General features: G+C 34.7%; 12 protein-coding genes and 1 long non-coding RNA gene across 17 annotated transcripts; 9 read left to right on the top strand and 4 right to left on the bottom strand.

Annotated features, from left to right (window-relative positions):
• Window positions 1–6,877: 6,877 nt before the first annotated feature.
• On the top strand, window positions 6,878–32,199 carry LOC136987092 (uncharacterized). Its single transcript, XM_067284757.1, has 9 exons — window positions 6,878–7,063; window positions 28,862–28,963; window positions 29,035–29,132; window positions 29,764–29,921; window positions 30,647–30,801; window positions 30,983–31,061; window positions 31,131–31,281; window positions 31,357–31,507; window positions 31,579–32,199. The coding sequence occupies exons 1-9, from the start codon at window positions 6,979–6,981 to the stop codon at window positions 31,737–31,739; spliced, it is 1,140 nt and encodes a 379-aa protein (XP_067140858.1). The 5' UTR covers window positions 6,878–6,978; the 3' UTR covers window positions 31,740–32,199.
• A 5,131-nt stretch (window positions 32,200–37,330) lies between these two features.
• Window positions 37,331–37,846, top strand: LOC136987047 (E3 ubiquitin-protein ligase RNF125-like). Its single transcript, XM_067284684.1, has one exon. It carries the CDS (start codon window positions 37,331–37,333, stop codon window positions 37,844–37,846), a length of 516 nt encoding a protein of 171 aa, XP_067140785.1.
• A 27,148-nt stretch (window positions 37,847–64,994) lies between these two features.
• LOC136987010 (metal cation symporter ZIP14-like) lies at window positions 64,995–106,247 on the top strand. The gene is made up of 14 exons (XM_067284647.1): window positions 64,995–65,287; window positions 65,707–66,003; window positions 66,900–67,008; window positions 84,515–84,610; window positions 87,693–88,108; window positions 91,593–91,758; window positions 91,873–92,042; window positions 94,419–94,592; window positions 94,773–94,871; window positions 98,323–98,425; window positions 101,129–101,281; window positions 101,581–101,768; window positions 101,844–101,998; window positions 105,810–106,247. The coding sequence occupies exons 1-13, from the start codon at window positions 65,066–65,068 to the stop codon at window positions 101,970–101,972; spliced, it is 2,322 nt and encodes a 773-aa protein (XP_067140748.1). The 5' UTR covers window positions 64,995–65,065; the 3' UTR covers window positions 101,973–101,998; window positions 105,810–106,247.
• A 6,131-nt stretch (window positions 106,248–112,378) lies between these two features.
• On the top strand, window positions 112,379–116,579 carry LOC136987032 (sarcoplasmic calcium-binding protein 1-like). Of its 3 annotated transcripts, none has more exons than XM_067284670.1 (7): window positions 112,379–112,542; window positions 112,638–112,792; window positions 112,983–113,035; window positions 113,150–113,263; window positions 113,336–113,468; window positions 116,034–116,137; window positions 116,291–116,579. In XM_067284670.1, the coding sequence occupies exons 2-7, from the start codon at window positions 112,738–112,740 to the stop codon at window positions 116,456–116,458; spliced, it is 627 nt and encodes a 208-aa protein (XP_067140771.1). In that variant the 5' UTR covers window positions 112,379–112,542; window positions 112,638–112,737; the 3' UTR covers window positions 116,459–116,579. The 3 variants fall into 3 exon arrangements, with proteins under 3 accessions (XP_067140771.1, XP_067140769.1, XP_067140770.1); XM_067284668.1 differs by having other exon boundaries at window positions 112,609–112,792; XM_067284669.1 differs by having other exon boundaries at window positions 112,596–112,792.
• An 11,307-nt stretch (window positions 116,580–127,886) lies between these two features.
• On the top strand, window positions 127,887–132,801 carry LOC136987018 (RYamide neuropeptides-like). The gene is made up of 4 exons (XM_067284653.1): window positions 127,887–127,936; window positions 128,494–128,632; window positions 131,915–132,005; window positions 132,682–132,801. Exons 1-4 carry the CDS (start codon window positions 127,922–127,924, stop codon window positions 132,716–132,718), a joined length of 282 nt encoding a protein of 93 aa, XP_067140754.1. The 5' UTR covers window positions 127,887–127,921; the 3' UTR covers window positions 132,719–132,801.
• A 703-nt stretch (window positions 132,802–133,504) lies between these two features.
• Window positions 133,505–142,215, bottom strand: LOC136987017 (uncharacterized). Of its 2 annotated transcripts, none has more exons than XM_067284651.1 (8): window positions 142,030–142,215; window positions 140,980–141,129; window positions 140,788–140,910; window positions 140,569–140,705; window positions 140,280–140,388; window positions 139,210–139,434; window positions 139,027–139,121; window positions 133,505–134,633 (listed from the first exon to the last, which is right to left on the bottom strand). In XM_067284651.1, exons 2-8 carry the CDS (start codon window positions 141,116–141,118, stop codon window positions 134,496–134,498), a joined length of 966 nt encoding a protein of 321 aa, XP_067140752.1. In that variant the 5' UTR covers window positions 141,119–141,129; window positions 142,030–142,215; the 3' UTR covers window positions 133,505–134,495. The 2 variants fall into 2 exon arrangements, with proteins under 2 accessions (XP_067140752.1, XP_067140753.1); XM_067284652.1 differs by lacking the exon at window positions 142,030–142,215 and adding an exon at window positions 141,787–141,909.
• A 5,472-nt stretch (window positions 142,216–147,687) lies between these two features.
• LOC136987110 (signal peptide peptidase-like 2A) lies at window positions 147,688–183,215 on the top strand. Of its 2 annotated transcripts, XM_067284777.1 has the most exons (15): window positions 147,688–147,786; window positions 174,245–174,355; window positions 175,608–175,793; window positions 176,470–176,544; window positions 176,636–176,775; window positions 176,876–177,060; window positions 178,270–178,366; window positions 178,450–178,563; window positions 178,626–178,707; window positions 178,779–178,853; window positions 178,929–178,982; window positions 182,417–182,519; window positions 182,589–182,666; window positions 182,743–182,897; window positions 182,968–183,215. In XM_067284777.1, exons 1-15 carry the CDS (start codon window positions 147,724–147,726, stop codon window positions 183,064–183,066), a joined length of 1,617 nt encoding a protein of 538 aa, XP_067140878.1. In that variant the 5' UTR covers window positions 147,688–147,723; the 3' UTR covers window positions 183,067–183,215. The 2 variants fall into 2 exon arrangements, with proteins under 2 accessions (XP_067140878.1, XP_067140879.1); XM_067284778.1 differs by lacking the exon at window positions 182,743–182,897.
• On the bottom strand, window positions 165,903–166,885 carry LOC136987123 (uncharacterized). The gene is made up of 2 exons (XR_010882582.1): window positions 166,605–166,885; window positions 165,903–166,210 (listed from the first exon to the last, which is right to left on the bottom strand). It is a non-coding gene; the product is annotated as an uncharacterized lncRNA (long non-coding RNA).
• Window positions 183,216–183,258: 43 nt separating the features above from the next.
• Window positions 183,259–196,229, bottom strand: LOC136987111 (uncharacterized). Its single transcript, XM_067284779.1, has 7 exons — window positions 196,008–196,229; window positions 194,582–194,713; window positions 185,618–185,758; window positions 185,366–185,510; window positions 185,083–185,252; window positions 184,639–184,742; window positions 183,259–184,569 (listed from the first exon to the last, which is right to left on the bottom strand). Exons 1-7 carry the CDS (start codon window positions 196,099–196,101, stop codon window positions 184,423–184,425), a joined length of 933 nt encoding a protein of 310 aa, XP_067140880.1. The 5' UTR covers window positions 196,102–196,229; the 3' UTR covers window positions 183,259–184,422.
• A 7,422-nt stretch (window positions 196,230–203,651) lies between these two features.
• LOC136987046 (double-stranded RNA-specific editase Adar-like) lies at window positions 203,652–205,469 on the top strand. The gene has a single exon (XM_067284683.1). The coding sequence runs from the start codon at window positions 203,652–203,654 to the stop codon at window positions 205,467–205,469; it is 1,818 nt and encodes a 605-aa protein (XP_067140784.1).
• A 15,385-nt stretch (window positions 205,470–220,854) lies between these two features.
• On the top strand, window positions 220,855–225,449 carry LOC136987101 (fas apoptotic inhibitory molecule 1). The gene is made up of 5 exons (XM_067284767.1): window positions 220,855–221,192; window positions 223,861–224,014; window positions 224,106–224,328; window positions 224,410–224,459; window positions 224,777–225,449. The coding sequence occupies exons 2-5, from the start codon at window positions 223,901–223,903 to the stop codon at window positions 224,924–224,926; spliced, it is 537 nt and encodes a 178-aa protein (XP_067140868.1). The 5' UTR covers window positions 220,855–221,192; window positions 223,861–223,900; the 3' UTR covers window positions 224,927–225,449.
• Window positions 225,450–225,471: 22 nt separating this feature from the next.
• LOC136987094 (mitochondrial glutathione transporter SLC25A40-like) lies at window positions 225,472–239,195 on the bottom strand. Its single transcript, XM_067284758.1, has 10 exons — window positions 239,028–239,195; window positions 236,745–236,914; window positions 236,581–236,648; window positions 236,361–236,491; window positions 236,216–236,290; window positions 236,039–236,137; window positions 235,429–235,526; window positions 235,256–235,346; window positions 235,066–235,140; window positions 225,472–225,834 (listed from the first exon to the last, which is right to left on the bottom strand). The coding sequence occupies exons 1-10, from the start codon at window positions 239,131–239,133 to the stop codon at window positions 225,725–225,727; spliced, it is 1,023 nt and encodes a 340-aa protein (XP_067140859.1). The 5' UTR covers window positions 239,134–239,195; the 3' UTR covers window positions 225,472–225,724.
• Window positions 239,196–241,465: 2,270 nt separating this feature from the next.
• Window positions 241,466–243,376, top strand: LOC136987045 (uncharacterized). The gene has a single exon (XM_067284682.1). It carries the CDS (start codon window positions 241,466–241,468, stop codon window positions 243,374–243,376), a length of 1,911 nt encoding a protein of 636 aa, XP_067140783.1.
• Window positions 243,377–246,085: the final 2,709 nt, after the last annotated feature.

Below are 246,085 nucleotides of genomic sequence, written 5' to 3'. Positions count from 1 at the left end.
ATCGACGTGACACGATAAAGATTCTGTACGTTGTGACTTATCGCGTGTCATTAAGTGTACTTAATTTGTTTCTGAACTCCGGCGATAATGTGATGTATCGTAACAGGCAGATGCTCTACGCTTCTATCTATGACAGCAGCCTTCCAAGTTGGCAAAAATTTGATAAAATGAGCTTGTAAAGAGATTCGAAGACTTAGCATCTTTAAGAATTACGAAAAAATATACTTAATTTTGAAAATTTTGCATCTCTTCCGTAGGATATTCTTCAACTCGCGTACTTTAAGTACGCGAGTTGAAGAATATCCTACGGAAAAAAAAGGCCAATTGCACGGGACCCTCCAACAAGGGCCCCAAACCAGTCCTTTATAAGAAACTATTCTTATAAAGGAGAAAAATGTGTGAAACCAATCCTATACGCGGATCCTCCTAATTCAAATTAGCCAGGGACCGCGAAGCTATAATGCACCACTGGGCGAATAAAGTCATTAGTGTCGGATCTATCGAAGCAGGCAGGAAAATATATCACATTAAATTGGCAATAATATTTTGCAAATAAAATAGTTTAATATATAAAATATATACAAATACAGACACATAAGTGAATTACGATCTCAAAAAATATTTAGAGGTAGAAAATATATATATATATATATATATATAAATTCATTTTAAAGGAGTCTCATATTCGGATCGGTTGGTTTTCCTCTGAGTAGAGCTGTTTTACAAGATTCATATTACCTACCGTCACGTGATACTCGGTCATCCATCATATATATTTCGTCTTTAAGCTGTTTTAAAATTTAAATATGGTTATAACAGAAATCAGATTTCTCCAAATTCTTCAAAGGAAATCTCGTTCGACGATTGGTTTTTTTTTCTATTTATCTTATTCGATATTTCTAATACCTTCCATAATAGAATAGAATCCATTTTCATTTTTCACTCGACGGTTAAATTGATAAGAAGGAATCAAAAGAAGCCTCGGAAAAATCATTCAGGCTCGTCTACTTCTTAATTTCCTCCATATATTCCCCGTTGATTTATTCTAAAAAATGCAATAGATCCTTCCGAATCATTCAATGTTGTAGCATTTTTTTTTTTTTCTTCGTCTTCTTCGTTTTTAATTTTTAAACTTTCTTATAATACTAAAAAGGCATTTTCCTAACATTTGGAAGTTATCCAAGGCTATCCGGCGATTAATTGTGTCAGGTAAACGTATATTAACGAGGTGATTCATCTTTAACTTTCCGACATCGTCCTGTCAAAAAATAAAAACAAAAGTCGAATTTATCAATTCTAATGATCTAAACTCGTTTATTATACAGAAAAGTGTTTTGTGCCAATAAAACATTCATAATTTTGGCGTTAAACTAAGAATTAAATCTCGTTTTATTCGACTGATTGAAACGAAATTTCAAAATGGCGTCTTAAAGGGGTTACGATTGACGATGGCAGCGCCGTTAGTGACAGTTATTTTACTCTAAACGTTGCTAATTCGGTTCGAAATGTATTTATTATTTAAATATTTATCGAGATAATTGTTTAAGATGTTTTATTTCCGTAACATAAACTACGTAAATATTTGTAAAAGGATTTAAAGCTTCGTAAATCGCATGGCCAATTGTGTTTTTTTTTTTTTTTTTTTTTTTTTAAGTTGTTCTAAATGACACTAATCCGAATTTGGATCGTTTCCAATTATTCGAAAATCTCGTCTCATAAAGTTGAATTAAAAATTGGTGGTTTGATGATATTTTACAAATAAATTAATAAATTTTACGTTAATTAACAAATGTTTTAAAAAGTGTAAGTGGAGGTAATGGAGGATTTAAATTAATGCCGTACATTTTAATTAATGTAAAGGTTGTAAAACTAAATTAAATTTTAAAAAATCGAACATATATAACTGTAAATAATTATTTATAACGTAAAGTATGTTAAATAACGGAACAAATCCAATAAATTTTAATTTATTATACCAGTAGAACGAGTTCATTCCGGTTTCTAATAAACCTAAAAAGGAAACTTTTTTTACGTGGGATGCTTTATTATCCCACATCATTTCAAAATTATAACTCGCTGTCTGATAAAAATCCAAATTTATATTATAAAAATGCATTTAGTTTTGTGAAAGGAATAAAAATTTGAATTGTAAAAACCCGAACATCCACACCGGCCATTTTTTCTCCCCGAAGATTTCGTTGTAAAGTAAGATGCATCTGGTGTTTTAGTTAACAGGTTATGTACGTGAAGAATGGCCAAAAAACACGAAGAAATTCTGCAAAAAATTGAAACATTCCCGAAAATTGATAGTTACCTCTGCGAACGACAGCGTAAAGAATGACTTCGAATACATACAAATCTGGATTTTATACAGTATAGAAGTAAAACTATAAATTTTCGCAGTCACAAAATCGATTTTAAACAATCAACTTTGGTGTGGTTAAACTGATTGATGATCACAAATAAGAGCATGTCCGGGAATTAAGTTTCAAGATTGACATCCATTAAAAGCGTGGACCCGTTCGTCTTTCCAATAAACAAACAACACTTCCTCTTCCTCCATCTTAGTAAGCAGCAAATTATTGCGACCAGTTTACTACCGTAATGGCTCCATTCGAGCAAATTTCTCGCTAAAGATTTCAAACAAACTTGTAATGGATTTTGCCATTTGTACAAATTGCCGTTTGTCTCTTTTTTGGTCACAGCTGTTCGGATCCTGTAACCGATACTACCCTTACTTTTTTATTATTATTATTCTTCTTTTGTTTTTAAGCCGAAATAGCCGTTCCAGAATTTTTTCGATTTTTTAAACGCCTACTTTAGAATAATTATGTCTGGTTTTCAAGGTTTTTTACAAAGGTATCAAGGTCTTAAATTAAGAGTCTCTCTTCCTTCACTCTCAATAAAAGTGTCAAGGACGTGAATTGATATTTATTCCGTTCTCATAAGTCTACTAGTCATTCGGTTAACTTGTTACAGAATTTTTTCAGGATGCATTATATACATTATACCTCGAAAAAGTATTCCAGATATTCACCTTAAAAAATCTCATTTCGGGTAAATGAATACGGGGAGTGCACGCGCTTTATACACATCCATACACCTGTGTAGAAAAGTAAAGCTTAAAATCTCGTCCGGTTCCATCCCTTGTAAAATGCAATCTCCAGCAGAAAAAAAATAGAATAAAATCATAAAAAAATCCATTGTAACCGTGCCTTAAATTTAGTATTAAAAAAATTGTTTTTTTTTTATATTATTAAAAAAAACAGAAAGTAAATAGTTACAAAAATAAAAGTCTCTTTTGGGGAATTCAAAATAACAATCGCTTTAACTTTATAAATAAAATTTTCTCATTTTTTTTTATGGATTCGTATTGATAAGTTTGAATTTCTTTAGAGATTCGCAATCTTTCCGCTTGTAAATTAAGCAAATAGAGCTTCTCCCCCTCTCTCTCTCTCTCTTTCTTTCTTCTTTTTTGTATAAATTAACCGGTAGAACGGGAAGATTTTTTTACGTTCAAGCCGAGTAAGAATAATTGCATTTTTCTGGAAAATCCGAATATTGCAATGTCTCTATTTGGAACAGTAGTTCATCTTCTGTGACCGCAGAAGAGTAAGCAAAAAGGCAGACACCTTGCTCGACATTCCGACCGCCATATTCATTAAGTACAACTCTTGTGTTGAAGAGAATTAATAAAGCAAGGATTTATAATCCTTCCACCTGTAATAAAACTTCTTCATTTTAAGAGTGGAGCTCTGGCATTTTTCCTAGCTTCATTTCCAGCATTTGGAATGTCCGCTTTCACCTTAATCGTCGATATTTCAACTCACGACATCAATATTGTGTGCTCGGAACTTCTTTTTTTTTCTTTCTTTTACTTATTTTTCACATTCGGTGACAGCATCACCGGCTGTAAGATAGGGGAAAAGTAAAAACACCACTCGCCCAGATTAAGGGGAAAAAAAATCTTCGCTTTCACGGCACGAACTGCAGCCATTTTTCACCGATGGGGTAAAAAAAAAATTCCCCGAAGAATTCGTCAAAATTATAAATTTTGTTGGCAAAAATCACTTTATACGTATAATTGTAAGCTTATTACGTAATCATATTGCCAAGATAATCGAATGATCTTCGGACAGACAGGTTAATTCTGTCGTCTCTCCGGAGATCTGGAAGGCAAGAAACGTTCGCTGTATTGAAGACAGATTATCTGTATGGAATTACAGTTATGTGGATTTATCTAAAGAAATATTTTCTTCTTATAAAATATCAATTGAACGGGATTACTCGCTAACTCTTAAGAAAAAACAACAAACAAAAATAAGAAAAGACCCGGAGAAAATCCTCTTTAAGTATAAATTATTATCGGGGATGACAAGAATTGTTATAAAATATTTATAAAAATGGGTTTTTATAAGTTCACTTTGGAAAAGAATTGTGTGAATCATTTAAATATCTTTAAACAGATGTTTAATATTGTTTTGCAAGTGGGTCATACAAGCGATTCTCTATTGTTTGATATCAACCGGTATTTCTCGTTCCAATTTCTAGACATATGAATCGTTAAACTTCTTATCCTTACACTAACAATAGCCGTTCGTGTGTGGGTTTAGTTTTCTCCTTTTATATTATTGCCAGCACGTTTTCTTAATCTTCTCTCTCTCTCTCTCATTCACACCACTCGACTTTACCCAAGAATATTCAAATGAAACCGACTAACTGTGACGTTTCAATAAAGAAAAATAATATAGAAATATATGTTAATTGTCTCCTGGAATGTGCCAGGAATAATACAATTTATTTAAGAAAAAAATTAGTTTAAAAGTTTATAATGTGGGCACGGAGGATAACTAGTTTTATATGTCACTAATTTAGATATTCGATAATTTATAATTATATTTTTATTTGACTTCTAAGAATTGTACCGGTTAATGGGGGGTGGGGGTACATTTGGCGTGTTGAATATTCAATAATTGATCAAATTCTCCCACTCGTAACGAGTTAAAATGCTCGTAATTGCGGTCAAATCTATAAAAATAAGCATAGCCCAGGGTGGTCCATAAATCAGTTAACCAATACAGTGAAAATTTGTGGCAATTTACATAAAACACGGTTAACTAACTTTCGGGTCACCCCATATATTACTCACTGAAAACATTTTAATTTAAAAAAAAATTAAATTCGAGTCGTGTCGTCACGTATCGATAATACTAAGATTTTAATATTTTCGACACGTGCCCATTGTCTGCATTTGCTAAGGATTCAGTTTAGTGTTTGCGCCGTATTCGAAAGAATCGATTGGTTAAATCAGTCTCGACCATTGTATATACATTAAGAGAAGTGACAGGTTTATTTATTCGAATTATCAGGAAATTTTGAAACGTACAAACGTCTTTTGTGTCAAAATTCTTCTGTTTTGTACGGTGATCGAAACGGGACAATCGATAGCTTTGGAGAGAATTTACAAAAATTTCCCAACCTGTCATCACTGGCACGAATGTAGTACAGTGCCGCCCAGAAGTCAGTTAACCGAGCGCTACCACTAAAATTTCTCCTTCCGATGCTTTAAATATTTTCGACGTGTACCCGGAACACCCGAAAACACGGTTAACCGACTTTCGGGTGTTAAAAAGTCCTTTTTTTAAACCGATTTAAAACGATTCTAAACAATTCTTGTACACGGTAACACTTTAGTATAAATTACTGTCAAAATATGCATTTATTGAAATAAATTTAAACGTTGCCAGCTTGGTGTTTTTTTTTTCGTTTTGAAGGGAAGTATTTAAAAAAAAATTGTGTCGAAAAAGTGAAATTTCGATGGAGAAAAAAAAAATAAAATTAACTCGAGAATTATTGTTAAGTAAATTTAATCTGAGATAGATTAAGAGGGGAAGAAAATCATTAAGTATTTCAGTAGGGGGAGGGAAATCTTCTCTAGTGTTTAAAATACAGATTTTTACAATGGATTTCGACATTTTAAATATATTATAAAAGATATAACACAAAACGGATCGAATTTATAAGGAGAAAAATAAGAATAAATTCGAAATCATTTTATCTTTAGCCAATTGTTTACCGGAAAAAAAAAAAAAATACATAAACATTTAGGGATTTCTATAATCCTTTTCCCTTCGCTGTACATTTATATATATAATATATATATAGATGTATGTATATAAAGAATTTAAAATATTTAGTTCGATTTTGATCGTAGCAGATCTCGACTTTCACTTATTTTTATATCATTTTTTATTCTGTCGTAGATCAATAAGAGAAAGTTAGCTTTTAAAAATAACATTTACCAAGGGTTTATTAAATATAAACATGGACGAGGAGTGAGCATAACACATTTATAATATATATATATATTACTTAGAGATGATGGGATAATAGATATTTATGCGATGCTAAGACCAGATAGGTTGTACTTTACTTATTTTTATTTAAAAATGCTCTCGGAATTTCCTGATAATTCAAATTTAATGTATGGAAAGACGGAGATTTATGCAAAGTAAATTAGAATCTGGAAGCGGTTATCATTCCTTTCACTGGTTTTTTTTTTAAATATTTTCCCTTCCCCACACGTGTTTTGAAGTGGAAATTTCAATTTAGTTTATTGTTTATACGAGAATAGAAGGGAATTTTGATAAAGCTAACTACAATTAAATCGAATCTTACGTTTAAATTACAAGCGCCCACCCCCATTCGGTAACGCCTGTAAATTATATCGCAGAAATTAGTAAAATGGAGTTTTAAATGTTTGAAAAACTCATTTAGTGGTGGTGTGACGTCAAATCGAAAACAATCGGGAAAGGAGGAAGTAAATTTCGACCGGGTGTTAGAGCATGCGCCTTTCCTATCGGGTTGGAAGCAAGTTGAACCCGTCATTCGGGAAGCTGGAGTGGAAAGAGGCAGACGTCCATTGGAGAAATGGTGAAAGATCGTCATCTCGTCTAAATTATTCTCGTTCGACCCGACATGGAAACGTTATGTGGATCTAAACTGTACCCTTTATTAATATGTGGATTGTTGTTTATCGTACGATCGTCTCTGAGCGAACAGGGTGAGTAGGAATTTTCGTTTTTTTTTTCTCTCCCTCCCCTATTTAAATTCCCTCTTCCTATCTACAATTCCTCTTCTTATCTACCACCTTACTCTATCTCTCCGCATCTTCTAAGTAAAAAAAACTGTCAAATCGGTTAACGGGATGCTGCACGTGCCAGTGATAAAAGATGAATTATAAGCCGATGAATAGGTATTGAAATTATTTAAAGTTTCTATATCGAATATTATTATAAAGGCGGGGGTTAAAAAAGGAGACGTTAAGGGTAAAGTGCTGTTTCGATTTTACTGAGAAATTCCCGCTAACAAGTTGTCCTATAAATGTAGCAGATGGTGTAACAATTGCAGCTTTGCGGTTAGACGTGCCGAGAATTCGCGATTAAAAAGAGAAAAAGTGGATATACAAAACGAAAAAAAAAAGAATAGTAATGTATATATATGAAATAAATAAAAAATAAATCGTAAATTGGTGACCCTGGGGTATTTTACCGCTTAGATGTAAAGAAACCATTAAACTGATTGAGCGAATCGAACGTTCGTATATTTCATCTATACGTCAGATTATGTTTATGCATCAGTGAAACGTAAACAAATAAGCTTTCTAGTTCGCATATTTGCTCTTTTGGCTGGATTTTAACGTCCAGACACTCGACAAAACCAAGCAAATTAAAGCCGGATTTATTCGTTTCTCCTTTACAAAGTACTCGATAATATAAATAAAAACACATAAGACACTTATTTACACGGAGTAGAACGGTAAAAGTATAATTATACCTCATTTTTCTAAACATTTACGTCTATTTTACGGCTGTAAATAATCTTATACAGCGGTTTATAAATTCATTTTAAAACTGAGAAGTAATAATACGAAATTAGTTATTTAATTCTTCTTCTTCTACACGCTTATATATATATTTATAACGTATAAAAATGCAGTATGTTGATACACGTACATTGATATTATAAAGAAGTAGAATATAATTTTATTTTTCTCATTGGAGCGAAGTAAATAGGTCAACACTTCCCACAAACTTTCGAAAATATAGTTTGCCATTTCAGGTTTTCTTCCCACGTTTAACTTTTAGGGCACTGCATGGAAATCGTAGAGGATTATTGAGAGGGGGAAGAAACTCTGGGGTATCTCGGAATTTTTCGTGTAATTTTTTCTATCCAAAAAATAATAAAAAAAATATTGATAACGGCGTTTACTAATGTAAGATGGGCTATCTGATGTCGAGCAAGGTTAAGCTTACTTTCATAGTTTTCATGCTCTGATGGCTCTTTTTATAACCTTCTGATGTCCTTCCTCGTGTTTAAGTCTCGCAGATAAAAGAACGGAGGATTTTTTTCTTTATTTTTCTATCGTGTCGACTACGTTACGCCTCTTTCATAATTTTAAATGATCGAAAATTAAAGAGTTTTCATTAAAGAATCGACTAAATTTTAAAGATAACGCATTGGAAAGTTGCAGTTTCTAATTATTTACACCCAAGATTAAATGTTTTCATCGATTTTTTTTCTGTCTAAATAAATTAAATTATTTAAATATTCAATATATAGAATACTTTCCATTTGAATACTATCTGCATCTGTGTGGAAATTATGATAAAGGGGAAAAAAATCCTAGGATATTTTTCCTCTGGATAAATTTATATTTTTTGAATAAAAATTTGATTTCTGTTCGGCATATGGCTTTAAATTTCCCTGTGTATATATATATATTTTTCTATTGTGCCAGGGAATTTATTTATTAAAATATTTAATAGAATAAAAGTCGTATAATTTGCGTTAATAATTTTTATTTAAGAATTTTTTTTTATCAATCAAATCGAAAAATCTGAAACCGAAAAAAAAAATGAAAATTAAACTGTCGCCATTTTTTTTTCTTCTTGACGTATTCATAAGGAGTAAAAAAATACCTGTCAATTATTTAAATTTTTAATTAAAAGAAAATAAAGAATTAAAATATTTAGAATGCGATTAAGTAATAATTATGTATTTTTTTTTTTTAGTCTTGAATTTCTGTTGTAATACTAAAAGAGGCGATTTTCTTCTATTTTCTATCAGAAATTTAACGATTTTCGTCTTTCGTACGTCATTTTTCTTTATAGAAAAATAATAGAAGCGAAGTTATGTCTTTGTTGCTTGAACTGTACTCGAAGACAAATCTAAAATGGAATTTTCTCTGACAGATTTTTTTTGTTTAATATCCTCTCATCCGTCGAAACATTTCTCCGATTAAATAAATAAATAAATAAAAAATTATACAAATTAAATATATATATATATATATTTTCGCGTAAACTGATGGAGGAATCGTTGTTTCTTTCTTTCTTTCGTAAAATCTAGTAAGTTGGAGCGATCCGAGACGAGAAATCCGGCATGTAAATGGCGGAAAGTCGCGCAGAACTTTTTTAAATTCGACTTTCTTCCGTGGAGATACAATAAATAGAAGAGAAAAACTAAAGATTTTCCTTTGAATCCAGCCATTGACGGGTTTAAGACTGGAAAAAATAAAAAAAAAAGTGCAAGATAAGTTGGCTTTTTTAACCCGTTTTAAGCAAAGATAAATTCGGTTTTTAGACTAAAAACTTAAGTTAATTCAATTCGTTGGAATATCTTAATGAGGTCTTTTGTTACAGAGAGTTGTGCTTTTTTTTCTTTGTTTTTTACAACACTAAAAGGGGGAAGAAAGACATCGAAATGCGTTTGTCAGTTTATCGATTGATACGCGTTACTTACTTTGTTGCCAAAATTGAAACAGTTCATTGACAAAATGAAACCCGAAATCCCGAGGAGAACTTATCGAAATACTGATAAAATCTAAACAGAATGTCCTGACACATTCCAGATTTTTTATTTATTCTGTAACAATACACTAAAATACACGGCTCTGTTTACGCCGCTTTAAAACGTAACTACCATAATAACACGTAAAAACGCCTAAAAATTAGATATAGAGTAAAACCTGTGTAAACCGGAAAAGGCCGTTCGGGCAGGTTGCCGTTTTATTAAAGTTCCGTTTCGAGCAGGTTTTACCGGTGACGTTTTATACGGTATTGTATTGGAACGGAAGTTGTATTTATCGAATTACTTGAAGTGTTAATAACTGTTAGAGCGTAAACTATAAGAGCATCTCTACTCCATCTTCTAGAAAACTGCTCTTAATAAATATATTGTTAAAGTTGCTGTACGTTTATAAATGTTTCCTTCGACATTAATTATCCTTTGACCTAATATTTAAGGTATTTTTTTCTCCCTGTTTTTCCTTCACGGAACACGTTCAACCTATTTAATTTTCCCCTATTGATAAACAGTCGGGTGATGGAGTAATAAACAACGTTCGGATATTAATTAAATTGAACGTTTTAATAATGGCAATTTATTTTTACATTTTTATTAAATTAATTAATTAAGTTATAAGACATTTAAAATTCTTTTCTTTGCTAAGGCTTTTAATGTCGGTATTTTATTATTTAGGGAATATTCTGCTTGTTGACCGAACGTTAAGAAAGTATTGATGAGAAAAATTGCCAAACAAACACGATTAAAAGGAAATATATTTTTTCCCCCTTTCTCTAACACGAGTTACTTTCGATTAAATTGCCTTTTTGTTTGTATAATTTAAAGAAAATAATTTCGGATTCGTCGACAGAACGTACGCCGCTTCGTGACTTTTTACAAATCCCTTTTTTTTTAAACTGCTTCGTTTATAAATAAATCGGAGAAAATTGCACGATGCAATTAAGTGTCTTTAGATTTAAAAATAATTTTAAAATGAGAGGGAAAAAAGTGCTCTAGATGTGTTTTTTGCTCCGGCAAACGGGGGAAATTACGCGCTCAATATTCCTATCGTCCGCGTGTTTTTTTATGACGTAATATTTTAAGATAACGTCATAATGCGACATTATCGTATCAAGCGTGACGAAACGCGAACGTGAATCAAACTTAAGGAAGAACCTGTTATGCGCGAACTCCTCTAGTCGCACCTAACACGAAATATGTGTTCCATTTTACCGAGATCCAATTTTAACCCGAAGACGTCATCGCTGTATTCAATTTGCTTCTCGATCTTCCTCCCCCCCTTTCTACGCTTTGACTCGATTTCGGTGGGGGGAAGGGTTTGATTCTTACTCATCTTTAACGAATAATTAATTGTGTTCGTTTAATTAACCGATTTAATGCCCGTCGGCTGTTTCGTTTCCGCGAAAAGGTCACGTTCGGGAGCGTGACAGAGTAAAAGCGACCCCACCCACTCGATAACGGAACTCCGGTTACACGTCACGCGTGAAGAATTATGAAGAACGTGACGTGAAGATAAGTGATCGCTAATAGAAGATTGAAACAGTGTAATGGGATATAGTACGTGGCTGGATATGTAAGATATCATTATATATTTGTCCTGGGAGAGATGCCCGAAATGAAAAATTATTGCACTGATCCAGACTATAAAAAGTCGATTGAGACGGTAATAATCGTCTCGACTTCTTTTTATTTTCAAAAAAAAAGAAGAAGAAGAAGAAGAAATTACACGGGAGTATTGAAAAATTTTCATTAACCGCCTGATCGAGCAATAACGGCAATGAAAACAAGTGGGATGTATGCAGAATTTACTGGAGGAAAAATGCATTGCATGGCTTGCATAGTGTAATTTATTATGAAATTTATGCCGCATTCTAACGTATTTACGTATGTTTATACCGTACAGTAAGCATCACATATGTTATATTAATACGTATTTACATAACGGTTGGTCGTTTGTGCATTGCGCGGTAACAGACGTTCTGTTTACCGTTACGTAATTTAATGCCGCGTTACGCGTGTATTCCATAAAGTCGAACGGAATATTCTGAGAAATTTTCCGATGAGATCTTATCGGTTACGTGTCGGTTCTCGTGTTAAAAATTACAATACACGATTTTTTTTAATAAAAACTGAATGCATTAGTTATTGTCTATGAAAGGTGAACGTTGCGCGTGTTTTGTTCTCCGTATTTCGAGAAAGTGAACTGTGGATTCGGTAGCTCGTGATTTAAATTTAGAAACGTGTCCTACTCTCAATATTACAAAAGTATTGTTTAAAAAGAGACCTAATGCCTCGAAAACACCCGATATATTCAAATGTATTGTTAAAATACCTGTGAATATAAATACGAGTGTATAAATTTCATTTAATTGACATTTTGTTTATCGTATAACCAAACACATGACGAACACAGCAATTTATTTAGAACAACGCATTAAACACAAACCTGTATATGATAAATAGCTATAACGTTCTTCTGACAGAATGCATGTAATGCGAGACGAATTTTACGCTAATTATAATATAAAATAAGACTTTTTTATATGTATATCGGTTAGGAAGATTGCTCACTATATATATATATATATACACGAGTGACGAGAATTCTCGCGGGTAAATTTCGAGGTGGGATGGAGATTTTTGTAAGAAAATTTACAGTATATTTATACGTTGTTACTCTCTTCTAAAAGTGTTTTAACATTCGTTACATTTAGGTTTATCTCTGTGCATAGAGCTGGAGTTCATCATTACACATAAAGTTCATTACGCGGGCTTTAATAAAGGACCATTTATCACAACGTGCGCACTTACATCAACCCTATAACGTTTTATAAACGATGCGTGCAATCTTAGCAGGACTTTGAACTTTTGTAAGTCTTTGTTTCGCCCGCCAATCCACGTGTTGTAAGAAAGAATAAAACAAAAGAATATTTATTAAAAGTAAACCTAATCGGATTAATGTTTAGAAAATATTAAAACGGGGCTACCGGACGAATCACTCGGAGTTAATATTCGATATGAATAGGGGAGAATTATTGTCTATAATTAAAATTCCTGCGGTGTTTCTGAGCTTTCCGGATGTAACCTTTTAACATCCGGAACTTCATCAGGAATATTGATTTAAATGATAATAAAACAGCCGATTTAAATGCGTTGTTTAAAATCGTATGGTTAAAGAAACTGCTCGTAAAGCTTATATTATAGAAAATTTTGAACTTTTGCGTGTTTAACAATTCAACAGCACGACACTGCGGCTGGAGGATTTAAGCGCAGTCAACGGGATTATCACATTAGGTTGTGCGAAATCTTATTTGTTATCCTTTCTCTTTCTAATTTAATTAATTCTTCCATTTTCAATCCGGAATAAATTTTATATTTAGGCAGTATTTCGCCCGATCTCTTTAACCGAAGATCGCATCTTTTAAACTGGATATGTAAATCGACTAACGGCCAGTCTTGTGATTTGGTGACGTCACAGGCGGGGATACCTGAAGATTGAGTCAGCCAATGTGAACCGTTAAACCTAGATTGTCATAAAACTAGTTTTGCACGCTGGGTGGAACTGGAACATTAAAAGGCGGAGAAGGTCAAACGGTTTGATTGTCTCCCTTCTGTTTTTTCTAATAATTATAATTCCATTACGTCGAAGATTTTTGCTTAAAATTTAATTAGTGAATATATCGAGTTGTCAGAAATGATTTTTCCACTCCGAATCTAAAAAGATAAAATCGCTTTTATTATCCGATTATCGGTTTAATTTCGTAGAACTATTGAAAAAATATGCCATCGTCCAGCGATTTTTCATATCCCTAATCTTTATAGATTATCTAGAACACGAAAGGAGCTCTGTTCGACAGAAAGCATTGTTGTCGTCATACAAGAAAGGTCGGGTTGATTTAAAACGAAAGTCAATATCGGGTTAACCTTAAATGTTTTTCTAACATTAGTGTTTCTTTCCGTGTCTATTGTACCGAACAGCACAATATTCTGTTTCTGTGACAATGCTCTTGTTTACTGTTTTAGATACAGAAAGATTTCGAAACGAAACACGCCGGCATAAATTAAACACGGAGATGTTCTAGATTTAACTGTAATAAATTTATTAAAATATATTAATTTATTTTTATTGCCTGGCACGATTTTATTATTGTAAACGTTTGGTTAAACTGGATCATTCGAGCGGCTCCGATAGGACTGCCTCTTTTGGATGACCATTTATTCGATATTATCGATTTTGCCCACTTAAGTACTTATCGTAATGGAAGTTCGTATTTTAAATTCGTTCGAAGTTATGAAGCATAAACTGCCGTAGGATAATAACTCGACCCGAGTGATTCAGTATAGCGCCAGTAGACGTACCTTTTCAATGCCCGAAATATATACCAATCGAGTAACTTCTAAGCTAATTCCTTCGATTTAACACGCGTACAGATGAACGTGTTCACGTGTAAAGTTGCAATTCATTCCGCCAATTTATACCACTTTGCAAGTTTTTAATTCCTAGTAAAAGAAGGGGCGTTTTGAAAATTAAACTAGTTTACTCTTTAAGAAGGATGTTTACGTAAAAAAAAATATTATTATATTTATCTTCTGGTATATTGGACGCTTAGTTTTAAATTATTTAGTGTCTGCTGTAATAAATTAGATGACAAACGCAGTGTGTAATACCGTAGGCGATTTGGATGCTTCCGCTAGTTGCCTCGGAATCGGATTGATGGTCCAAAAATATGCAAATTTTAACCTGTTAAGATGGAAGCGTATTGCATTAAATACCCTGTGAATGATAGTACTTCGTAAATAATACTTTGCACCATCGAATAATTCGAGAAATTGAAGTACTAAAGTAAGGAATCTCTTGTACAAATTCCCCATCGCGTTAAGCGTGCGACTTCAATATCGAATTGAATAATGTGTTAAAAAATTCGATTTAATATCATAAATGAAAAATTTGCATGTTTTAATTATGAGATAAAGATTTTTTTCAAAAAAAACTTTAAGTTTTTATCGATAAATTTCGCTAAGATCAGTCCAATTCGATAAAGAAATTGGTGTTCGTGTTTATGTGCTCACAGCTCGGGAATCGCTTACTCCAGAGCTGCGAGTGGCTCTCGATCGGAAAGACGAGTACAGAAAACAAGTCTCTTGATTATTGTTACATGGAAAATTTTCTGTTTTTTATTGTTTTATTCAATTCTTATATCGATCATTTTTCCAAAAAATAAATATGGAGCCGAGTAACCGAATAACATTTGAATACTTCTCTGCAGTTAAGAAAAATCTTCAAATTTCCAGGATATTTAATAAGTTGGCCGTAAACTTCTACAGCCCGTTTGTTAAAACGTGGGCCAACGAAGAGTTATTAAAATACGACCTTTTCCTTATTATTTGAGAATATAATTACAGCTCCTAAAATTTTAATCTATTTATATATATATTTTTTTTTTATCGATCCCGCCCGACTCCCGTTATGTGCAGACAATCAAACGACTGCCACACAAAAGGTTCTTCGGCATCGATACCGGAACGTACCTAATAAGGATTTTACTCGGCCAAGAGCGATATTACGTCACACGAGAAAGGCCGCGTGAAAGAAATGGAAGCATTGTGGGTTTTTTGCTTTAAACACTTGTTCTCGTTTAATACGTCACAATAATCGGAGCCAGCGCCACGACGCGACGTTTTCAAGACTTAAAAATCTATCGAAGCTCCATCTAGTGACGATATATAGAATTATCTGTAATTTTTTTAGTTTTGTAATTTGCATAATACCGAGTTAAGCTTGTAGCTTCATTTAATGTTTGGTAGAATATTCCTTTTTCCTCTTCCGATAAACTAACCGAAGATTTACATATTCAGCCGGCAAGATTGCAAATATAAGAAAAATTCAATATTACTTTATAAGAGATAACTATTTAGCATTTAAAGAATAGATATTTTTGTTAGAAAATTCAATTTCCTACGCCAAACCAATGAATAAACACTATTCTATTAGGAAATCGGCGAATCAGAAAGGGGAGGCTGAACATATTAGAGTTTAATTTTATCATCAATCACTCGTTAATCTTAGTGAAATGACACAACTTCCGTGAATTAATGGGTTTTAAATTAGGATTTTCCCTTCCCGAAATCCTAATTACTGTATAATGATGATCTTTGTAAAGCCGTTTTATTGCCAATATTTTTATTCCGTACGCGTAATGATAAAAACACCATTTATCATTGTTTATATCGGGCTCGCTTTCCGCATTTTCTAATTGTTAATCACGTGACTGGCGTTTTTAAAAATATATTTTAACACTTTAATTAATTATTATTATCCGCAATTTTTATTATAACAATAATAATGTTCGATAAATTTTAAAGAAGCAAATTTTAAATATACGCATAACCCGTACCACGTGATAATTTACGAAATGTTTGCCGACGACCGAATTTATTCGGAAGATATAAAATATTTTTTATCCATTCTTAACTCACGATTTTGTTATTTTAATGTTTCTCGTGCGGAATATAACATTAATAACCCGTTTCTTTTCCAAAATATTTTAAGACTTAACTTTATATGTTAATTTAAAAAAAATTACATTTAGTTACGTAATGTATGACGTTATAGCTCGCCTGGAGCAGACGACTTTTTTTTTTTACGAAAATGTTAGAAATTAGCGTAAATATTTTATTACCGTTTAATTATTTTAATTTATATAAAAATATTCCCATCGAAGTGTATAATATTAACTTTATTTTTCTGATACGAACGAATTTCGAATGTAAATGACTTGTTCGCCGTCTGCCGAAACGTCGGAACGAACGCGGTCGCCATTTTTTCCGTTATTTGTTGTTTGATGCTAGCGGATCCCTATTAACGTTTCTTACGGTTAAAATATTTGGGCTGCAATTTGAAAAATACTGTAAACTTATAAATTCCCACTGTCGTCCGTCCGTCCGTCCTCAATCTCGAAAACGGAGCTAGATAGACGAAAACCGAGACCGTATATGATTATGAGCAGAAGGCCCGGGTTAACTATATACGAATTTCCGGTATAAATCGGAAGTGATGTTATTTCAATTCAAAAATCTTCTCCCGTGTTAGACGATTGTCACGGCTGTATTGCTAACAGGAAAGTCTGATGTAGAGGGGCAAGACTACTAATGGTGAGAATACATATTAAATTAAATAAATTAAAACATTTGCTGGTTGAAAATTGTTAAATTTTTACGCTGGAGCATTGAATTTTTGTTAATTACGCAGTGGTGACGTATCAGTTAACCAGGAAGGAAGAGAGAAAACAGGAGCCGGCTAGTTTTTCTTTGTTAGAAAATGCCTAAAATGAACGTAAATTGGACGTTATTAGCGTTATAATTATAATAATTATCTTAATTCGCTGCAAAACGTGTTATTTGAAGGGTTTTTTTTTCCCCCAACGATTTTCGAGTGTTAGACAAGTGGGCGTTTGTCTTGTGATCTAACTCGAGATCCATTTTTTTAAGTTTTTTTATATAAAAGAATCAATGGAAAAGTGGAGTTATTTAATTGGTTAATTGCATGCGTTTTTCTTTCCGTTCTCTGAATACGTCCGCGATTTAAACAGAAGCATAGGGAAAAAAATATTGTTTTTGGAAAATTCACTAAGTCGAATATCGATCGAGTCGGGTAGAGTTGTATTAAAATTGGTTAATTATGGCAGGGTTAGAGCGAAAGGAGCAGAACCATTCGGTATTTCGGGTTGTAAATTAAAAATCGCCTTTTAAATCGTACCGTTTTAATAGGCAGAAAGTCGAATTAAAACGGCAGACTCTTGGACATTTTCCAAAATTTATTAATCGATCAGAGGAGAAAATAGAATTGAAATTTTTAAGCAATATTTATAAGGGAATATCGTGGAATATTTTACTTATAGAAGATATAAACTGGAGTAAAACCGTCTTTTCTGCCGGTGCCTTAACAAATGGGTTGTAATTTGTAGTTTCGGTGCACGTGAACGAACCCGTTAACCAAGAATTACACGGCCGCCTCGACCCGCTTTCTCTTTTGTTCTCTGTCAAGTCATTCATTGCCTGCTTTATGGGGCATTGTGGTAATTGTATTAATCAGTTTCGTCTTTTGAAGTTTGTTTTGGACTCAGATGCAAATCTGCAATTTAAACAATAAGAGACTCAGACTCTCAGGCGCACTAAACTCGAATTTGACCCCCAGGCATTCCTATTAGTTTCGGTCTACGCCCGATTCCCTTCCGGGAAGAATAAGATTTTCTCTTTATTCCCAACAAATTAACGCGACGCATTACCCGCTTCCTCTGTATTCCACCAATTGTTTTTATTTTTAAAAATCTTCTCCATTTAAAAAAATAAAAATCGGACGTAGACCAAATTTAGTAGGACTATAAAATTTGCTAACGCTTTCCAGATTTGTTTTTTTCCCTTTAAATTTATTCCTTCGCTTTACAATTTTATGACTGGTTTCTATTATAAATCTTCGGTATTGCCTTGTCTATATTGGGAAATTCTGCGATTTTCTTAAGAATTCCTCCCCGTAGAACCGATAGAGCCTCCATTCTCTAATTAATCTTAATAAAAATGCGCTCCGTAATGAATTGCCGTAATAAGAATAATTACATTTTTGTAGGTAATTTAATGGCCTATTACTCGATAAATAACAATGCTGCGGGTATGAAATAATCGCCGTGTAAATCTTATAAGATTTTAACGATTCGTTTTAAAGTTTTATAATTAAGTCGGATTCATAAATTAGCTTTAAATGAATTAGGTAAGTCGAATGAACTAACGTGGGTTATTAAATAATAATAGAAAAGTTGCCTCTCCGTTGGTTGATTTATGTTACTCCTAAGGATATCCTTCCTCGGATAAATAAAATTGATCAAAGATTCGTAATATGACGGTTGTTACCGTGGTAACGTTTACGTCATCGATCAGATTGATAACGGATACGTCTTAATTGTTTATTAAGAAAAATATCACACTATAAAGTAGGGGGAATTAATTAGGGTGAAGATACGGCGCGTGCTATTCATCTAGCAGGAAATCAGATTCATATATATATATATTTCTTTCCTACTTTGTCTCCCTTTGTACTTTTTTTTATTGTCGGAGTCATTTAAGAAGTGAATAGTCTTTACAGGAAAATTGCCTGTCATACGAGATAATCATATATCAGGATGGACGGAATTCTGGTAAGGAACATAAGATATTGATGTTTCCACCACTCGTCGTTGCTTTTCTTCGACGTTTGTGTAGTCGGGCATTAAAAATATGTCGAAAGACTCTTCCAGTTTAAAAACAAACGCCTCTAATGATGTCTTCTTCCCTCAAGACGTTTCCACATCCCGGGTGTTTTTTTTCATTACGTCATTGGGGATCCCGGATAATGGATGTTTAAAATGGCCACTCCTGCCTGCGTGGCCGTTTAAAGTTTTTTTTCTTTTTACCCCGAAAAGTATCATTAATAAAAAAAAAAAAAAACACGCTTTTACCTGTAGGTGAGAGCTGACAGTGAATGATAATACCCAAACTGTTGACGTCAGAAAGTACACAATATGGAGATTTATTAATGCACACAACGATTTTTTTCTTAAATTATTTATTAACTTGGTAAAATAGCGCTTTACTTATTGATATTATTTTAAATTAGGATTTTAATTATTTACATATTCGATATAAGTGCTCTTAAATCGATATTTATTTTTAATTGAAGATAAAAAAAAAAATATGTCGCCAGATGGAAAGCTTATTAGGCTGCAATTTGAAAACATTGTAGGCCTATAAATTCCTTCCTAATCTTAACAACGGAGTTACATAGACGAAAACCATGACCAAATATGGAAAGGTTAGGGGTAAGTGGCCCAGGTTAACTACATACAAAGTTCCGGTACAAACCGGAAGTCACGTTATTTCAATTCAAAAATTTTCTCTCGAACGGAATTACCGGCATGATTCCGTTGTTAACAGGAAAAGTATGATGTACAGGGGCAAGACTACTAATTTGAGATGGAGAGCGTATATTTTAAATTAAATAAATTTAAAAAATATGATTAAAAATTGTGACGATTTTTACTCTTTTCAACATTAATTTAAGGAAGTTTTAAGGGGTAAATTTATTGCCCAAACGTTATTTAAAGGTGGGCGAGCGTGCAGTTTATCGAAAATGCATAGCAGGAGAGCTGGAAATGGTCGGAAAAAACGAAAATAAGATGCAGTTTGCTCTTCCTGTCGGGAAGTAACCGGCGCTATCCGATTCCCAAATAAAACTAGCGCTCCCAGTCACGTCAAAGCTTAGCTCCGGGTTGTCAATAATCACACCCATATAAAACCCGGAATATTTACGATGTTAGAAACGATTATAAACGGGCGGATTAACAAATTTGGGCAGACGCCTTCTCGGCTTAATTCGTAAAATATGCAAAGTGATATTAAAAGGCGAAAAGGGGAAGAAGAATTAAAGGAATTCGTCAAGACACCAGACGTATAAAAATGAATATTTTAAGCCGAGTTTAGAGAGTAAATCCAAATATAATTACGACGATATTCGCGGGGAAGTGTTCCATTGATTTTTCACTAACCAGTTTTACGATTGCGGGAATTATGCGTTACCGTGTTCCGTTTTACTCTCCGAGTAATATCTCACGGCGCCGTTTGCATTAATTATGAAAAATGGCGAAAGCGGCATTTAAGCACGTGCCGGTAGTAAGAGGTCTTCATTTGAACTCGTCCTTATTCGATAATCGTAATTGGGATTTATTATTATTGACAAAATTCCCGAAATTTCGCTTTAAATGAAGATTTTCCGATATAATTTATAAATTGCGAAATTCTGTTGTACGAAAATTGCACCCGTAAACTAAAACTTTATTTTAACCGGCAGTTATTTATTGTCACGCGATGACAATGCCGGCTGCAATTTTTAATCATATTTTTTAATTGATTTAATTTAAAAATATACGCTCTCCACCTCAAATTAGCCCCTGTACATCATACTTTTCCGTTAGCAATCTCCTCATCTAACCCCTTTTGTATTAAAATAACGTGACTTTATATATAGTTAATCGGGGTTTCCGTATCACGTCTCGTCTTTCGTCTATTTCACTCCGTTCTCGAGATTTAGGAAAGACAGACGGACGGACGACAGTGAGAGGATGTTGACGCTTACTGTATATATGTACAGGTACAGTACACGCGGTTACTGGAAGTATTAAATTACAATTAATTAAAATAATTGAAAGAAATAGATTTAATAGATTAATGAATTTATATAAAAGGAATTTCTATCTTTTGCTGCAAGTGAAATAATCTGCAATGTTTGTTTATTTCGTCGCTGTTTACATTCCATCTTTTTGTTAATTCGTTTTTAAAATTGCTGGAATTTTTATTTCCATATTTTTCTGCCGGATGAACGGCGAAAGAAAATTGGCATTTTTTTCTTTTTGCTTCCGTAAAATCGTATTTTTTTCCCCAGTTAAATCATTAATTACCGCATTTAATTAGATTACGTATATAAATAATTAATGGGCCGAATTTAAAATACATATATTTTCTTTCTAAAACAATTCGGTCTTCTTCGATTTCAATAATTAAACAAGCAATATTTACCTATTTCGGGAAGATAAACATTGGTTTTTTCGTGTAAATAATATGGATAAATCCCCCAAACAAACAGATTTTTCATTAATTATGTACAGTACGTCCATAGCGATTTGATGATGATTCAAATTTTCGGTTAATGTTACCTTAGGATCCAAGATGGCGACGAGGGACTGCGACGGGGAAAAAATTTTTTCCCTAGAGTCGAAACAATATATGGAAAATTTCTGGTCATATTAACTATTAGATGATAGGAAGCGCGTGAGAACACGACGTTTTATTTAAGCGCGTAGTGTTCGGCATTCGTTAGTATTTTTCGTTCCGCACGAACGGAATAACTGATCGATTATAATTCTATATCCACGCATGTAAGACGATTAATTTCGCCCGGACGAGCAGAACTTGTCTTCGATGTCAACTTTAGTTCCTTTAAAAGTAGGAAATTCCCCCAAGGTATACACTCCGCTTTACCTACTTTGCCATTCTCCGGGCAGTTAAAGGAGATAAGGAAAGATATTTCAGACAGAAAATATCTCAATAATAATAAAGAGATCAAAGAAAAACAAAAGGTGGTATCCGGTTACTGGAGAATTCTTATCGAAATAGGGAAATCTGAAATTCGCTTTACTCGACTGTCAAGTCAAACAAAATATCCAATACAAAAATCTAGCCGTTTGATGGATTTCTCCCAAACTATTTTATATACAATCCACTTGATAAAAATTGTTTTGACAGTGAAACAAATGACAAATTTGGAAAACAATTTCGAATTTTTACCGACTGCCATTGACGTCTGTCTCCGGTTGGACAAAGAAAACTTTCTCCTTTTCTCTTTTTAGTAAATAAATAAATAAAACTTTTCTTTTCCCATTTAATTTTCAACGCAATTCAAAATAAATCCCTCCTCTTCCAATCGCCATTTTTCCTGGCCACAAAAAAAAATTAAGATTTAAATTAGCAGCGGAAAGTTTTCTTTTAATTAAATCAAATATCCTGGCATGGCGGATGTAAATAATTTTCTATTATATATTCATAATTTCATTCAAATACCTTTTTTTTTTATTATTATATTTCCTATTGTTTTCTATGAATATTTTAAAGTAGATTTCCTAATGTCACTTTTCCTTTTTTTTCTCTCTCTTATTAGATCTTATAATATTTAAATTTTGTTTCCTTAATGAAAGCATTCAATCACAATTCTTCTTTAAGTAGCCCAAAAAGAAATATCCTTATGAATAACACCAGATGTTACCAAATTCTTGATGGAGATCATTACATTTTTTTCCATTGTTAGTAGAGAAAAAGAGCGTAATTTCTACTTGTTCGATCTGTACCGAGATAGAACTTCCGCCTTTTTTTTTCTCCACCTTTTCGCAGGAGGGTCTTTAAAAATTACTACCGCTTTTACGTTTATATTTAACGCTTCTATTCCTTTATACACAAGTGGTAATCTGTTGTTCCTTGTAATTGCTACTTATTTTTTCGTCGGTGTGTTTTTCTGAATTGAAGTAAATAGGTAAAAGTGTAGGGAAGATATAATAGAAATGTATCTTTATACTTTTAAAAACATATTTTAAAATTGTTAAATAATAAATTTTTAATCTCCCGAAAGTCTCATTAACTAATGCGTTTTGACAATATTCTGTAAATGACGTTTTAAAGAACAATACCATACTGTGTATACACTATATATAAACAAGAGAGCCGTGAATGTAATATATATATATATATATATATATATCAGAGGGAAAGTATGGTCATGGGTTAAAAAATGTCCCCCTCACGATCTTCTGTATATATGGATGGTGTGTATGTGTAAGGGGCGCGATTTTGTTCGCCCTCTTTCTAGCTTAATAACTCCCGTGTCTTTTGTCGAAAATTTCTGAAATTTTGCAGGGAGATTCGTATATTAGGGAAATTGATGCTGTTAAATTTTGATAGTTAAAGGTTAAAGGGGTGGGGAGATAAAGGGGGTGGCGTATCGTATCTCGAGTGGGGTCGGAGTTAACGATTTCAGCAGTTATTAGCATTTACAATTTCTTTTTTAAACTCTACCCTCGAAATTAAGCTTTATAAATTTTATAACGATTAAAAATATGAAAAGTTTTTTTTAATAATAAAATATCGTAACAGATGGCGCCGTACGCAGTCTTAGATGCGGCTGGGAAAGTTAAGCAACTCGTTGCCGGATTTTGGCTTCTTTTTTTTTTAAAGTTTAATATGCAAATATTTGTTATTCCGAATTACAGAAGCGAGGGTATTTATTAAATGCCGTACAGACCGCATGCAAATTTGATACGGGTATTGTTTGAAAAATAAAATACTTTCGAACGTTTCAATCGATAAATTTTAATGCCGAATTTCTATATCGATTTTTTTAAAACGTACAAAGCCGGATATAATTATCGATCTGACCGCAGTACTTTGTCAGACGAAAATTGATTATTTCGTCATTCTAATGGTACTTGCTGCCGATTTTGATAATGATCCTCGACTGTTTCGTTTTATTGCGGAAAGAAAAGTTATTTGTGTAAAGAGAATTTTCTTTGTTGCTAATTTTAAGTCCCCGGTCGAATGAAAAATAGGCACGGATACGTGGAAAAATTTATAAATGACATCGGGCGGATTACGGACGGAAGAATTAGAAGGAAAAAAAAAAAATCTCCAGACGTATGAATATTTTATTATTATTAACGTTAAAAATATAAATTGAACAGATCAATATCGGAAAGACAAACTGCTCGGCTTTAAAAAATAATAATATATTTGGGTAGCGTATTATTCGAAACCGAGTGGGCACGAATGCATTAAATTTTAACCGTGTTCGGTGGGGCTATTTCGGTATTCGTCATTTCTTTAAATTATCGTCGATTAACACGCGAATTAAGAATTTCCATCGTCTCCCACTCGTTTACAGTTAATTTTACAGAAAAACGGAAACATTCGTTTAATATTAATACGCCTTTTTTTTAATATAATCCGGATAAATTAGGCCGAGTTGTCGTCGAAATTCGGCATTTAACTGGAGGGTGGTGGATGGTTTTTGTTCCCGTTCCACCTAAACGCCTGGAAGAATGGCAAATATTTATTTAATTATCAAAGTTATTAAAATGCATCAGTCGGAATAGTAATGCCAAATAATAGGACGAACGGAGACGAGCGAGAGATTAAAGGATTAAATGGGAGTTTGGCGCGAGATGACGAGAATATCCAGCGTACGCAATTATGAATTGTGACCAACTTCCTCCCCCCTGCGCGTTTCGGGAGTCTCTCCTTGTCGTATTTCTGTCCGGGAAGGGACGGTTTTGGCAATTAAATTCATCCTAGATAAGGCGGGGCGGTGGAAATACGTGCGGGAACGTAGCATTCCCTTTTGGATTTATAGGAAATTCTCGGAATTCCGGTTATTGTGGGAAGAAGAAATATTTTTTAGCTACAAATCCTCTTTGCCAACGGAAGCGACCACTGGCAACATTTCAAAGCTTCAATCGGAAAATAAAGAGAGAGGATGAAGAGAGTAGAAGGTTTTCGGACAGTTGGGCAAAGCCCGACTGAAGGGAAGATCCCATAAGAGAGACAAAACATCCCCCCGTGACTAATAGTGCGACTTAGAAAACCGGCCGGCGCGGTGGCACAATCGTCCGTTCTGCCGTTACTTAACCGGAAGCGGCACCGCACGTGGCTCCTTTCCGCCTCCACCCGGCCATTTCCGGTCTCTACCGCCGGCGATAAGGTGTCCCTTTCGTAAATAAGAACAAATTCGATCTCCTGTTCGAATTAGACCGGAGCTTTTTCCTATCCGTTTCGACCCGAGTCTAATAACTCTCGTTTAAACGGGGTTATATTTATTTAACTGCCGCAACGAAATTTGATGCCGTAACGTCGGCCATAAAAAAATAAAAGCGGCAAGAAGTGTTTTATTTTATTTTGTTCTGCTATTTAGGCGCGCCCGGCACTTTGTTTAACGGAAGAAAAAGGGGAATTTTTCAAAGTCGTATTAATTTCATTTTTGGAAAAAATTTTTTTTCTCCTTTTCCCTCGGCACCTATACGTTGGGCAGATTGGCCCGTTCGGCAGTTATTGCCCGAAGTGGCATTTAATTCCATTTAGGAAATGGGCATTAATTTTCTTCGTCGGTGGACGGGAACGGAATTAAATAATGTTTAGACCCATTCCACCGTCGAAAAACGTTCCGCGCCCGCATGAGGAAATCCGCCGGGGTGGGCGCCAGCCAACCAGGGGGGGAAGGTAACCTAATAAAGAACCGGCACATAAGACCCGGCATTAAAACCGGTATCGAAAACGCATTAAATAATCAAATTAGCTAATAACTCGCAATTCCGAAGTACATTAAGCGCGTGTCTGGTGCATGCAGGAATGTCATTAGCCGTTCTTCTCTTTATTGCAATTCCCTTTATTGTCGACCGAGGTAGTACGTAGTCGGCAATAACGGCGCAGCAGGTAACCACTGGCAGGCACCGTAGCTTCTTCCTCCTCCATGTTTTTGCCGGGTTCTCCTATTAAGCCATAAATTCGACCGACTTCTATTCGCGGATGCCGCCGTTTAACCCAAGAACCAAACTTGGGAACTATAAATCACGTGGCGGGACGATGGCCGGCAATTGGCAATCTTCTACCGCGAGGTTATTAAAACCGGGCGCTAGCGAGAAACTCGGGTAATAATTCATCCGCAGTCTAATTGCTACTGTTTAACCGTTCCCGGATTGGCGCAGAAGATCAAACACTCGTGCCCACGAAGGGATTTTTTTTTGTGTGTTCCTCCGAGTGCCGTGGCTCGAAATCCTTAAAGTAAACGTTTATTAAATATAAGCGTGGACAGGTAAACAAAAGGATAAATCGAAATCCTACTGCTGTTTGCTAAACGGATGATTATCCGGATTCTGGATAATTAATTAGCGATGCCACCAGATCGCTGGTAGTTTTTCCACTGGCAAAAATGTCTTCCAGGTTCTTTTTTACCCGTTGGTTCTCCCGTAAATTAAGATTAAAAACTCTCCGGAGATCTTAAGATGTATTCCGGATGCCCAATCTTCCGGAGTAGGTTCTTACTTTCCCGGAGACATTTGCATTTCGGAAAAAGTTATCCGAAAAAACAAGACAATCGAAGATTGTTATGGACGAAAGGTTGCGTGTTAAATCACTGCCTGCAAGAATATCTGATCAATTTTTAATTCCCGTTCGAAATTATTCTGCCATTTGCAATTTTATTTATAGGAACGGAGGCGGAAAAATTTATAAGAATTTCATTAAATGATCGATCGGCTAGGAAACCGTCATTTTTTCTTCCGGATTTTCCTCAGCCCGGGGATTTTACATAATGAGGGTGGTATCGTCATTCGTCATCCGGGCTGGGTTATTCTTTCCGGTGACGTATAGAGCCGCGGAAACACTTCCATTAATGGAAAGAATTTAATATAAATTCAAACAGGACGTAGCCGAAGAATTCTTCCGGGTCGGGAGACGAAGAAAATATCAATCTATATCCAATTAAACCATTATAAAATACGATAGACCGAATCTGCTTTGCAGACAAATTTGTATTTTGGGAAGAGATAAAAATTTCCGAATAACCGTAAAGGGCAATAACGATAAGACCGGAAAGAATATTAAACGTTACAAGTTTTAAAAGGGTCGTTGCCAGTCGACAGAGCGAAAGTTCTTTATCAAAAAGAAGTGTTTACGTTGAGGATTGTTTGAATGAATTCGGAAGACATTCAAACCGTTTTACGATTTCTGTCCGTGTTTGGAGTTTGTCGGACCCGGGGCCGTAAAATTCGGTCGTTGTCGACGCGATAAAATGCGAATATCTACTCGCTATCTGTAAGGGGGCGGAAGGAATTTCCACGTCGCTTCCCGCGGAAGATAGAAGAAAAGGCCAGAAGTTGGGCTTAATACAGACATCCGGCTAATGGTTCCCCGGGGGACGACGTACGTTTTCTATTTTTATCGCCTCGATAACCGAAATTTTATGTCTTCGGGTAACGATCCGAGTAATTTTCGTCGTTTCCTACCTTTCCCGGTGACAAATTTGTTTATCTTACAGCCGCTTTAACGCTTCTTTCTTCGCGGCTCCGGATGGCTTCTTAATCCCTCGCCCGATTTACAACCTGCATCTTTGTCCGGGCGGTGCCAATTGCAGTAAATACCGTTGGGCTTTATTTCTTCCTTTCTTTTCCATTTATTCGCCAGAAATTTCCTCTCGGCGTGCTGGCTTCCCCATCGTCTTCGGACGTTGTGGTCGAAGTACCACCACTGGTACAGTTCCGGCCCGGAATAACGACAGATATGCATATTTTATAAAGTTCCTAATAAGAAATTCCGGTCGGAGCGGAGGGAGGAAATTACGTAAGAGGGAATGGCGAAAATAACGGGACGTAACGTCCGGCCAGCGGCGTACGATTTTGGAAATTCGGTCACGAAGCCAATAACGAAAACGGACCGGGCCATTAGGATAAACAAAGGAAGCGGGGGTGGTAACGGGGACGGATATAAGGCCGTAAAGAAAACGCGTAATTCGCGGGCTTGATGAGGAATTTCCAAAAACTTTCTTAATAACGGAGTTTGTATTCGGGAGAGAAATAAAATTGGAAAGATCTCCCGGCTCTCGTTTAACCGTACGCGGGCGGAATTCTATATCCGGAAGCTACTCACCCTTTATCGAATTTTGATCCGGGGGAAAAAAGAATAATCCACCCCGGTAACCAGAAAATCGCCGGGTGGCCCGCACGGCGCCATCCACGCGTAATCGGGCGGGCCGGGTCCGGGCGGTTTCCAATTTCAATTTTTGTTTACTCGGTCCGAAAGAGGCATCGATCGACCGAACAACACCGGCTAAATAAATAAAAAGGGAGGAAAATCGACCTATCGGTTTTGCCGCCAATTTACCACGCCCATCGGCCCGCGCGGTTAAGCCCACGGCCCGACCGCGGCGGTTAACTTCCGTCCTTCTTCTTTTCTCGATCTTCTCGCCCGTCAAACCGGAAATTAATTAATGACTGGCGCCATCTTCGCCGCGCCATCTACCAGACGGCGCGTATTTATTTCCGGCCAATTCTACCCCCCCCGTAGATAAGAGCACGGGTTTGACAAAATAGAAAATCTGTCGACAATTAGTATTTTAGGGCGGACGAGTCGGGAAAATCGGCCCGGATCCGACGTATTTACTCTCGTTCTTTTCCTTCTCCGACAGACAATGCGAAAGAAAACACTTAAATGATTAAATTCCTTTTTTTTTCGACCAAAGCGCTTTTAAATCATTAAGATTTCTCTTTTCTCTTTTCATTCGACTCCATTTTAAATCCACGCGCTCTCCTTAATAAATGCCGACGGCCATACGTAAATTATTAACGCCCTCTACTTTTTTTTTCTATATTTTTTGCAGTCGACTACGACGTCACGTGTTCCGGCCAACACATGAAGGTTACCATCAACTTGGAAGACAACGGCACTCGCGTCTATCTGGATAAAATGAAAGGTTACTCGGGTAGGTGGCTTAACTAATTTTGCTACGTAACGCGTAACCGTTACTCATTTTTTAAATTTCTCTGGTTGCAGCCTGTCAGCCGAAACTGAAGGGAAACGTGGCGGTGTTTAAACTCTCTCTGACCAACATATATAAATGCGGAACCATCAGGATGTACAATAAGTTAACGGTGAGTGACGTTTACCGTAATAAACGGCCACCTAACTCGCGCCTTTTTTTTGCTTTTTTTAAATAAAAATGTGAGGCGGGGGAACCGTATCCGGCCCACGGACGAGGGGGCGAAGCGTGGTTCCGCCTTCGCCTCGTCCGGTCTTTAATCGATAATCGAATTATCGTGGTAACCGAGGACGTTTACGCCGCCGGAAATCGTCCTTATTGTTCTTCCGGCTGAAAATTAAAAGCAGAAACTAGGAAATTTTTCCGTCGCCATTTTTATGCCCTTTCGTCCTTTTCCAGGCGGAGAGATCCCACCCTCCGGGTCCGATCACCGGTAAAAGGGGCGGGGCCGAAGCGGGAAAATCGGGGGGGGGGAGAGACGGAAACTTCCACCCGCAGAAAAGCCGGGGAAAAGTGGGCGACTTCCGCCTCTTTCGGAGGGGGCGGGAGAGGGGACGGTCAAAGCCACGGATAAGGGTATAATTCGGGAGCGACGGAGATCGATCCGATGGGGGGGATTCTACTCGGCCAGGCCGAGGTGGGAGTGGGACGGAGGCGAAAAACGAAGGCCGGTTTTCCTCGTCCCCGTCGGTCCGGGGTGGCCCAACGCCGGGCTGACGGGTCTTCTTCCTCTTTCCTTTCAGGGCTTCAAAATCTATTATCATCGGATTATTCTAGAGCGGAAGTCCGGACCCAGAGATGTGCTCCTGGTCAAGTGCGTGCTGCCGGCCGACGGATCCAGATACGTTCCCCACAAGAAGAGCAGGAGGGATGTTCTTCCCGGAGACTTCTACGAACCCGAGTGAGTACTCCCCGCCCAACCGACCCTCGACCGAGGGGAGACGGGAAAATTTCGTTCCTCTTCCGAACTATTTTCCCCGGCGGAAGCCCGACGGGTGGAAATCTTAACGGCTGTCGATCGTCCGTCGATCCTTCCGCCGCCTCCCTCTAACGGCGGAAACCGCAATTATTAAATTCTTCCCTTCAAGTGTTTATTATTATTATTATTATTATTATTATTATTTCCGAAGAACAGCGGAAGTAAACGGAGGGGGAATTCTGCGGTGGCGTTTTGGGAAACAACGGTTTCTTCCCCGATTAATTGTCATGTTTGACGATTTTGCCCCGTCTGTTCTCTCGTATCGAGTGTTTGGCCTACGGTATAAAAGTACGAAAACGCAAAACTGCCAACGAATATTTTAAATTGTTTTTCTCTTCGTCTAATCGTTGCCCGAGATTTTCTCAGCAGAAAAAGTATTAACTTTTATTAATACTACTACAATAATTTCTTGTACATCTTCCTCCCGTTTTCTTTACTTTGACATTTCGGGCAAACGGCGAAATTTTCAAAAATTCAGAAACCACACGCGCTCCGTTCGGACACCGCGTAAACGAAAACCGGGAGACTTTGGTTGCCGTCCTCCGGAAAAAATTCCCGGACCGGAAGTGGCCTTTTCTAATACCGTTTCCGTTTCCCGCGGAAACTCCAAAAACTTGAATAAAGCCCCGGTGGATCTTCCGTTTCAGATTCCTCAACATCACCGGATCCATAGTAAAATACGCGCCCGTGCCCTACCTGAATCTGGCCATCCGACAGAACGGAAGAGTGGTGGACGCCGGCGTCAACGTCCAGCCCGGAACCCCCCTGGAGATGGTCGTCTACCTGGACGAGAAGAGCGCCCGTAAGTGCCTTCCTCTTCCGCTCTTTGTTAATCCCCGGGCGCCGGCGGAGGAGGGAGAAGAGACCGGAGGCGCCGGGACGTCTCCGTCTTTTCTCTTCCCCTTCCCCTTCCACCCGAACTTTCTCCCTTTCCCTCTTCGTTTATTTATTGCGGTACTTATTCCGCCGTCTGCCTCCCACAGCTGTGTACGGTCTGCTGGCCAGCTACCTGAAGGTGACGGACAATACGCCCAAACACGAAGAGGTCATCGTCATGAACGGGTGAGTATCCGCTCCCGGGTCCTCCCCTCCCGTCCCCCCTTTCTTACCCTCCCGACCTTTGGCTTTCAGGTGTTCCATCGACCAGTACATCTTCGGTAACTTCGAGACACCCGACGACGGAAACACTCTGTCGGCCAAGTTCAGGGCCTTCAAGTTCCCCGAAACCAACTACGTTCTGTTCGTCGGTACCGTCAACATCTGTCTGCAGCGATGCAAAGGGGTGAGTCTTTCCCTCCCTTCCTCCATCCGGCGCTGCTTTCGCCTCCCCGTTTAACCCTCCCCTTTCTTTCCCAAGGTGCCCTGCGGTAACGGCAAATACGGCTTCGGCAGGAGAAAGAGGGACGTGCCGTCGGAACTGCCCAACGACACTAACCGGCTGTACGAAGTGGAGATGACCACCGTCCTGAAGGTGGAGTACTCGGCCGATCACTTCCGCCCCAAGAAAGGTGAGACGGCGCCCGGACCGCGGCGCCCCCCTCCCACCGGAAAATGACCTCCGACCTCTTTTTCGTTTCAGATTCTCTCTTCGGAAACTTCGGCCGACTTCCCGCTTCCGACGGATCTCCCTCCCCTTCCGACCACCGACTTCCGGCCGCCTCGGAGGCGGTCCCCGGCCCGGGGGCCGGGATCTCTCCCTGGATCCTGGTGGCGGTGCTGTGGGTCCTGTCCCTCGACTGAGGCGCCCGCCGGGCCCCTTCGTTCACGTGCCAACACCTCGACTAACTCGACCGCGGCCGGGTCCCCGTCCCGGGTGGCGGTATCTAGCGGTGACGGGCCGAACTAATCGATCCGCCGTACTCACCGGAGGCAGCTATTTTACTTAGTCTCTCTCTCTCTCGCTCTCTCTATCTCTCTCTTTCTCCGTCGACGGGTGGGCGTCGGCGCGCCTTTTTCTTCTCCCGTCCGTCGGTGTGGGGAGCGGGGACCTGGCCTTCCCCCCGTCGGCGGCGGGAACGTCCTCGGCACTTCGGAAAAAGTAACGAAAATCGGGTGGAAGACCGCCTCCCCGCGGACGACGGACCTCATTTGTATAACTGTAAAAAAGACGAGAGTTATTTTACTCCAAAAACACGAAATATATATATACAAAAACAGTCACACGTTTGACACGGTTTTAATAAAAAAAAAATACTCGCAATTCCTGGCAACTTGTGTTTTTTATCGGCCGCCGGAAATACGTCATCGCGGACGACGGGAAGTGGTCGGGGCGGAAACTTCGGACCCAACTCGGTCGTAAGAGAATTATGGGAAGGAGGCTTTTTACCGGGAACCTCTTCCCGTTTCCCGCGAGACGGTCTCTAACTACCTCCTTCCATTATTTACGGGGAGGAAGAGTCGACTATTTCGTCCGATTCCCGAGAGAGGGCGCTTCTCTTGGCCGGCGGCGGGCGTCCCGAAAGAAATTTTTCCGCATCCCGGCGGACGAAACTTTTCCTTCGTCTCCCCCGTCCGGTGGGAATTGCTCGGGACGGGAAGGGAGATGGAACACGCTTATCTGGGAGGAAAACACCGTTTCCTCCCCCCTGCGCTCGGTCGGACCAGGAATTAAAATTGGGCGCCTCCGGAAGAACGGCCAGTCGTCCCGACCATTTCCATAAATAATTCCCGCACCGTCTTTTTAAATACAAAGGTATTATTAATTAACGTTTTATTAATAAAGAAACTATTCTACGTATTTCGTAGTTCAAAAGAAACAACGTGGAAAGGGTAACCTCAAGTCCCGTAAGGGCGGTCGAGGGTCCCGGTTTCGCGGGTGAAAATTTCACCGTGGCAGACAGACTGCCGAAACCGTGAGGAAAGTAGAAGAACCGAGAGAAAAACCATCGTCTACCTCAGTGGTTCCCAGAATGGGCCCTACCACTCCCTGCGACGCAAAGAAGAAAGGAGGCGGCAGAGGGCCCTGGAGGAAGAGACTCGACCGAAATTTCACCACAGGGGAGTCAACCACCCCTTTCCCCTATTAAAACGGGTAAGAAGAAGCATTGCGTGAAATGGTTTTCAGATATCGAGAACAACGTATGGCAAGGACACAAAGTGATAAAAATGGGCCCATTATTATCAGAGAACGTGACTTTCAAATAATGGGTTTTAATACAGCTGTATAAAAGACTTTACGGGGCGAGTCATATTCTTAGACAGGCTTTCCTAAGAATATTTCCAAGCCTTTCTCACAGAAGGACCGAGGAAACGGTGGCTGGAAAAGTTTGGGAATGGTTGGTCCACCGGCCGACATCCGAAATTCGACACGAATTACCGATTAGAAACGAAAACTGGTAATGTGAATAGTAATGAAATTATAGTATTTACGTATTTATTTGATCAATATAAACACCAAATTATTATTATTATAAGGACCCGTTCGTATTGTAAATACTGTATAATGTATTCATCTGGATGGCATGTCCATTATTCGGTTGGACAAATGTACTGTACACTATTTCCTTTTAATAGTTAACGCTATTTTAAATGAATTTTGTTATTTACGCTTTAATACAGCTTCGTATCCGCGTTACTGTACACTGATGTCGTATATTATTAATTAGACCCTAAGTTTGATTTAGCACGGCAACTCGTATGTAACGGGCATCCAGGCGATTAAATTTTGGCTGTTGAAAGTAAAAAGGGGGTGTCACGTGTCGTATCTCCAGAGGGCTCGGAGTTACGAAGATGACGTTCGTTATTAGCATTTACAATTTTTATGAAACTCATTATTGCACTCAAAATTAAGTCTTTCGCCATTTTATAATAATTAAAAAATATAAAAAGTTTTTCATAACAAAATCTCGTAACAGATGGCGCCACACACAATTTTATTTATTACAATTAAAAATATATTGAAAGTTATTTTTTAGCAGCGGGGAAAGAGTCATTTATGTAACTCCGTTTATGGGAAATTGAATTCACGTGACTTCCGGTCTAGACCGGAAGTCACGTGAATTGCAGCAACGGGTTACTTAACTTCCCCCCGGTAACATTTAAAACTGCGTCTGGCGCCATCTGTTACGAGATTTTGTTATAAAAATACTTTTTATATTTTTAAATTATTATAAAATGGCAAAAGACTTAATTTTGAGGGTAAGGATGAGTTTCATAAAAAATTGTAAATACCCCTCTCGAAATACGACACACGACACTCCTCCATCTCTTCATCCCTTCAACTTTTAACCGTCAAATTTAATGTCATTAAACCCGGTAATACACAAACTTATCTTAAAGTTTCAGAAATGTTCGACAAAAAGCACGGAAATTATTAAGCTTCAAATTGAGTGAACAAAATCTACACACAAACACAAATACACCCATACACACAGGAAAAAAAAATAACCCGAAATTTTTTGCATTTCTCGACCTACCCCGTATGCGTTAACAATTAACATTCTCTTTGGAAGCCCCGAACGCAGCGACCCCGGTGTCGGTTCCGTCGCGGTACTTTGGTCGGCGATATTTTGCGCGTGTGGGCTAAATTTTGGTAACAAGTCGTAAATAAGGATTTTTACGTTTTTGGACTCGGGCACCTCCAAACTTCGAGAAATGCAAAAGTCGGGGGTTTTCTGTATGTGCGAATGTGAATGTGTGTGTGGGGTGGGATGGAACAATTCATCTCTTTTTTGCCATAATAAGCAGCAAACTGCCTTTTGGTTTATCCTGGTAAAAAGGAGTGGTATTTTTTCTTATTTACGATAAAACTCCCAAAGAGATTATAAGTAAAACTTGCCTCGATTAATTTATCAGATAAATGTCTTTACTAATTAACTAAGAACAATAATCGCCGTACACAATTGCGACTTTAACACAACTCTCGGATTTATTCTAAATGAAATCTATAGAAAACTGGCAAATATTTGACAAAGACATTTGCACGGTGCACCAATGAAACAGTGTTTAAATCTTATATTTATTCAACAATAAAAACCTTTATTGATAAATACTAAGGTGGCACCTTTAATTGCTTATATTTTGTACGCGTTTGTTTCATAAAATATATTTGAAATCGGGGAAGGTGACCGGCCAAATGTAGTGTTTGTAGCAATGTTACCGATAATAGTTGATAATTAATATCGATCATTAATTACCTACGCCAATTTAATCCAATAAATAAGGATAAATATTAAATGCCAGCTATTTTGGGCCGTGTTTACTCTTGTACACGAGTAGTGTTACAAAGATTACGCATCAAATTAATTTGATCGAACGGCGTTTCTGTGTTTATGTAAAATGTTAAAAATCGTCAAGAAAGGGTTTGATTATTATTTTTTGTTAGTCAAAATTTTACGTATAATAAACGGTCTGCGGCCGCCCGGGTGCGGTGCTGCAACCCAATAACGGTCCCGACTGTAACGGGAGTCATACAACATTCCAATGCCACCGATAGAAAGAAGGAACTGTCGCGGAAGAGGGTCGAAGATATTCGACCAAAAGTAGTTGTTGACCTCCTCCCGAGAGAGAGGATGGGCAACGACTACTAATTAATACCGGTCTACTATTAATATTTTAAAAGTTATTTGTGTTGGGTAGATTGTGATGATCTCCGCACGTGATCGAAGTTGCTAACCTTAACGTCCGAAAGACTTCATATAAGACTTGTTTAAATAAAATAATTTTGTAAAAATGCCAGAATAATTCCTTTTGTGTTATAATAAAGGGTTTAAATTTTGGCAACAGATTGCATAAAATAGGTGGAAAGTATTTTCTCGTAAATAACGCTTTTATAGAAAAATTATTGGGCTGCAACTTGAAAAAATTGTATAAATTCCGATTGTCCTCTCATGTCTGTTCTTCCTTAATCTCGAGAACGGAGTTTGATAGATGAAAGTGCTTACGTGGAAGGCTTATGGACAAGAGGACCAGATTAACTATATACAAACTTCCCGTTTAAACCGAAGATCACGTTACTTCGATTCAAAATTTTCCCCCGAACGAAGTTACATCGATAACCCGCACGACTCCATTGCAAATAGGAAAAGTATGACGTACAGGGGCAATCCACCACTAAAAGAATTAAGAACATTGTGAAAAAAAAAATTGCATTCCGGCATCGTGATGAGGGAGGTCGCAATAAATAATCGCTGGTTAGAATTGGTTTGGTTTATTTGGTTACGGCAACGCCACACGTGAGCGATCTGCTGAGAGAAATATAACCCGGGAAGAGTTTTATGTAAAGCTCTTCCTCAACCCTGTCACAATACAACTATTTGTATTGTGACCCTTCTTACTAAAGCTCGGAAGGCAGCCATGTTATAGCGATAAGGATTATTCGATTGGGACGGTATGTACAGTGGGCCGTGGGTTGGTTTAATATAAACGCTGGTGGATAGATGTCCTTTTTGAGGACAGAGTAAAAGAAATCGATAGAGTGCTACAGGAGGCAGAGGCCCTAGGATACAAAAAGAGCACAGTTCTAGGAATCGTTAACAAGTACGAAATGAACATCAGAAAAAGGGCCATGAGGAATGTTCCCACTACGCTCACGAAATTTAATTACAACGGTAATATGAATAGAGTTATGAAGGAGATTGCTAACAGAAAAGAATCAAGAATGGTTGTAAAAAGAGCCCCAAATTTGTACAAGCTCTTAAGAAATGATAAAAATAGTATTAAGGGAGAAGAGAAGACAGGGGTCTATAGAATTCCATATAAAAATATGCAACTGGGTATTGAAAAGGACTACATCGGTGTTACGACTAGGAGTTTGGGACTGCGGCTCAAGGAGCATATGTATAGTATCAGAAAGCAGTCTAATGCAACGATGTTGTCCCAAATGGCGCAGACCCAAGGCTCTGTAGTGAACTGGGATGGCGCATCTATTATCAAACCTATCTCTTCCCCAACATTGGCAATAACTGCAGAGAAGATTGAGATATATAGGAGCAGGCTGGAAGAAAAGTGTTTGAATGCAAGGGATGCTGAAAGCCTGCCATCGGCACGGAAGTTCATGGTTAAGAAGTTTGCAAGAAACTTGAACTAATGGATATAACAGCCGGGAAAGTAATAGAAAAATATAGTTTCGTGTTTTGTTTGTCTGTATCGCCAGGGAGAAAGGCGATTTGTAGGAAATTTTTAAAGCGTTATTAGACTAAATGGGATTTAATAGACCACTTCGACACGATAATGCATTTCTTGTATACGAAGGATGTAAATTTAACGAGTACAACATCTAAATTAAACTATAATATGAGTGGGTACGAAATAATTGAACGAATAAACAATAGAAACGATTTGTATTATAGAATAATAATATCCGGCCAACTGTTGAAATTACGCATCGAAAAATGGCAGAAGAATTAGATATTTCTCACGTCAGCTGTCCTATTTGTCTGGATGTTTACATCGACCCGGTCACCCTCACGTGCGGCCATCTGTATTGCAAAACGTGTATCGAGAATCTTAGAAAAATCCGAAGAGTTTGTCCGATGTGTCGAACTCGGATACGCAAAATTAAAAAGAGAGACCGTCGGGTAAAAGAAGTGAAGAAAATCATGACCACACATTACGCCATCTGCGATTTGTGTGAGGAAACAACTCTCTTATCCGGACTACGCGAACACAGGACAGCATGCGAACAAGCTGCCAAAAATCCCAACCAGAGTACACCTGCTGGTGCCAAAATCATAAGATGTGCAACGTGCCAAAAAAAGATTGCACCGAACGGACTGTTAATGCGCCTGGAAAACAAGAAGAAACGTGGACATTCGTTGATCTGTCCGAAGTGCGCTTTGAAAAAATGCTACTTAATGGAGATGGTCGCATCATTTAATATAGACGTAAACAAAATTTTCAATGAATAATTTTGAATAGAAATAACGCTTCGTTTCGGCGAATCTAAATGCAAAATTTCTGAATTTTCAAGCATTAAAATTTGATTTTATTATTTACGAATAATTTATTTATTTGCAACAAATGATATAAACACCAGACTTACGTTTCGAATCCTTTATAGATCTGTTCGTGATAACAACTTTTTATATTTTAACGATTTCGCGGAAACACAAAATAATTTGCCAATTCTCATGGAAACACAATGGCGGGCGGATTTATCGGTTTGTTCGATTGGCAAACGAAAAACGACACGTGATTTTAGAGGTTCCACAAACTTGATATTACTTTCCGAGCTGTTATGTATCGTATACGTGAAGTATTGAAATCGTGTGAAGTTTGACCCTTTGGATTTTTTGCAAATCTCCGTTTTTTGAGACCTCCCGAATCCAAAAAAAGTCGAGAAAACTGGAAGAAAATGCCATATAGGCCTATATGTGTACGTGTATATGTAGCCTATACGTCTGAGAGTGTGTGTGTGTGTCGGGGGGGTCTATTTTGTTTAGTATCCGAGAATGGAGTAAACAGTAAGAAACGAAATACGGCAAGGTAATTTGTATATAAGGGTATCGATGCTATTAAATTTTGGTGGTTAAAGGTCGAGAAGCGGGGTGCTAGATGTCCTGTTATTTCTCCGGAGGGGTCATCACTCAAAATAATACTTAGGCACTCCGGTGCAATTTCTGATAAGAACTTTGGCAACTTTAACAAGTACCCGAGCATTCACAATCCGGTTTCCGTTAGCCCAGCCACCAATCTGGCATTTACGGTACTGATTATTATACTGTAACATTTATATTTAGGAAAGAGACAGACTGAAAACTCGAAAGAAGTGCACGCTACTACTCATTTAACAAAATTAATACCCGTTAATTTATATATAGGATAGGACAATTATAATAGCAAATCATTAGGCATTTCGTAGCGGGTTCTCACCACTAGAGAGAGAGTTTACAAGTGATCGTGAGCTGATAAATACCTGAAGTTGTAGGTTTTTTGAGGAGATCGTACACTTGCAGGTTGGAGAAGGTGGACTCGTCCCGTAGGATGATGAAATTGGCACCTGGCAGGTAGGATCTGGTCTCGTCTAGTAGAATGATGATTTGGCCACTGGCGGCGATGACCAGATAGGCGGCAGAGTCGATTGAATCTTCTTGAGCATAGTTACAACTTTCGATGACGGCGAACTGCTCTGTCGTCATCGATCTTTCTTCTTTTATTTCGGGGTCTTCCCATTTAATTTCCATGCCCATTTTTGGTAAGGTTAAGTTTTATGTCCAATAGACGACTTTTTATGTGTTAGGTTTCCGATGAATTCATTCGGAAGATATGTCACGTTGCAAAGGAAGCACGTTGCTAATCCGTGTGAAATACAATCATTTTCTGCTATCGTTGTTGCTTCTTTTCTTTCTCTAACACTCATGAGAGAATTTTAGATATTTTATTTTAACTCCCTGTTTTTTTTTTCTTTTTCAAAATTTCTCTACCTAGCCTGGGCTCTCACACTAACAAGAAAAGTACGACGTACGGGGGCGAAACCACCACTAAAAGAGCTGAGAACATTGTGACGAAAATTTACAGGCCGGCATTGTGACCACGTCATAATAAATAATCGCTGGTTAGAATTAGTTTGGTTTATTTGGTTACGGCAACGCCACACGTGAGAGATCTGCTATGGGGAATGCAACCCGAGAAGACTTTTATATAAAGCTAGTCCCTATTTAGGTGTTACTAACGTGAAAAGAACCCAGAAAACTCCACGTGACCAGCTCGTTGGCCATGCTCCGAACCCACGACTAACTACCAGAGTTCGGTGGTTTTATCCATTCGGGTACGGAGATAGCTTATTAGAATTAAAAAAGTACGTTCGGAAGTGCATAAATCCGGGTTGTTAAATGTGGAAAATTAAATACTTATACTTACTACATACATTTTACAGGGTAACGCTTTTCGATTCCGCGAACAAACAAACAAACATCCTCATTTATATACAGTGGAACCTCGCTTAACGAGCATAATTCGTTCCAGAATCTTACTCGTAATGCGAAACACCCGTTAAGCAAGACACTTTTCGCCATATAAATTAATGTAAAATCCGATAATGCGTTCCATGCCGAAAAAAATACTCAAGTATTTTATGTATAACGTTTATTCAACGAAAATTATACAATATACATTGTTAAGGAGCGTGAATCATCATCATCTTTTCTTCCAGCGTGGAATGAACCAACCTGGAATGCGAATTCGATTTACAGAAAACAAAAGAAATCGAAATACAGTAATTTCTAATATTTAATCATAGCCTTTACATACCCCAAGAGTTTGGCATATCATTTAGCGTGTTTATTAAATAACCGGCTATGGTTGTTGATGTTTATACTTAAAATATGTGAACACAAGTGACACTAACTGTAAGATGCTAGCGGAACACAGAGTGATGTATTCGGTAATTGGCTTATAATTGCACCGCCGCCTCCCGCTGTAACCTGGCCCGACGACCATCTTGGAAATGGACCCTTTTTTATTCCTTACCCCGTAAGGACGTAAGGAATAAAAGAAATCCGACGGTAGGTGTCGCCATCTACCGACGGAGGGCGACGTCGGTGCGGGGAAAACTGGAACGACCAGCCGAAACGTAACCCGAGAATCGGAACCGGCGCGGACGACGGTTTCTCTTTCCGGTCCACGTGGTCGGCTTCGGGGACATCGGCCTAGATCCGCCGGCAATTTCTCTTATATTACGTCGGGTGGATCCGACCAAAAGACGAAAAACCGGAAGGAGTGTCCGGCTAGGGGAAAACTGCTGGATGTCGAAGGTTTGTTTCTTCGAAAACCGACTTTTCCCCACCTTCAAATAACTCCTTAAACCTTTATACAAATGATAAAACGAGAACCTTCTGTCGCCGGACTTCGCACCGAAACTAATTCCCGTCGTCTTGCACGGGTGGGGAAACCTTTCCCATTTTTTGCTCGTGACTTCCGGGAGGATCGCACCTCCCCTTTTAATGGCAATCATCGGAGGTTAAAGAAGTCGACGGAACCCGAAAGGGGGAAGAAGGACCATTGGCGTTCGACCGTTGCCACTGAGGGGCGGCAGGCCGATAAAAGGAAGACTTTTGTCACGGATAATCCGATCGGAAGCTTCGTCCTTGTAGAAAGCGAAGAAGGGGGCGAGGACGACGGCGATTTGGAAATCTTCCAGACGTTTCGTAAAATGCGGGGATTAACCCGAACGTGAAGTAAAAAATAGAAATTATCGCAAAGTCCCGACGTCACCGTCCACTGGTGGCGCCTTACGAATTTTTTCCTTTTGTCCAAGAGGGTGGAAAGAAACCGCATCCTCCGACATCTTTACTTTCTCTACTTTCACCGTTTTCTAATCCATTATATAGCGCCGTAGCCACAGGGCTTTCGGTGGCTAGGCCGCCTAAATTTTAATAGCCCCTCCCACTTAGCCCGGACAGGGTATATATAAGCCAGAACCGGGTCGTAACCAGGTTAAGGGGCCCAAAATGTTGATTAAACCGGAAGTTTTTGGTAACGAAAAGCCGACGTAAATCGTTTTCGGGTAAGCTCCCCACGGTATTCTTCCTACGCCTTGGTTTTGTATACCGAAAGTGATCCACCGGAAGAATTGCGAAGAAGTTTTTTTTCCCCGGACGTCCTTTTATTCTCGCGCATTAAGTGATAATAAAATGAATTAACACGGGCGTGTCTAACACAAGTTGTGGCCATTGTCCGGTTAGTGGCTTGGGAATCCTCCCTTTTCCCTCGAGTTACTATTATTAGCGCGTGGACTGTAGCTGATAGTGTAGTGTTTGCAGCCAGCACTACACTATCAGCTACAGTCCACACGCGCTAGTGGAAATACCAATCGTTCTCCCGTGTCGCGTTTAAGTATTAATTTTTTATTGCGCGTCCAACCCCGCTCCCTAGCTTTATCGGATAATGTAAACCTACGATTAACACGTTGAATTAATAATAATCACTTGCGCCGGGCGGAAAAATTAAAATGATAAAAGTCGAAAGTGTTCCTACTAACACCTATTTACAAGTGAAATATATTTGTTCAAAAAAAGCAAGAGGCCCGCTAAGGGGCAGAAGAGGCCCGCTCTATCCCGGGCCCCGTACCCAAGTTTAAACGGCCTTGGCCGCATAGCTAATAATGTTATTGGCCGTTTAGACGTGCATACACGTCCCGATATGTACGCACGTATGTATTATATATTGTATTTAATGTGGAAAGTTAAAAAGAGCACGCTTACAGAGTTAACCGAATTAGCAATTCTGGCAATAAAGATGGGAGAAACGACAGAGGGATATTAACGACAACGAACATCCCGTAAAGAACTAACTTTTAATTATTAAAAATATGGATTAACAGCGATGCGGACAGTAAAGAATGAGGAAAGTAGCGTAATACCAGGCTTATTGTATTCCCTCTTACTTTATGTTAAAGCCTAGTACGAATGGGTCGAATATTTCGTTGTCGTTCGAATAATATTAAACCGAAAAAGTTACCGAATTTATTCCATTAAAATATTGGCCCTGTAATAAACGGCCAGTTGCCAGCCGACGAGGGAGAGGGCAGTTTATTAGAATAAATACGGTACCGTCGAAGAGTAAACATTTCATAAAGATGGGCGAAAAGACTAATCCGTATAGATTAGATTCGTAAATGCAACCGGCACACACTATCGATCGATTTGCTTATTCGGGACGGTCGTGGCCAATCACTTTACGTGTATCTTCTTTACCGGTGACCGTAAAATCCGGTACAGAAACCAGTGACCACTCCAATTTTCCAGTCCGGCCTACAAATTATAAAAATAATGAGAAAAATGACAGAATGTTCTTCTCCAGTTTTCCGTGTTATACCAATTTATTAAAGTTATGGTACTGTACAGTACAGTACATATGATAAAAATCTCCATTTAAACAATATTTGAGTTTTAAAAAAACGCTATCACACTAGATCAATATTAAAACTGTAAATATTAAAAAATAACTTTTATATTATTAATTATTATAAAAGAAATCGAGAAACGTAATTGCATAGCTTTTCCGGCAAAAAAATGCATGTAGCGCCATCTGTTAGGATATTTTATTAATACAGTAAAACTTTTTAATATTATTAATTGTTATAAAGTATTAAAACGCTTAATTTTGAGGCTAGAGACGAGCTTTGTAGAGTTGTAAATTGTAATAACCGGTAAAATCGTCAAGTCCGACCCCACTGGAAATACGACACACGACCTTTATCTCGACTTTTAACCACCAAAATTTAATAGAATCGATCCCCCTAATACACAAACCTGCAAAATTTCAGAAATTTTGTTATTAAATTCCGATAGTTAAAGGTAGAAGAGTTGAGGAGAAAGAAGGGGTCGTGTGTCATATCGGACTTAACCGCTTTTCGTCCACATTACATTGCGTATGCTCTTTATTAGAGAAAGTCTGTTCATCGTTTTCGCCAAAGAAGTGTTGTTTATGCCTTCGAAATTTACAGGTAGCTTACAGCGTATATTATATTTATATTATTTGTACACTTATACTTTTCACTTTATATCATATTTTCCTGTTTAAATGGTGGTGTTAGACGGTTACTTCGCTATAGGTTGTGGACCTGAAACTGATTACTCCCGAATACATACACTATATTTCAATGTATGTTAGAACGAACGAACACAAAGAACCAATTACTTTCGTTCTAGCAAGCCCGCACTTATCCCTTTCGATCTGTTAATACGGTAAGAACATTCACCAGAAGGATTACTTTAAAAAATAAAAAAATAAAAAGGAATCTTCAATATCGGATAAACTATTCTTTCTTTAATTAAAGAAGAGATCGCGGTCTTTTTTTTTTCAAATTAACAAGAGACTTACGGGTATATAAAATAAAAAGACTAAGACCTTTAGCTTCTGGCCCTGTTCTTAATAATTAGCTTAGTACGTAAAGTAATTATGCTAATTGTTACATTTGATTTTAGAATAAAAGTCTTCACTCATCGATTCTAATAATTTTGTTGGTAATAATTATGGTAATTTATTGGAATAGGTTAGGTTAGGTTAGAACGTGCGTCCCCACTGTTTCCTTTCTTCTGTTTGCTGGAATCAGAGACGAGCAGCCATTTTGGAATCATAGGTAACATTAACCTAAAATTTTAATGGAAGACACGGATTTACTGACTTTGTACTTGTATAGAACACTTGGCCTTAATCAAATAACAAGCGTGAGCATTCTTTACGAACAGAACAGAAGAGAAATGCACACCTGAAGTAGATTCGGTCGTAGTTCCCTCACGAACAATCAATACGATTACTACGCAAAACCCAACAAATATTCTTTACGAATACAGAATAAATTAAACGTAATAGGATAGACTAAAGATTTCACTGTTCAGTCGAAAAATTTTATTAGAAGATCGGAGTATACGTGAAATGCACGCTTAGACTATACTTACAATCAGAAAACACAGTCTGATTACAATAAAACTCAAGCAATCGAAATAATATAAGTACACCGTTACTTTCAGACGCTCCAATATAGTCAATTTAGGCAACGCCACAGGTCGGCGATCTGCGAAAATGGGATGCTTCTCGAGACGATTTTCAGCCCATATTTAGTTGTTACAAACACGAAGAAAACCCGAAAAACTCCACGTGGCCAGTTAGAATAGACCAGTCAGACGTCACGGATCTTCTGTTGTTTGTCAATAACGTTTGGGTTGCCTTTTTTTCTCATCACCAAAGAGGCTTTATAGGTAATAAAGATTTTACGTGCTACCTTCTATACGAACCAAAAGTACTTTTATACAGGCCTACTCGTAATGGGTACTGTATATCATGTGATTTTTGCTTGGTCAAATAAGTTTATTTCATTCTTTTCAGTTTTCTGTAATCTTTCCGTACAAATAAATTATTGGCTAATTTGAATCGATAAATGTAATTTTCCAAAAAATAAAGGAGAAAGCGTAATAAGAAAGACGCACGAATTCGTAATTTCGTATTATTTCGGATATTTTGAAGGTAATTGTCCGTAATTTTGCATTTCGTCGGGTTTCGACTGCGAATAAACTACAAAAAGATTCATTTATCTGCATAACGAACGTTTCGCACGGAGTAAATTTTATATCCGTTCCACGAATAATAAAATTAGAATCGTTTGCAACGAGAAATTGTTCGAACTTTCTTTAAAAAAAAGCGCGAATTTATCGGTTTTGTTACCAGTTTGGCGGTGATCGATTCCGGATTTTGGAAAAGTCCGAAATGTTTTATTCATAGGGCGTCTGCATATATTTAAAGTAGAAATATAATCGTTTAACCGATAAGATCTTTTTATTTGAATATCAGATATAGAATTTTAGTTAATTACATCGGATTTATCCTTTAATTTTATAATATTGAATAATGGAAGATCCGGGTAGGAGATCCGTTGCAGCCGGCATTTTCCGTCGTTTCGAATCCGGTCGAAAATTCATTTCGCAGCAAAATTCCTTGTATTGCCGGCTTTGTCGCCACCCAATTCAAGTAACCTAAAACGACAACGATTTATTATAGTCGAGGAGCACCCACATCCAAATATGTCAAGCGGAATAATAAATAAAGTCTTTGCTTGCAACGGATTGTACCGAAGAATACTTAAACTAATGATATTAAAATTCAGAGAGCTTCGAAAGCGTGTAGAATATTAATCGGACCACTTACGGAATCTATCCAGGTGTTAATTTATAGCAAAATACGTGGAGTAACCCGGAAGAGTCATTTTGGTTCCGTGCCACTGCCTTCGGTAACTGCGGCATCGCGTGGTTAATAGAACCTCCGAAAAAAAAAGTCCAGGGGTGTCGAATCTGGAAAACCAGGCGGCGCGTTGTCGGGTCTACTGGACCCATCCACCCATCTGGGAAAAGTTTATCCAGGAAATCCCGGAAGTCTGTACGATAGTGGGATGGTGCGCCAATCCTTCTGTCGCCCTCGTTTAACTGTGAAATGAAGGAATTGTATGCAAATTCGCACGATACCCTGGTGAAAAGAAGGAGCCTGTACAGTTTATCATCGCTAGGAGCATAAAACACGTTCACTTTTGGGCCGTGACCACGAAGATCCAAATCCTATAGTTGTGGGTGTTAGCTTTACCGCCCAGACGAAACGTCGACTCGTCACTGAAGATAACGATGTCCTCTTCTTCGATCCCACGCAACATTTCTGCATTACGTCAAGACTTGATGCATTTTGCTACGAATTGCCTCGACCGATTCCGATTAAGTTCAATAGAATTATTGTTCTTAAGCAATCATATTTGTATCTTTTCGGCGTCGTCACCAATAAGAAGAGAAGGGTAAACGAGTTTAAGGATCCCCGATATATTCCTGACGTCATGAAATCTTTTTTCGGGGCAAGAACGGGATTTGTCACGTCACGATTTATGTTGGCCTTTATTCATATCAATGCTACGGAATGAAGAACCGAATACAAAAAAAGACATAGGGTTATTCTATTGTCAACATAGAAACTTCCGATTTATATAATTTTTTTTCACATTGTCTAAGAATTAAATCGGAACTAAGTATGTAATTTTCTAATAATACGATTAGGACTTGACTTTTAATTCTGTTACTTCTCGAAAAATTATCACGTGTGAGAATTAACTAATTTATTGTATCTTGTCAAAGAAAGATAATGGGACTGCCTGGTCATTTCCCTCTCTCCGCTCAAGCCACAATATTAGTGGAATTTGCTATAAAACTATTCATTTTAAATAGTGAATTTTCCGATTTTCTTCCTCCAAAGGAATTCCGAACTTTCACTCCAGGGAAGCGTATATTTTTCGAATAGCGACGTTGTCTCGATATATCGCCAGAGAAAACGATTCCGGAGATAAAACGAGAAAAAGAAACATGAAAAACGAGATTTTCTCATAATTTATAAGTAAAAGGAAACTATCGAAACACGAACGAACTTTTAGTGTTTTTAAATTAAATCAAATAGGCCCGAAGGCTTTGAAATTCCAGAACACCAGGAAAAGAAACAAAATTTGATCGAAATTATTTCCTTGGATTTATATTTTAAGAGCATTGAAACATTCGTACGAATATTTTGTCGTACTTTGAATGTTACAGGTAATACGGGCGAATAATATATATAAGTAATAAAAGAGGTTTCTAAATACACTAATGTTAAAGAACGAAACGAGTGACAAGTAAAAATCTCCGGGGATCATTCCGAAAATGAACGAGTACGAAAATACCGTTCGAAACAGTTCGTCACATTTCTGTATTCGTCAATTGTTGGGGGCAAATGAGCCTAAATTAGTCACAGACTGGAGGAAAAAAAAGAAAAGATTTTACTGTAAATACGTTACAGCTTTGTTACGCACGTTACACGATGTGTTCAATGTACAGTACAGTACATTCTACGTTCTGTACAATGGGTGTGAAGTGACTTTCTTTCCCTCTGTGTATTTCCACGAAAATCACGCCTCAATTACTTTACAAAGTTTATACAGTATTTCTTTTATCCACATTCCTTTTCGTTTTAACACTCCCGAACGTCTCCTAGTTGCAGGAAAACTCCACTTCTGCAAGAGAAGGGGAAAATGAACCGAAATCAACAGTAGAACTGAACAATTCCTCTCGCCACTCACGTCTATTAGTCCAACACACTCGAGCAATTACCTCATCGGCTACAATTCTCGAGTTACCAGGGTAACATTAATTTACTATCTCTTCTAATTTTGTATCTTCAATATCCTACTCCATATATGATTAATATTAGAATCCCCAATTACTAATAACCAAAGAGCTGGAGGAAGTAACTCGTCCACGTCTTGCATTTCTTCGATCTTATTATTTAAAATTATTATTTCATTAACGTATTGTCACTTTCAATATTTTTACCCTTTTCCAAGCCATCTTCTTCTCTCGCTATGTCATTTATTTAATACACTTGTTACATTCCCAATTTACGCGGGTTAATTCGCTTACTTGTTTGCTTGTTCTCGTTGCGGTGTAGTCGAGATTACGGCTATTAGATTTCACTGTCCAACTACGTGTACACCGTAAAGAAACTTTTAGCTAGATCGAGACTGGTCTGTATTCGTGTGTACGCTACATAAGAATTTGTTCTCGCCAGAATGGTGTAGGCCGACACTTATCTATTGTTCGTGTGCACTGGAGTGTATTTTTGATGTAGGAATTGTAGAGTTAACAATGGTTTCTTCGCATTCTCCTTTAGGAATGTTCCTTGTATCTTATTCATTTTGCTTTAGAATATTCAATTCTACCTTAACAGGCACGCGGCGCATCCACGCCGCTAGTATATAACATGATGATAATATATTCTGTATTAGATTCCTTTTATGTGTCGAGTACAGTACATTACATTGTATTAGCCTACAGTAAATTGTTTTCGTTACAGTTAAATAATTATCAGAATCTTCGTGAATCTGTGGAATCGTCCATAAATTTTCATACTTTTACGTTACTTAAGTTTATTAATTACGTACAAAACAGAGACAAAAAACAATAGGGTTCGCATGCAACTCTTTGGAAACAAAAATAATAGCAAAATAAAGCCACTAAATATGAAATGGATACGAAGAAACAGACAACTTGGTGTGATTGTCACAGTTCCTACACCGACGTAGGCAGAAATTAATTGAGTCGTCAGATGTGTAAAACCAAATACTTACATACAGTAGTTGGTTACAGCGTAACACTTTCGACTCTACTCACCCGCTTCCCATCGCGGTAATTAAGTGAATATAGTATTTGTGTTTGTTTTAAATTATATCGTTTTTTTGTATGAATTATATTTAATTTATTATTTTTTTAAAAATTATTACAATTGTTTATTCTATGCTAGAAATGCCTACAGGTGGCGCTACATCTAAAGACTGGTATTAATTGATATATAGAATAGAAATCATTGTTTTAGGAGGATATGTACAGCGCGGCGCTGGGAATTTTGAATGGTGTTCGATTAATTAATACGACGCGCCGTATTAATTAATCGAACACTATTCAAAATTCAAACTAAATTATATTTTATGATGTAAACTAAATATTTACCCACAAGAACAAAACTAAACACGAAAATTGATTAACACCTTTGGGAAAAAGAAACTAGCGTGTAAACAAACCTGTATCGGATATCTAATAGTCTCGCGCGACGAAAGAAGACCGTCCGTCTTAACGCTTGTGTTTTTAATGTAAAAATCATTTGCCGGTCTCCAAAATTTATTTCTAATTATCGTTTGAATACGGACAAAGTGGCATTGTTTACATTATAAAACACAATTTAAATCATCTTACTTCTCTCGGAAGGAGTTCTACAAATAAATATCTGATGTGTTGATATATTTGCTAGCTGTCGTTTTGAGGTAGAAGATCCTATTATTAAAAATTCGAAAAATCATTCGCGCAGAGATACGCACGTTTTTTAACCGAAGACAAGGCAGAGATACGCACGTTTTTTAACCGAAGACAAGGCAGAGATACGCACGTTTTTTAACCGAAGACAAGGCAGAGATACGCACGTTTTTTAACCGAAGACAAGGCAGAGATACGCACGTTTTTTAACCGAAGACAAGGCAGAGATACGCACGTTTTTTAACCGAAGACAAGGCAGAGATACGCACGTTTTTTAACCGAAGACAAGGCAGAGATACGCACGTTTTTTAACCGAAGACAAGGCAGAGATACGCACGTTTTTTAACCGAAGACAAGGCAGAGATACGCACGTTTTTTAACCGAAGACAAGGCAGAGATACGCACGTTTTTTAACCGAAGACAAGGCAGAGATACGCACGTTTTTTAACCGAAGACAAGGCAGAGATACGCACGTTTTTTAACCGAAGACAAGGCAGAGATACGCACGTTTTTTAACCGAAGACAAGGCAGAGATACGCACGTTTTTTAACCGAAGACAAGGCAGAGATACGCACGTTTTTAACCGAAAATAGACAAATACCCGTGTGATTTACAATTATCTTACTCAAAAATCGCATCTATTTGGTAAAAAGCCAACAAAATTCAGCGAAGCAGCAACGGGGTCTTCGGTGAAAGGTTTCACAAAATTTATTCATAAATCTCTCCGAATTTTTAACTTCAAATTTTTCGAAAACGTTTGAAAAACGCGTTTTGCCTAATAAACGTTCCCACCAAGGTGTGTCCATATAAACTATCATTGAAATCCCAGGACCGTGACGTAATCCCTTGTTACAAGTATTTTAATATATTAAAAATTGTTAGTAACATCTCTCCACAATTTGGCCAGGTGTAAATTTAACCAAAACGATTAAACTCGAATCTATGCTATTAAACTCGTGTCGTTGTCAAAAAACAATTGACTTATTATTATTATTATAGTAGCGAAGAAACACCATTACGTGAGTTTTAGAGATTGGGTATTTCGCTCCCGCCCTGCCAGTCCGTTTTTGACCCTTTGCGAATTAGTCCGTATATACTGCGAATTCCTATTTTCTTGATGGCCGTCAAAACATCTTAGAGTCGAGTTTGGATGACTCCGGCGTTTGGCAACCGGGCCCACTCGGCACCCGCTCGATGGTGCAATACTATAAATCCATATAAGTATTAATATATAATGCCAGCGCTAACACTCGCACCATTGGAAGTTCGTAATGTGTTAATGAAAAAGCTGTCTTAAAGCTTTACTAATATTTATAGTTTATTTTCCATTGAAATCTTCGTCGCCACCACTAATTACTTTTGTGTTATAAAACTGGAGACGTGGTTGAAAAATTACTAAGATTGGTTTCGCCAGACATCCGAGCACAACACGCTGTATAATTTAGGAGCTTTGTTCATTAATTTTAATTGAACCACAACGGCGTAATCACGGATGAGGAAGGTGAAGAAAACCATAGCGAATCACGTGAATCCGGATGAACGAGCATTTCTGAACCGCTCGAGGCTTGGCCAATCTCGAATGGGGGAATCGAGCATTGGAGTTGGCTAAAGCCAACGGTGAGACCCAATAAGCCACGAAATTCAATAACTGTTATAGAAAATAGTCGGGTGATTGGACAAGAATTATCGGAAAACGATTTCGTCCATGGGTTTGCTCTTAAAGAAAAGATCATATAAATAAGCGAGAAGTAACGAAGAAAAATTCATTCTTCTCTGGAAATAATCAGAAATATTCGGGAACGTAGCTCGACTGCTTCGTTAATTAATGAAGTCGAATTTATCAAATACGATGATCGTCTTACGCAACGTTCATTAAATATTCAACATGCGATTCTATTTAAAGTGAGGCCGCCACGTAAAAAATTCCTCTGTAGAAAATATGTTAATATTTTATGAAACGAGTTTCTCTTTGATAATCTAATTCTTCGAGTTTTACAACTTAAAAAACGCGACTCCCTTATTTCATTTATCACCCGACAACCATCGGCCATCGTTGCCCGCCGACAAAATAATCAATTATTTACTTGTCCATTAGTAGTCTTCGCTCAAAATACCTCGGTATTCGCTAATTAATTTAACATCTGAACCGTTTATAACTTTCAAATATTAAAAACAATTTTGAGGAAAATTTCGCTAATTTCTCTCCTTATTTTATCTGACACTTCCACGAATTTATTTCGTACATTATACCGCCAGGAATTGAAATTTGCTGGATACCAAGCGTGGTACCCAGTGCCAACTATTTACTCTTGTAAATGATATCGTAATTCTATCGAAGCAATAAAATCGAATTTTTGGAAGTGGAAAGTAGCCCGGGATTATCCCGAATAAACGTTCAAAGTTTCGTAGAAATCAATTCGGCCGTTCTCACCTCACATAGGCCCACTCGAGCAGACAGGCACCAATTTAATTATATAAATATATAAGTATTGGAGAAGAGGATGGATGGAAGATGATGTAACGGTGGTGTTTGCGTTAAAATGGTAAAAAGATAAAGGTTTTTGGTCCGTGGTCCAACCCAGACTTCATCGAATTAAGGGTAAAGAAGAAGAAGAAGATACGCTTATCGTCAAAAGTTAACCATGTGCCGAATTATTTCCGTATTAGATACAGATCTTTCCGTTTTCGCCTTGGCCCTTGGCCCAATTTTCCGTTTAATACTTATCGTCTTAAAACTACTTACGTTTACATCTCTCATTATTTAACTACTGTTTGAAAATGCAAGAAGTTATGGAGAATATTTTCTTACTTGAGTAATCGTCGTGTTAACTCCATCGTTTAATTATTATTTACGTAATTAACGAGACGTTTTCGCAAAGTAATGACTAAGTACAGAAAATGAGCTTAACCGCGCTGTCCGACCGCTTAAGTCTGGTCCCAACAATCCGAAAACCTAATCCCGGCAATTAATTATGGTTGAAGTCGCAGACGGCCACAAAAGTAATTGTTGGCTTTACGTCAAAACGACACAGGATTTGACGTACAAGGCCAAAGTCACAAATAATTTCCGGTTAGACGAATTTTTCTTTTTATTTCCGCCCGTGTTACTTTAACGAGAAAAATCATTATTTTCCAGAAAATTCCGGTTTTTCGAAAACAACGGATTAAATCGAAGTTCGCTCGAATCCACTACGGCAATTACCCGTAACGACGTAACGTAGAAGGAACGAAATTAGAAAGATGGTAGGAACCGGGTTCGAGCGAGTTTAATTGGATGTCGCTCGACAAAAACAAATCCATTAGATCACACTATTTTTCCTGTTTACAAACAAGAAAAAGAATTTCGAAAAGACAAACGGAATAGTAACGACCTCTCTCTCCTCTTTCCTAAGGGCGCTTTAATTCTTTTTCGTCACTTTAATAAATCCCCCGCCTGACGTATATTAATAAATAAATAAATGATTCCGGACAGAAAAAAAGTTAGCCAAGTGTGAAACTCGAGTCTTTCGGAAGAAAAAATATGGCAGAAAATTTTAAAATCCTTTAATAAACCTCCGACATTTCTCAGAAATTAAATAAAGTTTTTTTTTTTTTTTATTTTGATGGTCGTAATATAACACCCCGACGTTATTAAATCAACCGAAGCGTAGTTTAAACAAACAGAACGTGCAAATTTGAAAATTTAATAAATCCCCTCTTTAAAACTTCTTTAATTATACATTTTTAATACTTAATTAAAAATATAAATGCTATAAGACGGCCGTAACGATTTATGATTTTCATTTAGAGCATTGTTTCGTGAAGTGCGCCGTTCGTTCTAAATTAATTCGAGAGATTCCCGACACCGGTAAATAAAACAGTCGAAAATCAATAGATGGAAGGAAACAGTAAAATATGAAGAGGAAACAAACGAATAAAGGAAACTCGAACCGAGCTCTCCTTCTGAAAACGGGTCTTTCACCTTTCTACCAGGAGCGACATTGACCTCAGAACTGGGACAAAGTACGGCCATTTTCAAGTGTTCTGGTAAAGAGATGATTTCCGACGATTATTCCAACGGTTACGACCACCGTAGGTACGCTTTACGTCATAGTACGTAACCGAATTGGCGCGAAAGCGCCCGTTTCGCACCTGTAGACCATGTCCCTTGACCTATTTCCCGTTAGGCGTTTTCGTCGATTACGATGACAGGTGTGCCCGTGTGGTCATTACACCTCTACTCCATTCCTGATACCTACGTCCGATTTTGTTCCGTGTTATATAAATATCGAGTAATTTAATTACGTATGGCTGGAATTTTAAAGTTTATTAAAGGAGATTGGCATTGTACCGCCGCCGTTAGCCTAAATTTAACAGTGTTGCCCGTGCGGAGTAGTGTTTGCCGTTACGCCCGAGAGCGCGTAACGTCAAGCGTAACTATATCGACGGCTATTATAGTTGTGTTTTCTGATCTCGGATACGAAATGTAAAATATATTCCCTAGAAACTTTACCGTTACTATTTAATCCCGCATCCAGATTGGTACTTAATAGCCTATAATAATTGAATTAACTTTGGTATTTATATAAATATGGCGCGACAAAATCGTGTCTGTAGTTAAATCTAGTCGTTAATAACCTTCGTTAATTAAAACTATAATTAGATTTAAATCGTTACCTTTTAACATGGCAGGTTTTTCGTCGTCTCTTGTATTATATCGAATTAGAATGTAAAACAAATTTGAAACTACTTCGTCGTAATAAGACGAGGAGGAAGGTTGATTGTGTACGTGAATGTCATCGATCGATACCAATCGTGTGTTATCTTCGTCGATTTATATCCTAGGGAGTCTTCCACGTCGTTAATAATTATCACACCTTGTAGTGTATATAAACAGTTATTCTTATTTACCACCGAAACGACCGTTAAAATATTTTAAAACAACAACTTCCTCTTCTGCTCCCTTATAATTTAGATTGCGTCGTGGCCGGAAAACAATGACAAACAATTTACTTAAGTAAGAAACCTCAAAAACAATTTTAAAATTATCAAATGACAATAATGTCAAGATGATTTTAAATAATAAATTGTGAGGGGGCCATTTTAAATTTAATTTTAAATGGATTTAAAAAATTATTATTTGTTGTAATGCTATGGAAGAGGTCAAAGTTTTTTTTCTGACGAAGTTGAAGGATTCGAATTCGACTTTCGTTCGATGACGCCGAATTCGATTTTCGTTTGATGACGCCGAATTCGACTTTCGTTCGATGACGCCGAAAGATACGAATCCGAAGTCGATTGGACGGCGTCGTACGAAACGACACACGTCACACTAGAACCGTTCGAATTAAATGGCTTACCAGTGTAAATTATGTCATTTTATTAAATATCGGAGATGTCCCAAAAATTATTCGAAGCGTTATCTTTAAACAAGATAATTTCGCGTAAAGAAACGTAACAAAAAAGTGATGATTATCTAGTCTAGTGGCATTTCTGCTATCCCGTAATAATTTCCCAGGCGATCGACTCTGAAAACATCCATAATAAACCGATAAAAAGCGATAAATTTCCCTATATTACTGGTTCGAAGGGTTTATTACTATTATCGATAAGTACTGTGTTAATATCTTTTTATTGACACTCGAGTTTCGGACGAGCAACAATAAACAGATAACATTAATATAACGTAAAGTTTAGATCCTGTTCGATCGATTGAGTAAACAATGTAAAGTGTTAAACATAACAAACAATATTGTAAATTGTCTATGATTTACGATGTATTTTATGAAAAAAAAAGAAAAAAAAACAATTGTTGCGTAAAGATCAGCTTATTCTATTTATATTGTGTTGACCTCATCGAGGCGATTCAGGTTCCAGAATTACGTTGCAAATACTCGACATTTTATTGTATTTTTCTCGGAAACGTGAGAAAATATAAAGAAAAAAAACAATGACTATTCTTTATAATATTTTTGATTTTGTTACAAATGGCAAAAACAATTCTGCGAATTTTTCTCTACTTGGTCAATAGGAGAAATTTTTCAAATTTTTCGCTAAAATTACATTTTTATTCTCTTCTTTTTGCCGGTTAATTGGCCGTTTCGATTTTTCTGCCCACACCTTTGGTTTATTAAGCCACAGATATTGTATAAAAGCCGCGAGAATACTTTCCCGCGAACGGGTACTGTACGTATTTAACATCCGTATTGTACGAAGAGAATAATTAATAAAGGAGTCGTGACTTAAGTAGTGTGACATCATTACTACTTTAAATAAGACACGCGTACGTTTGACGTCAACCGATAGATTAATCCGTACACGTACCGGCTACTTCCTCGGTTTTTGCCACATTGTTTTTATCCCTTGGTTAAAATGAGTAAAATATTAGCGTTTTAGACGGGTCACGAACTGCGAAACCTCGATAAAGCGTAGTGCGAGATGGCCTTTGCGTAAGTTTACTCAGCTTTGGTGAAGCAAGAATCATCTTTGTCCTCCGTAAAGTGAGTCAGACTCGTATTAACTGACTAACAAGGACTTTTCCGACGAATTATTACATTTAGGAAATAAATGCAATTAAATGCTGGAAGGATGAATTCGACTGAATCATTTACGTTATTTATAACACTGGGATAAAAAAAAAAACAGATAAAACTTATTGCCCTACGTTGATAAATCGAAATGTATTATTGGCGAATCGATTTGATAATAATAAATTTACCTGGAGATAAGGCTAAATTTATGGTACTATTTATTTCCCGATGAGTATTATGACCGGTAATGGCAAATATTAAAGTTTTTATCCGAATCATTGTTTACATTTTCGAGAAAATTTACATATAATAAAGTAATTTACGATGAAAATTACAGTTTATGTTGTTTAATTGAAATTTTTGTAACCGTCCAACATAAAGTTCTGGTAAACAAAAAGAAATTTTAGTACCGACGGAGGGGGAAATGACTATTATCCTCAATATTGGATATTTTAAAACACTCGACCGCTGAATAAATAAAAGAAAATTATTTTAAAATATTACTGACGTATTAAGATATAAAATACTATTATGTATTTCAATAATAACAAATGATAAAAATAAATTAAATTTTCCAGGAGATGTTATAATTAATACGAAACATTTATTACGGTTATTAAGTCGCATCATCAAATTATTCGACAGAATGGTAAATATAATTGAGAAAAACCAGACACTAAAGTTTACTTGGCATAAACAAATTTTGAATAAATTTAATCAACTTAAAGCGACGAGTAAATAACTCCGCCATTTAAAACCGCTCTTTTAAAGTAAACGAAGCGGGGATATAAATTCCGACTTAATAAATTTATGTAGGTCTGGCGAAACAAATTACCAAAATTTAATGCATTAATCTGTTTGGAAACGTATAAAATTCGACTCTGTTCTTATTAAAATTGGTTTTTTTTGGTCGTGTACGCTCTACCAGACACCGGCTTACAACTGATCAAACACAAACGGGTTGTGTTTTATTGTTATCGAATTATCCTCGTATAATATAACACTCCGTACGTACGAAAACACTATCTTTTTTTCCTTAAAAAAACAATAGAGAATATAGAATTCCTTTACAAGAATCCAGTTGTTAATCATTTATGAAAAGGACACGGAAACAATACCGGTTCCACGTTTCGTAAAAAGCCATTCTATCGCTACAATAAACGTTATTTAGGTATCGGATTCGGGTTATTCTGGTTACGTTACATTCAGTTAGAGTATATAAATAACGGTAAAGGAGACGGTTCTCAAAATAGCATTTAATTATTTCATCATTCGACTGATATTAATAAAAAAAAAACAATAAGTTCTGGATGGAAACCGAGACAAAGATATAGTCGTTACCGTCGCTTTGTTTGTTGTTACGGCGTAGTAAAGCAGAGAGCTTTCGAAAGGACTTTAAAAAATATAATTGAAAACTAACAACGGGGACGTAGACGGGAAAAAACAGAAATAAACAATAAAACTTCCAATTAGGTTCGTTACAGAGACGAGAATAATAATAATAATTTTTGCTTTGTTTATTATTTTACTGCAGGGAATATTCTCGTTTCCGAATCTTATTGTTTCGTTCTTCCCGGATAAAGAATTAATCGATACCGGATTGAAGTAAAATTTGTGCCGTTTCCAATAGAAAACCAGCGAAGCGCAATTAACCCCGGTAAATATTTATTCAACAAATTATAAAATGGCGGAGAAAAACCTTCCGTTTCGAGACACGATAATTAAGATTTACGGCGAAAATTCAGCGGAGAAGCTAGACCCGGGGCACCCGTATATTGGGGCACTCTTCTTAATCTCCGAGAGGGCCCCAAACAACAGAAAACTGGTGAAATCTAGCCTATTTTGCAAATATAAAAGAAATTAACGAAAGATATTTGTCCATTGACCCGTCGTGTGTCGACCATAATCTTCGGGCCAAGTTAGCCACGGTTACAACCGGCGTCGAAGCTCCTTGCCATGCTTTTTTTATATAGTTCGTGCCCCTCCTTTTTCGTAATGGGCGGGCGACGTTGGCTAGATTTATATAATTGATTTATCTTTGTGTTATTTTATTAGAGGAGCGATCGTGTGGGACGTGTACAAACACACTTTATTAACAGATGTATTCGATATTCCGTTTGTCTTTTATGGAACACAACTTAATACTTTTTCGAGGTCGTTCCATAAAACGTCTTTATTCGGTACGGTTGAGATTTTCTTTTTTCTCTTCCTCGTAAATCGGTACTTTCGGGAAATCCTTTCGGGTGAGCGAAGAGACAGGAAACTAGCGATTCTCCTCTTCTTTTATTTTTCTTGCGGTTTGTGCGAAAGGAGTTCCGAGAACTTCTTTTAAAACCGTAAAAACGGTTATTTCTTCTAACGTTTTCTCGTGTTACTTTTAAGATCATTCGATAAGGAATGGAAGAAATTTAATATATTAAACTTTATTAAATAATATATCGATCCGGACAGAGAAAACGTCTGTCAAAAGAAAACGTTTCGAGAATATATAACCGCATTTCTTTTTACTGCCGCTCTAAATATCCCAAACCGAGAATAATATAAAGTACTGTATTACATTATATTCCACAAACGTATTTTTGTATGTATAGAAATTGTACGCGAAATGTATCCGGTGTTATTAACGTACATAAATTCTCGATATAAATAAAGTTTTATTACATATAAGCCGCATACGCGCAGAAAATGCTCCGATGGAAAATCTTTTAGACCTAATTGCCCTACCCGGATATGACGTAGTCGCATTACACGAATTTTTTTCTTCTGAAATTTTACGTATTGTTTTACTTAGAAGACGTTAATACAGATCAATAAACTTTGAGCTGGATTTTTTCTCAGATGACCAGTTTCGCCTAGAAAACCTGTATGTCCTGGCTAATATTGTCTCGGTAACCAGACCCTGCCTAGTGTCTGGGCAAACAGAGAGCGCTACGACAGAGAAAATACAATACCTCACTCCTTCCGCGTAACGTAATAAGTACGGGTGGCGAAATAAAATAATTTTAACAATTTCCAACGTCCGATTGTATATAGTTAATCGAGCGCGAAATTTCCAAAAGGTGGATCTCGAGTGTAGCAAAATATACTTTCATTATCTAAATTTAAGATCGTATATTTAGCAATTGTTTCGAGGAAGAGTTATCACAATTGAGAAATAGAAAATATAATAAACATCCGGCTTTATCTAAAGAATAATAGCAAGCTCAATTATTCGATAATTGAGATGGGTAAACTCTGGCATCCTTTACCTACGTACAGACTACAATGGAAATATTTCGCTTGTGTTTAGAAAATTTATGCACAATAATGGAAAAACAATACGTAATAAACCATTATTTAAATTAAGGAAGGAGAATTTGGCTTACTTAAACCATTCCGGGAATAATTCAACAACTTCCAGACGTTTCATCGAATAATCGATTTAAAGTTTTGTATTATTTTATAAAGATAAAAATGAAAAAAAAACACGCAAAGATTATATAAATATATATTTAGAATTTTTACAGTTTTTAGATAAATCGCATACATTTTCTACAGATAAAAGAAATTATATCAAATAGATAATGCAAATTTTTTGGTAACTTAATGGCGATTCTCGTTTATAAAAACGGAAAGGAAACTTAATACCCGAATAAAATCGAACAAATTAATCGGGCAATTGTTAAAAGGTAGAATCGTGCTTTATCGGTTTTACCGACTTTAATACCCCGCGCCAGAAATTTAATCCCCCGCGACTCGGTACGTTCCAATAATTGCCAGATAATAAGCTAAAGAATTTCTTTTGCACTTTGGATAGCCGAGGAGTTTGGCACGTTAAGCAATTCTCTGACGTCGACAGATTCCCCCCCCTTTCGTCCCATTGCGAAGAGACGAAATATGCAACCGGCATTTGATTAATGGTGCCACACCCCGACGATAAATCCTACCCGATTACTTTCTTTTGTTTCGAGTTTCTGCACAACAATGCAATCTTGTATGTAGATAGGAGGATTACAAACACGCGCGTGATTATAAATAATAATAATAATATATATAAAGTAAACCAGAAAGAGTTTTAATTAAAACGTAAACGAAAACTAGTTCAAATTGCTAAAATAATTAATGTTACGTAACGAGTTTAAAGTAGTTTCATAACGTAAGAATACTGCATAATATAGAAATGATAAATACAATAGAGCTTTAAATAATACTTTAAGAAAGGAGAAGGAAATATTTTTATCTACGAAACACTTAAATTAAGCGTAATAAAGGTAAATTAAGTATAGCAGATAGAGAGAATATTTAGAAATACAGTAAGACACTTAAGAAACGAAGGAGACGTCGTAACACGTGACTAGTTATATACGCGGAAACTTTGAATAACGAAACCTAAATAATAGATTCCCGCCGTGAAATAAAATGTCTGCGAGGAAAACCATTTTTAGTTTGGAAAAAAAAATCTTTGTTATTCGAAAACCGTTATCGAATGACACAATTTTCTTTCAATTACAGAAAGTGTATTAACATCGGTTAGTGTCTCGGCCGAATTATCATTGTTTACCCGCCGTTGGAAGCTGGGATATTGAAAAATCAACTATTTATCTTTGGCATTGTCGGGATAAAACTGTCGTTAAGTGTTTGTTTCGGCCACGGTTAATTTCGCAGCCAAGAACCCGATTAAACGAAGGTTTTTAGACGATAAAGATGTCAAAATGCTTCGATTTATCGGCGTTTGGAAACGGCATCGATTCCGGCCCGGCCGATATCCGGAAAAATCGATCTTTATAAACCCATGTCGGTGCTCATAAACTACTTATTATATGGTTCGAAAACTATGATCTTCCCCGGTTGACACCGCCAGCTGGCGACGGACCTTTAAAATCGACAATACCCGAGTCGATTTTTATAAGTTTCCCGAATATTCCCGACAGCTGTGGGGCGGTAATTGGGCTCTTTTTTTTGTCGATTCCGGATAAATAAAAACTTCGATACTTCAGTTAAGATTTATTAACCATTCCATCCGTAGAATTTCGAAATTTCTGTTCGGGAAAGGAATGAATTAATTCGGTTACCGGGCCAATAAATGGCCAGGCTGGCAATCACTCCTCGGTAATAAATTTCCCCGTCTATTGTACAGAAATTAAGTTTCCTCCCGACAATTCGAGTACGAAGTTTCTTCAAAACAATTTACGAAGAGAAAAAGGAAGTATTTCGATAAAATGCAGAAATGCCCACGAATTACGCAACGACTGGATGGTGTCGTGACAGACGGATGCGCGCGAGTTGATCGTATTCTTAGAAGTATCGTTCCTTTATCGCCGCCATATTTAACGAAGGTCGAACGTGGAATTTCGAGATTCAAGCTAGATTTTGCCCTTGCGGTTGCCCTTGCGTTGGGTGGAGCACGCCGAGAAGCTTCGGATTGCCACGAAAATTCACGGATTTTTCTTTTAAGGAAAAAATAATAAAATCTCTCGTTTTCGGACGAGCGGGAATTAACCGGAAGTGCGTAATTAACCTTGGTTTTTCGACGGCCGTTCCGGAATTTACGACGACGGGAGAAAAATAATTCTCCAATTATTTCGCAATTGTTATTCGAATGTATTAACGTCGCCCGGGGACGGCTTCCATTTTCGTTTGTCAAATTAAATGGCATTTAATGGCCGGTTAATTTAATCTACATTACACAAATCACGCTCGAATTGTCGACGTCGCGAAATTATATCTTCGTTAAAACTGCCGACGAATTAAATATTGTTAACCACGGAAATACGAGGAAGGTAGTGTGGATTATCGATTGGTTTAGGAGAGGATTCTTCCTTTTTTTTTTTAATTTAGAAAAAAACACCGCCGGATTGTCTTCACTCCAGCGCATCTGTAGATTAAATTTTTTTTTCTGTCTTGCAGTTTTATTGGAGTAATGAAGTGTCTTACACAACAGAGCTAATTATACAGTTCGATGGTATTAACCTTGACCGTGAAATAAGTCAACGATCAAGTTCACCTTTCGTGTTGATACAACCAGTTCCACCAGATCCATTTTGGTTTTATTACCAGTCTCCACGTCGTACCAAAATCTAGCGAAATATATTTTTTGTGCGGTGTAAATTGTATTATGTCACTAGCTTTACGTTTTGTTCCATCGTTTTCGTCTTGTGGTATTTACACTACTTCGTCTGTCGTGCCGCCAAGGAGGAAATAAGATAAATAGTGCGGTTTAAAGTACGACTGGCCATTTCTAAATTCGAATTTTTTTTCCTCTTTACCAAGGATTTTAGAGTTTTCTACCTCACAAAAAGAGGGAAAACTCGTCGTAATTTACATACCGGGAGAACATACTAAAATTTCGCTATAAATACGGAAAAAATATGGAGTTAATTAACATTCTTAATAGAACTTTGTAATCTTTCTTCTTTGCGAGTTTTTCACGCGTGAGACTTCGAAACTTAAACAAAAGATAATTTTCTGTAATGGCTTGGAAGTTTCACATTTTAAACACAAATACTGGATTCCTTGAAGTGAAAAAATGTTACAACCAAGACCTTGTATGAGAGTTTTAATGCGGGGCTAAAGTTCTTAAAGGGGAAAACGTGACACTTTTTATCGGGTTTTGTTTAGAAGTACACGGGAATTAGTACGTCTAACGAAACCCACTCCGTGCCTTTCACAAAAAAAAAGAGGTCTCCTTGTACAACAACCCGAGCCCATCCAAGCAAACTAAATTCTTAGAACGGTTCGTAATTATCATTCAGAGTTTAAAAAATACCGGAGTGTACCGGAGTTACCTTTATATTACACCGAAGGACGTTGGGTATGAATCTATTCGATTATAATTAGACTCTTTTCGTACCTAGTGCAAATAATTGTAGAATGATTAAGGACGGTTTGTGTTTGCTGCTAAATTATCGGAATTCTGTACCACAGGATGTGAGTCATTTTTAGCTACCTGTTACCGAAGGATGTAGGAGTGGAGGGAGGGCCAATTTATAAAGTCCGAGCTTTGTTCGAGAGTGGGGAAAAAAAAAGTCCCGGTTTCACGCTTTTCTAATATAAAATATAGCACAACGCGGGGGTTCTAACAGAATTGCAAAAAGTACGAAACTGTAACATGACATACAAATCCTACGTCTGATTAAGTAAACATTTTACTCAATACCCGTGTAATTTTATCTTAAAATTGCCTATAATTCGATGGAGTAAAAGACGAGGGAGCAACCCGATGGGTAGAAAAGTGCCAAAAGCACGGGGAAAAACGACAAAAATCCGATGTATTGCTGGAAAACATCTTTGGAAGAACCGGATTTTTCTACAGTTAATTGCGTAATAAGATTTAATGATCGAATAGATACATCTGCCATTAAAAATAATCCTAACCTACTTATCGAGGTTCCAGTTAATTAAATCTTCGGGACGAATAACTAATTTAAAAAAGGCATGCGGATCGGATCGAAGCGGTCCAAAAACAAGAACGAATCCACCGGAGAATGTTACAAACTATATTAATTATTATTACGCATTTTTTTTTTCTCGTCCCGAAAATTAGATGCCGGTGTAGCCTCGAGCTAAGGGTTGGACGCAACAATTATATTCTAGAGAAGTAAATTTTTCTTCTAAACGGAGACACGCCAAAGAGTTATATGTTTATAACGTAACCTAATTAGCTTTCTCAATATAAGGTGGGTTAAGTACAGTTAATTGAATATTTAACACGGCAGCAAGGTTTTTTCAGAAGGACTTCTAGTGTACAAACGACTACAATGGAGGAAAAAAAATCGTCTATATTAAGATCGCTCCAATTAACAAATATCTGGATTGCAAGATCCGAAGTGCATAGGTAATAGGGCAAGTCGAGTAGTCGGTGGTATGTAGAAACCACCGGTTATCTCGTAATTTCTAACCTGCACCGAATAAACAAGCTTATCGAATTATACAGCGATTATTTTATAGCCATGACAGATAAGGAAGAGGAGAATAAACTTACTTAATTTACGGTCTCCAATAATCTTCAATTTTGCATCTTCTTCCCGCAGAAACCAAAAAGTAAACGTAAGAAACCACTTCGGTACTTTCGTTACGTCACATTTCAGGTGCACAAGTGTTCGTGTTTAATCTAATTAATAAAAAAAGAATACACCGGGCGGCGTATTAATACAATACTCAATCGATACGTCATTCGAAACCTTTACTAATTTCGTCGAGATTAATTAAAGTGCGCCCAGGAAATAAGTTCAAATTACTTTCGTCAAACTGGACAAAAATATGCAAATTATTTGGTTAGAAATTATTTCCAGCTAACCGAAGCATTAACTTCCATTTTTATTTAAAAAAAAAATCATTATTATATTTTAATATAACCAGATGTTGGATGACAAGACGTGTCGTATTATCATAAATAGGGGAAAATTAACCTCAAAATTTCGTCGGTGTTATTAAAAAAACGACCAACGTGGAGTTATCGCTTTATGTCTAGAAAATATTTAGGACTGGAGGGAAAGTGAACTGCAAAATAAAAGGTCAGAAACCTCGAATGGACCGGGGGGGGTAATTTTTATATTTTAAATAATAAATCACATTCTTCCCGATGACGTTAATAATGCGTGAAAATCGAACAAAGGTACGTTTACGATTGGAGTGTTTTCTAACAATAACCGGTGACCTATGATGAAAATAGACACTACATAGGCGTTCCTGGACGAGCAGTTCATCTGTAAACCTCGGAGGCCAACCCTGGGCCCGGGGCTGTTTCCACATGAACTTCGATTCACCTACATTTTGCTACTTTAAGCAGCTCGACTAATCCTAGTAATAGGAGCGATCTTTTTATTTTTCATTTTTTCTTTTTTCTGTTATGGAAACAGGTTAAAACAAAACTAAAAATTTCGAGTTGAAGGAAGAGGACAATAAAATAGATTTAGAAGAGAATAAATAAAATATGTAATATTTTAAACAAAGACTGGAGACCCCTAACGTTTTAAATTCGACAAAGACAAAAGGAAAAATCCAAAGAGCGGCGGGAAAGAGCGAAAACTGCTGGTATTTTTTTTCGTATCCCCGATCTACAAAGGTGATAATTCGACTGGTATCTTACGATGTGGGTCAACGAAAGCTGTGTTGTTTTTTTTTTCGGCTGGCCGCTCTTACAACTTATCTGGTGCGGTGGTGTAAAAAATAACGGAGGTAGAGAAGCGCCCGACTCGATTGACAAAGCCAAATAGACAGATAGGTGACGTCAGAAGGCAGCAACGAATAGCAAATAAGCCGCCTAGAGATCTCAGGTGCAGACAACACGGGAGACCAGTTGTTTGATGTTTGGACTGGAACGCACGTGCTGGATATGTCGAGCTGGAGATGTTGGCTTCTCCTATTGTTGGCCGGTTGTTGTCGGGGTCGCACGCCCCAGGACGAACACAATCGACTATTAAGGTTCCTCCAACCCGGTTCGGAACAGGTGACCATCGACATTCCCGTTATCAGAAGCTTCGGGGTGATACTGGACGACGTCCTGGATCGAGTCCGATGCGTTCAACAGGGATTAACTAATTACGAGTGTACGAAGGTGAGTGGTCCTCGCGTTAAATTCGGTGGAAACGTTTTTATGTGTTTAGAACATCGGCCTTTGCTCTTCTTTCTGCCGATAAAGTCGTACGAGTATGGATTGCCACCGGTTTATCAGACTTATTGGAAAATCTTCAAAGTTTAGGTGTGACTATAAATACCGCGTCGTTCTACCTACAAATGTCTACAGGCGTTATCCGTACTAATTTTAGACTCGAGCCATAAAATATAAAACTGTAATAATGAAGTTTTCTTTACTCGAATAAGTAAGACGGAGGTAAAGAGAAGAGTTAAATTCCACTAAAAATAATTTTAATAGTGGCGCCATCTGTTAGCGTAAGCGGCAAGTAATTTGCGCGTAAAATAAATTTGTAAGAGTAAACAATTAACTCGTTCTGGTTTCTTATTTTTATCACTTAGTGCTTATCCGTCCGTAGAATGTTGAAGCTGTCTTCCTCGGATGAATCGTCATCCTCCACCCACGTCGATGACGTCACGCGCCTTAGTGTCATTCTCGTCTATCACGTGTCCACTCTGAAGAGCACCTGCAGGAAGCCGGAGACCCTGGCCTGCGATACTTACGACGGCTGCAGAGAAGAATTGTTCGAACGTTTCGCCGTCGGCAACGGCGAATTTTCCGAAAGTCTAATTTTGGAGTCTTTAGAAGAAATTCTGAGGAACGTCAAAGCGGTCTACGACCCGCTAAACAGGAGAAAGGTGCGTTGAACGACGTAAACAACACGGATCACGTGTCGGGCTGCTTAAAATAAGCTCGGACTATCGAGTGTTAAACCTTGAACTAGAATTGTTCTTCCGTTAAAGTAGTTCAAGGCGTTCTACAAATTAAAATACTTCGCTGTCGTTGAACGTTATGAATATTTCTCCCAAACCACTCCTATAAAAACGCCATCCTACTTAATTCTAATCATATTAATTAACACTCCAAGGGTCACGTGTACAGCCGTGATTCCTTTCTCACCTACACACGTGCACCGGTGGGTATGGTCTGCGGCTCAGATCGGGTCCCCACGGTCTCCTTGGCGGTTGTTATTGTACCTAAAAATATGCACTAAAGCCCTATGCTCGGCTATGGTTAGTGTATACAATTAATGGTGAAATTAAACCTTCAGCCCGAGGTACAAAATTAATAAACACTAAGGTATATATATAATTATATTGACATTATTTATTGAACTGGAATTAATTTATGAAGCTCTCATAAGATGTAATATGATTATAATGCAATTATTATATATTATTATACATTGCAGAATGATATATAATGATTGTTCTGCTTAAATTACCATTGGTTATTACTTGTGTTTATTACATACGGTATGTATACTTTAATATTCAAATTTCAAACGTTTCATCCAAATGCTTTTAAAAGCAAATTTGTTGGCATTGCAGCCATGCAATGCCAACAAATCCGCAGTGTAAAAAATATGTCATTTGTCTAGTCATTTGTGCTTAAGGCTTGTCTGTTGTTCTCCCTTCTTTCTTGATTCATCTTTTGTAAAATTTTTAAAATGTAGATAAGAGATTTTATATGTTGAAATATTTATTATTTCATTTTAAATCTTAAAATTAATAATAAACATTTAATAATTCAGTGTTTTAGTGCAGAAGACCTTCTGGTGGAGTTCAATAATACCAGATTTACTTCTGAAAATGAAAGTTTTGAAAATATTATGAGGCTGGCACTCGGTCACATTCTAAGAGGTAAGCAATTTCTTATAATCCTGAATACTTCCGTTAATATACCTCGTAAGTGATGTACGGCAGAAACGTCGAATATATTTTAAATAGGTAAAATAAATTTTAACCTAACACGTGGCTACACCTCTCGCAGATGTTTAAATAAATTTCACCTGGGATTGTGCATTTTGATGCAGACTGCTTCATTGAAAATCTTAATTTCATATTTTGGATTTAAAATATTTGAAATTTAAAATAAAATTAACTAAATAATAATCCATAAATTTATTTCATTTTTATTACAATATACATTATAATATATATTATATATTTTTCACTTCATTTACATTTAAATTCTTTTAAGTATTAAAAAATATATATATATATATATATCTTATAATCCATTATGTATAATGTAATAAACTTTATTAAATTTAAATATAATTTATATAAAATTATATTTAAAAGTGAAATATATTCTTATATTCTTTACAATTACATTTAAATAATTTACTGTCTTTTCTATTGTAATAAATTATTTGTATTCCATATTTTAAAGTATTCAATGAGTTTTTTTTTTTATTACAATATTTTTAAATTTTAAAATATTACAAAACTGAAGTAAATTTGTTTTCGAAGTTTTAAACATCAGTCGAAGTAAACAAAAAGTTGTTTCCGGCTTTAAACAATCGTTACGAGCGAGGACGTACGTTTGCAAATTAGGAATAGAAACTCGTCGACTCTTCTCGTTAAATGCTCTAAATTCCGCATTCGTTTACTTTCGAGCAGACCTCGCATTATACGTCGCGTCGTACTCGACTCGTCGACAAAATAGAACAAAAATTCGGCCCGCCGGTGGTTTTATTTAATTTAGTTTCTTACCAAGTTTAAATAATCAAATAAGATTATTTAACTGCTAATAAAATTGCAAAATGTCATAAAGTTTCGAAATATATATTTTGAATACGAGTAAAATTAACAAGGACTAGAACGCGATAGAGTGGTTTAGATTGGGTTGGCTCCAAGATGTGCAATTAAGTTATTTTCTTAGTAAACAGACTAAAGTCAAACATCTACTATGTTTGCTAGGAAAGTAGGAAGTTTAAATTGGGATATAAGTAAATGTGTATTTTTGGAGGGAAAAAATTTCAAAACTTTCTTGTAAATAAATTTGTTACCAGAAATTAAAAATATATATATATATTCATATGTATGGAATCTTAGACTTTGATGTTACAAATATACTTAATTTATATTCATATTATTAAATTCAACATAAAAATTTTTGATGTAAATATTTTAAAACAATTATTTTAAATCTAATTACTTATTTCTTTATTTTAATATGAAAAAAACTTGAGAAAGTATATTAAATAATATAAGTGTGCTAATTGATATTTTATTATTTGTAAACTTGTATAGAACCATTTTTTTTAATAATAAATCATTGTTGTAAAGGAAAATGTCTATATTATATTAGAAAACAATTTGAAGTTATATTTTTATATATTTGGGTCAAATCAATTTTATACACACACACACATATATATATATATATATTAATATTGTTAGAATCTAATATTTTTATTATAATAATCAGAAAAATCATTTTTGTTGTTGAAAGTGTAAGAAATGACCAATTTAAATTAATTTTAAAAACCGGCTGGTATAATTTTTCTGATGAGGAAGAAGAACATTAATTAGAAAATACAAGGTTTACAGAAAGGCATAATTTTTGTATATTTGTGATGTAATCTCCAGAGTTAAATTTTTTGGGGAAAACACCTTCGGTTGCTTTCAAACAGAAGGAACGTGTAGGTGGTGTGACACAAACGTCGACTTTAGCATTTTGGAAAGTGTCCACCCTACCGTAGAAACGAATCGAAGGATTCCGGCCAAATTATAATGGGGTATTTTTGTATTTGACGTAGTGTCGATTAATATTAATATTGCGATTTCCCGTCGTGCTCGAAAACGGAATCTCTGCGAAAGAAACGTTTCGAAAACGTCTAACGTCGCGTCTCCTTGAATTTTTAATATATTTATTATTATTTTAATAAGAGAAAATTATTTAAAATTAAAATTATATTAATCATTTCTAATTTGACCGCTTTAACTTGTTTTTGATTCGTATTTTCGAAATAATTTTGTTATTTGTAGTCGGTAAAAAATCTTAATAGAATTAACGTCAATTATGCGAATTCTCTTAAGTGAATAAGTGAACTTTCTTTAGTAGAAAGTGCATTTACAAAGTACTTACAGTAGAAACTTGTTATTATAGTAGAGTTGACTGCCCTGTTTGTGTGTCAGGTGTATAACAACTTTGTCCTGATTTTCTTTTTCATGTTGATATTTGAATTTGCTGAATGTATAGCAGTATTGGCAATAAGGAAGTAATGTAATGATCTACGGTGCGACAGCAGAAGCTGTAATACATCATAACATTGTTAAAAAATACAGAATTTATCTTTAAATATTATTAATTTTATTAAATATAAATATACATATATTAAATCCTAATAATTATTTTTATATGCTAGAGTTAAATTCTTACAGCTATAAATTAAAATTTAATCTGAGAAGTATTTATTGAAGATTTTAAATTGAAAACATAATATTAAAAATTCAATCTTATTCTTTAGCCATTTTCTATAGTAGATAAGTTACTGACCTCTTAAAGTATAACAATTACATTCACTATATTTAATTGCAAGATTTAATATCTATAATGGTAGATATAATTTACTACATTTACTAATTATAGTACATTAAAATTCACTGCACACAAGTACTTTATCACGACGATAATGATGTAGCACTATTCATATCCCGAACTTTCTTTTTATTTTATCAAAAATAGATCAACTAGCATTGTAAAAGCATGAAGGAAAGAAATTTATTTTATTATATAAATCATAAGTTATTCATCTCGCTTTCTTATTGACTTTATTCATTTTTTCTTTCAAATATTTTTGTTATTAGTGTTCTAATTTTTACTTTTAGCTAATTTCAACTTTAAAGAAGCTATCCTTTTCCACAAATAACTTCTGCTCTTGAAATTTCTTTTTTATAATACATTAACCCAAATTAAATAGATAATACATTATATCAGAAATGTCACAGTGCATCTACGGTAAAACTCCAATTATCCAAATTAATTGGGACTTCACGCTGTCCAGATATCTGGATAATTGGATTTTTGCTTAAAATAGTTTTTTTTTCTATCCACGTACCTTTTTCGTGTGTGTGTGTGTGTAATTATGTGCAAATAAAATATTAAATGTGGATATATACCTACAAATGAATATAATTTATTTTCTTTATATACAATACTGTACATACATACATGCCTATTTATTTTTACCCAAGTAAGAGACAATCGGCATCTAGATAATTGGACTTTTACTGTATTGTTATCTCCAAGCCATACAATTTCTGAATAATAATAGCATTCCAACTTAAATCTAAATAATATAAGTACAATGTTAAAAATCGGTGGAGTTTATTCAGATGCATAAGAGAGAAAAAATGTAATAAAGCAAAGACAAGGCTTTTTATTACATTTTACAATTTTCTGTAGCTTCTGTCAGTCATATACAGAATAAAATAAAAAACAGTTGGTCCATACTGTGCTTCAATTGGTACCACATGTTATCAATAGATGACAAGTTCAGACTTTTTGCAGGTCAGAGGAGCACATGGATGTGGTTGCCAGGCAGCTAGGCTTTCATAATTTTGGCCAAACATTGTTGCTTTATCATGCAAAAATATGTTAGTCTGTCATCCAAATAGTTACCATTGTGAAGGGTGCAGATATTTCTCTAGGATTTGGATGTAGTTGTGGGCTTTAATGGTGAAATTGCAAAAATGCAGGATGCCAACACGACTGGGGCACTCATGCAGTCCCAAACTATGCTTTTTGCTTTTGACTGTGGCTTTTGCACCTTACATGCATGACTTTCTTGGTAAAACATTGCCAAGAAAGTTATGGTTCTTCCAATATATGACTTTCTTGGAAATGTTTTACCACATTTAATGGTGAAAGTGGACTTGTCAGACTACGTCTTGACTTCCAATGATGTACGACCCAAATATGTATGATCTTGTACTAAATGCACTCTCTTTGTCGATGCACTTTGTCTCAGAGAAACTGTAGTTCAATTGACGCATGTATCTGTGCCTTGATATGTTGGAGACAGACTTTTGGAATTTTTCTCTTGTGTATTATCTCAGATTTTCAGTTAGTTTATACACTAGTTTGTCCAAATATGGCAATGAAGCATATAGCATTCACTTGGGCTAAATATCCATTGTTTGCCTGGGTACCTTTGTAAGACGACTGGTTTTGGTTAATTTGTATTTCATAAAGTATACCACAGACCATTGACTGTGTCGAGCGGATGGTAGACACAGTTCTGTTTCAATTTCCTGTTTTCATAGTGCCGAACAAAAATCACAGCATTTTAAGGCCCGTACCACCTCTTGGTAAAGAACCTAACTGCAAAGTTATTAAGAGATTCTGTCACAGTTTATAGGCACTATTTATTGTTACAGTTGTTTTTATTCAAATTTTTTACTACATGAACAACTTTCATTGGTTATTTGCTGTTGCTGGTACATTTTTATATTTGACCAATAATTTTTTGTGCTGTGCATTTTTGCTTTGCATACTCATTTTTCTATGTTTGTGTCATGTCATAAAGGTGTGGTTAAAATCTCTCTTTTTGACTTTTGTTTTCTCTCCATCTATGGATTTGAATGACTTTCACTGATTTTAATGTTGTATGAAGCATCTTATGATTTAAACATCAATATATAGCCTATATTTTGCAACTTCTACAGGCAGGTCATTATATCTACCATTAGTGTATTTATGAGATGTTTGTTTCCTGAATTTCCAATCTTTTTTCTTTATTTACATACCGATACCTTAGATTTTTATAAAAACCTAAAAGAAACAATTCATGATTTTAAAATATGAAGTAACAATAAAACTATAGTATAATAATTAATGGATACAAATAGAATCTAATTTTAGAATATACATACATATATATTAAATAAAAACCCAATTTCTGTTTTAAAACAGTGTGTCTAATTTTAATTTTTTGGCAAGAAATGTCTACGTATTTTTGTTTATTTTATATGTATTTATCACATAATAGATTCAATTAAACTTCTTACGTGGAAGAATTATTTTCTTCTTATTGTGGGTGTTTTAATTGTTGTTAATTTAAGGAACGAGATTAAAACAGTTGTATGTTTTCATCTTTTTATGTATTAGATCGGTTTTTTATCTATCTTTTAAGAACTTCAGTTATTGACAGCACTAACATACCCAGGCTATGTGTGTAAGAACGTATGTAGTAGGAAGATGTGTATGTATCTATTTATATACACATTGGATGTTAATAAGAATCATATAAATTAAAAAGAAGGGCCCACCAGTGGTCGAGTGGATAAAACCACCGAAAATTGGTGGTGAGTTCGCGCCCGCCCTACGTGGAGTCGTCCGGGTTTTCTTCACGTTAAATAGGGGCCAGTTCCCATAAAAAGACCTCCCGAGAGGCATTCATCCTCGGCAAATCGACCGCGTGTCGTTTTGTCTTATACGAATAAAACCAAGCCCGAGGGAGCTCATCTATCAGCACGGCCGTGTATGTAGGATGGGTGGCTGTTACGTCAATTGTTGAGAAGCTAAAATAAATAGAACGTAATATATGAACAAACACGGTATTTTTATTACTTATTAGCCCAGTTTTAAAGGGGCAAAAAGTCGTTCTCGCGGTTGCAGAACGACAGTTTGCCACTGTCACGCTGCAACCCCGCAAACTATGCGCGCGAATTAAGTGTTTGGCACGACTGTAAATAATCGATTATTCGAATGCATACTTACCAACCTTAGATTATAGACGAGGCTGACTTGGTAGCCACGATAGGTTGATTTTGAAATGCAAAGGCCGAGAAATAAAAGCACAATTTGTAGACAAAACTTGCGGAACTTCCAAACGTTTATTCAATCTTCATTTTCTTTATCACAATAATAGATTTATATGCTGATATTGGCTTTTACTACTAGACTGTTTATTAGTAGTGAAGAAAAGAACTACGAAAACTACACCAATTTGGCAGAATTAATTTCGCTTCAAATATTTTCGGTCTACTTCGTAAACCGAATCCCGAAGACGGTCTATGAAGTAGACTGTGTTTTTAAACATTAGATAACTCATCAAAAATGTTTTTAGGCCTGATATAAGTTATATCCTTCAATGAAACGTTATTTTGTTGTTTTTATTATCATAAAACAAACTTTTAAGTAACGAAACCGTAAAGTTGACTAGCCAATACACCTTTAAGTGCCATTATTTTTGACCCAATTAATGGGCCACCTTCAGATACGAACAGATATAAACAAACAAAAGTTCCAGTTTGTTTTATGTAATGTCTAATAACTAAGCATTCCTATTAATTTTATTCAATTTCATTAAATTACAGTTGTAAGTAATAATGGACATATCGTACATTAGCAATCTAATTTATATTTGCTTAGATGACGAAGTGTATTTGGACCCGTTGTCCCTCTTCAGTTGGCACGTCCGAAATGCATACTAGAATAGGTCTAAGCAAATATAAATTGATACATTAACAGCTTAACCATTAAAAATCTGATAGCTATTTTCAAATTCCAGGTATCAGGTAAATTTATTGAAATGTTTTTCTACATATTGGTATGAGGTTTATGTTATGAGGAGCCCGAAAGTAATAAGCAGTACTTCTCAAAATGTGACTCGCGATTTGGTACCAAATCACGGAAAAACAAACCACAAAGTTCACATTTAGAATGTAAAAATAACAAAAGCAAATTTATTTTTATTAAAAATTTATTATTACTTAAGTGAAATATATATTAGGTAACAGTGGTGAACTTAGCAAGTTCACCACTGTTACCTAATATATATTTCAAATGATACCTGTGATGGAAATTGTTACGCATAATGTAGCCTGTAAATTTTTGTAATCGAGTTTGGCACGAAGAAAAATTATTGAAAACTGCTGATTCCAATTACAGTACAACAGTTTGGATATATACAGTAGAGCATCGGTTATCCGACCCCCGATTAACCGACCGCGTTCTAGTCGGCAAATTCAAATGTCCGCTAGTGATGTGGCGCTACAATATTTGGTTACGTCTTGGCTACTTTAATATTATTTTTGTTAAATTTTTGCACGTTTTAGCTGGCAGCACTGACTCGACCACGAAAGGGAGGCTAGTATTTAAACCAGGCCTAATACACTATACTAATAATGTATTTTTTCATACTTTTCGGTTATCCGACTTTTCAGTTATCCGACCAACCCGTCCCCAATTAAGTCGGATAATCGATGCTCTACTGTACTGTTATTTTTTACAGATACAGATGATATTCATAATTATATAATAAAAACATTTGTTTTTTCAAATATAATTTCTACAATTATCTATTTAATACTCTGTCTGCTTTGCAATTCAGGGTATTAGACCAATAACGAACAATGTTATGATTACATTCGAAAATATATTTTGTAATAATCGTATATAAACAAGTTTGGAGACAAAACCATATTTTCGTTTATAATTTTACACCACTAAAGTTTAATATTGAGCAATATTCAACAGTTGAAAAAACGTTACCGATATATAAGATTTTAAGTATTGTGTCATTTCAAAACGTAATTCATAAAGTAATAACAAAACCTTGATTTATTTATTTTAGAAAACTGGAGTTGTGTTCGTTATTTAATTCTTATATATATTATTATATAAATATTACAAAAATCGTGTTATAAGGTTGTTTTTACAAGGATTATACAAAAAAAACTTTATAAAGAAAACAACGTAATTCAAGCCATGCAATATTAGTATCGATATATCAGATTCCTATTGAAAAGGATCCTGGTACGTCGAGAATTTGTCATATTTACTTAATTAACCTTGCTACTGTACCTCTCGGAGAGTTGATTCGTGGACTTTTCCATTCCAGGAGTAAAATGTTATGTATACATGTGTACAGTACATTCCCTTGTATATATGTATACAAGGGAATGTATATATGTATACATTCCCTTGTTATGTATACATAGAAGGGAAAGTATTGGAATCGTGTCAAATTTGACCCTCCGAAGTTTTTTTTTGCAAATTTCCACGTTTTAAGAACCCCTAAGTCCGAAAAAGAAAAAAGGCAAAAGAAGTCCGCGTGTGTGTGTTGACGTCTATTTCGCCTAATATCTCGGGATGGGGTAAAGATTAAGTAACGAAATTTGGCACGGTGACTTGTATACGAGGAGCATCGGTACTGTTAAATTTCGGTGGTTAAAGGTGGAGGAAGTGGGGAGATAAAGGGGGTCGTGTATATCTCCAATAGGGTCAGACTTAATGACGATTTTACTCGTTATTAACATTTATACTTTTTATTTTATTATAAAAATCACTCCTACCCTCAAAATTAAGTTTTTTTTTGCCATTTTATAGTAATTAAAATTATAAAAAGTTTTTTTATAACAAAATCTCGTAACAGATGGTGCCACACACAATTTTATTAAGTTATACTGTAATTAATATTATAAAAGTTATTTTCTAAATAAGATCTCATAATAGTCGGAAAGGTTATGAAACTCGTTGTTGGATTTTCCTACTCTTGGCAATACGATAAAGCTCTCTCCTATTCATTAGTCTATATAATCCAAAAGATAATCGGTTTAGGAGTGCGAACATTTAAAAATTTTTGCCAAATTCCGGGAGTGTAGGTCTATATACTTATTTTAATTAATTAGACAATGTTTAATATATTCGGAATTTTTTGTGTATCGTAATTTCGTATTTAAAAGGTGATTTGAAAGCAATGGCGGGTTATATGCCGATTTGGAATTGCAATCATAAACTCACCAGACCGCTTTTCCTTTGCCCAAAGTGACTGAGGACATTTTTAGATAAAGTTAAAATTCTTCTGTACGTTGCAGACATACGGTATTCATCTGCCATTGCTATTTCTCCCCAAACCACTAGAGTTTTCTCTCATTCGTTTTCATCCATACTTTAATTGGTATTATTAGAAACTCCTATTTGCGTTTTGTTTCTTGAAAGCTGATAAATACCTGGTAATTGTAACGTGACCCGATAATGGTCGTCCTAATAAGCTCACTTCGTTACTTCAAAGTGAATTTTGATAATTGAAACGATTACGTACAATACATTTAAATCGATCGTCCGCGTGCAATATTTCTGTTTTGTTTACACGTCATTACTTTCTGCCATTTTGCTAATGAAATCGAAAGTAAAAGGCGATGTCATTTCAGTTTTGGTTTGCTCGCTTCATTTTTTAAATTGTAATATGGAAATTCGCTCTATATTAATTAAAGTAACGTTGGTATACAGTTTAAATCGTTATTAAATAACTTCAGAGTTACAAGGAAATAGGTTTCCTAATTAGGTCTAAATGTTATATGCAATAATAATAAATGGAAATTGTACAAAATGAAAAATTATAGTCGTACTAGGTAAAAGCTAGATTTTTCTGTGTAGAAGCACTCCGTTTAACAACAATTTTGATTTGACATTTATGATAGAGTATTTTTGCTTTGTCAGAAAGGTGACTACGCCTGTAACGTGATCACGCTTTCTAAACTAACACAATCACCTATCAGGACTGTGATTTTTTTTTTTTTTTTAATCTGATTAAGGGTGGAATTCAGAAATATCACTCGGGAGCCACTCGCGCTCATTCAGATTTACTCACTCAAAACAGTATTCGGGAGCAAAAGAGCAGCATCAGTCAAATCAAAAGTGTGAAATGAGTGAAAGATAAATGGCATTTAAAAGAAGCCAGGATCCTAAAATCACATTCAAATAAAAAATTCTTTGTTTACTTCCATATTTTATAAGAACTGTATTTTTTTTATTATCGAATGCAAGAAAACTGACCGTGTCATCCTTCCTTAATCAATGAATTATATTCAGTGGCACAGCCTATCCGAAATGCTTGGGACCGGAAGTGTTTCGAATTTTGGATTTCCTGTCAGTCCGATTTGACTGTTTATTAACACACTAAAAATACAAAATGTGTGTATGTAGCTATATATATATATACTTCTCGTAAAAGTTATCGGCTAGAAAAATCATCATATTGGGGCACCCAATTATTTTTCTGGCCCAAAAAGAAAAGGACCCGGGAGTAAGAACAGTGAAACATTTCCAGTGTTTTATGAAATTTTCCATTTGGTGCAAAGTGCGGGCACTCGAAAAACTTTTGGATTTTGAAGGTTTGCAGAATTTTGCATAAGATTTTCAACTTGTGTATTGTTTATTATTATTAAATAAGAGTATAATAACCAGTCCAGATTTGTAAATAACGAGTGTGCAACTTTTTTAAATGTGTGTGGCAAAACCCTCAAATCTGATGCAAAATTTTCTCAGGGGCAAATCAAAATTTTTGGTGTTATTTAAGTATTGAGAGAACCTTTTAAAATAATCAAAATCCACATGTATATACACTTTAAAAACCCAATAACTTGTTTAAGAAACACAAAAAAATAACTATTAAACATTTATTTATTTTTTTTTTAAGGTAAGCACCCGGTTGCATGCTGTAAACAAAGTCGTCAGTGTGCCATGTTTGGCACGCGTGCCAAGGATTGCTTGTCCCTGATATATAAACTGTCAAATCGATAGTTTTCTATGTGTACTCATTGTATATACAATATATTGTACAATATAATGAAAAAATGTTTACTCTGTTTTGCTAGAGAACATCAGAACAGTTAAGAATGGCATGGGAGAAATATAAAAAGGTGCTACTAAAGAGAAATGCCAATGAATGTCTACAAGTGGTGGTGCTTATATGTGGAAAAACCTATGTTAGATAATTTACATACAAATCTGGATTTGTTATTATACTCAATGTTAAAGATAATACTGTATACAAAATATCAACAAATTTATGTAGTACCACTAAATTGAATTCATAGTGCCCCATGTTTTTTTTCTCTTAGAAATGCCGACAGTCAGTTTACTTGCATTCAATATATTTGTTTTAGACCACCAACTCCATTAAATACTGTTTTTCATCATCCATCCTGAACAATTTTCTCTGCTTAGATGTCATAATTCATACTTAACTTCCTATAACCTCACAAAAATAATAAATTAAGTACATTAGGATGATGCCATCAGGTAACTAAGCCAAGGTGATGACTGCAATTATGTTGCAGTTTAATGATGAACGTATGACTATTCCACTTATGTTAGTCACTCACTCTGACCTAACTTTGCATACCGAATATGAGAATAAATTACACTTATCCTCAACTGAGTAAGAAATGAGAAAAGTTTAAGGCAAGGGTGAGTGATTTTCCAGCGATATTTCTGAATTCTATTCTAAAATTTTCTATTCTAAAAACTTTTCACAGGTTATTATGCTTATCGCTGTTTAGGTGCTTATTTCACATTTTTAGTTTTCTGAAAAGGCAGTGAGAATCAGATTTACCATCTGAAAATAAAATCGTTTTCACATTCCGCTTTGACCTTTTGCTTTAGCTAGCAAAGATCTATATGAATTAAGCATAAAGTCCTCTACAGCAAATAAAGAGTTCAGCTCAGCTCTCGGCTGGAGACCAGAATTGCAGATTGGCTCGCAGATCAGCTTGACTCTGATCCATATTGAAACTTTTTGAGGCCGTCTCGTCCTGTCAGTTTTGAATTAACAGGACCATATTGTACATGTTTTACTAGAAATAATTGTTATTTATCATTTTAAAACTTTACTTTATTGGGCTGCAATTTGAAAAATTGTAGATCTATAAATTCTGTCTGTCCTTCCTTAATCTCAAGAATGGAATTAGATAGATGAAAATCGAGACCAAATATGGAAAGTATATGGGCAGGAGGCCCGATTAACTATATACGAACTTCCGGTTTATACTGGAAGTCACAGTATTTCAATTAAAAAATAATTTTCCCCCGAAAGGAATTAGATAGATGACCGGCATGGCTCTGTTGATAACAAGAAAAGTAAACATATATCCAGGGACAATAGAAATCTTTCCAGCATTACATGAGTGTATGTATGTGATACCTACTTGTTCTAGTGCTAAAATAACTGAAGGAAAACAAGTTAAGACAATTTAGCATAATATACAAATAATCACTGACTGTAAAGACAACATTGCAGAAATTGATATGAAAAGGGGACATTTATTTTGTTAGAGAACTTGTTCAAAACAACCACCTTTTGTGATAATACAAAGATGTAGATAGCCAGATGGGTTGAGCAGTCAAGGTGACAGCCTACCACTCTGGAGATCTGGAATTGAATCTTGACGAATCAAAAAAGCCCCAGGAATTTTTTGGGTGGTGTTCTGTCTGGATATGTTGGCCTCATCCCTCACCACCTGACTGGCCCATTGTGGACCTGACCAAATCCATAATAGGCTTGCTAAAAGATGCCCTCTTAGTACCTAAAGGCAGAAAGAGTTAAAAAAAAAATTACAAAGATGTATATGATCAAGAATGGAATTATGGATGGCATGTAGCATTCCTGGTGTCACCATTTCACAGGTCTCTTGTATGTGTATCTCCAGATCACCAACATCACAGAGCACTGCTTGGTATGCATCATATACTGTTGCTTTTAGGTGACTCTATGGGAACAAATCCAAAGGGCTCAAGTCTGGGAAACATGGTGATCATGGAATGGGGCTGTGTTTTCTCATCTGGTGGTTGCCAAACCACTTTGCATGCCACTGATGCACATCTGTCTGGGAGTGAGGTGATGTGCCATTACGATGTAATTGTGCCATTATGCCAATCTGCTGTAATTGTAGTTGTGACAATTATTGAACCATTCATCCATCATCATTTGTTTAGAATGTTCAGGAATTGTCACTATTCAGAGTGTCATAAATGAATATGGGGTCAAAAAGCTGCTTACTCCAAATTCCAGACCAGATGTTTAGAGTGAAATGCACTTTGTGTCATGTATCTTGTGCAACAATGACGTGCCATCCATGGAAGCTGTGGAAGTGCTGCTCCCCTTGTATTTTCTAAAATATAAATACACATTGTGTGATTATTTTCATATTTTAACGTACTTTGAATTAATTAAAATTAATATTTTATTATAACTGCATTATTTATTTTATTACAAATTTCTATACATGTGAAAAACAATGATAAAATTGAAGCCGACTTCTAGGGGCAATCAGTTAATTGCACATCAGACTGATGCGCAATTAACTGATTGCCCCTGGAAGTCGGCTTCTTACAGAAACACGGCTTCCCTATCATCAAATGTCACGGCACACCACTGTTGTGCAATGTGGTACACATTGTGACTGTTGTACTGTACACTTCATACCAAGTAAATAGTATCATGTTAGTCTGTAAGACGATAAATCCATATTGTCAATCTGTAAAATGTACTGAAGGAGTTGTGGTTCGTCATGCTTCAAGTTTAACATCATATGTTGCACCATTCAAATTACTGTGTAGCATCCTCTGCATGTTGTGCCAGTTGCAGATAACATCTGAATGGGTACATGTCATTACAATGTAATATCCGGTGTATTTGTGTTTGCTGCAGTCCACGACCTAACCTAACCAAACTTAAATAAAGCTAGAAATCTTTTTTGCCACTGGATAGATGTTTAAGTGAACATCCATATATGAAATGAAGAAATTTATAGAATAATACAATGGATTAAGCAACTTGTATTAAAATTAAATTGATAAATTCTTTCAGCCCAGAAATATGATACTATATCAACAAGTAATCCTTTACTTTATTCCGGCAACTTGATAATAAATATGACAAATGTCTTCCATATACAAATGTCCTGCCATTTCTAATGGACCTGAAAGCAGGGTGGTCAAGCTGATCGAAAACATTTGTTGTTGATATAGTAAATATTTCCAATTAGAGTTCTTAATTTAAATTGGAAATATAATACTAAGATACTTTATCTTCACCTCACTTTTATCTTATTTTCTCAGGTTCTTTATTATTTAAAATATCATTAAAGCACATGACGTTAATGGATTATTATATTTTGAAAACAGACTGGAAGAAACTTAAGAGAAAAAGTAAATAAATATTACCATAGTTACCATTCGTTATTATTAAATTCAATTTACAATGATCAGCCATTATATTCTTAGTTTTGAAAAGCCATTAAACTTATCCTTGTTTTATTATTATAAATTTAATTTAATTTTATATTTTTAAAGGTTTCTAGAAGAAATTGCAATTTGTTGTTTTTTCCATTTATTTTATATATAAAAAATAATAATTCTGAATTAATTCAATCTAAATAAATTACTACAAAAATAAATAGTAATTAAATCATATGCAGTTTTCTTTTAATCAGTCAAGCTTTGTTAAACAATTAACTAAATAAAGAACTACTTATCAATAATAATTGAGTATTTGATGATGATAATGAGTAAAAGTTCAAAGTACTTGCAACTTTTCTATTTATTTTTTTTTATATGACATTTTGTTGAATGAAATTAAATTTCCTTTTAAATTAATTGCATTATTTTCATAGTATATCAATTAGTATTGTTTTAACAGAGTTAAAAAAACAAAATAATCAAAGATTTAAGGAGATAAATATATACTTACATGCTTTTTTTAGGAAATGCTATAATATAAATTTAGTTGTATTTAAACTGATAGTAAAAGGAAAACAATTTATATTATTCTTGTGCTTATTTAAATGTTAATATTGTTGATGTCTGTGAATTCTTTTTATATATTTTCACCATAACAGAATTTGTCACATCGCCTGACTGTCTGGGAAATTGCAGAAAGGTTGAACATACTGGATATTATTCAACCATTTCTGAACATCTAAACATTTTTGGGAAAGTCAAGAGGCTTGACAAATGGATACTGCACAAACTCGGTGAGAGAGATAAGGAGCATCATTTGGAGGTCTGCGGTTCTTTAATTATTGGTCACAAAAATGGTATTCAAATGAACTTCTTGTCCATCCACCTTATTCTCCAGACTTTTTGCCAACAGACTATCAGTTTTTTTATACATTTGGACAGTTTTAATACAATATAATACAATTTAATACTGGTACCATTAAAAATACCAGTACTTTTTATTGTATTCCTTTCCTTTTTGGCTTCTCACTCTCGTGATTTCTATCAAATTGAATTAATGCATTTCTATTGCATTGGAAAAAGTGTATTGATGTTGGTGGAGACAATTTTGATTATGTAAGTTTTAAATTAAATTAATAAATGTTCAAAGTCAGAAGTAAAAATTGGCCATTTCATTTGCAACAACCTAATAATATGAATTTTTATATAATATGGTATTTTTATAAACACGTTTATCATATAAATTGCAAATTCTGAGTACAGATATCTATACTCATTTTCATTTTCTTCTTTAATTAAGGTGTGAGATTAAGATAGCATTGGGGATATTCAAGAAGGAAGAATATTGTAAAGTTTTCATTCACATATTTTTCATATAAAAGTTAAATAAATACGGGAACTAAACTTGGATAACATTGAAAGAATGAAATATGTAAATATTTGTTTTATTTACACAAAAATTGCCAAAAGATTTGCTTAATTATTAATTGGTCTATCATAAAGCCAGTAAATAATTAAATACAATAGCTCAATGGATAATTCTGTGGATTGTTTGGTGATACAAATGAATTGGATTGTTGTTTATGTTGTATATATTTACATGAAAATATTCATGATTGTAAGCAGAGTTACAGAAGGAACATAGTATAAAAACAAGTACTAGCAAAAACATAAAATAAGACCTAGACCATTTTAAGATCATTCCTAAACTCATAAACTTTGAGCTAATAAACCTTGATCCTGTGCTGATTACTGAAGACAATTTGGGATATTGCATACAAATCATAACACTTGAAAAAGTTTGAGAGAGAGAGAGAGAGAGAGAATTATTTTGTTCTTTAAAATTTAATTTTAGGAACTCAGATGAATGAAATAACTAAAAAAGCAATGTATGACCAAAAGAGGGTTAGAATTAATCATATAAATCTCGATTAGGATTGACAGATGAACTATCATAATGACGAATAGGTACTAAACTGGGATATCAGAAAAAATATTCTCTATGCAGTTCAACTTCCTCCAAATCCTACAGATTCAAATCTATATATTTTTGTATTTCATAGTTCCTGATTTAAATGATTGTCAGAGAAATTTATTTTTTAATGTGTATATATATTCTCCCTTACTCTTAAAAGGCATAAAAATTTAACAGATGGAATTTAAAGCCTAATTATTATAAACTTTAGTTGTAAATTGAATTTAATTCTTTATAGACATTAAATAAAATGTAAGTAGTTGAAAGAAAATTATTCTTAATAAAATAAATTATAAAAAATGAAAATACAAATGATCATGAAATTCAAAATTAAGGGAAAATAAGCTTTATTATGTGGAAACTTGTATAAATAAACTTCCACTGCATCACTGGCTATCAATGACACGATGCGTATCTACAGAAGGGTCTCTCTTCCAGGATCAACAATATTCATTTAATAAATTTTTTCACAAATTTTAAATTTAATCGATAAGATATATAAATAACAATAAAAATTTATGCAATATTATTGCTGTTACATGCATGTATTTTTCCAAGTAATAATATAAATTTAATAAATATTTAATGATTTATTGATTTAGCTGTTTAAATATTTATTAATAGTGAATCATAAATTATAATATACTTAACTATATAATATCAATTATCGTACATGTTTTTATTATGGTCGTATAAATTAATGCAAGTTATTAATTTATTTAACTGTAATTATTGATTTTAATAAATAATGATTAAAAATATATGTATGTAATGTACTGTAATTCAACTGCAAATGACTTTTGCATCCATGGCTCTCCATGATGCTCAGCCAATTTAAACTTTTACCATAGCATGGTATGAATGTAATTATGTTTACAGTCAATTCAATAAATGTTATTAATTAATCAAATGATACAGTTGGATTCTTATTGGCTACAATAAGGTATTCAATTAATAAGATATTAATGAATTTGTCTAGAGGTAGGTGGTTAAGCCACTATCTCGTCTTAAATTTAATAATCGGAAATAAATCATATATATCGTGCCAGGGTAAAAGCTTAAGTTAGCCGAGTGCCACGGAGGGTTACGGGTGCAAAGTTGTCTTTAGTCGACATGATAAGTGACCAGTATTGTAATGTAATTCTCTCGTACAAACTAATCATAGCATACTCCATTATAATTGCAATTATAATAGTATCATTATCAATTATAATGATAAGGCAATTATAATGGCATCATTATAATTGCCATTATAATAGGGCATTCTATTATTTTTACTGTATAAAATATATGAAACTATAGGATAAAAAATATATTTAAAATAAATGTATTTATGTATTTTTATCTGTAATAAATTACATTAATGATGTAAAATGTGTTAATATAAACTACTTAATGCATTATTTTTTCAGGTGATTGCATTGATGTTGGTGAAGCCGTGACAGATTTCATTGAGTATTTATTTACCGAATATGGCGATAAATGCGGTAAAGTTATTACAAGCGAAGGTATCGAAAATGTTTTTTCCTCTTAGATTTTTACTAGATTTTATACCTTATTTATAAATTTTGTTATTAAAATAATTATAAAACAAATTGCTAATGTTGCAGTTACCAAAAGATACTTAATTGGAAATGTTTCAACCTTTACTTAGGTCATCCTCTGTTGATGGAATAAATGGAATTGTTAGATAGCTTCTATTTCTGTCAGCTAAAGATGATAGAAGCAGCTGCCTGATAATTTTGTTCTATTTATTGGGACAGCTAAGAGCTTGGGATAGCTTGTTATCTTTGAAACTATAGTTATATTTTTCCTTTCTTGATCCTTTGTTTTTGTTTCTTTAAATTAATGCACTCTACGGAGAGGTTGATAGGCCTAGTTCATGTGAAAGTCAAATTATTCATTTGGATAATGTAGCCCACTGAGGACAATGAAGATATAATTAAGATTGAGAAAAGATACCATTCTCTTATCAGTATATAATTGGAAGAATAGAGAGCATTACTGCCAACTCTATTGAAAACCATTTTTTTTGTTTTTTTAGTATAGAAATTCATCATTTCTCGTAGTTGTTGGAGAGATCAGAGTACCCTGTACTGCAAAGCATTGCAGGATTTCCATAATAATTTCTTTATTAACATTAATCAATTACAAATACAGAAACTTTAACAACTATAAAATAGCATAAAAAACATTTTTACAGTAGGCTTATACCATTTTAAATCAGCTTTGAGCTTTACAAACAATTGAAGTGAGAAAATGAGAGTTAAAGTGATCATGTTGAGCTGTATAAGACAAGTCAGGTACAGTGCATGTCGCTAAGACATTTGATCTGAGAAAATACTGAAGTAATCAGTGGTCAAAGAGAAAGGAAGTGCAAGTTCCTTTCTCTTTGACCACCTCAAATGTCATAATTGACCTTGTAATTTACAAAATATGTAATTACAATATCATAGTTGTTCTCAGGTAGGTCTCTAAAGAAATGTAAGTGCATTGTCTTTCTACTGCAAACATATTTCATTTCATGAAGGAGTGTGCTATGTTCTAAGTATCTTTGCCACAAGAGCAGCTGGTATTTGCACTATGTCTGATCCTTTGCAGATAAACATTGTGGTTGGCTGGTTTGTCAGCATTTTGAGACAAGATATGGCCTGGCTTAAGCCACTTTAGATCATTAATGTGCTCTTTAATACTTGGGAGAATATTGTAAGTGAATCTGTCTATCAGAATTATCCAAATGGTTCTTCCAGTTCTCCTGTACTTCTCTAACAAGCTTTCTAACGTAGCTGGTAGGAAGTTTATTGTAATATATTTTATCTGTCAAAATAACCGAATTTCTTAATGTATTAGTCCTCTCATTACCTGTTGTGCCAAAGTGGACTCTGCTTCATGTTTGTATCTATTATAAAGTGGCAAAGCATTAATATTGGATAGTATATATAGGAGCAGGGCCGGATTATTGAATAGGCAAAGTAGGCAAATGTCTAGGGCCCGTAATCCGGAGGGGCCCGGCTTCAGTGCAGAAGACTGCTCTGTTTCGAATTCGAAATTCGATAGGACAGAAAAGGCTATATTTAACAATTCTTACTAGGCTCCGCTTGACTAGCCATTACTTAAAAAAATAAAAAATAAAAAAGGTCAACAGCCACCCGTGCGTCAGAAGTAATGTACGCCACGAGATCTCTCGCGCCATCTCTACAAATATTCCTACGGCCGCGTCTCGTGGTAGTGCTGATGTATGGATGGTTATGATTTATTTTCTAAATCTACACCTATACGTCGCGACATCGCATATTCGATATAGCGTTCAAGTTGCTCGAGTGCGAAGATATTACAATTCAACAGTGTTTTATAAAAGAGTTAAAAAGTTATGGATGACACCACGATATCCGCACCGGGTGTCACCCATACTAGCTACACTAATGTCACTTTATATAAGATTTGTTTAGATGCAACTTATTTAAATGGGGCCCCAATTTAAATTTTGTCTAGGGCCCGCTAGAGGCTTAATCCGGCACTGTATAGGAGTAAAGATAATATATTTTTCTGTTCTATCTATTCTTTCCAAATAAATAGTATTTTTGTCAATCTTTATTGGTTGGATTGGAAATATTCTTATCTCTCAAATTGTTTTTTAGAAGAAATATTTTTTCTAACTCTTACAATCTTCCTAATTCTTATATCTACTTAATTCTGTTCTTGTAGATCTGATAATATTAATCAAACTTTTGTCCAGCGGGTAAAGAATTCTTTCTGAATTCTAAAGCTATCTTACAGCTTAATTTCAGTTGTAACTGTTTTAGTTATTTTTTGTTCATTTGTTCATATATGTATAACAGAATCTAATACTTTTTTATTGTAAAGCTGAACTAAATTTTTAGAAGTACAATATTACAAATGCAGTTGAGAAGTGACATGGATTTATCAAATATTAATGCTATGCTATTGTATGCTATTTGTTCTAAAAAGCCTATTTCTACTATATGCTAAATGTTTTTTGAGACTAATAACTTCTCATTGTCAGATCAAAAGCAAACCTTCAAATTAGTTTAATCTACAGTAAAATAATGACGGTGTACTGATGTACTGTACACTATTATTATTTCACTATATTATACCAATATGAAGACAGTTAATTAAGCAACTCAGTTTGCTGGTGTTAAATTTATGAAAAAAAAAACATTCAAACTTTTTTATTAAATGTGTTATTTTTGTAAATTTAACACCAACAAACTGAGTTACTTGACTAATAACCTGTAGTAAAAACGGACTGCTTAAAATGAGTAATATACTTATACACACTTCTAATTGTAATGAACTTAATTCTGAAACTTAATTGCTAAAATTTATATTTGAAAAATCATACAGTTAAATAAAACAAATTCAGTAATAATATAAAATTTAAGTAAAGAAAAATTTCTGTGTAATAAGTATGGGATCATAAAGTTCTTATATTGTTTACATTGGTTGAGTCCTATTAATAAAAAATTTTTTCTTTAAAAACTCAGTTTTTAACTTATAAATTTATATTTTATGAAATTAATTTATTTTATTATAATATTATTTATATGCTCTTTTTAATCGTAACAGGCATAGAAAAAATGTTGAATGATTTACGTAATCCTCCAAGTTCACATAATCACGACGATCATATTCATAGCCATGGTGGACATCAAAATCATAATCACAGACATCATACTCATGAACATGACCATGACCACGACCACGACCATAATAATGATCACGATCACGATGATTGTCATGAGGATCACAATGAGGAAAGTCATTCACCAGTGTTTCCTTCGGAAAGACCACATGCAATTTATCATTATCCCTACGAAATGTCATCATATACGGATTCAATGACAACCGAAAGTTTTAATAAAAATACCTTTACTGGAATATCTGAGAGTGGTCCAAATAATAAAAGGCGAAAGAAAAGATTTGTAACAATAAAAAGAAGTCATGCATCAGATCATCATGAGCATAAAAGTTTAGCAGAAAAAGTAAGAACTTTTTTACATGTATATTAGGGTGGTCCATGCGTAAATAACAAAAAAAAATTTTCAAATGGAAGTCACACCACCCCCTTGTTTTGTTACACCTACCATTCCTATTATGTGTTCAAAATTTCAGCTCCCTATCTTATATACAATGGGGTGCTCATTGACTTTGAAATATCTGAATTTTATGAAAAAATTCTTAAAAAGAACTAGTCAGAATATTAAGTAAAAAATGTAAACTATGTATCAAAAGTAAGTTTTTTATTCAAATATAGTATTTAAACACGCACAAAATGTTATAAACAAAGCAATACTTAAAATAATAATAATTACAGTTCTTTTTTCTCAACTTAAAACTAAGTTCGTTAGCACTTTTTTGGATGTTTCAGTAGAAACAATCTTTCTGTTTTGTTCAACAACATGAAGTAAAAATTGTTTTTCTTCCTTATTCTTACTGAGTATTGAATTATAATCTTCAAATAGTTTTACACCCCTCTCCGCAGTGTTGTTAACCACAAGCAAATTTCTTATACAACTTTTGCCGTGAAGGTAATCAACATTGTCACCCCAAGTCTCAGGAGGTAATCGCAAGAAACACTCCTTGATGTCTAGAACTGAAAGCGTTTTCAGCATTCTTTGTGATGCAAAGGCTTCTAATGTGACTTCCGTGGATAGTTTAGCAGAGTCACCTCGTACTAAACGAGAACCGCCGTCAACATCCATTTTTTGAACAATCGCCATTTTCTCGCCATAAGACAGCTTGTCGGAAAACAAGGCAAAGGCAACTAGCTCATCAGACAAATACCACAAGTGACGCTCTAAGACATCCCTTGCTGCTGCACTGATTTTGGAATCAATGGCTTCATATGATTTTAATCTCTTCCAAAGTTGCAAGTCATTAATTGGTGGCCAGATGACCAAAGGCGCTTCGATCCAAATCTTGGTGTATATGAGTGTACTGAAACTAACAAATCGAACGATTTGTTTTTCTTCTCTTTTGGTTAGCTTAAATGTTTGTGAATTACTCCTAAAGAGAAAAATCTTCATAGCATACAGCAGTTTTGCCATCCATTGAGCATGATGTATTGATCCCGGGGCATGCCAATGAATCCTCGCAGGTGGTTTGTTCAAAACAGTCATTGCAAGCTCTGTTAGCTCGTTGTAATCATCGCAAACTTGTTTTTCTCCAGCTAAAGTAGTTGTAAGACTTGCAAGAGTGTTTTCAGCAAACTGTTCCGTGCTAGTACTGGAGTCAAGACAATCGTAGTGCTCTTTTGGAAATGTATCCCAAACATCTCTGAATCTCTTGAATAATGGAATCATAGGAGAGCTTGATGGCCCAAAGCACAGTGTAAATATTTTTGAAAGCATTATTTCAAACACGTGATGACGACAAGCAAGCCATAAAAGATCACGGCCTGTCTTTGCTTCTAGGAGAGTGCACGCTCCTTTTTTGGCACCGGTGTTAGAGGCAGTAGTGTCAAAACTCATAGCTCAGACTTTATTTGTGACATTCCACTGTTCCATTGTGTCAAAAACAGCTTCGGACGTTTTTTCCCCATACGTGCAGTAAGTTTGGGCATGCCTAACAGTTTTTCGCAACCATTATCGGAGACGAGAATCGGAAGGCGCTCTACTTTCATATTACCTGTTATATCAGGCAGTATTTTTCCATCCCAGTGTATTACAAGTGGATAAGTCGGGTCGAATGTTTCTTTTATATTCGGATTGAATTCTGTCCTTGCTTTTTTCATGCACGTCGAATTGTGCTTCAAGAGATTGGGAGTGAAATGGGATTACAACCAAGTGCGGCAGAACAACGGACTAATCAGTCGCACTGCTTCTCGGTCAGTTATTTTGTTACGATCAAGAGCGCTGGTAACATGTTGTGTAAATATACTACTAGTCAATGGCACATCACTGGCACTGGTAATGCTCTGTGTCTTTTTTGGTAAAGCAACCACAAAATCATCATCTTGCTTATCCTGTAAAGTGATACCGGCACTAGAAGTGCTACTGAAGCTGAAATCAAGCTCTAGTTCTTGACTTGACACTACCGAAGTTGAAGCATTACTTTTAGCATTCTTTTCTCTTAATTCTTCAGCTCTTTGTTTTCGTTTTAGAGAATGTTCTTTGGTCTTTTCCAGCTTCTTGTCAGTCGATGTCATAATCATCTTACGCTCACCTCTTTGATCAATGAGAAACTCTGTCTTCTGCAATTTTGATTGAGTTTGTGGCATTTGCATGGGCAATATCAAAAAGTTTGTCTAGCTCTTCTATAAACAAATGCTCTTTATTTTTCTGTGCTTCCGAATCTCTTGTTTTATTTTTCTTTAAAAGCAGCCATTTCTTATGAATTTTTATGTTTTTCAACACGGCGATTTGGTTGTCTGGTCGGAATACCAGTGCGATTTGGTTGTCTGGTCGGAATACCAGATTTGCTCCACACCTCTACGACTTCTTGAATGAATTGAGCACATGCACAGAATCTTTCACATTTTTTGATTCATTTAATATGTGGTGATAACGAAGTAGAACTCGCCAAAGAGTTGGAAGTTGGTTAATCCTTACCAACGGCTCAAGATCCCGACATCCAAGTAGAAAAATGTCATCTTTTTTTTGAGTTGATGAAATCATTTTAATGCACCGATTCATTCACAGTCTAGTAAATAAGTACCAAAGTTTTTTACGTTCGTCTATAAAACTGTTTAACAGTTGTATTTAAAAATAGATTCGGTTAATTTAACACACGAAACCGACCTGTAAGAAAAAAAATCAAGATCAAGCATTTTTCACAGAAATTTAAAAAACAGCACTCGATTGAGCACCCTCTTCTGCTAAAGCTAGCCAACTGAAATTATACAATGTTATTGCTATGGATATATGTTACAAATTTATGAGGTGGCCAAACTGAAAAACAAAAAGCAATTTTTATGGACCACCCTAATGTATATACTTTATATTTTTTTTTACGTAGAAATTTTTTTGAAGTAATTCATTAGATTACAAATCAAAAAGTAATTTATTTAAGGCCAATAATTATGTACGAAGTAAACAAAACTGTTTTTCGGAATTAAAGAATTTTAATGCCAAAAGACAATTTTGTTTATTTTGTATGTATTTAAGGTCGAATAAAACGTTTGAAGGTGAAAGTGGTATAAGTCACTTTTCATCTATAGAAATATTTAATACTCACATTTCTTTACAACAAATATGTAAATAATTCTGTCAGGAACTTAAACTCGGCAAAAATGTAGTTTTTTTTTTTTTTTTTTGAAAAACCCCCTTACACCACTCTCGCTTTCAATGGTTCATATATACCGTATTTTACGGACTATAAGACGCACTTTTTTCTTCGAAAAATTGCCTCCAAAATTCAGGTGCGTCTTATAGTCCCTAGCGTCTTATAGTCCGTAAAATACGGTATACAGTATATGTTATAGGTATGATTAATGAAAAAAATTATTATTTATTTTTAATTTTCTAGTGTTTTGATTCAGACATGCTCATTTTAAGATTTGGACACTTACCTTATACCAACGTTACGAGAAATGAATTCCTTCAAATGTGTCCCGCGCTCATTCAACAAATTGTAAGTGGCGTTTGTAATAAGAATTCGACAAAGATTGTTTCCCGTCCGTCGTTGACCGAGTGTAAGAAAATTTTGTCGATTAATACTTATTTTCGTTAATTCAAAAATTATTCTTTTTCTTATGATAAATTATTGAAAAAGAAATATTTATTAATCAGTAAAACAATTTTTCTAGTGTACGGATACAGTTCATTGGCTGTGTTTGTCATCAGTTTGTGTGCCCTTGGTGGAATTTTTATCCTTCCGATTATGGCCAAAAGTGTGTATCATTACATTATGATGGGTTTCATTGGTTTATCTTTTGGAACTATGGCTAGTGATTCTCTGTTGCATCTCATTCCGCAGGTAAATTATCATTTTATACACCATATTTGTCATTTTAATTATTTTATATTTTTAAGTATTTACAGAAATTATTTATTTCTATTTATAAATATGATATTAAACTGTTAAATATCAATAATATAAGGGTGTAAAATATAATTAGAAAAATAACCAATTTAGTAATAAATGATTAAAAATAAATGCAGGATATTTTTAACTTACATAATATTGTAATGACTACAGTTGTAGCTTGCATATCATGTATGGCTGGCATGGCTATAAATCGTAATGATGTGAGGACACCACTAAGGCACACCTCTTCAGGAAGAATTGGTTGTGTCGGTCGGGTTGACATCAGTTGTGTTTTTTAATGAGAATCAATAAACTTTGTTCATGTTCTTAGATTCTACATTCTTCAATGAGTAGATGTGAAACCATGTCTATAAGAAATAAACAAAAAGCAAGCTTTTCTTTTTATCTAAATTAATGTTTATTTTTTATGATTCAGTTATCTATACTGTATAGTATTATTCTACAACATAGCCTAATTGCATGAATGGGCAATTTAAGATTATAGAGGAGGAAAGAATCCCAGCAGGTCTTGGTATTAGCCTATAAACACCTGGATATGAAAGAGCCTTGTATCTGTGTATGTTTTTTAAGGATGAAAATAGATCTAGAATTTTTAGATGGATGTAGTTATCACAACTTGAAGTTCATAATCAATGTGAAAGAAAGGCTGAATGATGGAATCATGAATGAAAAATGATTTCTAAATGAGTGTCTTCTCCTCTCCACAAGACTACAATTGTCATCAATCCTTTTTTGGACTCCTCTTGAAAAATCTTTCTTAATAGACAGCTGCTTTAATTGGATCATTAAACTATCACCAAAAATGTGCATAGATCATCTAAGAGTTGGCCTCAGGGATGAATTTCTTATCTAATTCTCATCTCTACCTCTTGAATTCATTTATTTTAACTAAATTTACCAGAATCTGATAATTGGCTTTAGATAAATAATTAATAAGACAATTCAGAGTTCTCATCTTTACTCATGGACAGTGTGAGTGAGGGTGGGTGCCAGCCAACCCTAAAATTTTTCTTGCTCAACCATCCATCCACCCTGAAATAATTTATTCAAGTCTACCCATACTGACCATTATTGAAAAGTTTTTTGAATATCATTGTTTGCCAAGTAATTATGTAATTATGCTCACTAAACTTTTTCCTTCTTATATAGAAGTGACTTACTGAAAATCAATTGTTAAATTTTAAAAATTAATTTGTTTGATGATAAAATGTGCAGATAATAACCACCACACTAAAACAATGTTCTGCCCACCTCTGTCCTCCCAGAATGAAAATCCTAGCACCATTACCATTTATGCTTAATATTTTCATCTGACATGACATAAATTCAACGTTTTACTAAACAAAAGTTCCAATTTTTGTGCATATGTATAAACTATATAAATCTGTGTCATTTTAACCTGCTATATGTACTAATCTATGAGATCGAGATTTACTATTTAAAACTGTCAAGTCTTCGTTAAAAAAATTTAAAAAATAGTAAGTTTAAAATAAAACTGTGAACTTACTGTTTATAATTTGTTCATAAATAATGGTGCATTGTTTATATGACACTCAAGGGACCAGATGGAAAAGACATGTAATAAGATGCACTAAAAATGGCAGAACGAATAATCTTTACGACAAACTTATGGTTTGTAGCGAATATTTTAATTTGTTTTTTATATTTTTATTATTAGAAAAAGTAACATTCTTTGTTGAGGATCTCTCTCGCAGAATACTAGAAATATGTAAATTTACCCTGTTTTATGATCCGTTAGCCAATAATCAATCGCTAATTCTTTTCTCTCCGAGATAATACAGCCGACAGGGGCCAGTTTTATGCCGTTTAATTCTGGGAATGTAAACGGAAAGGTGCAGAAATGAAACAAAAAATGTATTTTAGAAATTCTGAATGTGTTTTCTAAGAACTATATTGTGCTATCTATTATCTTTATCAGAAAATAAATGATGTATACATGAAACTCTGTAAAGAATTTAGATGTTTAAATGTTTTCAATGTATAAACAGCGCTCCACTGTATAGGAATAGATACCTACAAAAACTCAATTTAATGTATTAAAAAATTGACACACACTATTACCAAAATGTTTTCACTTTCCATTGACATTTCTTTCATGGATGAATCCATGTTGACACATGATTTGCATCAGTATGGGAGTAGAGTCATTTCATATGTTAATGAATAACACTAAAATGCTTACACTACAGATAATAAACAATAAACAGGAAGGGCATGAACAATTTGTAATGTTTTAAAATATTTTTGAAAAAGCTTTTTTAATATTATTTTTACTTTATTCAGGCTTTGGGCTTACATTCTCACGATACGCAAACATCAGAAGAAACGGATGTCGGCGTCAGTTTGGAAAATATTCCATTTTATTTATGGAAACAATTAGGGGTTCTTGGAGCTATTTATTGCCTTTTTGTCTTTGAAACAATTATGGAAATCTTCTCAAGCAAGGATGATCATGAGGTGAATTATTTCTATACTTTAGGTAATCATTGTGTTTTCTTGTGAAAGAATGCATTACAAGCATGTTTTATTATTATGAATTACAAATAAAATTTATTTAAAGTAATAATAAATTAAAATTTATTATATTAAGTTACATATTTATAATTTAAATACGATTAATTTACTCGTTTTCTGCAGAAATCACATAATCATGGGCACAGTCACGTTCCTGATAAAATACCAGAAGAAATAAGGTTAAAATCAGTTAGCGTGAAAACAGAATCTACCACAAACTTGGTAAATCTTATTTCTTATTTTAAATTCATTAATATGAATTTAAGAAGCTTTCATTAATATTCAAAGTTTTACAATTAAATAATAATTAAAATATATATATATAGTACATATTCAAAATAAATAAATCACATTAAATGAATGAATAAAATATCTATAAAAATAATGTTATTTGTCTTAGAAGCATTAAGTTATTTTTCTCTGAAATAAATTTTTGCCACGGAGCACTTTTTAATATCTTGTTTGTTAGCTTTTCCTTAGATTTTAGGTAGTTATTTAATTTATTGTTTGGCCAAGAATAGAAGTCCAATCCCAAAAGCAATTAGGTTCGATTGCCCGAACAGATTTGTACAATAATATTGGGAAATAAAATCTATTACTTCTGGTCTTTGTCTATCTAGCCTTGTCTCTATTGGTTGGACTTAAGTGGCTCTTTCAAGAAAAAATGGTCACCCGATCGGTTGGGGAAATTAATGAGTGAAGGGGTATATAAAGGATGAGGATGATGAGGAGAGGGAGGGTGAATCCAGTTGAATCATTGAAATTTGGAGGAAAAATGGAGCTGTAAATTATCAGGTCCGGAGAATAATTTTCCGGGTGAAAAGGAAGAAAAATAATTATAAAAGTTTCCATGTACTTTTTGCCCAAATCAAGGACTAACTGAAATAAGAGATTTATAAGAAGTAGAACATGTGCAATGAGAAGACTAACTTGCAATTACAGCCATTTTATCAAAAAAAAAAAAAAAAGAGAAAAAACCCCAGGTATTAATTTCTGCCAACTGTTTCTTTCTCTAAATTCTTCTTTATTAGCTTTTTGAATTAATTTATTTATCATCTAACCCCTATTTTTCCAGGGCCAAACTAGTTGTAATATTAGTTAAGTTTAGGTTAAGTTTTTTTTGTTTGCAAGGGACGTTTCGGTCATTTTGTAATTTTTCCGTCCCAACTTCTGTATATACATAAATAATTGTCCAGTGGAGTTGTTGGAATAATTCTTATTTTTGAGGTATTAAAATTCAGCTTTTCTTTTTATCTATGCCGTGTGATTCTTTAGAGTTTTTTTCTTCTCGGTAACACTGTCGTCAAGCCATTTCTCAAGAATCTATTTACAGAATGGTTACAAAATTGTATACAGTTTATGGTGCTTTTGAGTGCATTATCAAGGCACTCCTTGTGTCCCAATCAGAATGCTGGTAACATACTATAAAAGGATGTCAAATACAAGGTTGTAATAGACGTGTGGCTCAGCATGGAGCCATAGTGTTTGTTTATCTTAATTGCCTGTATTCATGTGGAATGTAAGAGAAAATAGTTTTGAGTTAAAAGTACTGACAATTTTGACTTAATGAGATATGTGGAAAACCCTATATATTATTCCCAGGACACAGTTACTACAACTTCAACTTAGCAAGGTTTTACTGTATGCAATTGAAATTAAATATATTCTGTACTGTTAAATCTCTAAAGATGGAATTTTTCTAGCAATCATGATTTATTAGGATAAATCAAGATGGTTAGAAAAAGTAAAAATAGATTAAAATTTAGAACATATGCTAAATAGAAATACAATAATATCGATTAAAACAATATTACAAATGATATGTTCTACAAGAAATCTAAATAACTGGGTGGATCCAGGGGATGTGGAGAGGTGTGTACAGACTTCCTAAAATTCTAAGTAGAAAAAGTTTCCCATAGTAGAACTACAGTACAAAGGATATTGATATTAACATGAAGCGCAACTCCTAAATGAAATTCCTGGATCCACCCCCCTGCATATAAATGAACAATATACAAATGAAATAACACTAAAAACAGTGTTTTAATGGCACATTATTTTTTGAACTCTGGATAGATAGATAATTAAGAAAATATCCAACAGAACTAAATATAGACAAAAAGACAAAAACAGTTAATTTGAAGAACATTAAAAGTAATGTAGAATACTATAATTTACATAATATTTAATAATAAGAAAAATATTTAATACTAATTCTAAAAAGTTTAAGGATATAATCAATAGATTTTAGTAAATAAAAATTTTAATAAGTTAAGATTCAAGTGTGTATATATATATTAATATTTATTTATTTATCTACGGGGTGTTCGTAAAGTTAGTTTGCTTATTTAGAGCAGTCTAAGAGAAAACTTCTTATTGTATTTACAAGAAATTTTCAGTGTGTGTTGTTGAAAGCATGAGAAGCAAGTTTATAGAAGAAATATTTTAGCTCAAAAGTTGCCATCAGAGGAAAATTGACACTTTAATCAATGATGAAAGCAAACCTAACAAGATATCATGTTTCTAAAAGCAAACATTTCCAAGAAAGTGCACCGCTTGTTAGATTGTTCTTTCAGAACAACAGTTCTCCTAATGTTGTATTCAAGTGGTTGAGATCATTGAAGGGAATGCAGGAAAGTTTGATTTCTACAACTGGGTTGCAAAACATGATTTTAAATTTTGAAGAAACAACAGATTTGTTGAATGTTGAACCTAGAAAGGATTGAAGCACTGTTCGTGAGTAGCCGATAGCAGACGTAACAACATTATTGGTTGAGAACGGCAAATAAAACGTGCATAGAATCGGTAGTATTTGTCGTATTGTAAGATCATTAGTTAACCCATCCGCAACAGTTCACAAAATTGTAAAAAATTATGCACTTCTGCCCTTAAAAGATATTTTGTGTTCAATAACTTTTATCTTTCTGATCCAGATGCTAAACAAACATTTGCATTGCAGTTCTTAGCTAAGAGTAAGGTGGGGAGTGATTGGCCACGGAGCATTCTTTTGACAGATGAAGCTTTTTTCCGTCTGTAAGACATTCTAAACCCGAAGACAACTTTTTAACAATTAAACTTTTAGTTCATAAACTCTAACCAACAACAGACTTATCATATACTAGCTGCTGGCTAATACATTATAAGTCTTGTTGGTCTAAAGTTTAATTAAACTGAAAAACAGACAAAAGGTGTGAAGGTTCAAAAGGTTGAAAATTTTTAAGTTAATAAGTAATTGCCAGAATAAAAGTTTATGTGCAAGGAGTATTAAAGGATGTTGTCTATTGGGAAGACAAAAACACTGGTGAATCTTAAAAAACTGTATTGTGCTGTATCATTACCATTTCACAAAAGACTTCGTGATCAACAGTTGAGCTTTCTATCGTAAGGTTTCAAGTGATGATTTAGAAATGGAGGTGACGTATTGAATAATTGATACGTTTAGCCATTTTTATGTGTCTTATCACTTAGTATGGATATTTTTCCCACTAGCAACTTTTGAAATTAAATTTTCTTCCTTAAACTTGCTTTCCATGATTCAATACACAGAGCAAAAATTTGTTGTAAATTTGGTAAATAGGTTTGGCTATAGACTGCACTAAACAGGTGAGCTTACTTTATAGACATTCTATAATAAAATTTTATTAAATTTAAAAAGTGAATATCTTATATTTAGGCAAATGCACAAGCTCAGAATGTGTCACTCTCTATGGATGGTTTATCTTCTAAAGATATGACTGCTCAGGAACCCGTGTTCAAGTCCAAAGCTCTTTGTTGCGGTTAGTTTCTTTTTATACATAATACCACATTAATAAATATCATAAAGTCTATTATTAAGTGTTTAACTTCTAAAATTGAATACATATTTTTACAATAATAAAATTTGTTCATTTAAGAATGCATTTATATTGATTTAAAAAAAAACTGTTGACTAACAAATAATATATTAAATTCAAATTTTTAAATTTTCTAATTGGTATTGAATTTATTACACGTTAATGAAATATTATTTGTTGCAAATATTATCTTCTTAAAGTAATTTTTCAAGGGTAACGAGTGCATTTTTATTACTTTTCTGGCTCTGTTATGTAACAGAAGTGCATTTTTATTACCTGGAAAAGTAGTAAAATTGCACTTTTTACTTCCATTCTTACCAAGTCTGGTAATGGGTCGAAAAATGATCCCCGACAATTTTTACGTTTTTGGACTAGGGACCTCAAAATGTTGAGAAATACAAAAAATTTTAGGGTGTTTTCTATATATATATGGATGTTAGTGTGTAGGGGTGGGTCACAATTTTGTTCTCTCTGTTTGAAGCTTAATAACTCCCATGCTTTTTGTCAAAAATTTCTGAAATTTTGCAAGGAGGTTTGTTTATTATGCTATTAAATTTTGGCTAAAGGTCAAGAAGTGGGGAGCTAGAGGGGGGTCGTGTGTCAGCTGTAGAGTAATAAAGATTTTACTGGTTATTAGCATTTTCAATTTTTTATAAAACCCATCCCTACCCTGAAAATGTTAGATAACATTATCAAGAAAAATGTACAAACTGACAATAGAGAGAGAGAGAGAAATAAGAGAAGTCAAAAGAACAAATAAAATGGAGTTTTTATAGCCTGTTCAGAGTGAGAAAGCAAGTAAAATGCAATAAAAGGAACAGAAAAATAGAATAAGTTGAAGAAAGCTAATCTTTATCTTAATTAATCAAGATTAAATAAGATTAATTTAAATTAATCATTTGTCCATTAGGGAAAAGTGCAAACAACACATTGATTGAGTGATTATTATCTTGACAATAGTTTATCTTTGGAGTGATAACTACAAGGGCAAGTCAAAAAAAAGAGTGAGGATGAATTTATTACTCACAAAAAGGCAGTATTAGTCTTGTTCAAAGTTGATATGGTGTTTTTCAAAGTAGTTCCTGTTAAGTTGTATGTACTTGGTCCAATCTGTGTACTAGTCCTGGAAAATTGCTGGAACTTATCTTTTGGCATCATCTTCAGAACTACCTTTGACTTCTTCAGAACAGCCTTTAATGAGTGAAAAGACTGGCCTCGTAGCTCCAATTTCAGACAATGGAACAAAAACATCGCACGGAACAAGGTCCAGGCTGTATAGAGGGTGTGGCGTTCGATGATTTTTAGGCCAAATATTGGGCAACAAAATTAGTAATGTGAGGGTTTGTATTATTGTAGTTTAGACGCCAACCAGATGGACAAGTTGCTCGGGGTGTTTCTGCCTGATGTGTTTGACCAGGGTGTTAAAAATTGTCATGTGATACTGCCCAGTAACTGTTATTTGCATTGGAACTTCATATTGGTACCATTCCACAGTAGTCAAAGAAGGAAATTGCCATTACCTTTCTCACAGACTGAACAACTGCAACCTTTTTTGTCCATGGAAAATGTGTATCAAACCATTGAACATTAAATATGAACCATACCCTCTACACAGCCAGGACTTTGCTTTGTGTGACTTTTTGTTCCGTCGTCCGAATTTGGAGCTGCAGACCCAATGTTTCGGCCGATCACTGGCTATTCTGAAGAAGTCGGAGGTGGTTCTGATGACGATGTCAAAACATGGGTTCCAGAACATCTCGGACTGGCAGACACATTGGGTGAAGAACATACAACTCGATGGGAACTACTACAAAAAAAGCCATATCAACCTAGACCCTGCCTAATGTATTTTGTGAGTAATATATTCATTCTCACCGAAATCCATTTAATAAAAAAAGCATAGACAAATATATCACACTAACCTTATAATGCTTTGAAGTTATTCTCACTGTTATTTGACTTACCCTCATATATAAAATTGTATTTAAAACCAAAGAAATCAAATGAAACATTGAATGTGGCAAAGAACTTTTTAAGAAATACTTTGTTACGAGGACATAGCAAGGACGAAGTTCTTATTTTCTTTTGAAGAAATAATAATAATAATAATAAGTATTTAGTAGAATATTATTTTAAAAAATATCGAATAAATAAAATAATTAATTTTGTTGTTAAATTGTATATATAATAAATATTAATATCTACACTTAGTCAAATGATAGGATATTATTCATATTCCAAAAATAAAAGAGAATTAATTTTCTATAACAGTGATTCCCAACCAGGAGTAAGCGCTTGGTGGTTTAGGGGTATGCAAAAAATAATTAATAATGGCGGACGTACTATAAGGACGTTCAGATTCTGCGTCGAGGCCTTTGGTAACATCATGGCACTCGATGCTTAGTTTTACATAAAAATTTAATTATATTTTTATTATATATTTTTGTGTTTTTCCTTCAACACTTTTCAATTTAAAAAAACTTCTTACATGTAATTTTACAGCATTGCATAATTGACCAAGGTGCTACTGTTTGACAAACACACAAAATAAAACTTAGGAAAATGGGCTGCCAAGTCAAAAAAGGTTGAGAACCGCTGTTCTATAAAGTCATATATAACATTAGTAATGATAATTTCTTATCACAGGATTAACATCTTTAGCATTGGTTGTGACTCTTGGTGACGCAGTACATAATTTTGGAGATGGACTTGCAATTGGAGCAGCTTTTTCTACTGGATTGCAAGGAGGCCTTTCCACATCGTTAGCTATTCTTTGCCATGAACTTCCTCATGAATTTGGTAAGAAAATCATAAATTCATTCAAAATTTATTAATGAATATGTTTTCAAAAATTTAGTTACATTACTTTCTACTGTAAAAGTGATTATATATATATATAACAAATAGCTACTGTCAATTTTTCCTTTAATTAAATTTTAAATATTTATTTTTATTCGATAATATCGAAAGTAAAAATTCTTATTTCATGTTTATATATTCGTATACAAGTTTGCCGTAAACTTGGTATGATTATTATTGTGTTAATGTGCTGTCACATACAACATAGCTAACAGAGCTTTATAACTTTTTTTTTGCAGGTGATTTCGTAGTTTTAATATCAACGGGACTTAGTTTTTGGAAAGCTCTTTTAATAAATTTTATATCGGCATTATCGTGTTTTGTCGGACTTTACATCGGTATTCAATTAGGAGAAAACGAAGTAGCAAGAAACTGGATATTAACTGCAACAGCTGGAATATTTTTATACGTAGCTTTAGTCGATATGGTAAATTTATTCTGTTATTAAGTTTTTAGTAAATTTATTATTTCCGAAGTATAAATTTATTTGTTTATTTTATAGCTTCCCGAATTAAAACAGTCAAAGCATGGAAGTCCTGTCAAAATGTTTATTGTGAAAAATGTCGGTGTATTAGTTGGAATATTTCTTATGTTGTTAATAGCAATATATGAAGATCACTTCCACATATGAAAAAAGTAATCTGTGAATAAACTGAGGTAATTTATTTTTATGATCTAGAGTTTCTAAACAAATATCAAAACAGCTTTATCAAAATTGTTTGTGTTCTTCTCATAATTAATGTTTAATATTTAACTTTAGTAACTAACATACTTAATATGAATTTTTATATTTAAGTTAATTTGGAACTTTCAAAATTACTGAAATATATTAATTACACTAGAAAATTACATCTTTAACACAAATCATATTCAGGAATTACACGTGTGATGCTTGAAGATGGTTCACATTAAAGATATAACATGCAAAACACTTCACATGTATGAACATAAACAATGACCAGGCCCAATTTATCAATAGCCAAATATCAACTATATTTTTGGACTATGATTAAAGCAATGATAATGCTTTGTAATTTGGCCTATCTTTAGGTTAAATTATATATTAATATTATGGCATGTTTTGATCATCTTTTACATCTCAATAAGTTATTAAGTTAAAAAAATAATAATCATTTTTTATAAATCTCTGATGAGCGAGTTGAAAATATTACATTTGGCACTGAAGCCGAAACTGGTTTTTAATCTTTTGGCCAAGAGAATTATCTTTTTAATACAGGACATTCACAAGTAATAAAATTTAAAAATTTGGCAATTAAATTCCAGAACCAAGTCTGTCGTAAGCAAACATGAGTACGTTGGAAGTATTCAAAGTGTCTGTGACAATCAGTCTGATTGCACATTTACATAGAAAAATTAGTATATCATTTACATGCAGATTGCATTGAATATTTCGTATTATGTAAATCATTGCCATTACTTATAGCGATAATGTAAGGAGGAAATGTAAGATTTTGTTGATGAAAAATCTACTCCAGTAATAGTGGACTTTATGCTATTATTAATTAACGAATAAAGGATACACCTTATCCAACAGGTATTCTTTTATCAAAAATAATGTTTTAAATCTGATTTATAACCATTCTTAGATTTAATCATGAAGAAAATATAAGGTGTTAGTGCTTTGGAATTAAAATTTGAATATGATGAGGAGCAAATAAAAAATTTTATGAAATTTTTAAATTTTGCATATAATGTGAATAAAATATATAATTTAAATTTTAAACAATATTATAAAAATAATTCTAACAGATGGATTTATATGCATTTATAAATTGCAATACGTATACACATAAAAATGCCAGATATAAGCGTTATATATGCACATTAAAACGCCCGAAGTATACATTTTGCACGTTAAAAGTGCCAGTAATATACACTAAAATTTTTAGGTTGAAATGCATATTACTTCTGCTCGTGACCAATTCTTAGTAACATCTATTATGCCACACATGTTCAATAAGATTTTATAACTTGCTTTGCTATCTAGTCAGTTATTATTAAATTTATTTCTACATATACAATTGTTTACAAAATGTTTAAAGATGTTAGAATGATACTTCTCACACGAACTGTACTACCACTCTTAAACATTAAATGAGGCAAGAACATATTCCAAATATTGGCTGAAATAAGGCTAATCAATTTACAAGAAATTAAACAATGCATATTTTGACATCAATTAATACATTGGTTTTTATCTCTCATTGAGCAAACCTTGATTGTAACAATTAAGATAACTCTTCTCAAAAAATCAAAATCTTTTCATACGATGTTGGATGTAAAACAAGATATTTAAGAATAAAGTCTCGTTTATCTAATATCAGATCATACACAATTGTCATATTTTATAATAATGCTGAATAAAGCAATTAATAAATTAAATCTGAAATTGATATGGAATTTAATTACATTTTCATTAAAAAAGTTCTCTTGAAATACTAGGTTAGTCAGTTCTAAGATTAATAAAAAAATATATACCTTACAATTCTGTAGTAATCTAAGTCTAAATATTGTTTTAGCTAGTCCCTTTAGTACAGGGCTTCTTAAACTATGGGTCGCGACCCCATTTGGGGTCACAAGATTTTAATGCAAAATATTGAAAATAATTTTTGTAACTATAATAAATACAATTTTACTACTTTTTGTGCAATTTGTATGTGTATATGTGTATATGTATGTGTATGTATATTGTTACCTAATCAATAAATCATCACAAAATGTTTATATATCTTTATTTTATATTTTTGGGGGTCGCAAAAAAAATCACAATCATAAATGGGGTCTTGAATTAAAAAAAGTTTAAGAAGCCCTGCTTTAGTAGATACTAGTGTTGGACAGAATATTCGACATTACTCGGCATTTGGGTACGTTCGGCCGCAAAGTAAGTATTTGGTATTTGGCCAAATACTTAACGCACGTACTTCGTATTCGGACGAAATACTTCTTCAGTGCCAAACTATTGAGCTGAATAATGTCATTTTAATTTGAGGAGAGAAAGAAAAAAAGATAAAACACAAAATAGAATAGAAATAACATTTAAAATCTCAGATATTTTAAAGTATTGTTATTTATTCCTTTCCAAAACACGCATAACTTAAAATAATATTTGATCGAGATAATTTATTAATTAATAAACACAATTCGAGTGTGATAAATTGTAACGAAGAAATGGTAATGTTTCCACATTTACAGGAAATAAGTGATTTTATTGCTTGTCATAAATACTTCCAGCTTTGCCAAACTTACTGTATGTTCACTAAATATACACTTTGGGGCTGCCAAAAAAGACAGACCTCAATGGTGAGATTTAATTTCTCTATGTTTTTAAACACAATGTGTAGTGCAAATGAAAAGTAAGCAGACATGATTCTAAACAACTTTAAGATTTAATTGTTTTACTTTTCATTACATAATAATAATTTAAAAACTAAAAATCATATATAAACTTTATTATTAAATAGAAGACGCCGTCTTCCACCTTATTTTGAGTCTTAGAGTCTAGGCCTTCCGTTTCGAGCAGTTCGAAATAAATCGACCGTTATTTGGCCACGTATTCGGTAGTCGGAAAGACGAGAATATTTGGAGTTTGGCAACGGTAAATCCGAATAATTATTCACTATTCGATACTTGACCAAAAATATCTATTTAGTCCGTCCCTAGTAGGTACTGTCCGTTGTTTCCGGCATAACTGGTTACGCATCTACATAGTAAACAAAAGTTGTAGGTTCGAGTCCTACACTGGATCAATATTTTATTTCAGAATTTTCTAAATTATTTAATTAAGTTTCAAAAATTAATTAAACAAATTAATCTTATAAGTTGAAATCTAGTTAGATAAGATTTCAAACTGTACTTTTTTTTCCTGGAATGCCTGTTTATTGGAGAGTTGCAGCAATGGAATATTGTAATTAATTATTATTGTAAATATTTACAAAATAAATAAAAGCATGTATATATAGCATATCGGAAACTAGGCAGATTCTTCCTATATGCCACTCTGGGCACTCAAGTTATAGATTTATCTCATGCACTGTATTTATTCTTTCAATATTATTTATTTACTGATGATAAAAATAACATATAATTAATATACAATGCCTTTAAAAGCTAGAGATTATTTTAACGAACAAATATTTTCGTCTCGGTTAAATTTTCTTCGGGCACAAACGAAATCGAATTCGGTAGTCCCTCGTTATACTGTTTATCCGGATATATCACGTTACTTTTTGTGTTTCGTATATAAAAGCACTTTAGCCAATAACGGATAGATACGCGGGTTATACGGTACCGTCCCGTACACGGCTTACTCGGTCTGTGCATCCGTAGGTACACCGTATAACGAGCGGCTACCGTACTACTAAATAAAATTAAACGTTAACGTTTGAGAAGAGTTTTAATAATTTTTTCTCCGATAAAGTTAAATATTATTTTCATTTTTTATTTTTAGTGTCGAGAGAAGATACTGATTTTATAGCCTAAAGCTTAGTTCCTGCAGGCAGGTTTGAAAGAATACAACAGACAAGGCTGTGATAATCATCCACTTATAACATTAATCAAGATTTCCATTGGGTATGGGTTTATTATTTGTAAATAATTTCTATAGTCACAACTGAAATCATTTGTATTTTTTCATAAATCTGAAAAGGATATAATTTTATAATAATATATGATTGTTAACTAAAGAAAAGTGTTCTACAAGTATGTTTCTAGCCAATTGTTGAAAAATCTGTTATGTAATTGCTTGTTTTCTATATTATTGAATCTTTGTAAGTAGAAATTATCTAAAATGTTAACTTCTACAGATTATATTATCTGTACAAAATGTAAATATATTTTGTTAAAACAATCTAATAAATCCATTTTTAATAAAGATGTTAAATGATGACTTTTATATATTTAATTGAAGCTTAATATTTCTTTTAAGGTAATTATTAAATATCTATCACATACAGATTATTTCATATTTAAAGTAATAATTCTTTCCATGTATTCACGCAGATTGTTAAATGCATAAACATGGAAACTTAAATTACATCAGTATTTAACTACTAGTTACACTTACTTAGCAGTAGACTGGGATGCCTCGAAGGAGGTCATTAAAACCGTCACCACTAGTCCTCCGGAGAAGAAAATCTCTATGCAGTTTACAACATAAGGCTGGCCACACCAAGATAATTAGAATCCTGTAAAAAGTATGGAGAAGACAATCTGGTATATTACAGGGTGTGATGTTTTTAGGCATAACGACAGAACAATGTTTGGTATATTACAAAGTTGTAAAAATGCGACGTGGCAAAAGGGGTGTCCGGGAATTGACATTTAAGTTTGCTGTTACAAATGGTAAAAAGAATCCAGAAAAATAAAAATGGGTTTAGTACTAGCTGGAAAATTATAAATAATAATAAGAATTTTTCGGTTTATCTTTGAAGCCCCAAATGAAATATTCCTGGCTAAGGAACCGGGAGAGAAAATTTCAAAATTAATAATACGAATACATTACGTTCACGTCTTTATGAAAGGAATAATAAGGGAATGATTTGCTCCCGCTTCTGAATTTGTTACCAAAAACGGAACGATGACTAAATTATTAGGCTGCAATTTGACAAAAAAAATGGTAAACCCGTAAATTCCCACTGTGATTTATCCCTCTGTTTCCTTAATCTCGAGAACGGAGTTAGATAAATAAAAGCCGAGAACAGATATGGAAAGCTTAAGGGCAGGAGGCCCCGATTAACTGTATACGAACCTCCCCCGTAAACCAGAAGTGACGTTATTTCAATTCAAATATGTTCCCCGAAAGGCATTATTATTTGTTATTTTGTTATTAGTATTTATTATTTGTTTGCATGTAATCATTTACTGCTTAATTTATATCGTCGTTAAAAGGTTAAACAATTATGAAAAATTTCCTTAGATTGTAATTGAAGCGGTGCAAGAGAGATTATTAATTATAAAAATAAAATATATAATAAATTAAAATATTCTCGAGTATAATAAATTAACCAGTTTACTACACAACTAATTAAAAGTTTAAAATTTCGCCATTGTAATGAGTTCATTTTTTAATTAACCCGTTATTTTTAGACAAACAACAATAAACAATGGCAATGGCGCTTTTATCCATTATTAAATGAGAGAGATTAAAAATAGTCATTAAAAAATGCTTTAATAATAAGTTGATCGTTGACGAAACCGAGAAAGACTTAATGGAAATACCATAGATATGCGTACTTCTAATGAGATATATTTATCAAAGTAATTACTAAAAGAAAGGATAAATTATATAATGCAGATAATTTCGCCAAAAATCACAATTTATCATAATATGAAATACTTCACACGAGAATTCTTTCGTCTTAACAGATTGAATTTCCGTATTAACTAATGTAATGAATGTTTTTAAGAGTACTTTTCTATATTGTATATAAATACAGTAATTATATAAAAAGTTTTTTTTTAAATAGAATATCCTAACAGATGGCGCCACGGGCAGTTTTAAACGTTGCCGGGAAAGTTAAGCAACTCGTTGCTGGATTATTTTATTGGTAATCGAGTTAATTGCACCAAGCACTTTTTACGTATTATCGCGTGTTTATCCCCTCCTTACAATAAAGTGTGACGTAGTAGACGTTAGTCAATTTGCAGGCAGACAGACGTATTGTACAGTACGTATGCATCTCAACCTACATATTTTAATATTTATTACTGTACTGTTAACACGCATAATGTCTATTTCTGGCATCTCCATATTTTAAGAGAAAAACAATTAAATACAGTAAACAAATGATTTTTTTCTTTCGTCTGTCGATTCGTACAGGATGATATAAATTGTGTTTCTTCTGACGAATCTATTCACTTTCTCCAGTAACAAGAATGACAGGCGGTCTGTAATTAAAATGTTTTTAATTTTGTAAATTTGTAACGAAAAGGAAATTTCTACATACCGAAAGAGAGATAATGCGCAATGACCTAAAGCTGTTATCGACAATAGGGAACAATACACTAGACGATTAATCAAGCGGCCGAAAGACAGAGCGAGATAGGCTCCGACCGAAACAATTCACAGAAGCGATACTTTTACTACTTTTGTACCACCCGGATGTGCCGTCATTCACCATTCTGCCGCCCCATTGTGGATCATATCGAACTGGTGACGAGTATAATTGAATCGATTATGGCAAGAAAGAGAATAAGTGCCAATTTTGACGTAATACATGTTTTGGGCGCTATGTGGCGACACGCTTCTAACGTTCTGTCTAAAACAGTATAAAACTCGCAGGTACGGGGGTGACGTGCCTGTCCACGTCATAGCCGACGTAAAAAAAGTCAAGAAACGTTTAAAACACATATACGTGCAGCCAGCAGCCTACCAACTTCAGCTATCGGTTAAGCCACAAACCTAACACTCCGAACAACCGGGGACAAATCTTGTGGGTCAAAAACACCCGGGAAATTTTCGGAGATGATCTGTCCCGGATATGTCATCACCCGATCGACCCATTCTGGGCCTGGTCGAACCCATAATGAGATTTTTAAAAAGTCCCTGTTAGTACCCACGGCGAAAATACTGTTAAAAAACCAAACGAAACCTACCAGCTTTCGGATAGTTAATGTATTTTTCCCCCCCTCTCTCTCTTCGCTCTGCGGGCATTAATGGGGCCTTTCGATTATGCCCACCCCGTGTTCGGCCAGGTTCACAACGGAGGCGACCAGGTGGTCGGATCGGGGCCCGACGTATCCAAAATCCACGAAAAATTGCCGGGGTTTCTTTCGGGGGAATTGGGAAATTGAAAAATACCTCTTCGGGTAACCTCATAAAACTCATTTTGTAAAAACTCATAAAGGATTATTGTTTATAATACATAAAAATTAACTGACCGTTTGCATTTGTCACACCCTCAGAATAGAAGTAAAATGTCCTGATTGAAAAACCACAATATTTGATCTTGTAGTGTTTTTTGATAATAAAATTATTTTTATTGATCAATCTGTGTACAATCGAGCTATATTCGTCCAGTTACACTTAAAAATGATTGAAGATATTTTAAAGCTGCAACTCTTCATCCTTTGGATGTTGGTTTAGTTTAATGAGATACGGCAATGTAACCCCCGAAAAATCTACTGAGGAAAGATGCCTCCCGGGAAGAATTTCATAGGGAAACTGGCTCCTATTAAGTCTTACAAACGTGAAGAAAACACGGACAACTCCACGTAACCTGTAATTAATAACATAATAAGAGCGTTTATTCAATGTTTGTCATTTGATACAGAGCTATAATCAAAAATACACGACTACTTTACACCAGTGACGTATCTAGAGGATGAGGGAAAATAGCTTAAACCGGTCATCCCCAAACATCGTGTCTTACTCTGTGTGGGCGCTATTTTGTTCGCTCACCCCGAAGCTTAATAAATCCCGTGTCTTTTGTCGAAAAATTTCTGAAAGTTCGCAGGGAAGTTTGTGTGTTAGTGGAATTGATGCGATTAAATTTTAGTGGTTAATGATTGAGGGGGTGAGGAGATAAAGGGAAATCATATACTGTATTCGTTATACCGAATATAGTATACGAAACACCAATGAATTGTTCACAACACTACTTATATAGAATTTTTCAATCTATACCAAGGGTGGCACGCGTGTCCAAAATTGCACGTCGGGAGACAACAACTGGTTAAAATAGAATTTTTATGTTTTTGTCTTTTTGGGTATGTAAAAGACCATCAGACTTTAAATAGAATAAAGGGTTTTAATTGAAAGTAAATACAAAACTAAACATACTATATTAATCAAATGCTTTATTACTACCGTAATAAAGTATATGTTTGGAAAATATTTCTTATACGCTATCTCCGAAAGTATTATAATATAAATATTGACTGGCGCATGTTGCCATTACATACTTTCGAGAACACTATTTATCTTACATACTATTTGTCTTTGTATCGCGCTCGATAATTGGTCAAGCGCGATACAAAGACAAATAGTATGTAAATGACGTGCACGTCATCTTCGCGAATAAAATGGCAGAATTAAACAGTATTTAAGTAACGGGGATAAGTTTTTCGTATTTAATCTGTCAGCACAAAATTGTAGAGACAAGATTTTATGAAAGGGGTACAAGCGGTGACAATGGACTGTAATAAAAACGAACACTTTTGATGCTAGAAGCGCAGCAATTTATAACGTTTTTACACGAAAATATAACTTTTAAAAGCCAGAAGTCGAAATAACCGAAAGGAAAGCAACAAAAATGTTCCGTCTCCATACAAAAATCTTTAGCCATTCATTCAATTAGCGAAGAATTAAGTCATTTTTAGGTTTTGTAACCATTTAAGCTTATCTTTTTAAAGTATGTACTTTGAAATTTGATATATTTTAAAACAATAAGACTTCCCGTAATCAAATCGAGCAAAAAGATTTGACGTTTTTACTGGCTTGTTCCGAAGAATGAGTAACTCGATCGTTTCCTCCTTCTTTTCTATCTAAAATTACCACCGAATAATTAATTAATCCACCTAAGCCGTTCTCAATACCAAGCATCACATACTTTTAAAGGAAATAATTTTTATCTTAAAACTTATTTTCATTTACCGGTTGGTTTCCTCCAGTGAATGACTGGTACCTTCGTAAGTTTATTAGAATAGCGAAAAAAATAAAAAATATGCAATCTTGCACGAGATTATCAACTGCGATACAATAATGATCCAGATAAGTTAGTAGAAATCAACAAAGGAATGGTTGAGCTAACGGATTTAGTTCATAGGAATTTAAGGGAGAGATTCATTAGGAAACAACGGGAATAACTAGGAACGATCTTTCAACATTCGTCTTTTGGGACCAAATGTAGATCAAAGAGGTTGTAAGAAAAGGTCCGAACTTTGTCCCGGAAAATACTGATCTTGGGAAACTTCGATTCAAGAAATTGAAAGAGGGATCAACGGACTGGATTCATTAGAATACGTCAGATGGAAAGCGTTACCTTTCCTCGAAAATTGTCGAAATCCAAGACCCGGAATGCCAAGGTTATTTGCACTATTAAACAATTGTTTAACAATATAATTTACAACACCAGCGAGCATACTATCTCGTTTTATTATTAATAATTCGATATTTTACAAGGTAAAGAAATAAGGCCTATAGTAGAAAGATGCAGGGGACCAACTTTTGTCTTGGAAAAACGGTTGCGTAAATTTCTCACCTCTCAACTGGAGAATAGCGTATTGGTGGCACAGGATCCCGAGGTTGTGGTTAAAGAACATTAAGAACATTATTATTTACAAATTAGTTATTAATTTTAAAAATTTGCAAGTTAAATAACAAATATTAAATAAAATTGCTTACTAAAGTAAATACTTTATATAACTTAGTGACCTTATATAAGGGGTTCTTACCTTATATAAGTTCACTAAGTATTCGAGGTATTTGAAATATTCGAATTCGAGAAAAGTGATATTCGCCAGTCTCTAACGAAAATATAATAAATACTGAATTTCCTATTCATATTCATCTAAATAGAAAGAAATTGATCCGGTTTCCTCTGTTGTCAACCTTTTTTTTGTGTTTAATTCGAGTGAATTAAAGACAAAAAGCGAGAGAGTTACTAAGCTTTCAAAGAGGGTGAACAAACTGTGCCCCCACACACGTAACCCCCCGAATTTTTTGTAAAAATCTTGGGGGGGGGTCATTTTTTGACCGATTGCCATACTCTCCTCTGTTATATATAACAGAGGAGAGTATATAGCTCCTCTGTTATAACTCCTTCTGTTATAGCTCTGTTATATATAACAGAGCCATAACAGAACTTGGTCTTTAAAATGAATTGATTAAAAGGCAGTTTTTATGAGAAAACGTATTGTATTTAATATATTAAGACAGTAATTTTGCATTCATTAGTAGCAATTAAAAGGTAATTACTAATTAAAAATTGCCCAATACCAAACATTGAGTAATTTTTAACTAATGATGTAAAGTAAAATGTTGTAAAATATTTAGTACATTCTTTATAGAGGAAAAAAAACGAATAATTTTTTACTTGTGTGTAAAGAACGTATTAAATATTTTAGAAGATTTTTGAGAATATTTCGAAATCCATATCTGAAAGTGCGATTATTCGCGAATTTAAATATTTTATAATTAAGAGATAAGGAAATATCAGCGAGACCAATCTGAAAAATGTTAGGTAAATGTCGAAAGTTTGAAAAACACCGCATTAAAATAATTAATGCCTAACAGTTATTTAAATTAGGATTATTTTTTGACCTCGATATTTCCAAGCTTGTGACAGAACAAAGAGGATATCGAATGTCCTCGGACAATTCATGTGGAACGTAATGTATATAAAATTAGAAGATAATAAAGCGCTTTCGTCGCAATAATGGGCAAAGAAGAATACAGAAGAAGACTTTTAGTATTTTTCAGCGAAAAACTAGGTAAGTCACCAAATTCTTTTATTCTTTTTCGACGGAAATAAATTATAAACAACCGATTTAAACAATCATTTTTTTAAATTTTTCATACAGAAGTGAAAACGGTTAATTTGACAGAACGGTTTAATTATTAAAATATTACAATTATTTATTATTATTTAAAATAAATTAAAAAACACAAATGAATTTTTAGATGTTGATAAAAATGGATTTATTTCTTGGGCTGATTACGAGTTGCTAGCATTAGTAAGTAGCTTATATTTAACTTTTCGGACATTTTAAGTTATTGTTTATATATTAATTAAAATAAAAAAAAAAGGTATACCTAAATAGGTTTTAAAATGTTTTAACTTATTTTAGAGAACGACGTTTCAACAGAATTTCGGTAATTACGACGAAGAAATTCATAAAAAGTATTTACAACACAGTAGACAGATGTGGGAAAGTCTGTGTACGGATCTAGGGGTGGATAAAGTAGGCCTATACATTCAGTTTATTTTATTATACTAATATACTGTATTTTAACAGTAATAGTAATTTGTACAGGACGATAACGTGCACTTTTTTCACCTGATCGACTTTATGTACTCGTCTACCAACAAAACCAAGAAGTTTGAAGAGCTTCCAGACTTCTTACAGAACCTATGTGTTGAAGTGTTTCGCATGATCGATCGCAAAGGTAGGTCAATCATTAACGAATTTATTTATGGAAAAAGTCGGAGAGTAATTCGCTTTCACTTTTTATCTGCGTGATTATTAAAAAAAAATATATATATATATAATTAGATATCATTATAGAAAATTTCATTTTATAGCCCGGAGCGATAAAAACTTTATAACGCGACTTCTCGTCACAAAAGTAATTCGATTTTACCACCGTAATAATTACATTGGGTACAATAATACCAGCCGTGTACTGAATTAATAAGAATTTTTTATTATAAATATGCAAAATAACTATTTCAAATTATGATAAACGAGTAACGTGTTGAAATTTTCTAAGTGTTTTTTTTTTTTTATTAAATTGTTTTCGTATGTTAATTCTCCTCCTACGAAAGAAGTTTTACGATTTAAAAAGAGCGAAATCACTGATATCTGAAAATATTTTAATCAATACTAAAGCTTTTGTTTTAAACACAACATTTGTATTTGTTGAGAAAATGAAACTAACTTAGTCTTTTTATACTTATCGAGTCACGCTCGATCGTCGATTCGATATGTACATAATGAAGTACGAAGTTTTAGGAGGAATTTTCTTTCGGATTCGTTAATATTATTGTTTTTTTTTAGTCGAAGAGGTATCTATCAACAACTTCTAGATTAAGCTAGCTGCTCTCGAATGCGGTACGTGCACTTATCGATTCGGTTTGCCATTAAACTTACGTAGAATATTGATATTCAAATTTCTGAATCTGTTCGATTATCGAAGGTTTCACCCGCCGGGGTGGATTAAAATTATAATTTAGCTTAATTAAATTCGTTCTTCTTTGAGTCTTCTTTCATTATTATGCTACCCGACAAGACTGTTCTCGTTTAGTTTCTTAGTACAGTAGAGACTCGTTAATCGGAACCCCGGTAATCGGAATGGCCGGTAATCGGAACGATTTTCAGTCGGACTGTGTCGTGCCGAATCGAACGTTTTTGATACTAAATTTACTTCTAAAGTATAATTTTCGTGTTTTTATATTCTTCAATATATTTATTTTGTTTGTACAAAATGCAGTAATAATTTTTAACGATACGATAGCCTCGATTATTATTATAAAAATTTTCGTTAGGCTTAAAATCGACGAAAATTCAACACGAAGCGACACGCAACGGAGAAAAATTTGAACATCGGACAGGTTAATATATTTATTCGTACATAATCGGTAATCGGAACAAATCACTAAACTGAACAACCCCAGTCTCCAATTGATTCCGATTTTCGGTTCTCTACTGTATTGTTTATCTTATTTGTTCCATTTTTTTAGTATTGTATGCTGCCTATTTGTTAATAATTTTTCCGAATCACCCTGCAGATTTTTAATTACTTTTCCAATTCAATTAATTATTGGCGGCTCTAGACGTAATTATCATATTTCCTTAATATTAAAACGATTAATCGTATCTACTTATTTTCTACTTAATAATTGAAAGAAGTCCACCTGGTCGAAATTCTAATCGTTTTAACTTTAATAATACTAATCGTCGAAGGCTCTTAACATTATAGAATGATCATTAATATTTAAAATCCATTTTTATTTGTTCGATAATAACGTTTCGTTATCAATAAGGATCTACTCAATTTATGATGATTGATAATCTTCGTAATGATTTATTCTAGAATCAATTTATTCGATATTATTCCGGATAATTGAGAAAATAATTTAATAGAAAATTCGTGTTACATCACGGAATTTACTAATATAACTGTGACTAACCTTGTAACAGTGCAGGAAAGACCGTACGAATATCGTATTCACACGTTATAGAGAGTGAGTAACAATACGTTAACGCCTAAATACACTAGCATTTAGGATAAAGCGCCGAAATATGAATAAAAAAAATCAATTTTAAAGAGTCAAATTTAACACTGTCCGTAGTGTTAGCGTTATTTGAAACACCTGGCATAGAGTCTTACTACGAGCGACCGCAGTGTATAAATATTCGATACGATAATACTTCAAAGAGATTATTTAACAACACCAGCAATTAAATTGTTTATTCCAATGTTTATTACAATGTATACGCGTGCTTTTATTCAGAGTTGTTAGCAAACAATTGTGGTAAACAGTTTCTTTTATGGTTTTTATACCTAGCAATTTGCGTTTAATTAGAATAAAATAGGAAGATTTTTGTTCGGAATTCATTATTTTCTTAAGTAAGCGTGTTTAGAACATATACAGTAGAGCATCGATTATCCGACCCCGATTAACCGACCGCGTTCTAGTCGGCAAATTCAAATGTCCGCTAGTGATGTGGCGCTACAATATTTGGTTATGTCTTGGCTACTTTAATATTATTTTTGTTAAATTTTTGCATGTTTTAGCTGGCAGCACTGGCTCGACCATGAAAGGGAGGCTAGTATTTAAACCAGGCCTAATACACTATACTAATAATGTATTTTTTCATACTTTTCGGTTATCCGACCAACCCCAGTCCCCAATCGAGTCGGATAATCGATGCTCTACTATATTTACAATGTATTAAGAAATGTTTGTGTAATAACGTGTGCGCAATCCTTGATGATAAAATATTTTAGGTGACAATTTGTGGGATCGAGACGAATACAGGTTCGGTTCGGTTATATGGTGTTATATTACTAATTTGAAGGACATCGACAACGCCTTTAATTCTATGTTAAATGTAAGTATAATAAGAACAAATAGATTAAATTTAAGTGAAAATTAATAAGAAGAAGAAAAAATGTCGGCCATTATTTAAAAAATATTTTTCATATTTCGCGTAAATATCATTATACGTAATATTTAATTTGAATTTTTAAATTATATAATGCAGGCAGAGGATAAGATTCGAGGAGGTATTTCTTTGGATCGCTACAAGGAATTAGTTGTGGAATTTTTTACCTCGATGGACGGCGAAACTCCGAGTAGAAACATTTTTGGTCCCCTCGACCCTAAACGTGCCGACGACGTATTGGCCAAAGCCTCGCCGTTACGACTTTAAATAACTCCTACGACGTATTTTACGTATTAATAAATAATATACTCGCAGTTTGATAAATGTAATGCGTTAATAAATGATTTTATAATGGATGTAAACAAATAAATATATATTATAACACGGATTCTTCGTCGGTTGATATCAATTAATACTCTCGGTGGCCGCGTGGCGTGTCGTTAGTCATTCCGGTGACAGGTCCGGATTCGAGTGTCGCCCCGGGCCCGTTCCATATTTCATTATATGGGATATTCGGAAACGATTTCTGTCCAGAAATTATAGGCGTGCGATGAAAAATACTCGGCAAAACTTTAATTTTATAAGATTTATTTCGTACTAAATAAATTAAAGAAAAAAAAAGTGAAAAATAAAAAGAAAAATTTTAATTGCAATAAGTAATTTGTTGTTTAACAAAACAAGATGATAGAAATAAAATATAATTTTAATAAAAAATAGAAATTAATGACTCCATTAATTATAAAATCTGCCTTGCCACGATTTCATACTTTTTATATAATTATATAGCTGTAATTAATGTTTACTTTATATATCTTCTTGAATAAAAAGAAGAACCTCGGCTCGAAACTACGTTAGAAAGTAGAAATGACAGTTAAAAATTGGAAAGAGAGGTTTATCTCGTAAACGTGACTTTAACAATACAACTCGTATAATTCAAAATTATACCTCCAGATGGCAGAGTGAGATGGCCTTTGACTAAAATATTTATAGATGGACGGCGACGTACCTTTGCACGTCATGTTTTATGCATATTTACGAAATATTTGAGAGTGAATTTTAGAAAGACGTATTAAAACCCACGGTTATTATAATTAAACTGTATAAACTAGCTTAGTTCTATTTTTATCTCTGGCAATAATGTCTCTGTAATGAAATAACCTTGACCTAAATCTGAATAAACATTATTGCCGTGTGTTGTGCGCGAAAGCCATTCTCGAGGCCAAAATCGTTGCCGTAAATTTCTCTATATGAACCGGTGATTTATCCAACACGGCAGCGTATTCTCTTTTTCAAAACGGCCCAAAAACATTCCCGAATAGGAATCTGTTCGAGTACAGTTTTTTGCGTATAAGTTAAAAAGAAGATTCAATAAACTGGAACTTATTATATTAAATATAATCGCATTCGAATGGCAGCGTGAGTTCCATTATGAAATACTGTACCAAGTTCGAATCCTTTTTAAAGCCATGGCTTATACACGGATTAGAAGAATAATATTCATCTGTATTGTATTGTTGGAAGGTACCAATACGATTTGAGTTTTGCCCGTTATCGGTGGGACCGACCCGCAATGAAAGCGACTGGAATAGATGGGAGATGGCATCACTAACCACAAAAAAACTGTGCTATCTAATTATATTCGAATTCAAATTCTTCATCCCCACGTGGAATACCCCCTAAGCAGATGGTGTCTGTACTAATTAGGTGGGTGAGAGAATATAGAATCGATTGAATATCGATAGAAAAATCAAACACGGAAAGTCTGGTCCCACAAGCAATTAAGAAAAAGTAATAGATGGATGTCAACTTCTTGCTATTTGGTACTAACGACTCTTCATTCCTCTAACGAGACTAAGCTTATTTTCACAGATGATCCGACCGAAACCAGATTATTTCGACGGGTGATATCACGGACCAACGGAACGATTCCATTGCATAAAATTAACTTACCTGTGTTAATTGTAAAACAGAGCTTTGCTTATTTATCTATTTTTATTTTCTCAAGTAATATTTTCAAATAGCTCAATATTTTATTGAGCTATTTGAAAAAACTTGTGGACTCTTTAAATTCCCACTGTCGTTCGTCCGTCCGTTTGTCTTTCCTTAATATCGTGTTGAATGTATTATGGTGCTGCTCGACACTAAACTTATATTTCGCGGTACCCCTGAAGCATCATTGTTATAAACACCATTGATCTATAAGCCTCGAAAAGGATAAAGCAATAGACACTACCGCTGGTTTCGAGTAAGAACTGTTTTACTTTTCCTCGTAGAATCATTTCAATCGCAGGATTTAGGAATTTGTATGCATCGAGTTCAATGGCGCTTTATATGTAAGTCGACACGGTTAAAGTACAGTAAATACTTCACGTGTAGTATACGTTTAAGAAGTAGAAAATTGCTAATTAGGAAGGAATGCTATTTGTTAAATTATATCCCATTCGTATTTTAAAATGTAGAGTCGCTTTCTACTAAAAAAAAACCTAAAATATTCGAGTAACTTTTTCTGTTAAATGTGTTCTGTTTAATTGCGTTTTATGATGTTAATCCACATTACACGTTTCGTAGCCATTTCATTTTTCTGGAAAGTCTATAATTGCGTTTGTGTAATTGCAATCGCACGGAATGTTTGCTGTTGAATTTACGACTTTAAGAGTCGAGATAAATAAGAATACGAAATCAAAACATATAAAATTCGGTTTTAGTCACAACTGAAATTGCTAAAACGTCTAGACAACTCGCCTTACTTTCCAAAAATTCGGGAAATCCAAGTGTCGAGAAAGCTACAATTATTATAGTAATATTTTACTTTACCGGCTTTATTATATATAACAGAGGGGAAATATGACCACGACCGTCGGTCAAAAAATGACCCCCAAAATTTTTACATTTTTGGACTCGGATGTAAGGATATTAGCGTGTTTTGTTTACCCTGTTTGAAGCTTAATAACTCCTGTGCTTTGTATCCAAAATTTCCGAAATTTTTCAAGGAAGTTTGTCTATTAGGGGGACCGATGCTATAAAATTTTGGTGGTTAAAGGTCAAGTCGGTGGGGAGATAAAGGAGTTCGTGTGTCCTATCTCTCCAAGTTTTTTCAATAAAATATCACAGCAGATGGTGCCACCAAAATTTTAAATGTCGGAAAAGTTAAGCTTAAAATTTTTTACTTAGGAGTCCTTATGATAAGTACAAACTCTTCATACCAGAATTAAGTGATGAATCTTACAGTGCGATAAAAGCTCTCATAAACGAGCAATTATGTATTGTGACGTGGTCACAATGCCGGGCTGCTCTCGCCTCAAATTAGTAGTGTTTTGCTCCTGTACATCATACTTTTCCTTCTAGCAATAGAATCGTGCCGGTCATCTAACTCCTTTCGGGGATAACGTTTGAAGCGAATTCACGTGACTTTCGGTTTGCACCGGAAGTTCGTGTATAGTCAATCGGGGCCTCCCGTCCCCGAGCTTTCCATATTTGGTCACGACTTTCATTTATCTAACTCCGTTCTCGAGAAGGAAGGACAGATAGATGGACGGCATTGGGAATTTATAGGTCTACAATTTTCTTGCTTCTTTATCTCTACATTTATGTTTCAACTTTCACGATTGTTTCTATTATTTTCTCGGTTGTTATTTTTACTTTACCAAAACTTTTTAAGCATGAGAGAAGGAAAAAGAACGGAATATAATGAATCCGTTTGTTCTTTCTTTTGTATACTTTCCAGTTGTTGGCTTTGTCTCCATTCCGCACCCATCGACTTTCAGGAAAAACAACCGGGTTTTTTCACTCTTCGATAATTCATCATTTGTAACTAGTGGAATAGTTGCATTGTTTCGTTATCTCGTTCTGTCTGGTTTCCTTTAACCAATGGGAAGGGTCACAGAGTACTTCCGAAAAAAAGCAATCAAATATTCACTCGAGATCTCGAAATGAAGAAAAAAAAATGCGAATTGGATCGAGCCGGGATTCCTCCCGCAGATGTCAACTATTTGATCACATTGTTAATTTCGCAGCAACGCATTGTCGATCGATGCTAAGTGACAAAAGCAGTTTCGCGTGTCGAACCGCTTTATTAGCATTAACACTTCACTTATTCCAATGCTTTTTATCTCTCCCGTACATCAAAATAATTTGAAGTTTGCGAATTTGGTTAGAAAAGTAGAAGCTGTAATTGCAAATTATGGAATTCGTTTGTATATATTCGAATTAAAAAATGTAAATTATCCCTATACACGCGCACGCATGTATAGTGTATACAGTACATCGGTGCAGTAATTAGACAGTTTGCTTGAAGAAGCAGTTAAATTGTACGGATATGTCATTACACCTGTTTTCATGACTCTTATCTGTTTCGTCTGCTGCCTCATGCATCTCATGCTGTCTCATGCATCTGTTGGGGTGTCTATTAAAAAATTATTTACTTAGTTGTGGGCTGCAATTTAAATTTAAGGTGAAGAGCATATATTCTTGGTGAATTCACAGTAAACAGGTGTGTTTACTGTTTACTGTTTAACGTCATCGATTACGACCACATTGAAAAAACGATATTAAACGGGAAGAGGACTAAGTCGTAGACGTGGAAGACACCAGACAAACGGGATCGAGTGGTAAAAATCAAACGAATGACTGCATTCAAATTCCTCCTCGAATATATTTGGGGTACCTAAATACCAGTATATACGCTTATTTCATTTTATTTTTTGTCTAGATTAATTTAATGAATTTATCAAAGCGTAGGTAGACGTCAAAAAGCTTTGTGTAATCGATAATAGAGGTCTGTCACAGTAGTTCTCCTAAAGTACGTTTTGATAAGGACCTTGGTAGCTTGGAACAAATTACCATCCTGAATCAGTACACTGAGGTTGGGGGTCAGCCAGAGTCACGGGGCAACAAAGCAGTAATGCGTGTCCGCATGTCATCCAACATAGGGCACTCCAAAAGACAGTGACGAGCACCATCAGGTACACCGCACGTAGTACAGTTTTGCTCATTGGATAACCTGAACCTGCGTAGATACTGATAAAACTTGCCATGCCCCGTGTAAAATTGGGTGAGGCAGTGCTCAATGTCTCTCTTAACAGAAGTAGAGACCAAAGGGAAGAAATCCCTTGTTAGGCTGTTAGTTTGGGTATTCCAGCTGCGTTGCCACTTGTCTCTAGCATCATATTTAAATCCTTGTATAAACAACGGTTCAACCGAAAGGAACTTCTAGTACCTTGTAAAACCTTCTCGAGCCTGGATGCGTGGGACAAAGCCACAGCTGGCGGAGACGACTTCTGCCACAAATCTGTGGCAGAAATCTCACATATGTCATTCGACCGGAGTCTGCCCGCCGTTACGTGTACCATCGCGTATCTGCCTTAAACACCACCTGGGAACGGCACAGGCACGCTGGAAATTCTGAACACAGTAAGTCTGTGCCAGCCTTTTGACACAACTGCAGTCATTCGTTTACACCCTTTCATTTAAACAAAAGAAACACTAGAGAAACTTCCCACTTTTATAATGGAAAGATAGAGAGAACAGTTCTATTAATTTTTAATTGCGGGATATTCAAAATCTAGAAGAATCGCATGATATATTTTTGAATTTAGACAGACATTTATTTATGTCTCTTCCCGCATTCAAACTCAATGCAATTGTTACATTGTAAATTTATAAACTGGAATGTATTATAGCGTGCATACCGAGTATAATAGACCCGCTCGTTTTTAAACTTTATTTTTAAATAATTTTTGCGATTTATAATAAAAACTTAAACTCGAAAGAATAAAAAATAAATTCAGATATTCTCTCGTTTTAAATTACTATTTAAAACTAGGCGAAAGTGTATTTTATACTGTATATTTTAATACATAAAATATAAACGAATTTATACGTTTATAGCTTTAAAAATCACTAAAAATTCGTCTCACCAGGTAGAAGAATTTTCTACATTTTTCAAGAATAAATATATAAAACTTCTTATTATTTACTGTATTTTGTCTCTACATTTAACAACACCAATCTTTACACCATGTTACAGTTAATTGTCATTTCTATAATATTAATCATAGAATTATTCACTAATTAATAGCCATTAAATATAGAAAATATAAAGATTTTTCTGGTGTTAATGTATTTTTTTCAGTTACACGTACAGTACACACGAATCATAAACGTCACAGATGCACACACCGTGGCTTCAAAACTACTCAAATGAAGCAATAATTTTTCAATGTTTCTGCCTAATATAAGAAGACGAAGGAAGGACATAAAAAGTAGGCATAGGCAATAAAAATGGAGAATTTCGAGAATTTTTTCCTAGTGTTGATTAATCCAAAGAGTTGGAAATTAAGGAGTTTACAAGTCTCGTTATCTCCAGTCGACTAATTAAAGCAATAAAGCTTAATTTGCAGATTATCCTCGTTAAACAAGATCCCATCTGATTTATTTTCTGTAGCTTACTCCAATTGAAAATGGTCAGTCAGTGTGTTAGTCCGAATAAATATTTTTGTTTTGGGTAATAATAAATTATTATTAGTGAAGTTCTTTACATTTTTGTTGGCTCTGGAACCCATTCTTCGATTGTTGTAGCCGGAGAAATTGCGCTGTTGTTTGTCGTCGATATTTTCCAGACTTTCTGCTTTCTTTTTTATTCGATTAATAATTCGAACAAGCAGAAAAATAAATTAACTGGTTAAAAATTGAAAAAAAAGTTAATAATTTTTTAAAAAAGTATCACAAAATACACTAAAAAATTTATGAAAATTATAAAATTATAAAGTTGTTGTTTCCTTGTTTAGAAAAATTTAATTGTTTAATTGTAAGTCTTGCATGAAAACTAGCATTGTAAGATATTGTAAGGTGTGTTTTGCACTTATTTTAATTGTATAAAGTAAAATACTGTATGAATTTCAAGAATTCAAACCCTTAACTTTCTCTAAATATGCCGATAACGTACAAATGTATTCGCAGTAAGCGGGATTAGTAGGATGAAGCCACCCAACATCTGTCTAAAGTGAGGGCCGAAGACGTTTTGTCAAAGCTAGCCCCTGTTTAGGTATTAAACACGAGAATTAATAAATATATACGAAAAAGTTTAGTTGGAAATTCGGAGAAATCAATTAATAAAAAAATCTAGCGACGAGTTGCTTAACTTTTCCGGCAACATTTAAAAAACTGCGTGTTATCTGTTACGATATTTTATTTAAAAAAAAAATTTATATTTTTGATTATTATAAAATGGCAAAAAGCTTCATTCTGAGAGTATGGACGGGTGTTATTGTAAATGCTAATAGTCATTAAGTTTGACCGTACTGAAGACACTATACGCGATCCCCTTTATCTCTCCACCCCGTCGACCTTTAACCGCCAAAATTTAACACCTTCAATTCCCCTAATCAGCAAACCTCCTTGCAAAGTTTCAGAAATTTTCGACAAAAGAGAAAGGAGTTATTAAGCTTCAAACTTGGCGAAGAAACTAGTGTTCCATACAGAGAAAAACCCCGAGTTCTTTCGCATTTATTAACGTTTCAAAGTCCTCCGAGTCCAAAAATGTAAAAATCTTGGGGTCATTTTTGACCCATCGCCATACTTTCCAGTATTTCTCTCGACTGTTTATATGAGGCGAAGGAGCAAGAAGTCGTCATCATCGACGTACGACCAGAAACATTGTTAACAATTGAGCCTCCAGCAATAAAGAAAAATGCTAGCAAATTGATCCGGAGACTAATTAGCTTATTTAACATTTCGATAAATTGTAAATTTTATTATAAATTCTCGATTAACAAAATTACAAGTTTATAGCAAATTAAATTTATTGCAGTAAGCGTGTCCAGTTAAATTTTTAAACGAAGACACCTTCCACGTGACCTTACAATTGTTAATTAAAACATTTTAATTGGATTGTTAATGCCTAGAATCGGTATTTTAAGCACTCGACGCAAAAGAGTGTTTGTTAAAGACAAAATGAGATTAATGCCTGGTGCAATTGATCTTTGTCCTTAGGCGCAGGTTACGATGATCCGGTCGATCTTTATGCGATTTCGGGGGCTTAATTCTCATCCTACGTACAATTTCCAAAAGATTAATTCGGTTAATTAGTTTCTACTTTCTTTAAATCGAGTCCACTTCTCTAGGGAAATAATTAGTCGTTTCGTTTCATAACCCGGATGATAAATACGGGTCGAGAAGTCGAACAAATGATTCGATCATTAATGAAAAAATGGGTTTAGTTTTAATTTTTCTCGGAGAAAAATCAACATATTTACGTCTCTCGGGAGCCGGTAAGAAAGTGTGTCTGAATTTTATTAATCGATGTAACGACATTTGCACCTGTTATTGACGTTCAGACAAACCTCTGGGAATCGTTTTATAGTAGATAATACCAGAAAGACGTTCCAGAAACGAATGTTTACATATAAAATCGCTTTCTGTACTCGATTCTTTTGTAGAACAATCTGAAAAATAAGTAGTTAATTAAGGAATAACAAATAAAAACAATAGATCTTTGTTGCAAAAACAATTGATCCAAAAAATAATCGAGATTAAGCAGAAAATGTCAAGTTTCAATTAATAGAATGTAATAATTAGTTATACATTTCCTTTGTTCTTATTCTCGTGTATCGAGGATTTATTCTGTTTCCGGTACAATGAAATCCTAAGTCTTTCTGTCTTCCCCGTCTTCCACTTCTCTCTTCCATTTTTTCCTACAGTTTTACAGTATTTTAACTAATAAAGAAATGCTGGAAAAATATTATCCCTTCTTTCTGCGCGGTTTCTCCATCCGCCATTGTCCATAGAAGATTAGAATGGAATAAATCTCATAGAACGAGCAATTCCTTATTGTGACATCGTCATAATGCCGGACTGCAATGTTCTCAATTTTAGTGTCTTGCCCCTGTACATCATACTTTTCCTCTTTTTAATAGATTCGTTATATTTTATTAATTAATTGTCAAAAAACATTAAGAAATCATTAATTAAAATTTTATACGTTTATATTTGCTTGCTCAATTTAATTAACAGAGAATAAATCTTTCATGGAAAGAGATAACAAAGTACAAGTTTCAAATACTTATTTTTCTTAAAACTAAACACAATCGGGAAGAAAAATTATAAACAATGTTATTTATATCGATTATAAATACAATACTATAGATAAATACAATACATTATCGTCTTCGTCAGTGGCTTTTATTAGCCTTACGGTAGTGGTTACTTTCTCCATTTCGCCCCCTCTTACGCTACTTATTGGGCTGCAATTTCAAAATTGCAGACCTATAAATTCCCACTTAAGAGGGAAAGTATGATGTAGGGCAAGAAACTACTAAAATCGAGAGCATTTTGCATCGAGATCTTTAAGATTTTTAAGAGGAGAAAACATTTAGAAGTGGCCGGAAGATTACTTATCAGGGGTTAAAATTCATTATATAAATTGGTATACGGCCGGGTGTTTGGATGGAAGAATATTCTTATCTAAATTTCGGGCAATTTCGGAAGTTTGGTGAACTTTACGAGGTCGATCTTGTCGCCGTCTCAACGGGTTAACTGCCGCTTTAAGTAATAAATCAACTCGGTCGATAGTTACACTTTGGCTCGAGTTCGCTGACATCATACTGTAGCAGATACTACTTAATTGACTTTAGTTCTTCCTTGATTAGTGGCACTTTCCAAATAAATTTTACCTTAGTTCTATACAAGAAACAATCTAAATTATAGAAAAAAAAATGTACACGCGCGTGTGAAAAAGCTAAGCTTTAAACACTTCTCTAACCTATTTTATGAGTAGAAAAGGTGAAAAAATTCGAGTAACTCTTGAAAAAAGTGTCGTATTGTTAGATGATAAACTCCTTTTACTTTATTTCTAATAAAATAATAAAAAAAATTGAATTATTGGACTGCAATTTTCAAAAATTCTACACCTATAAATTCCCACCGACGTGTGTTTTTCCATTCTTAATCTCCAGAACGGAGTTAGACGTACGAAAGTCGAGACCGGATATGAAAATATTAGGGGCGAGAGGTCACGATTAACTGTATAAGAACTTCCGGTACTAACCGGAAGTCACGTGAATTCAATTCAAACATTTTTCCCCGAAAGGAGTTAGATAGATGATCGGCACGACTGTATTGTTAACAGGAAAAGTGTGATGTAAAGGGGCAAGACATTACTAAAATGGAGAGCATTGTGACGAAAAATTGCAGCCCGGCATTGTGCGATGTCACAATAAATAATTGCTCGTTTAAAGAGGCAAATTAATTAAAAAATTACTATTAGTTTTAACTAAGCTCTACTAGTTACGTAAAATAACTTATATTTGTATTAGCATTTTCTCGCTTTTAATGCTTTACAATTACATTAAAAACAACAAAAGCATTAAATATTATTGTTAAAATAAAACATTTTAACTTTTTTACAGGTAAAAATGATCTTTAAATTCGATACTACTTTCTTAAAAAGCAAGCGATTTGTGTGTAACTCCATTAAATGTAACTTTTAATGCTAAAATTTAAATGTGTTGCATATCTTATTGATTTTTACGTTATTTACACTACGTACATTCAATTAAAATCGTAAATAAAGAGCATTAATTAGTAAATACATAAAAAAAAAACCCATCGAAGGGACAACTTTTCGCCGAACCCTCGATAGGGATACGCGCTATAAAATTGTATTTTTGGGTAAAAAAATACAATAAATTTATTAAAATTTCAATTCGAGGAAGTAATTTCTGAAGTTTGTTAAAGATTAAGCCAAGAAAATACATAGTAACATCAGAAAGAGGTTCGAATGCACCGAATCTTTCATACATAACATGGTCGAAATGCAGCGAATTTAATGATTTATGATAGATTTTAAATAATAAATGGTTTTCTATATTCTCTGTTTGTTTCTAGAGAAAAAAAAAGGGCAATTCTTTTCATTTTAGAGAAGCGAATCATAAAATACTTTCGGTAAATAATTCGCATCATTCCAAGAAAATAAAAGATTTATGATATATTCCAGGTATAAAATATCCCAAAGATGTTGACTCTGCATCGTGTCTTCATTAATTTTACACGATTTAAAAAAAAGGCTTGTTTATGCTTCAGATTAAACCCTTTTTTTTCTATCGTTTAACGTCAGAACTTTATTTTATCACGAGAGATAAATTTATAAATATATTTAATCATTTTCTAACGAGTGGATGACTTATTTATCTAACTCCTCTTGGACTTCTCTTCCTCTATCTTTTTGGGTTGATGTGTATAAATATGGCTTATATTTATATAAAGTTTACGCTTTACGTGTTAAAATATTTATTAATTATATTTTAAAGGTGTTATTCCTGTTTTTAATGTAACAAACGTTGAAATTATTAGAAGAATTTAGTAAAAAAAATATGTGTTTCGCAGCTTAAATATAGAAGACGGGGTCTTATTTGTCTGAGATTAATTTCTTGGCATAATGGAAAGTGTAATAAAGTCGGAGGCAATAAAACCGGGCGCATTGTTAATCAAACAAGGCGGTTGGAAAATATTGTTCGAAAGTATTCGAGTCCAGCCAATTACTCGTGAAAAAGTAGGCGGGCAAAAAGTTCTTTCCTCGTCACGTGTCGATTCCGAAACCAATGGAAAAGCGAGACCAGCTGTTCCTATGGTTACAACTAGTTGATATCATAAATAATTAATGATTTACCTCTACGATTGTTCTATAAATTTTGGAAGTACACGCTGGGAGTTACAAAGTTGAAGACAGAAGATTTAATGCCCGCTTTAAGTGTAAGTCCATTTGCTTTTCTTTCCTGTACTTTTTCTCTTTATTAATCATTATTCTTACATGAATTGATTCGTGTAATCGACCTTTCCAAGCGCTTTAACTCTTCTCACAGTTCGAATATTTTTATGTCTTTTTTCCACCAAATAATTAATGTTAGAGGGTTTTTTTTAATGAGAATAAACTTAGAAGAAGTTTATTTGGTGTGGAAAATAAGAAGAAAGTCGTTGTGTATCTTATAAAATTCTAAAGAAGTGTCAAAATGTTCTGCTAGAAATTTAATTTGTATTTTTGTAAATGAAATGGAGAATATTTTAGTTTGTTTTACTTTTCTTTCCTCTAAGTGACAGTCGCTGTCGTCTCTCGACTGGAAGATCTAATAAACTTCATAAAACTATATTAAATATATGGCAAAGGTGTTAAATTCGATTCGTTTATCTTCCGGAGAAATTAGGTAAACGAATAAAACGATAGAAATTGCTTTTTTATGGGAGTAGCGGATAGTTTAAATCAGATTTTTTAAAGCTAGGAGCGTAGCTTATTGACTTACTTTGCTTTTCAGATGGAAGCTAATCAGAAAAGGAGTATAACTTGGCTTTTGTCGGCCACCCTGATCTGTAGCCTGCTGGTTCAATTGAGTGCCCAACAGTTCTATCCCAACGGGAGATACGGAAGAAGAAGCATGGTACCCCCTCTCGCTGGTGAGTTTTTCTAACCTACAACCTTTCTGGTGTCTTTTATACGCTCTTATTTAACGTTATTACAGCCAAATAAACCGAAAATAAGTTAAAGATTCACCAACTTCCCGTACAGACGAGTACGGTGTTTAAATTACGACCGTTTCATTTAAAGTTCTACGGTGTCTTTCTTTAGTCGACTACTAAACACTGGATTCTTCTATTATTGAATAATTAGAAAAAAAAAGAAAAATATTCTTGATATTTTATAAAAATTTATACATATATCCTCGAGGAACCACGTAACTCATTGGCTGTTTATTTAACGAGTCGAACGATCATTTATTTTCCTTTATATTTATAGACGACGAGCAAAAAAATAATTGTTGACCTATAATAACTATTTTTTCAATTAAATGGTCTGAAAAGTTATTAGCGAAGAGCCGAATTAGGCCGATTACAAACACTGCTAACGATTTGTTGTTTCTCTAATGATGGTAACAGACAATAGACGAATGAAGGTAACAAAGGGATTACACAAAGAAATACAATTCTGTAAAATTCTACTCTGACCTATAATTTATTAAATTTGTGAAAAATATTATCATTTTTAATTGTATTTTCTCTCGAAGTATTCTCTTCTGTATCGTAACATTCAAATTAAAACGGTCCCCCTTAGTAATTTTAACTACGGAGAAGTGTGTTCTAGATTGACAAAAACTGTAATAAAACTTTTCCGTACGCTTAAATTAGTATAAAAATTTGTATTTACACTTAAAATGTCTGCAGGAATAATCACAAATCGTAATTCTTGTGTTAAAACAAAGAAAAAATTAGAAAGGAGCCATTATGTTAATTGCATCTCCACTCTATTTTTTGCTTTCTTTCTTAACCTTTTTTAATTTTCTCTCAGAAATGTGATGATTTGTGTAGAGTAAACACAATACATTTTATTAGAAACGAGAAATAAATAAAATTAATAATAAATTAGAGAAAAATCGAAATGGCGCAGGTTTTCGTGATTGGTCGACATTGCCCGAAACAAAGGAAATTTCAATATTTTGAAATTAACTGGTAATTTGTAGGAGCGAAACTTGTTAATTTTTCCAGTCCTTATTATTAAAGAAGGGAGAAAAGGCAAATTATAGTTCATTGTTTCTCTAAATCACCGTTTCTCAAAGTATGGGTGGCGTTAAAATTTTAATTGATGGCCAAATGATACCGTCTTTCACAGAAATATCGTCTAAGACTAGGAACAATAGATGCATCTGTCAAGTACTGAAAACTTTTAACAACTTTTGACAGTCGCTCCGAAGGACCCGAAATCGAACAGGAGGTGGACAAACTCCTCACATATTGACGTTCTAAAGTGCTTTTGTGCATACGGTGTAATCTCGTTATAACGAACTTTTAGCTTTTTTCCCACCCAAACTTTCGATTCTACGTATCAACAACGAATTTTCGTTTTAACGTTCCTTTTCTGTCAGTCCCGCGATAATAGAATTTCTGCAATTTTCACTTCGCTATAACAATTTCCTTGCAAATTCTTTTCCTCTTCGCCACTGTCTTCCAATTTGTAAACAACTGAAGTAGAGGGGAGAGTGGAAAAATCCATTGAACGCTTATCGTGGTCTCTTAATTTTGTTATTTATCTTATTGTTTACATAAAAGGCGAGGATAATATGGGACAGAGGGTCATCCCTCTATCCCATATTATCCTCGCCTTCACTTTACAAAGTTAATATCGTTTTTAATGACTTGTCTGGTACTTTTAGTGTCTTCGGCTTGCGATATACAAGGAGGAAAACACCAGTTACCTCTGGAACCACAATCTATATTTCAGGCATGGGCAAATGCGGCTCTTTTTGAGTTACACGCGGCTCTTGCCGAAAGTGTTAATTTCTATTTTTTATTATTATTTTTACAATTTTATTTTTATAATTTTGTGAAAATATGTTTATTAAAAAAATTCAATATTTGTTTTATATTATATTTATATTATATAATAAAATCGCGCGCCTTACCATACTATCCGCTACGACAGTACAGAACTGCGGCTCCTCCCATGCATGTTGCAAAGCCTACATTTCGGCTCCCACTGAACTCTTGCTTGCCCACCCCTGCTATATTTATTTAACAATAGGTAGATAAATTAATAGTTTTCCAAATCTTGTGTTGAGTGGAGAACGAACTGTTTCCTCAATGTAAAAGTAAGAAAAACACTATTTTTGTAGAAAATTTTCTTTACATTAAAACACTACAGGGAATATACAATAGATTACAAAACAACCCGAACATTTCTCATAAAATTACGAAACAATACAATCATTAATAAATACTTTAAGTGTTGAATGGCTTTTGGGTCACTACAATATTCGAAAATATTACGAGAAAGTTCTATAGTTTTCTGCGTTAAAACGTAAATGGAAATACACGAAAATATAATGTTTTACAATAATCTGCAATGTTCATTTATTTATAATTACGGATATGACGACAACGATACTTTCGCCTCTTAATATTTGTTACACGACGAAAATTGACGGCGGCATCCGACGTCCATCGAAGATATAACGTGGTTTGTCAGGATAATTTGCATAACAAATTGTAATTACTCAATATAAATTAGGCTAAGATATGCTGTGACATTACAGAAATTATCATCCGAATTGGCAGGTAAATATCCAATTTTAAACTACCTTTCCTTGCTACGTAAAGTTTCTCAATACCACAGAAAACTCCTCGTTTCCTTCGTCCATAATACAATCCACTTTTATGATTAAATATACATACAGTATAACAGAGGGAAAGTAAGACCATCGTTAAAAAAAATGACCACCCCCCCAAGATTTTTCGAGTTATAACACCTCGAAACGTCGAACAATGCAAAGAAATTCAGGGATTTTTCTGTGTGTATGAATGTTAGTGTCTGTGTGTGTGTGTGTGGAGAGAGGCACGATTTTGTTCACCCCGTTTGAAGCTTAATAACTCCCGTACATTTTGTCGAATATTTCTGAAATTTTGCAGATAGGTGTGTTAATAACGGAGATAGGTGCTGTTAAATTTTGGTGGTTAAAGTCCGAAAGGGTGGGGAGATAATGGGGTTGGTGTGTATCTCCAGTAGGATCGGAGTTAATAACGATTTTTACCGGTTATTAGCATTTACAATTATCTTTATAAAACCATTTTTTTTTTTAATAGTTAAAAATATAAAAGTTTTTAAATAAAATATGATAACAGATGGCGCCACCGAAATTCTAAACGTTGCCGGGAAAGTTGAGCAACTTGTCTCCGATTTATTTTCAGATGCCATGCATGAAATATCGGTATCGTTTTTTGGAGATGGATCCGTCAGCTGCATCTACACTGGAGTTTCGAATTTCTACAGATGCAACAAGTAAGTGTCTGATGAAATGGCCAGAAATTCTTTTATCTGAAGAATTCGTTTCGAATTTTTAGATGTAAAATTAAATAAACTTCTTTTTAAAATTTTGCAGACGAAAACACATTTTATATTTTCGAAATTCTCGGCATTTCAGTTATATTAAGTAAATACAAACACGAAAAGGTAAACGTTAAAAAAAAAAGGGTCACTTCTCGTTCCATTTTTATTATTAAAAATTCGAAATCCGTAAACAAAATTATGTAAAATAAATAACCGGATGTCGTGGTATTAATGTAAAACAAGAAATTCCACGGATTTAATATGATTATTTTCTTTTAATTGGAATTTTATGAAATCTTTGGTGAACTTCCAGCGAGATGATGTAATTTTTTTCTTTTCCTTACGAGTATATCGAAAATATAAACTGTTTAAATTAAAAATTTTTAACGACTAATTGAAGACGATGGCATTCGGCTAATGAACGGGTTAATATGCAAATTAAGTCAGCGTTTAAAGTCGTAGTTAATTACTCCTTTTAATTTAAAAATATGGGGACGGGCGGAGTGTAAATAACTCGAATCGATATTCTAGAACTGGCATCCCACACACAAATTTCCTACTTTGACTGTTTTATTTATAAGAGCACGCCATTAAAAAGAATATGAAGACAAGTTGTTATTATTTTTAGGAAATCGAGCGGCGCATCCAACGAATCGATGGACTGAAAACGAAGAAGAAATAAACCCGGAGAAAATCATTTCCCAACGAATTACTTAAGTGTAACATTAAAAATTCAATAAAAACCTCATTTGAAATATAATTTTGTAGCCTCGCGACTAAATATTTTCGTACGCGGACGATTTGTTTGATTGTGTACAAATCACTCGTCAGTCGTTGCATCGCATTAATTGCCGCGCTGTTTTTCTCTGCCCATCTTCGGCTAATATCCGGAATTCAAGCCAGAGCTTTCTGACAAAAAAAAAATCTCTACAACCTGAGTAAATATTGATCCAATGAGAAATAATATACTTATATCTCTTCTGTGTTTGCCTAGATCAACAAGTTAATGATTTTCCTATGTTTCCAAACTTTCGAAAAGTTTATACTTGGACCAATGATTTCTTTCGCTCTCGTTTACGAAAGAAAACGGAAATTAAAGATTTCTTTTACGTTATTCTCACGTTAAATATTGCCGTATTACCATTGTTCCTATGCAAATTAGCCACCGCGCCCGTAATCTAGGGTGCCAAACGTTCTTATTACAGTAGAGAGTTAATAAAAGATCGGTCTGGGTCACTGTCGTAACACGAAATAACTTTGACATATATTTTTAAGAAGACGAAGAGTCTGCCGAGGAACCGAACCCACGTCTTTCCGGTTGGCTAACCAGCCTGGCTACTAGATTCGAGATACGAATTATCGATCGTCCGGTGAATGCATTCACTCGCAGCTTAGAATAATATATTACTTTTATTTTTGTTCGTAACATTTAATACGTCGAAGCACAGAACAACATTGCAGTAAGCTTTATTACATAAACGATACACGTTTTATCGAGTGTTTACAAACAAATTGGAAAAAATATCAATAATTCTTTTCTTTTCGTTGTGGAGGTCGAGATCCGTTTCCATAAACTCAGATTGCTGGATCTTCCGGATGTTTCGGTCTATAATTACGTGTTAAATGACTCGACTTTTTGCCACTAACGGCGTCGACGTCACACAGTCTATAACAGAGCATTCGACGATACCCCGCTCTTCAATCTATAACAGCTGACACGCGACAGTAGCAATCATTTCTGGTATCGGCAGTACAAAGGCAACCGGTACACTCATTTCCTGCCGTCATCACCATAAGGCAGCTTCCAGCCGAATATAAAATACTTATATTCAGTTTCGTCATAGATCAAGATCTCTTCATTTCTCGAATACAAAAATCAACTCTTCTAAGCCGAAGCCGACATCATTTATCTTATTTAGATTTTATTCCTAAATTTACAATTTTTCACCCGACTGTAATTTACTAGAAAACCTTCACCGGGGTGGGGTGTTTTTTTTACTAAAATGTTAGGTAAAAATAGCTCGGCCCGCTATTTCTCTGTGTGAGGAATACCCAAAACAATAAGTAAAATAGATTTTTCAATTTTAGGCTGAAAATATGCCATCCGATAGGCTCAAAATATTTTCTTTAATGAGGACATTTTTAAAATTTCACGTGTCTAACATTAATAAGTTGTATTAAATTCGACGGTTAACATTTCTAAATTTTTCCAATGATAGATTTAACGTTATTGATCGGATTTCCATCTGTTTCGGCTATCTATTCCCCTATTCCCATTTAAATTTGACATGTTTCGAAGCAGAAAATATCGAGACGTTAAGAAAGAGAAATTCCTATAAAAGTCTGGAGTCGGGTGCATAGCTTAAAAGAAGTGGAAGAAGAAAAAAATACGACACAAGGAGCTTTAAAAAGGCTTTTTGTTTTTTTTTTCTTTGTTCGTCATCATTGCTGTCCTTCGTCGTCGTCCATCGTTCCTCTTATCGTGCAACTGTCTTCCGATAAATCCATCGGCCCGCCGCTGGCGCCATCTGCCGGTGGACGAACGAAACCTAAACGGCCTTCTCTGTAATCTGTGATGGCCTGAAATTAAAAATGTTACATTAAAAAGCAACGGAATCTTTAATAAATAAGCTGGCAATCGATGGGTCTTTCGCTTTGTTTTTAAACAAATTAGTTCTAAAGATTTTATTTTTTAGTAAAAATAACATTAGTTTATCTATCGAATACTACTAGCCGTACGTTTTCTCCGATTTCCCGGGGAAAAATCCGTGGAGACTGATTATCGACGGTGCTCGGTTCCTTCCAAGAGCAAACTACTTTGGGTCACGTGTTTCTGGTGAGATAATCTTCTACTTAAATGTTATCGATTCGAGAAAACGACAGTCATCATAAAGGCTTATGTCGACTATTGTAGACATTTGTTACATCTACGGCAATTTTACGCGGCGTTTTTGGACGCGGTGCCACATAAACCATCGACGTGTTTGTATTTAACATCCACGCTAGTTCTAGATTTTCCGATTACGCATCCTTACCCAAATTTTCTGTCTTTGCCACCTCTCCACGTCATCTACTACACAATCCTTAAGGTAATTGCGCCTGTTTTTTTTAATACGTTTCCAGTTATATAATTTATTACGTCCCCGCAAAGAAATTCCACGGGAGCTATTATACACATTGAAATAATTTTTATTACTTAATTACTTCACATTATCTGGAGTACAGAATAGAAGAGCTACTCGTATACGCGGCACTCTCTTATTACCCGTCACCCGGGCAAGGAAATAAAATTACAAATATCGAATTTCTCAATAGATTCTGATACAACGTCGAAGCTTGCGATGCGTTGTTTAACCAACTTCAATAAATTGCTAGAGGAAAGAGAGGGGACGTTAAGATTAATTCTACTTTCAACGCAGAATGGCGATGTTTGTCTAATCTTAAACGGCATTAAAATATTTATATATCTTATACCTGGTATCTCGATCGATTTCTTTAAGAAACAGAGAGAGAGAAGGATGCGACTATAAGAAATATATTGACACAGTAAGATGTGTTTTCTTCTTCGCACGTTTCCCAAATCTATTTCTTGCAGAGGTATAGGGGAAAATGTAAGTTTGATGCATCGATTATACGCCCTTCTAAACGTATAATCGATCGAAAGTGCCGAAAAAATTGTTAGGAAATTATCTCGGACTTAACCGAACGAAAGTAATCTAAAAATTTTGGTAGAGAAAAAAAAAAATGAGTTGTCAAAAAATCGCAGCGACATTTATCACGATGATAGCGAGACCAACAAATAAGACCGGCTTTCTTTTTGCAGAAGACAATCGTTATTTTTGTCTCCGACAAGTTTAATGTCCAAAATTGCTCGGGTCATTAAATAGTAGGCTGGCAAATCCTTCTGACGGTAAAGATACTCGGCATCATCAAACATATATATCATTGAAAATCGCATTAAAGATATTACAACTCGAGTCGAAAGATAATTTAAATCGAACTACAAATATATTATTTAGTATACGGGGTCACGAGCGCGTTGTAAAATACATAAGAAATGAAAGAATTGTTCTTCTTTACTTAGTTTTATCTAACTTGCCCAAGACCCGGATCTATGGGCTAAGTTTTATATAAGTGCTTTTGTACGCAATCTCGCATTCCTATTTAACCATTAACTGATTGAATATCAAAATACTCGGTTCGTTTTATTCGACAAAGGGATAGAACATTCACACCAGCTACACTTGGATACCAATTTATTCTCCAGACACCGGTAGACACAACAAAGTAGCTTATACACACGCACGGGTTGTAAATGTATTCTAGACGTAGAAACAAACGAAAGATTAGTAACCAGACAACATATTATCGTAAAACAGCTAAATACTTCCATCGTCCCTAGCGATATTAATAATGTCATTGGGTCTGTCACGAAAGGGTTTGAACTCCTTACTATTTACAAGTACGGATTTTATCGATTATCGCACTAAATTCGCCATTACACTATCGTCAAGTCGGACGATTCCGGACAATATAATGCCCTTTAATTACGTACGAAGCAATAAAAATTGCATTTTCTTTCTATTTAGCATTTTACAGCTCGACAATAAACATTTTTTTAAGGCAAAAATGTTAAATTCTTAACGGAAACGAATACATTTTAATTAACGAATTTCGTCCGGATCGACGTTAAATCGCGTGTTAATTGCATGCGAATTCTAACCCGACAATCGATATTTTACACGCTTTAATGCGGTTGTTTTCCCGTTAGTAATGATCAAAATATCATTTTTTTTTAAATCTCCGGCAATCTTTAATAGCGCTATAAAATCTCATTCGGCACGAACGTATTAATTATTTATACAGTTATATATCGTTTCCATTAGAATTATTGAAAGGAAATGTTGTACCCGATAAATTATTTACGGTTTATATTTATATAAAGTATTATATAATTTTGTAAAAATTCCTTTTCGTTATAACAACGTAACTGTTTAGATTGCCCTTTTACAAACACGTGATCGTGAATATTGTATACGTAAAGTGTTACGTAAAATGACGTAAAGATGTATTTAATTTTATGTATTGCTTTCCGTCATACTTTTACACGTAAACCGGTTAGAATTCCCGAAAATGAAATTTCGGCATAATTCATAAAATTCCTTTTTTTATTCCGGGGTCGATAACGATCGTAGATAAAAGCACGTGCTCTGGAAATTCATAGAAATTGCGAAATTTCAGCTGGAACCTTCGACCCGGCATACAAAGAATGTGATCGATAATTCTTTGACACGATACGATTTAAATCGAATTAATATTTAATTTACACGTGATCGTATTTATTCGTGTTTATAAAAATTCATTTTTTCGTGTGTTTAACCGAATTCTAACGTAAATTATCCTATATAAATGTGGTATTGTATAACTGTACAATTGTACGTTGGATTACCAAATTTAAAAACCGTATTCGGAATTGTAACAAGTAATTCGGCGGTGTACCTTGAAGTTTTACGCTACGCGATACACGGGGTGATGCTCTTACTTCTGTACATTATTACTAAGGTTACCTCCTCCAGGGAAATACGTGTGTAGAAGTACTGTACAAGCTCGCGCGACCGTAAACGTGGATACCGTTGAGTCGTATTCAATAAATGTCGCTTTATATATAAATAAAGTTCAATTTCTATCGAAATATTCACAAAATTGACACCACGAATTGTAAACGAGAAGACTAAGAAAAATATGGAGTGACCAGACGAGGAGATTAATTAAGAATATGTGACATAGAAGAGTACTCAATAGAGAAAAACAAAGGGAAATTGGAAAGGCCTTTGTCCCGCTGTGAAGGCCTCTTCAATACAAATGAATCAATGAAAAAAAATACTCTTCTCAAGTAGTAATTCTGTTCATTCTTCTAAATAAAGCTGGAATATTATCTTCAATTAAGACATAATAAACTAATTAATATTAATTCAACTTAGTTTTATCCCTGTATTTCTGTACAGTGATTTACAAAGTTCTGAATTTTAAAAGCAAAAAGAAAGGATTGTGACCTTATTAAAATTGGGAAACTGTTTTGCTGCACGACTCTTCCTTTTAAGGTAGAGAAAAAGTGTATTTCGAACTTTAAAATAGAAATAATTCTGTTTATTTCGTGTATTTGTTGACCCGTTTTTTTACAGCTCTAGAGGAAGGAGCGGTGTCGTAACATTTTTGATAGGAAAAGTATGGAGGTAGTTGCCACTGTGGATCGTGTTAAAAATTTAAATGTGAAGAAATATAACTCCCACCGAGAAAAGTAAGTGATAATTTAGAGTTGCGCTCGACTGGTGTTTGTATATGTTTTCACATCTGTAAATAGCTGCAGATATGAAAAACAGGGAATAAAATTTTCTGCCAATGAAGTCTTCGGGGAGATGAAAAAATGTTTTTGAAATCGTCTCAAAATATGTTATTTACATTTTACCGATGGACAGTAAAAGAAAAATCGAGTAATATACCTTATATATCCTCTTATAGGTTCTTTGTACGACTTTCACCAGAACTGTTAACAAGGTTTCCTACGAGACCCATGTGAGAGAGACTAGAAGAATGGGAATTCGGATTAAATTGTGCAAAAAATCTAACAAGAACACTTGCGAATCAAAAATAACAGTTACAAAACAGGCATTTTTTTAGTTAGAGATAGATGAGAACCGGAAAAAAATGAAGATAATGACTAGATTAACTTTCAAAAATAACAGTAAAATAGAGGGATAGAAAATTAATCGCTTGACAGAAAAACCTTTAAAATACATTAAACATTTGGTTATTTATTCCAGCAATCTTAATTTGAATACCGGCCATCCGCGTACATTTGTTCAACTAATTAAACGACACTTCCTTACATTATATCGATGACACCACGTTTGTCTTACAAATACCTCTCCTTTCCAACAATTAATTGTTAACTGTTCCATTCTAAAAAACTTACCTCTTGTATTTCTTCTTCGGTATTCATGACGAAAGGACCATACTTGACGACGGGTTCGTTTAGGGGTTGACCCGCCGCTAAGAGTATGTGGCATTCTGAAAGTACAAAGCGGAAATTTGTCACGGTCTTGGTCAAATTTTTCTGGTGTTTGCATCGTGGCAACGAGCATTATTAAGATCTTACCTTCTTCGTCGTCGGCTTTCATTAAAAATGAATTACCTTCGGAACCCAGTAGACCCACTGTTCCCGTTTTAGCGGGTTTCAAATCGTGGCCCAAGAAACCCGAACCTCTCCAGACGTAGGCAAAAGCATTGTGAGAAGGGTTAATTTCGTGAGTGAATACCCCTCCGGGAGTTAAGTGGATGCTTAATAGTAATATGGGTGTTGTCGTCACACAACCTTTCGAACCTGTAAAATATATATATAATTTCAACCATGCTGGAATACTTTAAAAACTTTAGAAAAACATATTGTGGCAAATACAATACTGCACGCCATACCATTATAATTTTAAATTTTGACCGATTATTAATGTTATTCGAGCTAGTTTCATGATAGGCGAAGTCTCTAAGTAAAAAGAATTAATTATTATACCACTGCAAACAGTCGCGCCATAATTATACATTAAAACTGTCACGATAGATATAGGTTTATGGCAAAATAACAGTGAAACGGGAGATATATTATAATAAATTAAAGTGATATATTGGAATATTATAATAGATTGAAACACTGTTCAATTCTCCGAAATATTCTTTGTATATATCGATAGAACCGGAGTAAACAATGTTCATAGGGCCTACGTTAAAAAAAAAAAAAATCGTTGATGCTTCAAGGAATAACGCAGTTGACAACTTTATTAACCTATTCAAAACTTTCATTACGCCTGTATATGTTAATTGTAACAAGGTATTAAACGTTGATACAGTCACTTAACTAACACATTGATCTGTCGCAGTGTACACATGGGAACAGTTGCATTGGAAGAAGTGTATTATGGCAACATATTCCCGACACTTCGACGCACAACAATCAATAATTATATAGCGTTATCACTAATTAACATAGAGTTATCGTTCGATTCATGATCAATAAATAATCGGAGATGGAATGGCGCCATTAGCGAGTGGATTTGGCACACGATTCGGGCACGCAATGGCGTGATTTCCGGTCGTGTCGCCCGAGAAAAACGATCGACAGAATTTTAAACACGTGACATAATCCAGAAATTAGCATTTGTTCTTAATAAATACCTCGGCATTCTCCCGCTATGACCTTAACTGTCGCACCATTTTCTTCGTCGATTATCATAGGAACGGCTTCCGGTGGTATGTCTTGATAGCAAGGTTCCATCATCTTATCCTGTTTCGATATTTAAACCAGACTATTTTAACCTTCAATAAATATTTAAAATAGTTATATTTATAAAATAATTTCCAATGTATTATTAGATATCGTGCCGAACGTTATTTAAATTTAATATCGATAAATTATGTAGAATTTAAAATGGTATAAATTATTGAATAAATCGGTCGTACGAACTTTAGCTGGAAGGTTAATCCAGAGTTGGAACCCTTCCCAAACACCTCCGTCTCTCACTAACTCGTCGGTGGGCATCTCGCTGTGTACCACACCTCTTCCGGCTCTCATCCACTGTAGCCACCCATTACGAAGCTCCCCTGTCGGATACGGCCATGGCAGCGTTATTACACTAAAATATCGCAAGTTGTTGTTTAAAATAATAATAATAATAATGCAAACCTTTGTTACCCGCAGAATCTTCGTGCTTGACTCCACCTTCTATAACATAGGTAACAGTTTCGAAACCACGATGAGGGTGGTCGGGCGCTCCTACGGCTTCGCCCGGTTGATAAGTAACTGGACCTAAAGAAAATCGATTAAGATTTTCAATGGGATTAGTTAATTTCTAAAAAATTAACGTAAATATCTCACCGATGTGATCTAGAAGAAGAAAAGGATCGCATGTGTCTATGATGCCTCCAATAACTTTACGAATTAAAAATCCGCTTCCCTCCCTTTGTATCTTCAACGTGGCAACGCGAGAGACGGTTCGATGTACCACATGTGGCATATCGATCTGACCTATAACGATAGAGATTCTGAAATAAAAGCAAAACCCATGGACCATACCATTTTGATATGACACATTTTTCGATTCGATATGCAAATAACTTTCTGCGCAATCGGGGTGTTACTCTTACTATTTTAAGAATGCTTCTCGCATTTTCCCTATTCAAAACACTTATTAATCGCGTATGAAATCTTATTTATCAAACTTGACTAATTTATTCTTGTTTTGGGCATTTGTTGACGCTTAACTGAATAACAAGCACCTACAGCATCGGATTCTATCCTAATTAAAATTAATTCCAATCAATTCCACTCTGACGACAGAATTAACATAACAAAACTGACTTTAATTCCCACTTTAAATAAAGCCAAATGAAAGAAAACCCAAATATTCTTCTCTACAATAATCTACCGTTGATTTTCTACGGTATCCTATTAAATAACGTAGCTAAATCAACTCCATCTTTAATTTTCTAGGTCTTATTAAATATGTACTGCACCTATTTGAAAACATTTACACTATGTTTACATATCGCCGTACCCTCAATTATGTTTACACGACAAAGAACGTAGACGTAAGCCTAATTTTATTCCCAGTTCTACGTACAGATTTACACTAGACAAAAAAAAAATACTTATCTTGAAAAAGCGTAATAGTGATTAGCATACCTGCACAGTAAACTGTCAACACCGATAATCAACACGTGGGCTTTGGTAAAATGGAAAGATTATTATAAAAGAACATACGCGCCATCGACTATATGCGAACACACAAGAAATCAACACTTTAAGGCTACAGCGATACCGTATCTCATACGGACATTGATACCATCGATTATAATTAACAGCTTAACGTCAATTACGTAAACGACATTAATTAAAGAGTGAGAGATAATAACGCTTCAAAATTACCTTTAAAATTGAAGAATTTAATTGCTGATCTTCGATATCGGTGATAAAAGCCAAGACATGAGAAGCAACACCGATCGATACGTGGACGAGAGCAGTAAAGTGCTTCCCTCTCACGATTATTACCGTAAACGAACGGCTATAAAACTGAAATATTAACTTTACTTGTCACACTATAACAGTCTATCATCGGACGTCGTTATGGTAATTATACGGTACGAAAATTCCCTCAATTGATTTTTCCTATTTCATTTCTTTGTGTCATACGAAGAGCAAGTTTTTCTAGGTAGGTTTTTCTATCTAGGAAATTGCATGAGAGCATTATACCCTCAACTACGTGTTAAAGTTTATTATAGTTTTACAGATTTTCAGGAATTAAACGTATGGCAACAAACCCTATTCTGGCAAAAAAACATTGTACTTTTTAATACAATTATCGTAATCACGAAAAATAACAGATATTTATTGCATTTATCTAATTAGATGAAAGGTATTAAGACGTAAATCTACAAATTTTATACCTCATATTTATCATAGAGTGACTAAAAAGGAATTTCTGGAAGTGTTAACCGTTATAAAATAGATATTTTGTTATACGTTACACTTACTTTTAAAGGAAAATTCACGATTATTGTATTGTCATAGTAGGAAAGAATTGTGACAAATTATACGATAATAACATTCATTAATTAAAATTAAATGTAAAAATTGCAGACACTAAAAGCACGACAGTGACAAGAACAGATGAGAAAAACAGTATCCGAAAGATCAAGAAAATAGTAAGATTGATGAGATTTTAAATTAACTATGAAAAATCGAAATGTTTTTACGAACTTTTCAATTAATGAACTCCGTATCACATACAAATAAAAGAGATAAAAATCTATTTTAATTAAAATATCAAATACTAAATACATTAACGAACTGTGATATCGGAAACTGGATGCCTTGATTAAAATGCCAAATAAAATTACTCTTACAATGACCGATGAACATATTTTGACAGAAAAATGCTACAATAGTTTTAGCTAACAACAAAATACAGTTGGTAAAATATTTGAAAAACTGTATAAATATATAGAGATATAAATGAATGTTTAAAATATTTCTGTTAACCAATCGTCGTTTAGATAGGCATTAAGTCAACCAATCATCAATAAGTACATTTCAAATTAGCATAATCCGTCTCGGAGAGTCACTAATGGCCATAAATTAATTTTATCTCTCTATTAACGTCTAAAAATATAAAATTTATACGTTATTTAATTTCGTATTACGATATTTTGAGCGCACTTGAACAAATCGTGAAATTACGAATAATATAACTACGATACTAGATCTTGTAGAGTTATTTACTGCTCAACGTACGACACATAAACATTGATAAATTTAGATTTTATAGCAAACTCTGAATTTATAAAATAAGTTTGCCATTGATTTACAGCCGAGAAGTTCTATCCGCTGGGATTTTTTTTTTCTGAATCATAAAGTAGCTTCCCATAAATCAGCAATAATTGTAATATTGTTACAGATTTTAAAAAACATGGCGAGAATTTATATAATATTCTCGATGAAAAATCAATATATTTGCCAAATTGAAAGTTGTATTCGTAAAATGGGAACAATTTTTTTGAAATTATATCGAGATTTGTTTGTGGTTATGGCCTTCAAACAATAGAATTTATAGATTAAAAATCGGAAGTGATCATAGCGCTTCAATTTAAATTTGTTCATATGTAATGGCCTTATCCGGGACTCCCGAGAAAACGGAGAGCTGTCGGTGAAAAGGTCATTTTGGTCCCCTTGTTTATGCGAATAACAAATAATATAATGATAATGAAGTAGAAATATAATCTAGTATAAATGTTAGCTCTTGGCCAAAGTTATTTCATTATTTCGAAAAAATAATCAGAAAACAGACAATTTCTTAATTTATACCTCTCTGAGTGGCCCCGGGACGGTGCCCGGCAGCATCCCCTCTGGTAGGGCCTGGCCTTATCAACGTGTTGGCCGCGTGGAGTTTTCCGGAGTTTCTTCACGTGTCTAACACGTAAATAGGGGTCAATTTCGCATAGAAACTCCTCTCGAAACGCTCCCTTGGCAGTGTCAAGAAACACGAGCGTGAATGAATAAAGTAAACCATTTTTTTATTGGCTTCATTATCGAAAGCTCAGATTTGTTTCATTCGGTTATGGCATCTTTCGTATACATATTTTCGGCCTCGTAAAATTAGGACCGGATTTACTGAAATTAGGTCCTTAAGCGAAAGCACTAAAGAGGTTACCTCAAAAATGATTATCGACCAAACAAATATAAAGTCATAGCTTATTCTAGCTTATAAGTAAATCCGGCACTGTGTAAACTTGTTATATAAGTATTGACAATACTTATTTTTATTGTAACTGCGTACGTATTATCTCAGTTTGAAGTTATATTTTGATCAGTAACACATTGCGAATCAATATTGCAGCTGCTTCTTATTGTTATTGCAATTGAAGTATACTTCTATCATTTATAATTAATTATACGAATGCTGTTTGCGTGTCCGTATGTACGCAATCCACGCGTAACTTTATCTAGAACGAGCTACTTAAATCGTTATCATACATTTTTATTGAAAATTTCACTAAATTATCTCGAAAGAGATAAAAATTTGAAATTGTAGATAAAGATTCCGCTCGATATCAATAAAGTTTCCAGTTACGTTCAATTCTATACACAAATTAAATATAAATTCAAAAAACAGAGAGTAATAAAGGGCCGCTTTAAACGCTTGACGATCGATACAATTTATTTAAATTAATTTCTTTCCTGTAGAGATTTATGTAACTTGATACCATTTTGTTTTGGAATGTATTCTAGAAATATACAGCCTTTTCAAATCTTCGAATTTTCTATGGAACTCCTTTTATCTCGGAGCCAATGTATGTACAGTACGCCTTCACACTTGTAATTACCATTGGTGTAACATGAATCAAATCGGAAGAAGAACTAAACCAGCGAATGCTTCTCGTGTTTTAAACTTCATTTTATAATAAAAAAAGCAGTATTTTTTATTATAAATGCTCAAAAAATATAGCATTTATAATTATTTCTTTAGGAAAGGAACACTAATCCACACCAACCATCAATGCCACACACACGTTTTGTGAACTTTCCTCCTCTCTTCAGCGTGACGCTTTCTTGGATACATTATTTGTGTGTGTGTGTGTGTGTGTGTTTTAAACACAATTTATTAAAAATTATTTATTTAACTCGCTTCCTGCCAAACTCGTATTTACATTTATTATCTGCTCCATCCAGAGTGGTGCAGAGTTTTTAATTGATGCAGAAACGTCTCGTTTACGGCATTTCTTTCTACGACGTTATTATTATTTAAGTTATTTTAATACGTCGGCTCATCCCTAAATTATTTTTAAGCGAGCAATTAAACGTAATAAAGCGCTTATTATGGCAAAATTATATAATTTGATTTTAAAGCGCGTAGTTACGAAATGTTGTAAAAACTCGAAACTTTCTGTTTAACGAATTCGTTAAAAGTATATTGTTATTTATAAATGAAACCTGTTTTATTTTATTACGTAAAATATTTCGATTGATATTAAACTTTTTATAAGTTTAGTACAACGTGAATAGCGTATTATTTTATGTGGATTTTATAAAACATTTCACGTTTTATTCTAGACGAAATATATATTATTAAAAACAATTAAATATATTATTATATTTAATAATAATAAATAAATAACTGTTTATTAGATACATTTTAAAGCCATTAAAATATTTCCACAGTAAAAACTAATAAAATATATTTTCTGTTGTATTAAGTTTATATTTTGTACAAATGTTTTATAATTAATCTTGGTTTATGGTTTTCACACTGATTAAACATTAAACAATTGATTTCCTTTATCGTTTAATTCACATTTTTAATGTAGAAAGCTATTATGTTAAAATTATCACGTATATTAATTAATTATGTGTATTCTAATTAAAAAAATATACAAATATTATCTCGTGATACCAACCGAATAGTTTGAGCCGGAAACAGATTTGGGCAGGATCAGTAGAATCCATTAAAGATTTTTTCACGTAATAAACTTCGAATACACAGAAAGAATGCATTGAAATTAAATAGCATTCCAGAAGAGTTGATAGCAGGAAATTACGTTACTGCTAAAGACTTGTTACGTCCTGTATTTTTTTGGCAGAAAAAACTGAAGTCTTATGATGAATTACACTACATTCCTTCGTCATAGGCTTCCAGTGACGAAGTTTCTCTAAATAATCTGAAGCAACGTATTGCTGTCGTTTCGAATGATTGAAAGAAATTAATTTGAAATTAATTTTTGAAAATGACAGTTCAATCTACCGAGATTTTTCGTATCTTGCGGAGAAAGTAGCAACCGCAATTATTATTTTTAGAAAGATGATTCAGAATATTTATGTGATTCACAATACATTTAAATTAATGGCCGTCCGTGATACGTGGTGCGGAGCGATTTCATTTAGAATGCTCTTCCCAAACGAAAAAAATATATATATATTCTAAATGAAAACAAGAATAATAACCATAATTATAATAAGAACGGTAAACATCTTTGAAAATAAATGAAAAATGCCGAAGTATTTCTATAACTCAATAACAATGTCTTCGGTAACATACATTTTGTAGACGATCTGTGGTTGCTGGTTGTTTACATCCATTAATTGAAATTGACGAAGATTCTCGACGAAGAATAGATTTTCAATAGAACGTAATTTTAAAAGGTTCATTAAATTAAAATTTAAAGGAAAGAACGAGAGACTCACTTTTATCGGCAATGATTAATGAGTTAGGTTGTATATGTTACTTTTGTTGTTTGGCAACGCCCGCGTGACTCATTAGCTAATTTGGTAAGCAGAAAACTCGACATTTTTCTAACGGATGTAAATCTTTGTACACTCTACAACGCCAATGTCTGCCATCCACCTGTAAGGAACGTTGTGGCCCTGGGCTACGACGTTCCTTACAAGAGGTCCTTCTCCTTTGACAAATAATAAAGGGCAATATGTACGAACTGTCTTTGAGAATAGAAACAGGCCTGTGGTAATGCCAAGCTCTAAGCTATAGATTATTTAGTTTATACGTATTGTACCACGTAAATCCGGCTCCGCTGCCATTAGGTAAAGGTATTCTTCGAAACCTTTAAGTAAATTGATGAAAAATTGTGACAATATCATAAGGAAAACTTGTAAAATTCATAACTTATTAGGAAGTTTAAAAATACGGATTTTATTCGTGTTATTCTTGAATTTATTCAGTTTAAATTTGAAAAGTACTTCATGCCGTTGATACGTGTCGATCAATTACCAACAGTTTGCACAAATGTAAACCCGCCGACCCTGTCGAAAATGTCTATTACACTTACCAAAATTATCGTTTACAGTACGTTTATTCTAAATTATTATTTATTATGTTTTTAGAGAATTTTTAACATAACAGACATTTGAAATTTCAGATAAAGATTTATCGTATCACGTGACGATAACATAATTCTCAAATTATCACAATTAAAAATCGTATTAATTTATATTATTAATAAACAACTACTTTTATGTAAAATTAACACGATTAAAATAATAGATAATAAATAAATTTTTAAAGATTACGCTGGAGCAATGAAAATAGAATAGCACATTACGTCATCGAGTAAGATGGCGAAAGGAACAGGGAGGATTGTTTACGTTTACGTGTTTCTGACAATTTTTGTCAGTCAGGTGAGATTGTTTAAGCACGATTAAGATTTTAATACGTAATATATGCGTTAAGGACGTTTAAGTTTGTATTTTAAGGTCGAATTATGACAGGGTTTAAAGTAAATGTCAAACGGTGTGTCCTTGTTTATGTTTGAGATTTGATTTAGCCAATAGAAATAAGTTATTTTTATTCGAAATTTTATTAATCTATCATGGACGTTCTTTCGGAATTCGTTTAAATTATAACGTTAAAATCCGGTATCCTGAAAACTCCTTACAAATTATTTATAGGAAAAAATAACCGTGTTTAATTGCAGTAAATACATATTATTATTAGGTTTTACTGAATAATATTTAAGACCTCAATTTGGTGAGCCGGATTTCATGCATCTTTGATTTCATTTATGCACTACTTGCTTCCCTGTATTGAACCTACTTTGGTGTGTGTCTTGCCAATTTCTGAATTTATTATATTGTGATTGTACACCATATTCTGTATATATTTTAATTTTAATTTTAGTATAACTTTCTTTCTTCTTTGTTTCGTTGTTCTGTCCCTTCTACAATGTTCTTTCTTAACTCTTTTCTCCCGGGTGTCGGTGACTAATCCGCAGAACGGAAGAAAAGAAGAATCCTCGAGGGCCGAGTTAGGAGAGCGGCGGTCGTCTTTTTTGGCTTGGATGTTCGAGGGAAAGGACGCAAAAGGGTCCGACCGCTTTTCTGAGTGATTATGGCCTGCAAATGCCGAGGCACGTGGTCTCTGGATGCCAAGTGTCCTCTCTTCTTAAACCTGACCCGTTCCCGTTGGAGAAGTTTTGTCTGTGCACATTTCGCAGAGTAGTAGACGATGACCACGCCACACATTCTGGCGTGTCTCAAACGTGATCGATAGGGTTCCGGCCTAGTGAGTTTTGGGGGATTGAGGTAGCATATGCAATTTGTTATAGTCTTCCTCCTTTCGTTCCTGAATGAGCCTCGACCAATGACTGGGTGCATTATCGTGCTTAAATGTGGCATTGTTCTTCGGAAACGTAGCCTGGAGACGTGGGTGCGGATGATTGCCCGATGGGTCCCTCTATCGTTTTCCGTTTGATGGTTGCGAGATGATGACTAATGGCCTAGGCCTGGCCCGGAGAACTCTTCTGATCGTGATGCTGGCAGCTTGTTTAACCCTGACTATGAAACCGGGGGATGTGGCTTCGTGCTGTTTATGCCAGATTTGGACTTGTCTGTTAGCATGGTTTGGCTCGAAATGGGATTTGTTGCATCGGATGACCCTCTTTGATGTGTCCGACAATACCTTTCCCTCACTGGTGTGAGGCATTACATCTGATGACGCGTAGTCGACGAGCAGTTATTTATTGTGACATTGTCACGGTGCCGGGCCTCAATTATTAATTGCATTTTTAATTTATTTAATTTAAAATATATATACTCTACTTCAAATTATTAGTAGTCTCTTGCCCCTGTATGTTGTACTTTTCCTTTAACAATAGAGTCATCCCGGTTAGCTATTAACTGCTTTAGAGGGAAAAGTTTTAAATTGAAATAACGTGACTTTCGATTTGCGTCAGAAGTTTGTACATAGTTAATCGGGGCCTCCTGCCCCGAAGGTTTCCGTATCTGGTCTCGGATTTTATCTATCTAACTCTGTTCTTGAGGTTTAGGAAAGACAGAGGGACAAACGACAGTGGTAATTTATACGGGTTTACAATTTTTTCACATTGCAGCCCAATAATCTAGTCGTCATTTTGTTTTTGGTAACAAATTCAGAAGCAGGAGCAAAGCCATTTGCTTATTACTTCTTCCATGAAGATGTAAACGTAATTTATTTGTATTATTGCTGCTGCTATTTTTAAAATTCTCTCTCCTGGTTCCTTATATAGGCTACCGGGCTACAGGGACAAACCAAAAATTCTTACTATTATTTATCTCTTTTCCAGCCAGCACTAAAAGCCCATTTTATTTTTCTGGATTCTTTTTACCATTTGTAGCAGCAAACTTAAATGTCAATTCCCAGACATTCCTGTTTGCAATGTTGCATTTTTACAATTTTGTAGTATACCAAACATTGTTTGTCATTATGCCTAAAAACATCACACACTGATAAATATACCAAATTGTCTTCTCCATACTTTTTACAGGATTCTAATTATCTTGGTGTGGCCAGCCTTATGTTGTAAACTGCATAAGGATTTTCTTCTCCGGAGGACTAGTGGTGACGGTTTTAATGACCTCCTTCGAGGCATTCGAGTCTACTGCTAACCTCTTGATACCAGATTTACTGTGTGACATTTTTGTTCGAAAAATAATGGGACGTAATATTTAAAAACACTGAATATGAACAATGTTTCGAAATACGGGATGCTTATGCATCTCGGAGTACAAGAGTTTGCACTTGCGAAAGTAAATTTGTTGGGGGTCCATAAATTACATCTGCATTTTTCTTGAAATTTTTACTCCCCTCCTCCCATTGACCCAGTTTGTCTAAGTTTCCGCAATCCCCTCTCCTCTTCGGACATCAAACAAAACTCAACTCTCCTCAAATTTTATTACTTTATATAGTTTATGCATTTTATTATTCATAAAAATTGTAACTACATAAAAACTAGGTAACTATTATAGAGTACTAATTAACTATAAAGCCAATTTAATTTAAATACTAGTTTGTTTTTAGAGTAGTTGAAAGTAAATATGAAGTTACCAATTTATTAATTACACTACTAGTTAACTAGACAAAACGAGTTTTGTCTAGTTAATTTACTGCTGTACATGTTTTGATTTTAGATAAATCTAGTTTTAACTTTTAACATTAGTTAAAACTAATTTTAGCTACATAAATATGTTTGGCGGAAATAAATAGTTATGTATAGTGATTCAGGGGAAGATGCCTAACATTTTGCTTATGAAGGAAATTATAGCGATAATTTGGGTTTTGGAGGTCTCTAACGAAAATATCGTATTCTTGAGCATGTTTTTCAAATTAAACTTTGGAGTACTGTATATGAAAAATAATTGTATATTGTGTTTTCAATGACGACTTTTTTACTGTCTTGCATTTTAGGCATCTCAACCCAAGTATTCGGGTGAGATGCCAAATGATATTAGGGTAAGATAACAAATATAATTGCATAAAGTTAATTTTCGAATATCTTAACCAAATTTAATTTATTGCATATGTAGTACAAAGTACTTCATAGTAAGTATAACAGCACAGTATAAGTATTGTTAAGTTTCTGCTCGTTCTAACATGCTCTATAGCTAGCTGAAAGCTTTTCTCAGTCCAAAAACTTTTTTGAGAAGTCCTTATATAATTTCTGTGCATATCCTGCAATAAAACGAGAAAACAAAAATTTATTGAAAATAGGCATATTGGAATTCAATTAATGAAAAATAGGCATGTTACCCCAAGAAAAATGTGGCATCTTTTCCATTTGTTGGGGTAAGATGCCTAGTGGAGTCACGTGTTCTAGTATGTTCGATCGGGATCGGCGGTAGCTCACAATAGAAACTTTAAAACCTTAACTACATCACATATTAATTGTTTTACGCAATTCTTAATAAATTCTATTTTAACTTTTAGTTTTAAAATGATTCTAGAAACATTTTGCAACAAAAACTTCGTTTTTATCTTGCTTTTATTCTTCTCAGATATAGAAAATGAGGTAACGGTAGCCAACTACAGCTTTCCGCACTCAATATTGGCCCAACGATTCATCATACAAACACACAACAATATCTGACGTCACCGTTTGAAAATATCAAAAAGTAGGCATCTTACCCCGAATCACTCTATATGTTGCAGTCAAAACCATTTTTTAGTTAGGATGCGTTTTAACTAGTTGAAACTAGTTGATACTGGATGTCTTTGTTAAAACCCGTTTTGTCTAGTTAAAACTAGAATTTACTGCTAGTCAAAAATGAATTTGAGTTAAAACTAGTTTTAACTAGACAAAACGGGTTTTAACAAAGACATCCAGTATAAACTAGTTAAAACGCGTTCTAACTAAAAACAGGTTTTGACTGTAACATTAACAAAATAATTTTTATAGACTTTCTTTCATATTAAGAAATGATGTTTACAATAAATAAATTTAATTAACAGTGTGTAATTATTTGTTTTATAAATGGTAAGTAATGACGATATGCTCATTTAAGAAAGCTATCATTAATTCATTTTCATTCATAATAATTAGATTTTGAAACTACTAATATAAAGTTTTATTGAATAAGTTAGTAAATACATACTTAACTGTTTTGACAGAATAAGTAGCTAGAATTTCTTTTCAACAAGTATTTTTATTGTAAATACTGCTACTTGTTGAGATAAAGTACCTGGTAGTAAATGGGATCAGCTTTTGCTCATTCCTAGGTGAGCCAAATTCATAATTAGATTGACCAGTATAATAAGTGATGAAATGAGATGCCCACACACTAACTATTAATGATAGTGTTTGGTTCTGAATTGGACTCAAATCCAGATTCTATGGTAGGATGATGATATCTTGCTATACAGTCATCTGATTAATAGTGTGAATGTTTATCAACTTGCTGTGTAGAAATACAGCAACGCAAAAAGAATACTTCCTACTAGATAATTAAGCATCGACAAAGATAATTATTAATAACTGAACACAATGTTATAAGGATATAATTTTAGTAAATACAAAAACAAAGTTTTACATTTTTAATAATTTGAAGTTTTGTTTTCAATATGCAGATTCTATAAAGTATGATATAAACAGCATTTTTTAAATAAACATATTACTTTTGAGTGTGCTTACGAGATAACACCCTCAAGATAGTTAGTATTATGCTTCTTTATTTGAAGTAACAAGATCACCCAGGGGTTGTTAATTCTATTTGATTCTCCACTTTTTCTTGTCTTTAGGAGCTCTACATAACTTATAACACATTTGGAAACATTAAAATTCATTACAGCATATTTTTACTGTACTTATGTATTGGTTTCCATTTGTATGTCATCAGTTTTATTATTTTGTCAAATATTTAGTAAATTCAGTATATTTACTGGCCACATTACATTCACTTTTTCCAAAAAATACAGTAGGAGGTCTAGCCGGAAAGATTTGAACTTCCTTTGAACTCCCTTGTGGTGATGTATCTTAAGATTAAAGATAAGCTTGTATAAGTCTTCCTGAGAATAGGAAGACTTCCTCTTATGCAGACTGCTGCTCTAAAACTTCTGCTGACATTTAAACAGAGTACTCTGCTATCCAATCCTATCAATGTACTGTACATGGAGAAAATTGGGAACATGAGAGTGTTCTCTTAAGTGAACTGCTTCTTTATCTGATGTTATGCTAATTGGACTTGACTGTATATCTTTTTGATTGTCTGTGCATAGTTGGTGCATAACCATGCTTTTGATAGATTACATTTAGGCATCCTCACCATGGTTCCATCGTCCATTACCTTTATATTAAAGGAATAGATCTCTGACGAGTAAACTGAGGCACTCATTAGATTATTATTATAAATATATGAAGTTTTGCATTTCATAAAACAAAAATGATTGTTGTCAAATTGTAAAATGTGTTGAAACATAAATTAATGTAAACTTGTATCAAAATTATTTTTTTTCTTTTCCTCTCAGTACAAAAGTGAAAATATTTTAAAAAATGTTTTGTGTTTGCATAATGGACTATAACAATAATCTGTTGACTTTATTAAGAAAATTAAAGTTTTCAGCATATTATTTTCAAAAAGTATTATTTACATAGTATTTTTAGATATAGGGTTTAAGAGAGACAGAGAGAGACCAAAGAGATCTTGATAGTTAGTTTTTTAACTGATGTGTGGGCACAAAGATGACCTTTTTTCATACCTATTGTTGGTTTGGCCAAGTCTACAATAGGGGTAGCAAAGTAGTGTGGGATGGAGATCAACATATCCAAGAATTCTGTGAAAATTCCTTGAGAGTTACTCAACTGGATTTAATTCTAAGTTCTCCAGAGCAGTAGGCTGATGCCTTTACTACCTTAGTTATCTGGCTGTGAACAATTAGTTGTCAGGAAAGATGTGTATTTATGAATAGAAGAGGAACTAGTTAGTAGTTATATGGATTTTCTAATCTGTAGTAGGCTAGTATAACAAAACTCTAACCCACTTAAATGGGACAAAGGATGATGGTGATGAAGACACAACTTTTACATGTACATTTTTATAAATTTCACTGAATTTTCAATATCTATAAATGCTATTTTTGTTCTTAAAAAACATACAGAGTAATGCATTATCCATATGTTTATAGTAATAGATTTATTTTACAATATTTTATCATATCCAAATTTAGGATTTCCATATGATTTAATCTACTGATATACTGATATCTTCATCATCAGAAACAGCAATTATATATAGTTGAAAGATTGATTGGTTCTAATTTTCCAATGATGATGTCTAGGTGGAAATTGTTTTTTGATTTAACTTTTTAAATGATTATTAATGGAATAGCATTAATTAAACATATTAAAATCTTTGTTTGATACAGTGAAAATACGCTTGAACCTCACTAAACTGGCAAATTTGTGACTAGACAATAGCAGATTTTTCAAACCAGTGAAGCTTAGGGTAAACAAGTAATATAAAAAAAAAAAATTTTTAAAGTCAATTCCTACTTAAGTCAACAAAGAAAAGTTTTATTTTAGTTAATTTTTATTAAATAATTACAATTAATATAAATATGTATATACATATGACAGAATCACAATATTAAGTGGCAAAATAGAAAGAGAAATCGGAATTGAACCCAAAGCATAAAATTTCTTCAATTTTATTTTTTGAGAAAAATCCTTCATTCTAACCACTAAGCCACAACTGCTAACTCACTCTCGAAAATCATTTGGATAAAACGTCTACTTAAAGCAAAAATTTTCAAAAATTTATCAAAAAATTATCGATTTTCGCAAGAATTGAACTCGCATTCTTCACCTTCACTTGAAAAATACTGAAATTCTTGCATTTTACCGATTGAGCTACTGCCTGTTGATTTCAATTTTCATTACAAACTGCTAAAACTCTATTTAAAGTATTAATAATTAGGTTAATGTTACCCGTGGTATCGAAGACGGTGACGGGGAAATTTTTTCCTAGATACTAGATGGCGACGGGGAAATTTATTAATTTGCATAATGCGACAGATAGTACGGGTAAGCCTCCTAACGTTTAGACCACTCGGTATTCTACTTTGAGATTATTTATTGTTTATCTGCTTCCAGATTATCACTCGATAATCTGATTCGAGATTATCACTCGAGATTACCGGAAACGTGGCCATCTCGAACGTAGGGAAAAAAATTTCCCATTGTCGTCTAGTATCTAGGGAAAAAATTCCCCGTCGCCATCTTCGATACCACAGGTAATATTAACCAATAATTAAATTTAATTAATGAATTAATATTTGAAAAAACTATTAACATCAAGTGTCATCCACTACAAGTTTAAAAAACTTGAGTGGATAAATAAAAAGTATTTTATTAACGACTGAAAATTTGAACAAGATATATATATATATAGGGAGAGTGTGAACTAATAGTAGGAATTTAAAAATGGCAATATAGTAATAATATCAGTAGCTGTATAGTATCATCAACCACTATAAGCAAGCTGTGGCAGATATAAACAATATACGGCACTAGTGGAGTCACAGTTGATGTTGCCGATTTGCAGATAATTATTCAATTTATAGATAATTGAGTTGAGGTGGTATTAGATATTTTTCTAAACCCCAAGGAAAAGTTGATAATTTTGAATATATTGATATTCAGAACCAATAATTTCAGTTTTTTACATCAGCAACACTTCACAGTTGGCCAAGTGGCAGTCGTTCAAACTAATGACTGCCAGTTTCAAATCACTGTTGCAACCCTACATCCCAAACCATTAATTCTATTTTAATATCAAATTGTTTTAAGTATTCGTTCAAATGGAATTAACAAGAAATTAATTTTTGAAGTTAAAAAAAATTCACATTTATATGTTCTTATTCTGCTTTGAGAGAAGAGTGATATTTCCTGTTTCTCGAACCTTTAGGGCATAAAATAATTTTTTCTGATTTTTTTGTAATAATTAGGTCATGTTGGAAAAATTATTCTTAAGACCAAAAAAAAACTATATCTTGAAGGATAAAAATATTTTTGACTAACATCCGATGAACAAATTATTTTTTTGTGTGAGTTTTGATTTATTTTAGATAGTGAAAAAAGAGTCATGCTGCTATCTAACTAACTCCTTTTAGGGGAAAATATTTGAATTGAAATAATGTGACTTCCAATTTGTATCGAGAGTTTGTATATAGTTAATTGGGTCCTCCTGCTCCTAAGCTTTCTATATCTGGTCTCGACTTTCGTTTATCTAACTCCATTCTCGAGATTAAGGAAGGACGAACCGGCTGGTGGACGACGGTGGGATTTATAAGTCTACAATTTTTTCAAATTGTAGCCCAATAACATACATAGATTATTTGACAATATTGAATTATTTATATGATTTCACTTCACTTGATGTATTCTAGCAGTTTATATTGATATTATTTAATGTAGAATTATATAAGTATTGTTTTTTCTGAATGTTTAGACTTACAGTAGAGCGTTGTTTATCCAAATCAATTGGGGACTGGAGTTGTTCGGATAACCGATTATGTGCGAAAAATTATATTAACCTATCCCACGTTGAAATTTTTATCCATTGCGTTGAATTTTCGTCGATGTTAAGCCTAACGTAAATTTTTAAAATAATAATCGTGGCTATTGTATCATTAAAAATTATTTCTTTATTTTGTACAAACAAAATAAGTATATTGAAAAATATAAAAACAAAAAAATTATATTTTGGAAGTTAATCTAGTATCAAAAATGTTCGATTCGGCACGACACAGTCCGACTGGAACGCTTTTGGTTAACCGACATTTCGGTCGATCGGCTTTCGGATAAATGACGCTCTACTGAATTTTCATATATAGAAAAGTTCCAGCTGAAAATGAATTTATTAAAAAACTTTTGACTGTTTTCTCATAGTGAAATATTTAGTTTTATCCTTGTTAGATTTTTACTTTTATAACTCATTTTTATTATTGAATGATTAATCATTTGTTTTTTTCCCTAAAATAATAACCTTTCAATGACTATCATAATGCATGGATTTTTTTGGGATTAAATTGGTTTTCTATTTCCCCAATTTAAAATGAAATATTTAAGTAAAATGTTTAAGTAAATATTCACATATTGGTAAGAAAAAACATGTAATAATTTTTTAATAATTTTCTATTTTTAACTTGCAAATATTTTGGATATTCAAATGCTTGAATATAATAATATAGATGATTTATATAATGTAATGAGTGACTATTTTGTGATACAGCATGATTTTACATATTAATGGTGCCAGATTTTTTCTTGTAAGTTTGTTTTTCTCTGCTGCATTCTTTGGGTCAGTTGCAATCCAGAAGTAAATCTTGGATGAATTTTAGTTTTTATAATAAAATAAACAATATATAAGAGTTTTCTTGATTCAATTATTGCTTAAACTAAATCAACTTACAACAAATAAATCAAAATAAAATTGAAAGGTAATAATAAAAATAATAAAATGTAAATAACGTTTTAAAGGAATAATAGAGTTTGTGTTGGCAATAAAAATTCCGATTGTCATCTCTGTTGCTAATCTTCTGGATCTGCCCTTGGCTTCACTTGACTTTTTAACAACTGGACATCTGTTATTTTGAGAGTACAAGACCCTTGATGTATATTAATTACGCATTTCATTTTATTATGCTGCAACTGAGTTAATTCCCATTACTACTAAATACATTTATCTATTATTACTTACTACAAATATCTCATGGTATACAAAATAGAATTTTTTGATTTTCTGTTGATTGCATTTATGTTGTGCTGTGTAATTTTGTATATTAACTAAAGTTATATTTCATTATCAGATTTGTAATTTAATCAATATTAATGATTACATACTCTTATTTTTGAAAATATTAATTTATTTATTTATAAATATCAAACTTTATTGTGTGGAGTTTTCTATTACAAAATAGTGATTCTTTTTTCATGCTATGATATCAAATTTAACAAGAATATAGTTTTTAAGGTACTCTAAGACATCAAAATCTATTTAACTGATAGTATGTTTCTTTAATGTGAAGTTTTTTGGTCATGCTGTCTTGCTTCTGCCTGGTTCTAGATCTCACTTAACTCAGGATCATCTTCATATATTCATAATAAGGGATTAAGTAAAATTTAAAACACCAAAGGAATGGTAATTCATTTGCTGGATCATATCTTATACTAGAGGGTTTTGTCCCTGCTTGCTTTGCTTGCTCACCCCATATGTTTCACCTTTATTCCCAATGTAGACTATTCATAAAAATTTCACTGATAATTCAATGATTTCTGGTGTCACTGTTTGTTTTTTTGTGACAGAAGAAAGTGTCATGACAATTTTAAGCTATTTACTTTATATGTATATAGGGTAGATTATAATAGTTTTAAGTATATCCTTTTTCATATTATAGAATTGCTGGAATATGATAATTCATGATTTATTTTACAACTGAAAATTTTAAGTAAGTTTCACATTAATAAAATGTATCTCTCTGCTTGTTAAAAATTAATTGAAATAAAATATTATAATTCAGTCATGTCAGTAAAATTTATCATCTTGTATCTAACATTAGCATTCACTGTTTTGAGATATAAACAAAGACAATAGTAACACAATAAGACACCTTATTACTCCAGCAATGGCTTTAACTTCTGTATGTTGTAATTCTTGAATTAATACAATTACCTTTCTTAGATTTTTAAATTTCTATCTGCTCTAGAGTTTGTAAGTTTTTAACATCATGTACTGAATGGATCATTGAGAACAATTGAAAATGAGAAAGTTTGAAGCAGAGGCTTGTCTCTTTTTTTTCCTTAATCAAATGTTAGTAGATATGAGTAGGACATCAAAATTTATTGATAGTTAAAGAATTCATTCCGAGATTTTTACAAGGTTATCATCACTATTATATTGTATAATAGTGGTAATAATCTAAAAAAAAAAATATTTATGCAATGGTAAAACATACACTCATTCACAATTTAAATTAGTAAATCTGTCTGAGACTATTTTAGTTACATAATCACTGCCTGTGGTATACTGATCACATGCCCATACCTACAATCTGTTGGTCATATGGCTAGCAGTTTTATCCTAATCTTCAGTCAATGACGTTGGTTAAATCCAAATATATTAGTTACCCTGGTACACCAGGTAGATGTGGTAATAATAATTTAATAAATTCCAACCACATTAAACCTAACTTGTTTTACATATTCATGTTGTATTCCTCAGGAGTATGGTATATGTACAATACTCCCAAAAAAGAAAGAGATTACTACTTTGGAAAGGAAGAGCATGCTTCAAAATGTGATTATTATTTTATTTAGTAATACATAAAAATCAGTGCAACCTGGAGAAATTATCATAAAATACAGAGCCTAGAGATGAAGTGCAAAAATCTGGAGAGATTGATCAGAAAGAATAAATGGTGAGATAGAAATAAACCTATTTTAAGTATATGTGGAATTTATTAGATTAGATTTTTGTGGTATATCTACCTATGAGTTATTGCAATTTGGTCTGTCAATAGAAAAGTTTAGGTACAGTATCTGTGGTTTTGATAATTAATTAACACTTCCTTTGTTAATGAAAGGTTTAGATACCAGTTTTCTGGCTATGATTTGATATCAATTATTATGTATTGTTATTTTTTACACTATAAAACTTGTACTTAGTATTGCATGATATTCTAATCATGAAATTCATCTTCTCTTCTATTATATTTAAGTTATTTTGTTCAATTTTTATCTTGCTTCTTAAGATCATTGTTTTCAAAAATAGGATTAAATCACTTTATAATTAGGTAGTTTCTGTAATCTTAATTTTTAGTATGTACAGATCTCAAAATCAAAGTTATTTAAATATTAAATTAAAATAATATAAATTCTGTTAATCATTAACATATTGAATTTCCTTTTTTATTTGTAAAATCCTTATACAATTTATAAAATGACAATAGTAATGTAATTTTTTAAATAATCTTTTGAAAATTATTAAAAAGATGATAATTTTCAAAAGATTTTATCATTGATTTTGTTTCGATATAAATATTGAAGAGTTACAAATGAATGTTCTAAGAACAATACTATTGAAATTGTTATGCTATAAACTCGTTACTGAATATAGTTTTTTTTTTTTAAATTATAAAGATATAAGTATTATTTGAAACTGAAATTTAATTTAAAATGTTTGCATTTTGAACAGACTCTTGTTAATTGTAAGAAATTTGTAACAGAAATATTTTTAAAAGAAAATAATTTTGGCACTGTTTAGCTTTTAAAGTTGTTTTATTGTTAGAAAAGAAAATCACATACATTGTCCAAAATGAAGCAAAACATCTCCAAGAAAATCAAAGTAGCGTTTATATTTACACATTCAACAAATCTCGGCTATCTGCTATGATTTAGGAGCAGCTGGCATAATTTTATATAGATGAATAATAAAATTAATAATTAAATTTTATATATTTATTATTATTATACTCTAAAAGGATAAGCAATATAGAATTGTTTACGAATGGTTTTTCCGTTTTGTATAGTGATGTGGAGGTAAATTGATTAAAGCATTATGATATTCTATAAAATGAACAATCTGAACTAAGTTCAACAAACTCTATATTTTTTTAATGTATTAAGATTGTAAATACTTTGTGCTTACAATAAAAATTAAGCATTTGCAATTAGTTTGATTCCTGTAAATGAAGTATAAGTGATGAATATGAGTAGAATATTTCTTTTTGATAAACTGTGGCTACAAGTAAACATTTAATATTTTATAGTAGTGTCTATAAATGAAAAATTGTTGTTTATCCTCACTTAAGATATTTCTTAGCTGATATAAAATATTTTCATCATCTTATCAATTTACTGGGCTCGAGAATGACTTGTGTATGATAAAAAGTGAAAGTTCTTACTGAATTCATTTGTATTTCTGATGTTGTTCATTCAGCAATTATGAAAAATCTAAAAATAGTTAATATTATGCTTTAGAAATAATGAAGTTTTGATGTTCGATATCTATGTCTTCTATAGAATAAAGTGTATTTGCATTTTTAGAGAGAGAATTTTTACAAATAACAGCAAGACCCTCTAATTAAGGATTTTTAATTGTATGATATGATATTCACTTTATTTCTGATTAAATGCTAAAAAAAAGTTTTTCATAAGAACTGTATTGTGTGAAGTAGTTGGAGATTCATTTTTTTTTATGTTTGATAGAATTATTTATGAAGATAGTAAGTAATCTGCTGGTGTAGTCAGTTCTTGATGAAACTGCTGACTTTGTATAAAACTGCAGTTCTTAGTAGCCATAAAAAGATTCCTGTCACTAATAAAATTGCATAATTGTAACATGAATAGATCCATATAGACTTTATTTTGCTCCTTTTTTTTTTTTGTAGAAATATACGAAATTGATAGACATTGTTTATAAAATTGTATCTTTTTAACACAGTAAAATATTTCATGTAATTTCTATGTGGAAGAAAAACTGTATTTACAGTTAATACTAGTATAAAAATAATTTAAACTAAAAATTCAAAAAAATTTGTTTTACAAATGTTAATATTACATGATATTTTCCTCTGTGTTCTCATAGTTAAGTATCAATTATATGCAACTGATCAAATCTTCATTCTATAATTATCAACCTCCTGCAATCCCTCAACTCACTTCTATGATTTTGAATTGTGTGTGTCTAGAAAGAGTCTTCCTAACAAAAATGCAGTGTTTTTGCTGAGCTCAATAATATATTAACTGCCAACAAGATGCTTTTACAAAATATGTACTTTATTTATGGCTTCGGGTATTTTACTTCCAAGTTCTATCAGTTGTTACGGATAAAGATCAGTAATGCTTCTGGGTTCAAACTTTGTGCTTATTGTAAGGCAAATGTTGATCAGATATAATTTTTTTTTTTTAATTTACAGTTTCATGTAATCTCTGTAATCTCTGTTAGCTCTAAACTTAGTTGTTTATTTCTGATAAAATACTAGAATTTAAATTATCATCATTATTTTTATTGATAGTATATGATTCAGATCCATTTTAGCCATTTTGTATAGCTATTAACCAGAGAAAATGATGTTTTTATGAAGCTTTTTATAGCAAAAACATCTGCATGGATATTTTTAAAGCAATTTGAGAAATATATATTAAAATTCATTTTTCTTAAATATATATAAAAAATAAATATTAGTTTAAATCCTGTACTTTATAAACTTTCAATGATTAGATTTAATTTTTACATCATGGGAATGCTTAATTTTTTAATATAAAATTATATAACTAAATTAAAAAGAATTTCAAAATCACTAAAAATAAATCTGTTTCAGGAGTATAACCAAATTATTATTATTCATTTTTGAAATAAAATTTCTCTTTTTAAAGAATTATGTATATAATAATAATAATCCAGTATAGTTTTCTACTGTATTTTAAACAGTTAAAATTCACTTTTGTTAAATTTTAATTCACAAGTCAGTATTGTGTTTTATTTACAATACATGTTATATATATACTATGCAATAAAAAGTATGCTTTCAAGAACAAGTTACTTATTTGATCTAGCATTTTCAAGCATTCTTGTGTTCTTCAATTAGAAGTGTTCCTTATGGTAGAGTAGCACTACTTGAAACTTTTATGTGAAATAAATTTTTTGTTTTTGAAAAAGGGCCGTATTCTGGTCACCGTCTCTGGTCTCTCGTCTCTGACAAGCCTGTCACTGATTGGCTAATCCAAATGATTAGCCAATCAGCGACCGGCTTGTCAGAGACGAGAGACCAGAGATGGTGACCAGAATACGGCCCCAGTGTTCTCTGTGTGTTTTTATATGCATAATACATAGAATTGGAATAATGGATTTGCTTATTATACTAGTATCTTCACCATTGACGACAAGTTAATCTTTGCATTTTTGGGCTGCAATTTAAAAAAATTGATGATGTATAAATTCTCACTATTGTCCATCTGTCCATCCTTAATCTGGAGAACGGTGTCAGATAGATGAAAGTCAAGACCAGATATGGAAAGCTTAGGGACAGGAGCTCTCGATTAACTATATATGAATGTCTGGTCTAGAATGGAAGTCACCCGAATTCAGTTGAAAATTTTTTTCCTGAATGGAGTTACTTGGATGACTGGCATGACTCTATTGTTATCAGGAAAAGTATGATGTACAGGGGCAAGCAACTACTAATTTGATACGAATAACATAATTTTAAATTAAATAAATTAAGAATATGAGTAAAAATTGCAACCTGGCTTGTGACAATGTCACAAATTGGGTTTGATTTTATAGTTTTATACATGAGTAATATACTTCCTTTAGGATTACAGAGGTGATCATATTTGGAAGAGAAATGGAATTACAAACTGAGCATTAGATAAATATGAATGGTGTACAAAATTAAGAGTATTATATTTAGAATATTTAAGAATGCAATCCATGTTAATACATTGATCTACATTGTCAATGATTATAGATTTCTTCAGTTAATTTACTCCTTACTTGCCAGAAAAATATCCTCTCATTTCTTTAGTTTTAATGAAAATTGTGATAGCAGCGAGATATTTTTAATGCTTTTTTCTTCTTTTTTTTATATTCTCTTATTGTTGGAAATATGTTGACGAAATTTTAATCATTTACTTGAAAATAACTTATCCATTATTGAATTTGTTTATGACAGTTCTTGGGAAAATACAATAGGATAGACTATTTATAATTACATTTTATTTTAGAGCTTGGAAATTAAAATTCTCTTAGTGAAATGGAATATTTAAAATTTTAATAATGGGATTTTTATGGTAAATATTTTACAGTAATATTCACAAATGTAGTGGTTATTGAATGTACAGTTTATTTTATAATGGTCCTAGAATTTGTAGGATTGAAAATTATTTTTCTGAAATTTGTGAACAATTAGTTTCCTGTGTGTTTTACAGTATGTTCTTTCTAAATAAAATAAGTGGAAACCCCCCTTACTTTCATCAAGTGTTTAATTAAAACGAACATTTTTTGCTTTCTTTATAAGTCATCTTTGGTTACGTAGAACATCAACTATTGTAATATTTTAAATAAAAGAATTCTTAACTTCATTTAAATTTAAAATTAGAATTTATAAGATGACTTATAAAGAAAACTGAAAATGTACATTTTAATTAAACACCTGCTAGAGCATGTAAAGATTTTTTTAGTTGTTTTTATAGCATATCCTTTTTTCTGAATAAACTGTCAAAAGATAATTGCTTCAGATGAGTTATTATATTTTGTTATTTTTGAATTGACTCACTTTTGTTTTCTATTATTTAAATTATTTATTACTTTGTTATTTTAAAAATAACTTATGACTTTTCTTGGTACTTCTCTTTGTTAGTTTCTGTAATAATAATGTGAGAATATCACATTATTATCAATTATAATATGATAATGATATTCTTGCTTTATCACAATATATTTTCTTTGTTACTTTTCTCAGTCACTTAGTAAATGAGACATGCATTTAATAATTTAAATAATCAGTTTTGCTTAGGATGTGTTTTTTAAATATTTATTTAAAATATCTTTTAACAAATTATGAATTTTTTACAAAAAATAAATATATATTATTTTTAAGATTCATGATTTAGGTTGCTGTTCAAAAATGCTGTATTTGATAGTGTTGGATTTAAGCAATACCATAGTTTTTATATTAATTAAATTGCTTTTATCAAGAATATTTTTAAAATAATTTTTATCAGGTGATATCTTAAACGTTCTTATTCAAAGAAAGTGTAAGATATCATCTGATAAAATATTCCTACGGCTTCATTGTGGAATAGCTAACTTACAAACTTAATATCTAATATTAATAAATCTGTAGCTATCAGACAAATAATTTGTGTTAAATATAATTTTAAAATTAACTTACTGCAAATGCTTATACTTATTTTGTAAAAGCAAAAATACAAATCACCAACAAATTGCTAATAACTTATTTTAAAAGAAAGTTTCATTTTGTGGGTTCCAGGGTCCTTGTGCTGTGGAGATCTGGATTAAAATGTAATCCAGAAGCTCAATTTGTTGTGGATAGCATTGTCAATGTATCATTCTCATTCTTAATGTATGAACTGTAGTTGATTGCATTACATATTTGAATATCCAGAATAAATGAAAATTAGGCTCATCCATATAGCATATAATGGTGTATTATGTCACTCTCAATAATTATATTGTTTGTTTTTCACATATATTCATATAAATTATGAAGTTCAATTATTTAATTATTAGTCTGTATTTATGTGAATCTATTGATTCTGAATTATGTATATCATGAGTATATTAAGAACATAGATTAATGTTATGAATATAAGAATTTATAAAACAGAATTTAAATATAAAATTATTTCTTAATAGAACCTTCTTAATATTTCTGTAAGAGTTATTACATATAGTGATGAAAATTATTGAAAACTTATCAGTTTTTGAGATGGAAGTTCAAGTAAGAGAGAGTAATAACATCAGTTAAAATATGGATTAATGTACTGTACAGGAAATGAATGGGAGTAAACTAAAGGCAAGGCATGTGTATATATGTGTCTGGTGGTTTCAGAAAAATTGCAATGGCAGATATCTGCAACACATAAAGGATATTTTTCATGTTGTCCAAAGATGCTCTTGGTGACTTCAGACAAAAGAAAAGCTATTTGATGAGTTTGTAATTGCAAGTTAAAGTTGGCAGGTAAACTCATATCATCACACAATCTATATCTGCTTTCAAATTGACTTTCAAACACAGATAATCTGCATTATATCCATACAAAAAATTATAGTACTTTGGAGGAGAAACAGTTCTGAATATAAGTACACCCATACCTCGCTTTACGGCCTAGATACGTTCCACGAAACTTGGCCGCAAAGCGAAAAGCCGTATAAGGAATCAATTATTCTAATACAAATTCATACAAATTCAATGGGATCGGTTCCAAATTTGTTAAATATATAACATGGTTTATCATTCAAAATGCATTTTATCTTTTTATTTCATTTAAATCAAAAATACATACATAACAAGTACATACATTTGTACATAAAATAATAACAGACTCCAAAAACCAACAATAATCTATAAACAAAAATGAAACAACTTCATGTTACATAAAATATGTGTATGTTTACATACATATTTTTTTTAAAAATGGCTTTAATCTGAAGACGATGAAGAAATGGTAACCTGCAGATCACTGTCGTCATCATTTTTCGCTGGTAAGGATGGGCCTGGCTTACAAAAATTGTCCAACGTTGTTTGTCTTGCCTTCTTGTCTATTTCGTTCTTCAGTGATTTATAACAGCTAATGGCTGAATTAATTCCTCGAGAAACTTTAGCGCTACGTTCGACGTCAGGATCGTTTTCAAGGAGGATGTTTATTCCTTGTTCGAAACTGGAAAAAGCTTTCGACAAATTTTTTGATGTTAGCTGTTTGGATACAACAGGCTCTGTCTCTTCATCAAATGCCGGTTCTGCTTGCAACTGAATGAGTTCCTCATATGAAAGGGGTTCCCTATCAGCTTCAAGTAGATCAAGCACATCACGTTCGTTCAAACCTTCAAAGCCGAGATCATGTGCTAGATTAAAAATTTTTAATTTGTACTTACATACATATGTACAGTACTTACGTACCAAAAATGTCCCTAATTGTTTCCAATTTTTCCAGTTAATGTGTAACAATCAGTAATAAATATGTATATAAAACACTCACAGACAAGTCTAAACCAGCCGCTTTATGAGCACACACTGAATAAGGCTCGTAAACAAGAGGAAATAGCAAAGAGTGTGCATCGAGATTGCGCTTGCGCAAGATTGGCAACATGTAGATATATCGACATCGAAAAAAAGTTTTTTTGCCGTTATAGCGAAACATTTTAGGCCGTAAATCGAAAACGTGCCTTAATTGAAGAGGGCCGTTATAGCGAAATGCCGTATAAAGAGCGGCCGTATAGCGAGGTATGGGTGTAATAACATTTTCTTTGTGTTTTTGCATTTATAACTCATCGCAGACTGCATAACTTATCAATACAACACACTCAGAACACCTTGTAGATTTGCAGCCATATTTATTAAATACTAACGTTTTCGGTCGTATTTAACGACCTTCTTCGGGAAAAAACAGCAAAAAAACAGTTGCATTTATAAAAACAGAAAATTCCAGTGGTACCATTTTCTTCTATTTTAGAGAGGTTTTCCGGTATTTTTCTTCAAAATAAGTAAATTAAATCGTAATTATTCTTTTCTGTAATAAAGTAGTGATGATAAACAAATTTAAATTTTGTGCTGCATGCTAATAAATAAATATCTGTAATAAACCAAATTTTACATACAGAAGTTACAGTATGATTCTGACAATTGTTTCAAATGTATAAAGTTTGCCATTGATTTAGCACATTTATACTCTTTCTATAGATGTAAAGTGTACAAAGAAGCTGAGAGTTATTTTTGTTTTTTAATTTTCTGTCGTAACTATTCATTATTGGAATTAAGTGTCTTGATGTAGCATTGGGCTAGTTTCTTAAATATTTATAAATCAATTTTTACTAAAAAAAAATGTAAATTTTTCATCTTCTAATGCAGAAAAATTGCAAATATTAAAGTTGCTATTTTTCATAATAATTATTTGTTGTTTACAATTTCAAAATATTTTTAATATTAGATAATATAATATATATTTAACTGAATTTATGGTTTCCCAGTTTTAATAAATATTTATTTTAAAGAATATACAAGTCCATATGTCACTTTAGGATATAAGATTGTAAAATATCTACAAATATATATATATAATGAAATTAGTAATTTCATAAATGTTTAAATTTGATTTATGATTTTAATATGAAAGTATTTAATATTAGTAGTGTTATTTTAAAACTATAGCATATTTCAAATGTTCTGGTACTGATTAAATAATTTAAGTAGTTTCTTTTTTTTGTACTTTGAAAGAATGTATTTACTTATAATTTTAAAGAATATAATAATTAAATTTAATATATAATAAAAATTTAAAATATTAAAAATTAGACAATCTGTCTAATAAATTTCGGATCTCATAGTTATGTAAAAGCCTCATTGCCACTTTGGCAGATTGCAGATTTGAATCCCATCCAGGCACAGGTTTATGTTTGGTGTATTTAAGATGGATTAGTTTATTTGGAAGTAATGTAATATAACTACAGTAGAGCATCGATTATTCGACCCCGATTAACCGACCGCGTTCTAGTCGGCAAATTCAAATGTCCGCTAGTGATGTGGCGCTACAATATTTGATTATGTCTTGGCTACTTTAATATTATTTTTGTTAAATTTTGCATGTTTTAGCTGGCAGCACTGGCTCGACCATGAGAGGGAGGCCAGTATTTAAACCAGGCCTAATACACTATACTAATAATGTATTTTTTCATACTTTTCGATGTTATCCGACCAAGCCCAGTCCCAATTAAGTCGGATAATCGATGCTCATATACTGACTACAGTTAATAATGTATTTAAATAACTAGAAATTTTAAAAAAATAAATAAAATCTTGTATTTTTTAAATGGATAAATGTATTTTTTTACTTGATAGAAATTCCTTAATTTTAAAATGACATTTTTATAGAATAACCAATATGTTATGTTATATTTATTTTTTCGAGAATGATTCAAAAAGTTGTCATTTTTGATCTTTTGCAAAATATAGATGTTGGGAAAAAATATGTTAATTTTTTTATTTCTTGAAGGTAAACTATTTATTTTATTATGGAAATTTTAAACATTTTTAATTTAAAACAATTTAACAGTTCCTGATTTTTCATTTCTACTGTGATGTTTACAGAAATGTGTTTCAAACTTTAATGGCAAATTAATTCAGCATTTAACAATAGCATTTAAGACTGTGCAAATATATGCATATCCATCTCTGATATTAAAGTAACAAATCATTTTAGACATATTATTAATTTATGCTTTTAATGCAAGTGTTTTGCAAATTTAAAATAATTAAATAACTGATGAACATAAATAAATTGTATATATATATTTTATTTAATTATTTTTTTTGAAATTTTTAGTCACTTTTGAAAGTGTCTTATTTTCAAGTTAATTTTTTGCTAATGATATACATTTGATCATAGATTCTTATTATACAGAGTTATACTATTTTACATAAAAAAATAAAGAAAAACAATGCACGACGCACTGTAACGTTTATTTCATTCACATAGATTGAAATAGTGTTAAAGAATTGATATTCTGTTTCATGCTATTCTTTGACAGAGTTTTCCCATTTTGAATTAGAATTTACTTGCTGGTTTTGTTTCCATTTGTCAAGTCATCCAGTGTAATTATTTATATATATATAATTATATAATTGTCTGTTGCATTTAACACATGAATTTTATTATTATTGTATAAATTGAATTATAGTAAATATTTTATCTGATGTTAAGAGAGAGAAATTTTTTAAGAATTTTTCTAAAATGCTTAATTGAGGTATTCATCTTTATTGAAAATTCTGAGGATTGATTTAATGATATAATAATGGTTTATTTTAGTTGTATTTTTCTGAGGAAGTCATTACACGACTCGATAATATAATGAGATAGCAATAATATCTACCCCTATAATTTATGACTTGTGATAATTGGATTATGCTTGTATACTAACTCACTAGTACCTTTTCTAGTGGAGACGTCAGATTTGCTATAATTTATTGCGTCAATAACAGAAAAATATGGTAAAACTTTGTTATTCGATCTGATACTTTCTGAAATTTTTATCGACTGGCATCCTATGTACTGTACTGCATCACAGATATCTGCAGTTTAAAGTAGACACTTTACACTGCAGATATCTATGATATCGTTTAAATATGAAGCGTGACTCAGAAATTTTGCATTATGGATTCTGCTAGTAAAATCATTTTTGTTTAATATAAGTAATTATGTATATTGCATTACCTCTTCAAATTGATGCTTTAAATTTTCTCTCTATATTATTACATTGAGTTTTGTCAATAACAGATGTATATTGTATATGTACATTGATGTATATGTACATTGAGTGTTTGTCAATAACAGATAACAGAAGAGATCTGTTATAGCAAATTATGTACAAAATTGCATATCTCCAATTATGTTTTTACATTGTAGATATGTAAAACATAGATACTGTCTGTATGGAAAAGGGGAGATTGGTTTATCACATTATTTTAACTGGTTTTTAAGACCAGTGAAAATAATGTGATAAGTCAATTAATATATTATTTAAATGCATCCTATTAATATAATAGGATGTGTTTAAATAAAATATTTCAATTTTAATTAATAAATCGGAAGAGGGATCGTCGAAACTTAGGTCCATAATTATTGGAAAAAATTATAAATTTATATTATTTACACAAATTTTACTTTAATTATATTTTTTATTTGACTTTTTCAATTAAAACAAAATACTTCTAGCTTTTAACACCAAATGGCATTCAAAAATTATTTTGTATTGAAAGAAATCAGAATAAATGCAATCTTAGCCTACAAAGAAATTATCAAACTTCAAATTATTTCTGACTGCTTCACTCATGGGATAAAGTTGGAATGAAAGTTTGATTGTCACTAAATATACTACATTCAAATAAACAGTAAAAAAACAGCCAGAGCTTAAAACTTGATTTTGTATGTGTCAGTCTTAAATGCAACTTGTAAGGATTATTTTGAATCGAGAGTAATTTTCTATAAAAGCAAATATGAATATATTTTTTTTAAATTAAAATTTAATGGAAATTATTAAAAATGAAAATTTACTGAAATGTATTAAAAAAAATTAAATAAAAAATAATCTGTTTAGAAACATAATTGGATATACTTAAAATATTAACATTTTAACATACATTAAATGTTAGTATTTTATAAATAATTGTGCTAAATATATAAATGTTATATAACGACAATGATGCAGTTCTGTAGCTTTAGATAAATAAAATATATTATGTAGCCCAGTGTCATATATCATACCAGTTTGAGCATTTTTCAGATTTTGATAGAAACTATGATAGACAAATGAAATCTAATGGTTGTAGATATATCTTAGTGTTTCGGGCATAAATATTATCAATTTAAAATATCAGCATAGAAAGGTTCAAAATACAGGTTGAAATATGTGTGGAGATGTAAAGTAGTATGGTTTATAATCTTGCACTATAAATTGTACCATTAGGGAAGTTGATGTTCTAATCAATTAACATGGTACAGTTACATTAGTATAATACAAAATAAAGAAAGTAAGTTATTTAAGAAAGTGTTATTTTTAAACTTAATATTAGCCTGTTTTATTTTTATTTACAGAGGGAAAAAAATCTACATGATGAGATTGTTAAAGCAAGAATAATGTAAACTTAAATCAGTTTCCAGAGGCACTAGTGTTACAAAAACTATATAGACTAGCTTTAATGAAAATTAAATACCACAAAGTTGTTATTGGAGTAACACATTAAAAGTTTTTGATCATTATGCTGATTTGTATTCATTACAAAACATACTGGTACAATATAGATGAAATGTGTTGGTGCAAATTATGATATGGTACCATATTTTCTTTCAACATTCTTTTCTTTCTGTTAGAAGAGATGAATTTGAAAAGTTGTTACACTGAATTATTACTATATACTGTAAGTTAACTGTTATGCTTTGTACATGATACACAATTTCTTTCATATGTATGATAGTGCAGAGACTTGACTTATCACCCAGATTTTTTTCATAGAAGCATCAAGCAAACAATAGAAGGTTTGGCACAAAATCTATCTTTGTAAACTTGCATCACTGTTATTGGTTTATCACAACTTAATTCATATTCCTTTCAGCTGGATGCTCCACCATGCAAATAGTTTATTAGTTACGCGTGTGGTACAATTTACATGCCAGTACAATATAAAAGACTTTGTGAAACCGACGAGCGAGACAAAGACACAAAATCGAAAATAAATAAAATAAAATAAAATACTTTTATTAATTCGCTCGTTATGATACAGGATTCAGAGGATACCAACAACACTACTCCCACCAAATGATTAACACAATTAATTATCCAACAACTGTACAATATAGTTCCCGACAAAGAATGTGCACGTATAGTTTTTTCTTTGACGCGATGATCTAATTACTTAAAATTATATAAATTAAAACTATATTCTTATAACTACTTATAACTATTGAAAGAAGAAGGCTTATTAGGAAAGTTAGGGAACAATAGTAAGGTATAGAAAAGAGGGTACCCACAACTTGATGAGATACGCTATTTGTAATGATATCGTGGAATGAGATCTCTTGTTGGGTTGGTGACTAACTTCTTTTTTATCACTCTCCAAAATAATAATTTGAAAGGCTGATGCATCCTTGTTGCTCACAATCAATTCCTTTTTATTTCTCAGTTCCAAGGTCCTCATCTCTACCATACGATGCTAAACGTACTGGGGAGATTCAATTTTGCTCTCTCTCCTTTGAGTTCCCGCTCCGGAATGAACCACGTGTTCGCCCTCTTCCCCTCGGGGCTGCATTCCACTTTTTTGTTTTTGGGGTTAGTCATCCACATACCAAAGAAAGGTTAAAACGAGAACATTCCAGGAAGAATAGACACAGGACAGGATAGAGGGGAAGTAAAAAATATACACTATAAAAATAATATAATTATACACAATATACAATATACAATTTAAATATGGCATGTAGCCACAACTTTACCTTAAACACACAGACATGTATTAATGTATTTGTGTTACAGATATTGGAAGAGTTAGGCTATCTCAGGTAGTACAGTATCTGATTGCTGTTTTGATATATGTTTGTATCGTGGAGTGTCAGATTTTTGCTGGTCAGATGATCTGCTGGTATCCTTATGACTTTGAAGTTGAATGTGATTCAGAGTTAGGAGTAATAATAGGGTGATTCTTTCCTAAATTTTTTTTCTCAGTGAATAATTAGGGATGTTCCTTAGGGTATTGTGTATGAATTGATGCTAGTGGGTGTAGTGTGTGCACATAAATTTTAGCGTAGAATAGAACTCAATACATATAAGCTTTGTCATTGAATTATATAATTTAAACTAGTATTTTATATTCAAGTAAAAATTTTAAATGTTGGATTATCGGAAATCAACTGATCACCTTTCAGTTCAGATTAAGTAGATAAATATAGAAATGATTAGAATGGTAAGATTAACTTAAACACAGATTTTAAACTATAGAATTACAAAGATTTTTAAGTTCTGATGTTAAAAATATAAAATATTTAACAAGTAGTAATAAATAATGTGTGTTTGTATGATTATATATATATATATCTCAAATGATTTATTATAAATTAATATTGCAACCTGCAGTAATTCTAGGGAAAAAAATATTTGTTGTAATTAACCTACAAATTTTGGTAAGTAATTTGAATCCTACAAATTTTTAGTATTCTTCTGATTTGATATGATTTTTATTGAAATGCTAATGCTCTTGTTCTCTTTTGTTAAAATCAACACAATTTTAAGACTGTGTTCAAACTTGGTAACAAATCTCCCTATTCCGGCCGGAAATCACAATCTCGTCGATACGATTTTTTCCATTACGGCAAACCATTTTTATCCAAAACTTATAGCGATAACCTTGTAATTGCTTTTCCTTTAATAACATCTCTTTACTCTATCAATCTACTCTTAATTGCACAAACTGCATTTCCTATATAAGATGTCAAAAGTAAAATTTTAATTAATTAATTTTTAGTTTTGACATGTTAAAACGATATGTCATTAAAATGATGATAATTAATATTTTAAATGATAAAAATATATTAATATAAAGAAATGAGAGAATGTATTTGATGATTAGTAGTAACAAAATACTATATGTAGTATAAGCATACAGTAATTACTGTAATAAAAAATTAAGTAAATTGAATTAAAAGTTAATTAATTAATTAAAAATTGCTTCTTTTTTTTTTTTGATCAAAATGTGACTTTAAATCTAGATAAAAACAATTTAGAAGCTTACAGAAATTGAAATTAAATGACACACATTAAAACAGCTAAAAATGGAATTATGAGTATATTAATTGTATATTGGATTTTCAGATTTAATTATTTTTAATTATTAAATTGTCTGCTTACTAGTTTTATAAAGTAATAAATGTTAAGTTTATTTATTTTACTGCTTTACTTATTTTTTTATTTTCTAAATTCTTATTTTTGACCATTTCGTTTAACCAGATTGAATATAAACATAATATTGAATGATAAATTGTTATTGTGCATTTAATGGAAAATTTCTTTCCCGTTTACTTAACGATCTGCTTTAAATTTACAGGTAATTTGCGATTATGGTGTTCTCTCTGTTAAATCTGGCCACACGCAGATGGAATTCTGCATGATATATTATCCGGAATACTCCAGCTTACCAAAAACAATAGATGAAGATGTAAGTAAACGTTTCCGGTACCTCGTATTTTTATTTTTTATTCATTCCCAAAAGGGAAAAGGAAAGTCAAATGTTAAAAATTTTTGTACCGTTTGCTAGAACTGCCGGAGATTTTGTTCATAGTTTATCTTGTCGGTAATTTATCCTCGAAATGCTTACTTTGAGGAAATAACGTAATCTTTGTTGAAGCACAAAGTGATTAAATATAAAGGAAGAGGAAAGGCTTTTTTCTTAAATGTTACAGTGCGTTGATTAGATCTCTCCTTCCAAGACCGGCCAGAAGCGTTGTAAAATATTTATAAAACTGCTGCATAATTTAAATTCTCAAAGTTTAATCTGGTACTTTAATAAAATTTTTCTATTTATTTAGTTAAAATATGAGATCAGCAATTACTACAATTCTCAAATTCATAAATAATTTAAGTAAATTTTATTTGGTTGAAAAATGTCAAGTTATCAAAAATTCATCGTTTTTAAAAAGGAATAAACTTAATTCGGGTCACTAAACGGGCCGAAATGGTGCAAATAATAGGAAAGCCATTCAAAAATAACTCGACGTGGTTCGGTTACTTTAAATCTTCATTGTTTGGGAATTTAAAAAAAAAAAAAAAATGTTTTGTTTCTTAATTTCAGAGCACGAAATCTTAAAATAGTTTATTCCAGTTTAAAATCAGGTTTAAAAAATTGGAATTAAATTATTAATTGTTTTAATTTAATAATTTTTTAAATAAATAACTAGAATTTATTATTCGAAACTTGCTTAAAATATTTACTTAAACCAAAAGAATTTCGAGATATCGAACTGAATATACATTTTGTTAATATTTCCGAAGCAAAAAAAAATTTTAAAAATTGTCAATAAAATATTTTAAAATTCTTATTTAAATTTTATTCAGCAGATTAAATAATCAATTTTTCGTTTTTTTTTTTTTTTTTTTTAGATCTATTGATCTTGATTTTGTATTCGGTTTTTGAAATTTATATATTTCTAGGTTGTTCTCGCATTTAAGTCTAATTGTTTGGCATTTTAAGTGGATTTATAAATTATTACATTTTATAATGATAATTTAAAATCCAAAATTAGCTCATTAATTATATAACAACATTTTTATTTTAAGTATTAAATTTATCATATATTTGGATGAATGAACGAGCATTTATGTTAAGATATGTTAATATTTCCTTAAAGAATATATAAGTACGAATAAGAACATTAATATCCCTCGTTAAAAAATGAACTTTGCCTTGACAGAAGTACGAGTCTCTCTATTACGCTTCGACGTTAAACACCTGTGACAATTCGTCTTCCGAAGGAGACAAATTTGAAGATCGTGCAGTTTTGGTCCAGATACAGAACTGTAGTTTATTCAATCAGGCCGAAGTTATCAAAAATGGTGGCGGGCTCGCTCTGCTGACGTACGGTTCGACAGACATGTTGGTGAGAGATTTTTTTAAACTGTTTTTAGTCAAAGATATTTTAGTCAATATTTTTATATGCAAGATTATAAAAATGAAAGTAAATATTTTCTAAGAACTCGAGAAGTGGATAGCTACGGCCGATTTTCTAATTGAACAGTCATAGTAGTCACGTATTTCGTGATGAAAAGTAATAAGAATTTTATAATGCATTTGGAATTTAACAAAAGAAAGTGAAGTTAAAATATATTGAAGTTTAAATGGACTAATAAATAAATCTATTTAATTAAGGGTTGAATAAATTCTGTATTTTTTATTATTATTATGATATTTTTGGAAGTATCAGCAGCTCTCTATTAGAACTGTAATATTGGGATGTATATATTAAATTTAAAAAGAAGGTAATACTCTGCCGATTTAATCGAATGAAAAAAAAAATGTTTTCCAAACATATTTTTTTGAAGTTGTATGTTTTATTTGAACCAAAACTCTTGAAATCAGAATACGGTGATTTGTAATACTGTTTCTTTATATTCTTATGTATTAGAAATTTAAATGAAACTGATTTTAAGTTGCTGGTTAAAAAGTTTGTTTTATTTATTCATTATAATTATTTTGTAATTGTGAATATTAATAGTCTTTATAGTTTTAAATTGTGCTAAGAATCAAATATTTAAAAATGTTACAAATACTAATAGGTCAAAGAAGATCCTCCAAATAAACTTGATATTCCAGTTGTCTGGATAACAAATAGAACTTCTGAGAAATTACAGGTAAACACCTAGATAATTCCAAGAGAAAAAAATACATGTTTTTTTTTTTCTTAAATTAAAAGTGAATCTAATAATGAAAAATGATTTTCAGGATCTGTTGCCCGATGCAAAAGTGTTCTTATATTCGCCTCCGAGTTCAAATTTCGATTACAGTCTTTTGATTATATGGATTTTTGCCGTGTTTTCGGTGGTGGTCGGATCTTACTGGTCGGGAGTGGTTCGTCATTCGTTGTAAGTGCGCTTCGTAAGAAACTTGTTTTTCTGGTTTGATTAATTTTAAACGGATAATGATTAATTTTTATTTATTACAAATGATTCGTTTGCCACCCAGACACTTGAAAGAAATGAGCAAGTTTCCAAAAGCGGAAAATAATTCCGAAAGTATTCAGCAGTCCTCCCAGTCGTCCACCGAGGGAGAGGAGAGTTCTCTCAATGTTTCTCCGCTAATCATTGTAGTCTTTGTGATTTGCATGGGATTAATGCTCGTCCTTCTCTACTTCTGTTTTAATTATTTAGGTAAATAATTTATAATTATTTTAATATACTTTTTACGCATTAAAAACACTTAATTCCTTATCAGATTTTCAGATTATCTGAAACCAGACTTCTTTGGGATATGTTAGTTTCACAAGTTATATTAATTAACTCAAAATTTTCACAATGTTAAAATTAATTTCATTATCTTTCTAAATGCATTGAGAGAATTCATATCATTTGTTGCATATGATACTAGTCCTCTTGATATGTTTCAGTATTCAAATGAGACAAAACATGCTCCATTTTATTAAGTTTTTTTTGTTTTTGATAGAGAAGGATTAGAACAACATGCAAAGGACACTTACACATAACAGTAGTTAAAGACACTAAAATAATTCTTAATCATACAGTTAGAAGGAAACAGTTTATACTTCATTTAAAAACTCTTTTGAAAAGCGTATTTGTATTGCTTCAAATTGAAAAAAAATTTTTGTAGTTTTATTGTGTTTAAGGAAGCTTAAACAATGACTTTTTTAATATTTTGTAGAAGAGAGTAAATATTATTTCCTGAATATTGAAAAATTTATCAAAATGCTTATGCCATTAAATTTAATAGTTTCTCTCTCTATTTTGATAGTCAATTCATAAATTTGAATATCTTCGAAGATTTAAATAATAGTAACAATACCATATTTATTGAAGTAGTAATTTATTACTTTAGTAGAGTCATAAATTACCAAATTCAGTTAACAATTTATGAAATTTAAACAGTTAACATAAGCACTCTTTGCTGTTTTCATAATAAAATAATGAGAATAGAAATGAATGTAATATTGCCATAAAATTAAAAAAGAATTGTGTTACTGTTTTAATAAGCTTTGCAGGCATTGTTTTTATAAAATTAATAAACAAATTTTCATATAAAATAGATCAAATATTTTTACTAGTTACATTGGTTTTCCTTATGAAAATTATATGTTGTTTTTCCATACTAAATAACATAAATACTAATAAGTACTAAATAACAATGTATAATTATACTATTTAATATACTCTTATATTGTTAGCTATGTTAAAAGCATTACACAATTAGTTGCATACAGCATACAAGTTAAAAGCATTACACAATTAGTTGCAATTAATTATTCAATAGTTTTTTAAATGCATAATAACATTTTTATCCCGATAATTATATGATACGTACGAAAAGAATTTATAATTTTAATAAAAACTTTTAATGCATTTTAGTTTATATCATCATCGGATTATTTGTTCTGGCATCTGCCATCTCCGTTTATCAAAATTTAAATGCGCTGATGCAAAAGGTTCCCGTCGGAACTTGCCTGTGAGTGAATTTTCTGTTTTACGACACAAGAAAACTTTGGTTTTTATGTAAGTAGTGATTTGAAATACAATTGCATTTTATAGTTTCTTCCAATGTTCTGCACTTGGCACCAAGTGGAGCTGTCAGGTGCGACAGATGGTTCTGGCATGCGCGGCTCTAGCCCTCTCCCTGACCTGGCTGGTGTTGAGAAAAGAAAGGTTGGTAGAACTTGCCATTATTTACCATTAAATTTTTTAAAGCTCTAAATATTAATTTCTAGCTACTCTTGGATTCTTCAAGATCTATTGGGAATTTCATTTTGCATAAATTTGTTACAATCAATTAGACTTCCAAATCTGCAGGTAATTACTTAGGTTTCTAAACTTTTTACGAGGTTTTAAGAATTTGTAATACAGTAATTCATTCTTTATAGATATGCACAATTTTGTTAGTGTTGCTCTTCTTCTACGACATCTTTTTTGTCTTCGTTACTCCCCTGTTAACCGTGGTAAGTGGAGACCGCGGGCACAAAACTCCGCCGTCGTAATTTCGTTTTAATCGTTCCGTTTTCGTACTTTTGTAGAAAGGAGAGAGCGTCATGGTAGAAGTTGCAACGGGCGGTACTTCCGGTGAACAGGTAAGAATTTTTAAAGATATTTTTATGAAAGTTATAATAATTAAAACAAAAAAGTATTATTTTTGTAAATGGTATATTCACGATAACAGATTTAATGATATATTATAATTAGATTGATTGGTAAACGGAGAGAATATTGTAATCATTTCAACAACGAATACGAAATTATAGTTAGTTTCGCAGGTTCCCATTTGTAATTAATTCCGGAAGAATGCGCGGAAGATTTATTTATTTATTTTGACGAATAACACTAGGGATAATTGGAATATTTATCTAAATTTTTTCTCGTACTTTCCAAGTTTTATCTTCCTACAAATTATTAATCAAATCGATGCTAAAATTAAGCCAGATTAAATGCACGTCTTATCCAGAATCCGAAGATTAAAACAAATAAAATCATAATCGAGGCCTCGAAACAAATATAAAAAACATAAATAAATGAGTAACTAAAAAATATTTTTTGGCTCACTAGAAACGATGACAGAATTGAAGCTTTGATTTTGAGTAAAAGATTAAATGTTAGGATAATCAACTGACTATGAACTTACTTTGTCTTTAATGTTTTCTCTAGTAGAACCTCAACGAATTCGGTCCAGATTCACAAACTGGGATATAACAAGTGATAATTCTTTTTACATTTAATAATAAAATATCGTTGCTGCTATAAATCTGCACCCTTCTCAATACTCACTTGTTTATTATCCTATGCTGCATTAAAACTATAAAACTAAAACATAAAAGCAAGGTGTAGCAAAGGACACTTTATATATGGTGTTAAAAAACTTTTTCGTCAAAGTTTGACTTCTCCTTCCAGGAATATTCCGCTTCATAATTTAAAAATAAGAATTATTCGGGAATAAATGGAAGCGAACTGAATTCCAAATACGGAACGAATAGACAATTGGTTGCATAAATGCAGTATAGTAGTAAAACTATTCTGGCGCTTATTTTTCTAGGTAAAATTACCAGACCAAATCGTGAAAGTATAAACGTTCCGGCTCAGATTACTCGTTATTGTTACTAAACATTTCACAGTCTTTGAAGAGTGGCGGAAGGTAAATCCCATTATCGACTTAAATATCACTGATCGCACTCCGCAGTCTGTTATTTCACCGGGATAATACACCCGACATTAAATTTTCCACGTCGCTTTAAAAAAGGATCCGTCAGACGATTGGCATGGAGATAAAACAACTACAACAGTTAGCCTGCCGCTCTCGAGAATCTGATTCAAATTCGAGCGGCAGGGACCCCTTTCCCGGTTTTCCCTCCCCGATTAAAGGCCCCGTTAGCGCCCGCGGGGTAGTAGGAGAAGGAGAAAAAAATAAACTACTATTAAATTTAGATAAAAGAATATCGATCGCTTTTCCTGCAAATTGTATTTATTCCCACAAAAACTTATGTGGTCGGAGTATTTATTTGATAGTTTAGAAAAATATTTTCCCCATTGCCATTTAAATTTTAATGCCTTTGTATTCGGCATAAAATATTTTTGGAGAATAATTTTCCGCTAATCCAAAAAAAAAAAAAAATGCCTCCCGCTTATCGATCGGCGGCGTTAATATGCCAGCGTTGTATCCGGGAATAACGGAACATAACCTAAATATTAATATTTCTGGAATTACACCGGTCGTACGACGGAAAAACCGAGTCGGCGCGGTTATTAATTGTCGGTAATTCTTAACAGCCGAGGAAAAAAAAATCGAAATTAGTTGTTGTTATAATATACTTTAATAGAATTACATTAATTCTTTAATATGCGTAATTATGGCGTAGTAATAATAGGAGAGGGATGCGGCAAAACCGAGAGAATTGGAAAATATTTAGCATTTTTCTCCTTATAAAAATGCCTTAATGACCGTAAATACTTTTTTTTTTCTTCTTCCATTTCCATAATTTCGATTCGGAAGAGCGTAATTGTTTCCAACGTAAAACTAATTAATTTGGAAAGAGAATTTTTGCGAATAATCTGGGAAGACGGGGGCGAAAAATAAAGACACGACTAGGTAGAGTAAAATCGCGTTTATTTACGTGTTAATCGGTTACATCGATCACGACGTATTTACAATTTTTCTTGGTTATCCCCGGTAATTAAGTTACACGCTTTCCTTCTTCTTCCGTATTACCGGGACCGGTCGAATTCGGCTCCTGCAAACTCCACTTTTTTCCCCCCGACGGACGGGTGTCGTTCTTCGCACCTTAATCGGTCTGGACGTTCTCCTCTCTGCACCGGAGCTGGAAGTCGTCGTCGTAATTTTCCAAATTCCGACGGAACGTGGCATAAATTATGCATGGCCACCGATTCCGTTACCTCACCTAAACGAATTAACTAGCCTTTAAACCGAATTACCGTTATACAAATGTACTGTACCGAAATTTCTGCACCTCTGTGGGGAAGAACGGAAACACTGCAGCTTTTTTCTTGCGGATGGAAAATTTCCCGGAGTTGGAATATTCCCAGGTAAATTTGCGCATCTGGGAATATTCCAATTTTCGGATAGTTACGACTTTGTCTATCGTCGGATTAACGAGCGGAATTATTGGTAATATCTTCGAGTTACACCTACAGTTACGTCGGCGATGATCGATGTTCTGACCTTTAACTGCATTGGCGGCGGCGGGTTTACATTTAGGGGGCGATATTAAACCGGGGAAGAGAAGTTTCCCGTATAAAAAACGTAGGCCTAGGTGCGCCAGCGGGAAAGGAATTTTCGTAATTACCTCGATTAGGGGAGAAAATGAAATTTTTTCCTCTTTCGGAATTGATAATTAACTCGGTAATTTTCGGTTTTTCGGAATGTCCCGAAGTAATTTCGTCGTTAAAGTTGTTACCGCGGAATGTTTTCGGTAAGCTTAATTATTATTGTTATCTTCTGTCGTCGTTTAGTTAGATCGTGTCCGACGTTTACGAAATAGATTCGGCTCCGTAACCTACGTTACGCCGTTGTCGTTACCGAGGCGGAGGGGAGGGGAATGTCCGCCGACGATATAAAGGTTACGCCGGGAAAATAAGCCTTACGCTCCGAGAAAGTTATAGAACGTTGGGGGAGGAGAGGAATAAGATTAATCGCCTTCCGTAACTCTCCACTCTCGTTAATTTCGCGGAGTTTGGTGAAGCGCGAGACGTAGAACGTCTTTTAATAAACCGAAACGACGAATATATCCCGATTAGTTTAGTGGACCGGAACTAAATTAATTCTAGCGCCGTTTAAATATATTATTGGCGCGCGGTTACGAAACGTTACGCGTAGCCGTAAAGGAATCGCCGCCTTTACCGATCCGTTATTCCATCGACCCCAGTCGCGATTAATCGCTAGAGACAACTGAAAGAGAAACGAGCGGAATTTCTCCGGCGAAAGCGTCGGGGACAGACGACGACGGGTTATTTTTTCGCCGTCGAATCACGAATAACGAATGATTTGGTGTTTGGGCAGATCCCGATGGTGCTGAAGGTGCCGCACCTGACTTTCAACGGGCTGAGCGTCTGCCGTTACCTGAATTACTCGCTCCTGGGATTCGGAGACATCCTGGTTCCGGGTAAGTGCCTTTCTCTACGGTTCCCCTCGGCTTCCACGCTCCTCTAACTCTACACCGTTTCCTCTTCAGGTCTGCTGATCGCCTACTGCCACGGATTCGACCTCATCGCCGACACCGGAAGAGTTTACTTCGCGCTGTCCTCCGTGGGTGAGTTTTTCCTCCTCCTCCTCTTCTGTCGCCGCTCCTTCCTCCACCCACGCGTCTTTCTCTGTGTTTTTTTCAGCCTACGGCTCGGGCCTTCTGGTCACCTTCGTGGCCCTGTACCTGATGAACACGCCGCAACCGGCCCTTCTGTACCTGGTTCCGGCCACCTTGCTCCCCCTCCTGTTGGCGGGATGGTTCCGAGGAGACCTGCGCCGGCTGTGGTGGGGAATAAAGGTCGGTAGAATTTGTCGTCGTCCGGTCGACCCTCCGCTGCCCCGGACCAACTAACCTTAGCCTTTTCTAGAGAACCGGTCGGGAGCGGGCCAGCTCGCCGGAAGTGGAAACTCCCTCCTTGCCGGAAGTCACCGAGGAAGCGGCGGAGGACGCCGAACTGTTGAAGTGAGTCCCGCCGGGGGCGGGAAGAGAGAGACAGAAGGATATTTTTGTACTTAAAAGGCCCGTCCGCCGCCGTCTGTCCATAACGCGCTTCCGGTTCTTTGGCCGGCGGCGGGCGTGTCTGTCTGTAGCGTGGAATAAAGGAAACTTTTTGTATTTTTGTCACCCGGCTCCATTTTGGAAAACTACGAACGGGGGCGACGGGATACAAATTTTTATTTCTCGGGGTATTTTGAAATCGTACAAGTAAACGTGTGTGCAAAGACAGTATAAAAGGGAAGTCGGAAGTGCGGGAGACACGTTCCGATGATAAAGTACAGGATCCTTCGGTCGTTGGTCCCACGCGGAACGAAAACCGATCGAGAAATGGACCCGGGGCGTTCCGAAGCGGAAGAGGTTTGGTCCCAGCTGTCGACGGGCGACCGAAACCACCGAAAACCGGAAGTAGACGAAGAAGAGAAGGCGGTGGCGGGCACCTCAAATCCTGCATTTTAACACCGATGGGGTGGGGGTGTCGGTGCGGTTCGCTCGCCTTCCAACCCAACAAATAAATAAATAAAGAGTCCAGTCGAACCCGTTGCCATTTCCCGACGGTCGCTCTCTCTCTTTTTCGGTAATTGTTTGGGCTTGAAGTGATTTTTCTTCTGTTTAACTCTAGGCGCTACTGTTATATATAATTGTTTTTTCGTGTATAAAAAGGAGAAACTGGAAAGGACCGTCCGTCCACTCCCATGCTATATGAAGCGGAGAATTGCCGTAAGCCGGGATCCTAGCCGCGCACCCTGACCAAAACTCTACAATCGACCGGGGGCCGCGCCCCTTCTTTACATATTTATATTATTTACATTCCCTTGCCGGGGATATGTGGATGCCGACCGGGGAGAAAAATAAACTCGCGCGTCCTCCGTCTCCGAGCCCGGCGCCTCCGCGGCGCGCGCCGGGTCGAGTGCGTAGTGAGTGCGTGTGTTTGTGTTTGTGTGTTCGAGTGTTGTCGTGCTTTTGCGTGCGTTTCTGGTGCATAGTTGGTCGGTGACGACGTTCTACGCCTAGCTATCGACGAAAACGAATGCGAAATGGAAGATGCATAGCTCGGAGGACGCGTCCGGGAGATCCGTTTGCGGCGCGCCCGCGCGGAGCGGCGAGCGGGGCCGCGCGGCGCGGCGCGTCGCCGTCGGAGGCCCGAAAACGATTGACATAGATTTTAAAGTGATGGTTCTGTTCCAGACAAAAGAAGAATAGAAGAATCCTCGACCGAGCGCTACCGGCTAATCCGCGTCCGGAAACGACGCGGCCGACAGCCCGGAAACGACGCAACTAATCGTAAAATGGAATGGTCGAAGACGAAAGAGGGCGCCCGCCCGGGTCAGACGTTGACGGGGGAGGACGACAGTCCGGCCTCGTCTATCCGTCCACGTCCGGGCGCGTTGGTCACTATGATGGTGGGCGAGTTGGGTCCGTTCTGGACCGGATGAGCGGCGCCGCTGCTCGGCCTCCGGGGACTCTCCTGTAACTGTACACAAACAAAACGACGTCAGTGCGCCCGTGGCTTCGGTGGCCGTGGCGGAGAGAGCAAACTCACCTTTTTGGCGATTTCGTCCACCGACAGCACGGTGCCCCCCGCCAGTTGGTCCATCCTCTTGTCGGGGTTGCTTCTCAAGCTCTGTTGACTGGCGCGTCTGCTGCCTGCCACACGTTTCCATACCAGAAAAATGAGTGGACGTACACACGTCTCGCTCTTCCCCTCCTTCCGATACAATGACGCCCCTTTTCCTTTGAATTAACACCCGGGGCTAGAAATAAACGCGGCCGAATTTCTTTTTTAAAAGTGGACCCCGCTTCCATCGATTGGTCTTTTCTAGAAACCAAGTTTTGCCGTCGATAAACTAAAAATATCTCTGGGTGTTTTTTCTTTGTTTCGAGAAGACATTCGGTCACACAAGGCGACGAGGGGAGGGAGAGGGGGCGGCCGTCTTATCTTTCGGAAGGGGAGAGCGAAGAAGGGAAGGAGAGTAACGGTACTTACCCGCTCGAGAAGGGAGGGGCGACAATTGCGAACAGACGCTGGGCTGTCGCGACCCTCCTGGCATGCTGGCGTGGCTGCCCCGGCGGTGCCCCTTCTGCTTACCCAGTTTGATGTGCATCAGTCGAGGGTGCGGATTGCTGAAGATGGAGCGGTTGTTGCGGAATCTGGCCCTGTCCAACGACAATGGGGTGGAATTTTAGCTGGATGGGAAAATCGGAAGAGGGGAGTCGCGTCGACGGGAGGGAAGAAGGCGTGGGTGGACGGGAGGTGGCGGGTGACTCACCTGCTGAACATGTTGAGGGCCACGCATATTCCGATGAACATGAGTGCAAAGACGACGAGGATGATCAAAACGTTTTTGTCTTTGATTCCTCCCGATCCGTCTTCGTCTCGCTCTCCCGGCGTCTGGGTGGTCAACACGACTCGCACTTGAAAGAAACAATCCGCTTTAGAACCCGCAACTCCCCCAAGAAGGCCTCCGCCCCATTTCGTTCGCCGCCCGCCGGGGAGGGAAAGGGAAGAAAGATGCGCTCACCTAACTGGCAGGTGGTCGCTTTCACTTCGTCGAACAAGGTGTATCCGGGGATGCAGTCGCACCTGTTGTCCACGCAGGTGGAATTTTCGTTCAGCACTCGGCACTGCTCCTCGATCACGCACTCTTCGCGCAAGTTTTTTCCTGAAAACCAACAGAAGTGATTTTGGGAAGGGAAAGGATAAGCGCATCGGAAACTGTTTTCTCTCCGGCTGCTGGCAAATAATCACTTCCGGAATCCGCCTCCAGCGGTGGAGATTAGTCGAATATGCAAATCGCAGATTAATAAAGGAGGACAGAAGCCGCCGAATCCGTTTCCGTTCCGCCTTTTCCGGGTGACAACGTGGAACGGAAACGAAGAGAGAGATAGAGAGGAAGTATCGATCGCGACGCGGAGAAATGATTTAAGAGGAGGGAAAAGTCCGGATATTCCGACATCTGGAGCGGAAGTTTTCCATTTATTCGGCTGCGACGGTTCCGATCTCTCTCCACCCAGAAAAAAAAATCGCCCGCGGGCGGGCTTCTCGGATTTTGGCGGAGGAGTCGGTGGAATTCCGCTCTAGATACCGATACGAACCGTAGTAGTAGTAGTAAAGATGGCGGCGAAAGCCGTTATCTCCCGAAGAAGGAAAAAGCCAACGTTTTCTCGTTATCGCGTTTTAATGCGGGCTAATTAAACGGTAATTAAAAGTAACCTAATTGCGTTCGTTTCCGGGAAAATCGTCTTTGGGCGACATTTTTTTTTCTTTTATTAATTAACCGTTAATTAGTCGACTTCTGGCGTATCGTAAATTAGTTTCGGCCGCCGAAGAGGTAAATAAGTTCGGAACCGAAAACAGAGTCTTGGCAGAACTCTATAATCGACGGAGTTCGATCGCCCAGTCGCCAAAGGAGAGGATCGAATTTTAATAGTTTTCCACGGATGGTCGCCCGGCCACTCGTAAAATATTTAATAAGAGGCGAAGAATCGCCGTCGTAGGCGCAAAATAGGAACGTTTCGAACCTCCGTTAGTTTTACGTTTTACCGGGGTTGAGAATGCGCAACCCTTTAAGTCACAGGCGCCAATTCGGGCTTATAAATGCCGCGGGTCCTCTCCGGGGATCCATTTTTAGCCTCTCGAGTGTGTGAGCCAAAGTGCAGTTTTTACCGTCTCCCGCCTCTTTACCATTTCTTTTCAATTTCCAGCCCACGAGAGAAGGCAATAATACGTAGAAAGTCGCGTGGGGAGGCATTAAGCAACGAGAAAGTCGTCCAGTAGGAGCACTCGAAAGACTCCTAGTAGACGACCTCTCCAGGGAAAAGTTCGTTACGGACGAAACTAGCGAAATCTTCTATATTTTACGAAGAAACCAGGTGCGAATTTATGACGACACACGGGAGAATCCGCCATACATTTTAAGAGTATCTTCGATCGTAAATCCCCATTTCGGCGGTCTGGCCGCAATCCTCGGGAACCGAATGGAAAAAATTCGGGAGTGACTCCTAAGTTGGCTTTCTGGTTCGGGTGCGGTTCCGGCCGGCCGTACTTTAAATATTGACGATTGAACCGAGTGGCAGTTAGACCGAAGAAATTATCCGGCCTAACGGGGCCGTTACGGTTATCGCCCGTTTATTATTAACGAATCCTTTCGCCACCACCGAGCTTTTATTACTAAACAAAAACGGAAGGGAAGAGGAAAATCGGTGGGCGTAAGTGTAGAAGTTTCCAGTCGGACTCCAGAGACCGGTACATTATTTTAGTAGAAGCCACGTGGATATCTTGCTGGATGTTTCGAAGACTTTCCAGTGGCTAATTTTGACGGTCAAAATGGCTTCTTAGCGTCCTGGGATCTCTATTTTAGGTAAACCCGCGGAAAAAATCGGGCGAGAAAGTCATTTGCGAAATGGAAATCGGAAGATGGACTTTTTTTCCTTCGTTTTAGCTCCGATCGAACTTTCCAATATCGTCGATTGAAAGGAAGGGAGGGAGGGTAGTTCCTCCCCTCTGCCACTTATTCATTGGACGATCCTAGGCGAGAATTGGCGCTCCTTATTGGATCCGAAAGGACCCCTCGGTAAAACTAACCAGTTAGGAAAAAGTCGGAGGTTAGAAACCCGTTTCCTGGGGCGACGGGATTAGCGAAACTTAGTCGCTTCGTGCCTCCCCACCGCCATTAACCGTTGCTCCTTCATCGATTTACCGAGACGACGGGGAGAGAGCGGAAATTTCCGGGGATAACCATACCGGAAGTTTGGTTACGCCGAGAGGAAGAAGGCTTTTAGCCACTACAAATAATCAGAAGAGCGAATTCTTCCGGGAAATCGAAAAAGATAGTTACGAAGAAAGTCCCGTTTTCCCTCCCGGCTGCGAATAATGGAAATCCACGGCCGTCCGTTCTATCGGAAAAGCCGCACGTTCGACTTCGTTCCTAACGGCAGTGGCGGATCCGGAAGTAGGCCTACCCGACTCAAAAATGAAAAAATAATAATTACCTCCGGCAAATACGGTAAAAGACCTTCCCCTGATTACCGATTAGGGTCTATCCTCCCCACGTTCCCGATGGAGGATCCTATTCTAAATTATTATTTCCGACTCATAGTCGTACAGGTGTACGACACAGTGCGGTAGGAAGGTACGAAACAATCAATTAAATCCAATCGGCACATCGATCTTTAGTACTTTGTTATTATTTTTGTTAAATATACCACCGGACAACGTAAGTTATAAGTGGTTTTTCTTATTGAGGGATGGCGTAGTCTTGGCGCTCTTGGTACAGTACGTCGCCGAGAGAGCCCAATCTTTTGGAAGTGCCTTTTAAGTATGGCAAGTAAGAATAGTTTAAGAAGCGAGTGTTGGAAGTACGGAATAAATCCATGCATAATTTATGGAAGCGAGAACGGAGCCGAGTATCGATCGGTTTTTAGGGATCGGTAGACAATAAAACATGTACCAATCTCGGTTAAACGCTAAACGATTTGCAAATTATCCGGGATGAAAAAACGTCACGGTACGTAATTACGTGTATTTTTGATAAGTAATAAAAGGAGGAGACGGCGGCAGACTGACCGGATCGACACGCCACCGTTCTCTACCCCCGAGACAATTTAATCTTCCGAAATTGATCGAGTTTCTATAATTTTTCTATAGACACTAACCAGAAATGGATATAAATTGAGGGTGGAAACGGAAGCATTTCTCGTTGGAAACTTGGCGTACGTTCGTTTGTCCGTGCGAATTAACCGGAGTTATTGACTAGAAACGGTCTCTCGCCCGTTCCGTAACGAATCGAAATTCGCTATATATAAAAGAAAACAATTCCGAAAAGACCAGACCGAAAGGAAATTTATTAGTTTGCTCGAGTGTTTAAGGATGAGTTTTGTTTGCGGAGTTGTCTACGCTTCTTTACTGACTTATCCCGGGGATGGAGTGTTGTTACTTCTTATCTCGGCCTTTGTGTGCGGAAAGTATTATGTAGCTTAACCGTAATCCTTTTAAGTCCGATAGACCGCATTATCCAGGGTGGACGGGTTAATCCGCCACGAAATTTGGTAGCCGTAACGTTTTATATTTAGAAAGAGGCGCCAGACGAATAAAACACTAGAAATCGAGATAATACAGACTCTTCGTCTTTCTATATTCCAACCTCTACGCTTTTAATACACAGCAAATAGTGTTAATAGACGAAGAAAACTGCGCCACCTCTCCCGAAATGTTACGCCGTTACCACCGAAGATTACGTAATTCCGACTTTTCGGAGGAAATTCCTCCAATAATATCGTGTTTTAATGTATAAAATTAAGGCGAGTTTTGTGTAATATATACCTTAGGATTGGCTAATTCGAACACTTGGTAATTAGTGACGTTTTGTCGTTACTTTTCCCCTAAAAACGCAAGCGTAACGGTCTTTCCGAAGGGAAGAAAACGAAGAGAAACGACCAACGGAAACTGTTTAAGACAGACGAAATGTTAGAGCGTGAAGAGAGGAGGAGGAAAAAAAATCCCTGGGATAATCGAACGACGTTCTTTTGGCCCCAGTTCCATTAATTTTAACACCGAGATTTTCCTTCCGAAAACGTGTAATTATTTTCTTTTACCGGGGAGACTCCCTTCTCCAAAAAACGTCCGAACTTTTGATAAGCCAAAGAACGATCTAAAGGGAAAAAAAATCTCATTTTCGATCGATTCCATCGATTTTACGTCGGCGCTTCATCCGGTAAATACCGTAATAACAGATCGATTCGATCCTCTATTGTTGTTATAATAATATTTGGAAGGGTCGTTCCCCGCGGCAGACACCGAGATGGCTCTAAATACGCTTCTTCCGGATGGGTTGTTTGTTTCCTAAAATTCGCCCCCAATTCCCGAAATTTTCAGATAACGGATCGACATCCGTACGGTCTTCTAGGTTTTGTTTCCGGAGCGTCATCCCGGAAAATAGAGAAGCCGCGGATGCGAAAACGGGACGATTTGGCGGAGGAGGGAGAGGATGCGGAGGAAGAAAAAGGTAGAGGAGCGCCCGAGGAAAGGCGGGCGAAACAGTTAATGGACGGTCGACTGCCTAATTAATATTAACTACTTAATTAAGAGGGCGGCCCGGCCTAATTACCGGATAAATAAACGGGGAAATTAATTCCGCACCCGACCGAATTAGCCTTAATTACCAGGTGCCCGAGAAAAAAAAAGAAAAAGATAAAAAGCAATTTACCGAAATTTCCGCGGCAATTTTTCTCCCGGACTCATTCTCTCACCCCCCCCCTCCGTTTCACCCACAAGGTAAAGGGCGCTTCTCCACTCCGGGGTGGTAAAACGAAATTTGCCAAAAGGTCCGACCCCCCGACGAACGTTCCCGAGATGTACAAGTACTTGGAATCTGGCACGTTCCACAGACGAAGGAGTGGACGAAACGAACTTTTCCATTTATTTTTCTGTCCTGGCCTTTTTCTCCACTCCAAAAATGTACAGAAGGGTGGCCAGTTACTAAAAGAAAGGCCGGAAAAGCGTCACGTTCCGCCTCCGTTCGTCAACGATAAATTAAATTGTTCGTTATAACCAGGCCTCGGTGCCAAGTTTAAGGTGACGTAGTACTCCGGCCAACCTTAAAAAACAGAGCTAATCGGGCGGACACCGGGCGGTTCTAGACAATCTACAAAAGTCCGGTTTATTATAAAATTGGTGAAATTACACCGAGGTACGGCCCTAGAAACCGTCACCAATGCCGCCGTTGGCCGGGGTTTCGAAAAGCCGATTACAATCAATAACAATAAAGGAAATTCGAATTCTCATTGGGAGAAAACATCCGCATAAATCGCCGCTAGACGACACGTAAACCCGTGTCGTGACGACGGAGGGATTTTTTGTTTGCCCTTATGTAAATTATAATTCGTTCCGTTGTTATTCACGCGAAACTAAGATAAAAGCTATCGATACATTCCGGGAAGGTGGCCTAAAGGCCTTTACAAATGCCTTTAGGCTACCTTCCCCCGGGGGGGAAGGTAGCCTAAAGGCATTTGTCGGAACCCGCGACTGTGGTTAAACTTCCCGTCCGGAGGAATTATTCCACCGCGGCGTAACGACGTTAATTACGCGCAGCAATTTTAATCGAGTCCGGGTTCGAAATCCGCTGTCCAGCTTTATTCTTTCGCTTATCGTAACGGCGGGGGGCGATTGAGGTGTCGATAAAAAACGTTCGTATCCTCGTCGGATGGACGGGGAATTATCTGGAAGTGACGTAACCGGCGAGGCGATAAGAGGGACAACGAGAGAGGAATTTTATCTAAATTGGAGAGGACCGTTTTCCAGTTGACGAATTTCCTATTTATATTCGGAAACGGAATGGGATCGAGAAAGTTATTTGGCATCCCCTTCCCAGGGCGGTTCTATTTTGTTTCCACCTTCGAATCCGGATACGTAGGTAAACGGAAGGAGTGTAACGTTACGAAAAGGTCTCGGAAGTAGAAAAGTCGTAACGTATTTACGGGGGGGACCGAGATATAAATGTACAAACGAAAAAGACGCAACTCCTTCGTAACGCGTTACGTTTACGCATTACAAGTAACCAGTAAGAGAGGAAAGAAAATAAGGTGTCGATATTCGTTTTCTACGAGGAGTAAGTACGGACTTTACAGATATTCTCCCGTGTTTGTTTTTTATACCTGAAAACATCTGGTACGTTGCGGAGTTTAACGGATTAAAGCGGATAGAAGTAGTCCCCTAGGCTTTGGCAATTCCCAGTCACGCGGAGGGGCCTTCGGAGACGGACATTTAAACCATCCGTCTACGCGGTAACGGAAGTTACGACGTAGACACAGGCACCGCGGAGAGAAACCGGGATCCGTTACCCGGAATGGATCGGTAAAGTACGTGACGCGCGACCTGTTTCGGTCGATGGTCTCGCACGTATTTTATAGACCGAGTCGTCCTTTTTTCGAAACAAACGGAAAATTTGCCGGGCGTAACGCGTAACGACGCACCGTTTAATCCGCGGTACGAAAATTCCGGCGGTGGGCGGCCGATTTCTACCAAACGTAACGGGCTAACGTTGTTTTTCTATCGCCGGATTTCGGATCGGATCCGATTTTAAATGCAAATTTCTACGGTATTGTCTTTACGCCGGTTACGGGCTTTAGGTGTTCGTCCGGCTTATTTTCCCGCAGATCCATCCCGAGACAAGTTAGACGAATCGTTAGTCGTTACCAGGCGATGCAATCTCGTTATTGTTATTACGTTTCCGGTAGGGGATGCTTTACGGTTACGTCACTTTTCTCCGCCGTCGATCTTCCCGAAACCATTTATTTTCTGGAAGTAATACGTTCTCCGGCAGTTCTTATATACGAACCGCGCATTTGCATTCGCTCCTCCTCCCCCTTATATCGTTTCGTTGGTCGCCCACCCTCCCCTCCCGTGTAGAAAACGACGCCGAACGAATAAACAATCCGTCGGCGTCGAAATACGCCGCGGGTATGGCGGGGAAGTTTGTCTCCTTAATATTCCGTCCACCGCCGCGGCGCGTGCCAACGTCGGCCCCTTTCTCCGGTTTAAAATTAAACAATTGGAAACCGAAATAAAGCGGAAGTAAATTCAATTTTCCTTACGGGATTCCGAAATGTTTTTCCGCAGATTCGACGGACGGAGGAGCGAGAGTGACGACGATTCGACCTTTACCCGGCGAGATTTGTTGTCGGGTTTCGTAGGAACCGAACTCGCGTGTGGAGATCGGGTTCCGTTTTCCGTTCCGTCACGAAACGCGGCTTCTCCTCGGGTCCGGGCGTGGTTTCCACTTTAAAATATTTTCCTTTTTATAAATTTCGATTTAATTACAGGAAGGACGAGAGAACGGCGCCACCTTCCCCGTTCCTATTCCCGCTTAACGTCGAGTTAAAACAATACTTTCGGCCACCGGTCCAAATAATACACTTTCTTCTTATTAAAGGAAGGAGCCGGTTTCCTTTTTTATAATTGCCCCCGCCACGTCGATCGATGGGAGTCGAATTCTCTAATAAATAGAAAATGAAGCGTAAGGTTTCGTCACCAGAAAAAAAAAGAGGACCGACAGACGGAGGCGAAGATCGAAGAGAGGTTTGGGCGCCGTCCCAAAATTCCCATCGACCGTCGGCGTTGGAGACGGGGAAGGAGAAGCGGAAGCATCGATCGGACAATCGGACGTCCCTTTTCAGCCGTTAATTACACCCCCGACCGACGGGCACCTTTCCTTTTCGGTCTTCCCGGTCGGAGCGGCGCGACCGGGCGCGACCGGGCACCACGCTCCGACGCGTCCGCGATAAACGGGTGGAAATGGGCTCTGGTGTGAACGAGGGATTGGGTCGAGTTTTGGCGGAAGAAAAGGGTGGAGAGAAGTAAAAACTCGAATGGAAATCGGAGGTTTTCGGGACCACGGAGCGGAACGAGGGATTAACGGAGCCCGGTGGCGGAATGTCCAATAGAACGCGGCAGAAAAAGCCGGGAGTCGAATTTTCCTCCTCTACCAATTTTTTCTCCAACCGAAATTATCCGAAAAGACGTCTGTCCACGCCTTCCCCCGAACGCCTCTTCTAACAAATTGTTTTCCTTACATCGTTCCTTTTTCTCGCCGACAACGCGCTTCTCGCGCCCACCCGGAAATTATCATTGCCCTTCTAAGTGGTTTAAGTTCCTCTTCCATTCGTCTTACGTCATTTCCGGGTCCCCGCAATAAGGCCGCCACCCTGGAAAAGAAGGGATTTTTCCGTCGTTCCCTTTATTGTATTAATAGAGGATAAGAAAGTGGGGAAATTTTTTCCGCGTGACGCGACGACGGATGAGTCTTTCCAGCGAAACGAGTATAGGAAAAAGGGCGCCGACCGCCCCCGTCCAGGGTAAAATGGAAGATTCCCATCACGGTGGCCACGACGAGCCCCGTCCGTAGGTGGCGGGTGATGCGACCGAACGGCACGGTGGCGGCCCCTGACATTCCTTCTTTCCCCGGCACCCGCCAGTCGAAAGGAGAAGAGCCCCCATCCGCGTCCGAAAGCTCTTCGTTCCCGAGAGGGAAATTAACCCGATTCGGGGAATTATCCCCAGGGAACGACGGAGAGAGGAAATTTGCGGTAATTACCGATAATCGAGTCATTTTAAATTCTTATTTCGTCTTTCCATTTACTTTCGTCGGACGGGGATGTTCCCACGTCCCGTGCCCCCACGTCGTTCTTTTTCTCCCCCGGATACTATTATAAATGGTGTATTTTTCCGGGTAATTAATTAGGAAAGAGGTTTGGATCCGTCCCGTCCCGAAGAAACACCAGTGGGGAGGAAAACTCCAATACACCGGGGACGGGGACTCGACAGATTACCAGGTACGGAGTGAAAACGAGCCATTTACCCGAGCAACACCGGGGCTGAGAGTTTTCGGGAAAATAATAAACCCGTCACCGTAACTCGAGAAGTCGGCCTCGACCACGCGCCACGAGATTTGCAAATCCGGTTAATTGGGAAGGAGAAGGAAAGGACTCACCCTGCAAGCAGTTGCCTCCTTCGGACAGCACCCAATTGGTCTTTTTGCAGACGCAAGTCCGCGTGTCCGCGTCGCATTCCACCTGCTTCACGTCTCCGCATTCCGAGTCTTCCGTGCATTCCACCGCCGCACCTGCCGAAAGAGAGTGGTCCACATTTGAGAAACGTGGACATTTCCGCCGGAAAGATCGTTTTCCCGGGATTAGGGATTAAAGGGGAAATTCGCCCGGCATGTGGCCATTATATAAACACGCTAGTGGATGGCCGGCGGAAAAACGAGAAATCGCCGCAAACGCCTTCTTTTAACGCTTGTTTCCGTCACTTAGAAGGCCATCCTACGACTATACGCCTCTCCGACCGGTCGTTCGCAAGCCACGGCGTGTGACCAACGACCAAAAGGTCCATCCCGTCTTCCGTTCAAAATCCTTGGCGGGGAATGCCAACGAAAGCGGAGGAAACGAGAAGTGCCGAGGAACCGAAATCCCTCAGAAAATGACAACAAAGTTATCTTTTTCCTCTCAAATGGATGGTAGGATTAACCACTCGTCCAGTCGTCTTTCCCACAAAGAGGAAGTGACGTAACCGGATGTTTTCGTCCCCATTTCCAGGGTTTGGGCAGAGATTGGACGGAAAAACTACGAAGAGCTTCGGTTAAATTAGCGGAGTCGATAAATTGGAAGCGAAGAAAGGAGCCGCGCGCACCTCCCGACCGCAGTTATCGAATGTATCTCGTCGGCGGCGAGATAATTCCCGTGATTACTGGGAGCGGGGAGGGGGGAAGAACGTAGTTTACGCCGGAAGAAGCCCGGCGCCCGGCCCGGTCGGAGGCTTCCGGAAGAGGGAATTTTGGTGAGAGGCGAAGGATTTTTTTGAGGTTTCGTCCCGAGCGGAGGATAATTAAAGGAGGGCGAGGTCGGAGGGTTAATTTCCACCACGGAAGACGGAGCGGAAGAAAAATAGTTTGGGAGGTCGGTAGCGGCGCCCGCGCCGCAATACGGGCGCGCGATCGATACGGCGACGCGAAAACATTCCGACGCTCCGCACCCGGCCAGGGAAATTCCGTCTTCCCCGTCATTTTTCTCAAACGATTCCTCTGCCTCCTCCCGGCCGACCGGCAAATTCCAAAGACGATCACCTCCCCCACGCCGATGGCCGCGCGAAACTTCCCGGTAAAATAGTTTGAAGCGCGTTTCGGCCGCGGGGTCCGACCGGGTTGGGGGACCGGACCCGTTTTCGTGGTTATCGATCGGGGAGGGAAACGGACCCGGCCGCGCGCGTAACCCCGACGACCGAGCAAACAAATCGCGCTAATTGATTCCTCTCGCGCCGTTCATCCCGAAAAGAGCGGGCGTTTGGGGTTCGAATCCCGGCGCGCACCGGGCGAGGAGTGGCCTGGGAGGAAGAGGAGAAGGGAAAGAGGTACTCACCGGTGGGCGCATCCGTTTGGTTTCGCTGGAGGTCGGCCGGATAAGCGACGCACAAGAGCAGGACGAGTAGCGCGTAGCGCCGTCCCGCGTTCATTTTCGGATGAGGTGGCGATTAACCCAGATCTTCCATCCCCACGGACACTTCGGGCGTTCGATGTCGTCCGCCGTTCGCTAGCGCCGACTTTTCCTCCCGGCTTTCGTCGGCTGGGCGCTCCACGGCGGCCGACGCCCGTCCCTCTCTCCCATTGGTCCGTTCCGCGCCTGCTCCGCCGGGGCGCCCTCTCTCCTCCTCCCCTTTTCACCCCCGCCCAGTCTCCTCCGGAACCCTCCTCTTCCATTTCGGAATTTTCTTCCTCCCGCCTTTAATTTTGTCACCAAACGCCGCTCTCCAACCCGGTGTCCGGCGCCTTTGGCTAATATCCCCCGTATCTTTGGTACGGCGTTACGGACGGAAGGGAACGACGTCCAATTGTTTGCTCGGCCGGCGTTCCGTCTCTTGCCCCATTGGCGCGTTCTTTTTCCTATCCGTTTTCGTGACGCGCTCTTACGTCATTAATCACACTTAGGACAAAAGATTTGCGAAAACACTAGAAAAGGGATTCGGGTGTCCATCAATTACGGCCGAGAAACGACACGGCCAATTTCTGCCGGTGTGTCGTACCTATTCTTTCTGTTTGCGCGGCAGAAGAGAAAGAAATCCGCTCTGTAAGGAAGGCGAAAGGTTACGTTTGGCATTTCTCTATTCGGCACGGAAGAAGAAAGGGAACGACGGTACTTTCTCCTTCTCGTATGTACTCCTCCCCGGTCGGGTGTCCACCGACGGACGAAAAGGGTGGCGAATTAAACCCGACGAAAATTGAAGTTAAAAGCCGGTTAAAGCGGAGAGAATCTACCGTCGTCGTCGTCCCCATCCCTAATTAAGTCCGTTTAGCCGAAATTTTACGCCATCTTCTTGGACGGTGCCGCCATCTGCCGAGAGAAATGTAAACGAATGACAAAAATGTGGCGTAATTGCCTGGATGGGAGGTTATTAATTTCGTTACGTATTTTTGTCGACTAACGGCATATTTCCTCACAGATTTTAGCCATTTTTCGTAGCCATCGGTAGACGTGGGAATCTACTTGTAACTACGGATTGTCGCCATTCTAAGTCGGAAGAAAGAAGAAGTAAAATATCGAACGTTATTTAACTGTAATTTCTTCGGTAGTTGATATAAAAAGTGGGAGCGCCCGTGTCGAACGGCACACCGTGGTTAGCTACTAGAAATTTTGCCTTCATTAAAACTGGTGCTGCACTTAAACACCGGCGAAGGGTTCCAGCGATACGGAAGACTCCCAATAAATTCAATTTTTAACGAAAAACAATGCGGTGATAAATATGGAGGTAAAAAAGAAATTGTCTGGCCTTTAAGATAATATCGTTTAAATCCTGGTATCATTTATTAAAGAGATCCCCTCCGTAATAAATGGAACCAAAGCGCGGCTAGGCTGAAAATTCGAAACAATAAATCCTAATTCTTAGTTTTCTAAACGAATATCCGGACGAAAAGCTTAAAGTTTGCCGAAAATTATTTATGAAGTATGTTTCCTAACATTGCTGAATGGCTCTGTCTGTCCGCCCTTCCTTAAACTCGAGAGCGGAGTTAGATGGAAGTCGAGGCCGGATGTGGAAAGCCTAGGGGTGGGAGGCCCAGATTGACTGAATACGAACTTCTGGTCCAGACCGGAAGTCACTTTATTTCAATTCAAAACCTTTCTCCCGAAAGACGATGGGCACGTCTCAATTGTTGTGAGGAAAAGTACGACATACGGGGGCGAAACACTACTGAAATCGAGAGCGTTGTGACGAAAAGTTGCGGCCCGGCATTGTGACGATGTGACGGAAAATAATTGCTGGTTCACTTTTTGTTGTTTTCGTTCCAAAATTAGTAGAGGAAAGAGCGAGATGGCGTAAAATCTCACGTTCTGTGACGTCACACTTCCTTCTACTAATCCTCATGTATTACATTAAGAAAGGAGGAATTTCTTCCCGATTATTATATTTTATAAATCAATTAAGATCGCCAGCGTAGTATAATTCCCCAATCTGTTTTCCCCCCTCATTTTCTTCCTCTTCACATCGATCTGCATTTTATCGGTTAATTTAAGATTCCGAGAGTCTTAAAATCGATTTTCTGGGAAAATGTTTATTTTCCTAAATCGGAATTTTAGTTTAAGGCGCGTGAGAAGAGAAATTACGTGGATAATGCGAAAATTAACCCACGGTCTGGTATTAAAACAACGAAACGAATAGATAATGCGGATAATGCGATAATTCTCCAAAAATGTGGCGCCTTAAAGAGTGAAAAAATCATAATTTTTCTCTGGTTACGCCAGAAGACAGACGTGTGGAAAGTGCGTCACGTGGTACGAACGAGTGGGCCAACGAATGCGCATCACGTGATAATCTTTCCCCGTTTCTTCTAACCGGGAAAGATTATTTAGAAGAAAACCGGTGATTTCCCGGTTTTCTTCTAAATAGGGACCTCTTTTGCGTAAAATTTTCCCGAGAGGCGTTCCCGGTGGCAGTCGTCCCAGGCGTGGCTTGGCCTTCCCACCGATCCAAGCCTTAACGCATTTCACGATAAAATTGTAAAAAAGATCAAGTATAAATACACCCGCCATTGTGTTTAGACCCGAATCAACCAATTATTTTGTGTTGGCGCCAAATTCTTGTTAAAATATAAAAGTTCTTACGATTCTTAATAAACAAAAACTCTCGCGTGTATTTCTTTTCTTTTAAATAAAGAAATCATTTATAAATTATAAGAAGATTTTAATGATTTAAAAAGTGAAAATTTTCGTCCAAATTCTCCAACAATTAGCCAATTATTATTATTCTACAACAAAGATTGTTTCTATTGTTTATTCGTTCAATTATTTCGTATCCCAATCATTTTATAATTTAATTTAAATGTCGTACTTTTAAATTTACATCCTTTGTATACCACAAGCAATGCATTATCGTGTCGAAGTTGTCCTACTAAATCCTGTTTAGCCTAATACGAAACGCCAGCCTTTTCGCCCGATCCGCAGAGTAAAATAGCACGTTTATCATTTGTTTATCGTACTGTCAACGTTGTCGAACCCGTTAAACGTTAAATAAAATGGAAGTAGTGACTATGGTCTAAACTCTAAAGTATAGTCATAGGCAATGTCCTTCAATATATATATATAGAAATGCAATCGATAATTTGGGGGTAGAGTGTACAGGATTATCCAAGTTGGAAGTATTTGGACGTAACTTCCGAGTTTCGTAGCTATTGGTCGAACGACCTAGGAGTGCATAGAGAAGAAACAAACAAACAAACATTCTCATTTATATATGTAGAAAACTATAGCTTAGAAGCTAAAGAGGTTCATTGTTAGGAAAATAAATCTGAAGAAGAATTCAATTTGACACGTCGGAAAGCGTAAAGCGTGTCTGCCCCAACTAAACAAAATGCCCAAAAAAGGCAATAATAGGAATTCGACCGGGTTCCATCTATTAAGGCCAACTACAGATAATATAGACGTAGCGCCTCGATATACGATCGTAGATATACGAATGGGATAGACGAGGAAAACGTTGGCCACGTCTATCCTTCATTTTGTCCGACTTATGACCGTCTGTCTATCGATTTTTGTAGTGTCCGAAAGTCGTCATTCTTTCATCGAAGCCGGCGGTTATGACAGAGACGTCCGATTTGTTATGGCTCCAGTAATTCGTAATGACGTTTCTATAAATAATTTTTGCTTATTTTCTCTGTTAGTAGTAACACTTGATTATGTACGGGTTAAGAAAAGTATTATATAAATAGATCAACGGAGAAACATTAGGCGCTGGTAGCAAACCACTATATAATTGAGGCTATTTTTACCAACAGAAAATAAAATATATTTTTTTTCGAAAATAAGTAATTAAAGGCGCCAACTTAGTGTTTACTAATAAAGGTTTTATTGTTGAATAAATGTAAGATTTAAATACTGTTTCGTTGGTGCACCGTGCAAACGTCTTTGTCAAATATTTACCAGTTTACTATAGATTTCGTTTAGAACGGATCATACAGTTGTGTTAAAGTCGGATTACCTAGGTCGAATGTGTACCTAGGTAGCCAAGATGGCGGACCTTCCGGTAATCTCGATCCAGGTTACTTAGTGACGTCAAGATGGAGGGAGCTGCGGACTATCGCGTTGTGATATGCAAATTAATAGTAACGACGCATTTCGTGTAGAGTTATCGGCGGAAAGCGGTAACAGGTGTGATAATTGTGTTGATTGGAGTGATTTTTGACTTTAGACGTAATGTTTTTTTTTCCTTTTCGAAGTTTTTCGTTTAATATTAATTGGTTAGTTATGAGTTCTTTCGATATTTCTTCCCAAAAGTTTTGGGCAGCGTGCACCGCCCACGATTTCTATCGAGTGCTCGAATTGGAATTTTCCGAATTAGGTATGGACTCCAGAATCTATAAAGGTTTTAAATTTGCGGTGAGTCTAGGATTACAGCATATTGAGGAAGTGTTTGTAAGAATTGTTCGAATTAGTGCCAAATTTTTTATCGACACGACCGAGATTCGTGTGTGATGAGATGCAAAAAATGTCGAAGCAATAGTTCTGCATTCGAAGGAACCTTTAAAGGTAAATGTGGAAAAATATCGTGGAGTAGAATCTTTTATTTTATATGGCATTACATTGCATTGGAATGCTCTTCGACCACCTCTGGTATTGCCGTAGGCATTTCGAATAAGGCTGCCGTCGACTGGTCCAACCATATACGTTTTATTATGCTAGTTGCTCTGCACAATATGACGTCGTTTAAAATCGGAGGTCCGAAGAAATGTCATATGTAAACGAAAATATGAAAAAGGCCGCAAACTAAAAAGTACGAAATGGGTTGTAGGGGGAATATGTCGAGAAGACAAGAGCTGTTTTATCTGTCAATTAAACGATCGTTCCGAAATCACGCTAAAAAAAGAACCCGAGACAGTCCCTGCAGCCCCAGTTTCTAATATTCAGAAAAAAGTAAAAAAGGTGGTCGAAGAAAAGAAAGGAATGCAATATTACTGATGATGATAACGATAAAAGTAGGAACGAAAGAAAGAAGAACAGAAAGAACGAAGTATCAATTCCTGTCCAAACCAAGCGTCCGAAAAAAAGAGAGGAACAGCAGCATGCACAATGACGTAAGTAAGTAACATTATATAATTATCGTTTATTTTATTTATTTTTTTATTATTTCGAAATGGTAATTATTTTAACAAAATCCTTAAATTCTAAAATCGGGATTTAGTATTTAATAAATCGCGGAGCCAATCACGTGATCGCATGTGCTCCATCGTAAATCGTAGTCAAGATGGCCGCCATCTTGACGTCACTAAGTAACCTGGATCGAGATTACCGGAAGGTCCGCTATCTTGGCTACCTAGGTACACATTAACCCAGACGTTTATCTGATAAATAAATTAATCGAGGCAAGTTTTACTTACAATCTTTTTGGGAATTTTGTCGTAAATAAGAAAAAATCCCACTCCTTTTCACCAAGAAAAACCAAAAGGCAGTCTGCTACTTATTATCGCAAAAATCTGAGAAGGGTGGTCAGTTTTTGACAATGGCTACAATTTCTCACTGTTATATATAACATCCGGGAAAGTAAAATTGAGCTCCACTGAAAATTCCGAATGTTTACTTGGTTTTCTTGCAACAGCCCATTCCACCGGTCAAGGTCTGTTTACCTTCCTTATTTACGAATCATTATTAAAGTTTATCCTCCCTGCGCAAAATATCGCTGATGAGAGTACCACGACGGAACTGACACCGGAGGCGCTGAGTTCGGGACTCCAGAGAGAATTTTACTTGTTAACACGATGTGAATTTTATTCTCGACGACGGCGCAGGCATTAATAACGAAGCCGTTGGATTATTCCATTTTGTTCATGAATTATTTTATTTTGTCTTCTCTTCTGCGTATAAAAATTTAACTTAGAAACCTTTAGGCGATGCTCGTTGGTGGAGTGGTGCGGTTGCCCCCAGACATCGGCAGTCGAATCTCAAACTGACGACGGGCCCACCAGTGGCCAAGCGGTTCCGTTCCCCGAACACTGGAGTTCGGTCGTGGGTTGGCGCCTGGCCAGGACGGACTGCCCACGTGGAGTTTCCGGGTTTTCTCCACGTCCGTGACGCCTGACTAGGGTCCAGTTACCCTTAAAAAGACCTCCCGGAGGGCATACTCCCTAGGTAGATCGCTCAAGTGTTGAGTTGCCGTAACTTAACTAAACAAACAAACAAAAAACAGTTCTTAATGGTCTTCATTAACCTCGAGTATTTTTAACCCTCTCCCTCGAGGGGGGAATTTCGAAAAATCCCTTCTTAGTGTACGTACTGTACCCTAACTGTGTACCAAATTTCAATTCTCGACTCCTAACCGTTTGAGCTCTGCGCTTATTATTATTATTATCATTGTGAGGGGCCGTAAAGAGGGAAAGAAATTTCTTGACGAAATTAACGATTATATGCGATATATCGTTATCGACTCCATACCGTCTGGACTGTCGAGCGGTAACAGTCAACGTCAGGTGGGAGCGATTGAGTCAGAGATCGATGTCTCGTTTACAAACAACACAACCCGTTTATTAGACAATTAACTTACAAAAAGTTCTATAGCCACGAAGGGCAGAAGTCCTTGCATACTTCGGCGAGTAGTCTTCAAAAGAAAAAGAGGAAAGTCCAGCAACGAGGGCGGTTTCCTATCGCTGACCGGATGTTGCATTCAAAGTCCAGTTTTCAAACAGGAAACGATCTCTTGCGAATGCAGATCGGAAGTTCCGAAGTTTCTGTCAACGAAGGTGTATAACTTTCGGAGGATACATCGGCAAAGAACCAAGATGGAACCTTGCGGGGAACACCCCTGCCAGGGACATAGCCTGGAGGGACTCGGCGGTAAAGATCGAAGTGTCCCTGTGGCCTGGGCTTAAATATCCCGTGGTCTAGCTAATCGTTACTTTATTGGTTACTTACCCCTTTCTCGATCCCCGATTAGTCTTTCTCTGTTACCGGGTGAAACTGGACTAGATCAGTTCGAGAGAAAGACGATTGTTTACGAATTCGACACCGTCTTTCGTTCCGTGTTGAACGAACCTTGTACTGTACCACGATTGTTGTCAGAAGGAGGGTGTATGGCAGCCCGGGCGTCCTTTCGTGAACAATTGTACATACGTTGGTGCCGTAGTATGGCTTTTTCATATTGAAATTTGGGGCATAGTGGTGAGGAGTATGAGTGATCGCCGTTGCAGTTTATGGAGCGAGTAGAACCAGTATGTCTATCGACTCCGCTAACGCCACCACAAAATGCGGTGGCAGCCGTGTGAGAATATTTCCACCTAATATATCCAATCCGTTTAAATTAAATTATATTGATATTTAAGATTTTATTTATATGCAATTTCAAGATTTAAATATTAATATATGACGACGAGTGAAAATTTAATAAGAACAATAAAATTATCGTTTTTATGTTTGGTTGGCAACACGATCAAGAATTTCGAATGCGTAAGTAACAAACATTCTGGAATACTTCAAACATAAAAAGAATTTAATTTCGTGCAGTGTTTTGAAATAGGCAAGATCAAAATGGAAGCCGGCGATGAATTGAATATTAATTCGGCCGAATTGTTAAAAAGGAAAAGGATTTTTTCGTGGGATGGACGATCGGAAGTGCCGACGGGCAGCCGTGGAAAGAATGCTTCACAGCTGTTAAACGAATTTAAACCTGGTTTTCAGTTTATAGTGGAAAGAGAAGGACCAGCACATCGTCCCATATTTACCGTAACTATTAAAATCGATAATAAAGAATTCACGGGCCGAGGTCGTTCTAAACAAATGGCAAAACACGCAGCCGCAGAGAATGCGTTAGTCGCTTTTGGTTATGTCCAATATTCGGCAGATATTCCTAATAACAACGTCGACAACTTTAACCGAGTTCGAGTTCTCCATAGCCAAACAGATAAGATTTGCATGGAATATTCTGAGGAAATGGATGTAGATGTGGCAATGAACACCGATGCGGAAGGAAAACATCCCGTTGCGCTATTAAAGGAACTTCATCCAGATTTAAAGTTTCATTTAATAGAAGAAAAGGAATCGGATCTTTTGGAGAGGTTCACCATCGGCGTCGAAATCGACGACATGATGTTTGAAGTCTCCGATCGAAGCAAAAAATCAGCTAAGGTTGCAGCTGCCAGATCGGCTCTGTACACTTTGTACGGTATCAATTTTTTGAAAAATAATACGAATCGGCAACCTTTACCCGAGAAATACGTACTCCTTCATTCGGTGGCAAATAGAATATGCAGAGGTATTGGCGAAACCTTTCGAAAAGTAACGTATAACCAGGCAAAAGGAAAAGTACTGGCCGGAATTGCCATGACCCGCGATTCGGAAATGGACGAGATGGAAATTATTGCTGTATGCGCTGGCACAAAAGACACTATTGGAAGAAATATAAGTATGGATGGTACGTCTTTGAACGATTGTCACGCCGAAGTACTCGTACGAAGGTGTTTGAAAAGTTTTCTGTATTCTCAATTACAATTGATAGCCACCGGACGGAAAAACCATTCAATCTTTATCGAATGTGACGGAACGCCTGCTTACCGACTCAAACCCGACGTAAAATTTCATCTTTACGTTAGCGAACCGCCGTGTGGTGATGCGAGAATACGATTTCCCGAAGGGTTTAGTCGCCAATCTTTACATCGCGGTGCTTATGGAGTTTTGAGGTCGAAAAACGAATTTCAAAAGGAATCTTTTTACATTGAAGGTAATGATGGAATTCAAACGGTAGAAGTAACAAAACGTAACAAAGAGCAATTTACCACCGTGTCCTGTTCTGATAAAATGGCCTCGTGGAACGTTCTAGGAATTCAAGGCTCGCTGCTTACTCATTTTATACAACCGATATATCTGGAAAGTATCATTTTCGGAAGTGAGATTTATCCCGGATATATATTCAGAGCTATGTGGGGTCGTTTCGAGAAATCTCTTGAAAAGTTGCCGAAACCTTATCATTTAAAAAAACCTAAAACATGCTGGGTGAAAAGTCCCGAATACTACCAGTTTGCGGATCTTCCAAATTCTAGTGTTAATTGGTCACTAGAATTTAAAACACCAGAAATTATAAATTCAACTACGGGCAAATTACCAGATGGAAACATTTCCAGATTGAGTAAGGCAGCGCTCTTTTATCGATTTCAGAATTTATGCGACAGAGTTCCAAATGTCGCCGATCGACAGTTGAATAGAAAACCCAAGTCGTATTTGGATTCAAAACAATCTTCCCTGCATTATCAAGTAGCGAAAACCATTTTGAAAGAAGCATTTCAAAATGCGGGTTTAGGAACGTGGATGACCAAACGGTTCCATCAGGATGATTTCGTCTTGTCGTTTTAATGGAACTTTTACCAAATACACCAAATACCATATTTTTTTCATTCGGTGTTGATTTATCTTTATAAATGTTGTTATTTACCGTTATAACAGTTGGAATAATTTAGAAAAATGCCAATATTACACACTACATTATTTTTAAAATGTGTTATTGAAAGTCTCGTAAATGGCATCGAAGTTAATAGATGCCTGATTAACTTTTACGTAAATCTATTTCTAGCCTTAAAATTATATATGAAAGGCGAAAGCATATTTGTAATTGTAATGTAGAAATGTCGAATGTGGATGTTCATATAAACCAAAGAAAACCAGTGAAAAAGTGATGATATTTCTTTTCATTTTTTTCTGGAATTTTTCCTTCGAAATTGAATTTACAAATTAAAGTTGTTGGAAACATTTTACTTGTTGTATTATGTGTAAATATGTATATTTGTTACGTCTGTTATGTAATTTACTCGGTATTAATACAGATATAAGCATTTTTGAAGCTACAGTAATAATTTACAGTAGAGCATCGATTATCCGAAAAATCATTAACCGAAATTGACTCGAGAGTGTAGGTCTACTAAATCCCGAAATTACAAAGTTGTGTTCGTAACAACGAATGCTGTCGATTTTCTGTAGGCTCGATATACAGTTGAGTCGTTATCAACACTAATGTTAGGTTTTATTTATTACAGTGTAAATAGATAAACGTCATTAACGAATCACAAATTTCGGTTAATGTGTACCTAGGTAGCCCAAGATGGCGGCCGGGGAAATTTTTCCCTACATTCTTAACGGCGACGGGAAAAATTTTTTCCCGTGTTCGACGTAGCGGCCGCGTTTCCTGTAACCTCGAAACGGAGACGCGCGATTTTGCGTTTATGACGTGAGAGGGAGCTCTTTGGAAATGTGGACGAAATGTGTTGGTGCCGAAATCGTCGAATTATGCAAATTTCGTTTGCAGAGAGTTTAGAAGACAGTGGTGTGTTGCATGTTCAGTGTTGGCATCGAAATTTTTTTTTTTTACAATATCTGTTCTTTCCGAATTGCTAAAAAGGTAATTTATATTTTTTACGAGTAAAAACAAAAAGATATTGCGTTCTTTTCTTGAAATTTTGTGCACGTCATGGGCGACGTTAATTTGAGTTCGAAGGAATTCTGGGCCAAATGTACTACCAGGAAGTTTTATAAAATGATGGAAACAGATTATTCGGAATTGGGATTGAACCGGGCAATTGATAATGCATTCAAATTTGCGGTCAAATTAGGTATACAGCAGATAGAATCGCGGTGTTCTACGTGCGAATAAGACATGCAAATTATATTACAGAAGCGAAAGAAATGAATGTCTTCTTAGATGCAGTTCGTGTGCAGTTAAATATTCAGTGTACGAAGGAACTTTTAAAAGCAAATGTGGTCGTCTGTTCCTCGGGATGCTATCTTGTCATTCATAATGGCACTACCTATGTCTAGAATGTGGTGCGACGATTTCGGCTTTAGCATGCGGGATATCTCGAAAAGCTAGTATAGAACCCGAGACAGTTCCGTCTGCACCCGTTCAAAACATCGATAATAATAAGAAGAAGAAGTGAAAGAAATCAAAGAAAGGTCGGGATAAGGAAACGTCAACCACCGCGAGTAAAAAAAGAAGAAATAAGAAGTCATCGACAGTAGCAGCCGACGCAAAACAAGGGGGTAAAAAAGATCTATAATAAACGAAGATCAAAGTTCGAAAGTCGGGAGGAAATGTAAAAAAGGGAAATGACAGACAATCAACGTGAGTAAAAAAATGTTTTTTTCTATTAAAATAGGGTTTACAGTAGCTTATTATAGTATAGGAGTTTTTAGGTCGCGTTATTACGAAACAGTGCGCAACGCGCAGTCTCCATAGAAGACGAAGATGGCGACCGGAAACGCGTTAGCCACGTCGAACGCAGGGAAAAAAATTATCCCCGTAGCAGTCTCGAATTAGGGAAAATTTTCCCCGTCGTCGTCTAGAATGTAGAGAAAAATTTCCCCGGCCGCCATCTTGGCTACCTAGGTACACATTAACCCAAATTTCTATGCCTTTAAATTTCTGCAGCCCACCAGCTGCCAAGCGGTTCCGTTCCCCGAACACTCGGAGTTTTCCGGATTTTCTCGACGTCTGTAACGCCTGAGTAGGGGCCAGTTTGCCTTAAACAGACCTCCCGGAAGGAGCGGTTTACGTTTTCGGACTCGGGACCTCCAAACTTCGAGAAATACAAAAAATAACATCCGAGGATTGTTTCTATATGTATGATGGTGTATGTTTGTTCGTATGTGGGTGGAACGCCGGATGGTCGAGCGGTCAACGATGGCAACCTACTGCTTTGGGAATCCAGGACGTTGGATCGAATCCGAACAGCGGCGTACCCTCGTGGGAAGTGATGGAAGCGCTGCTTCCAATGACCTTCCCTTGTATTTTATAAAATATAAATGTTCATATTTTAACGTACTTTGAATTAATTAAAATTAATATTTTATTATAACTGCATTATGTATCTTTTACAAACTTCTATGCTACATGTGAAAAAAAAACGATAAGATTGCTATCGTATATTCGAATATCAGAAATTTTTTGATTTATCTAAATTAAGTAGTGAATCGCAATATTTATATTCGCTCGGACTATATTGACGAGTAACTCTTAAACATAAAACATATTATAATTAATGACGATCCGAACAAAGACGTGCTAAAAGAATATGTGATTTAATATCATTAATTTGTACGGTACCATCTACCAGTGGGTCTGTTGAGCGTTAAAAGCTACGCTAGAGAAGACGTTAGCGTTGCTTTCAGTAGAAAAAGAGCTTTTAAATACGTTGATGGAGCCGACGACCAGCGACTTTTATGATAAAGTGATTAACGAGTTTGCGGAAAAAATCGCCGAATAGAGTTTGTTTATAAAAAATTTAAAAAACAAGTTTTTCTATCATTGTTTTTGTCATTTCCAGTATTTGTTTAAAACTTGTATAGAAATGCGAGGTTCCGGACGGGTCTGACCCGTCACGAAAGATGCGAAAAAACAGTTAATTTAGAGAAAAATTTATTAGTTTAAAAAATATAGGTAAAAGTCGTTTGTAGTCGGACACCCGTTGTTTATATCAAACTGACAGGCAGAAACCATAAATCGCGGAAGGAAGTCGTCCTACGATCGGTGGAAGATCGAATTCGTATTCCATTTTGACTTTTCTCGCGCTTCAGGTAAGAGTCTCGTTACGCTTAGTAACCAGGGACCAACCACTCGGGAAGCGTGATTGAGGGAGAACGACCAATCAAATGGACGAAAGAAAGAACGGAGATTGATATAATCCCCGACAATCGAGGACACTTGACACTCGGTTAACGTTTCGAATAACCAAAACGCCGTGTGTCAACGCGCAAAAAAAAAAAAAAAAAAAAAAAAAATACAATTTCTTCTATTGTGCCAACCTGTAACCCGTGCCACTTCGGACTTAGACCGTGTCCCCGACGCCAACAGAGGAAGTCTCTCCCGTGCCTTACAGACTTGTCGACGCCACTGTTCCGGGGCCACCTTCAGCAAGGTTTTATTTATGTCCTCATTCCCTAATCTCTTAATTATTTAACTACTTCTTAGTAGTTAAATAACAAAGAGCCGACCATCAAAGAACCACATCATGCCCAGGATGTCCGAACGGCTGATTGTCCTAAAGCAAACTATTTTGTACATAGTATGTTTTTTTTGTCGGTTTTTGTCAGGTACGTCTCTTCTGTTACCACGCACGTACGAATGGACCCTAGGCCATCACTGACGCGCAGTTAACTGATTGCCCCTGGAAGTCGGCTTCTTACAAGAACACAGCTTCCCTATCATCAAATGTCACGGCACGCCATCGATGTCCCATCTGTAACGGAATGCAGAAAAAACGCGTACAATTCTTGTATAATGTTGAAAAATTAACTGTTACTTTGGCAGCATCATTTACAACCAAATTTAATGAATGAGACGTACAAGGTACAAAAAAAGCTGTAGAATTTATTTTCCTTAAATTTACGATTTATGTATCCGTTGTCATAAAAATTTGTCTTTCCACTGTTTTCTCAAGACTACAAACATTCAGGTACTAAGTAACTGGTTTCGACTTATTTCTACTAAGAAGTAGTTAAATAATTAAGAGATTAGGGAATGGGGACATAAATAAAACCCTGTTGAGAGAGCCAGAATTTTACTTAAACAAAAGCTCAACCGAACCAATCACTAGCTCAGTACAGTGGGGAACTGATTTCCGTGTACACCTGGTATTAAAACGAATTAGTTAGAAAACGAATGACTATTAAGTTTAACATAGTTAGATTTTTTCAGCTACGGTGAGAAACGTTTAAAATTTACAACAGCCCTGTGGCGTCCTTTGAGATATACTAGTGACGCGACAAAAGAGGCATTTGACATCGACCGGTATCGGCACCCTCGGGATTTGGCACGCACACACTCACTACACACCTACCCGGACCGTCACTAGTTCCATCCATTAGCTACTCGTATCAAGATATTTGACTAAGTGGATTGTTTTAAAATTTAAAAAGTAAAGAATATTTTATGTTATTTTTATGTACGTTTCTTATTTAGCCCTTATATCGTGGCTAGCGATTCGGAATGTAATTGTGATATTAAAAATACTTTTAGAGAAGTCTACAGTTTTTACTGGCTTATCGAACAAATGAATACGAATGGACCCTAGACCAGTGATTCTTATCAGGGGGGCCGCGGCCCCCTGGGGGTCCGTAAGAAGTTTGCCGGGACCACCGAATTATGCAAAATTTCCTTCGGAATATAATAAAAAGAAAATTGATGTATAATCCGAATATCGTATTGAAAAGTGAAATAAGAAAGATAAAGTTTTCCTATTTAGTTTTTATTTATTTATTTTGTATTTCTTCCTACATACAACTTTGTTAGTACAGAAGAAATAAATGCAAATATGCTACTTACACCGCAGTATTTACTTCTTTTATTCCAAAGCGATTCTAAGAAACTATTAATGCTTGGAATTTTAAAAATAATTAGGAAAAATAGTAGGCTTTGAAAATTTAAATATTTTTGCAAAAGATATGCAAAATCCTTACGACAAGTGGGCGTTTTAGTTTAGTTTTAGCATCGACATTGGATCGATTTATCGACATGTTTCCTATTTTATTTTCTGTTAAAAATTAATGAGTTTTCACGTTTAATTGTGAAGTTTGAATGTTATTTAAATAGATAAATGTAAATCATAACTTTATTATTTCATTATTATATAAAAAATAAAGCAATAATAAAAAAAATCAATTTATTATAAATAAATTATCATATATAAATTATTTAAAAAAATTGGAGTCACAAAAAAATTATGAAATATTTAGTGGGCCGCGAGTATGAAAAGGTTAAGAACCGCTGCCCTGCGCGCCATCACTGACGCGCAATTAACTGATTGCCCCTGGAAGTCGGCTTCTTACAAAAACACAGCTTCCCTGTCATCAAATGTCACGGCACGCCACTGGTACATACAGAAAAAAAAAAACGAATCATTTGCAAATCTCGACATTTCGAGGTGCCCTGACTCCAAAAATGCAAAAATTTGGGTGGCATCATTTTTTGAACTATCGTTACACTTTTCATCTGTTATATATAACAATAGAAAAGTAAGAATTATCGTATTGACGCATTACTTAGAGGCATATTTTAGCTTTGGAATAAAAAAGTTTCTACGTTCTATCTTTATTAGAACTAGCCTATATTTATTGATGGTAATATTCTGAGGTCACGTGATGACGTCAGAATTTTTGGACCTACTTCGTTAACAAGTCCGCCCTTGGTCGGGGTCGTGTAAAAATCTACCGACTCCACAGCCCTGATTAAAAATCTAGCAACGCATTACGTAAGCTTCTCGGATGTTATGGGATTTTATTTAAAAAATAACTTATATTGTTAATCATAAAAAATAAATAAAACTGCGTGTGGCGCCATCTGTTACGAGATTTTGTCATAAAAATGTTTTATATTATTAAATTAATTATTATAAAATGGCAAAAGACTTAATTTTGAGGGTTGAGATGAGTTTTTTATATTTTAAAAAACCTGTAAATGCTAATAACAAGTAAAATCTTCACGAAGTCCAACCCCACGCGAGATATGACACGTGAACATCGTCTAAATCTTTCGCAACCAAAATTTAGCACCACCAATGCCCCTTGCCTCTAGACCAAATTATACGCCCCGAAACTTTCGGTTGGAACGTGAGAAATATTCACAAATGAATTTGGCGATTATGTCACGCACACTTAAGCACTTAAGAAATGTTGCTCGTCCCTGCTCCAGAATATTTCTGAATAAATCCTGTCGTACTACTTTTGCTACTTTATTCTTCGTTTTGAGCTTTTAGACACCTTTTTGCTGAATTTTTCTGTGGGAAACATAAATGATTGCATTATGTATGTATTTAATTATAATACATACTAATTATTGTATGTATTATAATTAAATTGTAAACGCCTTTGGGTCGTATAATAGAAAATTGCCGAAATTCTTTTGGTACGGTTTGATACGTTTAAAATTCATAACTGTGCGAAATGTAACGAGGATGCGATACCCAACAACTAATACGAGTGCTTAAATTCTGGGTGAGTCGATTTGTTTCGCACTTCGGTAACATCTCCACTTTTGAAAGAGACTAGGTGCGTAGAATCGGAATGTCCGTAAAGGTATTTTGACGTTTTATTATTGCCGTGGTATGTCTTATTTATACGCCACACAAAATACACAAGTATCTCGTCTAATTTTTATGATTTCAACATTTGGTTTGCCCTTCCCGAGACGAGGTTCCCTCTTTTCAATATCTCAGTGAAAATAATTTTACAAAGATAAAATCGAAATTTTATTACTGTTTATCGCTTTCTGTGTAATGCGAGCGTCTTGTTGATGAAAAACATTCGATTCCAAAAAATCAGCATAACCATGAAGTCATATCTCGGGAATTACAATCAGGACCCATAGGGCGTTGGAAAAGTCTAACATGTCCCATGGCCGGAAATAAATCATTGCCAAGAGCGAACTGAAAATATTGTAACTGGTATTTTCCTTTCTTCAGCCATTAACTAGTTTAAGTGTGAAAATAATATACCGCGTATGAACACTACTGACTAAACCGAGAAGGCTTAGCTACATCATAGACCCCCGCAGCTTTGGGTTGAAAAGTAGTCGTGCATCTTCGAAAATATGAACATTATAGGAGTTATTATTCAAAAGTGTTTTTAGTGTCTACTGACACAGGAACGTTTCTTTTACTTTCCCGACAGTTTTATATATATATAACAGAGGAAAAGTATGGCTATCGGTCAAAAAACCATCCCCTAAGATTTTACATTTTTGGACTCGGGGACCTCGAAACAACGAGAAATGCAGAAAAAATTCGGGTTTTCTTCCTGCACGATTTTGTTCACCCTTTGAAGCTTAATAATTCCCGCGCTTTTTGTCGAAAATTTCTGAAATTTTGCAGGAAGGTTTTTGTATTAGGGAGCTCGATGCTGTTAAATTTTGGTGATTTTGGACGACGGGTGGCGAAGATAGAGTGGATCTGCAGTATGGTCGGACTTAATGGCGATTTTATTGGTTATTAGCATTTACAATTTTTTATGAAACTTGTCCCTACTCTCAAAATTAAGCTTTATGCAATTTTAATAGTTAAAATTACAATGTTTTTAAAATAAAATACGGATAACAGATGGTGCCACCAAATGTTGTGGGGAAACTTAAGCAACTCGTTGCCGGATTTTTTAATATGTTTGCACATTTCTGGAACCGACATCAAAGGTAAGTTATTCTTATAAAATAAAACTGGTTAAATTTATCATGGTGAAAATCTTGAAGAGTTTCAAAGGATTTATTTCATTACTCAAATTTCAAAAAGTTTTGTAATTGAGAATTACAAACCATAAGTTTATGGTTTGTAACTCGTAATTAGCTTATTTTAAAACAAATTTTATGAACAAAGTGTTTTCGTTTATAAATAAAAGAATTAGATTTTCGATACATTTTACACCGATATCGGAACAACAATAAAAAAGAAAATAACTTTATTTATTTTTAATATATATTTTGGTGTTTGGGATTCTTCCATCAAAGTCTTTTCTACGAGAGTCGCGTGGGCTCTGCAATAAGAGCACGTGTTGTTTCAATCCATAAAAACCATGAATTTCACGCCACTTTTTCAATCTTCCTTTTTCTTCCATTCCACAAAATGCACACAGAATAGTCCCTTTCAATCTTTGGTATATGCAAACCTATAAAAACACAAACAAGTTAGCATGATCCACATTTAATAAACAGTTTCTCTCTATATATTAATTTTTGAGTATTTCCGTTCTATGGGTCTTAAAGAAAGGTTTTTCTCCCATGGAAATCGTGAGTTGGGCCAGATTTATAAAAAGGGCGGGTGGTGAGCAACGAGCCCCGTATATCCGGGACAGACCATTGGTGAAAAAAAAATCTGGCGTTGCTCGTCCGAATTCGACCCCGGGTCCACCAGAGCAGTAGGTTAATGGCCAAACTGCCTTCATTTCACCGTCCTCTTTTGATTTTTTTTTAATATGTTCTCCCTCTACTCAAACACCTCGTGTAAGGAAAATGGGATGTTGGAATTATGCATTTCTTGTATCAACACACATTTAAATTCGTAAATTAGAACGTTTTACGATTATACGTTGCATTCTAAAGAATGCCAGCAAAAATAAATACATAATACAAATACATAACTACTGTATTACGTAAACAACGTGACTATAACATATTTGCGTGTTCTCCCGAAGTCATCCTTATCCCAGGATTACGTGCATAGATGTACCAGCGGTGCCCAGATACAGGGCGTAGACCCTGAAATGACCTGGACCAAGTTTTGGGTCATAGTTTTGGGGCGTAGTTACAGATGCTCGCACCGGGCTCATAAAAGGCTAGTTACGGCGCTGCGTGGTATTCGTATTCTTTTACTCTCGCGAGGAGGTTTTGTCATACGTAGCGGCCGTCGAGGTTCTCGTGACCCAGCTCGATAGGCATTTCACAGAATCCTGAAGTGGTGTTTACATCCATTGGATCTTTCTCATTGAGAATGATGTTATATACACTGGGGTTACGCTCGTATATTAGAGACACGTTGAGAGTTAGACCGGATAAAAGAGGTGACTAAATAACATGGTTACCCACACAGGAGTATAAAGAAGCCGATAGAGGCGTTTTGCCACAGAAAACCTCAAGTTCAGAGTAACTTTCAAACGCTGGACTAGTGACGGTCATTTATAACAGACACCTGGATAAAACACACAAAAAGGGGGAAATAAAAGAGAGGCCTGCAGATTATTATAGTTTAAGTTTAAAACAATCACAAAATTATTTTATACCCTTTATACTTTGAAATTACAATGTAAAATATTAAAAATTTCAGCACTGCGTTAATCTGCTGTTTTATTTTTGAATACATTACACTGTTTCGATTTGACTTAAAATCCTTGTTCATATTTTACATTTCTTTATAATTACTTTGCGTGGTAGAATTTTACTTAGGTATTCCCTATAGCGGCACTTTCGGAAATCTCGACAACACGAGTATTTCGATAGTTAATGTAGATGTCGCTACCTTTCGTATACCCTTCTTGGGATATTTTCCGTATTTTAGACTGGAATTTTCCTGAAATCGACATCGATAAGAGAATTTCGTCCGATCTTAAGATTGCCATAAAGTTAGGTCTGCAACCTGTAGATGCAATTTGAGAAATGTAAAGGTCGACGTAAATTATTTTTTCGGATGGGTCGTGATTCCTTTGCTTTTCCATGTCATAAATGCGTGATGAACAGTTTGGCATTCGAAGGTACAGTACGTTTAAAGGCAAATTTGGGGTACTATTATTTTCGTTGGTCTAACATGTAATTTGCATAGAATGTACAGTACGTCGAGTGCCACGTGTTGGGTGATGGGCGTGAGTTGTCGAACATCTTACGACACGTAATGACGGTTTCCTTGTCTAATTTGACCCGAATGAAAATTAGTGGACCCGGAAAGGTAGTCGAAATCGACGAGACCGTTGTGAGCAAAAGGAAGAACGAAAAAGGGCGGTTGTTGAAAGGCACCAGGTGGGTTGTCGGTAGAGTTTGCCGCGATGATAATTCCTGTTTCGTGTGTAAAGTAAATGACAGGTTCAAAGTCATTCCGAACTGGGTTATTAGCAAGTTTGTAAATTCAGGAAGCGTAGTGTACACGAACGAATGGAAAGGTTACAATCACATCGACAATTTAGGAGTGAAAATAACCCACGGCACTGTGAGACGTACCGAAAATTTTGTCGATCCAGTTACAGAAGTCCATACGCAAAAAAACCGAATGCTTCTGGCGTTGTCTGAAAACCGCAAGAATTTGCCTATACATTTTACAGAAGAATTGTCCGATTCGTATTTATACGCTTTTATGTATAAGATGCTTCTGAGATAGGAAACATTAAAACCAAGAGAACGTTTCGAGTTGTTCGTCCAGCATACGAGTAAGGTGTATCCTGCAGCGGGTCGTGTTCCAGTTTGGAAAGTGCCAGAAACCGTACTTTCTGTCCCTAAATAACCCCCAAAAAATCCGAAAATGGTAATTTTCGGATTTCTTGGGGTTATTTAGAGGAAGCTTGTCGACAAGTGTTAAGAAGACGAACAAATTTCCTACGAAGGAAAAAGCTGAAGATACGAAAGAATTAGCCGAACCCTGTTCGTCCAATACTATACCGAAGAAAATAAATTAGAAATATTTCAAAGGTGAGTAACGTTTGTTTTCTTTCAATGCCGGTTGTTAGCAGCACCAGCTGCCATCTTGTTTGTAGACGTCACGCTCACAAATAAGATAGTAACCGGATGTGCCGCATAGTAAATACCTAAGTAAAATCACAGTCGATTCATATACTGGTACAGTAGAGAGTCATTTATCCGAATCAATTGGGGACTGGGGTTGTTCGGATAACCGATTATGTACGAAAAAATATATTAACCTATCCGATGCTGAAATTTTTCTCCGTTGCGTGTCGCTTCGTGTTGAATTTTCGTCGATTTTAAGTCTAACGAAAATTTTTATAATAATAATCGAGGCTATTGTATCGTTAAAAATTATTTCTTTATTTTGTACAAACAAAATAAATATATTGAAAAATATAAAAACATAAAAATTATACTTTAGAAGTAAATCTAGTATCAAAAAAGTTCGATTCAGCACGACACAGTCCGACTGGAAAGCGTTCGGATAACCGGGGTTCGAATAAACGACTCTCTACTGTACTTGCGCTGCCAATAGCTCTAATGCTACGATACTGGCATAATAAATATTTCTGCCACTTCGAGCGCTTCGTGGCCTAAGTTTGGCTTGAGCATAGGAAGAGTCAGCTGTAAACATTCGAAATTCTTTTAATAGTTAATGTTACCTATGGTTCCAAAATGGCGGCTCGTCTCTGATTCGAGCAAATAGAAGAAAGGAAACAGTGGGGATGCACGGTCTAACCTAACCTATTCTAATAACTTTATTGGTAATAATAATGGTAATTTATTAGAATAGGTTAGGTTAGACCGTGCATCCCCACTGTTTCCTTTCTTCTATTTGCTCGAATCAGAGACGAGCCGCCATTTTGGAACCATAGGTAACATCAGCCCTTTTGATATATGAAATTTTCTCGTTTTAAACTCAGATATTGCTTTTGTCTCTTTTAAAGGACTGCTTATAAATACTATTTTAATTCGGTTTTGAACATTATTTATTCGTAAATGTCGTTAATATCTGTAATTTCAAATTCTTATTAAATTTTTTCAATAAACCAAATATACTTTTTCTTTCTTTATATATGATATAAAATTAAAAAATGTAATTACGAATACGATTTTTGACAGAACAGTAGAAAAAAGTTACAAAAATGATTAGTAGGTAGTTTTACCGTTTTCAATCAAATATATAAACCTTTTTCTTCTCGCCGTAGTGCGACTCTAGCGTCAGCTATCGGCAAACTGACATATTAACTCTGCTTGAAAGCATGTCGCGAAGACCAGTATATCTATAGACTGGTTGAGCCAGTTACCTACAAATTCTATTACAGTATATGACTACAGTGACCACATTTTTTTTGGGGGGGGGAAATAAAGGACATATCGAAGAAAGTAAAAAAAAAAAAAAAATACCTTATAAAATTCACAAGTTTATAATATTTATTACGAAAATAGTAACATACAACAATGGATACATTAAAATTTTAAACAATCTTAATTATTACACATACACATACATTGTAAAAGTTTAAATAACATTAACTTTGATACTTTTCAGTAAAATTAATTTTTTTTTTTTAATAGCGCCGGTTCACGCTTTAAAGTCATAAAATTCCACACAGTTCATTTTGAAGTTGTATTTGACAGAAATACATGCTTCTAATGTGTTTACTTTTAACTGGGTTTTTTTTCATTCGTCCACATATTATTCACCAATGAAAATATTCGTTCGACGGAGGCGTTAGATCCAGGGATACATAAAGAAAATTCTACGATTTTACAAATGTTTTTGAAAGCAATTTCTTTTGCTGTAAAATGTTCAAAAATCTCAACCCACCTTTGATGGCAGGGCTTGTTATTCTGTCGCCATTCGTCGATCTTTTCGTTTGCGACATATTTTTTTACACACGAAACTTCATCAAATAATTTACCGTCGAGTATATTTACGGACCAATGATTCGAAATAAAAATATAGCTTTCCTCTACCTTCGCCCACAAAGGGATTTCGCGTAATGCGACCCATTCAAACACCTCTATTTCAATAAAACACGTGTCCCAATTATTTAGATAATCTATGCACATTTGATAAAATGTGTACACAGCATCATTGAATTTTTTGGCTTGTATATTTTCTGATTTTTCTAACGCTAAAATCACTTTTCTAATAACAATAGGAAGAAACCCCTCATTTTTTCTTTCAATTAACTTTAGCTTTAATTCCTTTAGAAGTATGGATGTTTCGCACATCGAAATTTCTTGTGATTCAATATCTATCGGAAGACAATCTACAGCAGTGCTTATGCAATTGTTCAATATGTGGGCAGCACAATTAACTCCTATCAATTTATGTTTACTCGATTGTTGCATTTTAAATAAAACATTATTCTTTCCTTTTCTCTGGGAACCACCAAAATTGCTGTTGGTATTGTCGGCACACAAAGCGAGTAATTTATTAATAATTTCAAATTTTGATAGTGATTCCTTGATGCAATTTGTTAATATATCTAAAGTTTCTCCAGAAAGATTATTTATATTCAAAACTTTTACTCTGACACCGCAATTGGGTAAAAATATCTGACCAGAACTGTGCACAATTTAGTATTACCATGATTCAAACAATCCGAATAAATAGTTATATAATTTGTTTTGCTTAAGTCAGTTTTAATTGATTAAATAGAGTATGGTGCGAAAACATTACAAATGATTGCTTCCGTTTTCGTTCTTGCACAAGAATATTTTTCCTCAAAACATTTCTTAGTTTAGAAGAGCAGTCATTTGATCGAAATAAATAGTTATGTTGTAATTGAGTGATAACACCAAGATGCCTCTTTTAGTGCTAAAGCCTTTAGGTTGTAATCGGAATTTTTATTAACGAAAAATGAGTTTAACGATTTGTTTGTTTGAAGCCCGTATGTCCGCTTCTTTGTGTTTTGCTGTTTGAATATGTTGTGTAATTGCTGATCTACCACTATTCGCAATATTAAAGCTGGCTAAACATTTGTTGCATTTGACGTCACTATCCGTTATTCCCTTTTTAATAAATGGAAATTCTTCTTGTAATGTTTGATTAAAAATGCATTTTCTTTTGGGTGCCACGATAAATGGTCTACAAAATATAAATTAAATAATACCTAAATACGAAAAATTAGAAATAATAGACTAAAAACTCGCATGCAGTCCCTGTGTAACTAATTAACGTTGCGTAAAAGTGTAGTAACTGATGCAATGTCCACGTGTGTACTGTTCAGAGAAAAGGAGTGTACTATAAAGAGAATGGAAACTCAAAAGTAAAAATGTCACGTGCTCGAGACCCCGAAGATTGCCGCAAGTGGCGACGAATGCTCACCAACGCTCCAAGTGTATTATCCGCCAACTAGAGAGTTAAAAAACTATCACAAAAATCCCCATAACAGTGTCCACCCCATGGTACTTTCAAAGGGCCGTTCGGTTGGCGACACACTGCACTACCGCGCTCTATGTAGCAATGCACGACACGATGACAACGCTGGTCGTGATGGCGTAGGCCTACACGAAACTAACTTGTTCAATATATTATTTAAAATGTTTTTTTTAAACTTATATTATTTAAAATGTTTTTTTTAAAATAGGCGTTTTGTCCTTTATTTTGTAAAGTCGACGCAAAGTCGACTTTACAAAATAAAGGACAAAACGCCTATTTTAGAAAATAAATAGTCAGAGAACAGAACAGTGAAATAAAGGACTGTCCTCTTAAATAAATATATGACGCTTCTTTCCAGATGCTTTAATGCAAAATCCTCGTGTCCTTGGCTGAAAGTAATTTAGGGTTTGGTCCAATTGTTTGTAAAAATATTTGTTCTTTCGATAAATAGCGATTCTTCAAATATTCTCGTGCAAATAATACCAATAAAAGATACTTAACCCTCTCCGCCTTGTGGGCACTAAAAAGGCTTTTTTAGCCATCCCAGTACGGGTTCGATCAGGCCCACAATGGAGCGGCCGAGTGGTGGGGAGCAATAAATTTGAGGCAAGAAAAAATCTTTTAAAGTTGGTGAAACGAACAGGTGTTTACCATCGATTGAGTTTTCCTTCTGCGTGTGTCACAAAAACATTTTATTCTATTTCGCAGTGTTTCTTTTTCGATACAAACAAATACAAATTACACATACAAGACGCACGCCATATCGAATTTGCTTAACTGTTAAAACGCGTTTCGCGCAACAAGGCCGTTCGTGTATTTTTTTCTTTACCAACGAAGGAACTAAAGTGTTAAATCTTGCTTATTCTCGTCAGGAAGTTACTATTCGAGACTAAGTGAACTAAACTATCGAACCCGGCAGTCTGTGGCTGGTTTGCGCCTGGCATGCGGAATTCCCGGGTCTGGTTCACCAGTCTTATACGTGAACAATTCCCACCAGGTGCAAGAAATTGTAATTTTCTTCACGTTTTTGTTATTGCGGAACAGTTCTATATAAATGTAATAAGAGTTTATATTACTGTTGCAGAATACGTTATATTCTGCAAATTTAATAGCCGTAGCGAAACTCGTGGGCAAATTTAAATTTCTAGTTAATTTCGTGGCATGTCTGTGTATCTCCAGGGAATAACATAAAAAAAAAGAATTGTTTAAACGTCTGTCGACTAATAAAAGGTGTGTCGCCTCGTCCTTGGATAATAGCCAACCGGTCGATCTCCACGTTACGTTCGTTTAGGATATAACGACGTCAATGGTTGATTATTGTAATTGTTTTTGCGCTAATTAATCCGATTATCGACAGAAAAAAAGGAAAGAAAAAATAAATTAGCCGACATTTCCCGTGCATTTTTTCCGGATGTAAACTCTTCTTTCATTGGTCGATCGACTGGCCGTGTCAGAAAATCGACCTATGGTGCCGTCGATGTAACCGGCGGCTCACATTGGATGGAGGGTGGCGACTCGTCGCTATGGCCGACAGCTAATGCCTGTTTCGGTAAGGTTTCTTTTTATTTTAACCTTTCTTAGCTTTAATATTACCCTTTTCTAACCGAGGAAATGTACGAAATGTATCGAATTTACGAGAAATGACAAATCCGATACGGACGTGCTTTGTTGTTGTAAACAAACAATTCCCTCGGTAGTTGTTTGGAGAATCCGACGTTGCTATGTAATCTGTCTTTTTTAAATTATGCAATCGGATGATTCGTCAGGATTTCACCCGCGGATACTAAGTTCCAAGCCGATTGTAACGTCACAATACGAAAGACACCACGCGTTGTTTCGGCTCCTGTGTTGACACAATGTCTAACACCGGATCGGTTTCGTCATAGAGTGAAATCGACGTGTTGTAGCCATTTAAATTTCGAGCTTTTTAAATTAAACTAATCTGAATTTTGATACGCACTGCGCTTCTACTGTTGTTTTCCTTTCTTCGTCGTATAAACATCATCTAACCTTTATGTAAAAAATTTATGAAATGATAACAATTAACTTTATACTTTTTAAAAAATTCTACCAAAATGCTTTTTGGATGGTTTAAGTTGATGCTTCCGAGCTTTCCCGAAGAGAACATTGTCAGATTATTTTATAACATCAATATATTTTGTGTTATAAGAGAAAAAGTGAAAGTATAGGTAACAGGACAATGACAATGGCTTGGTTATACAAAATGAATGAACGATATAATTTTCTTGGAAGGACGGCCGGGTAGAATGGAGAGTGAGAATCTGACAGGAAAGTCTAGGAGGAGAGAACCATAATAGAAAATGTACAGATTGGAGTAGAGTGAAAGAATGCCCGGAAGGACGACGGCGACGATTAACGTGCTCCGCATTGTATTTTCCTCCGGCCTCTTCCCCTCCGAGAAAGTACGGAAGGAGGACCGGAGTGGTAGACGATTGGGAATGGGAAACTAAAGAATTTTTGCAAGGCTTACTTTGAAAAGACAATGTAATATTTTTTAAGTCTTGTACTATTTGTCCAGACATAAGACTGTCTTTTGTCTTATATTCAAAGTTAACGAGCAATGTAAAATTTTGAAACGTTTATTATATAAATGGAATGATGAATCAAAGAGAAAGATGGCAAAATATTTGAAATACACAAAAAACAAAATTTCTGAACAAAACCCTGTTGCTATTTTTCAATTTAAAATCAATACAATTATTATAGAAAGAAATTGCCAAACTTACAAAGTTTAATATTGGTTTTTAAATGTAATAATAAAAAGAAAATTTCTCTGCAACTCGAAATTATTTATTGATTTCAAGTGCTGCATCAAAATGGTATTAAATGCTTTATTACAAAAACAATTTTTAGACTCTGGAGCATAAATACTGTGAATTATTATTATATATAATTTTATACTTGGCAAAAGATGTGCCTTAATGTCTTTTTTTTTCCTTGAAAATGTCCTGGTGTCGTCAAACCTATTTTATCTTTTTCTCTATGTGCATCAATTTTTAATGCCGGATCTGCTTATTAATAATACTAAAATTCAAATGAAGAAAAAATGATTTTTTGTGGAATAAAATTTAAAATTTTTATGAGATAATCTTAAATAAATCAATAAGTAATATTATATATATATATATATATATATATTATATTGACATAAATTTTAAAAAATAATCTACATAACGCGTACCGTTAAAAATTTATTTTGTACCGGATAGAAAATTGATGCAATTTTTCCGTTACTCGAAGTTAAAGAAAAAAAAAAAGCATATAAATAGGGCAATTAAAATAAAATAGAAGTACTGTATTTACTGCTTAATTTTGTATTAAATTTCCAAAAAATTTAATGTAAAATGATTAGATTTGATGAAAAAAATTTAATTAAAATTCGGTTAATTTACATATTTTCTGATGCAAACGTTTGGAGCCATAAGCATTCTTTAAATGAAAAATTAACGATTTAGTTATTTTTAGATTTGTGCACAAAACTAGAATAATAATGTAAACAAAATTTTTAAAATATCGTGCGAAGATATTCAAAGTTTCGGGAGGGAAATTGCACTTGGCCGTTTTCTCGGAACCACTACCGCCGTTGCGGGCGAATGATTTTAACGATTTCCTTTTCTATTACGGACTGCCAGGTAGAGAAATTAGTAAATTAATACTAAAACCTTTTTTGTCTTCATATGTGAGAAAGCTAAATTCCATTTCTATAATTTTTACATGGAAGTTTAGTTAATGATGAGAAAAACTAATAAATTATACATATTAGAATTTAGTTAAGTGATAAAGAATTCAGTTTCTGTTAGTTTCACAAATAATTTTAAAAAAATTACTTATGAAACTGTAACAGAAACATTTATATTCTGTAGCTTTCTTAAAATTATAAATAAGGTGCAAGTTTTTTAAAAAAGCTATCATCATTACAAATTAAAAATTGTATTTTCTTGTTTTATTCATGATCCCGTTGAATAATCTCCATATATATTAAAATTGTTTTATTATTTTCTCTATGAATATTCCATTTATCAAACCTCTTTGGCCCGAGTGCACGTCTAATGGTTTCTTTGCATGTTTGAAAGAATGCCGACGTACGATAATGTGTAGAAACGGGTATTTTTTAATGCAGGTTTATAGGTTAGTTTAGAGAGAGAAGAATTAAGTTTAGTTTTACTTGGTCGTTCACGAAAGGTTTCTCCTTTCAGGTCTTTGTGTCGTAGAGTCAAATGCGCGATAACTACCGTCATGTCTTCGGATCTAATAGGGGCCTGGGAAGTCCGCCTGAGCGACAGGGTCCACAGGGTGGAATTTGAACACGGGACGGCGAGCGGAAGAAGAGTTTTAAGAGTAGACGGAAAAGTAAGCAAAATTAATTAAAGATTTCGTTTTAGTAGTGAAAAATGTGATAAATAAAATTTGGTGAATATTCGTATGTGCCTTTTTAATGTAGGAAATCCTGAGAAGAGATTGGATGTTTCGACTGGTGGGATCAGAAACGTTTGAAATTGGAAAAACCAAATGCTGCATCAACATCAGACCAACCAACGGTTTCAATTATGAATATACCCTCAGTGTAAATGGTAGAGAATTACAGAAATTTCTGGAAACACAATCGAAGATTTTGAAAACTTGGATACTGGACCTCGACGGCGAAGCTACACGAGTGGTTCTCGGTTAGATAATATATATTCCTCTAAAAATTATAAATATTTTTATACAAATTAATGATATTATTATTTTTTGCACTCTTTTAGAGAAAGATACTTTAGATGTGTGGGTTAATGGTCAAAAAGTTGATACAGCTGTAAGTAAATGAATTATCTAATTGCCTTTGTACAATTAGTTGAAGAATCTTTTTTTATGATTTGATTAAAATAAATTTATTAATATTTGCTATCATTTAGAAAATATTAATATGGGTAATGAGCCAATCAATCCAATAATTCTATTACTTTAGTGATAATTTTATCAAAAGCACACTTAAAATATCATCATTATTTATTATTCACTTGGCAATTCTTTTTTTACTACTTTTGTTCGATTCTATTAATAAAATTAGTTTTTCTTCTTCTTAAATGGAATTTATACGCTCGACAAACAATCTTTTTTTATTTATCGTAGGGAGAATTTGTCGAGGACGGCACCGAAACGCATTTCAGTCTCGGTTGCCACGAAGCGTACATCAAGGCCATAAGCAGCGGTAAGAAGAAAGAAGGCATAATTCATGTTTTGATTGTGGACAATATGGAAATCCCAGAAAGTATAGAATGATAAATTATTAAATTGCACTATTTTTAATTTGTGTTCGAAATGTGCCGCACGTATCTTGCATTTGTTTACAGAGATATATTTTTATCGTGCACGACGGTATTTTATACCCCGTTATTGGCCAGTTAGTGTTGCCAACTGATAAAGAAAGTGATGATTGTTGTTATATCTGCAATATTTCAAAATATTTGAAAATCATAGGATAATATTATATAAAATTCAATTTCTAATTAGCTACCTCCTAACTGAACAAAAAGATCATATACATAGTCCATAAAACTTGAATATCTGTACAGATTTTTTCCATAAGCTATTTTTATTAATAAATGTGATCGCTCGAAGGGGCACGGCTGTCGCTCGTCTGCGACAACTCTTGCATTCTACGTAGACCAAAATATTCCGTCGTACGTCGTGTTGTATTTTATTTTTAGTCTCGGTTTATTGCACGAATAAATTATGTTTCTTGATAGGAAAATAAAATATTTATGTTTATTTTTAAGAATAAAAGTTTCTTACGAGCATTAAAGGAATCTGTTATTTGTCAAAAGTTTCAATAAAACTACTTTATTTCCTACCAACCATAGGAGGTAATTACTACCCATTATGAGTAAAAGCATTGACAATTAATATACAAACATTTTCAGTCAGGGTATGGCAAACAATTTTGAATCTTAATTATTATAATAAAATCATTTCATGATTGGAAAACTTTTAATGCAAATTCTAAAATGTTTTTCTTTCTTAGATTAGTGATTAGAAAATGGTTAAAAATGATTAAAGTTTACTTGATGTGGCGTACAGCTATCTTTTATGTTTTTTGTTATATTTATAGAAAAACTTCTTTCCGCTCTCGTAGGTCGTGATCATGATGGCACAGGCCGGCGCGACTTTCACCACTCGAGGAACCAAACCTGAAAGTAATTTTTTATTTCAGTATGAAACATTTTTGCAGCTAAAACATTAACTTTATACTAGAACTTTAAGAGTAATAATTTCATTATTATATAAGAATTTTATTTTGGAAATCTTACTTATTAATGAAACTTACTTTGGAATGATTTTATTTATAGAAGACAAATGATAGTAAACATTGTTGTCTTAGAATCAGGGTAACAATTGATTTATAGATTTTAGAGTAATTTTGAAAAAGTACTATACCCATTTTCAAAAAATTGAGACATTTTTCAATTGTAACAAAGAAATCCATTTATATAAATAGGTGAAATTATTTGAAGGCTATGGTTGTCAACCTCATCACAACTTATATTAAATTATTACTATGTCAAAAAATAAAAATGTCCTTGTAATCAGCCAACTAAAGGCTAATATATGATATAAAGATATTAAAACCATCAAACTGAAAGCTAAAAGTCCATGTAACTGATGAAGAGGTTGACTACAGACTTCATATCAATTAAACATTTTAGGTACAATTACAAGACAAAAAACATACATGACACTGACAGGGAAGTTGAACAGTGTCAATGGCTTAGAGTTTATCTTTCTGCAACATAATTCTGTGATTTTTCAGTGCTTCAGCAATTCCCTCTTTTCTTGTTTTCCTCATAGCTTCATTTCTCTTGCACAATGCAAATTCTGTGGCTAGTATCAGGCAAGAGAATTTCGTGTTCACCTGAATTTTCTGGATACTGTCTGCTGTATGAAGCGAATCATAAACAATCTGTCAAGCTATTGATGATTGTTCTTAAAGATTTTCTACAAGACACTTTTTAGTTAGCAGGGGAAACTCCACTTGACAGCTGCATTGCCACAGAAAAGCAAAAGTATTTGTATACAAAACCAGAGTAAACATTTGCTGCTTGATTTATCAAGCACTGTATTAATTGTAAGGAGGTCTACCTTTTTTCTGTCAGAGAGATGTCAAGGAGGACTGAAGAAATTTCATCTTTATTTACAGGAGCTATTCTGTTCTATCTACAAACACTTGTAAAATGTTAGACATGAAGTCATCTCATAATGTTGGATCGAAGCAACTTGCACCTCACTAACTTTTCTTACAAAATGCAAAAGTAAATGTTAAGGGTTGGACATGATTTCAAAATCATTTATCATTTTCTTGCTCTTCAAGGTAGCCCAATATTCCTTGTCTGTGATATTGATCTTGTAAAGGTTGGATGGACTTACCTAATGTGGTTTATTTAATGAAATTGAACATAGTTTGAGCTCAGTGAACATGTCTGAAAATAGGAAAGGAAGTATTGGCTTGTTACTTTGATACACTTTCAGAAAGGATTAAAACTCAGATGCTATTGACTGAAAGAAACCCAAAATCACTTACATGCCTTATCCTTCAATTTGTAATTTTCATTGGTTGATGGCATACTACTACAAAAGTGCAGGTATTCTAATGGTGCACACTGCCACAGCTATGTTTTCAATCATCTTATAGCACAAAACTTCCTAGGAAATGTTGAGGAGTGCGATTCCTGTAAGTTGTGTTTGTCTAAACAGGAAAACTTAAAAAACAAAAACATACTATAAGCAGCATAAGAATTTGAAAATCTGACAATTACACAAGTTGTGAGCAGTCTTGAAAGTGCAGTACACTACATACAATAAACAGATTCCTATATCAAAGAGAGAAGGATTGTCGTCATCCTGTGGAAATTTCTTGATTTCTTTCCTGATACTAAGTAAAATAAGGAAAGGTGGGATTCCTCGTGCTCAACTGTCTCTCTTCTTTCTCCCTGGCTAAATGCTTTGTGTATGGCTGTGTCTTTCCTTCACTTTCTTTCAACAGTTTCAGATATATATGGGTGGGTTAACAGTAAATGAAACAGTTCTTTGTGGGTACCAACAATGCTTCCAAAAAGTCACATGGCTTAAAAATGATGGTCAAGTATCTTGTCTTGACTTCATTGTCATAGTAATAAACTATAATATCCATTTGTCTCTTTCAAAAAATTTATTCAAGCTTTCGTCAAACATCACAACATAAAAGTCACTAGCCAACTTGTCTTGAAAATATGAACCAAAATCATAAGCAAATTAGTTTATCCTTTTCCATTTGAATTTTACTAGCATTTTGGCTGTTGCTGAACACGAGTGGAAAAAATATCTGTGCACTTATGAATAGTATGCAATAACACGTGGCATAAAACAACACTCAATGCCTAGATTAATTCTGCCCAGTTAGCTTCTTACTGTTCTTATCTGTTTCTTACTGTTGCTATTGTTGGCTGACAAACAATGTCAGTGGAAACACTTGATTGAACAGTCGCACAAGTTGGAACTTGGGTTGCAGTATGTTCTTGTAGCATTTATTGTTTGACATGAAAGCAACAGTTTGATAATTTGGTGACTTCTGTTTGTCTCTGATGTTTTGTCCTTTGTCATCGTGTTGAGTGCTTCAAGTAACTCCATCTTTTCTTACATTTAAACACCATACTTGGAATTTTGGAAAGAACTTTTTACAAGTGCCACAGCATGCAATGCAGGGCTTACCTTAAAAAATATATAAGAAGTGGGATGTTCGTGTTTCATACACAATTTATCAGGTTTCTAAAATGTGTATCTTCTTTGTATGTCATATCAGATTCCTGATGTTGGCAACACTGGTGTAGGTCAGTAAGTAGTTAGTAATGCATCGAGGTGTATCTAGGGAAAGTTACATCCAGAGTGGTTTCTTGTTGTCTTCTCCGTGGCACAATGTTATGTGAGGGGAAATGCCTTCCAGGAAGTCTTATGTGGGAAACTGGTCCCTATTCAGTGTTACAAACATGGAGAAAACCCGGAAAACTCTACGTAGCCAGCCCATCCGAGTGCGGCGCGAACCCGCAACCGAACTCCCAGTGTTTAGCGACAGTACCGCTCAGCCACTGGTGGGCTAAAATATGTATATATGAGGATTTTGATTATTTGAAAAGGTTTTCCAATAAGTAAAAGATATCAAACAATAGTATGCTCACAAAAATTTTGCATCATAGATCCAATAATTTTGGTGCACACACTTAAAAAGGTTGCCCACCCCTAAGGTATACAAATGTGCAGAAAAAAAAAGGAAAGATTAAATAAATATTTCATATGAAAAATAGAAATATGCTAGTTTAAAAATATAGATGACACAAATTTCTACCAAGAAAATTTTAAAAATTAATTATTGATTAATAAATCTGGATACTAAAACACAACATTCTAGTAAAATTTCATATAATCTTGTAACATAAAAAACCATTTTGTACAAAATTAAGTAAATTTGAATTTAAAATCAACCAAATTAAAATAAACAAATGACCAATAAAATATAACATAAATGAAGATAAACTTGGTTTAAAATGTACAGTGTTTTTAATATTAAAAAATGCCAAAAAGCTTACTTTTGAGGGTAGGGATGGGTTTTATAAAAAAATTGCAAATGCTAATGAGTAAAATCATTAGGTCTGACCCTACTGGAGATACACACAACTCCCTTTATCTCCCTGCCCCTCGACCTTTATTCGCCAAAATTTAATAGCATCGATCCCCTAATAAACAAACCTCCCTGCAAAATTTCAGAAATTATTGACAAAAATCATAGGACTTATTAAGCTTCAAACAGGATGAACAAAATTGTGCACCCCCCCCACACACCCTACTTTCTCTCTGTTATATATAACAGCCAGGAAAGTAAAAATTATGATAAAGATTTTAATTAAACAGAAAATGTTTATGCTGACCAACAGTTAACATTCTTTTCAAACTGCAGTTAAATAATAATCAAACATTGACAATGCAGCTTTTTATTAACTAAACAAAGGTTTTTCTGTCGATGTTTGATTACAATTAACACTACTTACTTTCCTATTATTACTCATTAAAAGCCTACTTCACCATATTAATTTTATATGTGATTACAAGTAAACATATCTTTGCCAATGATTTACTGTAATCATTGGCAAAAGAGAGTTGGATTAAAAACTTGCATTAAGTATCAATCTCCATATTGTGTAGGTAGAAAAATAAAAAAATTCAATAAACATAGTCGGGTGGTATTTCAATTGAATACCCGCTTCTCCGGACGGCATACTCAAATTGATTGAAACTCCGAAAATATACCATAACCAAATTTATGTTGTCAAATCTGTAAAACAAGAATCGTATAAAGAATTTATATGTTCAATAAGAAAAACCTTAAATAACTCAAAGAACTGTTTTAACAATGAATGCTAGATAGATTAGAGATTACCTTCCAAAGGGTAATACAATGACAGGAGAGTAATTTGTCCATAATGTTAGCATGGTATACAAAAGTATTTGAGACCAAAATTTACAAATAAAAAAAATCATCTTTTGTGAAGTTTTCACAAGAATATGTTATCAAGATCGGAAAAAATTGACGACTTTAAGTACAATTTGACACCACAAACCTTATTTACCCAATTTAGCTTGACCCAATTTCTATCTGTTTCCAACTCTGAAAAGTTAATTGCCAGAAAGAAATTTTTGTCAAAGGAAGAGGTGATGTTGGTGACACTGTTATGTTGCAGAATTTTCGGATCTGTACTTAGGGGATGGCCTAATGGCTCGGGAGCACCGTCGGGAGACTGAATCGAAAAATAAAATATTTTCGGAAACGTATAAACTGCTTTTCCATTTTGTTCCAAGAACTTTTCGAATGATCCGAGTACAAACATAGAATTTTAAAAATCCCGATGGAATTTATTCTTGCATTTATAACTTCAATTTTATAGTATATAAAAAATATAAATATTTCAAATAACAAATTGTAATTATATTAAAGATCTAACACAATCTGGTTCCTAGAAAAACTCGTATCAATTCAAATATCTTTTACATTTAAGAAAGACATATTTTACCATTCTAAAGAAGACAATTTAACATTGAATTAGACATTACAAAACAAGCAATGATATGTAATTACTACAAAATCAAAATCTCATTACCAAATTAATATAATTAAAAATAAAGCTATTGATTTAGATGAAGGGAATAATTTAAATAAACATAACACTCCAGCTATTGCACTTTTTCAAACATAATTTTAAATCAGTCAAATCTTTTAATCTAATCCAATAGTCTTTGTGAGATAATTAACATAATAATAAAAATAACTTAAAGCAGAAGTCTGTCAGCTATTTTTATCCATATTTCTATTGCTTGCTTTTATGTTACATACCTGGAATCCGTAGGATTTAAATAAAAAGATATCTATGCAGTGTGTCCCAAAAGTATAGGTTCTCTTATGGTGTGGGGCTGCTTTGGATTTAATGGTTTATCAAATTTAGTGATTTTAACTGGTTGACAGACATCTTAAAGTTACCAAGAAATCCTTAAAAATAATTTAATACCTTTTGGAGAAAAAACTGGAGAACCCAATTGGATTTTCCAACAGGACAATACCAGTATTCATTGTTCACACTCGACAACTAAGTGGCCAACGAGAAGCCCGGACATAAATCTGATTGAGAATGCGTGTTTAATACTTTATGTAACTGTCAAATATTGTAAAAACAATTATATAACATTGTATTATGCAATAAATAAACAATAATAACCACTTGCATTGTTAAGAAATACTTAATATTTAAGAAAAATATATATATAGATTATCTATATTTTTGGGTCACACTGTATAAGATAACCATTAAAAAAAGTAAATAAATATTTTATATTACTTTTCAACACTAAAAAAACCATTAATTAGACTATCCAAATTAAATTTCTTTTCATTACCAAAAAGAACAGAGCCATTGGTCATTCCACACCACGTGATCTTGCCCACTGCATTCTTGCCAATTTGTGTTGTTTTGTTAGTTGTGGTTTTATCACGGCAGAAATTTTATGCGGAACTGCCGAACTTCTTCGACAAACAGTGCTTTTTGATATTTTTAATTCACTTCAAACAGAATTCGACGAATTGATTTATCCTGTTGTGATGCAAGGCGCACAATTCAATTATCGTCCCTTTGAGATGTGATTTTGGGTCTTCCTGATCAATGTTTAGAAGGTTCATTAAAATAGCAATTTCCTTGACATGACAGCCTTCTGCTTTTAACTTCCATATTCTTGCAATTTTATCCATATTAAACTCTATTCCATGTGGCATTTTGAAAATTTTTGATTCAATATTCAAATTATTACTTGACAACAAAGTTAAAGTGTTACTTGGCGATATTTATTATTATTTTCGTAGTTTTAAGTTTCTTATGCTTGAAATTTTAGAATTCTGTTTTATTATCTATACTTTTGGGACAACCAAAAATATATGTTTTTTGTTAAATTATTAATATAATGATCTTAATTTTACACTGATTTTTGATAATTCTAAAGTAATTTGAATATACAAATCATTCTTGTTTCTCTTAAATTCCTAACAGTTTTGAACAGTAGTAAAATGTCGATTATCTATACTTTTGGGACACACTGCATAGATATCTTTTCATTTAAATCCTATGGATTCCAGATATGTAACATAAAAAGCAAGCAATACAAATATGGGTAAAAATAGCTGACAGACTTCTGCTAAGTTATTTTTATTATTATGTTAATTATCTCACAAAGACTATTGGATTAGATTAAAAAATTTCACTCATGTCGGCAACTAGAAGCCCAGACCTGAATCCTGTTGAAAATCTTTGGGGCATCATATCTAGACAGATATATGCCAATTTCAAGCAGTACTCAACCATACATAACCCAAAAATGAAAAAGTGTTGGAATAATTTACCAGATGAAACCATTAAAAATTTTATTTTAACAATGGAAAATAGAATTTTTGAGTTAATTTCATGTAAAGGGAAGTTAATTAAATATCAAACATAAAAGGTATTAATTATTTTCAATAAATATCATTGTTTTGTAAAATCACCTAAACTTTTTGGACACACATGTTTCAATTTTTTAAAAATTTTAGAACAGATTATTGTTTAAAGTTCTTCTAAATAATAAGAATTATTAATTGATGTATTAAAAACATTTATGTTAAATAAAAATATTTATAAATCGTATCGTCCAAGTTAGTACCATACTAACTTGGCCAATGTCCGTATTGTAAACTCTGACAATTTTCACCCATTAATCTGTTACCAAGGGTATAACATATTATTATATACCAGGGGTGGGCAAGCAAGAGTTCAGTGGGAGCCGAAATGTAGGTTTTGCAAAATGCGTGGGAGCCGCAGTTCTGTACTGTTGCGGCGGATAGTATGGTAAGGCGCGTGATTTTATTATATGATATAAATATAATATAAAACAAATATTGAATTTTTTAAATAAACATATTTTCACAAAATTATAAAAATAAAATTGTAAAAATAATAATAAAAAATAGAAATTAACACTTTCGGCAAGAGCCGCGTGTAACTCAAAAAGAGCTGCATGCGGCTCTCGGAGCCGCATTGGCCCATGTCTGTTATATACAAATTTTACAATAATTTCATCAAAAGTTAAAAATTAAACGTGTAAATAAAACAAACAATTTTATAAGGTATAGATTTAGATTGAAAATAACATATATAAAATAAATTTGCTTATTTATTATTGCATCAACAACAGAATACTTAATAGTGCATCTACTTGTATAGCAACTAAAAATCTTTATCACATATTTAATTTCGTAGAAAATGCCTTAAGAAAGAATATTTATTATTATTTTACATTTCCTAAAAATTCTCTGTAACTTATTTATACACAAATAATAAAAAAAGCTAAGAAATGATTAACAAAAATTTAAGAATCTCGATCTAGTAAAATCATACAATTTAACTTAATCTAAATTTCATTTATCAGTAAGTTAAGACAAAATATGTCAACTATTGAGAATATTTTAGAATAATAGTCGTTTTATTATGACTATACAATTATAATTAGTGAATTTAAGAGCATCATAAATAGAAATAATATAATAAGTATATGAAACAATAATGAAAGTTTAGAAGAATCACAGAAAAAGTTATTTTATGGATTATATATGTATCATTCGCCAGGCCTATTTGATTGAGAGAGAGAGGCAACAAAATGCAATTCTTTTAATGATTTTCATCTGCACAACTTTTAATGTTTTAATTTGCTACAGCATCAGCAATCTAAAGCTATAAACTAGAGAATTACAACTGTAATCCATTAGAGTTTGGCTTTTCATTGTTAAGTCTGTAACTAAAAAAATATTCATTCGCATAACTAGTTTTGTGTTATATATTTTGATGGATTAATACTGCCATGTGTTCAATATTTTTGTAATAGTGTTAGGAAATGATATAATAAATACTGGAAATGGGTTTGCAATGACTGACTGAAATAAATTTTTGTAAAATGCATAGTTAAATAAAAAAAGAACTTTTTTTAATTTTATCAATACTTAACAAAGCAAAAATAATAATTTCTCTGTTAATGAAATTTGTTAATGCCATATTATTTTATGCTATAACTTAAATAATTTATAATTAGACATCTAAAAGAATTTATACTAAAAACAGACATTTGGATCATGATGTATTAAATTATATTAAATTATGAATACAGTCCTAAATAATCTGGCATTAAGTGATTAAATAAATATTAGTTTTATTTGAACAAAATGTCTATATTAATTCCTTAATAAAAAAAAAATAACTGAAATTTTAAAATGGAATATATGCAACTCATATAATGAAACATAGCTATGTGCTATCAATACAAAACACGGGATTAAAAAACTATAATTCCTTTTAAGAATTAAGCATTATGCATTAGATGAAAAAATAACAGTAAATTTATAATTCTAGTAATAATTAATTGTGTAAATGAGAATTATTCCACAAAACATTTTTACTGTCTTACTTTATGCATACATGTTCTTAGAAATTTGCTGCATAGAGAGAATATAGAACCAATAAAGAAAATAGGTAGTAGGGAATAGATCACAGGGAAAACGGATTGAGATGAAGACATAAAATAAGAAATGGCACGATAAAGAAGGAATTGATACATGACAATGGGAGAGAAAGACGCAGATATTGCCGATTCATCAAGGCAGCCGATCACTAAACTTTGGAATAGGAAGATTTTGTGTGTTTGAAAGCTGTCATCAGTCAGAAATATACCAGAATCACCTCGATTGCTTTACTGTCAATTTAACAATTTTAAGTTTCATTTACGGAGCAAATTCCGTAAATAAAACGTTTTGAAACTACCAAATAAAATACCTGCAAACAGAGCTGTAGGTCCTCTTTTCTGGTATAGATTTTTCATTAATTCATACGTTGAAGCATTTGCTTGTTCTGCAATTAATCAAAATTATTATTATTTAAATGAAATGGATAAAAATTCAAATTTAATAATCATTATTAATCTAATAAAAAATTTTTATAAACAGTATAATTATCTGTTCGTAACTTGAACTGGTTTTTAATGCTTCTATTTCTCCCAACTCTATCTGACGATGCGTCTTGATAACGTCAAAAGGTAAAGTCAAAATGGCTGCTATCTTAAGAATAGAAATTATCGTTTGTTAAGCAATAAATTATTGTTTTTGAGAAAGCTAACAATTTGAGAAGATTGTGGCTTACTGTTCCAGAAATGGCTCCTGCCATAAAAGAAAACCAAGTGGCAGGTTTCTGTTGATTGTAAGTGTGCTTGAAAGACTCGTAAGCACCCCAATATATAGCTAGAGAAATTATCATCATTTAATAAAAAACATATTTCTATTTTCCTATTTTCCTTTTTGAATTAAATAATTAAAAAAAACTAAATATTAGTATAATTTATAAACATAAAAAAGTCCATAAATTAAAAAATTCCTAAGCTTTAATAAATAAGGTGTTTTTGAAGCTATCATCAGCTTCGTGTTTAAATTTGTTATTTTAAATTTATTTCTTAAAAACTAAAATATAGTGCCATTTCTTTTCATTTCCTTCTTGTTTACTTAGAAATCTAAAACAACTCCTCAGTTAAAGAAATACTAAATTAGATTGTAGATGAATGTTTTCAAGAATCATCTTGGAGACATTCATCTACACTCTAATTTAGTACTTCTTTAACTGAAGAGTTCTTTCAGATGTTTAAAAATATAATTTAAATTATTTTATAATGCAGACATGTAAAACTATAAATAATAAATTTTCATTTGTTTTTGTTCAGATTCTGTAGAAATTATGATTTTCAAATATCTAAATTTACCTGAAAATGGAACATCTCTTAAAATTGTAGGCACCCATCCTCTGTATAGAGATCCAATTCCTTCAGCCTGAACCTGCATTTTAACTGCTGTAGTTAGTTCTAAATGAAAAGTAAACTACTTAATTTAAAAATTATATTATTTATACTCTTTTATATTCTTTTAATTTATTTACATACCAACATAACTGTACTTTTTAGACTGCATTTTTGTTCTGATTAATTCTAAAGGGCTGATCACAGAGACGGAAACAACTGTAAATTAAAACGTTAGAAGAACTGTATAAGAAATTTTTATTTATCTAATTCTTAAAATTCTCCTTACCTCTGGCCAAACTGCCCGCAACTGCAGGTATCCATAGTGGCGGAGATGATCTGTTAAAGTAGTTGGTCAGTCTCTCGCGAATCTGATCGTACATGGTAAAGTAGACGACCGTGGCCGGAATTGCCATAACGCTATTGAAATTTTTTAAATTATTTGAAAAATAAATCTGAGTTATGTTAAAAAATTCACAAACATTCATATAAATTTAGGTTGTATGTACAGTGTAGGCGGAAGTCCACTCCACAGAGAAAACATTCCTTCGTTTCTAGAAATTTTAATTAAAGCATCCTAAATCAAAACAAATTACATGAATGAATATTTCAAAATTAACTAAAGAGCATTTTCTGAGAATTAACTGATTAATATTTACAAAATTTAACTTACGACCGTTCCCGTAAAATGGCCCGGCCTCTGATACCACTGCATCTGTGTGCCGTTGTTAGGGCAAAAGCAGGTGTGTTCCATTAAACCATTACAGTATAGAAAGCACTTTCGCTTCAGAAATTCCTTTTGCTGAGCTTGAAGACGAATTTTCACTACATCAAGTGGTGTCACTAATAAACAGAATACAAAATACATCTTTCTTTCTAACTATACAAATTTCAATAAATGTGCTAATATTACTTCAGAATCACATTTGACAAAGAATCTACGAGTTACTATACTTACTCGAATGTAAGATATACATTTTTCAGATTTTAGCATCTCTAAAAATAGAGGATGCATCTTAGATTCAAGTAAATACAGTATATTCTAATTTCAATTTCATATTCAAATATCAATTTTACTTATCACATTCAAGTAAAAAACTGTGTTGCAAATTAAAATTCAAAACACAAAATGACATATTACAGAATAAGAAACCATACAAACACAAAAATAAAATTATAATGTAAAATATGTACTGATGTTTATAGCAATAAAAAATACCAATTTAATATTTTATAATCATTTACAAGTTGAAGTCTGTGCAATGCTTAATTTGATTACATATAGAACATACTTCTTTTAATATTACAAATCAACACTAACCAACACCAGAGTGAAGTTATTTACATACCTCAAAGCTTGTTACCAGCTTAAAACTCAAATAACAACCTTTTAAAGTAACTTTTAGCAAAAATATAGTCTCAAATTCATAGCTTTTTAGCATTGTTACTCGTGGCGGCCGAATAATTGTAACCTGGCGCTGCATACAAAAATCCAGGTGGCGCTTTATTGAGAATATAAAAACTCGTGCTGGTCGCTCGCCACAGCTTTTTCTTGCTCTTTTCTGGATTGTTCACTTCTCTGCAGATGACTTGTACGGTGCTATCCTAAATCTTGTAGCCGAGATCTCTTAACTCGACAAGTGTAACAAGTATTGTAGATTATTGTAAATAAATCCATTTGGAAAGAAACCTGGCTTCGGATATTTCAAATCTTAATGAACATTTAAGTGATGATGCTAGCCTGCCACATTACTTATTGTTCTTTTAGAAATCTAAATACTTTTAGAAATATTGTTTTTTAAAAGTTGAAAATATGAGTAAAGTGCCGTATTTACCCTCCGACTCGTGCAACAAATCACAAAACGGAAACAAATTGAGGTTTAATATAAAATGTAAATCTGCAGATTAACATCAATATCCAAGATACAGAACTTCTTAAAAGGTTTGTCGGGATCAAATTTATGTTTTTTGAATTTTAACTAAAACTGACACTTCGTACTTTGAAAACGAGTGTCAATGGCAACTCGAAATATTCGACAAAAGTAAGCTCGGGCATCCCAAAAAAGCGTGATCATGCAAATTATCGCGACATTAAATGAGTACTAACAAATACTCGAAACCAGAATAGAATTTTAATTTAATAATGTAAAATTGAAATTCCAATTCGAGTTTATAAATTTTTTTTAGTAAATTTTTATAAATATTATTATTTTTATTATAATAAATTTTAATTTTTAAGTATCAAAATCAGAATTTGTTTCTACATTCTTATAAAGCTTATATCAATCTAGTGATACAATTAAGTCTCCAAACGAGACGGTTAGGATCCAGCAGAAACCATAGACCATGCCCACAGGAGCTAGAAAGTCAAAGGAACCGTACCTCGACACGCAATCCCCGGCAATGTAAGACCTCCCCGAAATCAGCCCGCTTCAGAGTCATGGGTAATCGGAAGTCGCCTTGCACCGCCAAGACTACGGCATTCGACTACTTAGCCCGAGCAACCACGCCGATTTCGAATAGCCCACTCGACGTTATATAGTTTTCGGGAATGAGGAGACTTGCTCCGGGCAGATGCCGACATACGGGCAACTACATGCGGAGCATCCAACCGAGCCGGCCGTCGCCCGCTTCAACCGACACGGGGCACAGGGAACGAACAGCGTACCAGTCGGCGATAAAATCTGACCTTCGAATATCTGGCGTCGGGTCGCACGTACGGGTACGGTTCCAATAACAACTTGCCGGTACAGGGGGTCTATAACTCTGGGGACGGAAAATCCCTCATTCAGAGTTCAAATCTTACTACGATTTCCCTAGAAAAATGATCCCGATAGACCAAACAAACGGAACTCTAACACAAACAAACATTGCGTCAGACTCAATTATTACAGTATGGGAAAAGTTATCATATATTTATAACGGTAAATCTACGAACCCGTTACGCTATACTAACCGAAAACAGAAGTGATAAAAGCTCCCGCGCAAGAAGATATCATCTGTTGAGTGGGAGTTATAGAATTCGTCTTCTTGCTCGACTTCGATACGATTTTTTCGCTCATTTTCCACGATCACGTGTACCCGTTGGGCGCCATTTGCAATCCCACATTGCGTCATTCCACCGCCTTTTTCTAATTTTAAACAAATTATAGAAATCTTTAAAAATTAGTAATTTGCAGTTCAGAAATTTTATTAATTCGTAACAAACGAGAAAATTTTTTTTAGTTAGTCGAGTGATACGAACCTCGAACTCTCGTTCGGTCGAGTTCGGAAAAATACGTGACGTAGCCAATCAATAGAAATGTATTTGATATAATTTTATCTGCAGATATTATTTTTTCTTTATTTGTAATTTCCGAAATTAAAAGAATAATTACAATAAATCTTAATTGGAGAAATCCGCATATTGCCTATATTGACAGCCGGATGGCCGAGGGGTTAAGACGGAAGCTTACCGCTCTACGGACCCGGCATCCAATAATAAGGTCCTAGAATATAGGACCTTGATCCAATAGGGGGAAAGTGATCACGTCACATAGGTGTCGAGCAGATCAATCAAATCTAAAACTCATCCAATCTGAAGTTCTTAAACTGTAATCACACTGCAATTTATTCTCACATTCACTTTCATTGTCTTGATTATCACAATTAATGAATTCCGATGAAATTCCTTTCAAATATTGCATTATTTCCAAGATTATCCAGAACATTTGAAACTGATTTATTCCAATAAAACATTCTCTCTTCATCCCAATTATGAAAAGCGTTGCTATTTGCAGCTTTGAGTCTTAAAATATGGAAAAGTTTTAATGTGGGAATTGCATTGTTTGGAGATGGAAAATGAAAACGTGCACATCCGTGGGGGGTGATTGGAGATGGTAAAAAGCATGGGCACACGACCCAAAGAGTAATTTTGGGAGAGCTATATCCCGCGAAGAATCGCTGGTAGAGTTATGATTCCTTTGACTTTTTTGTTCCTATCAGTATACTCTACAGTTCTGTCAAGATCCTAACGTATCATTCGGAGCTTGAATTGAGCCAGGCGGAGTATGGTAAATATGAACAAACTTTGCCATCCGATGGCTTGACGAAGAGGATTAGTTTGAGATTTCGTTTTCACTTTGTATTGCTTGCTGTTCCCGGCAGTCGCCATCTTTAAACAGTAGACGAGCGACTTACACGTCACTTCTACTTTCTATAGGAAACCTTGAGCGAAAAGTTTCTTATTAAAATTTACAGTTTTAGTTTGAACAATTGATGAAATTTTATCATTTAACCTGATATTTTGAACAATTGCTTCGCAAATCGAATGAATTTGTCGGGTTTATTTTTGCTGTTTTACAAATAAAAACGGGCGGCTGACAACGTTCTTAATCCGAATAACTAATCTCAATGTATTGGATTTAATTGTGCAAAGTATTGTCCATGTGGTCGCTTATTAGTTTTCATTATGCCAGCGTCCGTTAGGCAACGAGTTGGCCCACGGGAGCGAAAGACGGAAACCACGTTCCCATCTGGATTTAATTACGAATTACTACATATTATTTGTTTTTTATTTGCCAGTCCTATCGGATTCGAAGGTGATAGACAAATATTTTACACTTGCCACTTCGTAACGTAGTTTTGTTCGTAATTCTCTACATTCAGAACTTCGTCGGTACAAAATTTTATCTTCCGTCTTCATTTAAATTGAAAACAGAATATTCTTTAGTGAATGTCGTACAGAAACTTACTTCCGGAAGAAGTTTAAAATCCGAGATCGTTTCTATTCACTGTAAAATCCTGATGAAACTTTACAACTACAAAACAGGGGCGAATTCTCTGGGCTTGCTCGGCTTGCGCCTCATGCTTAAGAGAAAGTTTTGACTGTCAATATATTTTTAATATGAGAACAAATATGCCAATAATAATTTATTCTAACGTGTAAACTCTTTTATCATATGTGTTTTCTTTTACATTGGCAGCTAGCGGCTAGCCGTTTTTTAAGTCGGTGCCGTGCTTGCGGAAACTCGATCGCTCGCTCGTGTGGAGGCTTTCCGCAGAAAATAAGTGTGCACGCATGACGTCATTCGAAGCATTTAACATGGCCAGATTGTAACGAAAGCTTGCGGTACATGTATTGTTCTTATACCACGGCACTTTGTTCGACTCTATAATACATGCATCCAACACGCAATCTTTCCATCTGCCTGGAAGATTGCGAGAGTCGTACCGGTACCAAAGTCGGGGTCCCCTGATGAAGCAAGGCCTATTTCATTGCTGTCAATGCTTGGCAAAATACTTGAAAGGTTAATCACAAATAGACTTTCCTGGTTTGTTGAAAGAAATAAATGCCTCAGTAACATCCAATTTGGTTTTCGACCGCAAAGATCGGCGGAGGACGCAGTAGAGGATATGGTTAAAAAATTAAAATGTTTACTTGAGAATAATAAGTATGTCCTTGGAATTAGTTTAGACATAACCAAAGCTTTTGATAGCGCATGGTGGCCGCTCATCAAACTCCAACTGCGAAAGATTAAATGTCCACGCAATATCTTCCAACTTATTCAAGATTATCTACGAAATAGAGCGGCTGTTCTACAATATGGACAGCATTATGTAAGAAAATCAGTTTCCAAAGGATGCCCTCAGGGGTCAGTATGCGGACCCTTACTTTGGAACATAACCTTTGACTGCTTCCTTAGAGAAGACTTTGGACAGGACCACTCTACTGCTTATGCGGACGATGTCATGATGTTGATTGGTGGTCGCTCAAGAGCGGATTTAGAGAACAAAGGCAATCTTTTGATTCAAAATGTATACAACTGGGGGATAGAGCATAAACTCCATTTCAATCCCATCAAAACAAAGGGAATAGTTTTTAATAAACCAAGAGGCAGTAATCTATACCGGCGACCACCTCATCTCGTAATGAACGGAAATGTCATCAAAGTGGAAAAAACATTGAAATATCTGGGAGTATTTATAGATTTTCGACTAAGCTGGGACAAACACATCGAGTTTATTACAAACCGCACCGGTCTTATTTTTCAAGCTTTCGCACAGGTAGCGAGGAAAAATTGGGGCCTTTCCACAGACGCAATGGCCATTATTTATGATGCTATTTACATCCCCATCATCACATATGCATGTGGGACTTGGGGATGGGCTACTAGTAAAGTTCATACAAAACGAAAGTTAATATCGTCACAGAGACGTGCCCTACTCCTACTTACTAAAGCCTATCGCACTGCGAATAATCAAAGCCTTCAAGTGATAGCTAGAAGGCCACCAATCGATATGTTTGTTATTCAGCGATGTAAATTACAGCAAGTTAAATGGGGAAATACGATTCAAACAACCTTCCGAAATATAACATATGATGAAGTCGAATGGGCATTTCCATTTTACGAAACAACTAACCCAGATATCTTAGTATATTGTGACGATAATAATGTTCAAAAAACCGACATTCAAATTTTTACCGATGGTTCAAGAATAAATGGTATGGTTGGATGCAGCTTTGTTGCGTATATTAATAATGATGAAATTTATAATCAGACAATTAGATTAGACACTTGCTGCACGGTTTTTCAAGCAGAAATGCTCGCTATTAAATTGGCAATAAATTGGACTAAGGATTCATATGACAATGCTTATATACATATATATACGGATTCCCTGTCAGCACTTAATATTATAAACAGTACTAAATTGCACCCAATTGCTGAGGAGATTAGACAATTAATACGCTTATCTAACTGTAATTATACTGTTACCTGGGTTAGAGCCCACCAGGGAACAACTGGAAATGAAAGAGCTGACACCTTGGCCAAGCAGGCTGCAGAGAATACCTCTTTGATAATAAACTATAATAAACTCAGTCAGCGTACCTTACGACGAATGTTATGGGAAGACACAATGTACAATTGGCAAGATAGATGGAACGAAAACAGAAGTCATATAACTTATGATTACATACCGGATATACAACAATTTTATAAATTAAAATGGTTTACCCCGGATTATTATACCACTCAATTCTTTACTGGCCATGGGAAGTTCGCCAGCTATCTGGCCAGATTCACTAATAGGACATCGAATGAATGCCCTACTTGCCATATCATAGATGGCTCGAAACACTACTTCTATAATTGTGTAATGACTGAGAGAGAAAGACAAGAACTAAGGGTACTGATGGAGGAGCTTGGTGTGAGATGGCCATGCAACTTATCAGATATTTGGATAAACAAAAATGTTTACAATGCTTTTATAAAACTTGCCAAACAAACTGTTAAAATTGCAAATCAACTCATATATAATTAGTATATCCTTAGTATAAAATAACTTGGTGTATCATTGCTTATATTCAATTCCATTTACATACTACATCCATTATTGATATTCTATACTCAATTTCTCTTTAATAAAAGTGTCTACACTTTGAGTGAAGCGATGACCAGGTGCTTTCTCCCAATCAACTAAACATTAACTATCTTAGTGATTGCCCTACGAAAAGAAGTACTGTATTAACTATATGTACTGACAGAATACATTTGTACTGGCGAGTTCTAACTACCAGCTTGTACCGCAGCCTGTTTTATTAATTTGAGTACTAACAGAGCACACACTAAGAACGGCAATCTGTGTACTGATAAAGCACACTCTAAGAAGTGTAATACTCACCAGCTAGAAATGTACTTTTAACAGCTTATGATGGAACAGAGAAATTACTATGTCAGTGTCAACCCTTACGGGTGAGATGCTTAACGAACAACCTACGTTATTAATAAAACGTTTCGATGGAGAAGTGCTCCTTTGATATTGAACTTATAGGTGTGGTGAACTACTGTAATCTTCGACGGTCTCGTCGGGAGCAAACCGACCTTTTTTTTTCTTTTCTTTACAGTGGTGTTCATCAATGTCCTTCAACGCGCTTGGCGTGTTTAGTGTGATCAACATGTCTATAATATCTTTCAACGAATTCTAGAGTTTTAGTTTAGCTTTCTTAATTTACCACTTAAGTGCCTCAACGTCCTCCAATGTGTCTTCAGTATGTTCATAAGTGTTTTAATGTGCTTCGTATGCATTAGTGTGCCTAATAGGCTTAGTGCTTAGTGTGTTTCAATGTTTAAATCAATTCAATGTGCTTGAGTGTGTCTCAACATATCATTGTGGTGTTTTCAATGGGTCAAGTGTGCTTCGAATAAGTTTCGGCAAGCTCCTAAATCTGTGCAATGGGTTTTCTCTGTGTGCCTTCGATATCTTAGTGTTCAGCGTGTTTCAAGTAATCAACGTGCCCTGATGTATTCGACGTGTTTTTAACTGTAGTACGAAATTTCAGTTTTTTGTGGAAACCAATGTGTTTATGTTTGCTTCAGTTGTGCATTGAGAGGTGCTGCTTTTAGGTCGTCCCTTAGTGCGTGAACTCTACATCGTCTGAGAGTTGCGCCTTGTTAAAGGCAAAGTGTCTTAAACTATAGACATACTGGATCACCTGTAGACCACTCATCAGGCATTCTCCATTTTGGATCTCTGCTTTTCCTACAGGCAAACATTTTGACATTTTAATTGCTGAATAAAACTATGACTACCACGGATGTGCCTACAGTTTTCAGCAACTATAATTACCTATAATAACTATAATCTTTTTTTTTTTGTTTTGTTTTGTTTTTTTGTTCATTTAATTTATTCATTTAAACACTATGAATTATTATTACAAATACTATATTGTTCTTACATATACTTATGTACTTATTCTATTTATTCTTTACTTACTTTAATTGTACTAATGTATATATATATTTACTCAATGTTACTCTATTTAATATTTTACAAACCTCTCGGTAATGCATACGCGGGGCCGAGAAATGTACTTTTGTACCTAAATAAAGAATGTATGTATGTATGTATGTATGGTACATGTATTGTGTACGGGGGCGGATCTACAAAGAGACTAATAGGGCTTAAGCCCTGGGTCCCCAGTGTCGAGGGCACACAAAAATTGAATTATTATTATAAGTTTTTAATACTTTTTCATTATAATATATTTCATATATTTCGTGTGTAGATATAATGGGCTTTATAATAGTCCGTACTACTTTATTCATACCAAATAACGTTTCTGCCTATTGTTTACTGCTAGAGATTCTTATAACTTTCAGCATGCCCAAAACTTTTGGTAAGGATTCGCCCCTACAAAAGTATTAGACGACAATAACATATCATTCGTCATTACACAGTCCCGTGTCTTGTGTTTTCAAACACAAAATGCCGAACTTTTAAAAGAAACTTCTTTCGATTTTGTAACTAATTTCATTCCAACATAACTCTCGTGAATCCTTCAACGTATAAAAACTTCTTTTAAAAATCAAAATTCATGATTTTAGAATACAATAATAAGACAAGAACTTCTACCAATCCATAGTATATTTAAAATTTTACATTTGAACGTAAACTGTGCCACTTCGTTCATCAAAATAGTATTTTACAATTCATTTTTATGCATAAAGTTAATAATTAAAATAAATATTGTCCGCAATAAACCCATATAACATCTATTTAAACACTATTCCAAATCATAAACAGCGGAATGGATCTCATATATATATTTAAAAACTTCATTAATGTTAGATTTCATTAGGCACGATAACAGAAACAAGAACATAAATCTTATAGTAAAAAAACTACGATAATAGTATTATTATTGTCTAACAAGCGGCTTCTATTGCCGTATGAAGATAGTAGGTGTACACAGCGAAGAAAAATATTTCTAAGCAATTTAAATAATACTGTATGTCAAAGCGTCGGTAATTCGAAATAATCGGGATGGGGAAATCTCGGCTAACTGATAACAATTGGTAAGAAAGAATGAAAAAATAAATAATAAACTATTGATTTTAATTCTAAGTACAATAATAAGAAACATTTAAGACAGGAATTTAGTTAGTTTCTTTGTTTTATTAAGTTACACTATCTGCCTAGGGGATGCCTTCCGAGAGGTCGTTTTCAGAGTAACTGGCTCCTATTCGGGCG

The sequence above is a fragment of the Centruroides vittatus genome, unplaced genomic scaffold (genome assembly GCF_030686945.1).
Source record: "Centruroides vittatus isolate TY-2023 unplaced genomic scaffold, ASM3068694v2 scaffold_1444, whole genome shotgun sequence".
Lineage (NCBI taxonomy): Eukaryota > Metazoa > Arthropoda > Arachnida > Scorpiones > Buthidae > Centruroides > Centruroides vittatus.
The sequence above is the reverse complement of the archived record's forward strand: the minus strand, read 5'-3'. Positions and strand labels throughout refer to the sequence as shown.

Bases quoted from the DNA above. Each gene is read 5' to 3' on its own strand.
- LOC136987032 (XM_067284670.1), top strand. From the start codon at position 112,738: ATGGGCAAAGAAGAATACAGAAGAAGACTTTTAGTATTTTTCAGCGAA. The intron at 112,793-112,982 runs GTAAGTCACCAA...ATGAATTTTTAG, and splicing joins ATTTTTCAGCGAAAAACTAG to ATGTTGATAAAAATGGATTT. The intron at 113,264-113,335 runs GTAGGCCTATAC...TAATTTGTACAG, and splicing joins CGGATCTAGGGGTGGATAAA to GACGATAACGTGCACTTTTT.
- LOC136987018 (XM_067284653.1), top strand. The intron at 128,633-131,914 runs GTGAGTTTTTCT...ATTTATTTTCAG, and splicing joins CATGGTACCCCCTCTCGCTG to ATGCCATGCATGAAATATCG. The intron at 132,006-132,681 runs GTAAGTGTCTGA...TATTATTTTTAG, and splicing joins AATTTCTACAGATGCAACAA to GAAATCGAGCGGCGCATCCA.
- LOC136987045 (XM_067284682.1), top strand. From the start codon at position 241,466: ATGGTTAAAAAATTAAAATGTTTACTTGAGAATAATAAGTATGTCCTT.
- LOC136987101 (XM_067284767.1), top strand. From the start codon at position 223,901: ATGTCTTCGGATCTAATAGGGGCCTGGGAAGTCCGCCTGAGCGACAGG. The intron at 224,329-224,409 runs GTTAGATAATAT...GCACTCTTTTAG, and splicing joins AGCTACACGAGTGGTTCTCG to AGAAAGATACTTTAGATGTG. The intron at 224,460-224,776 runs GTAAGTAAATGA...TATTTATCGTAG, and splicing joins GTCAAAAAGTTGATACAGCT to GGAGAATTTGTCGAGGACGG.
- LOC136987094 (XM_067284758.1), bottom strand. From the start codon at position 239,133: ATGAGCGAAAAAATCGTATCGAAGTCGAGCAAGAAGACGAATTCTATA. The intron at 236,291-236,360 runs GTAAGGAGAATT...TTTAATTTACAG, and splicing joins TGCGGGCAGTTTGGCCAGAG to TTGTTTCCGTCTCTGTGATC. The intron at 235,527-236,038 runs GTAAATTTAGAT...TAATTTCTCTAG, and splicing joins AAGAGATGTTCCATTTTCAG to CTATATATTGGGGTGCTTAC.
- LOC136987092 (XM_067284757.1), top strand. From the start codon at position 6,979: ATGGAAACGTTATGTGGATCTAAACTGTACCCTTTATTAATATGTGGA. The intron at 7,064-28,861 runs GTGAGTAGGAAT...TATTTTTTGCAG, and splicing joins ATCGTCTCTGAGCGAACAGG to TCGACTACGACGTCACGTGT. The intron at 31,282-31,356 runs GTGAGTCTTTCC...TTCTTTCCCAAG, and splicing joins GTCTGCAGCGATGCAAAGGG to GTGCCCTGCGGTAACGGCAA.
- LOC136987110 (XM_067284777.1), top strand. From the start codon at position 147,724: ATGGCGAAAGGAACAGGGAGGATTGTTTACGTTTACGTGTTTCTGACA. The intron at 175,794-176,469 runs GTGAGAGATTTT...AAATACTAATAG, and splicing joins ACGGTTCGACAGACATGTTG to GTCAAAGAAGATCCTCCAAA. The intron at 182,898-182,967 runs GTCGGTAGAATT...AGCCTTTTCTAG, and splicing joins GGCTGTGGTGGGGAATAAAG to AGAACCGGTCGGGAGCGGGC.
- LOC136987017 (XM_067284651.1), bottom strand. From the start codon at position 141,118: ATGCCACATGTGGTACATCGAACCGTCTCTCGCGTTGCCACGTTGAAG. The intron at 140,706-140,787 runs GTTTGCATTATT...CGTATCCGACAG, and splicing joins AGATTCTGCGGGTAACAAAG to GGGAGCTTCGTAATGGGTGG. The intron at 140,389-140,568 runs GTTCGTACGACC...ATATCGAAACAG, and splicing joins GGATTAACCTTCCAGCTAAA to GATAAGATGATGGAACCTTG.
- LOC136987046 (XM_067284683.1), top strand. From the start codon at position 203,652: ATGGAAGCCGGCGATGAATTGAATATTAATTCGGCCGAATTGTTAAAA.
- LOC136987111 (XM_067284779.1), bottom strand. From the start codon at position 196,101: ATGAACGCGGGACGGCGCTACGCGCTACTCGTCCTGCTCTTGTGCGTC. The intron at 194,714-196,007 runs GTGAGTACCTCT...CTCTTTCGGCAG, and splicing joins CCAAACGGATGCGCCCACCG to GTGCGGCGGTGGAATGCACG. The intron at 184,570-184,638 runs GTGAGTTTGCTC...GTTTGTGTACAG, and splicing joins TGGACGAAATCGCCAAAAAG to TTACAGGAGAGTCCCCGGAG.
- LOC136987010 (XM_067284647.1), top strand. From the start codon at position 65,066: ATGTCGAGCTGGAGATGTTGGCTTCTCCTATTGTTGGCCGGTTGTTGT. The intron at 67,009-84,514 runs GTAAGCAATTTC...TTATTTTTTCAG, and splicing joins ACTCGGTCACATTCTAAGAG to GTGATTGCATTGATGTTGGT. The intron at 101,282-101,580 runs GTAAGAAAATCA...TTTTTTTTGCAG, and splicing joins TGAACTTCCTCATGAATTTG to GTGATTTCGTAGTTTTAATA.
- LOC136987047 (XM_067284684.1), top strand. From the start codon at position 37,331: ATGGCAGAAGAATTAGATATTTCTCACGTCAGCTGTCCTATTTGTCTG.